Source organism: Cyrtonyx montezumae, unplaced genomic scaffold (genome assembly GCF_038088225.1).
Source record: "Cyrtonyx montezumae isolate F1298 unplaced genomic scaffold, pur_monq_1.0 scaffold_6, whole genome shotgun sequence".
NCBI classification, from domain to species: domain Eukaryota; kingdom Metazoa; phylum Chordata; class Aves; order Galliformes; family Odontophoridae; genus Cyrtonyx; species Cyrtonyx montezumae.
The window spans coordinates 4035170-4322373 of NW_027072067.1; the positions used below are offsets into that span (position 1 = coordinate 4035170).

At 43.8% G+C, this 287204-nt stretch overlaps 4 protein-coding genes and 1 long non-coding RNA gene across 5 annotated transcripts; 3 read left to right on the forward strand and 2 right to left on the reverse strand.

Moving 5' to 3' along the window:
• Positions 1-1177: 1177 nt before the first annotated feature.
• Positions 1178-10080, forward strand: SEC61A1 (SEC61 translocon subunit alpha 1). The gene is made up of 12 exons (XM_065749277.1): positions 1178-1184; positions 2541-2608; positions 2922-2987; positions 3091-3169; positions 3994-4125; positions 4648-4757; positions 4966-5119; positions 5803-5963; positions 6173-6370; positions 6755-6946; positions 8234-8310; positions 8917-10080. Exons 1-12 carry the CDS (start codon positions 1178-1180, stop codon positions 9101-9103), a joined length of 1431 nt encoding a protein of 476 aa, XP_065605349.1. The 3' UTR covers positions 9104-10080.
• A 10638-nt stretch (positions 10081-20718) lies between these two features.
• Positions 20719-37210, reverse strand: RUVBL1 (RuvB like AAA ATPase 1). Its single transcript, XM_065749340.1, has 11 exons — positions 37012-37210; positions 36300-36386; positions 35562-35694; positions 32014-32165; positions 30636-30725; positions 29635-29784; positions 28087-28150; positions 26262-26460; positions 24545-24647; positions 21590-21681; positions 20719-21297 (listed from the first exon to the last, which is right to left on the reverse strand). Exons 1-11 carry the CDS (start codon positions 37150-37152, stop codon positions 21138-21140), a joined length of 1371 nt encoding a protein of 456 aa, XP_065605412.1. The 5' UTR covers positions 37153-37210; the 3' UTR covers positions 20719-21137.
• Positions 37211-42381: 5171 nt separating this feature from the next.
• Positions 42382-152918, forward strand: EEFSEC (eukaryotic elongation factor, selenocysteine-tRNA specific). Its single transcript, XM_065749264.1, has 7 exons — positions 42382-42682; positions 71322-71529; positions 74337-74433; positions 77274-77438; positions 101903-102541; positions 114040-114196; positions 152542-152918. Exons 1-7 carry the CDS (start codon positions 42397-42399, stop codon positions 152724-152726), a joined length of 1737 nt encoding a protein of 578 aa, XP_065605336.1. The 5' UTR covers positions 42382-42396; the 3' UTR covers positions 152727-152918.
• A 78096-nt stretch (positions 152919-231014) lies between these two features.
• LOC136056985 (uncharacterized) lies at positions 231015-233044 on the forward strand. Its single transcript, XR_010622990.1, has 3 exons — positions 231015-231039; positions 232209-232412; positions 232850-233044. It is a non-coding gene; the product is annotated as an uncharacterized LOC136056985 (long non-coding RNA).
• Positions 233045-283293: 50249 nt separating this feature from the next.
• On the reverse strand, positions 283294-283903 carry DNAJB8 (DnaJ heat shock protein family (Hsp40) member B8). Its single transcript, XM_065749907.1, is given in 2 exon segments — positions 283294-283537; positions 283539-283903. Coding segments are annotated over 2 exon segments (609 nt in total).
• Positions 283904-287204: the final 3301 nt, after the last annotated feature.

Below are 287204 nucleotides of genomic sequence, written 5' to 3' on the forward strand. Positions count from 1 at the left end.
CCACAAAATTCTGGCACTCCATTGCTTGCTTCTATCTTTAATTCCTATTGTTGCTTCCTTGTTCAGACTTAAACAAAATGACTGCTAATTCTCCTTTCTCTTCCAACGATTGCCTTCAGTGAATGGTGTCAATCCCTATATTTAGTAAGCCAAAAGGAACTCATGAAGTAAGCTCTGCCTGACAGTGTGTAAGTTGAAAAACGGTTCCTCAGTAATTGGAGGTGAGTGGGTAAAAACCATCCTAAATAAACTGCAAGTTTATAAGCAAGGTCCACTGGACACAGGTTGAGTACAACATTCTCAGTGCCACGTTTTTGATAACTTGTAGTGGGCGTCTTTGATAACTCTTAGAAGAGATGCAGTTTCAGAAGCCACAAGGCAGGCCAATGTGATGTCCAAAACAACAAATAAAATGGAGAAGAAAAAAAAATACCAAGAAAACACACAACTAAGAGGAAATGGAAATTAGGTCTGCTCGTTTTAAAGTTAAATCTCAGTGAATAGGGGATAAGCTAATCAGACTGTACCTGAGTGCCTAGAACAGAACAAGGGCATTGGTGGAAGCCACGGTGGACTTCACAGCCTTTATGCTGAGGAATTGCTGCCTATCAGCACCTCGGTTTGCTTTCCTCCAACTTCTGTTTGCTGTCAGCTCCCTAAACTCCTGGACGTTATGTTACTCTTAGAAAACACCTCCAGCGAGACACCAGTGGGGCGACTCTTGTACTTGTTGGGGTACGGCATGCCACGTGTCAGCACTTCCAGGCACACGGCACGGCGCTGCACCTGTTGACCTGATTTCACGAGAGGCTCAGCTCTCTGCAGCCGTGTTAAACCGGGCCTCGGGATCACGGAAAGGATGGACGTGGCACGGCGCGTACGCCACAGCCTCTCTACGACGCCATGACAAGACGGCGGGCGGGGGAGGCGCGGACTGCCTCCCGATTGGCCGCCTTCAGCCGCACGCAGCCAATGAGCATCGGCGCTTCCCGTCGGGCGCCACGCTCTGGCAGCGGTGCATGCTGGGAGTTGTAGGCGATTTGCAGCGGACGGCGCCTGCACAGTGCGAGCCGCGGCGCGTGGCAGGAAGCGGAAGCAGAAGAGAGGGGGGCGGCGCGGCTCAGTCCTGACGTGTCCTTCCCGGGCCGCTGCCGCCGCGCTCCCGTCCCCGGCCGCCATGGGGAGTGAGTATTGGGGCGCCTGGGTCGGGGCTGAGCTCTGCGTGGGTATAGGGGCGGGTTGGGACTGCTGCTGATGGGGCGATGCAGTGCCCGAGGCCGCTGGGGCTCCGGGCTGCGCGCCGGGCCTCGCACGGCGGCCGTGCTCCTTCCTCAGCGCTGGAGGCTCCCTTTGTTTCTCTTGGGTGAAATACCCGTTTCCTGGGCACGGCGGTTTCCTCCTGGAAGGAAGGAAGAGCCTTTTGAAAAGAGTTTTAGGTCCTTTATGTGTTATCACAGCTGCGAGCTTCTCGTACGCTTTGGTTGAGGCTTGAAAGCACAGCTAAGAGTATGGAAGGAAGCGGGTTTTGGGGGCTAGCCTTAAAGCGTAACGGAGTTGCTGCCTTCCCTATGGAAGTGACGGCCACCAGGACTTTCAGTTCTGCTGTGCTGTCTCAGTTTTTCAGAATCACAGAACTGGAGGGGTTGGAAGGGACCTCCTGAGATCATTGAATCCAATCCCTGCCAAAGCAGCTCCCTAGCCCAGGTTGTCCAGGTCGGTCTTGAATATCTCCAGAGGAGACTCCACCACCTCCCTAGGCACAGTGCTCCATCACTGCACTCTGAAGGAGTTCTTTCACGTATTGTGGAACTTCCTGTGCTCCAGTTTATGGCTGTGTCCCTGTGTCCTGTCCCCACAGACCACTGGGAAGAGGTCGGCCACGTCCATCCCCAGATGCTTGTGCAGCCTTAGCCTGGTCTTGAGAAGTTCAGCATTAACTCTATTCAAAATAGCATCTGTGTGATTGTGGCAAACTTGTGACTTTGCACTTTGTGTGTTGTTGTTTTACTGTGTTGTTTTTATTCTATTTTTTTCCTAAAACTCAGGCAGCTTTGACTTTTCTGATCAGGGAACGTGTCCTTGTGGTTAGGAAGAGATCACTGCAGTTCTGTAAAGTGACTTGAGCCAGAACGTTGTCCGTGTTTGTGGATGCTGTGTAGGAACTCTTCATCCTGAATGTAACCCCTGATTTTAAACTACTTTGGGTAGTGTATTTCTTAACAGCTTCTCAAGTACCAATATTTATGGGATCAAATTTTAAAGATGTTCACAGACTTGTGCGAAATAGCAGCAGGTTTTCTGTGCTGCCAACCTACTTGTCAAAGGAGGAAACTCTATTTGTTTTTTTCCTTTTTTGTTCCTCCCTGTTTCCAGTCCATATTCTATTTCTTTTCTGCACGCCTCTGTACAAGAGTTTAAAAAAAAAACAAAAGAAAAAAACAGCTTTTTTCCTTAAATGTAGCATTCAGTTTTACCTGAGCTTTTCACAGTGTTCTTTCTTTCTGTGTGTTTACTTTCCTTTTTAACTAATTTCCTTACAGTAAAGTTTCTCGAAGTAATCAAGCCCTTCTGTGTTATCCTGCCTGAAATCCAGAAGCCAGAACGGAAGGTGAGTTGGTGAAATTTCATTCATAGGTTTACATTTGTGCAATATAAAACTTTTGCATCGTAGTTGGCACTGTGGGGAGAATGACAAAAGACACGTTTCTGTGCCTTAGAACTTGCACCAATTTGCTTCTTTGGAGTAAAGCTTCAATAAAGATTTGGCTGTATGCAGCTCAGAAGGGGTGAAAGAGTGAATTATTTTGTCCAGTATCCTACATTTTGTCCCTTCAGAAGACTTTAGTATATCAGTGTGGAGGTTTACTGATTGACTAGATCTTGACAGCTTTATCCTCTTTGATGTGTTGTTTTTCCTCTAGATTCAGTTTAAGGAAAAGGTACTATGGACTGCTATCACGCTCTTCATCTTCTTAGTATGTTGTCAGGTATGCTTCTTTCCTCTGTTTTTAAGGAAGAACTGAGATGTTGAATGGGTGTTACGAAGTCTCTAATTGAAAACTTATTCTCTTCTTTGGGTTGCATCTTCAGATTCCCTTATTTGGTATAATGTCATCAGACTCAGCAGATCCTTTCTACTGGATGAGAGTGATTTTGGCTTCTAATAGAGGTATGGTCATTCCTCCAAGAGAATGTTTGTAATGTGGAAGAAAACATTTTCAAATCCGTTCTTAATTTGTGCTCTGCTTTATTGAAAAGTGGAACAAAGAGGAAAAAGTAATTTTATATATTGTAAAAATATAAATCAGTTTAGGATTGGAAAGGTACACTTTAGTGGACAAAATGGCTTTGTGGCTGACTGCAGTCTGTTCCTTGCAAAAACTAGGGTGCATTTTGTGGGGAAGAAGAGGCTGGAGGGGTGAAATAGTTCCAGCATTGCTGCTGGTACAGGCTTCTGTGCACTTCCCAAGCTGTCTCAGTCATACTGAAGCTGTCTTTGCTTGTGTTATGTTTTTCTGGCTGGTGTCTTTGAATCTGCCACACCAAAGATTAAAGTTTGTGACTTAACTTTGGTTTATCATGAAAGTTTTTAATGTAGGTACAAATGGAGAATCACGAGATCGTTATATAAGCACTCAACTTGGAGCGCTCCTGAAAACAGTTCAGGCTTTTTGTTTGTAAATGAATCATCAATAACTTTGTTAAAGACAAAGCAAATTCCTGTGTGGTCTTGTATACAGGAAAGCTGTTCCCACCACCAGAAGTCTCTTTCAAAAAATGTAATTCGTATGGTACTGAGAAGTACTGTATTACTTATGAAACCAAGTTTAACAAGCTTCTGCTATTGTTGAAACCCCTTACATGTGTGGATATTTGGAGCTTTGTCATCTCTGTCATGATGCAAGGGGTGGGAAGTCACGCTTTGAGTGCAGGTACTGGTGTGCACCATACCCACACAGCCCTGAGGGTCGCTGTGCTTCCTGTGTCTGACAGGTACACTGATGGAGCTGGGCATTTCCCCCATTGTCACTTCTGGGCTCATCATGCAGCTCTTGGCAGGTGCCAAGATCATCGAAGTTGGCGACACCCCGAAGGACAGAGCTCTCTTCAACGGAGCTCAGAAATGTAAGTAGCAGCTGATGCTAAGTGCTAAGGACAGTGATGTAGAGTATCTAACATTAAGAGCAGAAAGTTGAAGCTTACATCAGACTCCAACATTCCATGCAGGGTCTGGGCTTCTTTTGTGCTTTGTGTTCCTGCTGTGCTGCAGATGTGTCACTTTCAGCAGTGTTACTGGCTGTCCTTTGGCTTGTTAGCTGTGTGGCACCAAAGCTCTTACTGATCTGTTTACTGGAAAAAGAAGAATCATAGCCAAAGCCATGTCTTAACCTCCTCAGTTTTCAATATTTAAAGACATCTTCAGTAGCCAGAAATACTTGCTCCTAAAACTTTGTTTCTGAAGTTGATGTATATTTGTATTTTCAGTGCTAGATTTCAGAGAATAAACTTAACTTGCTCTTGAATTTAAGCATTCTGTGACTGATGTATTTCTTCCCAACATCTACAAAGATTTAATGGTTTTTTTTCCTAATGGTCCAGGACATAAATCTTCACAACAAATACGTGATTCGTTTTTTGTATTTGCAGTGTTTGGAATGATCATTACCATTGGTCAGTCTATTGTCTATGTAATGACTGGAATGTATGGAGACCCATCTGAGATGGGTGCTGGGATCTGCTTGCTTATCACAATTCAGGTAATTTCTACTCCTCCCTTCTTTTCTGTCCTCTGAAAGAGTCCAGGAAATCAGTGTTATGGACTCTGCCCCGCTCCACGTGCAGAGATGAGATACCAGTGTACTTGCTTTCTCATATACAGACTTTCCTTATCTTCTAATGTAAGTTAATTTTGTAACAGAAAGTAAAATGGGATGTGAGTAATTCTCCTGTTTGTTTTCACTGTAGCTTTTTGTTGCTGGGTTGATAGTTCTGCTCTTGGATGAGCTCCTGCAGAAAGGATATGGTCTCGGTTCCGGCATCTCTCTCTTCATTGCTACCAATATATGTGAGACTATTGTGTGGAAGGCATTCAGCCCCACCACAGTGAACACAGGCCGAGGTAATATTTCCTTTACTTGCATCAGAATATCATTGTTTTATCATATGGAACATAAACAAAGCAGCTTTTCCTCATAGCCTTCTAAAATTCCAACTCCTTACGTTCTTGTATGGAGTAGTACAGTGGTCTCTTAATAAGTAACCAATTTTTAATCCTGGGCTCCAGTGCCTTACAGTGCCTCCATAGGACTTGGCAGGGACAACTGCTGCTGTGCTGCAGCTGCTGCCTAACTTACTGACAAGTACCAGCTGTTCCTTTCTGTTCCTTGTCTTATTCTTTGCTCCAAACCTGACAGGAGGCAATTGCATTGCCAGTGAATGGTAGAAAACTTAAATGAGGTAATTACATTTTTTTAATTCAGACAATAAGCAGTGGCTGACCACAAATGATACTAGAAAATTTGCATCCACTTCTGAAAGTAATAATAATAGAACAACAACAAAACACTCTTTTTACAGTACCTTTGTGAACACTAGTGTCTCTAGGGGTCAGTGAAGGCATCTCATGTGGTCTTTGGGTTGTGATTAGTTTCTAGTTTGATACAGGGGATTCCTTAATGTGAAAAAGATCATGGCAATCCTGTTGTGAGTCCTGTACTTCAGAAGGATACTTAACTGAACAAAGCACTGAAATTTAAGGATAAACCTTTCCTGCTTAACTTGATTTTTCTTTTTCTTCCCAAGGCATGGAATTTGAGGGTGCCATCATTGCTCTGTTCCATCTTCTGGCTACTCGTACAGACAAAGTCAGAGCTCTTCGTGAGGCCTTTTACCGTCAGAATCTCCCTAACCTCATGAATCTGATTGCCACCATCTTTGTGTTTGCTATTGTAATTTATTTCCAGGTCAGTCAGAGTAAAGAGGGCTGTTAAACTGTCTCTATGGAAATAGAGGGGTGATCTGCTTCCTTTTAAAGGAAGTGACACGCTTGCAAAAAGTGATTGCATATTGATTTTCTGCTGTCAAGGCCTGGTCCTTGCAATTCGTGAGCTGTGGTAAAGGTTTGTGCTCTCAAGGTGTAATGAGGGACTTTTCTCTTGTGGAAATTTTTCAGGGTTTCAGAGTGGATCTTCCTATTAAATCTGCTCGCTACCGTGGCCAGTACAACACCTACCCCATCAAGTTGTTTTATACTTCAAACATTCCCATTATTCTTCAGTCTGCCCTGGTGTCAAACTTGTATGTCATCTCCCAGATGCTTTCTGCACGCTTCAGTGGGAACCTGCTGGTTAGCCTGCTGGGCACTTGGTCTGTGAGTATTCCTTGCAGTCTTCCATGCAGTGCTGTAAGATTAACAGGTGTACTGTGAGAGACTCTAAAGATAAAAGCCCATTTCTGTGGGTGGTGGCATGGGGGCAGTGAAGCTTCTAGATTAGTAATTTGTTAAATTGATGCTGATGTTAGATTTGCTGTAGATGCTGAGTCCTTGTTTAACTTTGACAGTTCTTTACTGTCTTAGGGGTTCTTGTTCCTTATTGTATCTCATTTCCACATCAGAAACTGCTTATGGTAGTAAAGTTGAATCTTTGTACGCTGATAAAGTAGAGGGATGTAAAGGTGGGATACAGACCCAGGTTTAACTTTATGGCTGAGAAACAGCATGAAAATGGGTGACTAATTGCCTCCTTTTTTACAGGACACCTCAGCTGGAGGCCCTGCTCGTGCTTATCCTGTTGGTGGGCTTTGTTATTATCTCTCACCTCCAGAGTCCTTTTCTTCAGTGTTAGAAGACCCTGTCCATGCAGTTGTTTATATTGTATTTATGTTGGGCTCCTGTGCTTTCTTCTCTAAAACATGGATTGAAGTCTCTGGCTCCTCTGCCAAAGATGTAAGTTTAAAATGATAAACGATGGGAGTTTACATAGGGAAAACAGAGGCTCTGTTGCAAGATATGCATTCTGAATTTCTTCTTAAGTCACTGTTAAAACTTGCAGGTTAAACTTAAGCATCCATGTCTGGCATAAAGAGCTCCATGTTTGTTTTGAGGGAAGATGAACAAGAAGGTTTTATTTTTAACGTGAAAGACCAAGAATGTAGTTCAGTGCATTGATGTACTTGTGGCTTGCTTCTTGAGTTTCCATTTGCTACAAGATATTTGGTGTGCAGTAACTGTGTAAATCTGCAGTTGGAATTGGAAAACAAGATGGAAAATAGTTGTCATCGTGGTATATTTGTACTGTATGGTTTTGGGTAGGAAATCAAGTTTGACAGCCATATGGAATGGCTTAATCCATTCTTTAACAAATATGTCATAGTTGCATGGTGAGTGTTAACAGCACAAACGCTCATTTTGGGTTTGCATCTGGCAGCTTGCTGGCAGGCGTGCAGGGAGATGCTTGCAGCCATTTATTGCCAGATTTTCTTTCAGATTAAATGGATGTACAACTTGTAACACTTCAGTGTGCTTTCCTGATAACAAAGAAAGCTGATGTAACGAGATCAAAAATAAAAATTGATAAGCCATTACTTGAAAATTCACAGTATAGTGGAAAACTGGCACCTTGATCATCCCAGAGCCCATTTAATTGGGTGACAGGCAGCTTGAGGAGCTCTCCTAGAGTTTCAGTTCCTGTCAGTAGTTAGTAGATGTTAGCAGGGCTCAACTGTAATCCCGTCCAATTGCAGAAATACAGCTTAAGAATAAAGTTCCAAGAAGGGCTCCTTTCTCAGTCATTTGCCTTCTACTGTCCTAACAAATTGTCCTACAAATAGCTCCACTGAACGTGGGGAGCTGTTGGAATGTTCATTTTGTAAGATGGCTTTAGCCACGTAACTAAACCCTAAGCAGGACGGAGTAGAGATCTGGTACTGAAACAGGAATTGAATTATGTGTGGGACAGCCACTGGATTCCACGTTTTTGTTTCCTCAGTAGGATTAGAATGATCCAGAAAGCTTTGTGTAACTGACAGGATGCAGAAGTGCCTCTCACTGCAGTCTGGATTATCCCAGATGAGCAATATGAAAATAAAACACACAAAAACCCATAGTTCACTGAAATGTCTTGCTCTGCTTTCCCACAGTACTACTACCATGTCTGCTTTCCCACTGTACTCGATTCTGTGGACTTGGCAAACAGTGCTAACCTGACTTACTCCTTTTCTTGCTGCCATACAGGTTGCCAAACAGCTGAAAGAACAGCAAATGGTAATGCGAGGCCACAGAGAAACTTCAATGGTACACGAACTGAACAGGTGAGCTGCACACTTCACGAGTTGTTCATGCAAAGTATAATGGGAGAACTTTGCAAATGTTGCTTGGGCTAACGTTTTGTGGCCCATGGAGTGTGGCTGTTCTTTAAGCTTCAGTGTTCTGTGTGTGGGCACAGAGTGCTGTCTCTCACTAATAGCTGGACTTGCAGCTTAAACTGTTAAAAATTGTTTAAAACTATTATTATTGTTTAAAACTACTATTGAAGCTTGAGATTTCGGTCATCTGCAACTGTCTTGTAGATCTAATGCCCTTTAATTTATGCTTAACTACCTGGTAGACTGAAATACCTTCTCTTAGCACTAATTTCCTTTCTGGTCAGGCTGTTTCCTTTCTTTACCTGGTCTACCAGCACTGTTGCACAACACTTCTCTTGGATTGGTGGACCTGTACCAGAAGAGAGTATGCTGCCATGGTTTAGATCACTTGTGGAGTCATTCTTCCCAGTGGAAGTGGGGCTATCTAGGAAAAACTCTTCTCCCTGATTTGAATATGTTCCATATTTCCCATTCAGTGATCATCCTGTTGCATTTACCATAATTCTGAGCATATTCTAATAGCACCTTTTCTCTTCACACCTTGTTTTACAGGTACATCCCTACAGCTGCAGCATTTGGTGGCCTGTGTATTGGTGCCCTCTCTGTGCTGGCAGACTTCCTTGGGGCAATTGGGTCTGGAACTGGAATCTTGCTCGCTGTCACCATCATTTATCAGTACTTTGAAATATTTGTAAAGGAACAGAGTGAAGTTGGCAGTATGGGAGCTCTTCTTTTCTAAACCTAGCTTCTCATGGACCCAGGGGAGAAGGGAACAGCACTCTCTAAAGTATCCAGTCAAATGCAGAGAAGTAAAATAAACTTGATAATATCATTCTATAGGAGCACCTATTTTAATAACGTTTCCAAAGTGCATTCCCTTATGTTCAAACTTTTCTAGCATACTGTTTGCATTTTATAAATTGCTGAGGGAAAATGTGCAAAGTTTTTTAATGACAATTGTTTTTTAATTACATGTCAGGAGAACCAGCTTCCTGAATTGGATTTAGTTCAGTGATTCCCAAATTATTTTTTTATCCCCTCTTATCACATAAAACCTTCACAGGTTTTAATGAGTCACTGTGGGTAGAGTTGAGTGTTCAGAAGGGATTATTTTTTTCCCCCATTTAATTTTTTTGCAGCTCCATTGCAGTAGTAGTGAGGAAAAACCTCTCCCCCTAATGCTTGAGTTCTGTAACTACAATTGTAAGCACAAACAGTGTTTAATATGTTCAGTTTTGTGATGTATTTTTGTTCAAATAGGGCAGATCTGGGAGGCAGTTGCTTCTTGTCACTCTAAATAGCAACTCTAATTCCAAGTGTCTTGTAATTGCTGAGCTGGGCCTTGACAGATCTCAGATCTTGACTTGAGGCTTGTCACGTTTTGATAAGAGAATGTTCTTTCCCATCACTCTTTCCATAAGCAGCAAACTCAGGTTGGTTGAGGTTGTGCTGGAGTCTGTGCCTCAGGAATGGCACCTTTGAAACTTGGTAGTGCTTTGTAAAAACAGAAAAACTAATTAGTTCTCCTTGCCATTAGCTGTAGCACTTCTAGTTCTGATGCTCAATGAAAGAGTTGTTAGGGACACGAACCTGCTCACATCCTTTGCTAAAGCTAGGTTTCATCAAGTTTAAAGGTTCAGGCCCTGCTATTAGGATGTTAGCTTGACTGTATCTACATATCTAATGAATTTTGAGTCACACCCATACAGAGGAATGTGAAAAGAATATCCTTGGGTTTTTTTTTTCCCCTTTAATTCTCGTATCAAGCTGTCAATATGAGACCCTTATCAGGTAACTCATGCAGTCATGCAGGAGGCTTTTCCATGGTGTAACTGTGCTGATGTGGGTGGTGCACTGAGAAGTGCTTTTCCAGAAGGCATTGGGACCCCTTTTTTCTACCATCATGCCTTCAGAACGGAGACGTAGCAGTAGAAGGCTTTAACGGACCAGAATAATCCTTCCTTTTCCATTTTCATGTAAATTGTCAGTACTGGTGAGGTGCCTGGGACCAAATGCTAACGTCTGTGCACGAGTCCTGTGAATGCATCTTTCTGCAGTCAGTGCTGGGCAGCGTGGAGACCAGAGTTAGAAGCTGAGATGTTGGGCTGTTGAGGTACACGGCATCACCACGCCTCCTGTGCGTGTTGTGCCAGCTGTGTGTGATTCACTGCTGCTGCTCTGAGTGGTGGGACTGACATTCCCAAGAAGCACAGAGGACATCCAGAAGCCCTTGTTGATGCACTGAGCTCAGCCTGCAAATGCATGAGAACTCAGGATGAGATACACCTGTCTGTAAAAGCAAAGGCCTCGGGGAGAGCATCACAACGGGAGAATGACCAAAAGGATTGGGATACAGCTGCTCAATTGCTCCCTGCCAGCTGTTCTGTGATGCTCCTGGTTGGTGTTTCTATAAAGTACCAGCATGTGAGATCAGGGACAGTTAAAAGTGAGTGAGCAGAGAGGGGAGGGAGCGTGGTGCGTTTTGTTTTTTTCTTCAGCCTTTTTTTTTTTTGGGTTGGTTTTCCAAAAGTCCAATGTGATATTTTTTCCTTTTTTAAATATGTATTTTTTTATTTTTCATAAAAAGGACTCCACGTGTGGCTGTGCAGTTCTGGCTGGGCTGGAGCTGCCCGTGTATCTGTGAGCACATCCCCTCCTTTTCTCTGGTCGCTGTTTTAGACCGTCAGCTCCCGAGTGTCTGAGCAGCACTTGTTCTGTGCATCTGTATTTTTGTTGTCCAGTGCTGGAGTCTTTGTCACGGAGCAGCTGTGTCCCTGGAGCAGGACCTGCTGCTCCTGCACACAGAACAACGCCTAAACAGTCTGCTTTATAACGAAATAAAGTACATCTTTGGAGCTAATGCTTGGTTCTGGTGCCTTGAATACCGTGGTCCTAATGGTTGTAGAGTGCTGTCCTGGAGAAACAGCAGCTTCGTGTGCAAATCAAGAAGTTGTACTTGCTCCGAGGCCTTTCAGGAATGAGCTTGCTGAAGTAACAGTGCCTGTGCTGCTCTCTGGGCTTTCCTGTCCCAGAAGCGTTGCGTTTCAGGAGGAGCTGCACGAGTGAGTGGTGGGAAAGTGAGGTCGTGATGCATTGCTTCAATAACCGTGTCTGTAATAGTGCTTGTCATCTGCTGTCATCCTTAACAGCAGGGCACCGATTGCAGCGGTGGAAGCCCAGGCTCGCTGCTGTCCCCGTGTTTTCTTAACCCTCTTGAGTTCCTAAGTGCTAAAGGGGGAGCAGTGACAGCTCTGAAACCTCTGTTGGACGCTGCCTCGGTCCCTCCCGCTGCCAGCTTTCTGGCACGACTCCCCAGCCTTCCCCTGCTTCCTGCCTGGAAAGGTCACTGCTTGAGCTGCGGCCAGCAGCAGTGCTGGCACCCTCCCAGCTGCACGGGGAGATGTGCAGGTGTTCAAACAATGCCTGCTTGTTAGGGGGGCTCGGGGCTGTGCAGCCCCCCCACCACCCCCCAGGCCTCCCCGAAGGACGGGTGCTGGCACGGCACAGGAGAGCGTTTGCCCGCCTGGTGGCAATGTTACGCTGCGAGTCAAGGTTTGTGGTTTGGAAGGGAGCAGCAAAATGCGTATGAAATCAGTTCCGAATGCGCGTGGTTCTGATGGCTTTTTGCTTTTCTCCCTTTGCTGCTGTGCTGGTGGGAGTCCCGCAGTGTAAAAACTTGGGAACAGAGTTCACTGTCATTCCCAAGTCCCAGGAGCCGGGCTAGGATGGAAGGAGCTTAAAGCCAAAGTGCGGAAACCTTCTTCTCCTTTTACAGTGTTTATAAACGAATATGGTCCATCACTTTTCAAGCCTGCTCTGTGTCAGAGGTGGCTGTGAGAGCCACATAGCCTGCTGGATACTGCTGCACAATTTAGCCTGCACTGAGCCACTCAATGGGATTGGAAAGAAAGCGAGAAAAGTCACATTTAAAACCAAAATCAGCATTCTAAGCTGGGGATCTAATGAGTCAGCGGTCCTTACAGCATGCAACCACACGGATCTGCTAACGCTGAAGCTCTTCTGTGGGCCAGGCTCTCCAGCCCTCTGCCCATTGCTGATGTGATGCTAGCCAAGCTGGCAGTGCCTGGCAGATGGGAAGTGCCCCACAGCCAGCACCTCCTTTGGCAGCTGTGTCACAGGGGCTGCGGACGGGATGAGCACAGCCATGGTTTGCTTTGTTGACACAGAGTGGGCTGACAGGATCCGAGGTGGGATGGCTATACAGATAGTTCTTGTGGGGAACAAGGAGACTGGGCAGTCAACCTTGCAGCAACAATCCTTTGTGTTGGAAGGGGCCCTTCAAGTCCACCTGGTCCACCCCCCCTGCAATGCACAGGGACACCCACAGCTCCATCAGGAGCTCAGAGCCCGTCCAGCCTGACCTTGGCTGTCTGCAGGGCCGGGGCACCCACCACCTCTCTGGGCAGCCTGTGCCAGTGCCTCACCATGCTTATTGTAAAATACATCCGATTTTATACCCAATCTATCCCAGCTCCTGCAAAGCTGCAAAAAGGAGTTAGCACTGTGCCCCTACAGAAACAGGAAGGCACTGCTGGGAGGGGGCTGGCACAGGGAGCTGGGCAAGGACACGCTCTGTTCCTGCAGGGAGCACTTGGCTATCAGTTAACATCCCTCTGGCTGCCCATTAGAGTTCATTTTTTCTCGCAGTGGGATGTGGGGATTTGTTAATCATGTCCTGAGCCATTTGCATAGGGAAAAACAATCACAGAAGAGCAGCAAAGTATGCAATGAATCACTGCTGTGGCTTTTGCGCTTCCCTCCACCGAGCGTTCCTGTTATTAATAACACTGCTAGCTATCTGCTATCTCAAATGCTGGATAGTGCTCCGCTGGCCTGCAGCTCTCCTGTGCAATCTGCTCCACGAACACATAGTCAAGACTCAACCAGACCCAAAGCACCTGCACCTCACACCAGCCCAGCTCTGCTTCTCCCTCGTGACTCCCGAGGCTGTGGGGAATGGGATGGGGCCGTTCCCCTCCAGTAATATGGCACAGAGGGTGTCCAGTGTCCCTGAACACTGATGCTGCTGGAAGGGCCTTGGATTAGACAAAGTGAATCCACCCTCTGAAAAATCTATCCCAAGGGACAGGGCCCTTTAGGGATGTGGAGTTATCGGCCTGTCTAATCTTAGGTGCCCATCACCTGGACCCAAGTTGGTGCAATACGGATGTCCAGGCGGGCTGCAGCCGCTCAATAACGCTGCTGCTCCGGTTCCTCTCATTAATACTGAGCTGGAGCACATCGCTCGTGGGCAGTGGTCTGGAAAACTGCTGTTCCAGGGCTCACAGTGGAGGAGGGAAATGCTCCTGAATCTGTTGCTTGAGCTAAACTCTGTCTTGCTTTTGTAATGATGGAAAAAACCGCGTTAAGCACAGCGACACTGCGTAAGGAGTATTATAGTTCTGAAATCAGATTTCTTTTTCTGCATCACAATACACACTGGAAATGGAAATGCACTGCACGTAAAGAGATGAGGAGCTGGCTGCTGTTACCCTGTGAGATGCTGGACATGGGACTGCAGGTGTGAATCTAAGGGTTTGGGTCCCCAAACAATGCCACATGGATGGTTTCTCCACAGGCAGCTGCAGTACCATGGCCATGGCCCAGCGTGAGGGTTACGCAGTGCAGAGCTGCATCAGTGACTTCATATACCCGAAATGGTCAAACGTGGCATGCTGGCTTTCATCTCTCCCTTCCAAATGAACAGAATTGTTACTGGCGTGAGGTCATTGGATATTAAGACTACCCTTCCAGCTTTCTTCATACGTTGGGTGCCCCATCCCTGGAGGTGCTTGAGGCCATGGATGGGGCCTGAGCTGGTGGGGGGCAACCAGCTCACAGCATGGAGGTGCGGCTGGATGGGCTTTAAGGTCCCTTCCAACCCAAATACCTCTACAGTTGGTAGTAGTAGGGTAGCACCTGCTGACCAGCCCGCCCTGGCAGTTTAGGAGTGATGCTGAATTTGCGTGGTGAAAGCAGTGATGTGGCTGTGTTTTGTCCGCACATTCTCCTGCAACCCAGGGCAAGCTCGTTATCCCAAAAATGTTGGGATCTGTCCCCTTCACTCAGGTGGGATGCTCTGCAGATGTAGAGATGAAAGGGGGGAGATATATCTAGAGGGGAGCCAGGAGAAAGAAGGGGACAGACTCTTTAGCAGGCTGTCCTGTGACAGGACAAGGGGAAATGGATCATACCAAAGGAGGGAGATTTAGATTGGCTGTGAGGAAGATGTTGTTTTACAGTAAGGGTGGTGAGGCGCAGGTTGCGCAGAGATGTACTGGACTCCCCATCCCCGCAGACAGACAAGGTCAGGCTGGATGAGCTCTGAGCACCTGATGGAGCTGTGGGTGTCCCTGTGTATTGAGGGGGGGTTGGATCAGAGATCCTTTAAGGGTCCCTTCCAACTCCTATGGTTCTACAGTTCTGTGACTTCACTGAGTCTTCCTCCTTGTCAGAAGTGGGGAGTACCCCGTGCAGCAGGAGGAGTCCTGGTTGTGCACGAGGTGTTGTTGGGTGATCAATCCCAAGTGAGGGTGCTCAGTGCTCCACTCGTCCCTCTGTAGGAGTGAGCCCTGCAGAGCGCTGTCCTGAACCACTCAAGCCCAGCCCTGGCGGTTCAGGAAGATGTTTTCTCTTCGGGGCTGTACTTTTTCCAGTCTTCTCTGCACCGTGGGGCGTTGCTGCCCTCCTCAGAGCTGTACCTTGCCCCAGAGGTGGCTGTGTCCCAGTGATGGAGCGGAGCAGTGGAAGCACTACCAGACCGGGCCACTGTAAAATACTCTTTATCAAAAACGAGCATTGCAGAGTGCTGTAATTCTTCTGACCCTCTCCACCCCCCCCCCTCTTTTTTTTTCCCCCTCCCTAGTAGGAATATATCCACTGTTTAATTATTATTTTTTTTTTTGTAATATCTCTCTCTCTTCAGACTTTTTGTTCCAGCCCCACTGCAGGCACTGGGGGCTGAGTGACAGCCTAATAACCTGCTCCGAGGCCGGTGGCAGGTGTCCCAGAGCCCCTATTGAACGCCACCATCCAAAAAAAAAAAATAAAAGAGGGGGGGAAAAAAAAAAAGAAAAAAATTATCAACAATCTTCCTTCAACAATGATTTATTATTGCCATAATTTGCCTTGGTACAATGAGCCGCGGAGCATATTTCTGCACCCGGCTGACAGGGGTTTGATGGCTCCAGGTTCCTATTTTATTTAGTCTTGAGCCTAATATGATTTGGTTACCCTCCCCACCCAACCTTTTCTCATTTTGTTTTGTTTTCTACGAGCGTGTGTTTCGCATAACCCTGGGCCGGCTGACAGCGCTTGTAAAAACCAGAAGTCGATCTCGCGGTGGCTTTTCACCATTAATCAAGCTGCCTGGGAATTGGAAAGTAACACTGACAGGCTTTTATCTTGGCGAGAAGGAGGATGGCAGATGTATTTTATGGTGGATGAGCCTTCACGGCTTCTATTAGACGGGGACTTGAGCGGTACAAGGTGGTGCTTGGGGGGAGCGAGGGGGAGGAACAGCCGGGAGCAGCCTATAGATAAATAGATCCGTCCGTCAGGCGATGCGGAGGTCTCCAGGCGGCCAGCCATTGTAGGTGACAGAAAAGGCAATCAAAGACAAAACAAATCAAAAGGTACATCTTATCAGCAGCAGGCCAGCTGGACTTCCACCGCACTCGGAGGCCCCGCGGAGGGCAGGAGAAATTAATCGTGCTGTCGAGGCCGGAGAAATTGTCGCCGCGCGGGGTCCAAGTTCAGCGAGCGGAGGTGGCCAACGCGCGGGAAGCGGAGAGAGCGCGAGTGCCGCCGTCCCGCCGTGCTCCCCCCAGCTCCTGACATGTGCATTCATCGTGCGATGATAGCTCGGCACCTATGATTGGTACCTTTAATAATATAGCCCTCGCTCAGCTGTCAGGCTGAAAGAACAATTTTTCCTCCCGCTTTCCCCTGATGCAAAGATACATCGGTAATGAGAAGGGTGACGGAAAGTGGGAGCGCGGGGAGCCGGGGAAAGTTTGGAGGGACATTAATCACAAAGTGAAGCTGGAGGTGATGCCGGGAGGGGAGTGCTGTGGGCCTGGGGCTCCGCTGTGCTCCTCCTGGGGGCTGGGGCTCCCTCCCAGGCCTTAGGGAAGCCCTTCATCCCATACAGCACAGCCCCATGTGAAACACACGCAGCTCACGCGTGTGGTGGATTTGCATTGAGTGTGTGCAGCTCTTTTGTCAAGAAATGAGGTTACAAGTCCCAAGAGCTTCAGTGCAGCAGAGATCCTGTTCTGGGCGATGGGGCAATAGTGCAGCCAGCACGAGCAGGAGGTGATGGTCCCTCTGTGCTCAGCTCTGATGAGGCCGCACCTCTAGTGCTGTGTTTGGTGTTTGGGCCCTTCACTATAAGAAAGGTATTGAGGCCCCGGCATGTGTTCAACAGAGCTGTGAAAAGGGTCTGGAGCACAGATCTTATGGGGAGCAGCTGAGGGGACTGGGATGTTTCAGCCTGGAGAAGAGGAGGCTCAGGGGAGATCTCATCACGGCTTGAAAGGAGGCTGTAGTGAGCTGGGGGTTGGCCTCTTCTCCCAGGCAATGCTGATAGGGTGGGAGGTGATGGCCTTACATTGCACCAGAGGAGGTTCACGTTGGCTGTTAGGGAAAAAGCTGGGCATAGGCTGCCCAGGGGAGTGGTGGAGCCTCTATCCCTGCAGGTATTTGCACACTCCCAAATTGCCCCATTGTGGCCCCTCCACCCTTTCCTCCATCTCCCCTGATGGGACCACCTCGGGATCACTCCTCCAAGCCATTCCACCAGTGCTGGGTCAGGAGGGGAAACCTGGGCGGCGTTTCCCAGCGCTGGGGAGGGCGGCGTGTTTGTATGTGCTGCACTTACTTAAGGATCACGTCTGTTTTAATTCAAGGGATAACCAGTGACGTCCCCCAGCGTGGTTTTCTCCTGTGGTTTCCTGCAGCTTCCCCAGCCCTGTGCTGTGGTTGTTGGTTCCTCCCTCTGACAAAGTCCTTGGGCTCAAACTCTTCAGCATTACTGTTTGGCAGCCGCTCCCTTACTCTGTTTGCTCACTTGTACCTACAATTGATTCGCTAATCTGCATCTGTTTTTGTTTTTACCCTAATAAAAGTGGGGATTATGAGTAAGTCTGGATCAAAGTGGCTTGTCTGTACGAGCTGAGGGTGCTGGTCTCTGCAACCCATCATCCCAAACCCCACGGCATCAGCTTCGGGCACTGTGTTGGGAAGGAGGACTGAGTTCTGTGCTGCTTCCAAAAACTGAGAGTGGTGTGGCTTTCACGGAGAAGGCAAGGAGCTGACGGCTTCTGTTGGTTTCCAGGTTGGATGTTAGGAAGAATTTCTGCTCAGAAAGAGTACTTGTGCCCACGCCCCATCGTTGTCTGCAGGGGGAGGCCTCTCCTCTTGGACATCTCTTACTAGCACTACAAGGACGAACATGGGAAGGTTGTTTGAACTGTTATTTGTAATGAAAATAGAGCCATTCAGCTTGGCCTCATCGAGGCCACCAACCCATCCCCACCGTGCCCGTTAGCCGTGTTCCTCCACACTTCTTAAACACAGAACCATAAAACTGTAGGGCTTGGAAGGGACCTCCAGAGATCACCTCGTCCAACCCCCTGCCAAAGCAGCTCCCTTCAGCAGGCTGCACACCTCCAGGGGTGGTGGCTACACCGCTCCTTGGGCAGCCCATTCCAGCACATCACTGCCCTTTCAGAGATGTCTTTCTTCATATCCAACCCAAACGTTCCCTGGTACAACCTGGGCCCTGTATGGGAACTGCTGAATCACGGCCTGAACCACTGATGGATCACCTGAGGTGAGCACTGAGTCAGCTCAGGAGCACAGGTGAAGGCGATGCACTGTGTGAGCAGGAGGGGTGGAGTCTGGCTGCACCTCTCCCAGACCCCATTTAAGGGCTGAGCACTGCTGGGGAAGGATCTCTTGTCGGAGATCCCTCCTGTGTGGAGTTTTGCCCTGCGACCCTCGGACATGGGTGAGCATTTCTCTTTATGTGGGTTGTCTCTTTTCCATCTGGATAATCTTTCTAATTACGCCACGTATAAGATATATAGGCTAACAGTACTACTTGGTGTTAGTTATTTTGTTACCTTCACCTCTCACAGGCCCGTAGATGGGTCGCTATTTTTTATCGCCTTTAAGCCTGCCCTGCTCACTTAAGGAACGTCTTCCTGGTGAATGCTGTGGTAGCTTTGCTCCCAGGACACCAGTGGCTTGCACAGACAGTGGCAGTGTGCAAGCTCCAGAGGCATCAATCAGCAGAAGTAGGCTGGGGAGCAGAGAGCCCAGGCTGTTTGTACCCAGAACTGCTGCTGAGCGCTTGTGTCTTTTGTTTTTAAATGTATGTTAGGCAGGCAGAGCTCACGTTTGTTCCTGGGCTATGATTCTGGGCAAGAGATTCACCAAAACTGGTGCTCCCTGTTTTGACTGGGGGTCTGCCTGGACCGGAGTACGTGATTTAAGAGGTGCTTTCCAACCCTGATGGGTCTGTGGTTGTATGAGTGGTGATTGATGGTTGGATTAAGGTGATCTCAGTGGGCGACCCTAGTGGTCTTTTCCAACGTGGGCCTGTGGCAGGCAATAGCTTGGCTCTGCTGTTACTTTGTGCTGCCAGTCCCTAATGAACTGTGGCACTGGTGTGGGAGGCAAGCGTGCTGGATTTATATGTGCCTGCAGTCTTGGAGCAGGAGCTGAGGGTGGCACTGCTCTGCAGCTGGGAGGACATCACAGCCTGTAATATTCAACTGGTTCCTATAACCCCCACGCACCCCAGGTTTAATATTAGACCTATTTTTCACGTTGGAACTGAAATAGTAGGAAATATGGGCTAGCTGTAATTGTTGTTAGATTATGTGTCATCCTGATAAGATGTAACAAATATTTTCCTCCCCAGCATGGTCCCCTTCCCTGCATGTAATGGATGGAGGGACTTCTCACAGCGTGCAGGCAATCGCTCGTAAAAACTTTGCTTGAAAGATTAATGCAAGGAGTGCAACCTTTGTGGGAAATACAGGGGGGAAAAAAGGATTAAAATAATGTTTAGTCTTTCCACGTTTAATATTAATACCCCAACTTCTTTGGTGGGTTTGTTCCCTGCTGTACGCCCCTTCATGCTTGCAGGGGCAGCTCCATCAAATGAGCATTTCTATGCAGTAGTGGAAGCTGCTGAATGTGGGGTGGGGATTCTTCCAGCAGAACTGTTTTTATCAGTAATATGAAAGACTATTTTCATGGGCAAAGCTCTGACACCAATAAGTCAGCCAGACGTCACTTAATAGGCTAGATAAACATTGGCTCACCACTTAGGGCAGAAGGATTTTCCCTTTCTATCACAGCTTTATGTCTCTGGTAGACACTTAATGGCTGTTAGGGATGGCGTGCTGGGGGGAGTCCGTTTGGACTCAGTGAGAGAGGTCCTTTCAGATTTGCAAGCAGGAGTGCTCCTTGGCCAAAAATATTCAGATTACAAAAAAGAAATCCATTAAATATCTCTGTCACTGCTGTTTCTTTGCAGATGTAGAGAATGGAGTAGATAGATTTTTATAGCATGGCAGATAGTTAGGGCTGGCTGACAGCACTAAAATGCTGTAAAAAGCCCTGAGGAATGGGACAGGTTTTCACACAACAGAATGTGATCAAAACAGTATTAAATCCAAGTGAACGTGAAGTAGTTCAAATCACTGATCTGAGGTCAGCAACTTCACCAACCCGTGCTGCTTTTTTTCCCCTAGATTACCCACTTCCATTGTTACAAAGGTTTGCCCAAGATCTTAAACTTTAAACCATTTGTTCTCTGAGTGCCACAAGGCAGCAGAGCACCTGTATTTTACAAAAGGAAGAAGCATGCTCTGTGGAAAAGAAACTGAAGCTAAGCTGATGGAGATCTGTGCAGAGCAGGATTTCAAAGCTTAATTAATCAAAGGTTAATTTTTCTCACTATTGTTCTGCTAACTTTCTTGTTCATGTGGACAGCAGAACACTTCTGGCTTACACACTGCTTTGATGGAGGTTGATCAAGAAAGTGAGGACTGAACATAGTGGAAAAAATATCCCATCAGCAGGTGTTTGTTTAACCTGCTTTAAGAAAACCTGAAGAAAGGATAAGTTATTTCAGAAGGAATGCTTAAGAAGGGCCAAAACATCCAAAACAAAGTCCTTAAAAGGGTCCTGTTACTGTTTCTTTCCTTTGCTACAGGACCCATTTCATTCATGTTCTCCTGCACTGTGATTCCCATCTTACGTATTTCAACTGCTCCTTTAGGGAAGTTAGTGCTCAAGACAATTGTATACAAGCTATCAGTATTCCTGAAATACTTTATTATAAACCACTTCAGACAAACTTGGATTCAGAAAACAAAAAGTCATCATCTGTAAAAGGAAACTACTTTAAAATGATATCCGTAAAGAAAATAGACTGCTCATAAGCATCACCTTCAGTCAGAGCTCTTCCATAATGACATCTGAAAACCACTGTTGGTTCAAGAGCTATTTGTTCCACAGGACTCTTAAAATGGAGACTAAGATGTTACATGGGAATCGCAGAGCATCTTACCACTGATGATGAAATAGGAACATCTGCTAGTTAACTCTGGCCTGACAAAGCAGTCCAACGTTTAAATATTTTTCCAGTCCCAAAAGAGACAAACCATTAGCATTTCTCACTTAAACCAGCTCTGGGTAAGGGTTAACACTACTTCAAAGCATTTAATGTAAGCTCATTTCATGTACTTCTCCTGTTGATCAGCCAAGATTTTTGCTGAGGATTTGGCATCATAGAAAAGCTCATTTATTTCTTCAATGTGCTCCTTCTCGATGCTGTCTTTCCCATTGATCTTGGCAAGCACATTAGCTGGGGTCAGTAGCTGCACAGCATACCTGTGATCAAACAGAGATGGATCAAAAATTACAGTCCACTGCATTCCAGTGAACTGAATAAATGTATGGGTGGGACACATTTGGAAACACGTAGCTCCAGTGCCTAAAAATGAGATCTTACAGCATATGCATCCCTTAAACAAGGCAACAGGAGTAATGCAACTCTTTTCTTAACACAGTGTTACTGTATGGGAGACAGCTGTCTCGTTTCAAGACTGAATCATGCTGTAGTGTTTTAAGACCCAGTCACACTTACATTATAATAGAGAAAAATCAACTACATTCAACTTACCTCAAGGTTGTCTTGGTACCAATTTCCCCTAAATGATTTAGAGATTCTTCACTAATATTAATTCCCTCTGTCTGAGCACGAAGTTTTATGATCTGTTGGAATAAATAAGTCAGGTGATAGCTCAAACTATTAGTGTGCTACACTACTTAGTTTATTTTCTAGGAATGCTGTCAGCTTAGAGATGGGATGTGCCATAAAATGAGATGGTATGAACTTATCCTGTTGTAATTTAGCAGCGAACTACAACAGATTGGTGGAGTTCTATGTCATGTTGGGAAAGCTGATGATCATAAAAGCAGGCTGGAGTAATGTTCTGACTACTTTATGATGATTTTGCACGGTTAGCAAGGTGTATCTACTGATGAGAAGCAGAGTACAAGAACCTACACAGGGAAACTGAAAAAGTAAGCAGTAATAGTGACAGCTGGACTCCTGCAGGCAGCTGCACCAGTTACTACATTTTGCAGTGTGCTGTTGCTACACAGCAGTGTTCCAACAAGCTCTTCTCCCCTAGCAGCTCACGGCACACTTTTTATTCTGTTGACAATGAAATTGTAAAATAAATCAAAAAGTTACTTTCGAAGACTCACCTATTCATGCAAGAAGTAAAAAATCACTAAGAAGAATCTAATCTTTCAAGAACAGTCCCAGGCTTGTAGCAGTTTGCAGATCTTTACAAAGTTGGAGGGCAAGATATCACAATAAACCTGAGCATATAAAGCTGTAACAGAAGTGGTGCGAGTCTCTCGGCATTACCAGCCGAGTGATAAGGGGCAGACTGGATAATGATGTTGTGTTGTAGTGCTGAGATAACTCTGCAACTGCAAGCCTCATATAATACAGGTATTTTTCACTTTGGCAGCTTTGTAAACAAGATATCAAGAAGCACTCGTTTAAATTAAAGCCATAAAAATGCGCCAGGGGAGTCAGGGTAGGGAAGAGAGTAAAAGAGGGGTTTGAAATGACAGAAAGTTGTGCTGAGACATTAATAGTGAATATCAGAAACAGCCCTGCAAACTGCAGTTCCAAACTGAAGACCTGTCTTGCAGATCGTGTGAATAGCATTTCTCATTCATTCGAATACTGCTGCTCTAGTCTTCCTGTTAGAAACAAGACACCAGGACTGCCGCTTGCCTCAGAATAACTATTTCTTAGAACTTTGTATCTTACAACGTGGTACAACCCCACTGAAGGACCGGGGTCTAAGGCACTAACTCAGAAAACACATACTAGCAAGCTAATGTCAGATAGGAAGAGCGTTTCCCAGGTGAAACACCTAGCACAAGTTGTTCATGGTGTATAACCTCCCATGGAACAGCAGGCACACGGGGTAGAAAAAGTATCAGACTAGGAAATGAATGCAACAGTGGCTATCCCTAGAATCATTGTATCCCTGTTCTGGTTGCAGTAAGGCAACTGTGGGTCTCGCTTATGGCACAGCCACACAATGGTACTGTACTGCCTTTTTTTTCCACTATCCCTCCCAAACTGTATTTAGTTAGAAGCTCAAGTGTAATAAATGCCTCCTTCTCCTCCTCTCTCAAAAGCAGTGACTCAGAAGCCCTAGTTTATGGGAAGGTGAGATTCTTTCCCTGTAGTTTATAGGGGAAAATGTCCAATCTATTTTTAGATGTACAAAAAGCTACTGTAAACACTCCATTTCCATCACCCCTGGGAGGGGTTGGAAAGCACTGAACCCAACTCTTCTAAACAATCACCTGTTTAGAAACTAGGTCTTCAACTGTGTTATCTGCATGACAACACAGCACGCTGCATTGCTTTTAGTTAAAAATAGCTTAACTTGCAGTATGTTTTCCTATTGCTCCATCTGCACTAAAATTCACATACAGCACAGAGAAGTTCAGACAACAGTTTTTAACACCTCCAGCTCTGAGCACAAGTCATGCTTTAAAACCTACTTATTTTAAATATAGACAAAATACAACCACGTTATTAAATCTCTGGGCTGCTTCTACTGTTATCTATGTTGTAATGACTTTAAGAATCCTTTTATGTACAAAAAACATCATTGTGAGCACGGTTCACAACAGCCTTATGTGAACAGCTCCTCAAACTAAATGAAATGAAGCTTTGCCCCTATGTTTATATCCAATAAATGCCTCAGCTTCACCTTGGCACTTATCTAGCAGCAAGAGACTGTTATCTCCTGAAAAGCCCTCCTCCATTGACACTATCTCTTAAATAATACAAAGAATTGACATGATAAACTGTAACGCCTTCTGCATTGTGTCACTTCGCAGCATTGAGATGCTAATGAGGGGGATCTTTAGCACCACGCATCGTAATGCTTAGGTGCCATTATAATCGATACACAGTACGCAGCACAGCCATGGCTCCCAGGAATAGTTTCAGGCATTCAGAAGTGTCTCTGCAGTGTTGGTTGAGCTAACATTTCCAAACTTGACTAGGAGCACGAAAATCCCTTCACTTATCCTACCACTTTCAGGAAGCAGTCCAAGTAGGTTAAAGCATCCAGTACAGGGCATGGAGGCAGAAATGCAGTCAGTGATGTTGTGTGCCACAAGTCCTCATGCCTTACGTGGAGGAACAGCCTGAGGAGTGGGACCACAGGCTTTGTTATAAAATGCAATGCTTTATACCTACAGGGAAAAGCACCACCTGCTAGAATCTACAGACTCTACACACAGGTGATATCTCACCTGTGTGTAATCATCACTTTCAGCTCTAGACGTGTTTATCACTAATCTGTCAGTGAATGGAAATACAAAGTAAAAAAACTGTATGCACAGTTTTAACCAACTTACTCTAAATGGTTTCTAAAGCAGCGTGCATTTAGGAAGTGATAAACTTCCTGGCACTAATTCTGCTGATTCAAACAGTTCTGTAAAAACAGAATATACAGGAATATAGATGTTATCCCAAGGAAGTAGAATCCCATGTAGTTTTTCGAAGCTCTTAAGATGCTTCATGTACCTGCTTCATTTCTTGAGGTGTATACAACATGGTTCGGATAATCATCACTCTATCCAGCAGGTCCCGTGGTATTCCATGAGGAGATGCTACATCCTCTGTGCCTCTAAAGGAGAAAACAAATGGAAAGGGACCAGATATTATTCTGAATGCAGTGTGTTGATTTGACTAAAATCAGTAGTAATTGACTCTAATTTACAGCTCTTCTGTCTTCCCATAGAGACACACTCTCCAGACACTGACAGGAAATGTACTAGCCTGAAGTTCACACTAGACAGCCTGAAAGAAACAAATATTTTAGGAGCTCTTAAACATGTCACTCAAAAATAGTCTGAGGTGGTGCTTTTCTTCGTGCTTCTTTTCACTGTATCTTATAATGCAGTCTTATGTTTCAATGTGTATTCCAGTGAGGAACAAATTATTCTTAAGCAGTATCAATTATGTGCACAGAGAGAATGTTCTATACCTCCCTGAGCCCTGCAGCCATTGCAGTATTTGCATTACAGGCTTGCAATCCAGCAAAGTCAGAAGTAGAGATCTGTCCATGAAGGACAAAGCAGGATCTAGACTTTCAACCATTTAATATGTTTGGCAAACAACAACCAACAGCAAAGCCTGCTGATGCACCTACTCTTGCTTTTCCAAGAGAATGGTCTTCCCTCATGATGTTAAAGAATCAACTAACTACACTATAAAATTCTTTCCTGACCCTTTTAAGAGACATTAGTAGCATAGTAGAGCATCACCAACTCTCTAAGACAGCAGTGTGCACTTAAGACCTTGCTTCAAGGGATTTAATTATCAGTATTAGATATAACTATTATATGGAAAACCTCCTTTCTCACATCACAGGTTACTGTCAATCCATGCTGATAGATCTGTTTGTCCTATTTTTATGAGACAGCATTTTAATTCCTTTGCAGAAACAGTACTGCAATGTCTACCTCATCATTTTTGAAGGGCTTAATCATCAACTACTAAGCAATGCAAACAGAGAAAGATTAATGAGATGACACAGTAAGAGTGAAGAGCTGAATTAAGGCAATTTGAAGAGTAGCATAGGTAGATATCTTGTTTAGATGTACTTAGCTCTAGATCACTAATTAAGAGAAAAACTTGAAGAGTTTGAAAGGAGAACACTTTTACAGAAAATGCAAAGAATGCACTGTGCAGGTACAAAATATTGACGTGGAAATAGAGTGGAGATTAAAAACAGGAAGTAGGCAAGGCTGAGATACAAAAATCTAGATCACTACAGTAGGAAAGAAAGAAGAGCAGGGAGAGGATGAACTGTAATACTCTTCAGCAGTAAGAGCAGGAAGTTTAAGCCTGATACAACAAGGACAGCAAGCAGCAAATTGATTCTAGAAAGAGGAAACTAGAGTAGAAGTTAGCATTTCTGGTTCTACAAGAGCTGTGTTGAGATATCTATAGATATAACTGTAAGAGGAATCAGGGGAATAGAGCTCAAAGGAAAGGAGGGATGTGTCAGTAGAAATAAAAGGAGTTCTAATCTGCCTTAATTCAGTTAGTGTGGCACTAAATGAGTTTCTCTCAATGAAGCTGACAAACAATTCCTAAGCACTGATGCAGCTCACAGCCTATGTAGGGTTTTTTCCACAGGTGTCAGTATCAGAGACAAAAGCTTTCAAAGATAACACAGCTCACCCCATAGTTTTTAGGGGCTGATGCAAACTGGAAAATTCAGCTTTAGACATACCTGATTACACAGTTTCCTCGATTGGATGCAAAGATGACAATGGGGGAAATAGAAGATTCCAGAGCTCGGTGCAGGTAAGTGAAACATTCAATATCCAGCATGTGAACCTCATCTACAAACAGTACACCCGGGACCAGCTCTGCAATGCCTTGATCAATGTATTTATTTACCACTTTATTTATTTCTCCTCGAAGTTTGTCTGTGAGAAACCAAATACATAGTTAGCTATCATGTTAGTGAGCAATAGGATGCTATGAATTAAAGCAATCAACATATTGCCCTGGAAGTTTTTGTGCTTCGATCTCTTGATGCCATGGGATAAACACTAAGATAACAGGGTAACACTAGAACTCTGAGGAAATTTAAACTAAGAATTGAAATTTCAATCTTGTACTGTGGAGACATCTGTGCATCCAAATGTTTTTAAACTAAACTTCCAGCACTTAACTAGGGCAGTATGTTCTCACTGTTGGCTTGTAAAACAGTACACTGGGGGAAGAGGAAAAAAAAAAAAGCCATCCCCAAACTTCATTTTTAAAACGTTAAGTTGAACCAAGTTTCCAAGATGTGGAAAAACAACATTATTGAAAGAATATAATATTCCTGCTGTACTTCAGTAATGTTGGATTGGATAGATTCTGTCAACAAGTGGATATCAAAGCTATGCAAGATGTTAACGCAGATAAACTTCAGAATAAGCAAAATGAGTGTAAGAAATACTTTAGAGCATCATTCAATTAGGAATTGAATAAGGCTTTTATCTAAATTTAGATCATTACTACTGAAATAATTGATATTTCAAAGAAAAAAAAAGTAGATCTTTCTGTATTATTTTTTCCTTCAGAGATCTGCAAGTAGAAAGAGCAACAGTGCACTTACAGCATCAAGTTGGAGGCAGCTGCTATAGCAGTCAAAAACAAATGAATGTTTAGAAGCCTTTTTTCTGCTCCTCAGAAATAGTGCAAACCTGCTTGACATAAGGAACATACCCTCAATCTTTTTTTTCATTTTTAGAGGGTCAGTTTGGAACTTAGTGTGGCTCTAGGAAAAGATGAAGGCTGCTCTGAAAGTAACAGTTCCCATTTTATTACGCTGGCCCACGACACTGGAGGTAGATGCTGGTGGTATAGCAGTAGAGGTTGAACCTTTCCTTCAGTATTGTTACATGTTGTTGCCATGTGACAGATAGCAGCAGAGGGACAGTCCAACATGTGGCACCCAACATGGAAGTGTGCATGAAGCAGAAGTGCGGAACTGAACTCCTCCAAGTGCCAAAAATGGTACCCACTGACATTCATCAACGTTTGCATTTATGGAGGCCAAACAGTGGATGAGAGCACAGTGAGGCAGTGGGTGGTGCATTTCAGCAGTGGTGACAGTGGGTCACCTGTGCTGGAACAGATCTTTATGAGCGTGGCATGCAAGCTCTCAATATGGTGAAAATGTAGGGCTAACTGACTGTAACAGTGTTGAAAAAGTGTTTTGTAGCTGAGAATTTGCTCCACCAACTAGTGTTTTTGTGCCCTTTGTATCTGTTGCCATTTCCAGGGAAATAAGTAGGCATTATTTTTGGAGCAACCTACAGATCAACCACACTCTTTAGCAGAAATATTTTAAGAAGCTAGCTTTCTGATTTTTTCTTTCCAAAAATATGGATGCAGCATATAGCTTAGAACTGTGTGAACCAGTAATGTTCAGATTTAGCTGGAAACAGTGGAAATGTTTTAGAAAAAACATGATTTAAGCATTCATCATTACACATGCTGCCTTAATAACTCAATTTTTAATGCTTTTCGAACTGGTAAACATGATGCAGGGTTCATACCAGTAATTTCAGTTTTCTTAGGCTTCATCAGCTGTCCCATCATGGAAAGGATGTCCTGTCCGCCCTAGAAGGAAGTTACAGCAATATTAAGTCTTGCAGTGATCACGTACCATGAGAATTCTTAAAACTTGGGAAATTCAAGTAGTTTTTTCTTGCAGTTACACAGACACTTTATTCAGCAGTGGCTGATACCTGTCAAAGGTTAGGTTGCTTTACCACAGTGGTATTCTAAGCCTAACAGTTTAATAAGCTATTTTCTTCCTCTTTCTTTAACCTTTCCCATTTGCACAGCATAAAAGAAAAAAACAAGATATCTTCTTTTAAAAGAAGTTGTCATAGAGAAGCTCATAAGAACTGAAAACATCAGGGAACACAGTCTTAGAATTGTTTCTGTGTACTGTAATTGTTCAGCCTGTCAACACAGGAACAATTATGCTGAGTTTTAACACTTCAGAATTCCTTGATTTTTATCAGGTAAGTGATTTGGTTGGAAAAAGGATGTTTATTTTGAAATGCAGTGGGTTAAGGGCTTGTAATGTCATACCATAGGGGTGCCAACCTTTAAACACAAATACTGTATTGTCAGTGGCTTTTGTTTATGACAGAGATGGAGTTTCATCCTTCCTTGGTTTACATTACGATACAGAAAGGGGCAATTCTCCTATTTTCAACTTTTTTATGCAGTGACTTCAGGGTTCTACTGAAAATCACAAAGAATGTTAATGTGAGGTTACAAAACATTCCTGAAGCAGAGAAATTAAGAGAACGTACAGCAAGGACAAAAAAGCTTAGTGGTCACATGCATGGATCACTGCATGGAGCCAAGAGTTGGACTTGATGATCCTTATGGGTCCATTCCAACTCAGGATATTCTATGATTTATCACAGTACTTGCAATTTCTATTTCACAACCACAAAGTTATAACTATAAAGCAGAAGAAATTAATCTGTACTCAACTTTCAACAAATAAAATGATGCAGCTTTGGCTGCTGCTACCTCACATCTCTCCTTATGGAGAGAAAGGAGTAATCTGATCTGGCAGGGGAGACATGATCAAGCAGAAGGTTTTCCCAGGGCAAGGTGCTTAAATTTATTATATCCAACATTTAAAAATAATAGTAGTAATAAGGAAGAATTTATTCTCTGAAAGAGAAGTCAAGCATTACAACACAGGCTGCCTGGGGTAGAAGTGGAGTCACTGTCTCTAGAGGCATTCAAGAACTGTGTAGATGTGCACTTATGAACAGGATTCAGTGGGCATAGTGGTAATGGGTTGAAAGCTGGACTTGATGATTTTAAGTCTTTTCCAACCTTAATAATTTTATGACCTCTTTCTCTGGTTAAGATGAGCAGCCCGCACTGCAGCAGGACCTCCTTGCAGAGAACAGAGTTATGAGTAACCTTTGAGATCCTCCTGTTTTCCCTATGGCAGTATATTTGAGGGTGATTTAGAACATCTCAAAGCTTTCTGGATCTTCCTGATTGTTCTAGAAACCATCACAACTATGTACAGTATTTTTTCTGTACAAAGTTCATCTGTGTAATACCTGAGGTCGAGCATTGGCAGCATCCAAGTCATGCAGGGTAACATCCTGAATAATTTCCCTCTTCTTGTGCACGTCCCCCTTTGGCAAAGGAACATACTCTTCAGCTTCAAGGTCGAATTCTGTAGCATAAGTATCACACCTGCCTTGCCTCTGAAGAAAGGCAAAGAAGAGAAACTTAGGTGTAGAATTTGTTTTGGTGCCAAAACCTCAAGTGACAAACTTGATAAAGGGCTTGGTTTACAACTCCAGACCTGACAAGCTTCTGTCTTTCTGTCTGACAGTTCAGACATCCCACTCTCTACTTAGCAACATGCTTACTGTATCTACTGATCAAAGCTCAGAATACCCTGTTGAAAAGCACCTGATCTTTTAGTGGTAAGAATATTCCACTCCTCTCTCCCTTTATTTTAACTGTATGCAATTCTGGCTAAAGGACAAATCCAGCTGATTAGCCAGAGATTAGAGAACTGTTCAAGACTCCTTTGTAGGTGGGTGATTTATTATATGATAGAAAATATTATGGTCATCCATTAAACAGCAAGTATCGCAACTTTCCAAATCAGATATGAAAAGAATGCTAACTAATGCAGTATTCCCTTCCACATGTATATATCTTGTGGAGAAAATACCAGAGCGATAAAAGAAAGATTAAATACACTGCACATGTCAGCCTGAAAAGCAACTGTAGTCATTGTTGTTTTTTTTTTCTCCTCCTCTTTCCTTAAAGATGTCTTGATCTTACAGAACGGAAAACTCAACCAGGCAGCATCAGTGATAGCTTCCTTGCCAGATGACCTTAATCGTGAACCAGATGACCATGTTTTTTCAGTGCAAGAGATATTTTTCTTACCAGATAATGAAAACACTAGGCACTTTTTTAAAACTATCATGTACTGCTTCAAGTCAATTAAGCTTAACAAATGGGAGAGCTTTCTGACAAAGGCAGGGAAGACCTGCAAGAATACATCCACCTGCATAAAAATGCAGAACTTTTATTTTACCTTGACAGCTCCGCTGTTTGCTTCAATATAAATAACATCGCCCGTTTCCACTCGTTCCTTCTGCAAGCTTTCAAATATGCTTGGGTCCAGCTGCAGAAAAACAAACATCACAGTTGATGAAAACAATTTCATAGTTGCACAGTAATATGGTCATCAACAAAAAGAAGTTTAGACTAAAGCACGCTTCCATCAGGCAAAATTAAACTGCAACTTCCCACAGTAATACCTTTTAGGATTTTATGAAGCTGTGACACCTGGAGTAAAGGTAGAGTACAGCTTAGTCTTTATTGTAAAATCTGAAAGAAGATGCACAAGACTTATTTTCTTATACAAAAATATGTCTGAAGAAAGTGATGTTAAGTGCCAAAAACATAATGATACCAGTTACAAAGTATACCTTTGTGTAATGTGACAACGTGTTTACAATGAGGATGTGGTGCTTCACTTGCTTTCTAGAAAAACTTTTACCAAAAAAAATGACTATTGCACTGCATTATGCTACTTGATCTTGAGTCTGCATCCTCTGTCAAGCTGTGTGAGGGAGTGCGGATGTGGAATATGTGAGATGCTATTGTTTCTCATAGTATGTATTTATTCATTTTTTCCTCTGCATTTTCTTGTTTTCAGTGTGAACAAATGCAAGTTGATACTTAACAACAGAGACAGCTTTCAGCTCTCATATTCTAACTGACAGGGAAATTAAACAATAAGGACAGAGACAAGAAAACAAAGGGAAAGTGGGGCTGAGCTGGCAACGTACCAGCTCAATTTCTAGTTCTCTATCACATATTCACTAAAGCATATCTCCACACATAGAAAGAAGGACTGTGGCAGAAAGAATAATTTATATGGAAGCAGACAAAATTTGCCAAAACTATTCTCAAAAAATTCAGTTGAGAATCAGGAAAAACAAAAATGAATAAGCCTTGAACATTTGCCATTAGGAACATGAAGGTACAGCTGCAGTCATTGTAAGCATATCAGGTCAGAGCTCAGATTCCTCACTAAGCCTGGTTGTTGTTTGGTTGGTTTTTTTTTTTGGTGAGCTAGTGATGCAAGAATGCAAGACTACAAGCAAATCTTCTGCTGGTTAAGTCTTTCTTTCAACTTGAATACTCACAACTGTGTGCTGTCAAACAGGAAACTAACAGGAACTGTAAAATGAGTGCTGGAGCTTCATCTAGTTGGGGAACAGACCAATGGCCAAAAATCTGAACACCAAAAAGATACAGATATGTGCTCAGGAGTAAGATAATGTTGTCTAGCAAAACAGCTTCTTCGTAATGTTGTTCTCCCCAGATGAGGATCAAGACCTGCTAAAACCAAAAGATGTGGATATGACATTTTTAAGGAAATTTTGAAACCCTATCATACGTACCTTCAGCTGTTTGGTTCCCTTTGCAGTTTTGAGTCCTATAATGACGTGGCTGATTGTTTTGCCATAGCCCCCCATAGGATTTTCGGTCTCACACGGGGTTAGCTCTGTGACTTCTCCTTCATACACCTCCTTGGTCTCCTTAATCCTCAATCCTGGAGGAAATTATTTGGAACAGTTTAACTACACAAATCAGTGGCCATAAACACTCAGGAGTCTTCTATGTTAATGACAACTGATTTTAACTTATTATTAGGGTTCGTTACATTTAATTGGAGTTCTTTAAGATCAATTATAGTTCTCTTCTTCAATATTAAGTGTGAATATTCAACCCACATCATGAGAGGGAAAGCTCAGCCCATGTGCTGATCCAAAAAAAGCAGTTTATTAAGCTCTAAGAAATTATTTTCTTTCTGCTGCTTATTATTAGTTCTTTAAGTATCCTCTCTCTTTTACCTCCCCTCAAAGAGGATAGTTGCCAGATTTGTAACTTTACACTAAAGGTAAACAGTTCATCACAATTGTGAAACTAAAACTCAGTGACAACAGTACAAGTGGGAGCAGTACACAATTTTCATGCTTTCCTAAAAGTCCTATAAATTCAGGATACAGGAGGAACTTCAAGAAAAATTTCAAGTTTTTAAATAAGAACTCAATGTATAATAATTAATGTATAATTACAAGTTATAAATGAGAGGTGAGCTAGAGAAAATTTAACAATCTGTTATAAAGCAAACCTAAAACTGTTTCAAAATAGAAGACAGTGACCTTCTTACTTCACTGTTTTTTAGAGAGTTGAGAAAACATCACAGCATCCTAAGCCAAAGCTATTGTAATGGACTAGAAGTCATTTTAAATAGAGAGGTGAAGAGTTTTATGTTTAGACTGTCCCAAAGAAAAAACACTATCATCACCACCACAACTATGCAGACGTTCTAACTACATAAAATTTCAAAGAACCCACATCTGAGGAGACTCTATAAAGTATTTTATGAGACACACATGCCATACCAAAAATAATGAATGGGCTGTAACAAGATATAAGGAAGTCATCCTGCCCAGTCTGAGGCTATGAGGGCTTTATAAAACTTTCCTTGTTCCTTAACTTTTCATTTTGCTTTGAAATAGATCAGACACTTCACCAGTAATCGTCAGCTGCTGATAGGGAAATAGAAGGGACTGACAAATAAGGGTCTGTCTCCCTCTACTGGACCCAAATTAAGGATGGGATTTGAAACGTGAGAAATAGGTTTTTAGGATAATGTGGTAATTTTTTGGTAAGAAATATTTGCTTTCTCTTATTTAGCATAACCTGAAAGTTCTATACAAAATAAATTGCAGAAAAAATATCAAATGCTTTTCAAGAATGCCAAAACATCAGAGAAAAAACATGACAAAAACAAATCTTTGAATTATGAAATTGATGTAGACACAAGGCTGCATCACACTGACTACATCTGCAAGGAACATTCAGTAATATGGGATACTGTACAGTAAAACCATCTGTGGTAAGATGTGGTCATTTGCAGGGTTGCTTTTCCCTTCCCTTTTGTTTTTAAATTTTCAGCGTAAGTTCTTCTCTGTTCCCACAAATTGCAAGCCATTTGTGTCTGGTATATATTTTACATGCTCATAAATCACATCTTCAAGTTTCATTTTATCTGAATAGAATCAGACTCAAGTGCAAATTCTGTTCACAATACAAACCAAAGCTGAATCAGCTTAGAGCTTAACAAGACCTGAAAAAAAAGTATCCACGTTTTGAATTTTGTGTTGATTATCTTTTAAAATCAATCTGCACATATCAGCTTAATTCTTAGAAGACCTCCTTAACTTAAACAGAGAGATTTCCTAATTACAAATCAGAAGCATGAGTCTAGGAAAGAAACTGCAGAATATTGCACATTTTGACTCAAAGGAACCATGAACTTAAGTAATGCTTGTTTGATTTACTGGTGTTACAGCTCATAAATAGCATGTTGGTTCCCTGTATCTTTGGGGCTATTCCAGCACTTATTTTTTTTACTACAACTGAACTCTTAATGTTAGTTACTGTCATCATCCTAGCAGGCTGCTAATAAGCTCTATAGAGTACTTGTCTCTCCCAGCTGAAGATTCCACCTGCTCCAGTGGAAAAGTGCAGGTAAGGTTTTACACCAGCCAACTGAAAAAATAATTTAGGTGCTGCTTGTGTGAGATGCACTGTTTTTTCTTGCACTCAGACACAGCTGATGCTGCACTGTGCATATAGAATCTTTGTTGAGAACATGTATGCTTCTAATTTATTTATTTGCTAGGAAAGTGCTCTAAAAACTAACCAAGATTTAAACATGATTGGAAAAAGTTTCATTATGAAAAACAGTGCAGCAGATCCTTTAAAATATTTGTTTCTTTTTTTTTTACACTGATAAAAATATTCAATAATGGCTGTGTTATGAAAATGTGACACAGAGTTCAACAGAAAGGAATAAAAGAAGTTCCATCTTTCATGAACACCAATATTTGTTTAGAACTGCCTCTCTACTGACATCCAGGGAATGCAGGGAACTAACAATGTAGCTGGCTGTTAACCTGAGAGTTAAAATACCACTATCTCCAGAAATGACAACATGGATGGCAGAGGTTTCATCTGTTGGTTCAAGTTTCCAAATCTCTGACAGGGAACTTCATCACATCAAGGAAATACTGCAGACTATTCAGACTCTGGCTTCCCTCCCCCAGGTCCTGCCAGATACACAGTAACTAGACCAGAGACTACTGAAAGTTGCTTTCTTACAAAAATGAATGGGATACTTTTATTTGGTTGCAGAACTGAGAGACCTCTTCACCACCCCCAAATACTCAGATGAAGTCAGAGAGGAAACATGGCACAGAAATCAGGAAAATTAACTGTTAATATGTTCAGTTTTTCAGTTAGGTCATCTTTAGGCAATCCTAATTCAAACAAGGGCCACTTTAACTGAATTTATCAGCTGTCAGCAGAGATGGTAAAAGAGATTTCAGCTATTTAGTGAGGTTGCGTTGCAAATTTACCCAATTTACATTGAGTCTGTAAAAGCATTCTAGAATTGAGGAAGATATTAAGTTATTTATTTTGCTGGCAAGGATCTGTGCTTGTCAGACTGCTAACCCAGGCTAGCACTGCTACTTGGGAGCCCCTGAGGCTGCTTGCACAGAAGGGTGAAATCACTAAAATAAAAAAAAGCATTTTGCTGACTACAATAATTTTTGCTAATGTAATAAACTAAAAACAGGTTTTCTTTCAGATTTCTGGAGTCCCAGGCAACGCCAGGAGATGGAACCTGGAGGACGTGAAGAGATTCTGGGGGAGTAAAGTAAAAATAACTGTGACACAAACATTTCTATCTAGAAAACCTTACTGACTCCATTAAGTGCAGGAGAGAATCCCCAAATTAAGATCAGTGTTGAAGAAAAGTTTATACCACGATCTGGAAACTACCTTGACTACCAAGATTTTTCTCCTTTTCAGACTACTGGAAGAAGAACCAACGTAAGTATTGTGCAAATAATTTTCTGTTCTAGAAACTTACCAATTGCTCGTCTGAAATTTTCCATTAGAACTTCTGTTTTCTTGATTTCAGTAGAATACACCTCACTTCCAACCATAGGACAAAAGGGAACTTTACTGCCAAGTTCCTGAGCAATAGCTAAAGCCAAAGCGGTCTTAAAAAATGGAAAAAGAAATTAAATTATTAGGGTTCCTCTGCACAAAGATTACTTTTCCCATCATATCACCTTCAATCTATCAAGTAACATCTGAGAATTCTAACTGCTCTGTCTAACATCTCTCACATAACAAACCTCTCCCCCCACCAAAACAAATCAGGCATGCATAAGGTGACTTCTACCAAAGACTTATGAACACTGTAAAGGTTCATATCAGACATTCACATTTAACATCTTGTACAAACGACACGGCAAGGGGAAAAATAAACAAAAGGAAAAACTATTTAGGCCTTTAATGTAAAATTAACTTCTAACACTCTGCTTCAGAAACCACACTACGTAAGTGTTTGGCAAGGAGCTTTTGCACCAACGATGCCTGCACAAACCAGAGGATGCTGCACAGTTAATGACATGGCAAAAATTAAACATAAGGCAGGAAACCATGTCAATACCTTAATGGAAAAAAAAAGAAAAAACCCACAAAAATACAGCAGATGATGAGAATACGTAACCACTACTCTAAAACGGTTGTGAGAGCACACTGAATTAAAATGCATTTCAGAAGACTTCATTTCTTACAGAAAAATAAAATATCAGGATACCTTGCCAGTTCCAGGAGGTCCTGCTAACAGCACAGCTCTGCCTGCCATCTTCTTGCTTTTGATTAATTCTACTATAATCCCACAAGCCTGCAGGATAAACGTTTGCATCATTAACAAGAGTACTGTTAAAATATATTTAATTCCAGCAATATTAGCTGTGCTTAGAACTACCGATCTTCCAAGCCACTAAGAATAAAGTGGATTTCAGTTTTATGCATAGAAGAAGTGAGGTAAGAAAACAAACAAAATCACTTCCTACAGTCCTTATTATCTGACAAGTTAATAAATAAATCAGAGAATAGAACTGAAACCAGAGAGCACGGAATCCTTTCCCCTCCCGGAGCTGCACGCTGGTATTAAGGCTGATAAACAGAGCAAAGGGTTTCTGCCTTTCAGAAGGACAGAGGAGCTCCAGCACCGGACCTGGGCGTGGGAAGGAAATCCCAACCCCCCCGCAGCAGATCGCCGATGTAGGTGGGTATCACTGCCCACGCTACCTCCGTTCGTACCGATGGCCCGGGAGGCACCTCCGCAGCTAACGCGGCTAGATACGGCAGCAAGGACTGCCGCACCGCCTCAGGCGGCATCAGCCGAAGCAAAACCTTGCGTTCACTACCGAGAATTAGAAAGGTACCGGCGAGCTCACGGCCCGGGCCTGGCCCCGAGGCTCCCCGTCAGCCCGCGGCAGCTCCAGGCCGGGCCTCTCGCTCACCTCCCGCGCGTTCTCCTGTCCCACCAGCCCGGCCCCCGCCGGCTTGGCGGTGCCGCTCTCGTCCAACCCCAGCCCCTTGACATGGCTGTGGGCGGCGATGCGCTGGGTCTTCGAAGTGCTCTTCACCTCCTCGATCTTCATGGCGGACCACCCCTCTCCCTCACGTCCAACCTCCACACGCGGCGCGCGCGTTACCAAGGCTCCCGGCGCGCGGCCTCCTCGCCCCGCCTCCCCCTGTCATTGGCCAGCATGGAGGCGCTCCCGCTGCTGATTGGGCGCGGTGGGTGCCTGTCACCGCAGAGTGGGTGCACTTTTTTAGGGGCCGTCTTCGAGCTTCCGTGTGCGCCGCTCTCAGAGGGTCCGACTGCGCTCCGGTGCTCTGCGGAGATGGACCGGGACCGTACGGAGCCCTTACCCTGGGATCAGCCTCGCTGTCGTCTTGCCGTTATCTGTGTGGTTAAGCATTATATTTCACGAGCCCAAGGCAGCACCTAAGGCTTTAACTTCATCTTTTATACAGCATATCTACAACAGCTTCCTCCTGAGCTGCTGAATTTCATGTCAGCAGGCAGCTCCGGGCTCTCAGAGCTCCCTCATGTTCCAGCTCTCCTCCCAGCATCACCCTGCAGACAGCTGTGGACTCAGCTGCAGTGCTGCTGCACCTCTGACATGGTGCTTGGGGTGGAAATGTGAAATCTCAGAGGGTCTCAGAGCTGGCTGTTCTAGTGGCTTCTTGCTGGTAGATTTTGGAGTTATTCATACAATAGTTAAGGTTGGAAAAGGCCGCTAAGGTCATGTAATTCAACCACTGAGCCACCACCGTGCCCACTGACAACGGTCCTCAGTGCCACATCTCCACTGTTCTGGAATACCTCAAAGGATGCCAAAGCATCACAGCTCTGTCTGAGAAGACATTTCTCCTAACATCTAGCCTGAAAGAGGGTAGTCTTTTCCTGCTAATATATCATGTTTGATGATAAATCTTTGTCCGTGTCCTAATGCTCAGCATTAGTGGGCTATATGGTGTGGTGCTGCTGGTGCTGCTGCCAGGACTCTGCTGCAGGCTGCCAGGGAGAGCTGCAAAACAGTCATGCAGTGATCCAAAACAGGAGAGAGACTTTTGGGAAGAAAGGGTGGGTGTCATGGCCCAGTTCACATAAGTCTGCTGAAGACTGTTACGTGCCATTTGTTCCCTTTTCATCTCAGAGCTTCCTTTAGTTTTTGATTTAAATGTCATTCAGCAAAGAATGCTATTTGTTATTTTTCTGCTAACTTGTTCTGTCAGTTTATATTTACATAATCTAGTTTAAAACTAATTACAGTGTAATTGCAGACATATGTAGTTCAACACCTTTGTAAGAGTATCCTCTTATTTCAACTCCTGTAGCTAAGAATTTCTGAATCTAATAAATACAAGCTATCCTTTAAATAATTAAAAAGGTATGTATACTGTTGGACCCTATACATTCTTCCAGGGTCATATTAGTCACAGAATACAAATACCTAATATGTACTGAGCTGCAGACTTTTTTTTTTTTTTTTTTCTGTAAAAGAGCAAATATACAACTTTGATTTCTCTAGTGCATTGCGCTGCCGCAAGTGCTGTGGGTACGTCTGGTCAGAGTTCAAGTTTCTGCCAGTTCTGGAAGAATAATTAACAAAGCTTGAAGGAGCTCCGAGGGCAGTGGTTTACCTATAGCACTAAGTCTCATTTCTCTTTGGTGAAAGTCAGTGTAGAGGAATATGGATGGAAGAAATAGAAAATTGCTGCTCATGGTCATTATAATTTAGTGGTCACTATAATTGTGAAGAAATGTAAAGATCAGATATGCTGCATAAAAATTTATTTAGAAATTTTCTGATAAAAGCGGGTAGTATTTATTTGTCCAAGGGGAAACAAAACTGGAAGCTTTTCTAACTGTCTAATTGTGTCTCTTCAGCAATATGGTGTCTGAAAGATAGAACGGGAGCTTAAAACCTCAACCTGCTATGGACCATCTTTGCACATCCTCTGCTGCCGTGATGAAAGCACCATTTTAGTACTGATATGCAGAAATCATTATGAAAATGGGTTGGCTTTGTATTTCAGTGGAAGTGGGTATTTTTCTCTGTCTACATATATATATTTAAAAAGCAAACAGTTTACATGATGGATACAAAGTTGTCTTCTCCCTTTTACTTGCTCAAATTAGTATTGCTATTCATAAACTCTGACTGGTTTGGCACATCTCGTTGTATTGATTGTGTTACTCATTCCACATGTTCTTCGAGCGTTGTACTGAAACTGCAGTTGCAGTGAGGAAAGTACGTTTGGGTGAACGAAAATAAACAACAGTCCTTTAGACCACACAGGATCAATTATTTATTTGTCAGAAAGAGTGAAGTAGAACTACTGGAAAGTTTAGGGCTGAACTTAAAAAGCTTAAATGATCTGTGATAATTAATGTCTGATGTGTTACAATGCATCAGTATGAGGAAATACTGAACCTCAACATGATTTTTGTGATTTTGAATAGTTAACACGTCTGTTACAAGGGGAGGGTGAGGTTTTGCTGCAAATCACGAGTCATCTTTCTCCTTTGCCCATGCCACCGGGTGGAACATAAGTCGGTTTCTTGAGCATTCTGCCCATCTCATGTTATGAGTGCTTTGAGTAGAATTTAATACCTCACTAGCCAGTTAACAAGAAAAAATAATACCTGTCACTAAAGGTCTGAACTGCTATTCCCCAGGTTTAATCAACTCATTTTACCAACGTTTCTTTCCCCCCCCTGTTTGAGGTCTCCTGTTTGGCACAGACGTCATGTGATACCCGATGTGGGAGCTGGAGACTGGAGAGCTGTTTTCCTAGTCTAAATGTTTGAGGTTACAGGACGTGGCCTAGTTTCACATAAGCTTTCAAATTTCAGTGGGACATGCTGAATCCTGAAACTGTCAAATAGTGTATTATTTTTGGAGTGAGAGAGAGTACGTGTATGTAAGTGTGTGAATGACCTTTACATTTTTACCCTATCCCGAAAGTCTGACTTCCTGCCCTTTCTCCCATGAGTCCATAAACTTTAGCAATTAAAGTGAACACTTTTTAAAGAAGAAATTCAGTGCAGAAGGGAAGAACTGGAAAGGGGAATGGAAGATTGAGGAGAAAACAAGAAGAACAGAAAAATGCTATAACCTGATTTCTTCATGATGCTATTGAAAAGCATGAAGAAGTTGAGATTCTTTAATTTTGCCATTATCCCCTTTATGTCTTAGGAAGGTCAAGATCTGTGATTGTGTTTTCTTTTCTTTCCTGCAAGTGAAGCTGAAAGGTTTTTCCTACCTGTCATCAAAGCCAAAGGAATGATGACTCTTAACAAATGACATCTCTTAATTCCCAAATCCTTCATTATCTGCAGACTTTATAAACAACTAGAATGGATGGCTCTTACCACTGCAGTTGTTCATGTCTCTGTCATATCTCCTCCAAATACACCTTGCTATCGGTGTATTTGTTTCACAGGTACCATGTGCACCATGATCTTGCAAAAAGCTGTGCCTTCATGTGATATATAGCCAAATCTGAACTATGGACTATAAATTCCTGGAGACAGAGGCATTTTCTGAGTGATAACAAAACTGTGGACACTGGAGGAAACTTATCTTTTTTTCCACCACTAAATTGCAAGTTCTTTACACGTTATTTCCCTTCTATACAAGGACAAATGACTTCTCTGTCTAGTGAGTTACAAGTCTCCCCTGTATCTAAAGGAAGAAAAAGTAAGAATAAGCCAAAGTTCCCAGTTGATATCACTCTTACTTGCAGGTCCGATTTTTTTTATCTTTCCTCATTACATTTTTGCAAAACCATTTTTTTTTTTCCCATGAGTTTTGTCCCGTATCCTTTCAGTTACTGTCAAAGCAAAACCAAAAGCAAAAGCTCTTCATTTTATTGGTAAATTGGCAGTCCATGCAAAATGGTCATGCTTGAGCTCTTGCTGTAGCCTGTTAGATTGTGTTGGGCCATTGAAATGGGGATTTCCTTTACTTCATTCCCAGTTTTTACAGGGACTATAGAAACTTTCAAGATTTCTGTGCTTTATCAAAGCTTGTTGAAAAATAGCTTGTATTTTAGATGTACTGGGGGGACTGCTGGATAATGCCATTCTGGATAACGTCTCTTCTGGTTGGGAAGTGGACCTCTTTGCACCTTTTTCTTCTCAGCTTATCTAATAGTTAATGTTAAAAAAGAATTAAATTGTATGTAATATTATATAGGGATGTCTGTGTGGACTGTGATTGTGTAGGGCCTTTTCCTGTGGGAATAGAAGTATACTTTCCATTAACTTTGCAAGTCTGTATTGATATAACAGCTTGAGACTTTTAGGGCAGTGAAATGTACATAAGCTAAGAAGCCTTATGATTAACAGGAAACTATTCAAAGCCTGGGAACTTGGTCTGAAAAGTGACATTCTGCTTGATTCAGTTCCCATGACAGAGCTCCCATCAAGCTGAACTATTCTGCTAACGAAACGGATTAACCTGGTTAGCTCAGTATATTGGCAGCACTCCTTGTGAGTTCATGTCTTTCCTTCAGGGAGATAGTTGTCTTTCAAACAGCACCGTGCACCAGGAATGTCTGTTATTTTTTTTTCTTTCAGTCACTGAGTCATTGACCAGCATCTAGACTTCTGTGTGCATGGCAAGTAGGGGTAACTTGTACTCGAGTTTAAAGCTCTGCAAACCCTTCCATAATAAAAGTGCTGTTATATGGAGACATTTTCTTTGTAAGAAGGCCTGGAGTTTAAAGTTAAAGCTTCAACTAAGTCCATAACAACCTTAGGAAAGCCACAGAATCATAGCATCAAGGCTGGAAAAGACCCCCAAGATCAGCAAGTCCAACACCAACCCACGCCCACCATGTCCATAACCACGTCCCTCAGTGTCACATCTGCGGTTCTCAAACACCTCCAGGGACAGTGGCTCCACCACCTCCCTGGGCAGCCTGTTCTGGCTCAACTGTAATGCTTCCAGGGCTCAGATGCTTGTCAAACTCGTTGGTAGGCTGCGTTACAGGTGGCGGTGGTTCGCAGGAGAGCTGTTCAGTACCATTACTCATCTTGACCTCAATCCCTTCAGGGTGTGCTTTTCAGGGAGCGCCCCACACGATATGCTGCACTTGACTTCACGACGTCTCTGCCACATTTCAGCCCGAGCGGCACCTGTGAGTGCCCACCCTTGCAGGCAAGGGCTGGAGTCGGCTAAGGCTGAAGGCTATGGCCCGGCTTCAGGGCCCGGCATTAGGGCTCGGCTTCAGGGCCGGAGCCGGGGCAGCGCGGAACGGCGGCGGCGGGGCGCGCGTTGCCGCAGGAGCGCTGTGCGGACGGACCGCCCGCGTGCAGCGCCGCCATGGCCGCCGGCTCCGCGCCGCCCCGCGTCTTCAACGTGAACGTGGGAGTGCTGGGTCACATCGACAGCGGCAAGACGGCTCTGGCGCGGGCGCTGAGCACCACCGGCTCCACCGCCGCCTTCGACCGGGCGCCGCAGAGCCGGGCGCGGGGCATCACGCTGGACCTGGGCTTCTCCTGCCTGCGCACCGCGCTGCCGCCGCAGCTGGGCCCGGGGCCCGGCGAGCTGCAGTTCACGTTGGTCGACTGCCCGGGGCACGCCTCCCTCATCCGCACCATCATCGGCGGTAAGGGGCTCCCCACTGGTGCCGCTGCGGGTGGGACTCGGGGCTGTCCCCGCTGCCTGGCTCTGCCCGTTGCCCCTCAGATAAACCCTGCTCTCACCGACGAGCTCTGTAAGGGCGGCTTCATTCGGGCCGGCCCGCTCTGCTTACACGCCCTCCTGCCTGTGAAACGCGGCTTGCGGTTTGTAAGGGCAGCACAGCTGCTGCTTTTCCCGTGCCGAAGTGGCTGCTGTGTTGTACCCGGTGGTGGGAGCTGTGCTGCACCTGTTGGACATGCACGGGCCGAGCTCTCCTGCTGAGAGCTCTGACACAGCAGCACTAGAAGCATTAAGTGGACTTTGCTCGTTTTCAGACTTTGTAGGTGATGCATGGTGTTGATTCTGGCTTGATTTAGAACTCGTTTTAGGCAAGTTCTTTGAGAAATAGGACCTGCCTTTCCGTCTCTTGCCCAAAGCAGGGAGGTGGCTGTACATGGCTAAGGATGGGGCATTGTTGCAGTAGGTACAGGTTGAGCAGCTGAAGCACAGAGGCTTCTGAAAAGTCATTTCCCGTGCATCTTCTGTGCTAGTGTCTCCTTAGTTTTGAGTGTGAACCTCCCAGGTAAGTAGCAGTAGGACAAGTGGTAACGAGTGAGCGGCCTCTAGTTGCCCCATGGGAGGTTCTGGTTGGATATTAGGATGTTACTTCTCAGAAAGAGTGGTGATGCTTTGGCACATCCCGCCCAGGGAGGTGGTGGAGTCACTGTCCATGGAGGTGTTCAAAATCGTTGAGATGTGGCACTGAGAGACATGTGTGGCCAGTGGGCATGGTGAGGGTGGGCTGATGGTCGGACTTGGTGATTTTAGTGGTCTTTTCCAGCCTTAGTGATTCTGTGATCCTGTGCCTAAAGATACAACAGGAGCTGCAGCCACAGGCACTGTGAAGTAGCACTCTGTAGCTGCAAGGGAGGAGTGACTCAGTGCCCAATTCCAGAGATCTGTGGTGGTCTTTTGTGCTTTACAATCAGTTACCAATCTTATGTGCTTGTAAGCACCTGATGTTCTTTTGTAGAACAAAATGTATTTTGGCAAATGGTAGCTTTTCTTGGAAAGACTGACAGAGTGACTGGTAGACAGGCATTGCTTTCTGCAGGAAGCAGCTACTCTGTGGGGTAAACTCTCCTTGTGAAGAGGTCTCTGAAAGCTTGGGGAAAAATAGCTTTTGTTATCACTTGTTTGGTGTGGTCGTTTAATACACAGATTTATATATTTTTTTAATTACATCCTATTAATTGTTTTTATGAAGATGTTAGGGCATTTAGTCACAGCTGGTAGAGTAAGTTATTCAGTTTATGTAAGTACACACTGTAAGACTGTGCTGGGAAAGGATGTGGGCCAGACTAGTTGAATGGTGCCCTTTGGTGCAGGTAGCAATTCAGACCCAAAGTGTCAAACTTGCATAGTTCCAGTTATAGCAGATTACATACTCTAGTGAAAACTTTTGTTTGTTTGATTAGCATGACTTAATGCAATTCTGTATGTTAAGAAACAGAATGCCAGTGAAAATGCAGTGTTGTGTTAATGCTCAGAGCTAGAAATTTCAGCTGCCTGCTCGGTAGCACGCACATAAATCTTGATATTGGATGCTCCTTTATTTTTACTACCAGGTTTAAAAAACGAGACCTTGTTGTTAAAACCTGATCTGTGCTGGTGGGAACTATTCAGGACATTTGTGGTTTTAGTGTGTTTTGGTGAAATTCAAACCGAAGTATAGCGTGTCCTGCGTAACAGGATACATCCTTACATTCAGTGCATTCAATATTGCCACCTTGTCTGAAACGGAAAGCCAGGCTGCCCAAATCATGGTACTTTAAAATTCAGATTGAACACTCGTGATTAGGAAGTAGATGAAAACAGTTTGTTATTCCGTTTTCACCGTGACTGCAAAAGCTGTGGTGCTTTTTTTCTTTCTTTAATCTACTTTTTCCTTTCATCGTACATTTTCTGTATTGAAGGCTTTTAAATAAAGTATAAGAGCAAAGTACTTTATCTTCCTGTCTTTATTCTGCACTTCGGATTTTCCACAGCTCTTGAAAATAGTGCTGTGTCCTGAGATAGCTGTAGATGTGAGTTAGCCTGCAGGAAAATGGGAGGTGGGAGGGCTGTTAGGAAGGGAGCGGGACGTGAGGAGCTGCAAGGGTGATGGGAGGACTCTGTAGCAGCCTTCTCTTCTGTGTTACCCCTCATGTGCATGAGGCTTTTGCTGTTGAAGCTATAGGTGGGAAGATATGCAACTATGTGCTTGTTTGAAGCCTTCTTCTCTGTGAGGGCTTTATAAACCAGTTAGCTCCCCATTGACTGGCCTCATCCTACAGTATCATTGGGTTGCACTGTGTTTCTTCATTTGTCTGATCTGCTGCCAGACAAGCTCAGGAGGTTCCTTCTTGGGAGCTTCTTCCCAGCTTCTCAGGGGAAAGCAGTGGTCTCATCTTGGCCCTTCTCTTCCTGAGTGTGTTTTCCTCTGTTTTCCCAGGCTGTCTCCTGGTGGCATCTCCTTCTCTAACTGCCATCTCTTCTGTGCACTGAAAATACTCTAAGGGTTAATTCTTCTGCTGTACGAGGCTGATAAATCCACTCACAGACTCACTGAAACTATGTACTGTAGTTTAACGTATTTTTGTCTCTAGTTTATTCTTGAAGGGCATTTTTCATGGCCGAATCTAGTGCTGCATTTTGGTCATGCTACAATAGGTAGCACTTGACCTTGTGAATACTTCTCACAGTCATTCACAGAATGCTTATATGGAGACGGTACCTTAGGATTCAGTGAATGCAGGATGTTTGAGCAGTAACCAGGTGGAATGGGAAATGGAAGTCATATTTCATTCTCTGTGGCTGCATTTTTCCTACAAAGCCTGCCCTTGAAGAGAAAACATGTTGAATGTTAAATCCAAAGAAGTGGCTTTTTTGGTTGGTTTCTGCTAACCTGCATGCTGGGAATTGGAAGTGCTGCAGACAATTCCACCCGAAGTGCCTTCTTGTTATCTGGAAGATGATAGCCAACAGCTGGAATGGAATAAGTGACAGCACTTGACTCACTACATTGTGGCTTTCATTTGTATTTAAGCCATGCTGGTTTGTTCCTCAACTTTTGTGGGTTTGGTGCTGCAGGAAGGTGTAATGTGGATAGCTGTACGGTTTGAATGGTGCCATGTACTTCATTTATTTGCACTGAACAGCAGGAACTCAGCTTTCTTCTGGTACTTTGTAATACTTTCAAGATTGTAGCAGAGGGTCATCTTACACATAGTGAGCAATGCAGCGAGCAATGGCTGTTGGAAGGCAGTTTGCTTAACAGAAAACAAAGCTGAATAACTGAATGCTGATGGTCAATTCTTTGGCTTGTCACAAGTGACACGAAGCATCTGCATCAGCCTCATGCTTGCCTTCTGCCCTGAAGGAATGACTGCAAAATGCAACCCTGCTTTTTTTTTTTTTTTTTTAATCAGAGCTGTTGTTGTCTGTTGCTACAGAGATCTGTGATGTTTTCACAGGATTTCACACCAAAATGAGGTTGTTTTTATTGCAGTGCTACGGATTGTGTGTGTGATTTTAAAGCTTCCATTCTTGTGCTGAGCCTCAGCTCTCCAGTGTTCACCAAAGCTGATGTTGCCTTCACTATAGTCAAAGGAGACTTGCTTCTACATCTATTTGTCACAGACCCGTGCATCCAGAAGGGTCTCAAATGAGTTCAGCAGTAGGGGATGCCTGCAGAGAGGTTACGCGAGTTAATCTTCCCGGAGAAATTCAATCCCCATATTTCATTTTAAGACCACTTTGCGTAGCAAAGTAGTTTAACCAGTAGCAGATTTTTTACTTGTTGATGGTTAATTTCATGCCCTACAAAGGGTCAGCACACTAATACAGAAGAACATGATTACTTCACCCCAGCTTCCCCCACACACACGCAGCCAGGGGATCCTGCGGTGTTTGTTTTGGGGGAGCTGTTGTCAGATGCCCTTTTTGTTCAGTTTTGAGATGGGTTCTCAAAAGAACTTCTACAAAAGAAAGTTATCTTTCTTTACCCTCTGAAGTTCAAAGGACAGAGCAGCCTTAAAGCGGGCTTTAATTGGAAAGCTACTGCTTGACCCTGGTTGTCTAAACCTGTGGGGGAACTCTGGCAAACTTGTAGTTTTGTAATCCTTATGCCTGGCTGAACCTTTGACCTTTTTACTTTATAACTAGAGCTTCATTGTCACCATTTGTCCCCGCAGTTCTTTTCAAAGAAAACTGCCTCACAAGTGTCTGTTTCCACTTTGCTGCTGTGTTCTGTTAAGGAAGGGTATTAATTCATACCTGATACATCGGAGGGGCCAGGACTTTTGAACTTGCCCAAGAGCTTGGGGAGGGGGAAATGAGCATAGCGAAAGCATGTCTTGCCGATGCAAATGAGTACAATGAAAACAGTCTTGGGAGATCAAGGGAAACCCAGGCTTGCTACCAGCATTCAGATTCAATCAGATGCAGATTATTTGTAAGATTAACACAGCAGCAGAGGAAAGTACTTTTATAACAGATTTGTTGTTTTGATGGGTTGGTTGTAAGCTTGTAAGAGGATTTGCAAACTCAGCATTATTCTTGCATTGTCAAGAAAATACACTGCCATCAGTGTGAACTTTTGCTTGTTGACAACTCTGTGAAGATGTGTCAGTTCTTTGTTCACCCAAAATGGAAAAAAAAAACCAAAAAAACCAAGAATTTCATAGTTTTAAGGTGTTTATGTGTATGGATGACTATGAATTTCCGTGGAGATCTCTTGCAGTTGATTGAGAACTTGTTCTCTGAGGAGAGAGTGCTTTGTGTTGTTCAGTGGACGCTGTTGTGGTCAGAAGGGTCACTGCAGGTTTTGAGGATTTGCCTGCCAGCTTGAGCTGAGAACAGTGCAATGAACAACCTTGTTAAAATCATTAAGCTATTGGTCCCATGTGACATATTTTGTATGCCTGAGGTTTGATGCAGTGGAGATACTTGTGACTCAGGAGAGTTCAATGTTTGGAACAAGCATTAAGGAGAATGCTCTCTAAACCTTTTTACATTGGTTGGATTTGTGGTGCTTGTGAACGGTTGGCATTGTATTAAAAATGCATATCGACTTTATTTCTGCGAGTGAAAAGCCTTTCTCTTGAAATTGGAAGTGTCCTTTTTTAACTTGTTTTTGGGAATTGGTTTGGAGCCTGATACTCGTCTGAAAAATTACAGGAGTATTTTTACTGACATTTCTTAAATCAAAGCTCTCTTATTTCCCTATTGTGGAGCTATGTGTAAAGCAGAGGCAGCTAGTATAAAAACAGAACTGCCCTACGATGCCCTCTCCCCAACCCCCCAAAACACAGCTTGTTCTACAGGATATCGCAGTGCACAAGAGGGCAGCATTTGCTTACAATGTAGGATCCTGATGATAAGTAGGTAGAGTAACAGGTCAGCATGGATGAAGTGACCCTGCTTTGAAATGAACCAACATTCAGTATACGATTTGGAGCTCAACTGGAGCTTAATTTTCCCCTTCCTAAAGAAAATGACCTCTGTGTTTTAAGGAAGGTCAGTCTTACTTCATTTACAAGTTGAATAGCATTCTTTTATACCTTAAGCAATAAAAATACGTGGAGTGTTGTCTTACGTTACTTGACAAAAGCAGGTAGCACAGATGGGACAAAACAACTGTATTTCATGGAAGTTGAATGTGGGGGGGGGTAGCTCTTACCTAGTTGAACTTGTAAAGCAACTGAGGATGTAGGAGCCGAGAAATTTAGTGTACGTGACTACTTTTTCTTCTCCGTTTTCCCTTGTTATTTAGCACAGCAAAAACAAAATGGTTGTACTAAATCTACTCTGAATTGTTTCTGTGCTGTGTAGGGCTTGTCTCAGATCAGGAGTGGAATCAAACTTGTTTTAGCCTGTGTGACCCACAATACTGGCCTACATGTGGAATATTAATCATTATCACAACTTTAATTGTTCTACTTTTCCACTGATCATACATTATTTCTCATTTCTGTCCATAGTAATGTTTTTTGAGTGAGGTAACAGTGAGACTAGCCGACTTATCTGCTAGGATTTCTGTGTTCTGCTCTCTTCTGCTTTTTTGGCTTGGAGCTGCCTTCCCTATTATTTACAATAGGTTCAACGTGCTTCTAAACCGTGCACCAACTGTTAAGTAGTAGTGGAGAAAAAAAGCCGTCTTCCTTTTGTCTTCTGAGTTGAAAAGTTTAAAAGAAAACCATCACCCTCTGATCGTAAAAGCTATATTGAATAATTGTGCTTCCTTCTGGAATTCCATAAGAGATGTAGTATTAAAAAGGTTTTAAAAAGCTGCATATCTACTGAAGGTGGGATTTATAATTTCTTTCTCCATCTTGAACACAGTTTCTAAACGATTGGCTTTGCTGAAACTTGTTGGAATGTTGACATTCTTTTCCTAATGTAGGACAACTTTTCTACAAAGCTGTTGAGTGGTTGTGCACATAGTTGCTTATATACAACAAAATTGGGCTAATTCACACTTCAGGGTTTGACACAGAAATTTGACAGCTTCTCAGGAAAACATAATAAGCAAGTCCTGTAATGGTGCTGACTGGTTCTGTTTGATCATTCTCCCTATTGATTTAAAAACAGAATTTCTTTGTTCCATCGTGCTGTGTGCTAGCATTCATCAAATAACTACGTGCCCTTTCATTCCATTTTTCCCTCATTTCTTCTAGCTTGAGTCTCTGTGAGCTGCTTGGGAGAGTCGTCAAGCACTATTAATGCTTTTGTAGTTGTTTAAAAATATAAGCTATTGTCATGACGTCTCAGAATTACCTGCAATACAATTCAAGATATGAAGCATGTTTATAATTCAAGCTGCCGTTGTCAACATAAATTTAAAGCATAGTTTTCAAAGCAGTATTTTTAATGATGATGGATACATTTCCTTGCTAAATAGTCCAGTGTAGCAATTCAAAGTGATCTGTTTACTAAACCGTGTTGGTTGGGCTCTTCTGTTATTTGTTGTACGGCTTGATTTAGAAGGTGTCCTTAATTAGCAGATGCTGTGTACAAGTTGAGTGGTACATTGCTTATGTATAGAACCCACTCTCAACAGTTTAGCTTGACAAAACCGTGAAGTTAAATACCTTATTTTTTTTTCTAGTGATAATGATGTTCTTATATGACTGCTGTACTGTTTTTCGAAACTCTTACAAAACCAAAATACAGATGGAACAATCTAGAGTATGATGCCAAGGCAGACGTGCAGCAGATCTCCCAGCTAAGAAAGCAAACCGTAGCTGAGCACTAAAGTCACTGCTAAAATCTGTGAATGGAATAACAAGGTGTTCCTGTGGTGTGGCAGAGAGCTGGTTTCCCCCTGTAACCCCAAGGTCGGCCTAGCAAGCGGAGGTGCAAGGGCACTTCTTCAGTGCTGGTAACTTCCATCTGGTTCTTGAATGCACTGTGTTCTTTGGGTCACAGCTCGTAACAGAGCAAAAATGAGTGAGAGCTCCCACAAAGCAAGAGTTGAACAACTTGCGTTGTAACTGATTGTAAAGGGGAAAATGTCCTCAGTGCTATCTGTAAAATTCAGATTAAATAGCCATTCTGAAGTGCTTCCTTTAAACTGTTAACTTCCAGAAGTGTTGCAGACTAAGTAAATACCAATAATTCTTATTTCCCATCTCCTTATCAGTTATTCTTCCAAAACGTTCTTGCACAGCCTATCTAATCTCTTCAAGTATACGTGAAAATGGTTAGTGTTGGCTTCCGATTTGAATTACGATCTCTGTTTCAAACTTAAGCTGATTAATTTCACATTAGATTGTAATTATCAGCATTACCAGCACTGGGGGTGGCTTCAAGTAACCGGTATATGTGTGGAGTATGACAGCAGAGCAAAAAAAAAAAAAAAAAAGGAAATAAAGAAGAGTTTAAACAAGAATGAGCTGGTTTTCTGGTACTGCTGGTATTTAGCAGTACCTTAAGGGTAAGGGATGAATTTATTTTTCTTTTTAAACTCTCCCATACTGAGTTTGGATTTTGTGAATTTTAGAATTTACCCAGGTGAGAAAGCAGGGCCCTCGGCCCAACCTGGAGAGATAAGATTATTCATTTTGGATTAATGATTTGTCTGTTTAAAAGCCTGTTTTCTTTCAGTTCTTGTCGTGGTAGGATCACAATATGTTGTTTAGTTGATTGTAGATCTGCTTTTTTTACAACGCCGTAGAAGTGAATTTAATGCAGTCCCCGCAGTGCTTTGTCGTCTTCTGTGCCAAAGTTTTCTTTTGCTTTTACGTCTTATTTGGGATGCAGCATGTGGTTGCCATATAAATGGCACTTGGTACCTCCAGATCTTAGTTGATCTTTTTAATTGTGGAATTTTGCCTCAATTTGTAATGCCATTTCACTTCTATTTTCAGTGTGTGTATTGCAGAGCGGGTGACGGTGTCTGAGAAAGATTTCTGTATCTGTACAGTTCGAAGTAGTTTTTGGGAACCTGTTGGGCAAGGAAAGCTATGGGAACGCTTGATAACTATTGGTAGAGCTATCCACTTACATTAACCAGGGTCAGCGAGGGAAAATGTCTTTTGTTGCAGACGTTTATTCATGCTTAAAACTCCTTTTGTTATATTAAACACTTCCCTTCCAACATTACTGCTTTGGAGAAGAAAGTTTCCAAAGTATGCAAAAGCTGCATTTCAGAGAAAGAAACAAAATAATTGTATTTTTCTTTTTTGGGGGATCAAGGGGGAGAGGGAAAATGGTTTCCTTGTATTTAATCGTACTGCTGGATGGAAGACAAAGCTCGGTCTCTCTTGCTGACTAATGTCATCATCGAGGCATTTTTTTCTCCCACAGAGCAATTTTGTCTCCATTGAGACCCCCACAGCCATTGGCAAGGCTATGGCCCGAGATTAAATCTCATGCTTGGATGAAATTCTAATGACTGTAATTGTTTCCTCTTTTCAAGTCTGTGGTCCCTTCATCAAAGAGTGGTGCGGAAATTATGCATTTACGTTGTAAAAAGGGAGGTCACGATTACCTGAACCTGTGGTTGACTTTGGGGGATTCTGTGTTGTGTTCTGGCAGTGGTTATCCACGCTGACATTCTAGTATGTGAAATGATTTAAGGAGTGGCTTAGGGTATGCATGTAAGGGTACACGTAAGGTAGTAGCGGCGTGTCCCAGTCTTTTGGCTGTCACACACTGCTGGGTCACTACTTTGGTGTCTTGGTTGTAGAAAGCATTATATGTGGCACAGGGTAGGTGTCTGAGTGATGTGCCAGAGCCAGTTCCCAGCATGCTACAGCAGTGAGGTGGTGCTGGGTTTGGCTGCCCAGCTGAAGATGGCTCAGAGCACGCTGGCTCTGTCGCTGTTAGCCTGTGCTGGTGACAGCAGCTGGCACTGTGGATGTGGAGGCTCCAGTTTTGAACGTGGATGTGAGAATATTGCATGTGGATTGCTTGCCCCGTGCTGCAGGATTAGCCTATGCCTGTCTGTGTCACTGTACGATGGAAACATTCACATCAGTGTTTTGCACTGTTTGATGTTATCTGTGTTTTGGAAGCGTACTGTCCCTTAACTTCTTTGAAGATGTATGACAGAATCCTGCAATGTGCATTAAGCAGATTTTTTTGACTTTTAATCAAATGTTAATAGTTAGTGAGGCATCCTGTAAAGGCATCAGAAGAATTGATCAAGAGGCATTTCATTAGAGAATTAGAAAATCATTTGAATGGGATTTAAAATTGGCCAGACTGCTTTCAGACTTAAAAAAAATAAACTAAAATAAAAAAAACCCTCAACCATGAAGTCATTTAGAAAGCACTCAGCGTCAGAATCTTTTCCTGATCTCAGTGGTGTAGGGATTGAAAAGCACAGCAAAGAAATGCCTGGTGCCAGCAGTGCTGCTCACCTGAGCAACCAGCTCTGAGCACTTGGTCCTGCATCTGGCAAAGTTACAGCTTGAAATAATAAATCAAGAATGGCTTATCCCCTTTTCTCCTTCCTCGTATATATAAATGCCACAAAAGCACATTTTTGCACTCAAATTGTGTGTACCTACATATATATATGAATGCATAAAGGAAAAGTTTTATATTATTGTTGAATCATATTTATCCTTGAGTATGATGTACTCAGTATTGCTTAACATTCAGAATTGGGCATCCTTAAGGAAGTTTTTTTCTTTTAATTTATTGACTTTGAGATTTTTACCTTGGAACAGGGGACCGACATGTTCATTTTTTATCATTTTTCACCTCACCAGCAACTGAGATCTCCCTTTTTTTTCAGGCTTTCTGATGAAGCTGTGATGATGGGTGATAATTACCCATGTGTTTGTCACTGAGCTCACCCTTTACTCTGTGCTGTGTATGAGGATTTGTGGTAATAGTGTCTCATTCTGCCCAAAATTGGTATTTCAGTGGAATCTCTTTTGGGAAGGGGTTTGCTTGTGTCAGAGGTGCTATGTATTTCATCCAAGGGGAATATGAGAAATGCATTTTGGCAAAATTGAGCTGTATCAAACTTTTCGCTGAGAAAGTACTCTTACATTTAAGGGCTGGGAAAAGTTCTGACCTGACGCTGCCTCATCTGTTTATTTCTTCATTTGATCAGTGGCTGACAATCCCATTTTTACTGAAGTTTCATCCCTGGATGTTTTCATCACGGGACTGTATTCACCAATAAGTTTGGGGGGGGGGGGGGAAGGGAGCATTGTGTGGTTTTATTTCATTACATTTCTCTAAAAGTATGTGTTTGTATGTATGTATATATATTTAATATTTGTTCTTAAACATAAGGCCTGCTGTTTCTCTACCCACTCCTGTACCAAGAAACTGGCACATTTGTTTCTTTTAAAAGAATGCTTTCTTTGAATTGATGCAGTGGTTGAACGCTGTGGCTTGCTTCTTTTTCCTTCACATTTTCAAGATTTTTTCGTTTTGGCCTGTTAAGAAATCTATAGACCTTAGCTAGGAGAACTGTAGACCACATGTGAAGTGATGTCAGGTGTATGGAATCCTTTTCCTGTTTTCTTGCGTATAATTGAGTCAACCTGGGGTAAATACAGAATCAGCTAATGTGACGTTTCAATTAGTTGATCGTATCCCTTCCAAAGCTTCCACACGCTGTTTTAAGCACTTTTGCCATCTCATATTAAGCATTAAGGTGGTACTGTGTAGACACAGTGAAAGTAGCCCAGATCAGCTTGGCTGAAGTACTGAGCTGGGTAGAACTTGTCATTAGAAGCAAAGCATTGCGTAGCATCCGTCATTGCTGAAGTGAGGGATGCTTGGGCAGTAGTGTGGTGGCAAACAGCTTTGTACTCAGTCAGCAAAACAGCCCATCAGGAGAGACTGCCAAAATTACATGCTCTGGGAAGGATAGTTTGCTGCTGAGTAGTAGCAGCGATCGCTACAGAATATTCTAAGTGTCTGAGTTGTGCTGTCTCTACTTCTGTTCTTTCTGGGGGACCAAAGCATCGAGCTTTAATCATCAAGGCTGTATTCTTTCTCAGCGCTTTCAGCATTTAATTAAGCAGTGATTAGTACTCTTTCATTATGCATTACTTTATCTTAGTGATGCATTGTTGGCTTATTGAATTTGGCTGATGCCTGGCAATTGCAGCAGGTTTTATTTTCTTGCTGTGCCAGGACATTGAAGCTGGCAGTAGAGAGGTGTTTATAGCCTTGGCTTTGTTTTTAGCATTGGTCTTACCTGTTTTGCAGAGGAAAGTGGAAAATGTGAGACTTTTGTCCCCTGTGCACCTCTCAGATGGTGGGGAATGAAGCATGCAGCAGGTTGATATTGCAGTTTGGAGCTAGAATGTTCTATTTCTCAAGGCTCATAAGCAGGGCAGTTCCACATATGAACTATTCCACACAGTTCCACATATAAATATTTTTTTTCTTTAAAAGCAGTGAGGAGAGGGGGAATGAGGAGGGGGACAGTGAGTGCAAAGTAGCTGGAAAGCAGTTTCTTTACTAATCCGTACTTTCCTGTGTAAGAGGAAGAGGTGAAAAAAGGATGTCTGTACCTTGGTTCATTGGCCATGATGGGATAGGAGTTAAACTTAAGGGAGCCCTGGTGGTCTTTGATTGGCAGGGCTGCAGGGTTGCTGGTATCTTGCTACGCTTCTGTTGATTTGATGTTGCCTGTTTGGATGTTTTTAAGTTATTATATATTCTGTTTGCTTCCAGATTTAGCAGTATAGAAGCTTGAATTCTACTTGAGTGATGCTCCTGAAATGCAATAGGCTTCTCTGCCTGCCCAGTGCTGCTGCAGAGGGAATAGACTGTCGCCACTGTCTCTTGGTACTGCAAATGTCAAAGCTTTCATTTTGCTGGTAAATCCCATCCTACAACATGTACACTCTGGGATGTTGATTTCTTTCTTTCCTGGGGAAACCGAGCTTTAAATGTAGTTCTTTAAGAGAGACAGCAAATCTTCTCATTGGAAATGTAACCACTTTTCCTAAGCTAAAGAGTTTTTTAAAGCATGGTTGCTACCAGGTGAATAGCTGTTTTTAAGTTACTCCCTACACACACACTTGGGGACCTTTAGTTTTTTTTCTCCATGTAATGTCTACCTTACTTAACAAGACGTTGAGTTGAGAATATAAATGTGTGCCAGCATTATTTTATTAATGAAGGGAAAAAAAACCACTAGGTACCCATTTATGTTATAGTTTTCTATTTTATTTTTTTCTTACTCCCATGCAGACAAGTTATTAAAGACAATTTCATGTTCTTTACCAAAAATATTTGCGTTTTTCCCTCTTTATGTACTATTTCAACTACTATTCTTACAGTACAGGGAGGTGATTTCTTCCTCAAAAGCAGATCAGCTGTGGCCTTTTAAAGATAATTTATAAAATTAATTTATTGGGAATACCTTCATGGGTTCTTCCAAGAATATTTAATTTTGAAGTCTACAATAAGTTGCCAGCGAGGATATATTTAATGAATTTCCTTTGTATTTCTCATCCTCTATTATTACATGGTTCTACAACAACACTCGTCTCCATCATTTAATGTGAATACTGAAGTGGTTAGATAACAAATGAAGCGTGTAAACAATGTAGTTTAACACATGCTGAGTGCTCCATCCCTTATTCTGTCAGTCTAGTTTCTATTGTTCAATTTGGAAACTGTTGTTTTGAGTGTAGAAGACATGAATGCAAAACGAGACCTAACAATGTGTAGAAGGTAACAGGTGAGAGTGTACAGAAACTTTCCAAGGCAAAAACATCTGAGAAGGGCTTCCTGCAGAGGTGTTGGTGATCTGTGGATATTCTTGAAGAGCCTCTGATGCTGGTTTGTGCCAAACTGCGCTTAGGAGTTGCTTCTCTTGGTCACCTGGTGAGCTGTATCATAGAGACTAACTTACCAAGTGCAGAGGATTTAGCTGGATGTCTGGCATGTCACCTGTAGCATCTCAGCTGGCTGGATGTGGCTCAGCGCTGCTGCTTGCTGCTCGGTGAGTTTTGCAGTGACCAGTGGTGTCTTAAAGTGTGCTGGTTACCTCATTCCTTTTCGTAGCAATGAAAATGTAAATGTACAGGTACAGCAGAAAAATTACTGCTTTGCAGTCGATGTTACTTTCTTGTTTATCTAGCGTTCTTAGTCCGTTGCATATTTCCATTAAATACCTTGAGCAGTGCCAGCATTCCCGAGGGGCGGTCACATGAGCTTGGCAGAGCAGTGTGCATTCTGTGCAGACTTTGTTTGCTGGCAGCTTGCTTCCCACTTCCCTGGGGATGTTTTCAGCCTCCGTTCTGCTCTAGAATGTAGTTTTGGGAGAGCAGTCCTTAATTACCAAGTGAAACATAGGAGAGTGAATGCGTGTGGGATGAATTGCTGGGAGGGAGACCTGTTGTGCTTTTCCTTCTGCTGGCTCTTCTTGGTCGCAGAAGTGCAGCTCTGGCTTGGTGAAAGCTTTCATCTGGATCGATCTTTTACTTAACCAACAGATGCGGCCGCTTACAAACTTCATTTACACAAAGTGCCACTACTGCTTGTGTGGTGCCTGCCCCCCTAAGTCAGTAATTTTGTTTTATTTGGTTCTAGAGAAAACGCTGGAGGACTTGTTCTGAATTATTCTGATATATCTGTGATAATCTCAGCGTGTTCTGCTTTATATAGGATTTCAAATGGGCTATGAAATTACTTCGCAGGGCTGTGTTGAAGTGCAGAGCCTCTCAAGATTCTTCAAAATATCTAAAAGAGAACCTTATTAGTAATGAATTTGTGAGATTAAAGGACTTTTTTAGATAGGTTTTCATACATTCACCTTACGAGATGCGTGCTTTTCTATGTATTTAACTTGAAGCAATAACGAGACCTGGTCATGTCCAGGATTAAACTGTTTTTCTTGTTAGTAGGGCACATGTGGTAGTTCAGCCTGTGAGCTTTCTGAAGCAGGGCTCTTGTTTTGTGTTTATGTGGAGGTGCCATGCACGCTTACGGTTCTGTATAGAATCAGCAGTTCAGAGCCCACCTGCACCGTTCACACCCGCACAGCCCCGCAGGCAGAGGGAAGCCCTGGAGCACTGGGGTCCAGAGCAGTCTGGACTTGAACCAGGTCACTCGCACCAGTTAAGTCTTTTAAAATAATTAGGTAGATCATTCAAATAATTTGAAAAGATAAATTAGTACTCAAACCAGTGAAAATATGAATATCTTCTTGGGATGCTTGTTCTGCTGTCTGTTAAGACATCTTTATGTAACCACAATGACTTAGATTTCTCAGTTAATGAAAACAGTTTTACCTTTCTTTGTATTGGTGCTGTTGAAAAAATGTAAAGAACTGTTATTGTCTTTCTGTGGTTATATGTCATTAAACTTCAGGCTCTCTAATCCAGTATGAATTCTAATCTTGGCAGTTATTATCTAGTTTATTTAGCAATTAAACTCCTAACTGCTTTCCTCCTTTACATGACCTCCTTTATTGCCATGGGTTTTTATTAATTATATATAAAAAAAGTATTACTGTGAAGCAAACAGCACAGAACCAACAGCATCTGGATTGCTTTGTAGAGTTGTCAGTTTGGGTAGCGTATCTGGCATGAGGGTTTGTTTCATCCTGTAGTGGTGGGATGTCAGATTTATCTGACTGTTGACCCTTTGGGACTGTTCTGAAATGAGCTGTATATCTTGAGCAATCCGACTCGGCAAGATTTTAAATAAAAATAAATGCACTGTCAGAAGCCCTTGTGATGCCCTGACAGCACAAAATAATTCCGTGTATCTGATGACAGCTTCCCAAGGAGAAGATCCCCTGGTACAGTGTGGTGTGGCTAGGTGGAGTGCTGTGCCACGGAACTGTAGTGTTGCTGATGTGGTACTGAACGGTAGTGCATTGAAAGCAGAGTACTCAATAAATCTCCTTTAGAAGCTGAGTTTTGAGTCAAATCTGTATTCCAAAACCAATAAGTGTTGGAACCTTTGTGATCGCTGAAAACATTCTTACAGTGAAATGAGTCTTAAGGGTCACTTTTTGGATTTGTTTTCCTTCCTTGATCCAGCACTGGAAGAGCTGGCACTTAGAGGTGGTGAGCTCGATTCTTAATGAGATCTGACCTTCCTTGGCCAACGTGTTCCTCGCATGGGGTCTGCCGTGTGTGCCTAAGTGGTGACTTACAGGGCCCTGCAGCCTTGGTGCTGTCCCCTGCTGTGAGCACGTGGGCGACTCGACTTGCTCCTCCGGGCAGTACTGGGCTTCCCTGGAGAAGCACTCCTTGACCCTTTGTGCTTCACATACAGTATCTGCCTTGCGGGCGGGCTCCAGCCCGTGTTTGGAATGCGTATCTAACGCGTCCCACTTGGACCCGCCGCTCTATTCCATAATGTTAGCTTTAATTGGCTGTTTTTAAACTTTCATGTCCAATTTCGTCGTACACGGTCGATTACCACCCTCTTCGCCTTTTCCGAAGAGCAAGAAACTAGAATCCAGGCTGTGCTTCCCCTTGCTGCCTTTTACCCCTGAGGTCCTTCAGAGGCAGTGCTGATGGGTGGTGTTTCTGTTGGAGGACAGAGCTTTCCGCTGTATTTCTCCTCTAATACCACAGACTGTCTTTGAGTGTTGTGTTTTTTTAGATGGACTTTTGCACTTGGAAATGGAAACAGAATTATCACGTCTTGTCCAAATAAGCGTCTCCAATTTAGTGTCTGTTGCCTAACTGCCTATCATGGTTGGATATCCAATGTATCCTCCAAGTGATGCTTTTCTGGAAAATACTTAATTTGCTTGTTTGTTTCAGGACAGAATCAGTTATTACCAAAGTGTTGATATTTCTTGCAAGGGTAGAAATTGGTCTGTCCTGCTATATGAGGAATAGTTGAGTTCTGTGAGGGGTGAAAAGTTGGCAGTAGTGACTGCGTATAAAACAAACCTTGCAGTTGAAGCTCCAGTGATGAGCCTCTTGTTCATACTTGGTTTGAGTAGAGTAAAACAAAGCCTGCTTTATCCTCAATAACAGGCTTACGAGCTCATGTTTCGGCTTTTCCTTTCCCCTCTCCTTCTGCTATGGACTCTGTTTTTTTTTTTTTCCCCTTTACGAAACAGACAGTAACTCTCCACAATATTTTTAATCTCACCAAGACGTCCAGCGGCTGATGATGCACAAGTGTTGCACCAGCGAAGGCGGGATGATGGCTGCAGCATTCCACGTCGGACGTTTTTGGCTGCGGATCCATCTCCTGTGGCCACTGGTTCCTCCCAGCACAGCGTGTGAGCTGCGGGCAGGCGGCTGTGCTCCATTGACTCCTGTTGTGTGCCCCCCCTCGCCTTACTGCTGGCTTCCCCAAAAAGTCATGGCTGGAGTCTTAGGGTTTTAGATGAAAGAGCCTGTTGTCTTGTTGAATTATCTCTGTCCTGTCTATACTTAAGCAAAGCTGGCAGGTAAAAAATGAAACAATGGAACAAAAGCTCTGTTATAGTAACGTCCTAAGCTAGATTATAATAAAACTTTGTATTTTATTTCCTTTTAGACCTGTTGTCTGCTCCCCACCTTGCAGCAGAAGCTGTCTCAGAGGAGCTTCCTGCACAGAACAGTGAAGTAAATCATAAAACAGGTTTCCCCTAGATGACTTCAGGGATAGTATACAATGGAACTTTAAAATGGTTTAGATGTATGGTCCTGGATCTCGAGTAGCCATCAGGATCTTGCATCTTGAGAAACTAATTTTTAAATCCTGAAAAAAGAGCCTTCAACTCTTTTTAGTACTCTGGGTGCAGTTACTGGTTAGTTTGGGAAGTGCCTGAAGACAAGGCAGCTCACGACCCTGTTTGCTCACTGACAGTGTGGCTGCTGGGCACTTCTGTCAGACGGGCTCAAGAACTTTCCCCTTGACACCTGAACTTCTTGAATCCATATGAAAATTGGCTTAGGTTGTGACACTGAGCTGCACGGCGTTGCTTTTATTGAGCAAATAAGCTACCAGAAATTGATCTATAACCTAGCAGTGTTTCATGGCCGTGCCTGTTGGTTATGTATGGCTGTTGCAGCAGTCTGTGCTCCTTCCCAGCAGAATGCCTTCGGAGCCCCTCAGTCCTGCACACAGCCACTGCAGTCAGGTACTCCTTCCCTGAATGAAGTGCCCAATATAATAAAGGGAAGTTGGGGCAATGTCTTGATTTCTACCTGAATGCATCATTAAACATTACAAGAGGGGAAATTAGGGCATTGGGTTGGTGTCTTTTTTTTTTTTTCCCCCTTCTTTTGGTAAATCTTATTTTTGATGCAAAGGGCAGTTCTGTCGCCAGCCAGTCCAGAGCGCGTAGACGCTCCCCCCGCCATAAAACAATGAGCACATTCAGGCACAACTCGTGTTTTCAGTTATTAAAAAACGGAGCCGTCTGTCTCTGCCTGTGACTTTAATCTTTAAGCCTTTATTCCCCATACCCCACCCCCTCTTTCTTTCCCCAACCTTTTGTTTGTGAAGTACAGGGCTACAGGATACGTGGGCCCGCACTTTCTGAATGCATTGTACATTCCCTTGGCAATTACAGATGTTTATAACCCTGACTGATGTTATTTCAGTACAGTGAGAGTGAAGAGAAAATAAAAAAATGCTTAATTTTTTTTTTCTTTGCCTCTTGCAGCCTTTTTTTGGGGAGGGGAGGAGGAATGAACTGTATACTTTTTAATTGCTTTTATTTAAGAAATCTCGTTCAGTGACCTTGGGTGATAAATGCTTGAGAGCTGTGTTTGAGCGCTCCAGTAGCCAACCATAGCTCTTCTGTAGGGACAGTGTGTCTCATGCAGTGTTGTGAAATGCATCTCGTACTGGGTTGTAGCACAGAACGAGCTCCTTGCTGTGGGGTCCATGACCTCTGCAATACTTCATTTCTAAGGCAGAAACAAGGCAGCTTAAGACTTGAAGTAGTTTGAGTTGGAATCACGCTAAGTTATTTCTAGCTTTGCATGGAAACCAGATTGTTTTGTTCTGCTTTGTGTTTTTTTTTGTTAGTCAATGAATGATTTAGAATCTGCTGAATTAATGATTTACTCTTCAATTGGTGACTTGCAGAATTGTTTGAGGAGACTTTTATTACTCTCGGAGGACCTTGTATGGTTATGCTGTTGATCTGTTAGAGGTTTAAAATCTGTTTCTTACTGCTGTTTCTGGGACTTCCTAAAGCTGCAGGTGCATTGTAGGATACACGATACATGCTGAGAAACAGAGAGAATGAGTAGCAAATCTAAGGTGTTAGATTTGCACTTTCCTTGGGGATCTGTGCATTTCAAGATCTCGCAGGGAGTTAGCCTAAAGCCTTGAATTGAAATGGAGAACAGTTTAATGGGATTATGAATTAAGGGCTCTTCCTCAGTCTTGGAGACACAACTTTCATGCCTGTATCTGCTTTCCCAGTACACGCAAACTGCTATTTCTGCGTTGTGCATGCTTGGAGTTGCACATGTAACTGTGCATTCAGGTTGGTCTCTGTAGCTGCAGGTGGTGAGCGATAGCAGCTCTTGCTTTGTGATTGCAGCCCAGAGCTTCTTGTTAGGCTGCTCTTTCAAAGGTACAGCTTAAGGATGTGCAAGAATAGAGCATCCTTTGGCCAGGTGGGTTTTTAAGAAGTGAGGACTTTTGCTTTGTTTTGTTTGCTGTCTTTAATGTAATCTAATATAGAGAGTAAGTGTAATTAAGTGATTAAAATATGTTTAAAAATTTCAAGCCATTCCAAGGTGTTGCAGTTCAGCAATACTAGCAAGCACCCAGAGGGAGGCAATAGATGCTCTTCAGTAGTGATTCTCCAGTCCTTAGGGAGAAAAAAAACAACCAACTTTGGTCATTAACCATAGTACGCTGTCTTTATTCTGAGACAATCAAGTACTTCAGTTGTGTATTGCTTTTGTAAGGATTTCTGAAATGTGCTATTTCTTGCACTGAAACACAGGCACAGATGTGATTGAATCCTAGATATGCTAATGTGACCATATAATCTTACAAAAATTCTAAAGGAACTTGAAAAGATGAAGGCTGATTGAAATATTACTGATACAGAATACTACATGCAAAAACTGTTCAAATACTGCGCAAATATCTTGTTTTCAACTTGGAGTCCCTGTATATGATAACTTATTTATGTATATAGTAATGTATTTACATACCTCTGGAAATATGGGCATTTCCAGAGCTGGAGATGCTACAGAGGCTCTCGCATTGTCTTCTCCAGTGTTTATAGTACTAGTGAAGCATCTCATAAACCTCCTGTGCAAAGTTCCTGAAGCTGGGACTTGTCTGTTAACTTCTGCTTGATGAGAGCTGACTCTTCAGAGACAGAGCAGAAGACTTGAGGTTGTGCGAAGCCTGGCGGAGCTGGGGATGGAGCTGTGTCCTTGTTCAGGCTGTAACTCTGCAGGATGTTTGATGCCTTTTGTGCTTTTTAGCTGTTGCTTTTTGATTTAAGGTATGTTTTCAAATACTGCCAGTCTGTGCTCTTGGAAAGAGGGATTGTGTAGGATGATCGCACCTTGTGCTTGTGTTATGTTGTTTTTCTTTGCACTATATTTAGCATACAATATATGTTTAGCTTTAACACTCAAATATATTTACCATTTTTCATCTGCAGCATGATTGGGAATCTTGTAGAGAGCATATGTAAAGCTGGCATGAGTCAGTACAAAGGCTCCTTTTCATCTCGTCTCTTCTCACCTGTTTGCTTTTCAGCATTTACTTTGGAGACTTTGTGGACTACCAGGGGCCATTTATGATCAGCTGTGTAAGGCCCAAGTGTAATGTTACATGAATTCCCAGAGCAGTCCAGAAACACATATGGCCTTGATACCAAAGCAAAATACCTCTAAATAAGAAGGCTGAAACCTGAACTAATTGCTCGTCAGGTCCCAGGAAGGCTTACTAGGACCTTGGGCTTGCAGTGCTATCCGAGGAGGTTGCAGCAGGATTTTAGATGCAACTTGCTCTTGTCTTGATTCTTTTTTTTTCTCTCCAAATCATAACCATAGTGTTGATTGATTTACCGTACAGCTTATTAGCGCGTTGTGTCAGAAACGTTCTTTCATGAACTCAACTGTACACAGAAATAGGCACTTCACTGCAAATCTGGACATTTGAGCCTGTGATAATTTCAGTGGATTGTAGGTGCCATTTTCCTGTGTCATATGAGGACTCAGAAATCTGACACGACTTTTTCTTGTAGTTCACATGCCAAATTAAGGGACCAAACCTTTCCGTACTGCGTATAGTATAAACACACAGTGCCAAGAAAGGTTGCAATGCAAATGGTAATAACCCAATTGTTTTCTTCTCTTGCTCTTTGTTTTGCTTTCAAGTGTATGAAGTAGCCTTTTTTTTTTTGTAGCATGTGTCATAGATTGTGCTTCAAGAATGATGAGCGCTATAATGACATTCAGGCTGAAATGTTAGGTAACTTTTACTTTAGTTTTATGCAATATCCCGAATATTTAACTTCCCAGCTTTATTGGTACCTGCATTTGCATATGCATATGTATGAATGACACTTTAAAAAGTTAATGTTTGCTAACTAATTCACAATTTATGCACTTCCTTTTTCAAGCCAAGACAGAAATTAATGCGGCTGAAATACCAAGGTGTTGTGTAATTCAGCAAATGTTAACTTTTTTTGTAGCAGTCATCTGTGTCTGCTTGGGATGTCTGTTGAATTTTTAAGATAGGTAGGCTTTTTTAACCCCTTCCATAGTTAATGTTTCAGCCTTAAATTAAGTAAAGGTTCTTTCTGGGCTCTGTCCAGTTTCTGCCTTGTTTACCCAGATAGAAATTCAGATCTATGAATGTGGAATATCACAGAAAAGGACATTACAACATGTGGAAGAAGGATGCTGTCTTCTCCCACGTTACTATTTACCTCTGTTATATTGTGGGGCATTTCTCATTTCTTATAGACTGTGGAGAGAACATTCTCATTTATGATGATGTTCTGGTTTTCTTCAGTCGTTGAAGTTTTGAGTAGGAATTGAAACGTCAGACCCCAGCAGCTACTCATCTCATTGGAAGCAGTCAAGTGGAGGTTTCAGTGAGGTCAAAGCAAGAAAGTCAATGGCAGCATAAATGTCCCTTGCTTTAAGCTTTGTTGCAATGCTTTTTATAAAGGGTATTAATATAAATGTCTTCAACTGGAGCTAACTAAAATCTGAAGATGTGCAAATATCAAATCTGCCTTCCCGTTTGTCTGGAGCCAAGCAGTAACTAGCAACACTAAAGATGGACACTTCCCCATTACAGGACTCATTATGCTCTTTATAGAGGGATTTTGTTTTCCTTCTCTTGCTCAACTTCATATGCTTTTGTCATTGAACGCTGCTACGTGGGTTTTTCTCTACAAAAACTTGAAGCACTCACTGCATTTGTCTTGTTTCCTGTTTTTGAGGTCACTTATCTTTTGGATTTCTTATTCAGAATATTTTTCTTCATTTCATGCTGTCCTTTCCCTTTTCTAGCACAGGCTGAGGAACAGGACCTCAGTATTCAGAGGGGAGTGAGCAAAGAGCTCAGGTTCCATCTTGCAACCAGTGTTGCTGGCTGCTCAGGGCGAGCCCATAGTGTTTTCTGAGTAACTAAGTCCTTGAAAGTAGTACACAGATGTCAAGTCAGCAACTCAGTGCTACATTTCTGCCTGTGTCACAGGGTCATCCACTGTGTCAGTGTTCTCCATTCACTTTCTGAGCATCTTGATTCAGCACCCAGCCCTCCTGTGTTTGCTGTTGTGAGCTGAAGGTGTGTGGTTTGGGAAGTGTGATCTACAGCTACGTGGGCAGCCCAGCATCCTGCACTTCCCCCTTAGTTTCTCTGTGAAGTCCTGTGGTGACCTTCCTGCTTTCTGTACTGTAATACGTTTTGAGGGTGGCCTTTATTTTTGCAGCAAAGGTAATCTGTTTAAGCTTATTCATATGGACAGTACTGCAACAGCAGGATCTGCATGTAATCGTTAATTATTAGTTGACATCCCTCAATGTTTCTCATCGTAACCTTCATTTGAGACATTACCACTTTTGTGCTTCCTCCTCATGGACAATTGAGCTTATTGGTGGATTCTAATTATATTATTTGTCCCTTTGAAGAACACATAGCTGTCTCTGTCATGCTAGACAAATGGAAGTAGAGGCCCACAGGTCCTTAACATCTTCAGGATGGTGTTGCACTCTAGTTTATTTGGAATATAATATATAAAACATATTCTTGCATGATGGTTTTTTTTCTTCTTCTCTCCCAGAGAGTCTTTCTATTCTCATCAACAGTTATCTCTTTCCATCACTTACTATTTATATTTGAGTTGAACTCAAGATTACAAGTAAATAACCAAAAGGTTATTTGGCGTATCAGAAAAGTGGTTCCTAGGAGCGTGCTCTTGTGGTCATCCTGCTTTCTCTTTGTAGCTCTCAGTTTAGGAAGGAGCTCAGTGCCTGGTTTTCATTTAAGGGGAATTTGTGCAACCAGCGGTTTCTTTATTGTTAGGAAAAAAAAAAATCAAATATGCGTGTAATTCTAAGCTTTACTGTGTACTCAGAAAGAAGGCTTGTGGGTTGCTGGTCTGACCCTTGCTATCGGAGATGCGCCAAGCTGTCCACAGATAGAAGCTGTGCAGTCTGTTTGTGTTTCCAGCTGCTGAAGCCTGCAAGAATAGCATGCCTGGGAAAGGGTGGTGGCATGCTCGAGCTCCACGAGTTGCTGTCCTTCCCAAAGAGATTCCTAATGCAAGTCGGCGCGTCACTTTTGCTGCACGATTTGCATTGCTTTGCAGAGGATCGTTTCACGTGTAATTCATGCGCTCCGGTTGTGTGCACGTCTCCCCCTACCCCACACCTCCTTTTTTTCAGCTTAAAGTTTGGAAGACTTCATATCCTGCCAGCCATCTTCCTTAGTTATCACAGTGCCTCCCCCCAGGACACCGAGCAAAATGCTGCCCAACTTGTAGCATCTCCCAACATGTCGTTGCATATGAAAGCAGGGAATAATGTAGTCCTTTCTGAAATAGATTCCTACCGAGGAGGGGGGCTGGGAAAGGGGAAGTTTCACACTGGCTGCATGATATAGACAATATTTCCTGAGACAGGAGATACTAACCTCAAAGAATTTACAATAAAACATTGATCTTTTTTTACTTTTTTAAGGGGAATAGGAGAGGCAAAAATGGTAGAATAGTCGCTCTTTTTATCCTCCGTGCAGATGAAATTGATTAAACCTTAAAAACTCGCCTCAGTCCACCCGGTTTATTAATTGAAGAATTTCCTCTTCCCCAGAATGGGAAGTGCACATTAAAACAGAGCTTTGCCCCTGAGTAGCAGTGATACTTGAGAACAGCGCATTTTCTACAATCCGATTTTCTCTTCAGCGCTAGAGGAAATCCTAACATGGTAAAAGCATACTTAAAAAAAAAAAAAAAAGAAAGTTTGAGGAAGTCCTCTTTCATTTCCTTGTAAAGCGTGAAATCAAATTATAGCCCGTGGCCTGCCATTATTTTATTTTTACATTTCCAATTCCGCTTTCTGTTTCCTTTTGGTGACAGGAGTTGGGCTGCTTGTGCGATGTCAGCCACAAAGATGACGACAAATGGAGAAGGACTCGGTAGCTTAAAGGAGCCCTGAGTCAGCTATGCTCGGGTTTGGTGCTGATGTGCACGTGGGACCCTGTGCTGGCTCACACTGGGACCCCTTCTGTCCATCTCTGAGCTGCCTGGGTCTGACTGCAGCCCGTTTGCCTCTGTGGGGATAGATTACGGGGAATCTAATGTAGTACAGAGTTTCTGCTCGCTGAAGTAGTAGTGGTTTTAAGTACTTTCATATTCTTAAATTGTGTTTGTTGAAGAGAAAACCACCGAAATTGTCCATTAAAAATGTCTTCAGGTTTTTCTTTTTCAGCGATACTGAAACTGCCAGTTAGTTCAGTGCTTGCATTTTAGGCTGAATACGGGTACAGTTTGCACGTATAGAGGTGGTAAGGTTTTGGAGCTGATTACGTGGAAGGTGAAATCGACAGTGTTGTATTTACCTATTGTGTCCCCCCACCTTTAGGCTTAAAAATGCCTTTGTTAATTCGCTGGGAATGTGCTTTTGCTATAGAGCTCCATCTCCATGCAGCTCAATACAGGAGCTCAGGTATATAGGTAATGTACAGGTGTGCAGCAGGTTGCACAAACAGGAAGGTTTTTGAGTTCCTGAACTTGCAGAGCTACTACAGATTCTATGACGGAGGCTGGAAGAGATTTGCCACGTAAGAGGGCGACGTTCTGTGCCAAAATAAACCCAGCAATTACAGTGCTTTGCAGTTTATAGAAAGTACAGTCTACGGAGGATTGGGTACTCCTGTGATGTTTCCCTGTGAATATGGTATGACAGATCTGGTTTTAATACTTTTTGGCTTTGGCTTTCTGAAACAATGAGCCATTCACATTGTGAACGCCTGCTCAGGAGCCCACTGTGCCAGACGGGATCGGCCGACGTGGGGCCTGGCCTGCGGTCCCTCTGCTGGCGTGGATCCTACTTGATGCGCAGGCAGTGAGGAGTTGCTTCCTTGATGAGGATCACTGTCAGACATTCCCCAAAATACAGAAGTGAGAGCAGACTGGACTTGAGTATTCAAAGCAAGGGCAGATATTTTCTTTCTGTTCTGTGATTCTTGGCACTGCCGTGGTACAGATGAGTGCCGGTGCCCCTGAGTTCAGCTGATGCAGCTCTTGCAGGCTGTTCTCTGATGCAGTGCTGCCAGCCTTGTTGATTGTCCCCATATCTGGCTGTCACCCAGACTCCCTCTGTTCGTGCTATCTTTGTGTTTGTTTTCCTTCACTCAGCAGACCATCTACTTCTTTTCTTTGTTTTTCTACTGTGGTTTAGCTTCTCATTGTGCTATATAATTCCCATCTTTCCCACTCCCTTGTGTTTTTTGGTGACTGTGTTTCACTTCCTTCTTATGGGGCTGTAGCTGAGCTCTGTCACCACATGAAGGTGGATGATTTTCCAACTAAGTGAGAAAGCATACTTGATGAGAACTGTCTTCCTTAATGCTCTTGGACACCACTTTCATAGATGAAACAGTAAAGTTACGTGTCTGTTTTTTTTTCCTGTAGGGGAAGTCATTTGAATACCTTAATTCAGCTATATTGTAGATTCTATGTCACCTACTTCAATTAAATAATTTTTTTCTCATTGCTGTGCTTCCTTGTGTGCAGACCCATCCTTCGCATGCATCTCTCCTTCATTTGGGTTTGTTTTCAGTCTTGCTTGCCTGCTTTGAGGGCTCAGTATGGGAGCAATGACTGTTCCTCATCTTGGCTGCTTGGGATGATATTCTGTCCTGCTTTAAGAGAAAACGTGCTTCATTTCCTTGTAGTTCTGTTTGTCACAGGACCCTCGGCAGGCCTTCTGTGGTCAGATAGTGCAGGTACATGGGGTGATATCATCACCTTGTTTTATTCATCTTGATTGTGGAGCCTCTAATTGGTATGGCTGTAATATTTTTAACCTTCGATTAAAAGGTCATTCCAAGTCAGATGATAAGACACAGGAGCACATTTATATAATCCATTCTTACTGTAGCTTTTCTTAGTTAAATCTTGCTCTGCTGTAGAAATACCCTTCAGGAGCATTGCTCTTTTTGTTGACCAAAGTCCAACATGGTAGAAAGTTGATTTAGTAGTTTGAAAGAGAGCTTCATGTTCGCAATTTAAATGAAACATACTGTAGGCGTCTCCTATGATTATTTACATACTAAAGGAAAAACTGTTCTGAATGAGATGTTTGATGCTCTGGAGTACTTATGTGTGTGCTGAGACTGTAGTTTAGTCACTTTCCTGTACGTGAGTTGTTAACTTTTACCATTAGGGACTCTGTCCCTGTGAATCCTTGTTTTGATCTCCCTGGGTTACTTCACTTTTAAGTGTTTAATGAACCATTCTGTGTGGATGAAGGGCAACTAAGGAAATGGGTTATAGAATAAAACAAAATTCACAAGAGCTGTACTAAGCCGTATACTTGCTAGCTTGAGTATGTTGCTGTTTCCTTGTCTGTAATGTGTTCTCATGTGGAATGTCTTGATGCCTTTTCTGGTGGTTCTGGAGTTTTTCCATGGGCTGCACAGTTATTTTTCCTGTGTTCATCTTTTCTTTGCTGTGAAATGCCCCGAGGTAGACATTCTTGACCTTCTAGGAACCGGGCTGATGAGTTTTGTCGCTCTTTTCAAGTGTTACTAATAGATTCATAAATACAGCAATTACAAGTATTTGCTTTGTAACAAATGTGTTCAAAGCAGTTAATTTAGTGTTTCAAGATAAAGGGGCCCTTGTACTGAAACTGCATGTAACAGCTTCAGCGCAGATTTTGTCTTCTGTTGGAGGGAAGAGATATTGCACCATACATTATGCATCACATGAGCCGCCCTTTGCAAGGCTGGAATCAGATCTGGTTGCTTTGACTTCATTGCAGAGTGCAGAGTGCCATACCTCAGCAGCCATCAGGCTTAGCTAAAACTTAACCTGCAGTATCATTATTTCATTGAACGAGAGCCATCTTTTCATGGTAGTGATGTTGTTTAACTTTGTGGTTTGATTTTAGTTACTAATTCTCTGTCATTTTTTAAAGGTGTCATCTGTGCAGGAAGAATTACCATGCGGAGTAGCTTAACACAAAACACAGGCATTAAGTTTTATGTCCAAAAGACCCAACCCCTGCTGGATACGCTCAAAGCAGTGCGTGCATGATGATTGTTCAGTGTTTTGTTCCACTTGAACAGTTTTCATGCTGTTGGTTCCCCTTGTTTGCTGTTCTCCAGCTCTGTGCTTCAGCGTGGCGCGGGACGTCCCAGCTTTTCGTGCAGCCCTGTTATCATTTAAGCAAGTTCTAAATTAATTGCATTCTTGAAACAATAAAAATACTTTTCAAAGAGATAAACTTTATCTTCAGTTTGTCTTGGAGAGTTTTTTGAAATGATTGCTGAAAAGTTGTGCGGGAGCTTTGCAGATGTCATCGTAAGCCAGCCAGCCCTCTGAAGCATCCATTATTTACATTTAGCATTCATTATTCCAAGATGAAAGCTCTGGTAGGTTGAAAATAGTCATTTGTAACCATAACTTTTTTCTCGTTGTCGTTCCCACCCACTCGTTCACCCATGCACTTCAGCCTCAGAATGATTTCCTATCCCGAGAGTTCATGGGAACTAGGAACAAGGGTGGCTGTTGTGACTGCCATTATAAAGACTGGGAAAAAAAAATAGTGGGTTGGAGAGGGCAGAAGAACAAGGAACAGTCGCATCGATTTCACGTTCTTCTGATCAAAAGCTTGAGACAAATATTAAAAGCACTTATGTTCCAAATGCTGCAGTTTTACACCATTTCTTCCACTGCATCTCTTGACATGCTGGGTTGGTTTTTTTTTGTTCAACTTCCTGATATTTCAGCTTTACACTTCTTTTCCTATTTCATATTTAAACTTGGTTATATTGAAGTCATCGCACCTCGGTCTTGGTTGTTCAGAGTATTTCAGTTACCTGCAGTGAGATAGTTCCTGAATGCAATTAGTGGAAGGCCCAACATTCACCAAAATCAATTGAAAATGAAGATAAATTCATGAAATTTGAGTTGCTTCAGTCAGAGGATAATGAGCTCATGAAAAATATATGAATAAAATAACCCTGAGCACAATTGTTAACAGTAACCTGAGATTTAGGAGCTTTTTCATGAAGAACAGCTCTAAGCATTGTTACTGTTTATGGCTGCAGTATGAAATATGCTTTTCACTGATGAAGAAAAGAAGTGAGTGGTGATGTATTGAAGGGTGCTAGTCAGCTCCTCTTCATACTGAAAGCTTATATGAATTTCTTTAGATTTGTAGTAAACCTGACCCTTATTTTTTAATGCAGTGATAGTGTCTTTGTGCTGGTAATATGGGGAACGTGTAAACAATCAGAGGTTTGCATATTTTTGTATAATCTGATAGTAGTATATAAGGGCCTAAATTCCTTATGTCGTGATTTGAAACACAGCCACACATTTAATGCTTGCATTCATTGGTACTTTATTTATGATTGTGGGCATGTGTACATATGCAGACAGTTTTTTACGAAAGCTATTTGAGAAAATGATCCTTAGCCTGTTTGTGCTGCTGCAATAGTGACTGTGAATTCTTCTGCAGGTGCCCAGATTATTGATTTGATGATGCTTGTCATCGATGTGACAAAAGGGATGCAGACGCAGTCAGCGGAGTGCTTGGTGATCGGGCAGATTGCCTGCCAGAAGATGGTGGTAGTTCTGAACAAAATAGATCTCCTTCCAGAGGCAAAGAGACAAAGTGCCATTGAGAAGATGACTAAGAAAATGCAGAAGACCTTGGAAAATACAAAGTAAGTTAGCAGTAATGTTAACAGTTAACTTGCAATGTAAATACTTTGACTGCATTTCACTTTCAGCATTCTTCTAAATTCATCTGTCTGGCCCCTGCTACATGAGTCATGGATGTAGATGAGGAGAAGAGTGGAAACATTACCAGAAGTTCAAACTCAGCCCTGGATTTGCAAGTATCATGTACATAGTAATATCTTAGTGTAATTAAACTTTTCAGTTTAAAGCGTTGCTTTGAATTCAGATTGGATAAAACAAAGCCAGAAATGCTGGATGAAGGAGAGCTTTGTTTGCGAGCTCGTAAACTTTGCTGTGATTCAGAATTATTTTTCTTCACTAATGAAAAGAAAGCATTAGAGCTTTTCCTAATGTGATCACCTTAAGTAGGGAGATGAAGATCACCAGAAGCTGCCTTTATCTGGGACAGATCAATATGGACAAGAGTCTGATTGACAGTGTTCCTGAAGTTTCCTACAATGCAGTGTGACTGAGTTGGTGTTTCAGTCTTGTTTTGCCTAAATTAATTGATGAAAATAATGAACAAAGTGCAGGGAGATTTGCCATTAAGAATGTGGCTGTTATGAGATGGGAAGATAAAACAGAAACCCTTTTAGTGATTACACAACTTAGAAGCAGAGCTTATTTTGTCCAGGGTACATTAAGACTCCGAGGTTTATGGCTTGTAGGTCACATTTTGATTTTGAGAATTAGGGGAATGAAGTACAGATGAGTCCCACAGGTATGTCTTGAAAACGAGCAGGCTGTCAGAACTGAAAGGGAAGTGAGTTTTTGAAACATGGGACGTGTTAACTGCGAGGTCCTTTCTGCCAGCTCCCTTTTAAAACGAGGATGTGCATCAGCTGATAACAACAGCTGTGATTCCACATGGAGAGAAATGGTCTGTCATAATGTTTTAATTATTCGTTTGAACTCTGGATCCCAGAAGTGCTCTGTTATCGGATGTGCCTGTGTATTGTTCCCATAACTAAAATTCCTTTTTAGCAAGAGTAGTCTGTGCTTTATGATGCTTTAAAGCTTTGCTGCCTTGAGCTGACTGTGAAGTGTCTGTCCTGTCGTACGCTGGGTGCGTGTTGTTTCTTGACAGCCTCTTTTCCACTCAGCTTTAAACTTCCAAATATATATTATATATAATTTATATATATTTACCTGGTGTAGGGAACCTGCTTTGGCAGGGGGGTTGGACTCGATGATCTCTTGAGGTCCCTTCCAACCCCTATGATTTTATGATTCTATATGCTTGACTGTTTTCGTATTTCTAAAGCACTTTGAACAGCAGGGCACGTGCTGAGACAAGCTGACAGCCGCCTCAGGAAGCAGACACTTGTCAATGGGGTGTTCTCCAGGACTAGTTTACTTACTGATTATTATTATAGGCAGAGGAAAGTAACTTGTCATAGTTTGAAAATTTGACCTAATCTTGTGATACTGTAAGTAAAAGCAAACCGTTCCTATGAATGGAATTTCTCTTTCATTGTAACTTCTGGCATTTGCTACCTCGTGTCTTTGTCTAACAGGACCTAAACACTGCTGTCAAGAAATCTGTGTCGTGGAGTGACAGTTTTAGTAGGACCTAATCATATTTGGAAGCATCACCAACATCAGTAAATGATTACTTCCGTTTCTTCTTTCGTGGGGGAAACCTTTGTTCATTGCAATACGTTGTCCTAAAGAGTTTCTGTGCAAATAAGACTTCTGAAAGTTGTATTGGTTAATTGCAGAAATTTCAGTGTGTGTTTTTTTTGCCCTTTGTTCCAAATGCTTCAGAGAAGATATATTGGGTTCTCTTTTACTACTAAATGAGCTCACTGTACAGAACTTAGTGTTTTTTCCTTACTCCAGCTCTTCCTTTCTGGAGATGAAATCGATGATTTGGGGTGAAGAAGGATCACAAGGCTGACAGCACTCGCGACGTTTGGTCTGAACCTATTGAATAAGAATCATCTATCTTTCAGAGCCAACCCATGATTTACTGTTGTTTATTATTCCATTGCTGTAACATATGTATATTTAATGTAGTTATTCCTGACTTTTGGGGAAAAAAAAAAAAAAAGCAGTAGTAACCTGTCTTACACTCTGATTTCCATTTCCAAAATGTAGGCAAAGCAAGCTAGCAGATCAGTTGAACCATAGGTTGAGTTCTAGGGAGTAAATGTCACAAATTTAATCAGTAGACTTCAAAAAATAACAGAGGAGCTGCTGAATATTAAAGGGCTTGAAGAACAGAATTCATTGTAAGAGAAAAGCTAAAATGGGGCCATCTGTACTGCTCTTTTCAGAAGCCTTACATGTTTGAGATTGTTTTATAAATTTTGATTTCATTAGAATTAGGCCTTTCTGCTGGCTGCAAATTGTACAGGTTGCCTGCAGACTCAGGTAGATATCGTGCCATCTTGCATTTGGCTCCTGTTTGGAAGGTTTTGACTGTACAGCCAGGACTGTAATTGTTCTATTGGAAGCTGAAAACTGTGTTAGTCACCAGGTAAACTAGCTTGAATTCAGAGCCACTCTGACAAGACTGAGTAATGGGTCCTTGCTTCAGAAATGAGCTCTTGCTTTCAGTGTCAGTCAAAAGTTGAATCTTTGGCTAATGCTGAACAGTGTTAAAGGTTTTGTGTTGAAGTTCAGTGGTACAAATTCCAGTAATTAAAAAATAATAAAACTGTCCATTATTCACTAAGGGGGAAGAACAGATAAATCAGGTTCTGAAACAGTTTCCTTTGCCTTCACAGTCTGGTTTACACATGTGGGAGATCTGTGGTCTAATGGTGGGAGTCTTTCTCTCTTCCAGGTTCTGTGGGTGTCCCATTGTTGCTGTTGCAGCAAAGCCGGGTGGACCAGAAGCCCCAGAGTCTGAGAATCCACTAGGTGTTACTGAATTAATTGAGGTACTGCTGAAGAACGTAACAATGCTGTAAAATGTGCTTGAGCATCTTTAAATCTTTCGGAGTGACACTGTATTAATATCTTGGACTGAAAAACTACTGCCTTAATGTCAGTTCAATGGGACTTAATTCATCAGGGGATTCTTCCAGGGAGTATGGGAGTTGCAGATCTGTGCCCCAAAAGTGGATCCCCTTTTCCAACTTCAAATTCTTTGAATAGCTGTCTTAAGAAACCAATATCACACATGGTAAAGTGTTTTAAAGTTGTCGGGAATTACAATGCATGATAAATGAAAATTGCTTTAAAATTCTGCCAGATCACTGTTAAGTGTTATTTTATAATCACACTGTGGATGGGAATTACTAAGTCACAGCTTGAAGCAATGATTGAACACCTGGGGAAGGGCCACAACCAGCCCTGGGAGCACAGGTGAAAGCAATTCACCCCTCCCTAAGCCTCATTTAAGGGCTGGCTGCCACGAGGGAAGGCTCTCTACCTGAAGATTCCTCTTTTTAGAGTATTTGACAAGACCTGATCTTTGGGATGAGTAAGTGAATCTTTTGTTCTTTAACTGGATTATGATTATCACCCTTGTTTGGGTAATTTAGAACTGGTTATCTGCTATTGCCTTTCCCTATGCATCACTGTTGGGAAAACAGTGAAGCTGTGAATTTGTGTACTGAGAAATCATGCATAGGTGAATGTCTCCTTCCCTCACGTGGGCGTGATGATAGAGGGTTTAAGTGTATGATTCTTCATTCTAAACAACCTGTGCCTTGTTGTGGAGGATGGACAGAGCTACTGCTGAGGAGACAGTGTGTTGTTTTAATGCTCCTTGTTCTTTGTGTGGCCTCATAAGTCCGTTCAGATAGTGCTCTGCAGTCAGAATATTTCATTTCCTTCTGGACTTTTCTTTGGCACTCAGCTCTGATATCTTGAACGCTTGACAAATAGTTAACTTACTTCCAAAAGACCTTCGGAAGTGCAGATGTGACTGATCCTGCATTTAGATTGGGATGCTGAGGTACAAAGAAGTCCAATGAGTGTACAAACACTGTATGCTAAATTTAAAGCAGCTAGGAACTCTTCTGGGATGTGCTTGCCAATTTTGATTGCAAATGTGAGTGCTTAGCTCTCTCCTTACCCCAAGGTTTGAGGTGTCTATTTGGACAATTTGAGGTTTACAACCCCTGATTACCTGTGGTGAGTTTCATTTGTAAGAACATGATGCTACATGGGGGTTCTGGCATTAATGAGTGTAGAATCTGCTCTCTAGAGCAGCCCCACCTGCCCTTGAAATGATGCTGTCTTTCTCTGTGATGCTCTGACTTGCATGCCTTGTGCTTCTGCAGGAGGTAAAATGCGTGGCTTGGGTTTGTCTTGTGACCTGAATGAAGACAGAGCCTGGAAAAAGCTATATGATGGTGTAGCTAGCACTGTATTAAGTGCATGTGAACAAGAGAAGGTTGTAAAGCAAGTTAATGCTTCCAAGGTGTCCTTAGTTCTAGCAGTGCTGAATTTCCGGTTGTTTTTGTTTTGTTTTGTTTTTTTGTGAGAATAATTCTTGAGGCTTTCAGAAAACTGGATGATATGCTAAGTTACTGGGCATCAAGCTTATACAGTGAAGGGCAGGATGCTTAGGAGTGCTGTTTGAGGTAGACGAGGTGCTGGACTTACACCATGCTTGTTGTCTCTTCTCCCAGTGTTCAGATGTGTGTCTGGCCTGAGATGGGCATTGGGGTATGGCACGATTTGGCCCTAGAGCTGTCTTGGCAAAAGCCATGCTGCCTGCAGCAGTATCTGGAGAGCTGGAGAGAGATTAGTCTGTACTTTTGTTTACCATGGTTCCTCGAAGATTTACTGTGCTGCTCCACAGGGTTAAAAACTCTGAAAGAATTACTCATAGTCCAGATGTTTGTCGATTCTGAGACCCAGTATTAGCAGAGCTGGCAAATGCTGGGTGAGCCCTGCCATTGAGCTTCAAGGTATTGCCCTTTTTCTGCTTGATGAGGCTCCCTCTCCATTGTTCTACCATTCAGACTTTGACTTAACCTATGGTTTTTGACCTTAAAAGCAGACACTAAAAGCATTGCCAAGCTTATATGTGGATATTTAACAGAGGTAGAGATCAAGAGTGTTTGGAGACAGAGGTGAAACAGCTCCTCTGAACCACTGTTAGTATGTGACTGCATTTTTATCATTAAAGTCAATGATGATGTATATTAAGAACGTTGTCAGCAAAACAGAAATCCTAAACCTGGAGAATTTATCTAAAAATTGATGCTTAGCTATTTTCTTAGTGGCTTGATCCTTCATGAAGTGTTAACATAAATCTGAAAGCCAAGTTGACTTAGAGAACTTATCTGAGTGGAATAGTTTTTCTGGGAGGGATGTGTGGATGGAGCACTAATATCTTTATGCAAGTTAATTTGTGCTAAATCAAAAAAGCTGAAGTAGCAAAATACTCTATGCAGCTGTGCTTTGATACAGGTGGGAAGGAGGAAGACAAGGGTACAGGGTTGTTTTTTTCATTTACTTTGCTGCAGTGTCTATATTGAGTTTGGCAGCAACTTCATTGCCAGCGCAGTTTTGCTAACCAAGCTGAATGTACAGCACCAAATCTTTCTGAGGCAGAAAATCGAACTGTTCCTGCTGCTAAGTGTGCATCTCCTCTATGGCACGCACAGTTAATTTGACATTGGTGCGTTCTAAGCTCGTGGGGAGATGCTTGAAGTCAGTAAAGCTGCAAGTTGCTCAATCAATCATCCGCTTGCCTTCCTTTTGCTGTATGGCTGTCATGACTTTTCACCCAGGCGTGGTTCTGCTTTTATCTTTTATTCAGGTCCTGAAGTCTCAGGCTTACCTGCCATCAAGAGACCCCTCGGGACACTTCCTTATGGCCGTCGACCACTGCTTCTCTATCAAGGGTCAAGGCACGGTGATGACAGGGACTATTCTTTCTGGCTCTGTTAGCCTCGGTGACAATGTGGAGATTCCTGCCCTGAAGGTGAGTCTCTCACTCCCCTCAATTTTCTTGATAGAAAGAAGCACTCAACAAAGAGGAGAGTGTTCTCCAATCTGAAATTATTCCATTATTTTTCTGTTACTCTAATGTAATTAAGCTAATAACAGCAAAAGACTTAGAGATTTTTTTGGTTACGCAGCCACCAGTGAAGTCACCCGCTCTGTTTCAGTTGAATGAAGAAACAAGAAGGGTGGCTTAAATCAGTGTGTTAGATTTTCAACTATAGGAAAGTGAAGCGGGCATATTTCCAAGATAGGATGTGCCCAAGGACTAAACAGAGTTTGAGTGAGGTTACTTTTAGTTGAGTCATTGTGTGTCAGTAGTAGGCTTGCACCAGAGTCTGACTGGGTGGGCTTCCTGAGATGTCTGAAAGTGGAGGAAATGACAAGAACAGAGCACTGAAATGCCTGATGCACATTTTATTCGTTTGCTGGGGATTTAAGTGATGTCAGCATGTTCTGGAACTGCTGCTAGGTTGTAGGATGTGACTTGCTGCTGCTGGGATTTATAGAGAGCCTGTAGAAAACAGACCTTTCAATGGGGTTAGTAACAACACTTAAGTCATTTATTTCTAGAGAAGTGAAAGACTAAGATAGCAGATCAATGAGTCATTGACAAAGAGAGGCCAAGATCACTTGACTCTTGCAGCATTAGCAGTTTGCTTCAAAGTTTATTTTCAGTTGCTGTAAATGAACTGATCCTTCCGCTGCCTTGTGCAAAATAGCAGACGTGCCATAACTGTCAGTGATAATAGTGGTGAGCAGGATTTTGCTTTTTGCCATGAGCTGCTTGTGAATGTGACTGTTTGTGGTGTGCAGGTAACCAAGGCACAGATAAAGGAAGCAACTCTTCTAAGTTTGAGTTGTGTGTTGTGCTTACCCCTGCTAGCATCATGCGGAGTTGGGTTAGGATACCTATAAAAGGTCAAACCTTTCTCAGGCCTACAAGGTAATGGAGGAAGCACATTTCACAACACATTGTGGTTTATGACTCTCTCTGACCTTTTTTTGCCCTGACCCTATGGTAACTGAGATTGACAGCTGGTGCCCACTGGGCATTAGGGACATTACAAACCATCTGCTTTTTGAATTCGAGGAACCCTCTCACCAAATGAAGTGGCATCATCTTCCAGTTCTACTAATGGACTTCGACATCTTTGACCGCTTGAACCTGCACAAAGGAGGGACACAGCAATTAAAAATAAACAGTGACATTCTCAAACACCCATGCTTGCTCTGATTGAGGCTGAGAGCACCAGCAGTGCATGGATTCTTTTATGCCGTTGCCTATGTAAATTGCCATCTGGGGTTGATTATCCATACAGCAAAAAGAAAAATTGTGTGTGTGTTTGGCAAAAAGCTTTGACACAGCAAACAGTTCACTATCCGATTGAGTTAGTAGTATTTGCTCACTAGTGCTTGAAATCCACCTTGAAGAGCATGAACCCAGGATTTCTGCAGCAAAAACACAGTGTTGGCAGAATTCTGAATGTCCATGAAGATTGCTTCAGTGGTCTCTCAATCTCCCCAGTCTTCCTGTTTATAAACTGTAACAAGTTATGACATTTTTATTTCTCCTTTATAAAACTTCCTGGAGTTAAATAGTAAGGATGTTTTGCTTTTGCAATATAGATTCATTTTATGTTACTGATAGAATTGACCCTAGTGATTTGAACATATTGAGCTATGTATATTGTGTTTAGTGAACGTAGTTTGAGTTTGTCTTTTTTCTTTTTTTTTTTTTGTAGCATTCATTAACTGAAAAAGGAAAGTATTATTTTCAGCAGGGGAGAGGTGTCTTTCTCTTCCCTACAGTTGGGAAGAATGATAGTAGCTTTAGAACAGGAAACACTTAGAAATTCAACATGAAACAAATGGAGAACAGGCAGAAACTAAGACTTTTGTTCTTACCGATTGTCATAAGTATATATAACGTACATATGTGAGAAGTAATGTAAAGTGTGTGGGATGTAGCTTTCTTTCTGCCCAGTGTTAGTGGTTCTGGCTGTGGATTGTGCAGTCCCAGGCATGATAGAAGTGCTGGAAGACTGCATAAAAGAGATGGTGAAACATTAGCATTCCTTTAAAGAGAAGTTGTTTTCAGGCACTGAAATTGTTCCAGGTTAGTAAATAAGAATCGCTCTGAGTTGTGGAAAGATTGTAGAGAGGTCAAATTGGAGTGAGTGAGGAGTTAAAATGGATGTGTCAGTGAGGTAGACTGAAGTCAATTTGTAGAGATGCTTACTTAAAAGCAAGAGAGTTGCATCTTGATCAGTCAGGAACATCCTGAAAGTGTTAATCCAGCGTTGTCATATCTGTAACTGACTGCTACACGAGTATAGCAGTCACAAAGCATGTGTGTTTAGGGTAATTGGTGATTAATGTTATTGCAGGTTGATCCAGGCTGCGTGCCTGGTGAATGTTAACAGCTCCACTGGAACATACATAAAAATACAGCGTGCTGCCATTCTGTAATGCATTTTGTTAGAATTTTGTGAGTGATGTGACAGCTGAGGAGCTGAGCTACTGGTAAATGATGGGCCCCTATCTGCAGAGGATCATTTGGGGAATTTTGCTGTGCACTGGAGCTGAATAATGTAGCTGGTTTAATAGAATACAAGGTTATTTCTTGTGTAATAAAAAAAAATTGTGGGCCACTGATAATGGGCTGTCCTTGGGAGGTGTGTCTTTGATGTCAGAGTTCTGCTAGGTGTGACCGAGCTGTTACCATTAACAGGAAGAGGAATGCTCACGCTGAGCCCAGCCTTCACAGTCCCTGATGTTTGCACCGTTGCTGTACTGTGTTCTACTGAGTACTTCTCAAAAGTGGTGAGAGCGTTTCTGAACTGCTCCTCTGTATCTGGAGAGCAGTCATCTGTGTGTTTTAGTACTGTGATATACTTTGAAGAGGTCATCCGACACATCCAAGTATGAACAAAATGAGAACTTGTTTCTGTTTTCTAGTCGAATCTTGAGGTGAATGAGTATCAGCTTAAGCCGGTAGTAGATTTTGTCTTGACAAGAGCCTGTCTGCTGTTGGGCTGTATTGACTTTATGAACTTGTAAGGAGTATCATTTTCCAAGTGTGATACTTGGAATAGCTTCATGGCTTCTACGACATGAAAAGATCTTTTCAAGCTTCTTTGTTGGTCCATTTTCTGGCAGATGTTCCATCGCTTTATGGCTCAACCGACAAAGAAGTTCTCCTGTGTCTGATAAAATAACTCAAATAGCTAAACCACTGTAGTTATTCAAACTACAAGATAATTCAGCTTTTTCTTGCATGATTACTTCAGCCTAACTAAAATCTGTTTTTCTATACTAAAGCTCAATAAGCAGTTGTCAATATATATCTAAGAATAGATTTAAGGACTCCTTTTGCAAGATCTTAGAGTTGCACTATTGAAGTCGTGCCGGAGAACACATTTTGGTATGTAAACCTCAGAAAATGAAGTTGGTTCAGAATCCTGTGAACTGTATCATGGAGATGGATGTATGTGGAGTTTCATGGTGAAATTGTAGCCGTCTTTTTACTGCTTTCATACCAAGCATACTTATCCAAAGCTTGTGATATCTTGATTGTCTTTTGTTTAGTACTGCATGTAGGAGGCATTGCTGTGTTTTCTGTTAAATATACGTGACTTCAGTTTCTGCACCTGCTTCTTCTGAGGCTTCTTGGATTTCCTGTACTTACACAGTAAAGCCAGAAGCAGCCTTTACAACGCTAGGTAAGAAGCCTCGCTCACCTTGGACGTGGCTTGTTTGTGAGATCTCCTCTGTTCCCCTTCCTAGAAGTTTGTGATAGAAAGATACCTTGTCACTGAATACAGTTCACTATGTAGCAGTCCTATCAAATGATGTCACAAAGTTGGTGAGACCTACTTAAAACTAATTGTTTCTTTCACTGTTCTTCTTGGGAACCTGTTCCGGAGCGGAATTTCTCTGATGGCTTGAAATGTCTCAATTTCCACTCTGCTTTTTTTCCTTTGAAACTTGGCTGTAACTTATTTTCGTCCCGTTAAACTTCTCAGCCAACTTTCCTTCTCATTGAAATGCGATGGGGAGGGGCAACTCAGAAAAATCTGAGAGTATCTGGGGGAAAAGAATTAAATGTAACTAGTAAAATTGCTTCCTGGTGAGAAGGCAGTTCATAATACATATTAAAATATGTGGGTAGTAAAATATAAGAATCTCAAATCCTAAATCAATAAATTAAACATACGCATAATGTTATACATGCAATTTAATTCAGTACAAGTATTGAACTGTTTCTTTAATTGTCTGGCACTTCTAAAGCATGGATTGTGTTTGGAGATTTTCTCCTTTCCTAGAAAAGATCAGAGTGAATCCTACTGGTTTTGCATCTGCTGTGGCATTTACTTAAAAGCAAAACATGCGGGATTTGGCTTATATTGGAAAGTATTTTTGACGTTTAAGGATATTATCAGTTGTTTTGGAAGAATTAAACTCCTCAGCACAGTTCTTTGTGGTTAAGTAAAGGATTAAAGACCTGATCCGGTGCCTGTGGAATAAAATTTAGATCTGGCAATAAAAACTTCTCAAATCTTCTTGGCTTGATCTCTTGAGAGAATAGAAATAGCAGATGCTGAGCTCTTTTAAAGATCAGTTCCCTCGTTTTTAATGTATAGTTTTATATTGTTTTGCTTTTTATCATTACTTTAAAAAAAAAAAAAACAAGCAACAAAAGTACAACAAAACAACAACAAACAAAAGGGAAGGAACAACACCCTAAAGGAGAGGAATAGATTTTAATTGTGGGGAAAAAGTTCCTAATGAACTTTGGACTTTGAAAAGGACTTGTATGCCTCTGTTTGTTTGTATGGCTCAATTCTGAAGTACAGTAGCTCATATCTCTTGTGGTTTTTATTGAGTATAGTTTGTGTATAGTAAAAAGAGACTGTAAGATCAGGACTTTGTGTTAGGCATATTCTATTCACAACCAGGGATAAGATGTAACAGAGAGGGAGCTGGGTGCATATCGTGGGGTTTAATTTTTATTTTTTCAGTTTGTCAGAGCAGAAGGGAAGGCAGCCAGAGGGAGAGCAGCCAACCTGAGCAGTGCTAATCCAAGCCACGCACTGTATTTTTGGAGCTTGTGTGTCTAATGTGATCTCTGTAGGCAGAAAAGTGGCCTGGTCAGTGTTGGCCAATTAACTCTTCAAGTACTGAAATTCATTTTCAGCACAGCTTTTCTTGGTGGAGGGTCTAGATTGTACCCTGTGCTCCCTGCTAGGTAAATACTGTTTGGCTGTGGACTGCCTTCTAACGTTGGAGGAAAAATTATCTGGGGTTACTCGTGTTTCTTCCTGCAGTGGATCTGAAAAGGAGTGAACTTGTGTGTTGCATCTGTCCACTTAAAAACATCTGCAAATGATTGGGATTCACAAGAAAGTGCATCCTTGATGGAAACAGTGCTGTTCTCTGAGGTCTAAATTCTGCAGTATTTCTGTGATGCTAATTGCTGGTTAAGGAATATCTGCAATGTTGTCTGGTTGTGGTTGACTGATGACATGATTTAAAGTCGGTGCTTACGCTACTACCACACAGATAATTTTACCTTAGTAGTTGGAAAGTGTGGAGAGCTCCTATTGTCATAGAACTGGTATTCTCTTCAGTGGGATTCAAAATGAAGAAGAAATACAGGACTGTCTTGGCTGTGCCTGAGTAGATGAACCTTATAGTTTTTTCTTGGGTACTGTGATTCATTTTCTTAGATAAATCAAATTAAAGATTTCTTCTGTTCAGGTTTTAGTAGACCATTTGTCTTGTGAAAATGTTAAAAAGCTCAAAAAAAAAAAAGGCTGAAAAAAAAAGTTGTTATAGAAATACAAGGCAGGAAAAAAACTGAACTGAATAGGAGGGAACCCGTGGACTGCCAAGAAAACTATACAGGTAGAGCTTTTCTGAGGTTGATCTTGGCACTACAGTGCACTAGTTTCACTAGTGGGTGGTATGAGCCCAGCTGGCTACTGTGCCATCTCTGTTGGTCAGTATTCTGCACCTTTCTGGGGATTATCAATGTACTGAGCTGCTGGATCTGTGGCAAAAGCTTGATGTCCAAATACAGAAGTGCTGCAATTGTAGAAATAGAATAGGTTCTGTGTTAGTGAGTGAATCAGTTTCAGTGCAGCTAAATATGGAACAAGTGTGCAGGTTAATACATAGAACAAAGACAAAAAGAAAGATGAACGTCTCAGCCTTGAAGATGATACCTGACCTTTAGATTTATTGCTTTGACTTCCTTCATGTTCCTTCCTTCCTTCATCTTCCTTCATTCTCCTTTTTTTCCAACCTATTTCCATCTCACTCTATCTTCTTTTCCAGTCTCCAAGTTTGCTCTTTAAGATGACTGATCTTTTCCACTTTCACCAATTGCTTGAAAAAAACATTCTTTTTCCCATCCTTCTTCTCACTGCTCTGTTTGAAACCAGTACCGACTAAGGTTGATGGAAACGAGATCAGAAATGCCATCCCAAGGTTTCTCACCTGTCCTTAGTTGGTGGAATGTGACGAGACGTGAATAAATACTAAGTAGTGTTATTTTTTTAAAGAGTAGTTTCTGATGATGTATGGGTAGGCTCCAGTACTTCCTCTAAAGACCATACCAACTATTGATCCTAGGTCCCAAGTCTCGCATTTTCTATTAAAAGCCAAGCAGCTACAGGCATGTATTCTAAGCAGTGTCCTGTAAGTTGTGTACAGAAGAAGGACCTTAAGATGACTTAAGTATGAGATGCAACCTGCTTTTATTGTGGGATTTTGTAGGATGTTTTCTGTATAACAGTTGCTAGTCCAGTGATCAGCTGTTGTGTTCTGATGTTTGTGTACCCCGGAGTTCAAAGTTAGTTTGAAACTCAAGTTAATGGACATGACAGTAGTCATCACAAACTTCTATCCAAATGCCTTTTTGTTTAAAGTTTTTAGTAACTTTTTAAAGCGAAGAATGATCTGTGTTTGTGTATTTCTTTGCTTAAGCATTGCTTCTGCCAGGTCATTAACTTTATTTCTCTTAATTTATTGGGCAGATTTGTTCTCCATGCAGTTCAATTGAAAACAGACCCACGTGCACGTACACATTTCATTTTAGCAGGAGCCTTATTGGACTGCTTGAATAGCAATGGGAAAGGTAACCTCCTGTTTGGTGAACGTAACCTGGCATTCTTGCTGCAAATGCAACTTTAGTATGAGTAGGCTTAGTAATAACATTAAGTAACTACCGTGTTTTAAATTTTTAACTTCCAGTGCTGGAGGCTTTGGCAAAATTTCAGTAACCAGAATGAAGGAAGGAATGTCACTTTTTGTTCTTCCTTGGTCATTCCTCCTTTGATCAGGTTGTTAAGAAGTAGAGCTACTCAGCAATGCTGTGCTAAGTAGTCGTGCTCTGTGCATTAGAAAGTTCTGCTCAGATCTGAGTGGTGACACGAAAAAAGTGGATTTGAGTATTGAAAACCATATTGAACCGATGACCTTGAAGGTAAACTTACTGTAGATTTGACCAGAAGATATAACACTATGAGTTGGGGAGTTTGTACCCTGGAATCTAATGTGTCTATCATCAGAGTGTTTTCTTGATGAGGTGTGACTTAATCCATCTGGCAGCTCAGCACCACACAGCCTTGCTCATTCTCCCCCGGTGGGATGAGGGGAGGAGGAATTGGAAAGGTATAAGTGTGAGGACTCATGGGTTGGGATAGGAATGGTTTGCAAGGTAGAGTGAATGAGGTGCTTGCAAGCGAAGCAAAGGATTAATTCACTCCTTGCCATTGGCAGGGAGGTGTTCAACCACTCCAGGTGAGCAGGGCTCTGTCCCCCCCCAGCTCCTTGCTGCCTTGGCAGTGTGAGAAGCTGACAAGTCCTTGGCTCTGTGCATGCACTGTTCAGCACCAACTAAACTATCGGTGTTACCACCACTGTTTTCATCAGAAATCCACAATACGACGTTATATGAGTCTCTATGGAAAAAAAACAAAACCATTAACTCTATCCCAGACAGAAATGTAACATGAAATGTTATTACACTACAGGAAGTCCTACGGATTTCATGTCTTGTACTGCCTTCCTCAGATAGCAGTTTTCCCTTCTCCTTCAGAAGACTAAATCGTATTCTGCTATTGCTGTGAAAATTGCATGAGAATTGACTTTGCTCTTTAAACATTTGTTCAGCTCATCAGATGAATCTGTTGTCCTGTGCCTGTGACAATAACACGTATTGTTGAAAATAAATGTAAGACACATCTCTTTGGCATTCTCATAATGCTATATTATAATAGTCAGTGTATTTGATGAAAGAAAAAGTAATACTGGAGAAAGCCAATATTTACAGTATCTGCTGGAATAATATAATTATGTGTGCTGCCCAGATAGTACTGTGATGAACATGATACAAATACCTAGATACAGATTTTCATTTCCAGCTTGCTGGAATGAAAACTACAAACTCTCAGGATCTTCATGGTTATAAAGATTAGCTGGAAAGCACGTGCTGTAAAACACGGTTTCTCTTTCTTTCTCTTCTAATGAAAAAGTAATCAAATGTGAATGTTTCACACTTTAGGAATCATAACGAGAAGGTCAAATAACATTTTTAAGGAGTCACAGTAACTAGTACATCTTCAGATGCTTAAGCTATAGACATGAACTAGAGGGCCTTTGTGAAAGCTTACATCCCTAGCTCTAGCAGTTGGCCTGTTTTCTATGTAGAAAACCTGTTGTGTTGTTTTGGTATTTTAAATCCATTTGTGTGGTGAGTAACAGATCCTGTCAGAGAATGGCTGTGATGATGTTACTGCTTGTTGAGTTCAGTTAGTAGAAATCTGCAGTTGAAACAGATTAAGTCATTGGAATTAGGGCCCTGTTATGTGTGGAGACATCAATATCTTCAGTGAAATTGGGATAGAGGTACTGAAAATTATGCCGTGTTTAAGATCAGTGTAAGCCTTGAGGACCTTTTGAAATTTCTCTCATGTTTCATGAGTGTTTGTGTGGCCACTTAGTTCCATCTTCTTTTTTTCATTTAAATCAGTACGTTCTATTTGCTTTTTCTTAATATCACATTCCCTATGTAAGTAATTTCAGTAGACTTCTACTCTAATCATTCCTGGAGGAGTTTGGGTTTTTTTTTGTCTTACATGTGGTATCTAGTATGTGGAACTGCTGCAAGTTAAATGATACCTTAGGAAGAAAATGTGCTATTAAAAATGAATTCATTTTAGAGAGGTGGGTATTACTCACGTGCTATTTGCTTTGTCTAGAAGACATTGATCCTGCTTGTAAAGATTAGTTGACAATAATTTGAAGTCTTTAGTGAATGAGAAACATGCGGGTATACCACACTCAAAGTGGAAGCACAATAAAGAGGATTTGAAAAGGAATATTGAAAATGTATTTTTATTACAGGATTGAAATAAATGCCCAGTAAGGCTACAGTAAATGCACAGCTTGCCCTTGAATCAGCATAAAATGACACTAGTTAACTTAGTATAAAGGCAAAGTAGCACACAAGTCTTTGTAAAATACTAAAAGACCCCAGGCTGAACTGTTTTGCCCTATGCTTTAGAAGAGAACTGAAGATGTGTAGTGATTAACAAAGAACAGTGCTTTGCAGAAGGTACTGGTGTTGCTATTTCACATTTTCTATTGTTGACTCGGTGCCCTTGTTTGAGGAGAAACAGTTGTTTCCACAGTATGCATCCAATTAATGCTTCTTTCTGGTGTTATGAAATGCTCCTTGATTGCTGGGGCTCTAGAGGAGCCTATTAAATGCGTTATTTGCCTTAGGTAACTTGGGTCATCTTTAATCTTTTATGGGTGATGGAAGTTCTCTGATGTGGTGAGGTCCTGCCTTGCTTAGAGCCTTCCTCGGAGGCTTGATGTGACCTTGAGATGCTACCTAAGGGTTAAGTTTAATGTGTTTATTCTGATGTATTAATGTTCCTTGAATAGTGGAGAAATGATGGAAATATCTAAGATGGTAGGAGTTGAGATGTCTGTTCTTCCTTCTTGCAGCAAGTGCTGGGAATTAGTGAAGTGTTCTAAGGTAAATCTGTGGTCCTTTACTGTCAGTAGTACAGAAAGCTCCAATTGCTTTTGAGTTTTTCTTACCATTTGTATCCCTGCTCTGTTTTCCTCTTCATTTATACCACCTACCCAGACTTGTTGCTTGGGTTGTTAGGCTTCTGCATCCAAATATGCTTTGCTGAATGCAGATAAATGGTGGTCTTCTGTGAGATCACTTTGAAAAAATATCTTTGCTGCAAGCTTCAGATTTGCTTTTGGAATAGCAGAATGCATTTAGAGCTAACAGGATTAATAAGAGAATATTTAAGCAAGACAGTTGCCTTCAGTTGTCTCAACTTATGTATATCATCTTTAAGACATAAAAGCTGAATATTTCTCACATGGTGGATTCCCAGAAGCATTAGTGATATTTCCATTGGAGTGGTTTCCTATGCTTTTTTCTTTAAAGGAAGGATGTCATTGGAATGAAGCTAAAGAACTTTTTAACAACACTACTTATAACACAGAAATGAGAGTGTGAAGGTAAGGGTTCTGTCTGTTTTAGTTTGGGTTTTCTAGTTGTTTTGGGGTTGTTCCCTCCACCGTATAAAAACTTTGTTTTAATTCAATTAAAGAAAAAAAAAAAGCAAAAGCATGATCCCTTTTTTATTTTTTAAGAAGGGAAATTCCTGTTTTCATTTGTTTGCGTGTACTTTAGGTATGAGATGGGCAAAGCATCTTAATGTCAGACTGAAAAGAGGAGGAATGTAAGTGAACGTTTAAGCATAGCTTTGTGGTTATGGTGTAATTCACAGCAGAAAATTCAGCTGCAAGTTGGGAGTGTTGGTTTTTGTTATTAGTGTTAGTGTGAAAATGGGGAAAAAAACAGATTTCTGGAGCTGCTGGCTATCCCTGGTACCACCCAGTACCATTTGCAGCCACAGAGCTCAGTGTTCATGTCAATCAGGCTGCTTATGAAGTATTGAAACTCTGTATGTGCAGTGTTGAAGTGACTCTCTATTTGATACTTGTGAAAGTTTTTCTCCCACCTACCCAGTTAAAATTAGGTCTGATTTCTCCCTGCTATATTTAAGAGCATATTAAATCTATTTCTCATGTACTTCGTGTGTGTGTGTGTAAATTCTATGGAGTTCATAACACTCTGATAACAATCAGAGGTCTGCAATAATGAAAAATACACCAGTGCTGGAACAGGCAAGTATTGAGGCTTTTGAACCTTCAGAGGAGTTTATCGTATTTTTATTCGTAAATACAGCAAGCTTGAGATTCTGTGAAGCAGATGGCTTGATGAAAATGGGAGAAGCTGACATCAGCCAGGCAGGTGTTGAGCAAATGTCTCCAGTGAGCTCTCACTGTGGCTGTGCTAAGGATCTTTATTCTTTTTGGTCTTAATTGCTGAGTGATTCAGTCACATATCCCCAGGAATGTACCTGTTGCTTAGATCAGGTCCCACCAGTCTTTGGAACAAACTTTTGTTTACCTCTTGTGTATCCTGGGCTTGCTCAGGTACCTTTTCAGAGCCTGTTTCTCGTTGTTTCTAGATCTTTTTAACTGATAAAGTCTCCACACCAAACACTTCAGCTATTCCGTGTTACACCTTTAGAATTAAACTTAGAAAAATGTAGAAGACTTTGTGTTTTGGAAGTATGTACATCTTCAACCTCATCAATTATTTTTAATATTAAAAGTCAGCAGATGGAGCCAAAGGCTTGTAGAAAAATTACTTCTCCTGATGTATATTAAACCACAAAGTCTGCTAAATTTAATAATGCTTCTACTGAAATGTACAACAGTGCTGCTAAACCTCATAGCAGCATCCCCTTTTCAGAGCCATGTCTCTGTGCTGATGAGAGCTCACTCCTTTGTACACTGGGAGCCAAAAAAGCTAAAAAGATAAGTCTAAGTGGGAACCTGGTTTTCTTTGTGGAGTTATGTCTGTGTAGGGTTTTCTGCAGCATTGTTCACCGCTTAATCAGAAAAACAGTGTTATGTTTGGTCAATATTTCTACTTTTCCTCTGAGCGCAGTAATTGGAACCTGATATTGAGGGTTAGATTGGAATTCATTACAACATAATTTTCATCATTGCACAGTTGGTAAGGTACTGAGGTTTCATGTTTTTCCTCTGAAGCAACTGAAATAAGCCGTTGCCTTAGATAACATGTCAGAATTGATATTCTAATAGGCTAACTCAGTGCTTTTGGTAAATGCTAACATCCTTTTGGGGTTTTGAATAGCATATTTAGAAAAGTGAGGGGATTGAAATATCTCCCAAACAGTACATCGTTCATCCCACCTGACTAAAATAAAAACCCAAAGCAATAAATGGTGCCTATCTTCTTCAGGAAAACAGCACAACAAAAATCTGTCATAAAAATACATGCAAGAAACAATGGACTGGAACTATGCACTGTAGTTGTGCTCAGTTGTGTTGTGCTTCGTAGTAAAGATGGAAAAGGTTTTAGTGATTAGTGGTGGCAGTTTCATCAAACTACTACTACATTTCATTTTAAAAATTCTTTGAACGCTCAATCTGTACATCAGAGAGAACACAGAAGGTATTTATGCTGCACAGTAACTAGTATTAATTGTACAGTTAAATGTTGCACGTACTTTTTTCGTCATGTTTGCTTTGATGATCCTTGAAGTTAGGTCTCTTCAGTCTGGAGCAACCAGTCACTTTGGAAACTTGGCTTACTGACCAAGTTAAAAAGCTTTTCTTATTTTCTTATTTCTCTCTTGTCCTCATCTGTGCTTAAAATATCCTTATCCCTCTTATGTTGAGACATAGCAATAAAACTTCAGCCAGCTGTACCAGCTTGCTGACACAGTTTTCTGAGTACCACTGGCTATAGTAGGTGTTTCTAACTTAGACATTTTTCTTTTGAGTGTTGTGATGAGTTCTTAGTTATGGATTCACTCCTGACTTTCTCTGGGCCTTTCTAGTAACACATTAGATACCTTTACTTAGGGAAAATGATCACTTCCAATAAAATCATATCTTTTTCAGGCTGTATCAGTTGTGCAAAAGAAGTCATTCAACTCGGGGAAGCACCGTATAGTTCTGTGTTTTATCTTAGTCCACTGTCCTAAAATTGCAAGTCCCCAAATCTTGTCGTCTTACTGTGATGGGTATCTTTTATGTCCCTATATACTGTGGAAGAATTTCCATGTGTTTTTGAAATAAAGACCACATAAATTCATGACATAGGAAGACAGTGTGTATTTGCTGTGTTTAAGTGAGCCTTCTGGATATACAGTCCTACGTTAGTGTTGATTTGTGCTGAGATAAAGGCTGATATCCTCTGTGTCATGTTGCTGTCAAAGATAAGAGCAAATGCTGTTTTGATTTTGGAGAGAAGAATGCTTTGGCTAATGAAGAACAGTTGGTGGATGTAGGGGCTGGTGCAGTGGGGTTTGTTTAGCAGGGACACTGGAAGGCAGCAGGGTGCATTTTCAGTTGCAAGTTCTTGCCTTCGTCTTCCTTGAAAATATTTTTTTGATATTGGTTAGCTTGCCTAGATTTTTAGCAGAGAGCAGACCTAATGAGATACTGTAATGCTTAAACTTGTAAACTGTATGGTTTTGGTTTTTCTTTTTGAGGGGTATCTACCTCCATAGCGTGTGCGTGGGGAGTTGTTCTTATGCACTTCTCAATCGTTCATCACTTGCTGTAACACAATTTTATATTGAGAGAGAAAGTGGTTATGCTATTTTGCACTATTTAGGAAGCACTTAGTCCCAGAATGTTGGGGTGTTAACAGAGCTCATAACTTCTGTGGAAAAAAACTGCAGAGGAGATCTGATTACGGAGGAATACTATTTAAATCTGGAACTTTTAAAACTACTGTGTCAAAAAAAAAAAAAGAAATAATCTTAAAGGATATGTAAGGGGAAAAAAGAAAACAAGTGGTAAGTTTGATAAGCTTCCTCTGCACTGCATCCAGTCATCTCCGAGAACTTCTTGTGGCCTGTGCATCTTGGATTGCACGTAAATTCAGCTTAAATTAAAGAAGAAAAGGTTGCAGCTTTTGTGACTGAAGGAGTGATAGCTGCAGTGCTACAGCCCACAGCTCTGCAGACACATGGGAAGCCTTCCCCCAGTCTTGGGATGTTAACTCTGCAGCCTGGGTGCGATGTGTCAGAATGCCACGAGCTGTGTCACTGAAGCCTTTCTCAGCAGGACACGGAGCAAATGCAAAACCCAAAGAGAGAAGTGAAAAGGGGCTCAAGGAAAGAAATGCAGTGGAAGAGATGTGTTCACAGTGAAGAGAAAAAGCAAGAAAAGCTGGTTTTGGTGTGCCTAAGATTGAATAAAGCGCTAAAAGGTTTATTTCCTGTGTAAATATAAATACCTTGACATGCTGATGTTAAGTCCCCTCTCTCATAAGCTTTGGTTTTCCCCCCATTGATTTAACCAAGCTTTTCACTTTGGTAGTGATCCGCTGTCAGAGACCTTGTGTGCTGGCTCTGCATTGCTGTTTGCTTCCTTATCCTTGATATGTAAGCTCAATTCCTCGAGAATTAAAACGTATAAATACATATTGACACAGTGTATCTGTGAAACAATAAAATCAGCAACAGAAGGAAAATCATTGCTTATTTACCCTGGATAATGACACTGTCCTGGAGAATCCTGCTGTATGCTGACTGTGCCCTAGTGGCATTGCACATCTGCTTGTTACACCGTGTTGAGGTGTACTTCCTGCTCCCATGCTTTTGCTGCAGGTGCTGGCACACTTGATACTGGGGAACTTTTTTGAAGAAGAAACTATTACACACAGATAAAATATTGAAATATGTTGGGTGTTCTAATTTGCCTGGATCTCGGTGAAGGATGAAAATCATGTCATTAGGACTACTCCTGGAAAAAATAGTGGTGGGAGGGTGTAAAACGTAGAAATATTTATTCACCTGATGGCAAGTGAAAGGCCTAGGTGAGTGGGAAATGTGTTGAAAAGATAATAGTTGGGAGTTCTGTTATTTGAATGCATTTGACAGCCTCCTGGCTGTCATTGTCAGAATGTACTAAGTGTGCTTTGTAGCATTTACAAGAAATTACTTCTTTTATAGTCAAACCTAGACTTTCTCAAGTTGGACAGCAAGCTAACAAATCCGTGAGAGGCAAAGAAGTCGCAGCTCCGCGTCTGTTGTAAAAGCTTGGTGTATCAGAGGTGAGGGACCCTTTTCAAGAGTTAATCAAAAAGATCTATGCAAACAAGCAAGGGGATTTTTGTCCTCGGTACAGAGCCTGACATTGTTCAGTGAACCTTCGTGATCTTGTAGGCTACAGCGTGCTCTCGTGGGCTAGACCCCCTTAATGAAAACGTGGGGCACTGGATGCACAAATTCGTAGCAGCTGTCACAGCTGGGCTGTGGTGAAGTTTGGTCAAGACCCTTTGAACTTTTTATTTCACACTAATCCCATTTAGTGTGATCAATATAGGGACCTCCAGCTCCTAGGCCTGTTAATTAGGTGTCAAGTGTTGGGTTGGCCGGTGTCAGGCTGTAAAACACAAACACGGGAGAGACTATCAGTAGGGAAGTGAAGTGTTTATTGTCTGAATGTATAAGAGCCATCGGTTCTGCAAAGTTGCCTTCTTAGACTGAGGCTTCCTTAGGGATCCCTAGAGTCTCTTGCTTCTGTCAGGTAAATGGAGGATTAAATAAGCGTTTTGCCAAAGATACGGTGTGGTTGGGTGCTGTGAAAAGATCCCGTTCTAATAATTATTGTACAGTGTAATATACAATTCTAATAACTGGTTATTAGGGTAGTCCTTTGCCTCCCCTCTTCCTTTTTGCCTTTTTTTTTTTTCTCCTGTTAATAAAAAATGCTTAATTGATCTGGTAGCTTTTTACTTTGAATGTGGGAGTTTAAGATGGGAGTCCTTTCTTGTTTTGAGTAGGTATCTTTCAAGACTTTACCAATGTTTACTTGAACTGGTGCTTTGTAGCGTTCAGGGAATAGACAGGATAACTTAGATCTTCATTTCCCCACCTCAAAGAATCTTAGAGGTTTTTTCAACTCCCCCATCTTTTGCTCTCTATCATTCAAGGAAGGGTAAATATGTAGAATGATATTTCAGCTTTCATACATTTTTGGGTTTCCTTTATTTCAGTCTTCCTGTGACAGAAAGTACTGGGGAGTTGTGAGTAGTTTGTTTCATCTCCTTTGAAGAAAAACTTAAATTTATAATCCTAGATCAGACCTTTCCTATAACTCATGCAACTCATCCTGTTAACTGTTTTAATATATAGCGCCACTATTTCATTAAACAACATCTAGGAATAATTAGTTCAGCAACGATGCCTAGGAACAAAAGCCCTTGATTTCGTTTAACTTTATAAGTTGGTCTCTTTTGATCTGCAAGAACACATCTGGGGCCTTTAAGAAAGCAGAAAGAAAAATATTAAATGTTTAGTAAGGCTGTTGGTAGAGATTTCAAAGCACAGTAACCCTTTGGTACCAGGAGGTAGCTCAGAGGTGCAAAGAAGTGTGAAATTCTTATTTCTTAAGTGCGTGGCACTTCTGTATGTTTAAGTGCTGTTTTTGCTAGGAAATGGCCGCTGTGTTTTGGCTTTATTTCCACTGTCATAAGATAAGATGATCACTTCATCTTCTCCATGCCATTTTCCCCCTGTATTTCTTGTCCTTCTGTCATCTTTCTTCCCTCAGCTGCATATGAGTGGAGTCATCAGAATCACTGCTGTAAACCTGACTTTTGTTCTTACCATGTATCTGTGCGTTAGGATTTGATTTCGCTGTGCCAAACTTTGCTCTGCACTGCTTTCCTCCTTTAATAGCTTAGCACTGTTTGCCAAGGTGGTAGGGATAAATCATGTGTTCAAATCATGTGTTCTTTACTGGAAATTCAGACGCTCAGATTTAGAAAATACACAGTTCATTATATAAGTTTATTCATCTAATCTTAATCACTGTTACTGACTTGTATTAGCAATCTCCAGTTCAGCTCTTTAAAATTTACCACTTCAAGAAAAAAGCTTCCTCAAGAAAAAGCTGTAAAGATTTTGTATACCAATTGTTTTTAATTTCACAAACTAAAAAGGATTTTTGCAAAAACCACTCGCACAAATAGTAATTAATTCCTTTTGTTCCTCACATAGCAGAGGTAGCCTTTGTTTTGATTGTAATTAGTACAAGGAATTCACTAGGAGTGGTACTGTATCATTTGATTTGTTTGAATGTGCACACTCATGTTGCTCATTCGTTGGTGTGTTGCACTGGAGTGCTGTTATTTCCATTCCAAATATTTTGAAGAAAATGTACAAATCATTACAGTTAGTGCTAATATTTGCCACAATTAATGAAGCCTACCAGATCTCTTAGTAATTATTCATCACTTCTGCTTCATTTTGTATAAATCACATCTCCTATCAGCAAGCTTGTTTTGGAGGAGGGACGGGAGAATTTTGTTCACGAAAAATGACTTTGTTCTCTTTTTTTTTTTTCACTTGACCTGTCAAAATAGAAGTGAAAAGACCTGAAAATATTATTTTTCATTACGGGTTTTATTTTTAAATTCGGCTTTATGTTCACTCTGTGTTTGTTTTCTTTAGTGAGCCTTTAACTCCAAGGTTGTGCCCTAATAATGACCTCCTCTTTCCACTCGCAATTGCTTTTGACCTACTCCATTAAGTAAAAAGAAATAACCTAACAGAAGGGTAACCAGATCGCTGCTACCACACCAAGGAAACAGGCAGGCTTTGGGATGCTCTTCTTTAATCTCTCTATCCACAGAGCCTTCATTTTAATTTGCAAAATTGAACCCAGATCGAGAGCAGTAAAGCCTGAATACGGTAAATATTCATGCCTCAGTGATCTAGAGTGGCTCCATTACATTTCAGAGATTGGGAGAATTACCTTTTGGATTATGTATATTCATGGGCTGATTTTTATTTGAGATATAATATTACTCACATTGGGCTACATGTCACACATTCTACCAAAACCAGCCTTCTCACAAAGCTCCAAATGTTCCCTATGTGTAAAAGTTTTACTTCTTTACCCTATAGTTTCCTCCTTTTATGCTTTTCAAAGACTGGTAGTAAACAAATTTCTTCTAAAGAAGAAGGGGAAAAAATCCCAGTAGAAGTTCTTCTATAAAACCTTCAACCCTGTGTTTACTGTGATACATTCTTTTGCGTGTGACTTTGAAGTCTTCAGATAAAAGTATTATTATTGTTCTAAACCAAAATCTATTTGGAGGGGAAAAAAGAATTCATTCAGAAGTAAATTCCAGGCAGCCTTTCTTTAACCTATTGTTTTGCACTGTTCTTGAGTTCTTCTTGGATTTTTTACTTCGAAAAATATTTATTGAAATATATTTTGATAAGTTGCAGAAACTTTATTTGGTATGTAAATTTTAAGCTTATTCCGTGCCACAGATGGGTCTGATGTTCTTTGTGTGGATACTTAATGGCTAAATTCAATAGCATTATATGTGCTTTTAAAATGCATACTTTGCCATCTGAGTGATGGACTGCACAATGCAGTCCCACTTACAGTTAAAGTTACCTGACCTCTTAATATACCTTTTTTGTTGTTACAAAAATCTTTGAGAGATCTTATATCGTTTCACCTAAAGAAGACTGTTGGACATCTGCCCACTTCTTCCTTCCCTGCATCCATAGAGAATGGGGATCACTTCTCTACCTGAAGTTCTGTGCACACCGTATGGCTGTTGTGACACTCTTTTCACTGAAAATGCAATGAAATACTCTGAAAAATCAGCCTCCCACTTTCAAAAACTGGGCACTGAGGTTTTTCTTAAGAATTAAGACCATGACAAACTATGTGGTGAAATTTCCTATTTGCAGGCGAGATGTAATGTTGTGTTATATCACAAGGGTGACAAGTTGACCAAGCTTTACTAATTAAGCAAATATTCCAGAGGAGCTGGTTGGAGTATATACAGCACAGTATGGATATGATTGTTTACAGCAAGCAACGAATTCAGTCAAAAGAGAAGAATTGTGGGACAATTTCTTACTCAGTGAGCTTTGTTCAGCCTGGGCACTGGATATTTCAGGCTTTGAAAAAGTTTGAGATTATGTACTCAAAAGCTACAGGGGAATGCCTAGGCACAAAAGGTCACTCAGCATCCTGTGCCAAATCTTAGTCTTGGCACTTGCTAATTTTTGATTTGTGATTGTCTGTGTGAATATAACGTGCGTGTAATTTAATTTAAAAATATGGCATTAAAGCTGAGCAGCATGAGGGTATGATCACTGACATTCTTTATTTACTGAGTGCGTCGGCATATTTTAGATGCTGTGAAAGGAATCAAGCTAAGGAGATTTTCCTATCCCTTTTTATACCACTTTATTCCTATTCTGCAGTGCAGGTTATCAGGCTGTGGTGTTATCCTAACAGGAGGAGGACTATATTAAATAAAATCTGAGAGCCATGTGTGTGGCATTACATAAGTACCACAGCAATCATTTAGTGGTGCACTTAAAACTTCAGTTAAGAGTTAAGAGGACCATTCCATGTGAGAGATATAGTGTGTAGAAGAAAAGGGTGTTTCTCTCCTGGAGTCTTGGAATTGTTTCCTTCCAAGGCTGCTACCATTTGCAGTTGGTCCAAGATGTCATTGGGATGCTTGGAAACGATGGCTTTCCACAGACTGATCGTAGGGCAATGTTACTGCTGTTCAGTGATGTGCTATTGACAACTCTTGATACCTGTCTTTCTCTTGTCTGAAGATCTGTGGAGCTCTTGATGCTCATTGGGTTGTTACGTGAACCCCAAGGGCTCTAAGAAAATATTTTCTATCATAGCTTTTGAAATATTAATTTACATAGAGGGTGTGTGGAGTAGGGCAGGGTCCTTGACTCGTGATTTAGGAACACTTGTTGTTGCTGTCCTGTCTACTTACAGCCTAGGGATCCTTCTGGCAGGAGTGTCTGACCTTACCTAAAACACCACATACCCATCTGTAGGACTCTGCTTGTAGATGGTCATCCTTCATTTACATGGCAATGAGTTGGAGTTCTTTGCTCTTGAGGTGGGGTCCCTTTTTTCAATATGAACTCCTTTTATAAATTCTGCTTTTTAATCCTGTCTTTACTGGAATGTTAATGCTAATTATTGCAGCTTTGCACTTCCTCGTCAATGTTTCAGGGAAGTATGGTTGCTGTATCTTTCGTATCAGAAAGATGCACTTGCAGCATTGGGAGGCAGCAGGATGGCAAGGTTCTTATCTGAAGAAGCTATGAGCAATGGCATATGGCTGATAACTTAATGGAAGTTGGATAAGTAGAGGAAAAGAAGATCTGACATATCACAGAAAAGTCATTAGTTGACTTTTTCTGTGTCTTGTTTTCTATTAGTCTGCTAAACTCCTTTGAAAATCTTAGTGGGTTTTTGCTTTCGTCTTCAAATGACCGATTCTCATACACTGAATGTTTGTTTATCTCAGGGGTTGAACTTTAAGTAGCCTTGATTTCTGTTTTGCTTTTTTTTTTAACCTGCATTGGAACATATGAACTTCTTTTCTTTCATCCTTTTTACTGTGCTTTAATGTAGATTTAGAATTACAACAAAAATGAAAGGTAAGCTAAATTTGCACAATGTAAGACTTCAGCATGTGGCTTTTGCTTTTTGTGATGAGATGTCGTCGATTCTGTGGTTACCTATGTTGTTTGCATCCAAAATCTATCTTTCTGAAGTTATGCTTGGTATTGTTCATGATATGCTCAGAAAACAGAAAGATGGTGATGTAGTGCTACTTTGGCTCTTGTGATTTGATCCAGTGGGTGCAGATCAACTCGGAGATTCACTTTGCTGCTGCTTCTGTGTCTGACCTTTTGGAAGGGATGCAATCCCAAATCAGTTCTTGTGTGAGCTGACCTCTCCCCTGACTCACCTTGTTTTGCTCATTTTCTAATTTCCTCATGCATTATACTCTTGGGACTTGCACTGGTCCTTTTACAATTGATTCTAGCACTGGGGATGTGTAAGAAATAAAGGAATAAGAATGGTTCTTACCATTCGCTTTTCTTCCAGCCTCTAACGTGTGTAGGGACATTAGTCACTGAATGTAAAGAGAAAAACTGATTGCTTTTTAAAACAAATAATGATGGGCTGATTACCTAGCAGGCAAAGTACTAGGTGTAGGTCAACATGAAGCACTGATTTCCTCTAGGTTAAATAATGCAGTACCTGACCCTTGGTGGGTCAGAGGATGGTCAGACCTGCCTGGAAACTGGAGCCAGGTAGAAAGAATTGAGATGCTTAAGTTCTGGGAGAGCCCAGTAAGGGTTGGGAGCATGCTTACTGTATTGGGAGAGCACAGATCATCAGTTTGGGATTGGAGGCAAAGCTTAGCTTTACGTTCTTCTGAAAGTTCTCAGTGATTTTTATTTAGAGTATGATCCAAAACTTTTCTTGATCTTGCGTTGGAGTCTGTTTTAAGTGGACCATCAGCCAAATGTAATCAGGAGAAGCACGCTCCAGAAAATACTCTTGTTTTATTGCCCCTGTGTGTAGGAATCATAGCAGGTGTTGGTCATGGGAAATGGTATTCAACACAGGTATTCTTCTTTTAGTGTGGCTCAACACAGGCATGTGGAAGAAGGCAGCCAGTTCTGATGCAAGCCACCTTTCTATGCCATAGTTGAGAACCGTTCTGAAAAGGTTTAATCACACAAAGTGAATATTCTAAAATTACTTATTAATTCTGATTGTTGTTCTTAAGATGCACATCAAACATATCTATCCAAATAATTTGCATTAATGTAAGGAAGTGTTTAGGCATAACATGTTTTGAGGAATGTCCCATAGATGCCTACTGTTCTTTTAATTAAAAGCCAAAATGTATCCTGAGTATATCTGTGCACCTGCGGGTTGACTTTAAGCACAGGTATTATTTCATGTTATGGGAAATCTATGGAAGATATGGATATATAAAATATTGTTTCAGAGACCAGAATATATTGTCTACAACTTTTCACCTCTGGTGAGTAGCTAAGTTGAAGTGTTTCTAAAAAGTAGTATTATAAACAAGAAATGTTCACAATGAAGAAGAATCTTTCTGTCCACATTCAAGTGAGAAAACTCTGTAGATCTCTAGTGCACATTTCAGTTCCTTTGAGAGAGATAGAAGATTCTGTAGTTCTTGTTGATGTGCTGTTTGTTGGCTCTGCCCATGGTTGTTGAAGATGGAAGGTTTAATCACCAGCATTATCACATATAACATAGTCATTCCATATTGTTTGGTCGGGTGTTTCTCGTATGGCAGTTCCAGTACTGTAGGACTTGCTTGTTTCTTTGAAACATATATTCACAGTATCTTTTTTTTTCCCCCTAAATAAATCCTTAACAATTATCTGAGGTATTACCAATGTTGCCAGAAGCTGTATATCTCCTAGATTATTTTTTCCCTTTTAAAATGAACTTTCTATACATCGCTTCTGCCCACGTTTTTGTGGCTTCTTTGGGGAGCTTTTATATTCCAGCTACTGAAGGTTTTAGTTGATCCAATAAACTTTTCATCTTCTCTATTTTAAGTTTCTGCAATTAGTTTGCCTACTGCTCTTTTTCGCCCTTCTTTCCTACAGTCTTCTCTTCAAATTGCTTATTTTGGTGTTGTTGGGAAGCCAAATAGGATTGGCGGACTGTAGAAAAAGAAAAAGGTTTTATTTCTACGCATACGGTTCATCTGAGACACAGGAGAGAAGTGTAGATTTGCAGTATTATCCCGCTAGTAAGTAATTCTGTGATTAATAAGGTTAACTTTTCTAAACTGTTCTGAGCAGTCTGACCTAAATGAGATCCTTAAGTTGTGTGTCAAACTGAGAAGGAAGCCCTGATCTGCTGAGTTTGATCCTAAAATCCTTAATTTGGGACTCTTCATCACTGCTCGTGTATTTTGGACTCTGACTTTTCAGGAATAGAAAGTAAAGGAACGGGCAAGGATTAAAAGATGGATTGCTAAGGGGCATGCAGTGGTTGAGGATTGATTTGAGAATAGTTACAGCTGAGTAAGACGTAATAACAGCTTGAATGCTGAGAATTGCACAGCAGCATTTGGCGTGAAGCTTTTCTTAGTACCAATTCCACAGCTGTCAAAAGGGAAGAGAGCAGAAGAGAAAATGATGCTGAGAGTGGAGAGCTGCTACCAATTTTGCTCTGTACACGTTCACAGTAAAATCCATTGTATATTGACAGAAAATACTGAAGAAATTATCTCTGGAACAGAGCATTCCCATGGAGGGTTCAGTTCTTGGATCTGGATTTTGAGGTTTCAGCTTTTCAGGAATGATGTGTGTAACTTTTCTGTGCTGAAAACTGTTGTCCAAGTACTTGATATTTATTTAGGATAGAAGTATTTTCTTTAATTGCCAAAAATACCATTTCGGTATTGAAAACTTGGTATCTGATGTAGGAACTTCAGGCACAGTGGTTACCTATCCAACATCCATTAGTTGCATTGCAATCGGTGGCAACATAAGCAAATTATCAGAAGAAAAAACATTGGGTTTCACGCAAACCAGAAAAATTCTTAGAAGATGGTTTACAGAAATGAAAGAGGAGCCAAAATGAAGCCTTGTTAAACTAAGTTGCCTTGGTCTGATTGACTAGAGCCAAGACTGATCTTTAAAAGGTGATTTCATTCTTCTCTTATGCTGAAGAACTTCTTTAAGTAAGAAATAGAATAGCAAGCTTATTAGATTTTAGTATGGATAGATATCTTAATAACTTCAATCAGTGGACAATACCGTACTTTTCATATGAGAATCACAACAGGGGGAATCCCACATTTTAGTGGTAGTGATGCTAACCTGATTTGTAAACACACAAGTATTTATAGGAAAACTTTTTTTTTTCCTTTATAAGGTGTAGATTTGAATGGGCTATGCAGTCTTAGATTTTTGCATTACTAATTATTTTGATGTGATACCTTACAAGATGTAGTGGTGTTCAGCGTTGTATACAAACACTGAGGAGAATAATTTTCTTCTGTGCACTTTAGGGCTTTTAACCAAGTCACAAACTGACTAAAAAGCATTTTGTGGAAGGAGTGAGAACGTAGTGAGGCAGATATGTGGCTAGATACTGTACTACTCTGTTTTTGCTGGTATAGATGCTTAAAGGGGAGAAGTATGGCAGCAGAGATGGAGCAAGTGTCAAGATAATTGTGGCCATGGTAGTTCTAGTGTTTGATGGGCAGAAACACTCATTAAATAAGGAAAGAGGCTCAAATTCTTGGCTTTTTTAAATGGTACAAGTGTGTTCTCAGTCTGCTCACTTCCTAAGTTCTGAATTTTGGATTCTTCCAGAGGTCAATCTCCCTGGAAGTAAGAAGGGTGTGATATGTGACTTCATGCATGTGATGTGCTCGTGTGCAATTCTTTTTCATTTTCTTTCTTGCTCTCTCATCAACAGGTGACAAAGAAAGTCAAGTCTATGCAGATGTTCCATAATCCTGTGACGTATGCCATGCAGGGTGACAGAGTAGGTATCTGTGTGACCCAGTTTGATCCCAAACTACTGGAACGAGGCCTGATTTGTACCCCGGAATCACTTCACACCATCCATGCTGCAATAATTTCCCTGAAGAAAATCCAGTATTATCGAGGAGCTCTTCAGACAAAGGCTAAGTTTCATATCACAGTCGGTCATGAAACAGTCATGGGAAGAGTGATGTTTTTCAGTCCAGCTCCTGCTGACTTCAACGAAGAAATTCAAGAAAACGTTTTCGATTTTGATAAGGACTATCTTTATCAAGAGGAATATTTGTCCAAGGACTCAAACCCTTCAGAGGAGAATAAAGAAAACGGCCGATCAGAAGTCCAGCTGCCAAAACAACAGTGGGCTTTGCTGGAGTTTGAAAAACCCGTCACTTGCCCTAAGCTGTGCCTTGTAATTGGCTCCAAGCTGGATACAGATATTCATGCAAATACCTGCAGGCTGGCGTTCCATGGGGTGCTGCTCCAAGGCATGGAGGACAAGAACTACGCAGAGACTTTCCTTCCGAAGCTGAAAGTGTACAAACAGAAGCACAAAGAAGGACAAGTGGAGAGGGTAAGCTGCCTTTTCATTGCTGTGCATAGGAGGGGGGAATCTTTGTTCCGCGTGATAACGTATATAGATGTGCTGTGGAATTTTCACTGTTACAATTGAGATGGTATCGTTTCCTTACCTTTATATACCCTGTGTATTACGTATTTCCTGTTTGTGAGGAGTTGGAGATGATTCCTCAAGGCTGGCAATTATATTTAGGTCAGTACCAGCACCAAGCAATTTGATACTGTTTATTCATTGATCCTTTGATGGTCTAGCCATTGTGTTTTTCCTGCAAACTTGCCTTGTTTGTATACCTTCCTAAGTGGGTCAGCTGTTCTTTTCCCACTTGACAAAGCCTCCACTTTCCACTGATTTGTTTAGCACAGTTGGCAGTACATTAAAAATATGCCTGCTATGTGTAAATGCATCTATCTACATAAATAACTTAATTGCTTACCCCTAGATGAACAGAACCGATGAAAATGGTAGTGAATGTTTACTTGATGTGCTAGTATACCAAGTGTTTTATTAATGTCTGGGTAACAAACTATTAATTTTTATTTTCCTAATCCAAATCCAATTATTTGAACAAAACATTTAGCAATCTCACTGCTGCTTTTCAAAATTTCATCGAAGCTCTTTTGAGTATTGAATAAGGTCTCTCTTTACTTTGCTGCAGGAGACTAAACAATTGTCAACATAGCTTATCACGTTTGCAATTTATAGTGCAGACTTCTTGAATACTTTTATGTTTGTTTTACTAATATAACAGTAAAAATAAATCAAGTTCTTTCTCAGGGCGTGATTTTGCATAAGTGAGGTTCCATCTTCTAAATGCTTCACTATATTAATCAAATAGGCAGTGTATGTTTCCCTCCCTTTCTCTCAGAAGATTTTGTGTTTTTGCTTTTTCAAGCTAAGTTACTCCTTCGTGTTTCCACTGCTGATCTCAGAGGCCATCCTTCTCAAAAAACTTGGTAGAGGACTTCATTGTCAAAATTCCATAACTGTTTCTTTCTGGATGCTAATCTTGTCACTAGAAGGGTAGCTAACAAGAGGAGGGAATCTGTAACTTTCTAGAAATCTTTTCTGTATTTGGATGGGTTGTAAGAGATGCTAAAAATCAGCAGTCACTCTTCGTGTTAGGTGTCCTGTGCTTCCCCTGTTTGAAATGGCTAGCTACTTTCCTACTTGGCTGGTGATGCTGCAGGTAGTCTGTCCTCTAGGCTGCAGAGAAGACCAAATGTGAATGTCTGCATCTCAGTTCTGCTCATTCTCATCCTTTTTATTATTGTGATAGCTCTGATCTGAACCGTGAAACATTCCCCTTCATCTCTACTAAAAATTTACTTGCTTTTGTGCCCAGTCCGTGCTGCCAATATCCAATAACCTGGCTTACCAGGAGCTTTTGTTTCTCTGTGGCTGTTAGGAATATGAATGGGAACAAAAGTTTGTGTGACCCATGGAGACGCATGCTGTTCAGTTTTTGTTTAACTGAAATGAAACAGTCTCAGCTTCTTTCTTAATTTTTGGTCCCTTCCCCAATTGATTTTACTGTCTAAATAGTAGAATGACATGAATCAGATTATTCGTATATGAATTTCATGTTGATAAGAATAAATAGTGAGTGTAAGTTCAGTATTTTGCCAACACAATAAATTACTGAGTCTATATTGTTGAACGGTCAATCTTCCCTTGCTCTTTAAAATAGGAGCTATGAAGGTTACCTTATCCTTTCCCTAAGCGTTGCACAGCATTCCCTGCCTGTGGGCCCCAGTCTGTCTGTATGAATACTGAGTGGCCCTGTGTAAGGCTAAATGCCACCAAGTCATCTCTGTCTGTCTGCAGGTTGAGTTTGTTCTCAGGTTCTGGTTCCTGTGCTACTGTACAGCTTGGAAAGTGCTTCCCCTGTTGCATGACAGAAGGGCAGCGGAGCAAAACCGGTGCTGGAAATTCAGGGGCATGCAGGGACTTGGAGAGGGCTGTGCCAGTTACCAAGGCATGCTGGGGAAGTCCTTGGCGCACTTGTTGCAGTAGCTCCTCTAATGTCTGTGCTTTTGCAGAGCAGTGGGAACAATTGGGTGGTACAGTGACTTTTTTTCAGTACACAAAGTCACTAGCTAATAGAAAATCTGAATCAGCTGGGCCCACCCTGCTGCTGATGGACGGCTGGAGATTAGGATCGCTGAATTTAGGGTGTCCGTTCTTGGCACCGATGCAGGAAAATCTCATTCTCTGTGTTGAGCAAGGAAGCCTTCCTCCCCACACACCTTCCCTAGGGAAGCATTAAAACTTTTAAACTAAAAAGTACACGTAACCTTCACGAGATGCGAACTCCTCCTCCAGAGAATGCTGCTGGGGAAAACGGGCAGCGCGGTTGTGGCAAAAGAGAGGAGCAGGCAGTGCCCCTGCAGCTGCTCCCTGCGGTCTGCAGCCCCTGTTCACTGCTGGGATCGGAGGCAGCTCCCTGACCCAGGAGAAGTCAGGCAGCTGTGGTTGGGCTTTTTGTTCCTCCTCTGATTCATTTTGATGCACTGTTGTTTCTTAGCTGCTCAGATGGTGCGGCCGTGTTCGATGAGTGTTAAAGTACCTTTCCACTGCTTCTGTGCTGACCAGTCTGTGGGATTTGTTGGGTTTGCACTCGTGATGAAGTTACACTAGGAAGGTTACATGCTTCCAGTGATGGTCACGTTTGGTGTAATAGTGCTGTTGCAGGACCGTGGGAACGGCCCTGTTTTGCTTTAAGCCAGGTTTGTTTGGGGATTGCAGTGAGTCTTTAGGGCCATTGTGATCATTTCTAATTGCTTAAGTTATGGTTTTTAAATTATGTGAAATTGTAGTCCAGTTTGCTCATGCAGAGGGGGACTCCGGAGGGAATAAGTGTCTGTCCCATAGCGTGGTGGGCTAGGGGAGCTGCAGCAGGCCAGAAGCCCCCGGACAAGGAAATAATGAGGATGAGCAGTGGCTGCTGGCCTTGGTTGGGTGCTCAGTCCTGCAGGGGAAGGAGGCTTGTGTTCATACTAACCAGCTCTGAAATATCCCCCCCTCCAAACTTTGCCTCCGCGCAGCATCGCGGCTTGATTCCAGTGTGAGTCACAGTGCTGTCACTCAGCTCCCAGGGTAAACCCTTTGTGTTTATCATGTTATTTGCTCTCTGGCTTCCCTGGATATTGCAGGTTGAATGCAGTGAGCTTCGGCCGAAAGGTGAACTGTAGAAGTGCATCATGCCTTCCTGCGTGACTCAGATATTCTGCCTGTTTTGAGAAGTGTTTGCACGAGCAGCATTTATCTCAGGATGGCTCTGGCGGGGTCTTACTGCAGAGGGTGCTTGTAAATCTGTAGCTCTGTGTGAGAAACGAAAGGAGAAGGAAAGCTCTGCCTTGTTTGCAGAGCATGAACTGCACTTTCAAGCCTGGTGAGGGAAAATAAAAGCATTCCTCGGCTGTGATTGTTTCCCATTTTGAGCATAACCATGCTTTCCTTTGCGAATGGTCTTGTTCTTCCTAAAGATAATTTTCCTGTATGCATCTGACATTGAGAACAATGAATTCTGTGTATGTCAAAAACGTTGTGCTTCTCCTCATTATTTGCCTTGCGTTCAGGCTTTGCTTACTTGAAGGTAATAGAGTTGTTTCCTCAGCAGTTTCCTTTCATGTGTCATGGCCATGGGCCGTCCTGGGTTTTGTTCACAGCTGTGGTGTTCCCAAGTTTTGTGCTGGCTGGGTAGTGACTTTTCTTACTGAACTTGTTCTCGTGGGACGTACGGTTCACTTATTGCTCAACAAGATGTTGCTAATTGTCTGAATGCTGGTGTGATCTAAGTGTCTGTCCCCAGGGAGAAGAGTATAGTTGAGGGAGTGGGATGTGAAAGCAGGGTGAGTTATTGAGATTTTTATCAGGGCAACAGAGCATCTGAATGGAAGATAAAGCTTACCTTTCAGCATCTTTTTAAGGTGTTGGGTACTCCCCTCTTCTTACAGTAGAACAACAGGAGCTGTCAGGGAGCACTCGCGTAGTGAGCGGTCACCAGGAAGGTTTTGTCAGCACCACTTTGCAGATATGCTGGCCTTTCTGAAGAATGGATGAGACTGTGGAGATGAGTACTGGTGAGCAGCTGAGGGAAGCATTTACATCTGTTGACTACCAGCAATGACTCAAAGTTTATCAGGTTGGTGCTCTTCAGCAGACATTTTGAAATGCAGCAGTTGTGAAAATGTCAATTTTTAACTTCACTTCAACGGTTATCAGCACTATTTTCTTTAATTCCATATGTTTCTTTATGAGTGGAAATACTAACATATAATTTACAAAGTACATTTCAAGTTTATAGTAGCTTGGCCACACGCTTTAACAGCCGAAAGAGGAAAAATGAACACGACCATGAATGAAGGGGGAGCATCTGGTGTGGGTTGCTTAGGGTATGAGGCTGCACGCTGAGGAGCTTGTGTTTGCTTGGAGAGAGCAAAGCAGGGTATCCCTGTCCAGGAAGATTCCCAAGGAGAAGGTCATGTGAGAGCAATCGTAGTGCTTTCTTCATGGAGTACTTTCCAGGTATCAGTAATAGCATAATATTGCAAAGTGTTTGTCACAGAAATGCTGTTCCTTGCATTTTCTGTTGCGTGGTTTCAGTGCTGCTCAGAATGAAGGTAAGTACATTTTATCTGCTCAGGTGCTCTGATTCTTTACATCTAACTTATTCCTAGACAAAGGCCACTTGTTCAGTTTGCTAGGGCTATTACTCCAGCTGCTGTTTACTTACAGCTGTGCTTTTGTTCCAGCAGATAGCAAGTAAAAACCTCCAGCAGCCAGGCAATGGGACTTTGTAAAGACATCCTGAGTGACTGATCTGTCTGTGTCATATTCTCCTGCACAGCATAGCAAAGGCCAAACCAAACAGTGAAAACGAATTGGATGCTGCCTGCAGGCACGGGTAGTGAGCTGGGTTGGCTGCAGAACCTCTGTGACTCCAGCTGGGAGAAATGGTGGATGCCACTCCATCTACTGTAAACATGCAGACGCCACAATTAATATTTTTCCTGCTTTGAAGTCTGAACATGAGTTTGTTTGGTTCTGCTTGGCTGCTGATGGTATGCTAAATACAGTAATAATACAGAGATGAAGGCAATCAGGTGAATAAAAGTGCACAGCACATTCACTAGTTAAAATGCACTGTAAAATAGGTACATAAAAGATGCATTTATTTCTTGGCTCTTGTTCTGGTTTTGAGAAAGAGATTTTGTGAAGCCAAGTGGGGGAGGGGAGGGCTGTATGCTCTTGAAGCAGAACTATCATCCCTACCATTTCTATTAGATAGCACTGAATGTTGATATTAGATTGACGTAATGTATGGATTAATAGAGTTTAATAAAGCTGTAGTAAGAGTAGCAGCTAAGTCATAGAATGTGCTAGCTTACTCATACGGAATCTTGCTGTTCACTCACCAAAAAAAGTCACGATCTACATGACTGGCTAGTATAATTTTGCAAGGTTTGAGTAACACCTATTCTTGTTATTTGTATTATTAAATTTAAAATGCAGACATGTTTTTGGGTCTTGCAAGTGTATGGACAGCTGGTCTTGATTTTTCTGAGGTTGTGTAAGAGTCACCTGTGGGGGAATCGGTTTGTCAGCAAGGCAACCAATGCACCATTTTATTTATTGGATACGAAAATAAATTAAGAATGTTACTTAGATTGCAAAATCACTTGAAAGTACTTGAAAGTTAGGAAATACCAGATTTACAGTTGCCTATGCAACATTAGTTCTGTTCCCCTGTGCCCCTACACTGTGCACTTAATAAGGTGGGGGGGTTTTGGATGTGGTCATGTAAAGTCTGTATCGTGGGGCATATCAAAGAGGGGCGTGAGTAAGGCTGTATGGACATCTGGCATTTCTTAACTTCTTAAGTGCCCAATGCTGCAACTTAAATAACTTAAGTTTTATATAAATGTAATTTCCTAGGCATTTTTTAGAGTAAAAAGGTAAAGTGAAACTAAAACCACGTATTGCTGAACTGTAACAGTCCCTCTACTGTGTACCTTTGTTAGGACTGGAGTTAGCAGTGCAGCACAGAGTCGTATGGCTTACTGGTGTGGACTGTTAATCTGACATCAGGAGGAAGCTTCTCCAAGAATGGTGAATGCGGGGCTTGGCAGAGGGTCCACGTGCAGTTTGGAGAGCAGCAGGAGAGGGGACAGATCTGGGACACGTGTACATCAGTGTGATGTCTGTGCAGGGATATATCTGCCCTCACCCCTGCCTCTGGTTGCTCTGGGCAGGCCTTTGCTGTCCTGCCCAGCTTCATTTCCAGTGCAGTGTTTATAACTCTGTTCTCTGTTGTTCTCAACCTCCCCAAGGTATATCTAGGCAGTTTCCTTTGCAAACAAATCAAATTGCTGTCACCTTGCCTGTTGATCTGCAGTGCACCAGAGTCGTGCCCTGCTCAAAATGTTCTTTACTGCGTCTCTGATGCTTCTTTTTGGGTGTTTAAGACCACAGAACCTGAGATCGCCTTTATTAAACTACTAAATAGTTGAAGAAAGCATCTTAAGGAGGGTCTTGTGTGATACCACCGGAGTCCTTCTGGTTGATCAGAAGCATGGCTTGGGAGACTTCTCTTCGTTCTGCCTGCAAGCCTGGGGCTGGAAGTCCTGCGTGATGTAGGTTCTTCTTTCTCTGATGACGACGACTTTCCTTGCATAAAGGGAAACAACTCAGGTTGCTGTGAACATTGAAGTCATGCTGTCAACTGTTTTCTTCTCTTTCAGTGAAATGGATGTGTTCTTAACTAGACCGTGTTGGGAATTCAGCACCTGCGGCTTGCTGGGGTGCTACCTTTCAGAAATTTAAAAAGTGGTGAATGAACTTAGTGCTGTAAAGGTGTGCATAAGGATATTAGTGCCTTCTTTGTACCTGTGCACACCTGGAGACTTGAACTGGTGCATGCCGAGCTTTTAAAGTTCTGTCAGGCCTTATTTACATGGCTTGATAATGAAGAATCCTTTTTATTACTGTACTGGTTTTAACCAGGTTACAGTGATGGGAAAGTGCTCGGGGAAAGCAAGGGTGGGGTGGTTTTATTTTTTGGCTCTTAAAAATTCTCAAATTCAGTTACGCTTTTACAGAGAAGGAAAGAGGCAAAGAAAAGGAAGTTGCATCCAAGAAACATTGGCTTTGGAGAGAAGGAGCAAACATCTGAAAGCCAAAGCTAATTGGCCCTGTGGTGGGTTCCTGCTCTGTTAAAGCACAAGTAATGAGACGTGAAGCGCTGAAGGAGATGAACTTTTCTCCTCATCCATCTTGGATGCATGTTCAAAGGCAGAAGTTCAGTTCGTTTGCTTGGAAGGTAATGGGAAGAAGGTCTTCAGAGGGAATCCTGCACACAACTACAGGCCTGTAGTGCCAGAGGGAATTCCAGAAAGAAAAGCCTATAATACTTTCACTCTGATGTAAGCTCTTGAGGAAATGATGTGGCTGACCAAATCTTTCGTTGTGCCGCGTCCTTTACCTTGGCCTTGGTGACCAACTAAAAGCAAGAACAGTCTTTGGAGAATCCAAAAAGCTGCAAATGTAGTCATCACTAAAATCCTGTCCGTCCCTTTCAGCTTTGCCCTTTTGTGACCTCGTGTGTGGCCGTTTCCTTATCACACAAACCCATGTTTTAAAGGAGAGCAGGAATTTGCAGCCTCCAAAATATTCCCTTGTCGGATTCAGAGATGGAAAGTGTTCTGCAAGTGTTCTAAAAACTAATCATCTGTCACTGAGCACGATGAAGATGTCTCAAGTGTACTTCTTCTAAAGAACAAAATGTAACGCTACCTGGTATTTTTGGTTTTAATCTTGCATTCTTTTTGTTGTTTTTGCCTTCCCATTTTCTGCTGTGGTTTCAGTGGATAACGCTTTCAGTTTGCTAAGTTTCATCAGACTTGTTTTTATCACTTTTAAATATATATACATATGTGTGTGTGTATTTTGCTGTCTGGTTGAAAGCAACATAATCGTTTGCTTCAGCTTAAGGTTATTCTTGTTTCGTGTTTTTCTAGATATTTCTACACATTTATATTATTTACACAGTATTCTACTTTTTCTGTCTCAAATCTTTATTTCCTATCTCATTCTGGCACAGGTTGGTTCCCTTTGCAGGCATGTGCTTTGCTTCTGATCCCCTTATTTTTTCTCAATTGTGTTAAGACGTGGAGTTACTCACCCTCAGAATGTGATGGATCATTTGTGAGGGTGCTCAGATGACAGCAGTTAGTTTTGTTAGAAATGATGAGTTACCAGGGCAGGCAGTATAGCTTACTCTCCTTGCTCAAAGGGAAATCCCGTCGTTATTTGTCCTTGCTGTTATGCTGTGGTTTGCACTGGCTGCTGACAGCTTTAATGTTAAGTGCTGTTTTGCAAGCAATATACTGCAGCGCAAGTACTGCTTGGCTGGGGAGCAAAGTGCTTTATTTTTTCTGTGAACTTCTTGGTATTAGCAGAAGTGTTACGTGCCAGAGATGCACCATACTTCACCTATGGTTATGAAGTGCTATTCTTACTTTTTTTCTTGCAAATACAAAAGCTAAGTGGGAAGGGATATTTCATAAACTCAGTGCTATTGTGTCCTCTGGTCTAAGCCATAAAACAAGAGTAACAGAGACGTTCCCTTTGAACTTGAAATCCCTCTCTAAGCTGCTGATCTAACCTAAGGGAGAGGGGGAGACTACACCAGCCAGAAAATGTTCTCTTCTGGGTATTTCTCTTCCCCCCTACCCCTTTTCTTTTTCTAAAGTCCTTAAGTGAGTTTGATGCTGCACCTCTGCCCATAAATTTATAAAAATATTATCGTAATGTAGGTCAGTGAACTGAAACGCCACTGTACACCACGGGGGATTAAAGTCAGAGAGGCAGCCCTCTCCCACTCCCACTAGGTCATATGACAATATAAACAAGAAATGCAAGGAGCCTTCAGCTTTTTCTTGCCCTAATCCTTTGTTTATGCAGCACTTAAACTGACTTTTGGGGTCGTCTCTGTCTGGCATTAAAGCCCTAAAGCTTTTTGAAGTTTCCCTGAAGTTAATAAAATTAGTCTGCCCTCATTGCTAGGCCCCTTGCTGCTGCTTCGGAGCAGACTGCATATCCCTTACTGTCTTTGCGGCGCTCGGCTTTTTAAGTTAATAATATTTTATAACAAAAAAGTGTTTGAGAGAAAGGCAGGGATCTCCCAAAAGGCCGTTCAGCCGACAGGCAGAGCGACTGCCGTTGTAGATGCTCTGAGAACTCAGAGGGGATTAACTTCAAATCCAGCAATCGGAGGTAAATTGCTGGTTAAAGTAATTGGAAGTGTTGAGTTTCAGTCGGAGAGAACAACACACGTTTCTGTGGCTTTTTACAAACAAAGAGTAAAAAGTATTCTTTTTTTTCCTGTTATTTTTCTAAAATTGTCTTACAGTTGAGGAAAAAAATAAGGTTTCTTTTGTAGCAGTTACCTCTGGGCTCTACACCTTCCCTGATTTATTACAGGGACCAATGGGTTACCATAGCTCTCGTGTCGGTGATCTGTCACTTTGTTGTCTTCAGGGGTAAATTGGTCATAGGCAGATTTGGGGTTGGGGCATTACCGTACTTCATGTACGGGGCTGTCCTCAGCCTGGAAGAGTTTCATTCCAGCAGTTGCTAAGCCCTGCTAAGGAGATTGTTCTTCTCATGGCACGTGTAGATGTTCAGGAAATGGTGGGAATACAGCAGGTGATGAACGATTGGCAAAGGAGGGTACGTGCCATAAAAAGCACATCTCCTTACGGGGGAAGAAAGGTGCTTTATAAAAAAATAAAAATAAAAATGTCGATTGTGGTCATTGTTACTCCTTCACTTGGAAGTCCCTGATGCCTGCAGCATGTGTTTGTGGGGGTTGCTCAGTTCTTAGGACAGCTTTGCTGGGGAGGCTGAACCGAAACACGCAGGCAGAGCACAATCGTCCTCCCTGCTGTGCAGGTTTCAGTTAAGTTAAAGGTAACTTTGCAGCACATCCTGGAAAAGTAGATGTTTATGTTTTGTAAAGTCAGTCTCCCTGGCTGTGGCTGGGGAGATAACCGCTGGAATAGTGGGTGTATGGGAGAGCCCTGGTGGAGTGTGAGACTGAAGCACAAGGGAGGAAGCACGCAGCCTGCAAGGGTGGGGTTTTCGTTTCTCGAATCCTTGTTTTAGGAATAAAAGAAGTATAGGAAGAAATAGTATTTTTATCGGGCCAGCTTATACAATAGGAGAGAGGATGAATGTTTTGAGAATGTAAGTGCAGCTTGAACAGCTTCTGACAGTCTGCTGCTTCAGACTCAAAGAAAGGCCAGCATGCCTGCAAGCTTATCTCCCCCCTCCTCCACTGGTCGCTTTAGTAAAAGACATTGTTCTGTTTTAAATTTAAGCCAGAGGTTGCCAAGCGGTGATAGTACTGCTACGGGTTCACAAGGTGTTTTGGAGCAGTGCTTGTTTGGAGCAGAGAGATATGGAAAGAAGCAGGACCCAAACCTCCCAGTGCACGTCAGGCAGTGGGCAATGAGGCACTGGCTGCTGAAGCAGAGCTCCATGCTGCGCTTCTAGGGGTGAGAGAAGGGCTGCAGGCATCTCCTGGGCTGCCCTGCCCCGCGTGTGAAAATTACTCCTAAGACCTGAGGAAGAGCAGCAACTATTGCCACCAAAAAGAAATAATCATGAGAAGATTTAAGCAGTACATTCTTTTGATATGTAAATAAAGGTTCTTGCTGCTGCTCTGAGGTACTGGAACTCCAGACGTTAGGTATACAAGGATATTCACACCTACGGGATTAGGCTCACTTGGCTGCACCTTCTACTTAGTAATGCCTTAGGGAGGGCTGTTTATCTTGCCTCACCTGCCAACCTTGCTGCCTCTTGTTCCTGATAGCTTAATTAAGAATCCAGGCTTGGAATGGCTCTTCCCACTGGGTTACAAACCTTGAAATTAAAATTGGGTACAATGGTCATAAGGCTTTGACTTGAACAAATCAGTGAGTACGTAAAGGTGAATATTTAAAAGGCTGTATGTAGGAACTGTAAGTAATTGTCATTTTGTTTGGAGTGTGTCCGTCAGAGTGCAGTTCTGGAGCTAAGAGAGAGAAGCATTTCTGTAGGAGATAATGTACTTAGCTGTAGGATGAGTAATGGAATAAACTTTTTGTGATCGTAGGTACTTAAGTGACTTTTAGGGAAGGGTTTCAAAGCAGGGAAGGTTTTAATTGACTGATCTTTCCAGCATGTTCTGATGTGTGTTTTAGTCTTCCTGTATTAGAAGAAAGGAGATAAAAGCAGAAATATATAAATGCACATGGTCTTCTCAACTTTTGGATGCTAATTATCTTAAACTCAGCAGTTTAGTTGGCTCATCTAGAGGTTTTTTTATTCATTTACAGGGAAGTGGTTTTCCAAGGGCAGGGCAATAAAGTCACCAGTGTATCTCATACGTTAACGCTTCTTGTCACTTTAGATTGTGGGTTCATAATGCCCTATTTCTTTTGCAGGTGATGGATGATTACAGCGTGATCGGTCGTTCTTTGTTTAAAAAGGAAACGAACATCCAGATTTTTGTGGGTCTAAAAGTCAAGCTATCTACAGGAGAAGAAGGAATAATAGATGGAGGCTTTGGACAAAGTGGTAAATTTAAAATTCGAATTCCAGGTAGGTGCTCCTTAACTAATATGCTCTAATCTAGGTCAAGGACCTTTCCATATTGCAAGGCTGAATGTCTCCAGTAGTTCCTTGAAATTCTGTGGCATCGTCTCTGAACCAGCTGGACCACTGTTAATGTGGTAGATTTTACCCTCTCTAATTAAGTGTTGGTGACCATGACTTGTGTGATGAGACTCAGCGGCCGGAAGACACATCTCCTGCATATAAATCAACTCAGGTCTCAAAATGACTTCTTTAAGTGTCAGTAATGTAGAAATCACGCTCTGCTCAAAATGGTTGTGGCAGTCTCTCCTCTCTTAATATGCTGTGGGATTTTCTCTACAGCTCTTCTGAGCAAATAGAGGAAGACAAACCTGCAATCATTTTTACCCATAGCTACTTATTAAATAGAGCATATTGGATGCAGGTTCCTTAACTCGTCTTGGTTCTGCTTGTTATTATCTATCTTTCCCTTCAAGCAAAAACTACAAGCACTTTGATAAATGAGTTTTTAGAGGTCTTGATTTTTATTGCTTCTAGTTTCATGATATTGTGTAGTACTGTATTTTCATCCTTGGTGAGTAACAGCTAGGGTTTATGCCTCCTTAGCTTAGAGTATCAGAAATGATGGGTGCTGGAGTTTAAATGATGTTACTGTTTTTTTAGTAGAAAAAGTTGCTCCAAGCCTTTTCAGCAAGCAACAATAGGTGTCGTATTTAACACAAACTGTGGGATATGGTTTTAAATTTACCAGTAATACTTCGTTTCTCTCCAATTTTCAGCACTTTGTCACTCAGGAAAACTGAAGCTTCCTGATTTTTTTCCACAGATGGACTATTTTCAGTTTAACTTTAGATCGGTGCAAATGCACTAATTTTGACTCCCCACAAATTTCCTTTCTTTTGCTTTGGAAGTAAGAATTTCTGACTAGGTAAAGAGACTCCTGTCTTCTATCCTGTCTGTGATAGTCGTTTTGTCACCACGTGCTGGACTTTCCAAATAGTAATTGTAAGCCTAATTAGCAGGAACATTTCATATTTAAAGAAAGAGGCTACACGTAGAGTATGTACGTTTTGGATTTTCTATTATAGAAAAGCATTTAAGAGTTCTTTGAGCTGGCTACTTTCAGGTAGGTGATGAAGTGATGTGCAAATGACCTTAACTGAAAGAGGTTTCAAGCTAAAGTTTTGTTTAAAAAAGATGGTGTTATTGGTGGGTTTTCTCCCCTGAGGACATAAATGTGGTGAAAGAGAAGAACAATGGGAGGATGCCATTTACATTGGCACCCCCACGTTTTGGTGAAACTGTTCTTCATGAGAAAGGGAGAAGCCTGGAAAGGACTCGTGGATGTCATCTTTTGGGTGGTGAGCAGGTAGAGTTGCCAATCAGCAGCCACGTTAAGAAACTTGTACCAGTATTATAAAATTTTGCTCTACCTATTGAGCAGGAAGACTTTCACCAAGGTGTTCCTTATCTAAATGTGGTTGTACTTTTCTGGCATTTAACAGCAGCCCATCAAAACACTAGAATTAACACCTCAGTACGATGGGCTGAATAATACAACTTAGTTTGCTTTTCTGCAGTCTGGGACGAATACAGGTACTTTGCTATCTGGGAAGAAGAGGCAATAAGTTAAATATCAACTCAAGCTAAGTGTGTGTAACAGGAGAAAACATAATATTTGGAAGGGTTTAAATAACTGTTTCTTTAAGAGTTGCAGGGATGTGTGTAGGGGGAGGGCTATTGCTGTGATGCTGTTTAAGTCAACTGCAGTTCACATTCCATTGTTAGGTCAGTGTTGCTTTTTTAATGTGTCTGCATCCTGTTTGTGGGTTTTCCAGTCTTTTATTAAATTTAACTGGTCCAATTCTTTTCTCCCTTTGCCCTCATCCTTCAGCTGTGCCTCCCTTCTTAGTCTGTTACAGACTGCTTTTGTGAAGAGCTCCTTTTAGTTTTTCTGAAGTTGTTTCTCTGCGATCCCTTCACAAATGCGTCAGGGAGTGGGAGGAAAGGGAAGGAAACGTGCAAGCTGGAAACTGCCTTGAATTGCCTCAGTCTGGTCAGTCTTGTTGTCTTTAGAACTAGTCTTAACCTTTGGAATTGAATAGCTTGTTCAGGGAGTTAACCTCATGGCAGCTGGGGCTGCTTTTATCGGGTGGATGCATCAGAAACCTGTGCCCTGGCAGCTTGAGGTGGCAGTACAGCATGGCACCTTGGGGTGCTGCTTGGAGCCCCACTGGTGCCCACCCGTGAGGGTTGCATTGGCCCTCAGTGTTGTTCCTTGTCCCTTGGGAATGGCTCATGTTTGCTTGTGGATCACAGCTCGGGAACGCTGTGTTACCTCATCTGTGGGCTGAAACTTGGCGGACTCACAGCTGGGAATGGCAGAGTGCAGCCCTGTTTCTTATTCTGGCACTGCCTGCGTGCAGCAGTGATTAAGATACTTCTCTGCTTTTCTGTAAAATGGGGCTAATTGCTATTTGTGCTATTAAAATATTATGAAATCTGATTGAGGCTCATTCCGGAGTTGAGGCATTAATATTTCTTGAAAAGGCTTAATTATCTTTCTGCAGAGAGCACAAAAAAGCACATCCAGAGTACAGCATGCAACTGGAAGTTCCTGAGTCTCTGAAAGATGTCAGCACTTTGGAAGAAGTTCAGGGAGGAGCAGCAAGAATGCTGAAGGGACTGATTTATGGGGGAAAGAAGATGAAAAGAAATGCATGAAACTTGGCTAAATGATGTCTAAGTGGGAGATACGATTATCTGCAAGTTTTTGAAGAACACAGTGAAGAGAAATCCTTTAGGGTGGTCCAGGGAGGTAGAAGTAAAGCTAATAGCATGAAATAAAGCAAAGCACAGAGTAACTTGACTATTGAGAGATGTTACTTGACTGATATTTCTTGCACTGCCAAATCATCTCAGCAGAGGAAGATAATGTTTTACTTGGAGAGAGTACTTGTGCAGATAAGCCTGGATGTTTGCTAGTGCCTGTTTCATGGTAGAACACAAACAAGGCAGTGCAAAGTAGAAAGACAGTGTATTTTTTTTCATTTGCTTTCTGGTTTTTGAGACACGTTTCTGTTACCTCAATGGGAAGATATAACTTACATTGTTTTTTCCTATTTCCTGAATGAAAGGACTGTTTGCAGTGGTATCTGGTTGTTCCTTGTTGTGTTGTGGGTTATTTAGTGCTTGTTTGTTTGTTGTTGTCCCCCTCCCCCCCCCCCCCCCCCATATTTGCTGGCAGACCTGCAATTCTGTAGGGCTAGGTTGTAGAGCTGTCGGTGTTTTAACTGTGAGAAAACTTCTAAAGCATGTCAATCAGCAAGGCGACACTTGCTTTCCAGACTGGTTGTGTGATCAAGTACATAAAGAGGGAGACATAATTTCTAAACTAACAAGAGATTTTTGTCTAGTTTAACAAGCTGCTTCAAAAACAAACAGAATTTAAAAGCAAATTTAAAGTGCCATGCTTTGTAAGTAATGCTGGTACGTGTGTTTGTGTATGAGAGTGAGCTATTTATGAGGTTCTTGCTGAGGTGGGTGATACGTGGCAGCTGTTTTATTTGGAAATAGGGACCCTGCATTATACAGTCAAGATAAATGAGTGAAAAGTATTGTTCACCTTTGAGCAGGTTAGGGGAGGTAGGAACGGTGTGCTTAGGTATGCCAAGGAATACAAAAGCTAGCAAAGGGCATCCTTTGGAAAACACTTATTTCAACATACATTGCAGCTAGGCATGTCATGCCAGTAGGTAAATTCTGGGGAAAGCTCAGTGAATGGTTGGAATAACTTATTGCTAATGGCAGGTTTTGTCTAACTGACTCTCACCCAGGAACTGACCCTGTAAAACTCTGCCTGGTGTGTGAAATCACCATGTGGTTTGATAAGCCTCAAAACATCTAAGAGGTCGCCTCTAGGTATGCTCATTTTGTTAGTTCTGACGTGTTGTGTTCCTCCTGGGTTTAATAGCTGTAAAATGCAATGACTTGAGTCTAACTGGCACGTGGGATGTCGCAGGCATAGTTCACTTTCTCTCTGTCTGTCCTTACCATCTGGGTGCTGGTGAAGTATTCATCCTGATGCACTGCCATATGTTTGGCTGCAATTGGTGTCTCAGTGAAAACTGCCATACACAAAATGAGTTAAGCTACATTATGTCCTAATGTGAAAGAAGCAGCACATATCTGAGAAATTCATAACAGCTGAACACGTTTTTGGATTGAGCAAATTTAAATACAATAAAATGCACTCTTTTTGGTGAGAAGAGATATGAATGAGGAAATTAGAATACAAGTTCTTTTTTACTTTGCTGTTCAGCTTACCTGTACATGATAATGGTGGCTTTAAGTTTCTTGTAACAGGTGAAGATGAACCTGTTTGTGACTGGGTCTTTCGCTGTCAGTAACTTCTCTGTCCTTCATTTGTGTTATTGTATATACAAGTTTGTTGGACAAGTTTGTTTCTGCTGTTTGCCGTGATGAGAGAGCTGAATGTGCTGTCTGTGTCCTCTCTGCAGTAATGAGATGGATGTGCTTCTCAATTCAGGAGACACAGTGGCTCTGGGATCCTGCAGTGCTGGTGTAAGTGGTGAGAATTAACCAACTTACCTTGAGAATCCATCCTACTCTTAGCATGTGAAAGTGAGAGTAGAAATGCTAGATGCTTTCCCTGTGATGTATTGCAGAGAATAAGGTGTATTTGCAGCTGAGTGTCTCTCCATTTTGCTGAGTACTTTGGTCATTGCATAGGATCCCATGCTACCTTATGAAGTAGTTAATGTCAGTGGGAAAGCTTTGGTGTAAGAACTGTAGCTGAACAGTGCTGCTCTGTGTGGTTTTAGCTCTGGTTAAAAAACAGGGGTTTAAAAGTTAGACTGAAATCGGTTTTTTTTTAGTACTCCACTTAATGTAATCAGGTGGGGGCTAAAATCATGGAAGTGGGAATTGTGCAAAGATGGAAGAATGCAATAGGTAAACAATGCATGTGATGTGTTTTCCTGTATTTTCACTTCAAGAAAGGTCTAAATTGTGTTGTGCTTTTATTTATATATTTTTCATGGGATATTTTCTCACTTTCTTCGGCTAGCTCTCAGCACACCAATGCAGCTGACCCCTGTGGAGTATTACTGCAGTTTCTTTCTTTTCAATAGTTGTAGGAGAGAAGCCGTACATGGTCAGCTGTAAGTAAATGTCAGTTCACTCTTTGTGATGTGGAGGGCAGTCCTTACTGACATCAGCAGGAGTGCAGTAGGCTAAACCTTTTCTCTGCACTGAGAATAATTAAATATCCCGTCACTAAGCAGCATACTTTTTTTTCTTTTTTTTGTGGGAGATCTTGACATTTGGAATTCTCTGCTTGTGTTGCATTAAAATAGGATAATCTTCTTCTCTTAGGCCAAATGAAATTTAGGTATATTTAATGTCCGCGGTTGCCCAGCCTGGCTCCTCTTTTAATAAAAGAAAAAGAAAAAAATGTTGGCTGCAAGGGTCTGGTGGGTTGCCATCCTTGTCAGTATCAGGTGAGGCTGAGCAGGATTTCAGTCAAGAAGAAAAACCAAAAGCCCAAGGGCAAAGAAATCTGTGTAGCTGTGTTTTATTTAAAAGCTGGAGATTAGCTCTGCTTGTTCTTTCCCAGTCTCTCTTCCCCTACTCTCTAAAACAAACAAAACCTAAAATCCTTAAGGGGTACTTCAAGCATAAATCTCCGTCTTCCCTTTTTGTGGGAGTTGGCTAGTGCAGCATGGTCAGAAGCTGGGAGAGGATTGCTGCCAGGGAAGCATCACTTCCCTGCATGATCCTCTTCTGAGCGGATTAAACTGGAGCAATGTAAAAGTCCTGGTGACCACATAGGAGCTGGGAGTTTGCACTGCGTTGATGGAAGAGGTTGGGCTGATGGAATCAAACCTACCTTGTAAGCCGTGACAGCCTGTAAGCCCATATTGACCTTTGGAGCTGGATGTCCAGATTCATTGACCTTAAAGTGTTTTTTGCAGAATCCAAGTCAAGATTCGTGCACGTTCCTTCTGAATGAAAACAGAAGTCAAGGAAGTGTTAATTCATTAACTAGCTGCCTGCCTCTTTGAAGGCAATATCAGTCAATCTTGGACTTGTGTGTAGTGACTGAATTTTAAGACCAGGTCTTATCACAGAGCTTTGAAAGCTGATGTGTTGATTTGCAATATTGCTTTGAGATGTGGTTGATAATTGCAGGCTAGCTTAGTTAGGGGGCTCATTTTTTGAATATTAAGCTGCCATTGGAGCTTATATTTAGCAGGTTGATCTTTTGGGATCATGCAGATACTGGTGATGGAATTATCAGGTACAGATGAATTGGCAATATGAGCACTTCTAGGGAAGAAAAAGGTCCAGCTCCTGCATAAGCCCCTGCGTTGGGGTATGCTACAGGTTGCACAGTGGTACGGTGTTGCTGTGTTTGGTGATGCTTATTAACTGACCTTTTGTCATGTACTCTTTTTCCTCAGTGAGTGATCGATGCCACAACTTTTTGCACCTTACTGGAGTTCTGCTGTAAGTAGGAAACTTCTGTGATTGATGAGGGGGAGAAAATCCTAATAAGAGAAAAGAACTATGTTAGCTGGCATTTGTTTGGCCATAGAGTGGTGATCTTTACAGAAAACGTGCCACTTGGAATCACTTTTTAATCCCTGGAGATTACCTGCCTGCATTTGTTTTTTTCCCCTTTAATATTATCTTCTGATGTCCATCCACTTTCCATTTACTTTTTGATTTTTTTTGTAATATTCTCCCCTCTGTCTCCCATCCCTCTGTTTATTCCAGTTTACTTCTGCTGTCTACCTTGCCCATTTTTCTTGGTCTCTGAAGTCTTATGCCAGTGACACCATCTATTTCTAATAAATACTTCTGCATTTTCATGCTGTGGTGGTGGTGCACAGGGGAGACAGAATTTGTTCCTGAGCTGTAGATGCTCTAGTGCTGTTACTGGAAAAATCCCATTACAAAATAGAAGGATGCTCTGGTTGAATTTGTTTGTTTTAATTTGAGGATAAAATGTAGATCAGATAGTCGTCTCCCAGGCACTCCCCACACTGTGGGGTTTTACAAGTATTTTGAAACTGAGCTGTTATTTCAGTTGGCAGTGACACTGGCAGTCAGCTGTCCAAAGTACTCATAATGGTAAGTCTCCAGTGAGTGATTACCTAATTTCTTTCTTTTTCAAAGATTATTTCTTTTCTTAGATAAACTCAAGTCATACATATAAGATTCTCCTGAGCCACAAGAGCTTGATACTTCACTTAAACTGAGATTTGCACTCAGTTGCATGTGTTTAGGATCTGGGATTTCAAAAGAAGTGCACTTATCTTGAGATTTGTGGTAAAACTGAGAGCTGGTAGTGCTGCTGCTTATTATAACCTTCCTTCTCTGTAGGGTCTCTTGTGGTCACAAGTCTTCCCAGCTAATCCAGGCTTTGTTATTTTGGGGAACGTAGCTATTGTGGACAGTTGCATTCCCTGGGAGAAAAGCAACTTGAGTATTTAGGGCTGCTACTTTGCTGATCCTTGAACAATTATAAAAGCAACTGCACGCTGCTTGGGCCCTATTGCGTAGTCTAGATCATTGGCAGGATGCATCTGTAATTGATGTAGCTGAGCCAGCTGCTGTGTTCTGAGCTCCTGCTTGCCACCACAAACCACTAATCTATCCAGTGACCTTTTCCAAATTATCTACTATCTTTCTGCTTCGTACTGCTGATGTGTGCCAATATCTGACTGTCATGAGCCTTGCCTAGCGTATGCTGAGGAACACACTCTGTTACGTGGATTTCTTTTGCAGTAGGTTACATTTTTCAAGGAAAAAAGTAGGAGAAAATATTCATATTGGGGGCTGGGAAAATATTCAAACTCAGAAATGAGTAAGTTTATTTGCCCTCTAAAAGTAATCCTATCCTATTTAGCTTGTCCATTTGTGGAACTTATCAGCCATTAGACAACTGCTGAATGAATCTATATTTAAGCTGGAAAATTTTAGCAGCACTGTCATGTAAGGTTTTGTACTATTTAAATGGAGAAGCCTCGCTACAGTCACTGCAGATCAAATATGCTGTTTTGTATAGACCAGTTCTGCACTTAATTTTGACCTTGCTGGATTCGTGCTGCCTGAGCTGTGAACAGTACATGTTAGAACATGGTATGGAGCAACATGATGGCTCTTACTTTCATGAAATACTACAAAAGTTTCATTTGGTAGCGTGCTAGATGCACAAGGCCATGTAGTGTGCTATTTTGTTTGGGTTTTTTTTGTTGTTGTTGTCCTTTTTAGGTGTTTCATTTTGCAGATTCAGTGCCCTTTTACTGTAATTTCAAGTGTAAAAACTTTTTTTTCTGAAGAATAGCTGTTTTTTATGATGTGTCTGTACGGCTTGGCTAGGCAACCTTAGAGCACCAATAAATAATAATAAAAGGATCCTGTGATACCTTATATTTCCACTTGCTCTAGGAGATGATATCCATTTTTTGGTTGAATTCTCATCTAGTTCAGCATAAGAACCCTTATACTTTGCAGTACAGATTTGGGATGCTTCAGTGGATGCCTTAGAAAATATACTGAAGGGACCAGGCATATTTTCTTCAAAAGCATAACTGAACGTGTACTTCTGATGGAAGTAAAATTAGCATTTCTGTTAACTTTGATGGAAGCTCACTGCTGCACAGATAAGTGCAGCAGTGGGAGGAGGAAGCTTATTCGTATCAATTCTTGCTAAGAACTGTAGCATCCTTAAAATTGGAGAAAACCCTTAAGACAATCCAGTCCAACCACAGCCCCCCCCACCATGCCCACTGACCATGTCCCTCAGTGCCACATCTCCTCTGTTTTTGAGCACCTCTGGGGACAGTGACTCCACTGCCTTACAAGAGCACAGCTGACATCTGTGCAGCTAAATGTGAGCAGTACAGAGGACCCCTGAGCGTTCAGTTACAGGACTAGTGTCCATACAGAGGACTGTCAAAATCCCAAGGCTTTTAAAATGAGGTCCCTAAAACATGCTGGGGACTTGTACGTTTTGTAATCGCTGCTTCTGCTTTTTGAGGTGCCTGACGTGGAGTTTTGTTATGGAGGATTACATACAAATACAACTGAGATAACTGTGCAGCCCTCTGTGCCCAGGCAGCATGTGGGATTTCCTCACGAGCTGCTCATGAGGAACTCCTGCTGTCCTCCCTCAAGTGGCCAGGTTTCTCCAGGAGCCCTGTTGCTTGTGAAACCCATGAGTGCCAGCTTGTTTTCCCAGGACTGTAGTCTATATGCTATTAAAGAGGGAATTATTTCCCCCATCTTCTTCTGTTCACTCGTGCAAGTTAGGATGCTGGGTATTCATCTCTGGTATACGTCTCTGGGTGTTAGTCCTTGCTCGTAGCTTTGCTGCATTTAGGTGGGTGTTCCCAATGTTTACCTAACTTAACTTTGATCCTGCTAAATATCTCCACAAGGATACAGGTTCAGATTGCTCTCTTACAGTGAAATTTCTCTGCCGTTCTGTGAAGTGTTTTGTGCTTATTTACTCCATTTTGATCGTTCATCCCTTGGGCCTTTCACCTTCCCTTTCCACAAGTGTTTTTTCCAGTATCTTTTTGAAGCCTGAGTAAAGACACGCACCACGAGGGCTTCCTGGAGGCACAGAGCTTTGTGGGTTGCAGATTGTAGTCTGTTTGTTGTGGTGACTTGGAACAGTGGCCGGTGCTCAGTGGATATGGGGACTGGCATGTGGCCTTACGAGGCTGATCCGTGTTCTGGAGCTGGGGACTAGAAATAGCTTTTCTTGATAGTGTGCATTGATTTCAAGGAAGTCTGTGTAAAGCAGCCTTTGGTTTGTGTTTTCACAAAGGGATTTCAGTGTTTAATAAAGAATAGGAAATAACTGGAGCTTCGATAGACCTGCTTTCATAGGGGGTCTGCTGCAACATGGTTGTGTAATACTTTGCATAAGCGACAGAAACATTTCTCGTCTCCAAATCCAGCGTTATTCCACTAAAAAGCTACAGAAAGACCTTAAAGCTGGAATAAAAGGTGTACAGAAAGAAGAAAACCCATCATCCTGCCTAGAAAAGTCTTTTTGCCAGCATCTGAGCTTGTAACTTCAAGCACAGAAATTCCACGCTGCATGCGTTTCTACTGGGGTTTTTATCTTAGCAGCTTTTTAAACCTTCGAGCCCTCAAATCCCTCCACCTCTCATCCCCTCGTTTCCTCCAACCTTCCAGGTGAGGAAATGAAGGCAGTTTGGTAGATCAGAGAACCCGTTCCTTGCTGTTGCAGCTGATGACCTACGCAGTTCTGTTTTCTGATGCTACCCCCATCTCTCTGTGCTCAGTCCCTTTCCCACTCAGTTCCCTCTTTATTTGGCCACGTACCCCTTCTGAGTCTGACAGTTGTTCCCTGTACCAGCTGCCCTTGCCCACACCGCCCTGAGCAACCTCAGCTGGTTTTTGTTTTTATGAAATGAATATATTAACAAGTACAGAACCCTAAACCAAGGAAATGGAGCTGTGCCAGCCCCTCAATTACTTTCATTTGTTTCCTCCAAAATTGTCTTTGTATGTAAATGAAAAAACATGGTTTCTATGGTACAATCTTTTGCAGTGCACCTAAGGATTTTTAATTCAGTATGTGGCTTTGTTGGCAGCTACGTATTTACTTCTGAATGCATTTGCTTACCTTCTCAGCTTTCAGTCTGTGAAACAACAATAACATTCCCTTCTATTTTGACCAGTTAATGTATGGATGCGTTAGGCTAGGGACTGTTTGTGTCACTGTAAAGTATCAGCTCATCAGGAGTGGTGTTGAAACAGGAATGCAGCGTTAAGAATACGTATTTGTTTTTGGATTGCAGTGAATTATCTTTGTCAAGCTAGCATAATGGCAGTGTGGGCTGTGCCAAGCAGTGGGTGCCAGGTGCAGCAGTACTGGCACGAAGGGAAGAAGACATTTTCAAGGTCTGAAAAATGTACTAAAGAATGAGAGTTCCCACTGATAGAAACAGGCTGTATATCATGAGCTGGAGATTTTCTTTTCATGGCTCATTACAATCGACTGTTCTCACAAGTACCTCCTGAGAAGATGCATGAAGATTATAGTCCCTCTGGAGTTTCTGTGCAAATGGATGCCTGCTTCCCTGGTCCCTGACTTTTTTCCATAGGTTTTCGTCATGTTTTCTTGGTTAGGCTCTAAGTAAATGTTTTGAGGACATAATGTAATTGCTTTTAGTCCTGTGATACAGTGTTGTTTTGGTTTTGTTTTGTCTTGAGATTGTGTGCATTCAGAGCAGGATTGAAGTTCTGATGGGGGGAGAGAGAAGGTATTAACTGTTGTTCCAGAACTGCTTAGAAAGACAGGAGGTCGGAAAAACATATATTGTCACCTTAATTGAAGGATGAACTTCGAAGGAGTATTCATAAAGGGAGCCTGCCTTTTCCAACAAGGACCCATTTCGAAGAGACACAGCTCTTCTCAGCTGTGCTTTCTGTCCCTCAGCACACATGTCCCACGCTCCTGATCTTTGCTATGTGCATTTCAGAGGTTGAATGCTGAGTTAGGGCACCTGTGTGCAACAGGAGATGTGCAAACTCAGTACATCAGTGCAGTCTTGTTGTAAAAGAGAAGTTTAAGGAGAACTTGAGCCACACCTGTGGATTTTGCCTGTGCAAAGCTGTGCAGGTTGTGTAAGTGGAGACAGTGCCATGCTACGTGGCTTGGAAAAACTAAATTTATTCAGTAAATTGCTGCTGGTTTTATCTGTTCCTTTGAGTGAAACTTCAGCGTGGGCTTAATGACTCAGCCTCTGCCTTTCTGTTTCCCTTTTCTTTTTTAAAAAATTGAATATTTTCAAAACACTTTTCCGTTGACTCAGCCATGATGAAGGCCAACTAGAAAAAGATTTTTTGAGTGAATAGTAAGATATAAATGTCTTTTTGCTACTTGCCAAAATCAGATTAATTTCTTACACCTGTGAAAATAAAATAACTCGACTACTTCTGTTCAGTTGGTCATCATACATACTGCTGGTAGTTTTAAATGTATTACTAGGTTTCAGAGTAAACATGCCAGAACAAAAGCAGGAGTGATTCCCATTTAGATCGTGTGTCTCAAAAGCATGGGGGAGAAACCAATTTTATTTCACGTTTGGGGAAGAAAATGCAGAGAGCTTAACAACAGATCTTAAATGTCTTCAGTAAAGCTGTAAATCCTAATAGTGGTAATCATAAGGAGACTGTGCTACAGTTTTTTCTGTGTTGCAAATTAATTTGATTGAATAACTTTATCCCTTTTTTCATAAAGGGATTTGTAATATACATGAATGATGACTTTTAGGACTGGGGCAAAGAGAATTGTGGAGGAAGGATGTGTGTTCAGAGTCTGAAATGCCCAAGTTCTGCTTGCTGATGGCTGGGAATCTCCTGTTTGAAACCTGCTGACTCTCTTTACTTCGAGCTTTTATTTGCATGTTATTTGGAAGTGCCTTTGATTTCAGGACGTGTGCGTATGGATTACATAGGCAGTGTGTGGAAGCATGTTATGTATTCCCTGCTGCTTTCATTGAACTGAGTAGTTAGAATTGGTTGGAGGTGGAAGAGGAGAAGACCAGCTGTAAGCAAATTGATACAGGGTATTTCAGCCCAGCCCTGTCGATTATTTCTAATTGAAACTGTCTGAGCCAATCTTAATACAATTTAGTTATTGCCAGCCAGAAGGATTTTATTTATGGAACAAGGCCTGCTGGAACTTCCTCCGACCCCGGCGAAGCTGTGAACAGGAGAGAGCTGATCAAGCAGGCATGCCTGGCTAGCGTGTGCATTTCTTTAATAAGGCAGGGATTGATGTCTTTTGCAGTTCAGGGGTTAGGTAAACAGCAGTCCCTCGGTTCAAGGCTCTCCATGTTCGATCGTTTGTTTGTACGGATCTCAGAAGGTTAGGTTAGCCTTCTTGACATCTCAGGGGATCTTCCCTGACCATGGTATAACCTCATCTGCTCCAGAGTTGTTCAGGAGGTGTTGCGTCCCTTCTTCAGAAGGGTTTTGGCTGAGTGAGCATCTACAGATTGGTACCTGGTCTCTAGGAAATGAGGATGTAATTGCAGGGCTGGAACACTGTGAGTCTGACTTCAGAAACACATAAATACTTTGCACATGTAGTATATGTAACTAATTAATGTGCTGACATACTCAGACCTGACATTTGCACACAAAGATGAGCAGTACATGTAACGTAAGCTCTTACTGAATTGCAATTTTGAAAACCCGTAAAATACATAACTCATTTCACCAGAACTTTGAAGTTGTCTCATTTGTGCTCCTATTGACTTGGCAATGGTAGTTCTTCAAATTAAAGAAGATAAATCGTAAATAAGTAGCCACATTGACAGCTTTTCTTTAAAAATGAGCAATGGTTGCATGTTGAACAGTGTTGTGAGTTAGCCTGTATGTCTCACGGGCTCATTTTGGTGGCTATCACATCTCAGCTGCCTTCTGCAGAGCTTGGTGACTGTTGTGTGAGAAGTGAGAAAGGAGTTCAGCTGGGTGCTGCTGCGATATATGTAGGTTGCTCTGGAAGTAGTACCTCCTATTTACTTCCGTGGGAACTGCAACAAATCCAAAGAGCTTAATAACTGTATGCTTAATTAAAGAGCTTATTAAAATTAAATTTTTTTTATTTTAAAATTAAATTTTAAAATTAAATTAAAGAGCTTATTAAAGAGCTTAATAACAATGCTGTACAATGGAATGTTGGTGGGGATGTTCAGCCTCTGCTGCCATACCGCCATAATAAAACAGGAGACATTACTTTCAGAGCTGCCCTCATAGTTCTGATGAGTAGAGCTCTTTTGGAATTTGAGGATGGCTCTGCTCAGGGTTAGAAATATGCTGTATTATGAGTGTGATATGCCATGAAGTTGTCTTAAATCCCTGGCTCGGTTGAATTGCTTTTGGCTGATGTGGTGCCTGGCAATTTGTACTTCAAGAACCTCTTTGCGGTGAGGGTGACGGAGCACTGGCACAGGCTGCCCAGGGGGGTTGTGGGATCTCCTACTCAGGAGATATTCAAGACCTGCTTGGATGCCTACCTGTGCGACCTGGTGTAGGGAACTGTTTTGGCAGGGGGGTTGGACTCGATGATCTCTTGAGGTCCCTTCCAACCCCTATGATTCTATGGTTTTCCTGCTGTGCCTTTAGCATGTAGTCATGAGGACCTAAACAGACATTAAAATTAGTCTCAGTGCTTGTGAAATACCCTAACACACAACTTTGGGAAACTGAGGCTGTGGGGGCATTAAGATCTGTACTGACTGTTCCTGTCTTGTAACCCCCAGAGCTATGCTGCTTGACCCGCAGCGTCGCTTTTCTTGGGAGAGGTTTGTATTTGTCCTTGAGCTTTCCAGGAAACCTGAACTTTGTTCACTGATCTCAAATAGGAAGTCACTATTAAAGTATCCTGACTCGTAAAAATCCATATGGGTGGCATTCCCTCTCAAAGGTGAGGAGGTGTTTGGAGTGGGAGGCCATTTTCATGCTGGCTGAGGTTTTCAAAGTGCCAAAATATGAATGTCTCGTCGCTTTTAAGTGATGTGTGGGGTCTGACTTAAATGTCGGGTTTCGTATTTAATCAGTATTAATATGATAACAGGAATGTGACAACTGAAGCGAACACAAAGAGATTATCTTCTTAGCCAAATGCATCCATTAGCAAGGAAATATAGGTTTCTATTAAATGAAGCAGACAGATGGGTGATTGGAGGTGACTGAGAACAGGAGGGGGTGGGGGCTAAGAGGTGAAAGTTGAGGTTTAGAAAATCTCTATAAAAATAAAAACAAACCATCCGTCTTGACGGTTGGCGTTTTACCCTCCCGTTGCACTTTAGGGATGGTGCTCCGATTCCTATCGAGAACATTATGCTGAAATTTAATCTAACAGAGCACTTACTCCTGCCAAACTCTGGCTCAGCGACTCTGCTGCTCCCCCAGAAAGAAGTAAGCCAGCAAGGCTTCAAGTACAGGACAGTGCTGTGCCATTGGGGTTGTTGCTGCTTTGAGATCCCGGGGAGAAGCAGATTGGGTCTTTTTGGTGGAAAAGTTGAGCAAACAAAATCATATCACAGCGTTTCAGAGCGGTTGTAAAGTAAATTGTATGTCTGTGTGTATATGGATGTGTGTATGTATGTGTGCAGATCCCCATCTCATCACTTTTGCAGCCACGTTTATAAGCAGCGTTTGAAACTGAGTTGATAATACTATAAATAATTTTAGATAATGCAGATAAGAAGAAAATAATGTAATTAAAAGAATTTTACAAGACGAGCAATTTGCTAAGATAGCTGGATTAACACAATACATTAAAAAATATATCCGTAATGTAGTGCAAGCATGATGCTGATGACAGGAAACATCTGTCTTGCCAGCTACCCCTTGGACTGACCACAGCCATACATCTTCACTGTGGCCCAGGGAAGTCTGCGTGTGCTCCGTCGTGTATGTGGACATCACACCTTGGCCTCAGATTGCACCAGGGAAGTTCAGGTTGAATATTAGGAAAAGATTCTTTGTAAGAGTGGTTGGGGAAGTGGCACAGCTGCCCAGGGAGGTGGTGGATCACCATCACTGGAGGTGTTCAGGAGCCGTGGAGAGGTGTCACTGAGGGATGTGGTCAGTGGGCAGTGCAGTTGGACTAGGTGATCTTAGGTCTCTTCCAGTCCTAATGATTCTATGACTCAGGGTGGGGAGTTCATTTTACCGCGAGCCTGGGGTGGTTAGGGGTGGTTGGTTGTTTTCTGCTCAGCTTTAAGTGTGCTTACATTTTATGTAAGGAAATGAAAGGAGACATTTAGGATGGCTGTCTCCCTTGGATTTTGAGGAAGGTGCCAAGCTTGTTGCAGTCCAGCTTTGTGTGGGATTTTAGACTTGGTGGTAGAAAGGAGAAAATGTGTGGCAAGAGGGACAAACAGCATCCCTCTTCTGTCTGGAATTGCCAGGCCTCATGTATAGTTTAATGAATTAATTATGTGTTTTTAAACTAAGTCAGCATTTTTGCCTGTATGACATCAGCTTGATTTTTCCCTTTTCTGTGTACAGCGTTAACAAAACTGAGATGTGTGGAAGTTCACAGTGGGCTTCCCTTGTTCCTTCACCCTCATCCTGCTGTCCACCTCTCTCAGGAATGTTTCGTGTTTCTCTGTAACGGTCCTTATTTATGTGTGCTGACTTCCCCAACAGATGATGGCTATGGAGGGAGGAGAGTGTCTCCGAGAGGCCCAGGCGATGGCTCCCAGAGGATCCTGTTCCCTGCAGAGGTGGAGGCAGCAAGGCCTGAGTGCTGTGAGCCTCTGCAGGACAGCAGGAGGCTCGGGGCCGTTTGTCAGGCTGTCCTGTTATTCCTGCTTGGGAACCTGACACACGGGCCTGCTCTCTTGCGTGTGTTGTTTTTTGGGAGGGCGGGAGGTGAGTGAGTGGCTAGCCCCTTGACAGGGCAGCTTTAAAACATTCATAAAACTTTTATTGGGCTGCCACCCTTCCAGATAAATATTTTCTGAGTTTATGGGCTTATTTTAAGAATTGAAGCTTAATAGCAGCTTTGTAGCCCTGTCCGTCCCCAAAATAGCCTTTTGGCCAAGCCCATCTCAGGAGGCTGCCATGCGTTTCTTGCTCTTTGGAGTTTCTTCATCGCTAAATTCCTACCCTTTTGCCTCCTTCCAGCTCTATATGACTCAATGGGACCAACTGTTAAATGAGCCTTTCCCCTTCCCCCAGCCTTGCAGAGAGCTGAAAGCTGATCCAGTGCACCGTATTTGGTCATCGTGAAAGGCGAGAGGTTGCAGTAGTTATAATTCCATTTCCTTTATTAAGTTGGACTCGTTAGACCTGTTTTATTCCCATCATAATTACTAATCTCTCCTTAACGTGGCACGTGGTTTTAAGATGGTACAGGCTGGTGGCATTTCAGATGTGCTGGCACTTTTCAGGCAGTTTCTCAATGCGTTTCCACAAATATAAAAGCTTTACAGTGCGTCTCCGCATTCAGCGGTGAAACCAGTGGGCTTGCAGCCAAGGTTATACAAAGGAATGCTGTGTGTAGTGCTTGCAGGAAGACAGAGTTACAATTTGAACATCCATGCTTTCTGATTTCACTGCTTTGTGTCCAAAGAGGTTTCATGAATTTCAGCGTGGGCTTTTGCTGCTGGGACTGCGTGTACTTTTTTGGCTGCTATTGGGAGAGCTGTGTATGATCCACTTGATTTCCAGATCTTGGAAAGTAATAAATATATTACATATATAATTTTGGAGCATATGGCATGGTATCCCAAATTAGTGGCTCTTTTTGTCCCAATGCAGTTGCTCATGTCCTCTGTTTTTCTTACTGGGTGCATTTGTAATTGCCAAAACCTTTATTTTTTTTTCCTTTCCTCAGCTGTATATGATGATGTTGTTAGGGAAAATCAGTGTCCAAAAGTAACGAGTTTCTGTCAAATGGGATTGTATATGGCAACTTCTCTCTTATCTCAAGTTTTTCAGGGGATAGAGCTCTTTCTGTGCTGACATACACTCGTATTTGTGGAAGAGAACATGTGGTAGGAAGTAGCAGCGAGCTTCAGAGATCTGTGAGAAGACTGGACAGTATATGTGATGAAGATGAAATAGTGATTCAGGACAGTGGAAGAGCTAGAACAAACTTTTAACTCCTTTGATGGAGTCACTCGGTTTTAATGGACTTTAAGATTTTAAGAACGACAGACTCCTTTTTTTCTTTGTTTTTTTGTGAGGTTTGCAAGTCTTGTATAGTCTGGAAAGGGGAGTTTCCAGACCAGTCACAGCACTGCAATGCATATTCTGGTTTGTTTTTATTCCTAAAAATAGAAGTGTCTATTTTGGTAAGAAACAATGCCCCGAGACTTTTTGTTCCTGTATTTCCATAATTTCTGTCCTTTTTGTCAGCATGTTTTGGAAGTTATGCTAAAAATGGAACTGACATAATCATCACAGCTCTCTAGACATCTAGATGCTCAGCACTCCTAACCATCTCATGTGTTGCTTAGATGAGGAAACTACTTCTGTGAACATTTTTGAGATGAAACAGATGAGAAAGGGGAAAAAAAAAAAAGCCCACAGGTGTGGAAAAACTCAATACTCAATTTGCAGGCTCTGTGACTATCTCAGTGTGAGGCAAACAGGTTAAGGCATGGCTTTGTTTTTTTTTTCAGAAGCCTGTCAAGTGTTGGTATTGCACGTAGAGTTCTTGTTTGAATTTTTGCATATTTTTATGTGAATTTTATTACTATATTCATTATGAGCGTGTGGATATGTATGGATAGCAATTGTTTCAAGTCCTCTTCTCAGGTATTTTGTAGCTCTAGTCCTCCTGATTGTGCCTGAACTTCTCACAAGCAGATGGAGTTTTTTGACTGCATTTACTGAGTGAAGAAACTTACTGCCCATATTCCAAAGAGGTAGAGAAGAAATACAGAAAGATTAAGTTACCTGCAGCTCTGTGGCAGTGCAGTGATGGGGACTGAGGAGTTCTAGTTCCCTGCTGCTGTTAGTAACGTTTAGTCTTTGGCTTTATAAGGTAAGAGCATCTTGTAGAACTGTACTAAGATATGCTGAAGAACATGTCCTTTTGTTAGTGTCTGTGTATACATGCATAGCTTGTGCTTATTGGTCACATATCCTAATAGGAAATAAGTATGCTATTGTGCTCCAGAATGTTGCTTCTGCTGTCAGTGTCCTTGGGCTTGCTCCAGCTATAGGAGATACTGTGAAGTCTCAAGGATTTGTGACAGCAGAGTGTGAGGCTGACATAGGGCTGCCCGCTCTGACCTGGGCCTGCTTCACGACTTAATTCCTGCTATGCTTCAAGTGAAGGCTGTGTAAGGTAATGGTTGGCTTTGGTTTTGCCTGTTTTGGTTAAAAAGCCTAAAAGGTCCTTTCTAACCCTTAAAGCATTGAGTAACCCATTAAAGCAGCAGCTGTTGGCTCATGTCACATCCTGTTTTCTATTGATACTACTTCTAATGAAAGTTTAAAAAAAATGGTGATAGAATTGTCTTTCTTTTGAACAGTTTAAGAAAAAAATTGAAATAGCAAATGTACGTGGACCAGAGCTGCTTATAGAATCTTTCCAAAATCTGACAAAAAAGTTGATTTTTTCTCTCAACATGATATATAAATTATCAAAGAAATTGATACAAAGAAATGAATTATTTTCACAAGACGTTGTGGCTGGTTTTGGACCATTGTAAGGTGACCAGTACAGAAATTGCTAGTGGAAGTCACTTGTATTTTTCTTGAGGAGTTATGAAGTATTTAAAGAGTTGGTTTTTTAACCGGTAACCTTGGAAGACCTACAGCCTAGGAAAGTTAAGAGATGCTTCTGATTTTTAATTGATTTTTGAACTCTGTTTTCTTTCATTGTGGTTTAAATTTGGCATTGATGGTAAGTTAATGCTGCTTAAGCATCACATTTACCTTCAACATGACTGTTCTTCATGTTGGATGGATGGATCAAGCTCTGTGGTTTTGGTGGGAAAATATGAACTGCAGACACGTATTCATGCTCTGGGAGCCCAAAACTTTCTGAAACAATGAACAAATACAGCTCTAGGGGAAAAAAAAAAACACTTCTCACGTTTTGTTGAAAAATAATTAGCCTTCTGTAGTAGGCATGGAAGCCATAGAGGATAGACAGGAGTTGCTTAGTTGCTTGCGATTTGACTTAAAGTTTATGACCTTGAGTCATGTGGCTGTTCAACAGCACTTAACAAAAGCATATTTGATGGAACGCTGACCTCATGAATTACATTTCTAAGAAAAGTCCTTTTAGAAAGAAAATTGTAAAATCGGAAGTAAATCGCAGTCTTCAGACCTCAGCTGAGTTGTTTAAACATGAAGTTAGATGGAGCAGGCAGTTCCATCAACAGTGACGCTCTGTAAACTTAACAATACAGAACTTCAAATAAGAAAGGACTGTATATTTCAAGGTGTTGCACAGAGAACTGTTGCATTCTCAACGCCTTTTTGTCTGTGGGGAAACTGAGACAAAATGCAAATTTCCAAGATTTGTGAACTAAAAACTTACTCAGTCTAGGTTTCTTAATTTTCAACCCAAGTGTCTGTCTGTCCATTAGGCTATAATGCCCCTAGAGCATGTTATATTGCATTTTTGGGGGCATCTGTGAGGCAGTATTTGTTCCTCGCCTTTCTTTGAAATAACCAACTGTTACTGGTTCAATTATATTCTCGTTTCAGTCATTGAATGCCTAGAGTCACTCCAGATTTATGCATAAAAAAGCAAGCGGAACCCAGTTTACTTACGAGAGAATAAATGTGCTGTCCCTGCCACGTGCAGCAGCGAGCAGTGCTCTTCCCTGCACAGAGCTCTCAGCCCCCAGGCTTGCGTGGCATTGGAGAGCCTATTCTTCTCTCATAGTCCTTTCATTGCTCAACGAATTGCGTTTTATTTCTCTTCTTTAGTAAAACAATTGAATTATGTATTGTTTAAAAAGAAAAAGTAGTTGGGTACTTTGTGCTGAAGTTAAATTCATTTACAAGTGTTTCCCTGGTTGCACTACATGCAGCTACTGTAGGACAATGAAAGTGCAACTCTTGTTTTCTTGGGGAGTGTTTGCCGTTCTTTTTTTTTGCCTCTTTGAGGCATTGAATCTGAAGTGTGTAAAACATTTTTGTTGAAAACTGAAAATGCCCCATGAAAAGCTGTGCTGTTTTTTAGGCTGTAAGAAGGTTTGATGTGCATAATGGCTCTGATCAGTAATTTTTCACTTTTTGTCCCTGGAACTTTTGAAGAGAGACTTGCGTTTCTTGGCATTGGCCAAGTAGTCTGGTCTTCATAGACTGGCCATCTGTAGTGTCTTTGTGCAAAGATTTCCCCCTGGGCACCATCCTGTGTTTTAATTTGCAGTTTCAGTTGCAGATGTATGGGCTCCTCTGTAAGAAACTTTTATTTTCTCTGCCATTATGCCTACATTCTTTACTTGATTTGTGTTACACACTGTTTTCCCCGTGTTGTGTTTGGAGCTGGTTTGTAATGAAGTTACTGTTGTGCAATTCTGACTGAAAATTACAACAATTTTATCAACAAGGTATTTATTTGAAAAATTCTTTCCCATTTGTAAAATATTTATCCACTGTGAGCTGCTTTTATCTTGCAAATAGAACAAGCCACTATTTCATACACGCTGCGTGTATGAAATGAAGATTCAGTGGTATGTGGAGCACTTACTGCTCTCAACACGAGTGAAGAGCTTCTGTAAACAGTTGGTTCAAGATTTCAGAGTAACACGAGTGCAGTGAAAACTGCTGCTCTCAACTGTACTGTGACGTTTCCGTGGATTAATGAGTTGCTGCTTATCTCAGTCATAGTGGCTGTTGGAGTGTTCAGACCCCATCACAGATGTGCTAAAATTCACAACCTTCGCCAATGTGAAGAAGCTTACTGCTCTCAGGTTGCTCTTTCTGGTCTCCCAGGCTCTCTTACTTCAGCCCAGCCTCACTCCTATCTTTAGTTCAGTGTGATAGTGATGTAAAGCTCTAAATACAACTCTCTGGCCGTTGCATCTGTTACTGAGGTACGCCAGCAATGAGCTTGTAAATGATGTTAATCTGGTCAGTCTTGCAAGTTTGGTGATTGTATTTTCTATGAAGCGTGTTGAATCTAAGTAGGTAGTATTGCAATTAGCAAAATCTTGAATGTGCCCTTCTGAAAGTGTCTCAGAAAGCTTGCTGAATTTTAAAATGCAAACTGGCCACGTTTGGCTTGGGAAGGCTGAGTGCACATCGATCCAGTGTAAGCTGGATAGCATTATGGTGTTTTAAACAGCGCACTGTGTTCTGTGTGCAAAACTGCACACGTAAACACAGCGTGTATTGCGGCTGCACGTCTTCAGCTTGTGTGGTATGATGTGCACACTCATGTGCACACCCACACGCTAAACCTTTGCAGGTCAAAAAGTGAGGATAAACTTTTGAACCCAGCTGCTCCCAAATTAAGTGCATGTGCAAGGGACCACCGGAGCTGGGGTTACCGTATCCAAAAGAGCGCCGGACGCTGTCACCCACGTACGGTGCTGCAGGACACTTCTTGTTCTTTCTCAGAGCCTGAAGGACGATGCCTTGAAAACACTCTGTCTGCTTCGCCCTTCCTTGTCACTGGGAAGGACAGGCGGCAGTTTGGTGACTTCTCCCTTCGTTATGGAAAGGGGACTGATACAGTAATCAGGATGCTACATATGGAGCTTTTTAAATTACTGCTCTTCAGTCTTTTGTTAGCCTTCATTATTCCTGAAGATTTTTTTTTCAAGTCACAAAAATGACATTTTTAATATGCAGAGTTAAAAAAAAGGCAATATGAAGAATACGTTTTTGTCAATAAGCTTTCACCTTTTAAACCAGTTATCTAAGTTTCTGCTCTAGGTATTTTAATTGAAGATTAACTACTGTTAAAGAGTATACAAATTTAGGTAGTATATATTTGGAGTAGTAAAATAGGACTGAATAAAAGGTGGGGATAGAGTGGTCCGTCCATTATAATTTTAGATTGGAGTACAAACTAACTTCCATTAGAAGCCAGCACAGCCTTCTTCTAATGTTACAGCTATTTCTTCTTTTGTTCCGGTGAAATTAACTGAAAGTATACTTTGCACTTGGAAGTCAAGCAGCTCTCATCTGGATACTCGTAACTTCTGCTGTCTCTTTTAGCAAAGCAGTGTTGATAGATCAGAGATGCATGTATACATGAAACCAAATCCTAGAAGTAACAGTTGCTCTGTACTAGTTCCTCCTGTGTTTTTGCCCAATACAGGATAAATCACTGCACCTGCAGTGAGACAAGGTTACCACACTGTCCTAAATATGTTCACTTAAGATGTGAGGGCTCTATTTCTGCTTGAGCAGGAGTTAAGGTGCTGCCTTTGTTCCAACCACTTGTGAGTTTCAGGTGAGGTACCTGCTTTCCTTCCAAGAGTAGACTTCTGGCACAGGAAACCATGGGGAGGACTTTTCTTCAAAGGGAAAAAGGACAACGATCTTGAGAAAAGCTCACTAGGACGTGTTGTTCGAACCTGCTTGCGTCTGGTATGTTTTACAGAGACTCAGCTTTCCCTTTCCTCACATAGCTTTTACTAGAGCCTGACTTTTAGCAGCATAAACACTGATGTAAACTTACTGTAGATCAGCAGCCTCAATGAACTGCGTGTTAAACAAACACTTTGTGAACACTTGGAGTTATCCTCAGTGCAGACGATGTGGAAATGCTGACTGCTTCCATTTAGACCTGAGAAGGCTGAGCTGGCCTAGCTGAGAGCGAGATGGGCGTGCTGACCTATGCTGACATGGATTTCCTGAGGTGACTTCTTGCTGGGCATGACCCCAGGTAATTCTGCCTCGTGCTGCTGTCTGCATGGAGCATAGATCTCTGACTGGAGAATGTGTCTTGATGTTGTCATGCACTGCACAGTTCCTCCTCCTCCTGCATCTCTTGTTAAGGATGGAACCTGGCTAAGACAAGACCTCAGGCTTGAGTAGTTCCTGTGCTGCTAGAGTTTTTGTGAAGGCTATATCCATGACACTTTCCCAGTCTTTCCCTTTTCTTTTTTTTCTAATGTGTTTTTTAATTTTAACTTGTTGTTTTTCCCCTTCATATAAGGAGGGAGAGGGTTTGAACCACAGATTTGACATGATTCTGTTGCAGAATCAGTACCAGCTGTTGGAATCGTAAATGGCTTCTTGGTTGCAGTCGCAGAACCTGCAGTTGATCAGCTCTGCCCCAAACCATAAGTGGAGACATCAGGACCACTGAGGCTGTAGCTGGAGAGTCAGGGAGGATGGAGTTATAACCCTGAGGCAGGGGGCTGAATAGGGAATGCAGTCACAGATGGGTATTTGAAGGGACTCTGGTTCCCTTTATTGGTGCAGAGCTGTCTGAAGAGTATAAAGTGAGCAAGAGGAGCTTGTAGGAAAACGCAGAATAGGTTTCGTAGAAAACATAGTTTGAAAGTGAGTTTGTCTCATCTCCTTACTCTCTCAAAAAGTCCAATAAAAACTGGAAAACCTGTCAGGACAAGCGGGTGAAAGATATTCTGTTCTTTGTTAGGGTCATTTGCAGGTGATGCAGGTTAATAGGCTAAGCTGCATCCCTGTGTTGCCTTTGAGTGACTTAGTTTATCACGAACGTTGTGTCAGCATAAGGCAAATGTTTAACAGTTACTTGTCAAGAAAAATAAATCTTGAAGTGTGGGAACTTTTGCTCCTGAAATGGACTATACTGGCACCCAAACTTAGTGAAATCAGCAGTCTTCACACAAGATGCTGTCTTAGTGGTTTTGCTAATGGGGCTCATTTATTTTTAACTTGTCTGTGTGTTTTGGATGCTCATATTGCATCCTCTGTAATTTCATGTTCCTCTCCTTCAGTGCTGCGCTGTACTGTACTCCCTGGAAGCACTAAGTTTTTGGGGGGAAGTTTGCAAGGAGAGATGAGTTGGTGTTCTGCCATTGTGCAGTGGCTCTTGAGGAAGGTCAGCAGTGTGCAGAGCTGACTGAAACACCAGTGGTGAACCTTTCTCCTCACACTATGGATCCAGGCACTGAAGAACGTTTGCGCTGCTAGTGGTAATCTTCAGAGTTAAGTTGCTGTAACTTTTCTCCTCTGGTCAGTCACCTGACATTAGGACAGTTGGTAATTCCTGCTTTTTAGCTTTGTGAATTACCTACATCTTATTCCTAAGCAATATCAGTAGGTGGAAAATACAAAAAGAAGAGGAGAATCTTTTTGGGGAATGGCTCAGGAGCACTAATCTGCTTCAAGCTTTGAATGAGCTTCCCATGGACTTGAACAGGAGCTGTTACCTACATTTTCCGATGTTTTACTTGACTAGATTTTAGAACAATCTGTGCCCCAGGAAGAGTGTACTGAGGAAGGAAACCCAGCCCTTGGGTGCTTGCCTAGAAAAATGGAAGTATTGCTGTGGCATGGATGGATGTATTTGGTTGTTACTATGTGCTCCATCTGTCACTATCTCTGCAGCTTCTGCCATCTCAATTAAGGTTTGCTTCTCCATAAACATATCGCTGTATGGCTGTGTGAGGCTTTGTGTTGCTGTTTATTTGGAGCACAAGTATTGTAAAATAGCTTTTAAAAAACGTTAACTTGGGATTCAAAGGTTTATTTTTGGGCTTTGTGATGACTGAGGGGGAAAAAAAAAGCATTTAAAAGTTGAACTGAGGCTCTTGATACTGAGAAGGCAAATATGAATAACAGTTGTGCCTTTAAAAATAATGCTATTATTTGTTTTAAATGTCTTCCTTTGGAGGGCAGGGTGATGACTTCCTATGTTTTTGAGATCCACGATGCTGAAGCAGCTTACAAAAAGAGTTCCTGCTCTGCAAATCTTTTTTGCCTAATGCCAAATCCCAGAATCTTTGACCAATTCACTTCTGTAAGTACACTTTAAATTAGTAGTAGATACATAGCACAAAGATAGTCAGTTAAGGCTCAGTGGTGCTCGACTAGCATGTGCTGAATGGGGAGAAGCAGAGTGTCTTAATTAGAACAAATGCAGGAGACTTAGTTATTGTGAAGTATTTTTTCACTGGAGGATTAGTGGGTGACTAAGAAATGTATAGACTTGAGTTTCTTCTAAATAAGAAGCAGATTCGTGTCTTCATCCTTTGCTGGCTTGTTGACTCAATTTACTTGGATGGAATTTTTCAACATTTAAAACAAATTAAAATTCATGAATCATTTCTGCTTAAAGGCACAAACTTTCACAGATACAACTGTTAAGGCTTCTAAGTGGTTGCATACTGTTTTGCACATGCAAATTATGCACCCGCTTATGAAGCAAAGTTTTGAAATAGGTGGGACACATTTGACGTTGCCAGTGAAAAGATGAATATTGTGCTACGCTTTATTTCCCATTTCAGCATTGCTTTGTCTCAGCACCGTTTGCTGCAGAATGAGGGATTCGTTGTAGGGCGGATGTGAAGAGGACATGGCACTGTGGCAGAGGGTGGGGATGTACACCCTTATGGCAGAGAGCTGCTTTACAAAGCTCTTCTGCACTGCCTTTGACAGTCTGAAGTTTCTCAGTACTTGCTGGGAAAGCTTCTTCAGTTTTGCTGTAGTCATCTGTACGTGTTTGTAAACTTGGATTGTGATGCCTCTGTGCCCACGCGGTGTGACCTGGCTCAGCCCAGGGAGGTGTTGTTTTCACCCGCTCGGGTTAGATTAAGATCAGTATTGTTTTGCTCTGTAGTCGATGCAGCACGCTGTGTTGTTTTATGAATTGTTTTCATTGTCACGGCCTGTTGTTTACCGGTGCAGCTAAGCGAGCTTTTCCACAAGCGTTTTGTAAATGGGGCAGGCTTCACCACGAGATTTTTCATTTGGAGGTTTGCTTCAGAATGTAACTCAGGGGAAGGAGGTGAGCAGCCAGTGAATGTCAACAGTGTGCAAATCGGGGTGAAAATATGTTTTCTTTTAGAAACCTGTTATTTCAAGGGCGTTTTGGATGTCTGTTTGGAAGTTTGATCTGTCGCTCAGTGATACCCACACACACAATGGGTTCTGCTTACAGAATTCCCAGCTGTGGTCATCTTTCCTCCTCTGAGCTTCCTTGGTGGATGATCCACCTGTGAACAGCACTTCTGTGCCCCCTGAAGCTGCTGTGTCTGTGTTGCAGTGCCCCGTTGGCCATCACCAGTCCCACTGCTCGCTGATGGCACTGGCAGATTGTGAGGGACAGCTGGAGGGAAAAAATGCACCACAGTATGCGAACCTGAAGAGCCATTTTAAGGAGGGAAACTGGGATTAAGAAAATGAATTGGTCTTGGTAAAACAAAATTAAACACGTTTCCAGAGTCCTTCTTTGTAGGAAGTTGTGGAGAAGGAGTTTAAAGGCATTAAAGGACCAAAAACTTCGCAGTAACCCGTTGTATTTCTTCAGTAACCCAACATTCTCATCGTGTTTCTTCTATTCCACCTCAGAGAACATTTTGTTTCCCTTGTAATAATTAGTTTGAACTTTCATCTATTTCTGTGGATCGAGTAATTTTCGAACAACTTCAGGATTTTTTTTCTCTGCTTTAAAATCTTTCTTCTAAATAATGTTTTTTTATATAACCAAAAAAAAAAAAGCCATGAATACATTATAATTTCAATTTTCATGGTGTGTGAAAGATTTCTGCGCTAGGTCTTTATTGTTTTTGAAGAATTCATCACCCTAGTTAAGAAGCTTAATATAAATTAAAGAAGGTATTAAGGAACATTAAGACATCAAAATGTGGAGCGTTCTTTTCCTTTCGATTGCTCCAAATGCAAACAAGTTGAATAAAATGCAATCAAAGGGCCTGTTTGGAGAACATTGAGTGGCTTTACAGCTGTGCTGTAGAGAACCTCTGGTAAGAGCATAATTCAAATAAAAAGGCCTTTCTTTCCTCCTCCTAATTCTCTTTGTTGTGGTGACAACAGAGTACAAGCCCGATAAAAATTTAATCACCTTATCTTTTTAAAGCAAATTGCATATTTGTTTACACACAATATACATAACATAAAAAAGAAAAAAAGCTGCCATCCAATTCCCTCCCCCTTCTAATCGCATTAAAGGCCCTTGCCTAGAAGTTTAAAAAAAAAAAAAACACACACACAAAAATTAAATGTTTTATTCTTTATTCTGAAGTCCCATTGTTTAGGATTGCTTTATAAAGGCAGCCCAGGGGAAGATGAATATCGCCAACTTAAACTCGGGACCCGTGCGAGCAGCAGATGCCTGGGATAAGTCAGTGGAGTTGGTCCAGCTTAGCGGGCTTCTCGGATGCCTCGTGCACAGTGAGATGGGAGGATTACAGCCCGGCCTGCGGATCCAGCACTGCGGTTTGAAGCTGCTTTGTGACAAATTGCCTTTGATTCTGTCACATCTGCTAACCTGAACTTTTTGCACACCGTGTGCCTTCTTGAAAGGCTGCTCTAGGAGATTCTGCATTGGTGGTGTTATTGTGGTGGTTGTCTTTTTGCGAGGTGGATGGGATTTTTGTCCCTTGTGTTGAATTCAGAACATATTTTGTTGCAGAGCACGAGTGCTGTTCATCTTGGTTATTTCCAGTTTGATAGGTACCAGGGTACTGACAATAACTTAAGTGGGGCACTGCTTCCTGACTGACCCAAGTGCTCCCACACCTCGGTTAAGTTATCTTGATACTCGCTGTGCTTTAGAATTAGGAATATTATTTTACTACTTGTTCCTTGAACTACTTCTGGATAACGTGGCTATATCCTTCAGGACATCTTGGTGATTTTTCTCCCCATTGACTTGAGTATTTAATTAGCAAGGACCAAACTTGTAGAAGTATGTCTTGGACGACAGTGTCCTAAATGTTGCTTGTCTGTGTGTTTCTTTCCCTCTCTCACGTCCTGTCTGAATACTTCATAGAGGCATGGTGACATGGACGTGCCTGGTCCCTGGGCCTAGTAGCTGGAGGCATGTGATGAGTATGGACAGTGCTGGCAGGGCTGTATGTACAGCATGAATATCCACACTCCTGCAAGTCAAACCAGTGATGCGGTCCAATGAGACTTCTTGTCAAGCTGACTATGTAGAAGTGCTACGGGAGATCGTGGTTTATCCTGTGTATTCCTGCCAGGACTCATGCAAGGGAATGCAAAGCTGTGTGCAAGTACAAAAGTACACCGTGCTGAGTATTGAGCAAAGAAGGGCAAGTTTCAGCTCAGTGTAGATGTTTGGCTATCAGTATTTATTGTGCTTGTGTGATCCTGGGGGACTTAGATTTTTCTGAGAGGATGAGTTCCCTTTAATAAAAGGGGATCTACCGTGAAGTCAGCTTCACTTTAGCAGAGTCCTGATCCCCAAGCAACCTGCAGAGCACCAAATGCCTGTTGTTGCCAGAGATGATGGTAGATTCTAAAAACAGGCAACCTTCCTCCCCTCTTGATCCAAATAACTGTGATTTTAAGGCATTTTTCTCTTAGAGTGTTTCGAATGGTCATGGATGTTAATGCTGACCTACCTGTAATTTCTAAACTGTTGAATTGTGCCCAGAGCCTGTGTACATTCCCAGGCTTCCAACTACATTACGTATATTTGCATTAATAAATGGAATGGCCTCATTACTTCAGTTTTTTTCCACAGCTGCTCTTGCTGTGTGCTGGGCATTTCCCATGCACTCAAGGCAGCCTTTTTTTGTTTGTCTCAGGGATTCTGAGGAACATATAAGCTGAAAGTACGTTATCAGCAATGTAGCCAGCTCTGTTCTCTCTTTCTGGAAGGGCTTTTCCAGCTGGTGTGCTGAGGCAGGGAGTGGAGTAGCACTTGGGCACGATCTCAGTGGCTGAATGGACTTTGAGTGACCATCAAGTGAGAACAGTATATGAATAATAGCTGGTATAGTAATTAGCTGTCATAATTGCAGCCTTGTTACTGCACTGAAAGCACCTGTACAGCCACTGCAAATATTACTTTGGGAATCCTCTCCCTGGGGCTAATGGGACGGTGTGAAGATCAGAAGATTACCATGGTGGCTGTCCTGTAGCTCTGCGAGTTAATTCTTGTGGTGTGTGTACATGTAATTTGCACAGCCAAGGCCTTGTAATTGCAGTGCCCTGGAGTCTCTGTAACCTGTATTAATGTTTGGCAAACAGAAACAACAAATTGCAGGATGCACGTAAAACACGGCTGTGTCCCAGGAATGTGAAGTGTAAAGAGTTCTTTAGGAGAGGTGCCCTTGAAGGGTGCAGCCAACAAGTGTTTGTGACGTGCAACCTAACGGCAACTGAAGTACGTGTTGGCCTATTAAGGGAAGGTCAGGCTTGGTATTCTCAACCCAAGTGTATTGCAGTATGACCAGCTGGCCAAGAAATGAAGATCTCAAGTGTTGCTTCATTTCCGAGCTGCGTTTTGGGGCTGAAGAGGGTGTTGGCTTAGGATGTGTCTTGGTAAACCCACAGTGGGAACTGCAGGTAGCCTCCTGCAGAATGACTTGGTATGTAGACGTAATGAAGTGCTCGTGGAGCAGTGCTACGATAGACTGGATGTCTTTTGGGTGCAGAAAACTATCCTGCTACGTGGCTTCAGACAACAGCAACTATTTGTCACAAAATTTTTGACACACACACACACAAAAAAAAAGGTTAAAATGGAGTTAAATGATGTTGGTTTGGGAAATGGAGTCATATATCCCAAGCATCTTGCTGTAAAAGAAGCATAAGAGAAAATGAATGGCACACACTCAGCGCTGTGGTACGGTGAGTGTCCTCAATCTGGATAGCAAGTGTAGGGCGATGGAGAGGGAGAGATAGGCAAGGCATGTGTAGGGATGGATGGCATTGATAACTGTTCGGCTGCTGATAGAGTCTGTGTGACACTGGAGCCTGAGCTCTGTTTAGCAATACAAAGAATATCAGACTGAAAATCAATACACTGACTTCATGCAGAGGGTATGGCAGAGTCATTAAAGAAAAAAAGTCAGTACCAGTGGAGCCCATAAAACTCTTCCTGACCTTGAGAAAAGTCCCAGGGAGCTGTGGGAAACTCCAGTCCGTCCCCTCTGAACTTTTTTGTGTTGTTGCTTAAATATAGTAACTGCTTTTTTAATTAAAAAGAAAAATTAGATGGCATTTCAAATTGTGTCCGTGGTGCCTTGGGGACCTATTACAGTACAAATTGCCCTGTATTATTTAGCAAGGGCTTGTTTACTATTGTGTGAAGCAAGGGTTACCAGTGTAAGGATGTAGGACAAGAAGGGCCCTTCTTTGAAAGCTTGGCTCTGCACATGAAAGTGACGCCAGCAATTGGAAGCAATTTGTGGAATTGTTTGATTATATTAATTATGGCACCAGCAAACAGTGCTTGGGAAACAGTTTTGTTTTCTTGCATTCTTTCTTGATTGCTTGCAGCAAAAGCCAAGATACAAAATGTGCCTTTAAGGGCTGCCGGAGAGTGCAGCTCAAGCCATTGTGTGGAGCTGGCGCTGAGCTTGAAAGGGCTGTGTCCAGCTGACGTGAGAGTTTTCCAAATACAGCTTTGGCCCCAGCTTCACCTAGGTCAGCCTCTTGAATTAAAACAGCTTCTGTCTTCCTCATCAAGGAAGATTAGCTCTTTCCCTACTAAGTAGGAGCCCATAATGAAATCCGTGTTATTTCTAGATTATCGCCTCTTACAATAATGTTTCTCGGTCCAAAAGCCTGTATGAACTGAACAGATTGATACACAAGTCTCAGCTCAGTTCAGCACTGAGCTGCAGCTGTCTGGGATGCGGCACGGGGCAGCTGTTCCCTGACTTAGGGCAAGATGTTGTGGCAGTTAAGGATTATTTCCACCCAGAGCCCACCAGGCTGAACTGCAGGGGCAGCTCTGCAGGCTGGTGCAGCAGCGTTTGGGCAGTACCTGAGCACCGTGCTGCTTGAAGTGGCTGGAAGACTGTCTTTTTAATCTTTGACATCAACAGTGCTTGCAGATATTTTGTGTAGATCCCAAGGCATTAGTATAATTCTCGTTTGGAAGGAAGGAGTGCAATTTCTGCTCCCCTTGGAGGCTGCTTGCTCTCCCTTGGCCAGCTTCATGCTGTTGTTCTGTTAATATTCACGAGCCAGGCGAGGTGATGATAGCAGATTTCGTACCAGCCAAAAGAGAAAAATGGATCTATCCTGAAGTTTGAAACCGCAGCAGAATGTTTCTGAAGAGAGCTGATGAGATGTGGGAAAAGGTGGTGTGAGTTCAAAAGAGAATTACTGGAGAATTGTGAAGGGATTTACATAAGTAAAATTCATTGTCTGATCTGTGGAAGTAATTGAGGCTCAAATCCTGAACTCCTGAGAGTGGCAGCATGAATATCCCTTGTTTCTTGAGTGATGGTCAACTATTACATCAGAACTGTCTAGATTGATTGTATTACAGTTGTTATCATGGTGATTAATGCTTAGGAGTAGAGCAGACCAGCTCCAGTAGGAGCACTGTGCTCAAACCTTTTGGCTAGCTGGGCTGATGGGTGTTAACCCTGATGTCAGGTAGAGAATTCCTGCCTGATCCTGGACTCTGATCAGTTTAGGACAGTTTTCATCCCTGTTTTTTCTGAAGTGCCATATATTAATGACAAGCAGCTGGGATGCTTGTCCTTTCTGTTAGGGCCAGCAGCCTCTAGATTTCCAGTAATCCAGTCTACTAGTCGTGATGTGGCCTATCTGATGTCCCTACTGCAGGATTTATGGGCAGAGTACTATAGTAGTGTTGTTCTTGGAAGGCTTAGAAAGCTGTCTTTTTCCTGACCAACTCAGTTTTCCTTTGCTGGATATCGATGGAGAAAAATGACCACCTTGGTTGCAATAAAATGAAAAGTTAGAGTATTGGATATCTTTGCTGGATAGCTACTCTGATTTTCTGCTAATACAAAGAATTCAGGCAAAGAGAAGTGACGTTTTCTGTTATCTTTGCTGTCTCATTGAAAAGTTTAAGAGGAGGGATTTGGGTACATTGATCCTCTGATTTTTTGGGGGGTCCTTCTTAACTCGGAACACCAGATTATTGCTGTAGGGAGAGCTGCACAAGGTGTCTATGTTTCTAGGGCGCAGATCACTGATGTATTTTGTTGCAGTGCTGAAATGCTTTAGGATTGGGTGAAGAAACTCCCTGTTAGCAGGAGTGATGGTGCAGTCACACACTCCTTAACTGTGTAATGAGGGCTCAGGCTCTGAGGGTTCCAGTTAAGGAAATCCTGAAATTGTGAAAACCGGCTGTTACGAATAATCCATTGTGAGGGAGGATTATCCCCAAACCTTTGCCTCTTTCAAGTTTTGCTCTTTTCTTTACTTCCCTAAGGAAAGAAGAAAGAAAAATGTCTGCCTGTCGTAACAAAAGGTTATGTTTGCCGTGACTGAAAATTGTTTCTGACTTCAAATGTGCTATGCTAACTTGTTCTCTGATTTTCTGTCTGTTTTTAACATGTGAATGTTGCCAGGAGACAAGAAATTGCAGGTTCTTGAGTCTTCTCTTGCAGTGGTGGAAGGAAGGAAATAGGATATTTCCAGAAGAGAGAAACCAAGTTTGTTCCTGGATGGATGGGAGACTTGGAAATCATAGCAAGGATAGTCTAGGAATTTCTTAACAGTGAGCGCATACTGGAATATTATCTATTCCAGTGATGGCTTGTGATGTAGCCTGATTGTTCTCCCTAGCACTGTGGCAAGAATCGTGAGCCTTCTCTGGGCCAGCAACTTCCCAGCACACTGCTGCTTCTTGCTGAAAAGCACTTACAGGCTTTCCTATTTCCTGTTGCTGTCAGTGGGATGTGTTCTTAATTTTGACATGGAAGCCAAGTTTTCTTCGACCAGGAGGCTTGAAATCTTTTAATGTGTTTGTTTTTTGTGTTGTTGTTTTTTTTTAACCATTACAATTCTCAGTTCTGTAAGAAAACTGCAGCCATCCGTGGTGGGTGATGCCTTTGTGTTCCTCAGCGCTAGCCAGCACACTTAGCTTTTTTTTTTCTGCCTGTATGCATCTGAGACAGGAGCTGTTAAGTGAAATAAATTATTCTTCTTGGCTGTGTGGGAGAGTATGCCCAGAACCTGTATTATTGCACCTGTTTTCAATGATGTGTTTATCAGTTGCTTAAAAATTACTTCCTTCTCTGGCTGGGCTACAAGGAGATATTATTATCTGTCTTCTCATCCACAGTGGGCCTAGCATTCTGCCTTTAAAATCTTCCATTCAAATATTTCATCAATTTTGAAGGAGATGGGACTATTCCTAAACATCAAAGAGAGAAAATGATCTGCGTAAGTAGGAAATAGAAATTTGGAGATGGGAAATCTGATGATTAAAATTGGAAAAGGAAAGAGGTGCAACTGCTGTATAGCAAGTGGAATCAGGAGTCGGAGGGAAGGAGAAACAGCAGAGGTCACTTTTGGAGGTCCTTTCAAGGAGAAGAAGAAGCAAAGGGGAAAAAAAAAGATGGCCTTAATGAGGAAGGATGACACGCAGTGAAGGAAAAGTGTAGTGAGGAAGTAACACAAAAGGAAACTAGTATTAAGCTTATGGGTAATGAATGAAATAAAAGTACGTGTTGAGGAAAAAGCACAGCAATGCTACCTCACCCTGCAGCTGGATTAGAAAAAGGAATGAGAAGATAAGAAGTTGCACCAGCTTTCCACTTCCAACTGAAGTAGCAGAGGGAAGAGATAAAGCACAGGTAAACCTTGGTGCCTGTGACCATTTGTGTGCTGTATGTATTGCTGTGGTTTGTGTTCTGGCTGATGCTGCCAGCAGCCAGGTGTGGTGGTGGTCCCCTGGGCATGGAGTGGGGGCCCTGGGGGTCAGCATGGGGTGGTTATCACCTATATCCTCCATCACAGGGGCGTCTGGATAGCTGTCATGTAAGGAGAACATGAAGCATTATGGAAACTTGCGTAGATGTGACTGTTTTTAAAACAAAAACAGCTTTGTTTAAGACGTAAGAAAAGCAAAAAGTCAAAAATTGATTGCCAGAATTAATAAACAAGAATTCTGCAGCATGAAATTTACACTAAAATCGGTGTGTTTCCGTGCAAACCAGATCAGACTCCTTGTATGGATTATCGTAACACTTCAGGACACGATGAAGTATTTGAAAGTAAGGTACTGCTAATCATGAGGAAGTTTGTTTTTATTTGTGAAAACTGTTCAAGGTATTGTTCTTATCTTGTATTTTTTTTGCACGTGGAACTGTTGTTATTGGGGAACATTTTCCTGGTGTGGTATTGCTTTTCATTCCAGTTTCAAAATGCACGTTTTGTGAATATCTCTATTTAGAGTAATGCTCGGGACAGCACTGAGACAAAGAATCAGCATCTGTAGTCTTATTTAGTCATTATTATTATTAACAGTTAAATATTAGACTATTTTCCTGCCAGGTTTTTGTATCTAATGTGGGTTAGTTGATGCTACGAGTGCGTTTTACATAAGATCTGGGCGCTTCTTGTTACCGACATGCTTCTGATGGGTGGGAATGAATTTGCTAAGCTTTCAGATATCTTCTATGCCTCTGAGGACTGCCCATTAATAACATTAATATATAGGTATTTCCCACTGCTGTATGTGAGGCATTTCTTAGAACTTTGAAGCTGAAGTCTTTTTTAACGTGCGGACCTTTTCAATTTAATCCATTAGCAACTTGGCAAAATAAAGTAATTGTCCAACAGAGGAAGAAAAAAAAATCTATTAACATTTGCTACAAATCCGAGTAGTACAGGCAGCACTTAATTAATGGAACAGATTTCTCACTATGTATTCAAGCTAACGTAGCTATTGTTCAGCAGAGATTAGACCCTTAATGTAAGTAAGTTAAACTAGGCCTCCATCTAAAAATATCCGTCATTTCAGCTATTAAAGGTCTGATGTCTTCTTTGGTGACAGATATATTTCCCTTCATTTCCTTGGTTTTGTGAAACGCAGAGCGTTCATTGTGTGTAGCGCGGAGGGAGATGAGGATGCGGTTGCGCCGCCCGCCTGTCTCCCGCTGCCTGCTCCTTTGTGCCGCTCTGTGTCTCAGAGCCTCTCCAGCCCCGAGACCTCCTGGCACCGTGGCAGGAAAACAGAGCATGCCATTTGTTAGGGTACGGTGCCAGCCACCTCATCTGTTTGCAGAGTGAGGGCCGTGGGATCTGATTAGGTAATTGAGATACCTTGTGAGCTGAATAATACCCGAGCTGCCTCTGGCTGTCAGCCCGTGATTTTGCTTGTAGGAACCGCTGCGTTCTTGCATTTCTGTTGTAAACTTCTTGCCCAGAATACCGTGTTTAAATCCAACTAGGTGTTAGCAGCTGTGGGTGGGGTACTTTTTACTTGCCCACGTTTGGAAGTTGAGGCGATGACCTGCAGGAGGTGAGATCGCTTGGCTTTGTGTGTTTTCCCAATGCTGTAGTGTGGGATTCCTCATTTATCCATCTGAGCTGGCCACCCTGAGCATCGGGATGTAGATCCCCTGTGGGGGATCTCTCAGTATCAGTGGGTACCCAGCCCCTCGTACCCAAAGGAGAAACTCTGGGCTGCCATTAGTGTTGCACCTCCTCCCTTCCTCATCCCACCCATTAATGTTTTTGGAATTTAGAAGTGTTTTAGGATTTGTTTGCTTTAATTAATTTAAAGTGCCTCTCACTGAGGGGATTTAAACATCTTTCTTAAACAATAGTGTGCCAGTTAACAGCAACGCAGCAGTAATGGTAAGATCCAGAAGGGGAAACCAACCAGTGAGCAAAGTGCAGTGGTTTTGTCCAAGAAAGTTAGCTGTCTTCCTGGGAAAGTGAAGGGGATGCTGCGCTGCAGTGAGGTTGGCCACAGCAGTAGAAAACGTACAGTAAGAAATAAATGCTGCAAAAGTGGAGATCAGGCTGGTGTGAGTTTGCTCCTTTTTCAGTTTTTGTTCTGCTGTGCTTGGTTTTGAGTGCTGCTGCTTTTTTGTAGCAGCATCCTAGATGTTCTTGGAGCTTTCCAAATGGGAAGTATGTTGCTCGTGTAATTTTGCATAATGAAGATGGAGTGAGGGTAAGGCTAACGATATTAATGGGATTTGTATGAAAGCATCCAATTAAAAAAAGAACTGGAACAGCTGCATCAAACATGACTATACAATGTAATAAAACCATAGAATAAATGTGCTCAAGCCACATCATATTATCTAGTTTGATTAATTGAACCTTACACGTGCAAAGTGGTCATTATCAGACTTCTCAACCATCCAGGAAAAACCGACTCAATTATTTCCACAATGAAACAATCATTACTTTTTTGTGTACCATCTGAAAAGCAAAGTCTGCTGCTGACTTGACTGCAGAGTACAAGACCCCACAGGACGGCGTGGATCCTGCCTGATGCTGGCCTTCTGCAGCCTTGGTATAAGATGTACTTGTAGTCACGTGCGTTGCGTTGCTTTTCTTTTGTGTTTTTGGGTGGGTTTTTTTTTTTCCTGAGAGAGACCCCTCCACCTCTGCAAGTCCCCACGTGGCTGTGCTGCAGGGCTGCTCTCAGAAAGCTCTGGTTGTGAAATGGAAACGGGCTGCTCCCTGGTTGTGCTTCAACGCGTGCCTGCTTCCCACCTTCCCAAAGTGTGGATGAGGATCCTGTCGGGGCAGGGAGTGGCCGCAGCAGCCTGCTGGAAGTGCTCTGCATGTCTGGAGCAGAGCTGTGATCACCTGCACGCGTAGACCTCCTGTCTCCAGCAAATCATAAGCATCTCGAGCTTTTTGTCCGGCTGGGATATGAGAATCCGCATCTGAATTTCACTATGAGGGGAGAGAAGCCGATTAAGTGTTTGAGATAAGGTTATGTGACACCGCAGGTTAAAAATACCTGAACTGAAGTTGGCCAGATGCCTGAAAACCACATTTTAGTATGCTCAGGTGGTGCTGAATAAGCTCCCTAGGAGCATGCTGTCTTCTGCTTTAAAGAGGCAGCTCCTCAGGAGTGGGCTTTTAGGAGCTGCATCTCTTGTTTTACAGCCTTTCTTCGGATTCTTGCATCTTGCTTCTCTTTAAGGTGTCACGGATGTGTCGAGTCAAAATACGAGAATTTTAATAAACCTTATCCATTTAGGAGGGGAAGGACAAATGTTTGTTTGTGCATGAATATCTGGATAAAGGCTTATGTTTGGAGTTCAGATCCCCGGAATCCTATGCAGGTTAATTCCAGTTCCCTTAAGAAGTGAGCTGTAACCCTGAGCTGCACTTTAGGCCAAATAAAAAAAAAGGAGAGTATCATTTGTGAAAACCAACCAGTGTGCTTCTGGCAGGTCTGGGAAATAACCTAAAGATACTAAAGCACCTTAGTCTTAGGGCTGTATACTTCAGTATTTTAGCTGTTATTTTTCATTCGTGACCTATATTTCTATAAATACTCTCAGCGATGAGAAGAAACTCTGGGAAATGTGTGCAGATAATAGGGAAGGTCTGCTGAGTAAAAGCTTACCTCGACCAGGTAGGTTGTTCTGACCTGGTTATGTTTTTGTCTGTGTTTAGTACTTGAAAACCTTGGTCCAGTTTAGGGAAGCGTGTGTCAGTTTGTGGGTGTAGGAATGAGTGGGTCTGGGGATGATCACAGGAGGCTGTGCTGGATTTGGGGTACTGCTGTTGTGAACTGTGTCTGAACACTTGTTTTTCACATAACTTACCTCAGTCCAGAAGTGTGATGCAGAAATGTAACTTTCCTAATGCACCAGATGCATTTTCTTATTTTCCTTGGTTGATTTCAGAAGTAAAGTTGCCTATTCATTTTTTCCAGACATGCTACAATGTGCGGTTGAGTTGTTTGGTCATGCATGTTCTTGGTGGTTTTTTTTTTACAGGTGGGCTGAAGCCAGAAACCAAGATGCTTCTTAGTGCTGCCTCCAAGAAAAAATCTAAGGCAGGGAAGGGGGATGCGAACAAAGAGGATGAAAGCAGCAAGAATGACTCGACCCAACCTGTTACCATCTCTCTTCTTTTCAAAAGATACGTCTTTGACACACAGAAGAAAATGATTCAGTCCTGAGAAAGCAGCGAGGCCTCAGCCCACCAGAAAGACCGGACTGAAATGAATTCAGTTGGAATGTGCTCCTTGCGGAGCTTGGAAGCTCCTGCCGACTCTGTGTCTGAAATCTCAGTGATCTGGTTTTATTCTGTTAGGATCTGCTTATCTTGCCATCTTGGTGACGTGAAGCTTGATGGCCTTTTGAGGAATGCCACCTGATGTGTGTTCTTAGAGCAGTGCTTTTCTGTGGGATTGCTTCAAGGTTTCACGTGATCTGAAGGTTTGCCACCAGTACAGATCTAAATGCAGTCAAGATGTAGATTTCATGCGACTTACAAAGTGAAGCTGATTTGTCTAGGTTTTCTGCCCCAAGTAAAGTGAGGGAGAAAAAGCATGTGCTATAATAGGTGGAACCTAGAATGGATGTTTCACATTCCTTCAGCTGCAACTATGTAAGATGTTATCTGGGAGTTGGTATGGATCTTGGTTATAAATGATTTCTATCTAGAAATGTTTTTCATATTAAACATAATGATGCATATAACTGAGAGTCTTAATTGTTCTGTCTGCTGTTCCAAAGGCTCACAACCTATTTTTGGTGACTTTTTAAATAGCTTTTTTTTTTTTTTGCATTTCCTGCTGGTTCTGTGCTGAATCCTGCTCTGGAATTGTTTTCTTTTTATTTTTTTGCAACCAAAATGCCTTTTGTGTTTGAAAGAACAACTTGCCTCTGGAAATAGTCATGGGCTTTCTTTCATTAAAATAATGATAAAAGATTACAGCGTAAACCTTGTAAAATGAATATCTCCAAGATGCTTTAGAAACCATTAGTTGTTTAATAGGGATTTCATGGATGCTTTAGTTCTTCCTCTCAGGTTTGTGTCCTAAGCTCGACTGGCAGCATCCCATCTTTGTTATTTACAAGGCATAGAACACCGTAATGTAAAAACTATAACAATAATTCCACAGCTTATGGAAGTCTTGAGCAGAAATTGGACTCTGGGCCTGGCAGCATGGGAGGTATTGGTTCCCAGATTTTGAACAAAGTGGTCACTTGATGATGTTATCAGATAGCAGCCTGTGGCACCTTCAGTGGAGCCTGCCATGGGCCGTAATGTGTTAGATGTACGTGGAACAAAGTAATGGTAAATAGATCATTTTGCTTATTTGCGTTATTAATCAATGACCCATTGTTGGCTGTGGATCTGTTTTACTAACATAATCCCATTTTTCCTTTTTTTTTCCTTTCATTTCCTTTAATATCCAGGTAACCAAAGTGGACATGAATGGCCAAAATCTCAGCTATTGTGAGAAGATGTTTACAGCTGGATAGCATTGAGATGGGGCAAGTCAGGTGTTTAAACTAGGCTGATGGTGCCCCTTTAAATCAGAACAGAATTAGTGTTTTGTGGAATAATCCCAAACAGTTTCTGCTGAGTGAGTCCCAGCAAAGCTTTAGCACATCCCATAAGATTATGGGGTATGCTTTCAGTGTGATCCCAGAGGAATTAGGCAGACAACTTCAGCTATGGCTTAACGTGACTTGTGCTGCCAGCCTCGCTGGAAAATGTCCTTCTATAATGGAAAAAAAAAATGCATTTCACACCCCTGTCACCTCTCCTTCCCTATTTCTCTTCTCTTCCCAGACACCCTAAAGGCAGTCTTTGGAAAGAATATTTTTTGTTATCTTTCTATTTAAGCCTTTATCAAATCCTGTTTCGTACCCTGCGCTGTTGCTTCTGCTTAAGATACTGCAGTGATGGAAGCTAGAGAAACAGATGATGCCATTATTACCATACTATGTTAGCCTCAGAATTATAGGTATAAAAAAAAATAAAACCTCTCATTTAAAAAATAACAAAAGTTGAATCATTGAGGAAATTGTTTTTATCTGTATAGATTAACGTCCTTTGCCAGATTTTAAGTGGGTAAATAAATTCTTCTAACTCCATTTAGAGATTTGGAAAGGAAGGGATGTCCATCCTGAAAAGTACCCTGGTGTAGGATGTTGTTGGCTGCTCCACAGTTGCTGGGCTTGCCTTACCAATGAGAAAGACAATGACCTGCAAGTGTTTTTCTGAATAGCTCTGGAGAGGAGGCCTGATGTCAGTGCTACAGTGGCACACGTATTTTTAGAAGGCGTTATCTGATTGTTTTCCCTCTCTGTTGCTGACTGCCCGCAGCAGCCCCAGTGAGTCAATCCCTACAGAACTGGATGTGTTTGAAAACTCTTTAGTGCTGCATACTGACAGCTCTGCAGCTCTGCTTGGCTCATCAGCAGTCGTGTGCTGTGGAGTGTCCCATAGCTGTTTGCTTGGGGCGCTCAGAGGGAGAGAGCAACAGCTTTTTCAGAGTTGTACTTCCATCCCTTTCTCATCCAGTCTTCTGTAACTCCTGTTCTTAAATCCGTACCCCCACCTTTTCTATCATCTCCAGTCTAGAAGCAAACCTGGCATCATTATTCCTTCCCCTCGGTCCAAGATCTGCCTTCTTCCACAGTGCTCCTGTTTCCAAGCAGTTTGCTTCTCCTGCTTCTGCCCCTGGAGAAGAAGATAGAAAACAGCACACAGTGCCTTACAAAGCTCATGTGAGTACCCTCACCTGCTACCGTTTTCTGCCCTGGTGCTTTGTAATCCTCTGTGTAAGGCGCCTCGTTTTGTCCCCCCAGCAGAGATGTGTGCAGGATGGACCGCTGCAGAGGTCTCTGGTGGAAGCTGTTTTGATTTTATTCCCCAGTTTTAATTCTAAAAGGAGAACTTAACATGTGCCTAAGAACTTTGATTATAATGTGCTGTTACAGCAGATCTCTGGCTGCTGTCCTGAGGCTGTTGGATACACACTCGAAAAAGGGTGAAATGGTGGAACAAAATGATTATGGGAAAATCAAAGCTTTTAAAGACATTTGTAGGATGAACAGATGTTCAAACATTCTTTTATTTGGTTTCCAGACAGACGTAGAGACTTACCTTTCATCCTCGTAATCAGTACATTATGCTGTAATTTGTAAAAATGGCATTAAAAAAATATTAACAGGGTCATATTGTGATCTACTGACGCTGTGTCATTAAGCCGTGAAGTTAAGAACGGCAAATGGCAGCAGGGGTTAAATGCTGCAGAGTGTATCCTACTGCCATATATTGTCAGACTGCATTATAATGAGTCCAAAATGGAATAAAGATGTAAGGAGTGGGTATTTTTTTTCTCGTTCTACGAAGGTTGTCAGTGTTGCAAAATTAGGAATTATTATGGTTGTGCAGATGTTCGGTGAGTAATGCATCTCTGGGCTGGGGGGAGAGTAGCAGTGAGAAAAGCTTTGTTTTTCCAAGCCTGCTTTCTGCTTTTCCTTGGGCTTGCTTTAGGTCCTGCAGCTTGCCTTGTGATCCTACCAGAGGTGTTGAGCTGTGAGGGTCAGAGCGTGCGACCGTGGTGGCGGGGATTCAGTAGGTGGCATCCTTTGCTTGTGATCAAAACCGTATCTCCCCACCAAGAGACAGGGCACGTGCTGCCATTGATGATGAAGATTTCAGATTCAGACTTGCTACCCATCTCTCAAAGAACAGTTCCTGCTCCTGGGGTAAAGCCATTAAATGGTTCTGTACCTCTTTTTCCTCACGTGGCAATTCACTGCAAGTGCCTGACCGTGGGAACAGCGAGCCCCCTGCTCTGGCAGAATTCTTGGGGTGCATGCAGCAAGAGTTTGGGGTGCTCGTTGGGCTGACAGCCACGGGGTGGCGGAGCAGGAGGAGAAGCTGCAGTGATGCTGTGTCCTTGAGCAGCTGTTTCAGCCCAGGAGCTGTGTTTCACCACTGAGAGAGCAGGCTGCGCAGTTATATTTGTAAGGAGCTCTGAGATCTTGTGAAATGAAGGATGAAAGGCAGCAGAGGAACTATAGTTATCAGCAGCTTTAAAAACCTTTCACATTTTTTCTTTTACTTTAATATCCCCAGTGAGCTGAAAAGCTCTTTATTTACAAACACGTGAGTTTTTAACAAACTTATTAACCGAGTACATCAACAGAATAATTTTAAAATGAAGCCTGGCATAGGGAGCTCACCTGCTGAGTGGGGAGCAGGGGGAGAACTGTAGGATTACGTTCTGTGGTGAAGCCAGAATAGATGATGAATGTCCAGAAGGAATTCGAGGGCTTGGGAGGTTGGATTTAAGAAAGGTATTGAAGAAAGGTGGAACACTCTTCTGGGCATCCCCACAAATTCTCCTGCTGTTCTGCACAAAAATAGGTTACAGACACTATTTGAATAGGATTGTGGCTCCACTACAGGCACTGCATATGAGGAGAGAATATGAGTACAGCGGTTCCACTCATTTCTTGTTGCCAGTGCCAAAATAGGGCCTGTCCCACATCTGCTGTGCATGAAGTGCTGGTTTTATTTCCAGTTGTTAGTGGACTTAAAGTTTGGGATAGAGTGTGTTTTTCATTTCTCAGTGTTGCAGTTCCTTTGTTTCTGTGTGAATGACTGCTTTTCCAGGATCGAGAATCAAACCTTGGTTTCCCCCATTGAGGTGACAGTTGCTTGTCAAAGATGAATGCTTGGAGAGACCTCTTTGTATCAGTCTACTGCACCTTTCTACTATATCTGTTAGACTTTCTTGTAGTGGAAGACAGGAGAAGGGACCTCCATCTCATTCTTTCTGGAGCTTATGCTCAGGATCAGCTTTGAAAAGAGCTCATTAAACATACTCAGAAAAAAGCCAGCAACATCTTTGCCAAATCTCAGTCCTGTCCTGCTCTCCACTCTCAACAATCTCACCTTCTTTTGCCTATTGAGTTCTTGCTCAGTCCTTAACATTTCTTAACCAAAAGATAATCTGAGGTGCCCACTAGCAACATTATGTTGGTATTTTGGCTAAACTGGTGTGACTATCTATAATCCTTTAAGAAAAATTGTCAGTTCATTAGCTCTAGAAGGTTCTGATTAGATCAGTTTCTTCCCATTTTCTTTAACTGAAACTTCTGCAGTTGTTTTCTTGTTTTAGTTGCTCATTCTTAGATTTCTTGAGGGCCTCATTCACATCAGTCAGATTCCATCCTCTTTGGGCTGCAAAATTGCTTTTATTAGGCTCTATATAGCTTATTAACCAGTTCTTTTATACTACTTCTCCATGAAAACTGATATTTTAGTGCCCATAACTTCAGCCTGACCATTAGGAGTAATCGATGTCCTCGTGGTGAATTCATTCCTAAAGCAGCATTCCATAAGGACAAGCTGAAACTCGGACCCCGCGTGGTGGTTTTGCCTGAATTTCTTTGGTTTAAGTAAAACAAGCCATCTATCATTTAGTTTTTCTTCAGTTTGTTTACAGAGGAGCTTAAGCTGGACTCTTCACCTTCCACGTGAGAATACTCATTACCTGGGGAGACCAGTGTCTATCAGAAGCTCTTCTGAACAATGTCAGATTACTCAAAGATTATCTTCATTGGTGCCCACCTGCTTGTCTAGCTAACGTTGCTCATCTCAGGTTGCTGAAATGGGCACAAGGGTAGCTTTGTCTGGAGTTGTTTGCCTGAAATACCACTAATAAGATCTGTGAGAGAGCAACAGAGACCACCTTCAATTTGTGGATAAGGCTTGCTAATTTACAACCTTAGTTTTGGTGGTTAGTGTTGTGTGGGTTTTTTTTCCCCCCCTTAATTAGAAATTTTAATTACTGCATGCTGTGTATTAAGATGTTAAAGCTTTGACTGGCAGTTCGGAATTGCAGAAGGATCAGCTGTCTCTGTGGGGCTGTAGCACAGCAGGGATTAGCTTGCACCCTTCTGCCTGCAGGTGTGTTTTGTTTCTTGAGTCAAATAACCAGAAAATGTTCTTCGTGGTAGCGTTCGTTTTCCTGATCAGGTCTTGTCCGTTCCTAGGGACCTGAGTTTAAGGGAGATTAGGAGATCCACTGGTTGTATATAGGGTGAAAAGACCAAGTCTCAAAACTGAATGACAAATAGGTGAATGGTTGCACTCCTTCACCATGGTGCTGGATCAGCCTTGCCCATTTCTTTGCTTGCTGCCTATGCAGGGAGGATTCCCTGTCTGTGTCTTTGGAAATCAGTTACTGCGTCTGCAGATCTGCAGCTCTCATTTTCAGTCCTGCCCAGTAGCCTAGAAGAGCGATGCCTAAAGAGTTTTTGCCATCTTTGATCTGCTAATGTCAGCTGTCTAACACATCACGTGCAGCATGTTGCTGAGCATGAGGGAGCCTTGAGGGCAGATGTGCTTCGTGCTCTTCAAGCTCCCTTCATTTTTCCCTCTCCCCCTTTAAAGCAGATTCGTGGGAAGATAGGGATAGATTTTAAAGCATCGAATGTTTCTGGCATCGCGCTCTTAGGAAGTACAAAATCTTCTGCCATGGGTAATTATGGAATAACCTACTTGTAAAGGAGCTGTTTCCCCAGACTCTCACACTTGGTGACTATCTCATGTCCTTTAAGCCTGAAGATTCGTATGTTTGCTCTGTATAATGTAATTGTGGGTTTCTCTGTTGTGCAGACAAATATCCAATCGTTTAAAAAATTGCTGAAACACATTTGCCAGGCTGTCTTGTGACACTCTAATCCTCAAGCTAATTATGAACCTGCAATTTTAATTTGGTGCTTTCAGTTAATTTTATGTTCTGTTGGAACAGAAGTATGTGATTTTCATTCCTTCCTGCTGGCGTGTTTACCTTTTCCAAATCTCATCTTACTCATCTGTCTTCAGAAGTGCAAATCTTTGCAGCCTCTGTTGGTATAGAAAGTTATCCATGCTTCAAATGGATTTATCAAATCAATGTGCTCTTCAGAATGAAGATTGATCAGTGGCATTTTAATAATTTCAGTAATATCTGTCTCTTTTCTAAAGCATCTTAATTCCTGCATCCCCCGGAGTCCTGCTGTGAAGGACCATGTTCTATTAAGCTGTTCACAGCAGTGCCCAGATCTTTTATCTTGGGTGCTTGTGTTAATGTATCGGTGTTGTTCAATTTTTTCTTTCTTTGTGGTTACTTTTCACTTGTCGATACTCAATTTCAGCCCAGCTTTTGGTGGTACTTAAATTCTTCCTCCTCTTCCTCCCTGCTGGATTAGCAGTGGGCTATTTGCAAATATCACTAAGATGGTGTTCTTCCCTTTTTGTGGAAGGTCACTGAAGTTAAGCAACAGTGTGGTTAATGTGGAGGTTATTCCTTCGTTAAGTTTGAAGGCTGACTTCTGTTTCTATTCTTTTACAGATTTATGATATAGAACCATTAAGGTTGGAAAAGGCCTCTGAGTTCAATTGAGTCCAACCATCCAGCTACCACTGATAGTGCTCAGTACCACGACCCTCAGTGCCACATCTCCACGATTCTGAAACACCTCCAGGGTTGAGAACTCCACCGCTCCCTGGGCAGCTGTGTTTCACTCTTTCTGAGAAGAAATTTTTCCTAATATCCGACCCAAACCTCTTCTGGTGTGACTTAAAGCCGTTACCTATTGCTGTTCCCCGGGAGAAGAGTGTGGTCAACTTCTCACTCCGAGCTAGTGGATTTTCTTCTTAACGCCTTATAGAGATCTGGAGGTGCCCAATTTTTCTTTGCTTTTTTGCTACTGGATCTCAGTCAGCCTGGTTTTGATATTTTACCTGGTGCAGAACTAAGCTCATCAGTCTGCAGTCCCAGGAGGATTTTTAACCTGAGCTTTAAAGAAAGTAGTGATGTTTGGGAGCTGACTATAGTGCAGATAGGTTATTTCTGTTAGGGTGTCACTGTTTGAATAGTTTAGTCAGTAATGCAGCTAAGTGTTGTAACAGTTGTCTTATGATTGTCCAGTTCCTTAGTGACTTGACCATTTCTGTGCCAATTGGTGGAAGTGGGATGAGGTACCCATCCTGCTTTTAGAGCAAGCAGGAACCACTGAAGAGGAAAAAGTATCTTAAAGTTTAGTTCCAAATCATGCTCCTTGCTGCTTGCTAGATGAACTTGAATCAGCAGTTGGTAATTAGCGGATGTCATTGTGGATTTTCCCTTTGAACAGAGCAGTGCTAGCCCTCAGATAGCTGGCCCAGGTATCAGCACAGACTCTTGTGTTCTTCACCTGGTTGTGAAGGCAGCTTCTGTTTTGCACTTTGAAAACTGAAGGGTTCATTGTTTGCCTGGACTTGAAGCTAGCCCTGTCAGAAAGCACAGTGGAATGAGTTTTTGCTGGAAAGACTTCTGCAGGTCCCGTGCAGCTGGAGCCAGGCAGCTGAGCACACCCAGCACCTCCTCCTGCCCCAGGCTGCCCCACACCTCTGCCCCATGCAGCATTTCAGTGTGTTAAAATGGAGCACCGGGAGAGGTTTTTTCACCAAGTAGAAAATGAGCAGTGGTGTAGAAAATATGCTGTGATTGAAAAAAGACTGATTTAATTAAACGTTTATGGCTGGGACACTTGATGTAAACAGCCTGTGGCTCCTTGCTTGCAAATGAGGTGTGTCTTCAGAGCTAATCTTAGCTGTTTGTGCTTGCAGGATCAAAGTTTCTAATCACTCTGAACTCCAAGTACCAAATGCAGGTAAGCAACTGTGCACTATGAGGGAGGAGAATCTCCTCACTTAGCTGCAGGTGTGCAGCCTTTCCTGGATGAAAACTGGGATGCAGTTAGTGCAGCACTGCCTCAGCCATCCTGACCTTGTGGCTGTGTGTGTATTAAGAGGGAACTCCATTTTTTTGTCATTGGAATCTTGAGGCTTTGTCACATCGCCTTAGAGTGCAGCCATAAGAGAAGCAGTTGTCTTAGAATCCCCAAAACTGAGTTGTGGGGGATTGTGCCCAATTTAGGGTCAGTATAAAAAATGTAAGATAGCAGATCCTCTTGTTTTATCTGCTAGTAACATCTCTTCTGAATCTGTCTTGGATAGATATCTCTATGCCTTTATAGCACAGAGCTGTCACACGTTGGCTGTATGTAGGATGACAGGGCTTGAAGGGAATCCGAAAGCCATCCTGTTCTCATTCAGGGATGCTGACTGAAGAAAGCAGGATTTTAGGTTTGTCTCGGGCCATCTTCCAAATGCCACTTCCCTGTCTGCTGGTTTTGCAGGGCCCAGGGGTTTGTTGACTGAACCGTAAGGTGCCACTGTGGCGATGCTGCTTTACGGGTCTGTTGCACGAGTGTTTGTTTTTCCATTCTGCACTTACACATTTCTGTGTAATATATTACTGTGTCCTCTCTTAAATAGCCTCCACTTTTTTTCAAGCTGCTCACCCAATTTGTCTGGATGACTTAAATCCCAGTCCTTCCCTCCAGCATCCTCATTAACACCCAATCTAGCCAGTCATCAAGATCATTAATGAAAGTACTGAATGAGATTAGCTTCAAGACAGACCTCTGTGAACCATGCTTTTAATATATCCTCCCAAACCACGTTCTGGTGGCAGCTTCTCTCCCAGCAGTGTCACGTTCAGGCTGTCGAAAGTTCTGTACTGCCCTGCAAGGCTGTCTTCACTGCATTGACTCCCTCTGTGTTATAGGTGCAACTCTAAATCAGGGCTGTCCTCAGACACTCAGATGCCCAGCATCCAAGCCCCAACTGGATCCAGCTCCAACCCCGCTGCTTTTCTCTCTCCTCTTAATCACCTTGTGTATGTCTGTATGGCTGAGAAGCTGCAGATTTTGTAGGTGAATTGAACAATGGTTTGGTGATAGAGATGAATCCTAAAAAGGGTCTTTTTCGTGTAGAAAATAATAGGGAATTTCACTTCAGCTGCGAGTTCTGCCCCATAACTTGATATTACCAGGTGTGATTAAAATGTTTTTTTTTTCCTTACTATTTAATCATCAAAGAAGACCTTTGATAGGTTTTTCTCCTTTTTCCGGCCTTGTAATGTGCACGTAATAAGTTCATCAGCTAACATCATGAGGAGTTGTTGGATTTAAGGCCATCTGAGCATGGTTATGGTATTAGGTATTAGGGCATCTTCTGCACCTTTGCACGTAACAAATGAGTTATGCTGAAGAGCAGCCCAGCTTCGGCCATGTGTGAGGCACACAGTTCCTGGCACAACGTGCTTGCTCTGGTCTGAGCTCTGGGAAATGCTCTTTCACTCCACCAGCCTTGCTGCACTCGCTCTATTTTTTCCCCCCTACAAACTGAAAAAGAGGAGGGAAACGTATCTTTGCGACCACGCAAGCAAGAATTAGCCCAACTGTATTTTACAGGTAAACTAACAAATAAGAGGAGAATCTGAGCGGCCCCAGGGAGCTGAATTTGTTTGCTGCTGGGCTGCTCTATCTGCAGCTGGCATCGGCGGAAACCTGAGTGCTCCATTAAAAGTCGACAACCTCTGCTGGCTGGGGCATGGGGCAAACAGAGCCAGCCTGTTCTGCAGACAGACTGACGGCCTTCATCCCCCCCCCCACCCAGTTGGTGATGGGAAATGATGGGACTGAAACAAAAAGCTTGAAACTAGGGCTCTGTGCTCCTACCCCGTGGCCATTGTGCCAAGGAGGAGGAGTGACATAAGGTTCTGTTTTCAGGGCCAATGTGGGAAACGCTCTGAGTACAAGTGAGCACTGGTGCTCATCTTGTAGGCATTAAGGGGAATGGAGAATACGCAGTGCTGGTGTGTACTTCACGTAGTGATCCAGGAGGTGCACATCTGAAAGTCTTTGCTGTGAAACATCAAGGATTGCATGAGACCACTCAAAGACAACGGAGACAATTTGATAAAGCAACCACCTTTCACCTACATGCATTGGTTAATGCCTTAGGGAACCACGACTCTGCTCTCACCTGCCCCAGGAGGCCCGAGCCTACATCCCACAGCATTACCTTGCAGTAAGCAGGGCTGCTAAAACAATGCCTAGATGCTCTTACAGCTCACCAAGCAGAAAACGTGTGTGTGTGTTTCTATCTCTCCACAGTGGAACAGGATTAAATGGTACCTCAGACACTTGGCATTAGGGATGGTTGACGTGAAAATACATGATTTTTTTTTCTTGTCTTTTGAAGATACAACATTTCAGCTGAGTGTAGCAGTGCACAGGAAGTATGCTGAGCTCTGATGGTATCATAGCACGGAGGGAAATGGATGGTACTAACCCAAACACAAGGGAAGTGGTCTTTCCACTCTGAGTTTGTGATAAACGAATGGTAGGTGCATCAGTCCTGTGCAGGAGGAGCGTGTGCCTTCACCCTGCCCTTGCTGTGGTCTGTCCAGTTTTCATCATCTCCAGTTTTCATCAGTGACTTGTTGTTTCTCTCAGCCTTTAGGCTGTGTTTTGTTGTTAATAAGTGCTGCCTCGTTACATGCCATATTCCTCTGGAGTCTGAGTGTGTCAGCTGTTCAGAAGTGATGCTGGTGTTCTGGAGTCATTGAGGGTTTATGCTATCATTTTACATTTTATAGTGCTTGAGATGGAAACTGTGTGTGTGAAGAGAGCGTTCCCCTACCCAGCTGTCTTTTGTTCATCTTCACTTATTCTGTGACCTCTTGGTAACAACCAAGATTGCCCTAAAAGCTTGAATGTAGAAGTGAATGCTGTAATATCTTTTTCCTCATAGCTTTCCACCTGGTACCTAGATTGAAGCATTTCTCTAATTACATTTTGAAGATACGGGTGGTATCCCATGAGAGGGATTTTCAGAAGCATTATCCTTAGCCATGCTCTGGTGGAAGTCAATGAGTTCGTGGCTGACTTCAGTGTGACAGGCATGGCTGCACCATCACGCTGCACTGCGTAGCTGTGAGTGACACTGGTGATCTGAGAAAGAGTTCTACCACGTTGGTGTACCCAGAATTTGGATGTTTTTCTGCAGGGATTGGACCCCCTATTTCTCAGGCATTCTCTGATGCCAGGATAGTTATCCATAAACCTCTTGAACGCAGTGAACTCTGGCATCCCTGCAGAGGACTTAAAAAGGAAGGGAGAAGGGCTGGGAAGGTTCATAGGTTCATAGGCTCATAAGGTTGGAAAGGACCTACAAGATCATCTAGTCCAACCATCCTCCTACCACTATCCCTACCCAACTACTACTAAATCAAATCAAATCCCTTTTGGGAAGGGTAGCACACGAGCACAGACCACTGAATGCATTTGGATAACGTGTTTTGGTTATTATAATGTTTGGAACCTAAGGATAATCCTCTGCAAAAACAGGGCAAGGATGACTCCACAAGGAGAAATACTCTTGGCTTCCAGCTCGTGACCCTGCTTTATGTCAGTTTGTCCACGGTGTTGCACTGCACAGAATAACCCGAAGCAGCTGTGTGTTGAGTGGAGCAGTACAAGATCCTGCTAGAAGGGATTTGTGGTGGTGCTTTAGTGGAATTCATCGATTAATGCAGAAGTCCTGACGTTTTCCACTTCTTCCTTGGATTTTCTGGCTGCCCTGAGGTATTAGGCGATGCTTGAGGTCTTACCTTTGTCACAGAAGTTTCTAGAATCTGCGTGAAGAATATAAATGAAAGCTTGGGGCGGTGGAGTGGGTGGCAGGAGTTGGGGGGCAACAAAACCATGCGGGTGCTTTTGGCTGGTTTGTGATCAGCTTTTAAGACCTCTCCCTGCACCATGCATAGGTCCAGGTCTACTGCGTGGCCTCGTGGATTCTGAGATGTCAGAGGTGTTGGGGTCGGGATGAATCCCAGTGATCCCAATGTAGGCAATTACCCAGCAGTCCTCGCAGCAACTCTTTAGCATGCTGTCCATTGGGTAAGTGGATCTCATCTGCCATTTTCAGACCAGATAGAAATCAAGTTGCAGTGGGTGCCTCACAGGACCAAGAGAGACAGCTGGTGGAGTTGCTGTTGGACTTCTGTAGGTCCCTTCTAACTGAATTGCTCTGTGCTAACGCTGCCTGTCTTTGAGAGTTTAGGAAGATGTGTTTGGTTTGCCCTGTTCTCTGCCTCCTGTTTCGTGACCAGCTCTCTCTCTCCCTTCACTGTCTTCTCTGATGTTATTCTCTTCAAGAGGTTTTGTGCCTTAGAGTGCACGAAGAGCAGAGTTAGAGACGGAAGCAATGCAAAGCTCAGATATGTCCCCATCTCTCTTCAATCTGTTTATCTCCTGCAAAGGCCAGATAGTGAATGACATTCATATAAACAGTGGGTAGAAGACCTGATGTGCTCAGTTCAAACATCCTGTCATGATCTGGGCATGTGTATTTGGTTGAAAAATAAACACCTAACATGTATAAAGACCTGATGTGTACTCCTGGGTAAATCTCATGTCCTTGTGCTGTACTTTCGTCTTAAGGCTTGCTGTTTATTCCTCTATTTGTCCACCTTCCATAAAACATGACCTGTTTTTACTTCTACTTTGAGATAGTGATGTGGCTTGGTTTCTGCTGTAGACAGGTTTACCTGAATGCAAGTTTGTGTGATGTAACATAGAGTATTTTAGGGAAATACTTTGCTTTTCTCTTTTTAGCTGTGACCCAGTGAAACTTTTTACACAATTTAGCCTTGTACAGCCTCTCCCATTTAGTACAGTTGAGGGAAAGGACAGTGCTTTAATTTAGAGAGCCAGGTAGGAAGGGCCAGGCTATCATTTGAGTTTTACAATCTCCATTCTTGGAAATGTTTTGAAGGCCCACTGGACAAAGCCATAAGCGACCTGGTCTGAGCTAAGTGTTGTCCTTGGTTTCAGCAAAGCTGGAGCTAGACGTTCCCCCAGTGACTTCTCCAAACCCAAGTGCCTCCAGGAGTCGGTGTTAAGATTTGTGCAGCCCTGGTTAAGATCAGATGTTGTCATGCTGGCGTTGGTGTAGCCTGAGAGAAAAAGCAGCAGCTGAGTGTGGGGGCCTTCACAGCGCATCGTGTTGCTCCTTAGAGGGGTTTGGAAGCAGGCTTGGTGATGCAAATCTGTCTGCGTTGAGAAAAAATGGTACAGGCCTAAATCATAGATCTGCATGCATGGAAATAATGCATTGACTGATGGTATGGAAAGCCTAGATGGTGCTGCAGCATGAGGTATCCCTCCCCTTGCTGTCTTGTCTGAGACAGGCTACAGCAGTAGGAGTTCTGACCTAAAGGCCACACAGTCACTGACCACATGTGATGGTCTCGCATGCTCACCTCGTTTTGGTGGAGTGATATGATAGCATCCCAGAGCCACGTTTCCAGGAAGAACTCCATTTCAGGGCAAGGGGTAACGTGCTCAGCCAGGTTACTGAGGGCACAACTCACGTGGCAAAGTCCCTCAGACCTTTTGCTTTCTCCTTCCGCTGGTGGAGCAGATGGCAAGCCCTTTTTGGGAGGTGCTAACGTTAGAGGGCATCAGGCTTTGAGCCCAAAGATCTGTACTGACCACCGTTTTAGCTTGTAGAAAAGCCTGGTAAGATCTCTAGTAGAGGCTGACGTGCACAGTTGACAGTTATGTCCATGAGAAGTTTGTTTTCACAGCAAGGCACATCGTGCGTGCTGTTTAGCCCTCGCTGTCTCTTTGCCCCTCCTGCTATCCTCAGCTCCTTTCAGAAACCCATAGATTTATCACTCTTGGATCGTCTGCCTTGTTCTGGCTTTTCAATAAAAGCTTTTCAAAGGGCCTTTGGAACAGGCGATGTTATTTTTGGCTTAGGGTCTCAGTGACACTCAGTGCAGAATTAAAACTTCTAATTAGAAAGCCAAAAAAATGCAAAGGAAGGAGTACGTGTTGCTGCAAAATGAAGGTGGATAATTTAATTGCCCCAGTGATACAGCATTCAGGTCCATTGCAGGATTTGCTCTGCTGCAGAAGATCAATATAGAAAATGATCGCCGCTCTCCATCTGTAATCTAGAACCCTTCAATTTTAAAACCTCAAGCTAGCATCTCTGCCAAGATGCTCGGATACTGCCTCAGTTGATGCAAACATCCTAATAGGAAGCATTTAAGATTTACACAGATTATATGAAAAGGACAAGATACCAGGAGAAGGCAGTAGTTACAGATGGCAAGGGAAAGGTTACAGTAAATAGATGCAGTGGAAATAGGAATGAAGGTGACCTCTCTGACTTTGGATCAGATATTCTCCCTGGGTCTTGGATTTTTTGAGTGGTTTGTTTCCCCCATGACAACTTAACAAAAATAGCTTTGAGATTATCTACCAGGAAGTCGTGTGTCTGCAGAAGTTCTGATGGGTTCCTTCCTGGTTGGAGTGGGTGCTGCTTGACATTGCTCATTTTCCCTTTCCAGAATCATGGAATCGTTAAGGTTGGAGAAGACCTCTAAGATCACTGGGGGTTGGTGATGATCCTTGAGGTCTCTTCCAGCCCAAGCCATTCTATGATCTAGACCAACTGTGCACCTACAACCCAGTTTGCCCACTAACCACGTCCCTCAGTGCCACATCTCCACGGTTCCTCAGCACCTCCAGGGTCAGTGACTCCACCACTCCCTGGGCAGCTGTGCCACTGCATCACCGCTCTTTTGCATAAGAAGTTTTTCCTAATATTCAACCCTTACGTGGTTTCATGCTAGGCCGTGGGCTTTCCATGGTGTACCCATCACCAGAGTGAGAGGAGAGGGCACCCTGTGCTTGTTTGCATGCATTTGGTTCTCCTGAGCACCTACAAGGTCCCAGTTGTGCACTCTGCAAAGCTGCTTTGAGAAGGGTGAAAGAAACAGAGAGAAAAGATGATTGGCAGTAGCCTTTTAGATTTCTGTTGTTAATGCACCAGTAATAAGATAAGCCTTATCTTTAAATGTTCGTGGAATTGAGACTTTGATGGAAACAGGCATTTGGGTTAATATATTTTTGATAGATAAAGCAGAGTGAAATGGAAAGACCAGGGGAACCTACGGTATGTGGAGAAGGACATGTTTTTACTCAAAATCTTTTTCCTCACATGCTGTGAGTGCTTGGTGTATGTATACAAGTGGTGTATTGGTAAATGTGCACTCTGCATGTGTTTTGGAAGGATTCCTCCTGTGAAGGGGCATTCCTTGTGTCAGAAGCAAAGGCAGATCTTTCTCTCCTTCTACCTCACGTCAGTCTGGCTTTGCCAGGTGGGTAGCATGAGAGGTGGTGGCCTCAAGTTACACCAGGGGAGGTTTGGGTTGGAAATTAGGAACCACTTTTCCAAAGGAGTGGTCGGGCACTGACACAGGCTGCCCAGGGAGTAGTGGAGACACCATCCGGGAGATGTATTGTGCTGAGAGATGTGGCTTAGTGGGCAGTATTGGTGGTAGGTGGATGGTTGGACTAGAAGGTCTTAAAGGCTTTTCCAACCTTAATGATTCAGTGTTTCTAAATGGATGTAGGGATGAGGTTGCAGTGCAGGATGGATTTTGCCTGTCCTGGAAAGGAGCTGTGTGCCACCTCCTTGGAGGTGTTTGGGCAGCAAAGTTCTGTTGGCTTTGTCCAGAGGAGAGGTTGGGATGCCGTGGTCATACAATGAACTTGAACTGAAGTACATTAGAGAAAGGCACAGGGCAAAGCCAGGTGAGTCTAAATGATCACACCCCTCTCCAGATATGAGGTGGGGGTCTGCAAGTATCTGACAAAACATGGCCATATATTGCTCCTGGAGCACCACTCTAAACTACAGGTGAACGTGGCTTGGCAGGTTAGGGTCACACTGGGGAGGAGGGTTCCAAGGTCTTTGGAGGCAGAGAAAAGTGGTTAAAAAATCCCCAACTCAGGTCAACCTGGGGAGAGCAAGAGAGACACATTTTTGTTTGATTTCACTCAGTCTTCAGTGCCAAATTAGGGTTTAGACTTCTCTTATTGCAGTAAGATTTCTTGGGCTCAGTTTGAGGTTTTGCTTGTTTTTAAGAGGTTATAAATTAATCTCCAAAAATGAGACGTAATGCAGCCAGAGCTGGAATCAAAGCCAGGCAAATAATTTTTCAAGGAGTAATTTAGCTCTCTGTTCATGGACCAGACTACAAATGTAATAGGGTATAAATTCCTCATAGAAACATTATGGTTGGACAAGACCTCTAAGGTGATCTAGTCCAAGCATCCATCTACCACCAGTATTGCCCACTAAAACTCTCATGCATCCTCATGTATTTACCACGTATTTCAGCCTTTCCCTGTGTGTTTGTGTCTTGGTTCTGGCTTGGTGCTCACTTCTCCCTTGCTGTGAGCATACTGGCAGTGTTTCCACCCTCAGTTGGGTCCATCGGTGCTTGTGAACACCATCCACAACCACCAGTATTTGCACCATCCTGAATTTAGCTTCCTTTGAACGGTTTCCAGTGGTGAAGTTCTGCCATTAGGAACCAAATGCATTGTAGAAACCCACGTGTGTGATGGTTAGAATGTATTTGTGTAACTTGTGGACCTCTGTACTGAAACGTAAAACAGCCGTCTGGAATCTAGGAAGCTATCTAGTTGCAATTAGTTCTTGTTTGCTAATTAATTACCAATGAATGATTAAAGGCTTGTTTACTGAGGTTTAGCAGCTATCAAGGACGCACATCTAGTACTCAAGGGATTTGTTACTGCTTTCCTTTTGCTGTGCAGCAACTGGATTGTTGAATTAAATTCTTACTGGAGACCTTTCAACTGTGACTGAAGGAAGCTGCTCTGCACGTGGGGTTTCCTCCAACAGCTCGCCCGTGTCCTCCTGGATTTCAGGATTCAAGGTAAGGATCCTCAGGTGCTCAGTGCTGCTGTGCTGGTGGAGCAGCTCTGCTCCATGCACTCCCAGTGCTGTCATCAGACGTGTTTCATCTTGTCTCTTCTCTGCTGCTCTCATCACACGTTACTCCAAATAGACTGCCACGAATGGAGTCTTTTTTCCTATTGAGAATTGTTTGCAAACTGGCTCTTACTTCTACATATAGACTGCTTTTTTTTTTTCCTTTGTCCTTTTAACAATTCGAGTGGTTTTGTCAAATCGTTTTAAGTCTGTGGGTTTGTTTGCAGATTTAGTCCCCGTGTTTATGGTCTCCTTGGTCACCAAAACCCAAGTTTCTGCTTACCACTTGATGAATGAGAGCAAGATTTATGGTGGTAATTAGTGGTTTTTACGGGTAACCAGCTTAAAGAGGCTTGAGAAAGCGGTGCATTGGCTGCCTGCTCACAGCCAAGCTCTTCAGGTGCCTGGAGATGTGCAACCAGTGTCGCTTGCTGCCTTTGACAGCCTCACCCTGCACACTGGGGACAGACAGGAAAGTGAGACACCCATCTTTGTGCCAGCCCTCGGTTTACCAGCAGAAGCTGTTTCCTATAGACTGGTGTCAAACAAAAGCCATTCATGCAGATGTTGGTGAATAACAAGGGACAGAAATGTGGTTTATGAGAGCAGTTCAGAGGTTGAAGAGTCCTTTTGAAACACTGTCTTGCAGGATCTTTTGGCCTCTGCTTTCTCTCTGGCAGTGGGTCACAAAGGCAGGAAAGCAGGCCGGGTGCTGGGAAGTGCTGCACCAAGAGAAGGCTGGTAGGATTTCATGGAATGGTTTCACCCCCTTCTTTCATTTTCTCTTCTGCTTTCCTTATTCGAAGCCTGAGGTTTGGATTGCTTTCTTACCAACCTCTCTCACTAAGCAGAGCTGGCAGGAAAAAAAAAAAAGAGAGAGAGAGAGAATGAGCAACTGCAGCAGAAAAGTGATTAAAAAGAATAATTAGCATTTGCCCCTGATAAATGAGCAAAGCCATTAATTAGACTGATTTACTCCTGGTTCTTTTTTTCCTTCTCCCTTTCCTCTCCGTGTATTTTTTTTTTTCCTCTTTATCAAATGGCAGTGCCGTGACTGCCCCTTTGGTATGTTTTCATCAGCTTTTCAGCAGTTGTCAGAGCTAACACCCTCCTTTCCTGGAGCCCACACAGCCTCTTGTAGCTAATGGATATGGAATGCAGCCAGAGCTGATAGCTGCGAGATCTGCACTGGCTTACAGGTGTTTCCATCATTACTGCCGTATTATCTGCCACTGGGTCCCCTTCCTCCTCCTCCTCTTTTCTCTGTTTTCTTCCTTCTTCGCAGCATTCTAGAAGTAATTACAGTTTAAAAAAAATAATAATAATAATAAAAAAAATCCTGGCCGATTTTTACGAATTTTATTTAGTGCAACACGATGTCCTGGTGATCAAATCAATTTCTTTTTTTTTTGGCACGGTGACAAGCGGCGATGCTGCTGCTGTCGCCTGTTTGAATGTAATTACCAGGATGAAAGGGAGAATTTTAATTAAGACAATTTCCCCCACACACCTTCTTCCCTCCCCTTTATTCAAATCATGAGCTGGGGGCTGTGGGTTGTGGGTTTTTTTTTTTTGTTTTGCATGTGTGTTTTTCTAAATGTATGCTTTTTTTATTATTTTTATTAAGAAACATTAGCAACCATCAGGCTGTTGCATGTTATATCATGAGTGTGTCCTCCCCTCTGCTCCCACCCGGGTTCTGCTGAGTGCTGTGCAGAATGTGGGAATTACTTGCATGTGGCCACCGGTGGGGGCTTGGTGGTCTGCAAATACAAGCAGAAAGTCCTTGTTTTATATCGAAATGGTGTTTCTGGTCTATGCGGTGCTTGGAGCCTTCTGTGATGAACCACTATGTGCATTCCTGTAACGCCCAGACGTAAATTTTTCATGCAGTTGTGGGCATTCAAAGCAGAGACGGATCCAAATCGCTGCTGTCCTGGAGCCAAATGCTGCAGAAATGTTGCCCAATCTGTGCTTAACCTTCACTCCCTCAGGCCCGCCTTGGGTTAAAGGGATGCCTTTGAATTGTGGACTGGGAAACAGGTAATAGAAGGTGCTTCTGAGGTAAGAAGCTGCTGGGAGATGTGAAGTCAAATGAGAAAGCGCTGGGGTTAGGCAGAAGGAGCTGGTAGAAAGCTGAGAAGAAATAAATGGAAGTTTGGAGATGGAGGCTTTGTCTGGAGTGAGCCTGACCTTTTCAGGCTCAAGAAAATACAGATGGATATTCTTATGCACAGAAGGGCATTGCTGTGAGCTTTTGGAAGGAAAGATTGTGAATTAGACCTTTGGGGGGGACGATGTCGCTGGTCGTTGCAGAGGAGTTGGGCTAGATGACCTTCAAAGACCACTTCCAACTCAGATGATTCTGTGATTCTATGATGATTCAGTGATGTGAGGTGCTGAGCCAGAGATGCTGGGGGATAGCTGAATAATCCAGCTATTCTGGAGTGTGTTTTGATCTTTACCTCCAAGTGTTTCAGGCCGGGGATTATTTTGAGTGGCTGCTGTCTGGGAAGGACATGTTATGCTGCACTTCCATCCGCCTGATTCCCAGTACTGCCCTCAGGCCCCACACAAATCTCTTCCAGGAATGTACAGCTCAAGAGGAGCTTTTAGGGCAGGAGCACAGAGGGATTTTCATAGAACCATAGAATCACCAAGGTCGGAAAAGACTTCTAAGATCATCCAATCCAACCGTCCACGTATCACCAACATTTCCCACAAAACCGATGTTCCTCAGTACAACATCTGAATGTTTCTTGAACTTATTTCCTCATTCCTTATGGAAAAGGTGGGGGTTACCTTCCCAGTCCTGCCAAGATTTAATGATGTCTGCTTCCATCCCATTACTTGGAATTAAAATTAAGTCTTCAAAGGGGACCTTTAGCACCGGAGAGGGCACATCCATTTCCTGGCTGCATTTTTGAAGCATGTCTCGTGTCAGCAGAGGGCAATTTAGGCCAATTTGGGCACTCAACTTCCCAGAGGTGCTGTGAGCAAGCACCAAGGCTGTGCATCCCTGCATCAGCCAGGTGAAAGGGGAGTTGTAAAGCTGAGGTGGGTGGGTGGGCAAAGGAGGCCAGAGAGGCTGAAGTGAGGAACGACACCACGGACAAGATTCTAGGATGAGGAGATGGGGATACAGCACTGTTTCCAAAAGCCCTGGGGCTCTGCTGGGTCTGTCCTGAACCTGACAGCCTGTGGTAAGGTGAGGGGTCAGTCTCCCAGGTAACAGCAACAGGACAAGAGGGAATGTTAGGGGGAGTTTCAGGTGGGATGCTAGGGAAAAACTTCTTATCCAAAAGAGTGGCGATGCAGTGGCACAGCTGCCCAGGGAATGGGGGAGTCACCATCCCTGGAGCTGCTGAAGAACCGTGGAGATGTGGCACTGAGGGACGTGGTCAGTGGGTAATGTGGATGATAGTTGGGTGGTTGGGGTTGGTTATTTTTGAGGTCTTTTCCAATCTTCTTGGTTCTTCAGAGGTTGGCAGTGAGCACCACTGAGGCCAGTTGTGTTGGAAGAGGCTGTTTCTCTTGGATGTCAGCCCTTTGGGGTTTGGCAGAGCTCAGATGCACTGGGTTAGGGAGAAAGGGATTGGTATGTACATCCCAACCACACACAAACAGATGCAGTAATCTGAATTCTTCGTTTGCAACCCAGGTCCCTTGGCTTGCTCAATCCCAGAGTGGAAATTGTGCCTGAGGTTAATGCACTGCAAAGAATGTACGGGAAATGTTTTGCATTTTAAACAAATAAAAATCAGTGCGTATTTTTTTAACGCTTGCTGACCAGCTCTTCACATCCTGTTAAGCTAAATATTTGCACGGTAGTAGTGCAAAGAGGGCTGAGCAAGGAGCCCGTGTGTTTCATTTGGGTGGCTGTACATTGCGATCAGCTGCTCTTTCCTCTCCTGTCTGTTTTTCTTAGCAGGGTCAGGACGAGTTTCACAGTCCAAACGGTTCACTGCAATTCTCTACAGGATATCCTCATTTTACTTTAATGGGGAGGAAATTAATGAAACATACAGGCCCTGGGGCTTCGAATACTATACATTAATATTATCCCAACGCGTTGTGGTATGTGCGCGCTCTCAGACTAAACTTTACACTGGACGGAGGAAGTTGTGATCAGATTCAGGTGCCTGTGAAATTTAAGTGGTGGGGGGTAGAGGGGAAAAAAAATAAAGGGAAAGAGAAGCTTGAAGCTGTTTCCTTCCGTTTCAGCCCCTGATCAGTGTGAGAACAGGGATGTTCAAATGGGATCAGGTCAATACAAACCAAACAATCCCAGCTCCTAGAGCAGGACTGTTTAGCTGTATTTGTGCTGAGGGAGTTTGTTCTGGTTTGTCAGTTCTTTGGGGAGTGAGGTCTTCCTCTCTTCTGTGGGTAAAGCAGTAGTGATCCATGAGGTGGTGGCGATCTTTGCAGAAAATTTCCAATTCTCAGCTTCCTTTTCTCTAAATGTAAAGCACCCAAAATGCTTTTGAAGGTGGGCAATAAAACAGGGGATATGCAAGTAGTAACAGAAAGTTAAGTTCAGCTTCAAGGTTTTTTTGGTAGTAGCTGAGAACAATGAGAAAATGGGGCTGAGAGTGAATCCATTACTCCTTGTGCAGAGCACCTCACATGAGCAGCAGTTTCTGCACACCACTGCATGCTGGCTGTGTCCCAGTGCCAGACTTAGGAGCTGGAGATGCTCTGCCCAGCAGTGGCCCTGTAGGCTGTATGAATCCCCTCTAGAAGACCAAAAATCTTTTGCCATGGGTCGGAGCAGCTGAAGCCCAGGGCTCTTAGCCGTCATCCTTGTGTTGCTTAAATGCAGCCCATGCCATGGCAGCTGCTCCCATGGTTGGAAGGGGATTGTTACCGTTGGGTTGGGCCAGGCCCGCTACTCAAAAAGCTGCTGACAGTGGACTCTGTTTTTCCTTTTGGGACTTTTGTTTTCTTTCCCTTTGTGGTACAGTTTTCTCCTCTTACAGCAACTGGCGCTGTCTTTGCATCGAAAGGAACAGTCCTCTCCTTTTTTTTTTTTTTTGAGAGGGGGTGAAAGAATGTGGAGAAGGGGATCTTGTTTGGGGAAATTGGCTGAATCAAGGAAAAATAAGAAGTTAAAAGGTCATCATGGTTTTAGCCTCTCAGAGGGATACCGAGGCTTTTTTCTCCTTCTTTCTTCCTTAGAAATATGCTAAAATGACAGAAATTTTCTATGGGCTGAAGGAGGAAGGGATCCCCTCCCATTCCCAAGCTCCACATCGCCAACTCTGTCCATTTGATTTTAAATGTTGCTGAACCACTTGCCTGGTGGAGAAAACCACAACTTGAATATTACCACATTTTGCAAACTCTGAAGGCTCTGCCTTGGGATATGGGGACAATTTATTAGTGGAAATATCTTTAATTAATTTGTGCACAAGTTCGTGTTTTTCTTTAATTCTTCTCCCCAGGCACTTGACCCATGGTAATGAAATCCAAGAGCCCTTTTCAGAAAATGACTTTCTCAGCATTTTTGTTCCTTTTAAAGTTAAGTGTATCGCATAATGACCATGAAATGTTATCCTTTATTAGGAACACACTTTTCACTGAGAGTCTTCAAATAGACTTTATTACCAAGAACTCTGTGGTAAGCTGCCATCCGCTGCCTTCCAGTCATCAGGCCTGGCTTTGAACCCCACATGTGAGTGTCTTCGAGGACAAGTGCTGTGCTCCGTCGGTGTAAGTAGGTGAGTCCTGGTAGTGTTCCAGCCTCAAAAACCAGACTGGAAGTAGCTCTGGCCTCAAGTAACCGAAAGCACAGCAGTGGGTACCTGCAAAGCAGCCATACATAACTCCAAAATGGATGTCTAAAATGGATGTCCAAAATGGGTGGATGCTTGAGGGCCTCAGGTCTGACCTCATCTGTTGGGTAGCTTTGAGTGCCTCCAAATACTGCTGTTGGAAACGCAGACCTTTTTGCTCAGTCTGAGTGGAGACTTTGGCAGGGATGGCTCATGGTGGCCCAGTCCCTGCCAGTAAAATGTTGGGGTAATGTCACAAAGGCTTTCCCTTCTCTGGGCTTTGCCCTAGGGAAAGTTTTCCGGCTCAGAAAATGAGAGCATGCCTCAGGAATTGCTTTGGTGTCTTAGATACACTTTCCTCCTCTCTGCAAACAGTCCTTCAGGACTGAGCAGTTTCCTTTTACACAGAGATGGATCAACAGTCCCCTGTGGTTTGGCATGTGGGAGTGTTAACGCTGACACAAGGCACGCACGCTGGTGATTGAGGGTTTGTTTGGGGGTAGTGCTGCCAAAGCAGAATGGGATTTTTCAATTTTTATTTTTTTATTTTTTTGCAACTGAGAAAGATGGGGGGGGGTGCTTAACAATAACAGGCGATGAGCAGTTCTGATTTATAGCCCGTCTGAAAGGCGTTATCTCCTCAGCCCACCTCCTGCCCCTTAACTGCCACTCTTGAAGCCTGCCACTGTCTGATGCAACATTTAGGGTGCTGATTCTCTATGGATTCAGAGGACGCAGTGTCACTGCTGAACCAGCTTAGACTGACAGTTCTTAGCAAATCTTTCATTCAGACACTGATTGGGCTTTTACCAGCAATATGCCAGGGATGCCACCATGCTAGGACGTGACCGTGTTGTTCTGGAACGGGGCAGAGCTGCTTAGTCATGTACACATCTCCAGCTCCAGGTCTGTATCCTGTTTTTGGGAGCAGTAGCACAGGGCATTTGCTGCTCCCTCTTGTCTCTGATGCTCAGCCCAAGTGGATTCAAGCCCCAGGGCTTGGGGTAGGCTCCCTGGAGCCAATTCACATCATGCTTAAGCGATTCATCTTATCGCAAAGACATTGTGAGCATTTAGCTAACCCTAACCCCCCCCCCAGCAGCAGCAGAAAGGGCAGTTTCACAAAGGGTCTGTCCCTATTGTTTTGAGGTCATCCATCTCCCCTGTCCCGGTCCCATTTTCGCTCTAATTTGTTTAGACCACAGAATGGGTGTGTGAACAACTCGTTTTGTTTTTGATGGGTGACCACAAGAACATTGGCTGCATGTGCTTTCCCTTTGGTTGCAGTTTAACAGCTGTTCCCTTTGAAAGAACCCTGTTTCTGAGTTGCTCTTACCCACCTCTTCTGACCAGTAAGCCTCTCCCTCCTGCCCACCCACCTGGCCCCGTTCCCTGCCCTCCCCTCTGCCACCCTAGGAACCCTTTTGGTTATTTCAACCTCCGTGATTAAACTGGCCCCCAATTGTTATCAAGAAGATTCAGGAAAGAGGATGAAAAAAGGAAACATAATCTTATCTGAGAATAGAAAATATGATAAGGGCCCCCTATCTGGAGGCTGCAGTGTCCCTCGTGGTGGGGCTGCAGCAGTTCCTTTGAAAATAATCACCGACACCATCTCTGCTAAATCACCTTTCACACAGCTCAGGCCTTTGATACAAAGGCCTCTGGCAAAATTAGAGCAGGATTGTGTAGACCCCAGAGCAAACGCATTAAATGCTCAAGAGATCAGAATTAGGGGCACCCAGCTATAATTGCATAGGAGGAACCGTTCTGGGGGAGGATGCCGTGCCTGCTTGCGTATGTGTGTGCGTCTGAGCGCCCGCCTGGCTGCTGCTGGATGATGACTACAAGTTAGAAAGGCGTGACATGAGGTGCTAATTAATCGCTCTTTGTACCTTTTAATCATCTGCACGGGAGAGGAATTGGGGCTGGAGCAAATGCAGCGCGTGATTCCGAGTGCTCAGCTCGTACAGGCCTGGGATGAAGCACTGGCAGGGCAGTCCTGCGTGCACTGTGTGTAACAGCAAGAACCAAGCTGAGTCTCTTGCTTTTTAGCATTGTTTTTTGTCCCCTGTGATGTTTTTGCTTCCCTGCCCGCTTTGCTCTCAGGAGCCTCAGGGTTAAACTTCTCATGTTTAATTTCAGCTGAAGTGAATTTCATATTTAATGACCCTCACTCAAACAGAACTGGAAAAATCTCACAAGAACCTCCTCATCTTGCAGGTGTGAGCCATCACCCATTCCCAAGATCTGAGGGTACTGAAGGTATGCTTAGAGGGGGAAGGAAAAAAAAAAAGGCATCTAAAGCCTCCAGCAGCCAGCAGACTCCACTCTTCTGTGAACATCAGGTTCACAAGTTTTGCTTGGGGCAAGTGCTGAAATGGTCACGTCTCCTGAAACAATTTAAGTGAAGAATCCGAGCTGAATTTGGCAAAGCTCAGACTGTAACACAGCTCCTTTGCAACGTACTCATCTGGAATTAAATCGCTTTTTCCCTGTGGAGAAAAACAACTTATTTCTCCTGTTTTGGTGGTGGGACAGTGTAACACAGAGGGAAGGGCACTGGGGTGCTGTCACCTGGCGTCTGAAGGCAAGGTGCCAGCTCCAGCGCTGCATCGCTATTTTAAGGTTAAAAGTTTGATGTAATCAAATGCCAAGTGTTGGCTTGGAAGCAAATTGCAGCGGTGGGAAATTGGCACGGGACGTGAGAGATAAGCTCGGAAAGCCTTGTCTTTCTGCTGATCTGCTCTTCGGGGGCTGGCACTTGTGAATGCAGCCCATTGAGAACGAGGGCTGCAGCGCGTTGGTCTGTAACAGAGACGTGGTCCGGGTGGGACAGGGCTGTGGATGACTGGCAGAAACCTTCCAGTTTTTTCCATATACACAAAATATGCCCTTTAGGTCTTTTCCTCCTATTCTTTCCCCTCGACAGCGAGAATTATGGATGGAGGTGCCAGCCTCAGCTTTGAATTTCCTGTGCCGTGTTGATTGGTGGTATATTCGTGCAAGTGAGAAGCACGCTGATTTGTGGAGCGTTCACACGGGGTTCAGCAGTGACTTTGAACGTAAATCCCACGTTGCCTTTCACAGATGGGTGGAATCCTTTCCTTCACTTCCATGGCTGTCTATGAAACGCATCCAAACCAAACCCTAAAATATCCTCGGCGTCTGTGAGAAGCTTGGATCTGAGGCTTCCTATGAGGGGCTAAGCCACCAAAACGTCTGGTTTATAGGGGCTTTTGATTTGTTTGTTTTTACAATTGGACATAATTGCGGACTTGGAGACGTTGCTCAGATTCACTTGCAGAGGATGAAGAGAGGCACAGGCAGGCCGTGGTTTCATCTGCAAAACCACTCATTGGCATCACGGTTTGGAGGATTTCCCACCCCCCAACTCCTCCACTGCTGCTGAACTCATAGCATCAACAAGTGAGTGCACAGTCAGGGAGATTCAGCAGCAGCTGTCTGTGTCCGTACGGGGAGAGCTTTCCTATGCAGTGTCTGACCCCCACGTCCCCTTCCATGCCACTAAAACAGATCTTGTTCCAGTTTCAGGCCCTTCTTATGGTTGCACCTCCTGAAGAGGGGTTTCCAGGCGTTGCTCACTCTGTAACCTTCGTGCACTTCCTGCGGAGCGTGCTCTTATATTATTATTTTTTTTATCAAAAAGGTCCAGAAATTTGATAGGGGAGATGAGAAGATGGGCACGAGCGGGGAGGATAATAAAGAAGAACTGTCACTTCCCTGGTTGCAGCTTTGTTGGCCCTCCTGCTTTCTGAGATAAAGACACAGCGGCTGGTCTGGGTTCTATATCAAAAGGCTGATTTGGCTGCTTGATTATATATGAAATATAGATTTAAAGCTTAACTTATGTTCCCAAAAGCGAATCAATCGCAGGGTAAAGCCTGACACATTTGTTATGATCACTAAAGAGCTTTGCTGGGCTTGTTGATGCTCACAGTGGCTGGAGGGGCTTTAAAAAGCTGTTTGGATCCATTTTACTGAAATCTTACCTGTTCAGAATACATTATTTATTAATAACAGCTTGGGGTGGGAATGCTTTTCTCTCTGCTCCGAGTTTCAGGAACCACCTCCAGAGGAGGGCTTGAACATTAAACAGGCAGGCAGAGAAAGAAAGGCAGGAATGCTTCCAGAGCCACAGTGCAGGGTACGCTGTTTCTGGAGAAGCTGTTTTCTTGTGCAACCCCTGGGCCAACAGTTTGCTGGATCTGCTGCCCCACGCTCTGTTCCTGAGTGCATCAGCGTGAAGGTGACAGGCTCTTCAGCAGGGTCTGTTGCCATGGGACAAGGGGAAATAGTTTCAAACTTGAAGAGGGGGGATTTAGACTGGATGAAAGGAAGAAGTTTTTGCAAGAAGGGCGGTGAGGCTCTGGCACAGGCTGCTCAGTGAGGTGGTGGGTGCTCTGTCCCTGCAGACAGCCAAGGTCAGGCTGGACGGGCTGTGAGCACCTGATGGAGATGTAGGTGCCCCTGTTCATTGCAGGGGGGTTGGACTGATGGCCTTTAAGCACCCCTTCCAACTCAAACGATTTCATGACTCTGTAACCATGGAGAAAAGCTGCCCTGCTGTAACACAACAGCCTGGGGTGCCCCTGCAAGCTCCCCCAGAACACCCAGGGGTATCTCCATGGGTCCTGCAGGAAGAAAGACCCCTGGAGCTGAGGGGCTCTCCTCCCCCCGTGTCCCATGGCGTTCAGGGCCTGCAGCGTGGCTGGAGCTGGCCTGCCTTGGCCTCAATGCCCATCGTGTCACAGATGAAACACACACACGCAGGCACAAACAAAACCCTGGCAATCTCCTGCTGCAAGAGCCACGCTGCTTCCAGGGGGAAGGAGAGCGAAGTAATTTGATGCCTTCATTATCTTCATAACACGAACCAATTTGTCAGCAAACTACTGTGCGGCCCGACTCCTGATTGCAGGGGGAAGCAGGCTGTGGGAGAGGACTGTTATTTGCAACTAGTTTAAGCGCTGTTCTTTTCAGAGCAATATAAATACGGTGTAGAGCTGGCTTATTAGACACTTATCCGTTTGTATTTATGGTTTAATTAAATAACTGCACGGAAGGACCTTGGTTTCTAATCATAATAACAATAACAGTTTTGCCCTCTTCACGGCCATTTCCAGGGAAGGCTCTGTAGGCACGAGTGCATTGAATCTGCCAGCCCCCATCCTCGAGGGAAGGCAGGAGGTGAAATATCTCAGCCCCACTGTACAGATGGGCTCTGAAGGGTGCTAACAGGAGTGCTGGTTTTCTGCCTGAGACGTGGGTAGGGTGTCAGTGTGTAGCTGACTGCTCTTTGCTGCTGAAGAGATGGGTGCCCACCTTGCTTCATTATGGCCGCTTTCCCCTCCCTCCTTGTTTTGTCACAAATTCCAGGCTGAATCCAGTTTTTCAGCCCTCCTGAGTCTTGGTTTTGGATGAGTTCTGTCTGAGCTGAAGATACGGAGAAGGTTTGCTTGTCATGGCCACGCAGAGGGGCCTGAGCTGCTGCCCTGTCCTGGAGCAGAAGCCCCAAGGCCTGTTGCAGCTGAAGTCATGCAGGACAGCAGCAGGAGCTGCCTGCTGCTGGTGGTGATGCAGTGTGAGATGGCTGTAACATCTTCTGGAGGCTTGTAAGCCAAGCTAAGCAACCCTCTGCCTGTCCTTGAAACAGTGGTCTGCAGACTGGTATTACTTTCTGTTCCGGGATGCGTGCGCACTGCTGCCTTCAGACCTATTAAACCCTGTAGGCTTCTTGCCATCCCATAGTTCCTGTAAAAACAATTCCAGGGACAATTGGGTTTTTGATGTGAGAGAGTCTGTGTCAGCTCAGGGCAGAGGGGTGAACATCAAGTTACTTCTAGGTAAAGGTGGACTTTGTGTCCTCTGTCCTCACCTCTTCTTGCTACAACTTCCCTGCGTTGTGTGATCTTGAGGTGGCACAGAGGACAGAAAGGTGGTGAGATCTGGTCAGGCATGTGTCTTCAGGCAGTGCTTTGACTTTAAGGCTGAATTTTCTTTCTGAAGAGTCTGGGAAGATCCGCAGGAGCTGCCTGTTGCTTAGGGAATAGAGAGGAAGAATGCTTTGACATCATATTTTGTTGTTCCTAATCATTGCTATAGCTGATGCTTTTATTTTTTTTAACTATTCTGTGTTTAATGCGAGCCCTTAAATTGCTTAAGCTTCCTTTTCTTCTCTTCAGCTCACTTAAATCAGATTCCCCACTACCCTGAAATATAAAATACATGGAGGTTTTCTCTAAAGCATAGTTTATGCAAATAATTCCCTCTCTGCATTCCTGTGCTAGAGTCAAGCACTGCATATCTGATTGGGCTCTTAATGACTTTTGGGAATCATTTAAATATCTAGCTGACTAGCCCAGTTAATAATCAAAGCTGCAGCTCCTTGAAGCAGGAGTGACTCATGGAAGGAGAAGGAAGCTTCTGGTTATTTCTAAGCCCTGCTCCTGCCCCTTCCCCGACGTGCAAACTCTGAAGGGCACGGCGTTATCAGATGTTCCCAGGCAATGTGCATCCTTTCTGTCTTGCTCCCAATCACATATTCAGGTGATGCAAACTGCCAGCTCGCTTTCTGAACATCTGTTGCCTGTGCATCCCGTTGCAGGCAGATCACTGGAGCTTGCAGATCAAGCAGTTCGGGGCAAATTTAGTGTTTGAATTGCAGATTTTTCTAAAGGGGGAGGCCCATAGATGTTGGAGAGGAGATAATGCTTGGGATATGCCTGTCTTTACTCTCGCATGCTCAAGTGTGCCTGATGCTGCTAGAGCTATCTGTAAATGAATCAACAAGCAGAAGCACTGGGATTTGCCTTTGGAATTACTGGTCTAATTCAGGGTGTCCTTTTCCAAGTCAAACATTACAGTATCCCATTTGTCCCAGTTTTCAAAGTATTTTCACCTAACGCCTCCTGACTGAATTTCTAGAATTATCTCTGTTTGTATCTTCTGCTCTAGAGTGCCATTGTCCTTTGGTATTACTGCTGGTGACGTGGTACCCAGACAAAATTCTTCTTTGGTAATTAGTAATAATAATTACTGGGAGCTTCCCCCTTTTCCTGCCCCCCAGAATTTCTCTCCCAAGCTCAAGTGCAACGTGAGGACTACCTTTTCAGCATCTCTGCATCTTCTTCTGTGTCCTCAATGGCAATATTCACTGAGATGTGCTGCTTCTCTGATTTATGAATCGAGATATCTTCCACCAGAGAGAATGAGAGCCTGGGGGAGGAGAGCAGGGCTTTGATCTTGCTATGCTTTTGAAATATGACTGTAAAATCTGAATTAGATTGTAATCTCTTTGGGGCAGGGACATCTTTGTTTGCCCTGTGCAGTGCCTAGCGTGCTTTGGGTGCCACGTTATCAACAACAGCAGTTGAGTAATGAGCGATGCTCACAAACTGTATCTACTGACCCTGCAGAGAGCAAGGAGCTGTTCTTTCCTTGTCCTATAATTAATAGCGTGTTTTGATTTCTTTCCTTTGCTCCCCTTCTCCATTGCAGCCAGACTTCTACGGGCTCTCTAACTGAAAGTGTACTGGGATGCCCATTGCCTAGGGTTTGGTGCTCTGTTGTGTAGTTCTGGCCCCATGTGTCAGTGAGGAAGAAGAAAGCAGAGAGTGCCTGGTGCTGGGCACTGCCTCTTGTGTGCATCGTGTGGTGCAGTGCAATACATGCAGGGCTGGTAGATGTGTCTTTCTCTTGGGTGTTCACCTGGTGGCAGCCACTCTTTGAAGAGGGAGAGAAGGATGGGCTCTGAGATTCTTTGAACCGACCTGGCTGGGAAATACAGCCCTTGTGGAAGCTGTTACAAAGAGGGCTGTTTCCCGTTCTGGTGTGATAAGATGTAGGAGCACTTCTTAGATTTTCACTCGTTCCTTAATGAGTAGATTGTGATTCAGAGACAGAGAGAAAAAACGCCTTTCTAGAGACCCACCAAGCTGACAGAGTTAAAGCTGATATGCTTAGGTGATGCCTCCAGTTCAGCTGCCCATAAGTACTTTGTAGTGAAATGGCATGTGTTGTATCTCATTTCACATGGGCTGCCGAGCTCCGTCCTTAAACACTCACCTAACTGTCTTAGTTCTTCAGCTACAAAGATTCGTTAACAAAGGCTGAAATTCCTTGCATCCCCAGCCAGGAACAAAAAGGCAAAGGACTTGTGAAAGACGAGGGGAGAGCTCAAAAGGAGGCTTTGCTGGCAGATGACTGCAGCAAATCTTCCAACCCGTTTACCCATCGGTCTCTCCAGACCAGCTGATGGCACCTGTGAAATGCAGCGAGCCCTTGGGCTATTGTGTAACTGGGGGGACGCACGCGGCCGCTGTTCGTAATTAATCATTTAAGCAGCAGTAAAATCAAGTGACTCTACTGCCAGTACCCAAACTGCTGACCTCAATGCATTTTAAAAGTTCGTGGATACTGAACCTCGGATGACCCATGGATGGATCTCGAATAATAATTTTCATAATCCTCAAGTCATTATCTTAAGAGGGAACGTATTGTTCTCCTAATTAAGTTCGTCCACACGCTGTGCATCTTTCCATGCAAATGCACTGTGCATAAACTAATTAAAAGAAATATACAGTCACAAGGACTTAAAACTGTCTTTTATTCAATCTCTTGAAATTGTAAGGAGCCTCCCCTCCTCCCCCTCCATGCACAATCTAACGAGGGATTCGGCACCATATTCAGCAGGGGAAACCACTGTGAGCCATTTTGGATCAGGATGTGGAATTCCCCAAAATTTATTAGAAAGCTTTTGTTTCATGACATTTTTGTGAGGGCCCTGGACGTGTAGAAGACCTTAATTAAGAGAGAGTTATGATCGCTTAATGGGAGACAGTCTCTGCCCTGAAGAGCTTACAGTCTAAACAGGCAAGACAGCCAAAAGCTGGAGAGCCTCATTCTGCAGCTAACAGCTCAGCCATGGAAGAGTTGAATGACTTTTTCAAGGTCACACATACAGAGCTGGAAACTGGAGTCAGTTCTGCTCCAGCACAGCAAGTACATTGTTCTTTTACCTGTAGCAGTAGTCTGGAAGGGTGCACTGCATGGAAACCTATTGGATGCAACAGCAGCATGGAGCAGTTTCATGGTGAAATTTGCTTGTTGGGTTAGTTGAGAAGTGGGTTGCAAGTCTGCTTGTGTTTGGTTGTAGCAAGGACACGAGCGAGGCAGGTTGAAGGATACCGTCTGGGTCGGCCTTTTTGCTGCTCTGTCCCTGGGGACTGCTGCTGACCCTGCCTTTGGCTCCTCTGGACGTATCCTGTTTGCTATTTTCACTCCTCTCATTGGTGTGTCAGTATCTGGTGACTGCACATCAGTTGGAGCACTGTGGCACCACTACTTGCTCTCCTTCTGTAATAAATCAAGAGCTGCTGAGTACTTTGTCCAACATGCTCTCTCCATGAGAATGGGAGGGGTGTTTGTTCATACTAATTTTTTACAATACTAATTAATTCATACTGAATTGCAGGTAGGTAGAAACACCGGATGTGCCAGCAAAATAACGTGGGTTTGGTCTTGCTGAGTTTCTCCCACACTTTCCTTAGCTTCAGGAGTTAGGGGATATCATGGATCACATGTGGATTGGAGCAGCTATCTTGTAAACTGAGTCTGGATATAATGTTGGAGTATCAGTGTTTTTGCTGACGTGAACAGTTTGCTGATGGAGGCTTTGGTGTTTGCAAACATCGTGTGGACACTTGTGGACCACTTGCTCCACACAAAGGCAGCGACAGACAAGTCATGGCCAGCGGGGCAGTCAGCAAAGGAATGGCTTGGCAGCCAGGCTGGCAGAGTCCACACTTGGTGCTAGCTGGGGAGAGATGCATTCCCCCTTCCAGAGGGAGCGTGTCATTGCAGAAATGGGCACAGGCTGGATGGCATTATCTTCTGAGATGCGCAGCTTTGAGCACTGTCAGAGCTGGGCTATCACGTAGACCTTCAACTCATTTTGGATGGCAATTTGCACGTAGATTTTGAGAAACCAGAATTCCTAGCCCTCTCTTCTTTTTTTTTTTTCTTTTTTTTTTCTTTTTTAGAGCTGCAGAGTGGAAGATGAAGTTTCCTTCAGCAGCGGTCTTGGTTCTTCGCAAGTGGGAGGTTTTCTGTCAACATCCCTAGCTGTGCAGCAGCCACTGAAGCTGGGAAAGGAGGGTGAGGAAGAGCCTGGCTCTGCCAGCGGGAGGCCCTGCAGTGCAGCTTCGGAACTGGAGCGAGCAGTTCTTATCTGATGCAGCCCGCAGAGCAGACAGGACTACAGCAGTCAGTATGATGGGAATGTGGTGGGTGGACTCTACCAAGAGAAAAGAAACCCTCCCCTCTATGGATGAGCCTTCATCTCTCTGAGATGCTTCCCCCCTCTCCAGTCCTCAATCCGGCAAGAGGGAGGATCTTTTTCCCCATCCAGCGATGAGATGAAAGAGTGCCCCCCATTTGACACTTCATGAGTTGGCTGAACCCTACAAAATGATCTTCATAAAATCCTGATTCCAAAGCATCAAAGCCTTTTCCTGACTGGTAAAAACCCTAAAAATTCCTGGAAGAACTGCCAAAGGGCAATGGGGCTGATTCTGTCAACTGCCTCTGGTTAGAGCTGGGTTTGGTTATTTACGGGGGCCAAGGGAGGCAAGAACTTTCCAGATGGGCGGCTGAACCAAATATAACAATGATAACAATCAATGCTGTTATGTGAAGGGAAAAGAATGCCTGTGGTGAAGGCCTGTGTGAGGCACGCTTCTCTGTGCTGGACCATCCCCCAGCACCGTTCTTTCTGTGGCATCCCAGCCCAAGGCCTGCGTATTGCATGGGCATCTCCTGTGTCTGCTGACATGTGGCTTTTGCTGGAGGGAGACAAAGATGACTTAACTTTCATGATACCTGACAAGGCTGTGGACAGGGTTGAGGAGGAAATACAGCAGGGCCCATTTAAGAAGCCCACAACTGATGAGCATCATTTTGGCTTCCTCAGTAAGGTAACTGGTTTGGCGTACGGGTCACGCTGGGACTTCAAGGAAACTGCCTCTTGCTGAAACCCTGTGGCACTCCTTGTAGCAGATGTGTCTCCTATCAAACTGTATCTCAGGCAGAATTGGGGAATGAGGGATTGAGGGCTGGTACATGAGGCATCAAGCAGGTTGCATGGAAGCCTTTGGCTGAATGTAGAAGGTGGAAAGGCGAGCAGCTCATGTCTGGAGAAATTCACTGTTGTGGTACGTGATGGTTTATGGAAACTGAGCGAGCGGGGAGACAGCCTTCAAAGTCATTTGGGTTCTTAATTCTTCCTGAAGTATTAATTCTAATCACTTAAGAGCACTGCTGGTGTGTGAGGCAGTCAGGGCAGAACATTGTGTCTTCTCCAAATGCTTTGCAGTCTGCGAGCACAAGGAGAGAGAAAACTTAAGGAAAGGAAAAACATATGGAACTAGGACCGATCATTAGGTTTTTGTATGCATCCTAAAATAGAGGATGAAGATTTATTAATTCATTCAAGGAGGAGGCTTGCTTGCCATCTACTTGGAGAGGAAGCATGCTGAGTATCTGGTGTAAATGGGAAGATGGCTTGGAGTCAGGACAGAGTGGGCGAGATTAAATATCTGTTGAGATGGGAAGTTTGGAGGGAGTGGGAGCTGGTGGCTGCAGACTGCTTGGGCTGAGCGAGGCCTTGGGTTTCACGTGCAGGTTTGGATGCTGAATGGTGGTTCATGGCTGCACAATTAGCCAGGATCGTTGACTTCTTGGTGTTGGTCTCTATTTTTGGAGGCAGCCTTTGGTGGAAAGCTTTCACTACTCTCATAGGTAAGTATGCGAAGTCCAAATTCTCCCTTGGGTAACTGCATTTTTCCACTGAGTCCTGCTGTACTTCTTCTGGCTAGGTATTTGCCCTTCTTGGCCTCACCTGTTGAGCAATGTGTTGACACTGCTGAAGGGGTGGTGAGGCTCGGCGTGCGAAGGTTGCTGTAATTCCAGCTCTAGGTAGGTCTAATAAAATCAACGACTTACCCAACAGGCAGCCTTAGCCAGTTGTTTCTTGTTGCTCTTGTTTAGGTCAGGTTCCCCATCTGCATTGGTGCTCCTGCCCTTGGCTCTCACCAGCCTGCTGCCCTGTGCAGCCACAGCCATCAGTCAGAGAAGGTGCTCGCTCCGCTTCCTGCTCCTCACCGATGGGCAGCTCAGCAAAGAGGAGGCCAGGACGAGGTGAGTGGCTGTTCACCAGTTAGATGGCAGGACCCAGTTCCTCTTCAAGACATGGGAGATAGGAGATGCTGTTGACGTTCTTATCATAGACTTAGGATGAAATGGCACTCTCCATCCACGCTTTCTCTCCAGTTTATTGACAAAAATTGAGCACTTTCTCTTGCTGTCTCCAGGCTCTGGAAAGCCCCTAGACAAAAGAATTATTTCAAACAAATTGTTTCCTTTTGTGAATCAAAATTCTAACCCCTTAATGTTCAGCAAATAATTTGTTCCAAAGGGACCTTGTTGTATGTGATCGTAATTACATTTGGTTTTTAATAATCATAAACACTCTTGTTTTCTAAGAACCAGCAAAACTGATTTCCAAATCATTTAATTTGAACGGCGTGTTTTGTGTTTGTGGAGCATCTTCTCCCCCCATGTGCACTTCTAAAGAAAAACAAACAATGTATTGAAAAAGGAAAAAAAAAAAAAGAAAGGCAAGTGTGCTGGGGGGGAACCTTGGAGAACTTTAAAAGACTAAACCTGAAAAGGGAGGGTGGGATCAGCTAATTTGTCCCTCTTTTGTGTGGTTTATTAAGCCTTTTGTTCTGGAACGCGTGGGTTCAGTGGGAAAGCGGTTTTTGATATATAATGTATTTACTTCTGCTAATTAATTAAAGCAGTATTCATATGAAAATGCCGACTGATAATAGCTTTCACAGCAACAACTGTGTTTTTTAAAGTAGCAACTTTTAATTACAAATTGACTGGCAGAAATATATAAACCCAAATATTGTTCCACTGATTTCCTTTTAACTGTGTTACTCTTGCTTGATTTATCGGATTAGGGCTTTTCACACATAGTGCGTACAAGATATTGTTTTTAATGAGAAATTAAAAGATTACCAACAATACCCATAAACCATTAAAAACACAAACTCTAGATGAATGGTAATTAGACAGAATGATTTTAGGCTGATAAATTGAAAGCAATTAATGTATTTGTTTGGGATTCTGAAGATAGCTCTGTGTTCCAGAAAGCACTGAAGGGCTCCGATTTGGTGCTGGATTGTGTGCAGAGATACCTGCACTGCTTCAGGTGTCTGGGTCCCAGGAAAACACCAGTGGAGAAGATGCTGAGGGGGCTCCTTGGGCATTAAGAAAGGGGGAGAGGTGAGAGGGCTGAAGGGGCAGGTCACAGCAGGATGTCCATGGGTCGAGCCTTTCCTATGGCATGACATAAAGGAATACTCGAGGTTAGAGGGAGAAAAAGTGCTGATGGCAGGTAAGTATTTCTCATCTGCTCTGTGGTTTATCAGTACTGAGTCTTCTGCTTAACTTGAGCAGTCCTCGGTTGGTGAGTGAGCATGAGATGCTCCTTTCTGGGACATGAGGAGGATGTGGCTTGTTACCCAGCAAGATTGCTCGTGCTGTTGGCAAAACAACTGTCTCAGGATGCTCTTTCTGGAAAGGGAGTGCTGTTGGATCTTCCTCATGCTTGCATCTAGAACAAAGCTTCCTATGATGTCCTATCTAAAGAGGGCTTTTAGGACTTGAAAAATAGCAATAAGACAAGTCATCTCCTAAATCGGGATAAAGTAGCTCTTCTGAAAAATAACAGAACAGGAAAGCCCTATACCACAAATCTATAGCCCCATGTGATCAGCACAATTGAAGCACCTCGTTTAATTTTTATTGTTCTTAAATTGCAAATCTTTTGCAAGTGTCAGTTCTTCAAATATCAGAATGAGGACTCACGGCAAACATAAACCTGAAACCTTTTCCCCGTTTTCCCCCATGTCATCAGAACCCAACCTTTCATATGCACAACGTTTTGTTTGTGATAATTTGGCATTTCTGACAGTGGGGAGGGTCTCATAAAAGAAATTTTTGACATGGAATTGTGCAAGTGGAACTCCCTTCTTCTCCACCACCGGCTTATCTCTCTATTTCAATCCCTCCTTTAGATGTATTTCTTCCATGAGGCTTTTCACTGCTTATCCGCTGTAGAAGGAAATGCATTATTTAACAAGGCAAGAGCAAGAGAACAGTGCATGCCCTTCACGTTTAACCATCAGCTGCTGCTATCTTGTTCAGGGAATCAGGTTTTCAAAGGAGCACAAGCTCTTGAAAGCCCTCAGCAGAGCGGATGCTGGAAGAAGATCAGCTCTTTTGAAAACCTGGCCACCAAGTTCCTAGCAGGAGCTGCTGGACTGAACCAGACACTCTTGAAGTTTTGCCCTGAAAAATAAAAATGACGTCCTCTCTGGTTTTTCAAATTTAGACGCAGTTCTTTCAATTGCTGATTGCCTTCCAAGAATGTTGCAGGTGCTCTGAAGCTTAGCCTGCAGGAGCCCCTGCATTCAGCTCCACGTGGTGCTCACAGGGGATGTTCGTTATGGCTTTCCTCCATCCCACTGGAATCAAAGCAGGTATGTCAGCGAGGAGCATCCTGCTTCTGGGGGTGAAAGGGACAAGGAATGGCTCAACCCAGAGGGCCTACTCCCTTGGGAGCATTCGTTGGGTTGCTGCCACTGCTGTAAAGTAGCATCCTGGGCATTTCATTAAGTATTTTTCATTCTTTGTTGCGCAAATTCAGCCATCAAATTAACAAATAAGGTTCCAGGAGGAGCCACCTGGGGCCTATTGCGAAAGCTGGATGCCAGTAAAACCCAGTTGCATATTGCAAAAGGGAAAAGACCAATAAGGAAACAATAACAGAAAAGCTCTATTAAAAAGGCATATGGATACAACGTTGCTGGCCCAGTTAATGAACCTGTTATATTCAGTAGTGCAATAAAATCCAAAGTAATTGCAAATGAAACTTAATGCCTTGTAAAAGAGTCCAGCTCCTTTTTGAAATGAAGGCCTGATCCAGCAGGAGGTGTGTGTGGGCTGCACAGCTTAACCCATGTTTTAGGGAAGCATCTGATTAGCCGTGGATGATGTTGAGATTGTTTGAAATGTGCCTGATTTCTCAGCCCAGCCTTCTGCAGGAGGATGTGGAACAGGGCACCGTGTGGAGAATGTGACCTCGACCCTGTGCGTGTGGGACCCTGCATGCCCTGCTCTTCCCTGCAGGCTCAGGCATCACTTCAGACCGGTGCAACCAGGAGGCTGTTGAGGTGATGGTAAATTTCTTCCCCTTTTCTCAAATTCCTGTGTTTCACTGTCATTCTGACTAGTTTGGAGGCCTTGAAGCCCTGCAAACACAGGCAGAGAGGAGTCCTTCCAGCCCTCCCTGTACACGCATCCATCCTTCCTTATTTATTTATTTTTTTACTACCTGATTGCTTCAAACAAATTCCGTTTGTAGAGAGAAAATAGATTAAGAACCCCATGGGTTTTGCTGTCTATTGAAGACTTTGGATAGTAACAGTTTCTGTAAGTAGCAGGGATGAATCCTTGATCATCTTCACTCGATTCTCAAGTCAAGCTTACTTTGTGTGAGTAAGAAATAGAAGGGAGGAGATGTGCAGCTCCTCCATTTTTTGGTGAGGCTAGTGATAATTTCCTTGGTCTCTGGGATTTAAAGAGGTGTGTTGAGAGCTTTAGCTTCATTCCAAAAGCACGTTTCTAGTCCTCATGTTTGTGTAAACTCCATCCCCCCCAGTGTAATTCGACTTGGTTATGCCTAAAAGACTTGGGATCCAGAAGGTAGAGAAAAATAACCCAAAGCTGATTGTTACTAAAAACAAGCAGCACCACCCCCTCCCCAAACTGACAGTTTGAATACCTGTCTTTGCATTGCTGTTTTTGGGCCAAAGGAGCTGAAAGCAGGTAGAGAATGACCCTCATCCCTTCCCACTTCCACCCGTAAAACTTCATTCTTCAGGAGAGATGTCACAGTCCTGCAAAGGGTGCCACCCCACCCTCCCTCCTCCTTACTGATAAGGTTTTAATTTAATTTGCAGTGCTTCATTTCCCCACATGAGGTGACTATAGCTGGTAGATAAAGCTGTGAACGGCCCTTTTAAGTTCAAACGATGGTCCTAGCTGCACATTCCTCTGCTAAAAAATGTGCAGTGTCCTTCTTTCCTGGCATGCTGTGCTAGCAGAAGTCATGGGGGCAGCCTGAGAAATAGCCTGTGCTTTCTTTATTGTTGTTCTTTCCTTCCTCTGATGGCATGAGTCAGGGATACTGCTGGTCTCTGAAATGGCAGTGTCTCCCTTCCAGCAGTTCCTCTGCCCATTCCATTGTTTTACTGAGCTCTGGCAGGCTATAAAGTTTATCTTGAGCCTGTGTAGTTGACAATAAGGGGACAAATTTCTGAAATTCTAGTGGGAATTCTAGAGAAAGCCCCTTCTTGCTTTCCCTTTTTCAAAGGAAGCAATCTCCTCCAGCCCAGTCCTTTCCTTGCAGGGCTGGGACTGGATTCCTTTATTGGTTTCCTGCGTTAAGCTGGGTTTCACTTGACTTCTGCCAAGGTTCTTGCTGAAATTGGTCCAACGCTTTATCCTCATAGCCGCACACACTCGTGAATTCCTCAGTGTCATATGTTGGTTAAAATCCATGCAAGTCATGGCATCTCTCCGTCCTCACCCCTGTGAAGTTGTGCAGCATTGAAATGGAGGCAAGTGCAAATAGATTCAAGACGGGGAGCTTTCATTCTCTGGAAATAAGAGATGGAGGCAGTGAAGTCCTGTGGAAAGGTGTTAGGACTTCTCAGTAGTTAAAAACAAGACTGTCCCTTAAAGTTGGATGTGAAGTCTGCTGAACTCAACAGAGAGAGTTCTGATGTCAGTGAACCCTGGATCGGTCTCTTCCAAAGCAGCAAGGAATATGGTCCTAATCAGATGATGCAATTGTGGCTAATTTCTTATGTATTGGCAGCTAGATACTATAGGGGCTAAAAATAGGTCTTAGCATCTATGCATGACTCTAAATAAGACTTCAGGGCCCTTAGAAGTGCTTGTTAGGAGAGGAACAGATCCTGTACTCAGGAGGGTATTGCAGTGGTGGATATCATGTATTTTGGAAACTCAGCCCCTTTGTTTGGTTAAATGAGAACACCGGGTATTTTTGGATCTGGCTCCAGCTGTAGGTGTTGAAAGCTTGAAAGCCTGCTTCTGAACAAATTTTAAGGAATGCCTCCCTTTCCATTTCAGAACTGAATTTTGCAAGGTGTTATGTTCCTTCAGCTGCTTTTGATAGCATGGCATGAGATATTTTAGGGCTACGTGTAGAGATAGTCAAAGGCTTGAGGACCGCTGTTGGATTTGGTTATTTAGATGAAGGATACGAACATTTGAGATCACTTTAGGAACAGCAGGCCAGCCAGCAATTTCACATCTAGATCTTGATTTGAACTGCGAAACCCCAGCAACGTTGGGATATATGATCCCAGGGCTGGGGTTGTCTAAACATGGAAATCGCTCAGAATCCAAGTCAGAAAAAAACCCGGTGTAAAAACACCGAATAAAGTCAGTGGTCCTGGGTAGCTAATGTTCCCACCCAAGAGCTGTGGTGTGCTCAGGACACGGCCGTTATCAGCTGAAATACTACCTGTCCTGTTGCAGCCTGGATTAGGTCTCCCTGCCTGTGGGTTAGACGTGAGGAATATAAAACAAAATACGTGCACAAAACCCTTATGTTTCCTTTGCAAAATCAGGCTGTGCACATAGCTAATTCTTTTCATGTTAATCTACACTTACAACCCGATAACAAGTTAAAGCTTTCTTCTAACCAGGCTTGATTAAATTTTGGAAGATTTCTTCCCAACAGGAGAACCCTTTCTGCTTTCATGCAGTAAACATGATTTTGTGCTTTCTGTATTTCCCTTTTTTTTTTTTAAATTTTTATTTCAGGAATTCTTTTATTATTTTTATTATTATTATGAATAAGCTAGTTTTAAATCAATTTCAACAGCTGGAATTAATTTTCCTGTTACTGACTCTTCACTTGGGCCTGTCACAGAGCGGGAGGCTTTCTATTAGCATAAACATAACTGAAAGCTCTGGAATTTGCATTAATGTACTTTTAACAAGTTGACAGGCTTTTGGCACGCGCTCCTGAGATCTGAGAAGCAAGGGGAAAAAAAGACTGTATTATACCTTACACTGGCTGGATTGTAAGAAACTGTCAGGTAAAACCTCAGGTTTCTTTTCCTACCACAAAAAAAAATATATGGGACAAAGTATCCACTCATAAGCAGGTGCATATATCTGACAATTTTGCAAAGTCCTTGCTGCTGGTTCCTGGCCCCTGGCAGAGCATGCTTGTGACTCAAGCAAGCTGTTTTATTGTTATTTAGTGGGTGTGGAAATCACAGAAGGGCTGCGGAGGTGCAAAATGCTTCCACGGAGTTTTGAGAGGGTCTCAGGAAATGTTTAGCTCGGTGAAAAGGGCTGTGGATCCTTTGAAAAGGGATCCAAATGGTTTTATACATTTGTTTAAACCGGATAATTACAGTGAATGGTTCAATCATTAAGGTTGGGAAAGACCTCTCAGATCTAGTCCAACCATCAACACATCACTGCCATAGCCACTAAACCGTGTCCCTCAGTGCCGCGTATAATTTCTTGTCATCTTCTCCAAGTGAAGGTCTTTGCTGAGATTTTTTTCTTTCCATCTTTTCCAAGTGAGGGTCTTTCCATCTACTTCTGCCTCCAAAGTGGCAAGTGAGTGGTGGTTTGAACCTTTCCCTCATTAGCAGCAGGAAAAGAACCCAGTTTCTACACAAACAGAGGCTGACATATTTGTAATTAAGAAATACCTTTCAGCTATTGCTTAGGTTGAAGGTGTTATAGTGTCTGTGAAAAATGTCCAAGTCTGCATCAGATTTGTGTGTATGTGTTTCTAGTTACATTAGAGAAGTCGTCAGAAAAAAGTATTTGGACCGCAGATCAGAACTGTATCAGTTGCCATGGGAATAAAAGGAACACAGAGAATTGAGGGAATCCTTTAAACTACAGGGTATTTTAGATTAGAGTTCTTATTTGACTGTTTATTTAGGCCCTACATGAAGACAAAAATGTGTGTTTAGCCAGCTCCTCCTGCTGGATCCAGAGCAACTATTGGAGCTTATTTCCTTTAGAGATATGGCTGATGCTGGCCCCAGAACAGAGGAGAGGAGGCTGGGGAGTGACTGTGATGGTGCTTGGCTGGCTCCCCCCGGCCCTCCTGGTTTCATACTCACATGGCAAGGCTGCTGCCAGAGATTTGGAAGGGCTGTGGTATTTATCTGCTTCAGGCTCTGTTCTTTGGGCTTGCCTCTTGAATTTGGATTGCCCAAAATGGTACCCATTAGGTCTGGAAATGATGAGCTCATCTGGCTGACGCTGGAGGGATGTGATGCTGCTTCCAGGCAGTCATATGGTAATGGTCCTGCTGCTGGGAAGAGCCTGCTAACAGCAAAGTGTTTGTAAATAGCTGAAACCTGACTGAATTCCTCTGTCAGCTCGGGGTGAAATCCTTCTGCCACTCCTCTTCCTGCCTCTATGCTCTTGAACCACAGTTGCTGTGGTGAGGCTGGAGCTGTTACTTATTTGTTGCTTGTGGGGAAGAAAAATAAAAGGAAACTGTGGAAAAGCAGCATCCCACCGGTCCTCTTCACATCACAGAATCAGTAAGGTTGGAAAAGACCTCTAAGGTCATCAAGTCCAACCATCAACCCATCACCACCATGCCCTCCAAACTATGATCCTCAGTGCCACATCTACCTGTCTCCCTTCCCTTTCCTGGCAATACAAGTTCTTTCCTGGCCCCAAGGCCACTATCTGAGAGGAGCAGACCTGTGTCCATTAAGCCAGCAAATTTTCTAGGATGTTTATCTCCAACGAGCTTCTAGAGGAAACCTGTTGCATCAGTATAAGTAGTTCACAAAGCAGAGAATGGGCTGCAAATGTGTGAGAGCTCTGTCCAGCCACCTGTCCTCCTTTGACTGAAAAAGGAGATTTTTTCTCAAAAAATGAGATTTCTCCCTGCCCACCAGTCCAAGCCATTTGAATCACCCCAAGTGCAGGGGAAGGCATAACTGCCCTGTTAGTGACCCAGCCACGAGGGCCTGGTGCCTCACCAGAGTCAATGGGAGGTGTTGATAAGGCAGTGCCAGACCCTGAGTGGGCAGCGTGTGGGAGCAGTGGGCAGGGGAGAGCTGAGGGCTGGGAGAGCTTTGCAGTGATGGGAAGAGGAGTGTGAGAAGGGGAAAAGGAAGGGCGTTTTGGTTTAGAGATACTGTTAGCAGCGCTGATTCACCGGGCTAATCGGATCTTGGTGGCATTTCTCCTCCGGTATCTGCTTGGGACGTCTGTCACTGTTTTTGAGAATTTATCTTTCTCATCAGAGCTTGGGTTGCTTTTCTTTTCTTTTTTTTTTTTTTTGGACTTTTCTTTTTTCTTCATTCAGTCTGTAAGAGGAAGGCATCTGAAAACAAAATGTCCTTTTCTCAGAGCCCTTCTCAGTAGGCCTGAGCTATGATAGGTTCCCCTTGTGTTGAGGAATGGGGGGCGATGACTGGTGCTGAACCTTCAGCCTCTGAAGCGTGGGGAGAGGGTTTGGGGATTAGTTATGCCAGATGAAACCCCTGCTCCAGCACCTGTGAGAGGGAGGGGACTGGTGGAGGAGCATTGATAAGAGAGCATCGGCTGTGCAGGGATTCTTCAGTGAGACTTCTACATAAATAGTATATGTTGGTACGTTAGCCTTGCATGCTTACAGACATTTGTGTGTTTCTGGAATAGAGACTTTAAAATATGCAAATGAACGGAGGTATTTGAACAACCACTCAGTATCTATTTCATATTACTGTCGAATGTGCATATTATGGAAGTGCCTGGTGGTAGATGAAGGTTACAGCCATCACAACTGCATCCCAGACGTGGCTGACGTGGGATCCAGCCCCAGCCTGTTTTTGCAGACAGGTTCCAATGTAGAGATCTAAGTCGTTATTTCCAGATTCCTGCTGACTTGCATTTCTACATATCTGACATGTCCCACTGTCACAGAGTGGCTTGTGATACCGCTGTTCTTGCTGAGTTAACATTGTAACCCAAGAAGGCTCATACTGGTTTCCAGAGCCTATTCTTGGAGTAAAGCATGATTTGTTCTGAGTGTCTTGTCCTATCTAAGCTATTGATCTTATCCTCCCTACTCACTGGTAGCTTTGACCCGATTGTTCATGTTCCAGAATTGAGTATTTCTGTGCTTTACTTATCCTGTACTTCCGTGAAGTATTTTCAGTAGCATTCAGGACTGACCAGACTCTACTCCTACTGAAACCAGAAGGTGTTTTCCCACTGTTTTCAGGGGGAGCTGTTAGAGCTGGGCTTGGTGCTGCTGGAAATCCCATGCTGACTGACTGTGCAGGTGGAGAAGGCAGGGAAAGTCTCAAAGGGTTTGGTATGTTTTGCAGCAGAAGCAGTTTTGGCAGGCTGCTGAAGAATCATTCAGTATCTAAGGGGGGGAAAGTAAGAAAGAAGGGGACAAACTGGTGAGGTATGCTGTGGTAGGACAAACGGAAATGGTTTCAGACTAAAACAGGGGAGATTTAGAATGGCTATTAAGAAAAAGGTTGTTTACAGTAAGGTGGTGAGGCACTGGCACAGGCTGCCCAGAAAGGTGGTGAATATCTCATCCGTGGAGACAGCCGAGGTCAGGCTGATGGAGCTGTGGGTGTCCCTGTTCATTGCAGGGTGGTTAAACCAGATGATGACCTTTAAGGGTCACTTCCAACTCAAAAGGATTCTGTGAAATTTTTCTGTGACATGCTATGTTGTCCTGTCTTAGGAGCATCGTGGAGCATGTAGGAGAGGTAGGAATTATGGGTGGAGGAGTCAGCAGGGATAAATGAGAACATTTGCTGGAATAGCTGTCGCAATGCCCAAAACGTGTGCCATGTCTGTGCTTTCTGGAACCAGCAGATGGCCACCACCAGGAGCCCTCTCCCGCATCAGGTAGAGAATCTCAAACTGAGCCTGAAATGCAGGAAGGAGAATACAGAGAGGAAGACAAGGATAACGTGACTTCAAAGAAACCCATCTGCATCTTCCATTTGTTACCATCACCAAAGATTCGGATCCTCCCCGTGCTATCAGGACGGCCGCTTGTTGTGGTTATCACAACGGTAAAATTTCCGTGAGTAAAAAAACAAAAAACACCCATCCTGTTGTCCAGAAACATATGACAACAGCATTGACAAAGAGGGCCCATCCTCCGCAGCCCTTCCCCTCACGTCTCGTCCACACTCAGGAAGTGGCAGGGCTGTTCTGTGTGGCCAAAAACAAGGCAGCAAATTCTGGTGAAAAAGGGAGTCAGAGCTGATCGGTAAGCCATGGGCACTGAACATCTCTCAAGAGATAAGTCTCTGATGCTTGATTCTTTTCAGTCCTTTTGGAGACCGTGATAAGGAGGCGGCAGTTGCTTTGTCAGGGTTGCTCACGCTTTTTTGCACAGTGTGTTCAGTGGCTGAACTTGTTCAGATAAGACAAACATCTAAACTCCATTTCCGGAGACACATACCAGTCTTTACACTCAGGCGATGGTTGTACCAGGGGTGGGCTCCTGGGGACAAAACTGATGTCAAAAGCCTGTGAGAAGGATTCTCTGTAGCAGCTGATGCTTTTGCATCTCTTCTGCTCCGAAACTGGAGTCCAGACTCTCCAAAGGCGCTGGGGTGTTTGGGAAAGGGGGGCTGCCAGCATCCCTCCTCTGGGAGCAGGGGGAAGGTGAAGTAACCCTGTGCCTATAGTTGGCTGCAGTTTCTGGCTAAACTCTCACTTAACGTGCTTTGGGATCACTGCAGCTGAGGGAGTGCCTCACGGAGCTGGTGTCTCACATAGGTTTGGTTTATGCACCAGGACTCCAGTTGCTGCAAAGTGACAGGATGGTGTGGACTTGTCCTAAGCAAGGTGCCCAATTTTGCTGGTTTTCTGCACTGAAAATTGAAGTACTTCATGTGTTGTCTAGGATTCCTGCAAGGAGAGGGGCTGCTGAAACACTGGGAACTAGATTCAGTGCCTTCTTTCCTTGCCTCCAACGAATTTTGCCTAAAAGCCACCAAGAGAGCCCTCAAAATATTTGGTCCCCAGGATGTGCTGAAAGTGCTGTCACCTTTGTGTCCCTCAGAGATGTTCCTCCCCGTGACCCTGCACAGTGCTCAGCTGAACTCTGGTGAGCAGCGGTTGCATCGCTTGTGCATCTCATCATCTAATCCCATTTATAGCCCAAGATAGCAATAAATTTTAAAAACTTGCAATGGAAAGGCCTATTATTATGTCATCTAGGCTACGGTTCTGTCAGTGTAGGGTTATTCAATTAGCTGGGATACAAGTCATTAATACGGCCTTTTATTTATTTATTTATTTTTTAATTGCTGCTGCCAGAACAATGATTTAAGGCATTTCTGAATCCCATTGACGTTTCCTTTCTCTGCCAGTTGCCCAGGGTCAAATGTTGGGCCTCAGGCACGTGACAGTGTTCTCCTGCTGTCTTCAGCAATATCAGATCCTGTCCCAGGACCATCTCTGGGGGGAATGGATGCACAGACCCCTCCTTTCTCATCCTGTGCTGGATTCTCTAATACAGGTAGCTCAGGAGTGCTGTCTAATAGTGTTGCTTTCCCAGCTTTTCTGCTGTGGTTTTCTCCACTGCATGGGAGCTGTTTTGGAAAGCAGTGACCTAGTCCTGGTGCCAAGGCCTCGGTGAATTTGTGACCTCGTGCTTCGCCATTCTTTCCTGTGTTCTGCTGATGTGCTGTGGAAATTGGAATAACATGTTCTGCCTGCAGGCAAAACCTCCCAGCCTTGCTGTCTGACAGCAGCATTTCCCAGATGGAAATATTTCTCCTGCTTTATCTATATACACTTGCCAACGTGAAAGTGTTCACCCCCTGTGCCCATCCATCCTGGTGCCTCCTTATTCCCCTAGGCTTTCATCTTGCTCTTCTCATCCCACACTGCCTGCTTGCCCCTTGAAAAAGCCGTGTATCCCTAGAAAAAGCAGCTCCCAGAGCTGCTCAAGTTCTGAGCAGCAAAACTTTGCTTTTTCAAAGTCACGTTGACCTGAGTGCTGCAGCAAATGTGTATAGTGTCTGCTGCCGTTGTTTCGCATGAGGGAGCTGCAGTCAAATATTAAAAAGGCAGCAAGAGCATTAAATTATTCGACAACAGAACATTGTCATTCCTCCATAAAACTATTTTGACCTGTAGTTTTCTATGGAGTCCATTGCTCTTAAATGTGCAATGAGAAAGGAAATTAAAAATTAATCTTTATTTCCATCTCAGAGGAAAACCTTAATTCTCTGCATTGAAATTATACTCGTAATCCAGGGTAATAAATTATAGTTTTTAATTGCAGCCAGTCACAGCCAATCAAATGGGGATGTCTCTCTTTCTCTCGCTTGCTTTAACTTTGTTATGCAGAAGAACTCGTGGAGTGCTGGAAAAAATTCACGTGCGTTGACCAAGGCTCTTAATATCGTGTAGCATGAGCCTGCAACAACAGGGCTCTGCTCTTTTTTGGCACCTCTGAGCTGATGACCTGAGAGTACCTTTATGGCAACGATCGCACCATGCACCCAGCCACAGGCAGGTGGGGTCTATTCCACCATTTCAACGTGGAGAAGGTGGTGCAGCATCTTGTTCAAGGTTACGTGCTGTCAGTCAGTGAGCTAGAATTTGTTCAACTGCTTTTGACTACCAGAAGTCCAAGCAGGGACTGGGAGCCAGGAGGTGCTGCTCTGGCCCACTGGCTGACTTGGCTGGCTTTCAAGTACCCAAGCTCTGAAGTTGTGTCTCTTCTGGCAGGGAAAAAAAGGACAGTTGGGAAAAAGAGGTTTATGTTCAGTGTCTAATGCAGGTAACCTCTGTGTTCTTTTACGTTACAGTGTGTTGTAGACGAATGAAATGTCGGAGTTTGATGCTGCTGTATTATGTATGCTGAAAGCTACCTTGGAGTTGGACTAGCTGACCTTTATAGGTCCCTTCCAACTCAAACAGTTCTATGAAATGGGTTTGCTAAGATACGGCATGCTTTTAGCCCAGCAAGGGAGGCATTTCTGTTCCCAAATAACTAATGTTTGCATTTGTCAGCTCCTTCCAGTGCCATCTCACAACATCTATCTGAGTACTTCCATGCCTTCTGTTCTGCTAGATGATCCTGGCTGACTGTCACCTCACCACTTGTGGGGTAGTCATTGTCTCTAAGAGCAGCCCATAAAACTGAAATACCTGGGCAGTGCATCTGGGTTCTTTCTCAGCACCTTTGTCCAAGCTGCTCAGCTTGGAGGTTTTTGTTAATATTTTTTTTTTGCTATGTCATATCCAAACAATGAGCTAGACTTGTATAGAACAGGGAGGATTTTAAAGGTGTCTTAGCACTTCCAAGCTCAGCTAGGAGAAGGAATCCAATCCTTCCATTGTCTCTCCTTTGTTTGGAGGCAGAAATAGTGCAGGTAAGAGTCCATAGTTTTGATAATAGCTCCAAGGTCTTTTTCCTAGCTTTTTCTTAATGTACCAGTATGAAGAAGAGTGGACGTGAGAAAAGGGACAATAATGTGACTAAACATCACAGCAACTGCTGAGGGAATAAGAAGTGGTCCACCTAACATTAAAAAGCCTTCTTCAGTTGCCCAGTGTTATCAATATATTCACAGTGAAGGTTACTCATCAAGATTAACCAGGCACATCTACAGTCTTTGATTTAGAAAAGCCTGTAAAATCTCTGCAGTCTGTGGGCATTCCTCCTCGTAAGCTCAGCGTGACCAGTAGCAACGAGGAGAGTGGTGAAATCCGTACTTTGGGATGCATTAAAAAGTACAGACAGTAAATCTAACAACGTTTTTGACCAAGAGCGCTTATGTTCTTGATGAGTAGTCCCCAGATTCCAGATATGAGTTTTATGGAGTCTTATTCTCTGCTGGCTGTTTAACAGAGAGCTTCAGCTGGGCTAAAGGAAGCATTAACCTTGGCAAAATGTCCCTTGGCCATTGCTGATGTGGGGGCCCCTGAGAGTTCTGCTGCCCACCCCGTGTCACTGATAGCAGGGGAGCTCTGAATCCTGCATGGAAACAACAGCAGTGCATATCAGCAAGGGCTGCCTCTGTCTGCAGCCGTGGGGACGTGGCTGAGCATGGCTGAGCAGCTTGCCCTGGTGTATTTTTACCTTGTGCTGCTAACAGTGTGCCTACATTAAAGGTACCTTATGTACACTTACAAATGCTAATCACACCTGATTTGTTTTATCTGAGCTGCTTTTGCATGCGAATTCTAGCCCTTTTCTAGGCAGGTTTCACCACGCCATAACAAATTGAATTGCTTGGAGGCTTTTTCTGGTGGTCTAGTTGAATTTTGCAGTTAACTTCCTTTTCCTCTGTTTCTACCAATTGGATTTACTTCTTAATACTTCATCTTTTTTTTTTTTTTTTTTTCCCTTTATGAGCATTTAAACATGGGTCTGTATAGCTTCTCCTCTCTGCTATTTTCCCTCCTGAATCAGTCCTTGCCAGTTTTTGGTGTTTTGTTTTATTTTGCTTTTATTCCACGCTTTCTCTCTTAGGTATCTACCAATAATGCAGAGTAAAACAATTTTAGGTCCTGTCCTCCCAGCTGCTGAAACTGCAGAAGAGCATACTTGGTGTGCTGAGCTAAGTGAAAATATCCTCTTATGGGCCACTAAAGAGTTCCTCTAATTTTCAGTGAGGCAACTTTGTGTGCCAGGAACATGCTCAGCCCAAATGTCTGCTGCCCAACAGAGAGCAGCCAGAGCACCCAGCAGACAATAACTTGTGCCTCCACACAAACAAGGCTCCTTCTGGAAATTAAATGGTTTATCTCAAGTTATGAGACTGCTGACTGCTCTTTGAGAGGTACTTCAGGGCTGGGGAAATAACTGCAGTCCTGTTTGTCATGTCCAAAGGAAGAGTGATCCTGGAATTTATTGTCCTGTGTGCGTAATTTTTGTATCTAGCAAAATATTGAAACTAGGATTTATGAACTAAACAAACACGTTTCCGGAAGGTGCTGGCAGCCGTGTGCCTTGAGCAGTAGTGGCGGCATGGTGAATATATCTCCCCAGAAAATCTTCTTGTTTTATAGGACAATAAAATTAGTGAATGAAAGCAAAAAGGGAGATATAATGGATCTGGATTTTAACAAGCATATGAATCAATATCTCATGAGATCTTGCCTGGAAAAAAAAAAAAGTAATTGTACTTCAGTGTGCAAGGGCATGAAGAGAACAGGGGAAGGAAAATAGAGGAAAAGAATGGGAGGGGGTGGTCTTGACTGCTGCTGAAGGTCCAAGCAGGGCAGGGCCTCAGCCAGTGGGTGTAATTCTGTGCTCTGCCAAAGGCTTCCCAAGGGCACATCACTGCTTTTCTCTGCATCTCGGTTTGCAGTCGTTAAATGAAGACAGTACCATAAGAGCAATGGTTGCTTGGCTTACGAGCAAGATGGCATTTCAAGTTGAGTGATCTCTGAACCGTGGGATTGGAGACCATGCAACATTGTCAGATTTTTCACCCCACCATGTCAGCAGTTATAAGAAATTATCAATTTCTCACCATTTCATGCTTTGTGCACAAACAGGAAGGTTCTGGTGCTTATTAGAATGGTAACATTTCATACACATTTTCCACCGATAGGGCAAAAATTCTTTATGGTTATGAGCTAAGCCTGGTCCCCACAAGCAGCAGTTATTTATCTGTTACAGGCTACTGGATCTTTCCTTTGACCTCAGAAGAGGAAAAAGATTTATCTGACACTTAGAAACCTCCCGTAGCAGCAACAGGAGGGAAGAAATGTCTTTGCTCTTCCTCTGCCCTGGAGACAGGTCAGAGGAGGTCCTGGATGGGGCTGCAGGGTGGTCCTTCAGGATTGCAGCTGCATCGTTTGGAGCAGCCTTGGCTGCCTGGTGGTGGGGATTGCCTACAGGGAGGATGCTGCATTTGCTCAGTCTCCAAACACGTGTGCTATCCAGAGAGATTGTCTGCAACGAACGCTGAGCGGCTCTTCTGTATCAAACACTTCCCACCTTGAAAACTTCCTTGGTTAACCGCTCATTTCAAAATCATTATTAATGTATTTGCACAGGGATTTTAGAATTTAATTAGCCTCTTTTGAACTGCTCTTAGCGTGTTTGTCTAGAGAAACAGAAAATCCCTCCATGACTTGTTTGCTTTCTTCCTCCTCTGGTTTTCACTGGAAGGTGAAGATACCACTGGGCTTTGCAGGGTTGCAGCCTCCAGCATTGCAGGATCCATGCAGGCACTCGGGTTTCATTTGGAGCCTTCCTTGGAGTGTGTCCCTTTGCAAAAGCGAGGCTGGGCAGAGCGGAGCAGGGCTCTTGGTGCACACTCACTTTCTCCCTCACAGAGCACAGTGGTTGTGTCTAGTACTCTGGTACTGCTGTGCTGGTCCCAAATTGAGGAAGGATGACTAACTTAATCACTGGATAGTTTTGATTTCTAAAATTAAACAGCCCACCACATGTGCAGCACTGTTGCTGTATTTATGCCAGCAGTTAGCAGGCAGCACCAGGGAGCAAGAGGGGCTTCACAGCTGCAGCTTGTGCCTGTGCTGGTATGTGCAAGCAGATGTTCTTTCCTCCTTCTCCTAACCCTGTGCATTTTTCTCCTTGTAAAAAACAACGGTGCTTGTGCTCAGAGAGCTTTCTGGCCAAGCTCTCAGCCATCACTTTGTAAACGTGTCCTGATGAGCCACGGTGCAACTCAGCTGCAAAGGTGGATGGAAGGGCCTTGGGGCTGAGCAAAGCTGGAGTGCAGCAAGGCACAGCTGCAGCCCAGTGCTGATGCAGCTGTGGGCTGCAGAACAACTTCCCTGGGAAGCTGGGGCTCTGTCCTGAGCTCTTTGGTCAGTAGGGACAAGATGCCTTTCTCTCACCGTTTGCTTTGTGGCTAGCACCACGCAGGTTTATTTGGGTTATAGGAGAGAGGAAATAAGAGCAATAAGCTGTGTATAAAAGCCAAGGTGAAATGCACAGAGGTGGAAGGAGCAGGACTTCATTCTTTGGAGGAGGACGGGCTGAGGGATGAGATGTTAGTTACTATTTTGGTTCAAGCAGCATTCCTCTGGTCTTAGACGTGTTACTGAACTTTGTTTGCTCGCAGAAGGACGAAGAGATGGAACGCATTTTTAGCACTAAGCAATGAGGAGTGTTTGGGTGAAACTGAAATATTTTGACGTACTAGATTGGATTTTACTGACTTGGTGACTTAGACGTGCTTTTGTTTAGTGTTAAGCAGGTGTTACTGCAAAGCGTCAGTGCGGTGTGTTTTGGTAGGGGCTGCGTGTGCGTGTTGAAGAGGTGGTGGGAGAAGGTTTGCTTTTCATTTGCTAAAGCTTCTGATTGAAAACAAGTGGAATCCTTCAGGATTTCTTCCTGAGCTGTATGGATCTGGCAAGTGTATTTAATGGAAGCAGAGTGTGTTCAAGACAAGGTTGGATGGGGCCCTGGGCAACCTGGTCTAGTATGAGATGTGGAGGTTGGTGGTCCTGCCTGTGGGGCAGGGGGGTTGGAACTTGATGATCCTTGGGATTCCTTCTAACCCAAGCTATTCTATGATCAATCCCTTAGAACGAGGTCAAGTTAAGAAACACCTATCAATTATGGCTGAAAAAAATACAGAGAGAGAAAGGGTTTTCACCAGTACAGTGCTGCATGCCCTCCTCTCAGGTTGTGTGAATGCTGCTGGCACACGAGGACACCCTGAAGCACAAGGGATGACCCAACACTTCATAGCCTTGTGCTCTGACCTGTCAGCTTCCAGGCACCATCTTCAGCACCTTCAGTCCAGTCTGTCTTAGTTAGTTCTTGTTTGAGTGTCAAAGGTGTGAGTTTATGCTTAGGCAATTGCTGTGGGGATGCAAGCATGACTCGTAGCTATTCTTTTTTCCATGAGTTAACTAACTTTGAGTCCATATTTGGATTCATATTTTAATGGTAGAACTGCAGCACAAAGCAGCTGCTGTTAGTGCCAGCAGGGCACTTGGCTCTCTCCTTTCTGCTGCCTCCTATCCGAAAGGGAATGCAGCATATATCGATCCTAGCTTTTAGGACTCGTTCTATTTATGAACCCAAATTGCAGTATGAAGAGCACTTGAAAAGGGGAAGATCTATACAGGAATGACAAAGGGAATAAATTAAAGTAGGCTCCCCTCTCTAATGGACTGCCAGCTGCTGTTAGCAAGGGGGTGCCCCAGTGCCATCTACCTGAGCGATGCTTCAGCATCGGGGGATTTTCTTGAGCACAGTATTGATTTTTGTTACTACATTAAGCTTTTAAGTTTGTCAGTGGTATTCTTGGAAATCATTACTGCTGTGATGCGCAGCGCAAGGGGTGAAATATCTCCGCTGCTGTTGTGTGGGTGCAGCCTGTGATCGCTTCCCTCTTTCTTCCCTTTGTTGTGGAAACCCCATTCAGCTGATGTACCTCGAGGAGGGCGAGGAGAAAAGGAAGTAAAATTGCAAGCCAGGATGGCCATGGAACTGGGTGAGAGACTGATTTTTCAACAAATTGAAGACAACATTTTAAGCTTTCTTAGTGGCTGTGAATGTGGGGTAGGGCTGGTGGTTGGGATCCCCTGGGTGGGTATGTGGATGTGCACTGTAGGGGCTGAGAACTGCATTCAGCTTGCTTATTCCTGCTTGAGTGGTGCATCTTAAACAGACTCTGCTTCCGAGTGGGCTCAAACTCTTCCTACTTCAGACTGAAGATAGTTAAATTAGAGGGCAAAGGGGCAGGAGTGGAGAGCTGTCGTTACTGAGGTTCAGACCAGGTCCTAGCCTTGTTCCCTTGAGGCAGAGATGAACACAGACAGAACACAAAGCTGCACGTCCAAATGGCTGTGGTTGTTCCAAATCCAGCCTGCTTCCCGTCAGAAGGGAACTGCTTGCAGACAGCAGGAGCATGTTACTGCAGACTCAGCTGTGCTGTTAGGAGCTGTTAATTCCCCATCCCGTCTCCTCCTCCTCTTGCTCCCTTCCCAACAGCTGTTCTTGGATCAGGCTGGCTGCCTGCTCCTTGGGTCTGTGTGCATGAGCCCTGAGATGTTCCATTTCAGGACAAGGTAAGGCCATTCCTGCCCTTATCAGTCCTTTGCTGCTCTGATCTCCTGGGAAATGTGGAGGTCCCAGAGGAGGGATTACCTCCTTAAAGAGAGTATTGATGTCATAGAATCGTCAAAACTGGAAAAGACCACTAAGATCATCGAGTCCAACCATCGTGTGGTCACAGAAATGACAAATAGCAAAGCCTTAGCAGCTTCTGAGAGATCTGGCCCCACAGTTATTTTGATGTTAATTCTTCACAGGAAGGAGAGGTGTAAAGAACCAGGAGGAACTATCCCTTCCCTTCCACTGCCCCAGGATGGAGACAGCTCACTTGAAGGCTTGTTTTGGTGCTTGACAGCAGAGTGTGGGCTCTGCTTTTTACTTGGACCAGCTCCGTCTGCCCCACTTCCACCAGATCCCCCTGCACAACCCTTTGCAACAAGAGCAGGTGCTGCTTGGGTAGGAGCATTTTATTCTCTCTAGTGTCTCCGAGCTGATATCTCCGATGATATGTCCAGCTTGTTGCCAAGAAGTATTTTGCAGACTGACTGTGTGCCTGGGAAGGTGATGAGCCTCCACCTCAGCAAAATGCAGAGAGAATTTTGCTCTTCTGCAGTCTTTCCCCCTCCCCCAGCCCACTACTGTGTCAAAACCTTGTGTTTTGTGTAAAGTTGTTAAATAAGCTTCTGGGCAAAATAGAAGATCAAAAGGGGTCTAATTAGCTGCAGTCTGCTTAGGAATTGTGGATGTTCACCTAGTTTTATAAATTGACACTTTTAACATTAAAACTCAAAGCAAAAAACGATGTAATTATTCCCTTTTTTTTGAAGCTTAGGTTTAATGTCTTTATTGAAAATTGGGTACTTCTATGGCATCTCGAGATGCTTTATTCTATCAAATCTGGAGCAAGTCATTTTTCATTTTGGATTGTAATGTGGTATAAATGATAAGAGCCTGATTCAGAAAGCTTTTTTTTTTTTTTCCTCCCCACTGGCAGCTTGACGAGAAAGCTTCATAGTCACGTCACAATAACCCTGAAGATAATCTATTGTTTGAGTCTTTGTGAAACTGCTCGCTTTTATAAAGGGGAAAAGTGAGATTTTTGAGCCCATGGTTAGGGTGCCTGAACCTCTCTTGCTGTCGCAGGATTTTTGGTTCTTTTTACCTTTTATATCTTTTACCAGACATAGGATGCCAAGGGAAAAGTAGATGCCTGCTACAACAGTCTATGCTGTGATTGAGGCAGTGTGATTGAGGCAGTCTAATGGAGGCTCACAACGTAACAGGTGGTTGAATGGAGAGCATCTGGTGGTTTACATGAAGGAGGAATGAGAGACACATCAACAAGCTTTGTTATATTTTTGGGGGTTTGTTTTCCAGTCTCTGATCACTCGGGTGTACCACATATGCTTCATGTTCTCATCAAATCTCACTGAATTTAACCTCAGTGTCATAGTGTGGACAAATGAGAAGAGGATCATGATGAAGTCAAGTTAGAGATGGACTGCTTACAAGTATTATTTACACTGTGGCAAAACATAGCCTCCATTTAGAACCAGAGGAGTGCTGGTTCTTTCCTAGTGGACAGGGAGTCCTGGTGCCTGCCCTAAAGCCCTTACCACCCATCAAGAGAAATGGCAAATGCAGGATTTGTGTGAAGGAGACTGCAGAAAAGGGTCAGTCCTTCAGTGAACTTTAAACTTTTTTTGGATGTTTATCTAAAAGTTCATGCAAATGGAGGTGGATTTCTTTGATCTGGGGTTCTCATGAGAACTGTCTTTTGTAATTTCGACTGCTCCCTGGCTTGTGTCAGAAATGCTACGAGTGAGGTCTGCCCTGGGATTTGCCACAGCCCAGATTTTAATTGGGCTGGAAGGGAAGTGGGGCAAGATTCAGACATCAGAATAAGGCTTGCAGAAGATAAATTTTTATTGGCATCTTTTATATCGTTCTAATTCAAAAGTTTCAGTTCTTGATGATCATGCTGGGCAGAGGTTCAAGATTTCATTTGCAGTTGGCTCAGCTCAGATGCTGGAGGAAGCTTCTGCGATGGGAGGAAGATCCTTTTCCTGCAAGAACAGAAATCCTCGTTTGACAGTAGGAGTCGGATTAGAGCCTTCTTTAAGAATCCAGTGGGGATTTGCTTGACTTTTTCCAACTTTGCTTCCCTGGCCCAGTGTGGTGATTAGATGAGAGCTTTTTGGTTGTTACTGCAAGTGGTCTGACTGCTTGCTCTTGTGGATAATCAGAGCTCAGTGAATAGGATGTTTGCTACAGATGTGATTATTGATTCATAGAGATTTTTCAGAGAGAATGGAAGTCCATCCTTTATGACTTGTAAGTTGTTTTATTGGCTAGCTAGTGAGCAGACTTTACTTTCAAACACCAGGACAGCTGCTTTCTGGAAAAGGTTCCATTGTTGTTCTTTGCACACGCTCTGTATGGGATTTGCTGCCATACAGTGTATGTACAGTCCAAGCCTTTTCCCATTTTCTGCATAGCAAGATGTCCACTGGCTCCTTTGGGAAAGACACTGGCAAAAGGTATTGGCACAGGTTGACCAGGGAGGTGATGGAGTTGAGTCACCATCCCTGGAGGAACCACGGAGGTCTGGCACTACGGGACATGCGTAGCAGGCATGGTTGGGGTCGGCTGATGGACTAGGTGATCTTAGTGATGTTTTCCAGCCTTAGTGATCCTGTGAGATAGAGCCCAAGAGCAGTTCTGGGAGCAGCTGCAGTGATGTGATGAGTTGCTGCTTTGTTAAGAACCTAATGAGGAAGAGTTTTGATCCCTCTGTCCCACCCACAGCAAGAGGAGATGGGTGTCTCCTTGGCTGTATGTTGGGTTGAGGATCTGACATCCAGTGAGCAGCCTGGCATGGTGGAGCTACTCCATGTGTTTGCTGTGAGGCTCAGAGTGTGTGCATCACATGGAGCACTGCTCCTGGGAAGCTGAGCTTGGGAAGCGCAAAGCAGCTTCCATCTGGCTCTCAAGTAGCCATAATGGTCATTAAATAACACTTTAATGTTTTACAGTGTAATGTTTTTGTTTCAGTATTAAACAAAGATTTTCTTTAAGGGAGTTTAGCTTAATCATCTGGTTGCATGGCTGATCTGAGTAGGAGCACTGAAAGCCTGCAAAATTCCCCAAACGCAGCAGAGAATGAAAGCCCTTATGATTTAATAAACTACCCAAGATGAAGTAACTGGATTAATAGGTTTGTGATCTGTACCTGAGGGATGTGAACACGTGCACGTATTGGAGGAAGAAAAACACCACTTCCATCAGACACAGCTGCTACTTAAGGTTAAATGAATACATCATTTCTTATTTTACTTCATCTTTCCAGTGTTGCTTGTGCCAACTTGCCTATTGGAAGTACTTCACTTGCAGGTATGTCAATTTGCCATTTTTTTTCTCGCTCCTCAGGAGCATGCAAGTCATGTGAATCCCAATTATCATTTAACATTTTAGAAAGTTTCCTGAGTTGAGAGATGCACCGTAAAGCTGCCCATCAAATCCACTCCGTTGCTGCAAGCTAATGCCCAGTGTTGCAGTGCCAATCCAAAAGTTCCAAGTGTGTATATCACCATTTAGGTAATAAATTCTTACCTGAACGCAGGGTTATGACCAAATGTGGAAGAGATGGGTTGCTGGAGGTGGTTATAACCTGCAAGTTATAAGCTGTCATGGGTCCTGATATCTCGGACTCCCAGAGAAGTCCACGAGGTCTTGATCTTAAAGCTCATTTTCAATGTTTTTGGCACTTAAAGCATTTCCTATGGGTTTTCAAGCCTCTTGAGAGCCACACGTCAGCCTACAGAAAAACAGACACTTGTAAAATAATATGAAATTCTATAATTTCTTGTCATTTATAAACGTCATTCAAATCACTCTTGACCATTTTGATTTCAGAAGCATTCATCGGAGTGCTGAGTTTTCATTTCCCTTTAACAGAGAGATATTGGAAACAAACAATGTGCTTTTCTGCTTATTGCTGGACAAGGTTTATGGGTAGAGATAATATCTTAGACAAACTGGGATGGCTGGAAAGCTTAGGTAAACTTGGAAGCATTGAGTCCCTCTTCAAGCCTGAAACAGAAGCTGAATAAGCAGCTGCTCAGGGTTCAGTTAGATACTTGTCAGTTAGGGCTTTGGAGAAAAAAAAATAGTAGTAATTATTGGTATATGTGCTGGTTTATTTCGGGCGTAAAGAAAGCATCAGTTTCTGTGTCTTAGGTGTGGGACAGATTTCATTCTCTTGAATGGCCTCTAAGAGCATGTAAGCTCCTACTGTATGCTTAGGGGGCCGTGTGTCCCCAAGAAATGACTCAAACGTGCTTCATGTTTTATTCCCTTTTTTAATCTGTGCAGGCTCTTGTGGAAGCTGGGAATATGGCTTTTACATTTGCAGCCTTTTTCTGCTCTGACACAGAGCAGTCTTCCAGGTGGAAGCTGAGACCCCATCCCTGGGGCAGCGAGGAGGTGCAGAAGGTCACAAATAGCTGACAGTGCTGTGCTGGTGAGATCAGCTCTTCTGGTTTTGTCAATGATTATCCCAGCCTGACAAAGGTTCTACCATGAGCATTGTGGCAACTTCTTAAAGTTGATTGGGAGCTATTAAGGAGTGATAAAAATCAGGTATTTCTGACCATGGTGATCAAAGGAGGAATTCAGTGATACTACAATAGGTGCTTGGAGTTCTCCGGGCATTGCCATCAGTATTGTTTAATGACCCAAATGCTATGGCTGTGTTGGGCAAATAGCAGCTTTGGCAGCCATGTAGAAGTGCCCAGGAGACAGGGATTTCAGAGATACACTATAACTCGCTGCAAGCTGTCTGCTTCCCTTGAATGCTGGCAGTTGTCATATTGTGACTGTCAGCCCGGAGGTTGACCCCGCTTCCAGAATCCTGATTTATTCAGAAACCTGCATATTTCCTCTCTCGGATTTCAGGCATGTTGCTTGTGGTCTAAAGGCAACAGTTCCACCAGCTGAGCTGTTGAAGGTTTCTTTCTGGCTGAGGTTACAGGACATGTGTTAAAAGCCGGTGTCAAGTGAATGCTGCCTAATAGGATTATGAAGTTTTCCTCCCCCTGTAAGAATGAAGGTAACCTGATGCTCCTGGCCTACCTAAAGGAGTATGCTGTTTGGGGAACATGGGTCCTCCACTCTGCCATGCTGAAAGGTTGCTACGATGTCAGAAGCCTCAGAGCATGGGAAGCATTCACACTGAGAGTTCGGTGAGCACAGCCACCAAGTCCCCTGACAGCCCACGCTGACCTTTCCCCAGGTGTCTCCCACTCAAAACTTGTGGATATTCCCTCCTTGTTGGTGTCTGTAGCAGCAGCTGGGGGGAGGTTGGCTCATTGCAACTTAGGCCTTTCGTGCACGAGTCCCCAAGCTGCTGGAGCCCATCACTCTGTGAATCTCCTTCTTGTTCCTGCTGACCGACAGCCAGCAGTTTCCCAGGCACTGAGTGTGTGTGTGAGTGTAGTAATGAGTCATTTCTTTGGGGCTATTGTTTAAGTCTTCAAACCATGGAAGGAAACCAGGAGCCTGTTATAGGTCACTAAAGGTCACTGGCTATTTTTACAGATTACGTTAAAGAACACCAAAACTGCACAAAAAGAATATTCAGGTTACAAAGCTGGAACTTTGAAAAATGTTTTCACTGCCCAGCTGCCACAAATGGTACATGTGCAGGCAGGGTTTTTCAGGGGCTCACAGCTTGGCCAAAGGTGTGTTGCTCCCCGTGTACTATATTATTCTCTGGCACCATTGCAGCCTTCCATCCAAAATGAAATCAGGGTTGCAAACCATCATGCTGAGACTGTCTGACCAAATGAAGAAATAGCTGTTTATTTCTTTTTAACTTGGGTTGGAAGTTTTCCTCTACTGGATAAACTGCGTTAACTGAAACTTTCACCCAAACCCCAGCTGGGGCAGACAAGCAGCATGGAAAGCTTTAATTCGAAAGATTAAAGTGAAATTCTAAGCAACTGGAGCCTTATAATTCTGTACAACGTGGTCAGCCTATCAATGGGAAATCATTTTTTTCTGTCTGTTCTGCTTTTGATGTCATTCTATCAAACATTTAATTGGGAGACACAGCATTAGCTTCAAACTCATTTTGAAGCAATGAGCATTAGTCAGACATAAACAAATGGGCTAGGGGCAAACTACACAGCTGCCAAGTGGTGGGAGAGATTTTAACAAGAACCTCATGAGCTGCTGCCCTAAGAGAAGGAAATTAGGCTGGATAGGAGAAAAAGGGTTTTGCACTAAGGGTGATGTGGCACTGGCACAGGCTGCCCAGGGAGGTGGTGGGTGCCCCATCCCTACAGGCAGCCAAGGTCAGGCTGGATGGGCTCTGAGCACCTGATGGAGCTGTGGGTGCCCCTGTGCATTGCAGGAGAGTTGGACCAGGTGGCCTTTAAGGGTCCCTTTCAACTCAAACAATTCTATGAAATTGCCACGGAGCGTGTTACAGAGCTCTGAGGGGGGAAGCAGGGGTTGTGCAGCAAATAGGAGGTGCTGAAATTGCAGGATCCCGAACCAGGCATGTGAGTGCTCAGGATGGAGTGCTCCAGGCAGGGAGTGGGCTTCAGTGATGTGATGTGATCCGAGAGCCACCTGTGCTCCTGGGGACATGGGGTAATCTTCTGGTGGTGCAGGGGCAATTTGTGAGGTTAAACTGGAGGTTGTGAGGTTGAATTAGTCCCCGTGCAAATGTGGGTCAAAATGCTAATGCATACATATAAAAAAAAAAAAAAACTGTGCAGGAAGCAAGCTCCTTGAAAGATCATCCTTGCAGTGACCAGACCTCAAAGAGCACAAAACAGGGAGCAACCTTTGCTAATTCTCAGCCATGACTGCAGCAGAGCACTGTGGATGAGGGACGCATGCCAGAGAGGCAGATGTGACTTCTTTGAGGCCGTATCTCGAGTCAGAGCACGGTTCACTCCCGAGTTTGGGGTCTTGCTGCTGGAGCAGGCTGCCCAGAGTTGCTGGGAATGCGTTTGCTTTTAATCGCTGAGCCGTTCTACTTGCTGAAGTGCCTGGAATTTGTCTCAAAAATATTTTGGAGGGGAAATGCGATCATAAAGCTGGAGCTTTGGGCTATGCATGCTTCATTTCAGAGCCATTACATCTTTGATGGGGGTGAGTGTTGCTAACCTGCCTCCTTTGTTTTCTGACAAGGAGAGTAATTTTAAAAATAACATTTTAGTCCCTTACACTGCATCCATGTCAGTGTTAGCTTAACTCAGCCCACATTTCAGGAACTCTGGGAGGTGTTTCACTTTCCTTCAAGTAGATTTAGGTCTTTTATTGCTTTCATGATACTATTGCTAACTGGGACCAGAGCCTGGCACGTGCAGCAGGCAGCAGAAGTCCTACTCCCAGCGAAGTTCCTGTTCAGCTCCTTGCACAAAGCCCTGTGCTTCCTCTCCAGCATCTCTGGAGCCTCGTAAGACCCTTCCTCTTCCCAGCATAACTCAAGCTGACCCCGTCCCTGTTCCCAGAGCTGGTGGTGTTTTTCCTGAGCAAAAGGAAGAGGTTCCCAGTCTCCGCTGATGCCATCCAACCACCTGGGCCTGCTCGTTTCTGCCCGGCTGAGAGATGCCCGCAGGGGGAGTGCAGGCATCGTGTCTGCCTCCCGCAGCCAGTGGGAGAGGGCAGGGACAAAGGTAAGGCTGGCGGCATGAAAAGGCTGCTTATTGCAGCGTTTCATGGCCAGTGAGCGTGACCAGCCTTCAGGGCTAATTACCAGAGGAGAGAGAAGTATGTTCTTGTTAGCAGGCCTACGGGGTTACTAGTTAATGAAGCAGATATGCAGGTAGCTTGTTCGGTGGCATGAGCGAGCGACTGCCTTGTGTCCTCGGGGATGCGGGCAAACCCTGCTGTTGTGCTGGCAGGCTTACAACGTGGACGTGTCTCTGTGCTGCAGGAATACCTTTGTGTTGCTGGGTCATCGTGTGCCCTAAAGCTAGCTGTCTGCTGTCCCCGTGCCGTGCTGGTCTCCATGCAAAAGAAGGGACAGAATGCACGGGAGTGAACAAAAGGGGAAGTCTTTGCCCAACGTGGTGGGTATGGACAAACCTGCTGGCTATTTCTAGCTTCTGATTTCATGCTCTCTGTTCCTGAAACTCGCTCCATCTCATGTCAGCTCTTTGACTTGTCCTGGGATAGGTACTGCTAATGAGGAGCAGCATCTGTGGTATGACTCCTCCAAGTCTATTGTGATAACCACTACTCGCTGACATCCCTGCCGCCTGCCTTTTGACCCGTCCATGGGGTCAAAATAATCATAGTTGACAAGGGATCTCTCTAATACGAAAGCTGACTGTTATATTACACAACGTTATGTATCTCCTCTACCAGCATCCCTCGTGTGTGTACCAGAAATGGTCCTTTGATTGTCAAAACGTCACCTATTTGAGCTGATGGTCACCCTACAGAACTGGGAGAACATCCCGATGCAAGACTTGTGACCCAGTGCCACAGCAGAGATCCCACAGCAGAACAGCCTGGCTGCAGGTGGGGAGCACAGACTGCAGCCCTAAGGATGCTGTGGGTCAGAAGTAAGATTTGCTGGTGCAGAAACCCAGGAGGAGGTGCACCATGCCTGGCTGGAGCCTGCTATTTCTCACCTGTGGGATTTTCCTTGGGGTTCTTCTCGAGAGGTTCACCAGGGATTGCTACACGCTCCACCTGATACGAGGCTTTGGAGATGGTTTGGTGTACAGTTGTGTCCTTGGCCTCCGTTCAGGCCCCAGAAATGGCTGCCACCCCCCAGAGAGCACGGGGCCAGGATGTGAAAGCCACAGCTGTGCACAGCACAGACTTCTGCTGCTCTGGGTCTTGATACCACCCCCTTGTAATGGCTCTGAGCTTGTTTATAGCCACACTGTTTCTCTCTGCATTCTTACCGACAGGTTCCAGGCTCTGTGCATCCCCTGGGATGGATCTCGTTGCTGCCCTGGCCACTGGGGACCACCACGCAGGGGACACAGAAACACTGATGCCAGGGGGAGCGGAGAAAGATGTGACATCATCACAAGCCTTGGAAAAGATGACAGCAATGAGGGAGATGGAAAGCCTGAAGGTGACCGACCCTGATGGAGCAGTGGTGGAAGTATCAGAGAACCCAGAGGCAGAAAGAGTTGCTGCAATTATCCGAGCAGCGGAACGAATAGCGAAATCCGAAATCGACAAGGTGCTGCAGTCAGCAGTAGCTGAGGTAGAGGAAATAGTACTTCTCTTGAAAGGGTGGTCAGGCACTGGAATGGACTGCCCAGAGAGGTGGTGGTGTTCAAGAAACTGGGGGTGTTCAAGGAACGTTTGGGTGTTGTGTTGAGGGTCGTGGTTTAGTGGGAGCTATAGGTGATATGTGAATATTTGTGATGGATGATCTTTTAGGTCTTTTCCAGCCTTGGTGATTCTGTGATTCCAGAGGCCCCATAGCATTGGTGCCTGTTTGGTACCCATTGTGTTCACCTCATGCACACCCCATGCAGCCAGGGCAAAACCTGGCCTTGCAGCCCTGCCCTCTGAATGCCTCAGGTGGATGAGGCTTCACCTGGAGCTATGGGAGAGTGTGTTATTTTGGAAGAATTGGAAGCAATCAAAACAAACAAACAAATAATAATAAAGGGAAGAAATCCCTGAAATCCCCGCTGAGGGTTTGTGCTCTTTCCCCATCTGGTTTCCCTCTGTCTTTCAGATGAGCTTTTTTTTCTCGATAGCGGGCACTTTATCACGCCTGGTAGAGCTGAGGATACTGAACGCTCTCCATTACAGCCCCGCTGGCCACATGCTCATCCTATTTCTGAAGCATTCATATTTGGGGATCAAAAAGGGTCCACGCACGGTGTTTACTCAGCCGAGAATTTTTATTTGACGTTTGAGCAATTATGCCTTGTGTTGTTCGTGAGTTTGCCGAGGGTGATAAACGCACTTTTCCCATTTGAAAAACCTGCCTTTTAACGTTGATGATGTGGCGACAGATTTTCAGCAGGGCTGGGAGCAGGATTTGCCAGGGCTCAGTGCCCGCTCTCGGATCCAGATTGTCAGATGTTCGGCAAGAAGCAGCTCCCTGTTGGGTGTGAGGCCTTTGGACATGTTTGTTCCCACGTGTGGAGCTCATTTGTTGCCTGTGCACCACTGAGCATCCACCTTCAGCAACAAGGACTGTGTGCAGGAAAATCTGGATCTCATCTCCCTGGGCTCTGATTTCATGTTGAGTTCGCAGGGTCATTTTGCTGCCGTCACCATTTCCTGGGCCCCATCACTGCCCCTGAGTGCATCTCTTTGCTGGAGGATATCTTCCTTTAATTTACCCCTGGTGCTGGAAGTAACTTCACTTGGGATGGGCGCTTCAGCGTGTGTTTAAGTGTGCTTTCGTGTCTCATGGAGATAAGCTGGACTTAGGCACATGCTGAAATAATTCCTTAAATTAGAATGTGCAGAGGGACTAATTAGCAGCAGCACGTTTTCCCATGACTCTTCCAAAGTTTCATGCGTTTCCTCTTGACTTTTCAGCTCAAGGAGAAGAGGAGTGCATGGTTAAATACAAGCAACACCACCCAACAGGAGGAGGAGGACTGGAAGAAGGAAAGAGAGGTGATATGAGGTGAAGGTTGGTTCACACCTGAAGCGGGGCTCTCACCCTGAGAGCGTGCCCATTACATCGCCTTTGTAAGTGCCCACGCTATTAAAAATAAAGATATGCCACATTCCATGAGTGGTATCATTCGTGGGTTTGAAGGCCCTTGCCTCCTGGCTTTGTGGAATCACAGAATTGTAGGGGTTGGAAGGGGCCTCTAGATATCATTGAGTCCAACTCCCGTGGAATGACAGCTCCATGCCAGCTTTTCAACGATGAGGGAGGACAAGGAGTTGATCGTGATGGAAAATGTGTTGCTGACATGAAATGGTATAAAAAAGAAATAATTTTATACATCAGGTCAAGTTGCCGTGCCCTGTAGGCCAAGACATGTTCTGCAGGAGGACTACGAATGTGAATTAGTTTCGCATCCCAGCAGAGCAGGTGCGGCAGCGTGCTCCAGCTCTGAAGGGCTTATTGTCTGGGTAGGACTGGTGAGTAATGATTGCTTTTTAATTTCATTTTTTATAACTTTGATTGCTTGTCTGGTGAAAGTAATGGGAAAGACCTCTCCATCCAGACTGATAATGATGAGAAGACAGAAGAAGTCCACAAGAAAGCCAAGAAATTGGAAACAATACCTACCGTGGTGAGCGTGAATGACATCCTCCCCAGGCAGTGCAGATTATCATTAGAATGGGCTTTGCAGTTTTGAGAGGGAAATATGGGTAAGTGAAATATAGGTAAGTTTGGGTGATGGAGCAGTCACACAGGAGGTGAGCTGGTGACAAGGCAGTACGGAGTGTGGGATCAGAGCCAAAAAAGGCTTGGTGCACATCTCCCAGATTTTCCTATGGAAGATGAACTCAGTGCAAATGCCTCCAGTAAAGCGGGAAATGTGATTGTGCCCTTCTCCTGCAGTGATGTCAAAGGGGATCTGGTGCCCTTCGGAGTGCACCCAGCACTGGTGTTGCCTTTGCGCTGGGGCAGTGACAGGCGAGGAGGAGCAGGGAGGGGAGAACAGCAACCTCTGATTAGAGCTCAGCCCCCTGGCCCTAGATCTGAGGAGACAGAGCCCGCCCTCCCTTCCCTTACAATAATTTTATTTTATTACAAAAAGAGCCCATATTAAAAAAGCTCATGATTATGTTTTCTGTTCACCAAGACTTTTCCTGTATTCGACCTTTGGATAACCTCCAAGGCTTGCAAACATTTGAAAGGAGTAAAGGAGCTCGTTTTATTGCAGGGCCTCAGCATACATTCTTTCCAGCCTATCTTTAACATCAGTTGACAAGAATTATATAATTGCAGTCTGTGATCCCTTTAAGGCTAAAACGTATTCGTTTTCCCTCAAAGAACACTTCAGGTTTCAGAGTTAAATGTATACATTTTTTTTCCATCTGGGCTATTCTGTAAAAAGCTGCTTCAACCAGCAAGTCCCATTCTACGAAGTTGCATGGATTTATTTTTTACTGCGGTTTTGAGCTCACATGTTAACAAGGAGAAGAAAGAGCCTCCAAATCCCAACCTGTGTTTCCCATTCCATTGGAAAATCAGCGGGCTCCAAAGACCACACGGGGGGGGGGGGGGGATTGTGGTCCTCAGGTGGAACCAAATCAAACTTCAGCATGCTGATTTAATCAAATTAGTGTCTAATGCTAATTGATAGGCAGCCTGAAGACGGGCAGGTAGCTGGGCTGGATCTGATCTTGCATTTCAGAGGCATGACGTAACCCTCTGGGTCAGGAAGGAATTGCCGTTCTATCAGAATGGCATCTTGCCACCATGTTGTAGGAAGCCGTGGACATCGGATACTCGGGTGGGAGCTGGGGAACGAGCGCATTGAGCAACAAACTGAAAATCTGCAAAAAGAAAAGAAAAAAAAAAAACAAAAAACCCAAACCCTCCCGGCTCTTAGTATTTCCCAACAATGAGAAATGGAAGGAGCCGCAGCCTGGTCATGGGTACGTGCATGCAGGAAGGGAAGTTGCATTTATCTGGTAAATGAGCTATTAGGAGCGATTAAGCTGTTTGAAGCTGGGGCTCAATGGGCCGATTGTCTGCCCTGGTGCAGCTGAGGGGCTGGGGGGGCCAAGGGAGGGCTGAGGGGTTGAAATGAAGAAGTTTAAGTGGTGGCTCCCCGCTTTGCTTACCCCAAACCACCGTGTCCTTACCTGTTGGAGGGCAGTAGGCAGCGTGCTTTGGTGTGAGTACTTTAGGAAGTGCAAACTTTTATTCCGAGTGGTGTTTGCCCGTAAAAATGGCTCCCTACTTCAAATATTCAGTTACTGTAATAGTGATTGCCCCCGTGCCCCAAGGGGTGGGGGCAGGGACAGCATTCCTGGTTTTATGGAGGGGCAGGTTTGGAAGGGCTGTAAATGCAATAACCTGCGAGAGAGGAGCGTAACAGAATCTCTCTGATGAACTACAAGCCCACAGTTTATAAACTTGGACACAGATTAGGGTCCTGCCTACTGTACAAAAATAACCGTGTTTGGATTTCTTTGTGGCCAAAGGATCTCGTAACCTGTCAAGTTCTCACCACCCATTTTTCTAACGGAGATGGGGCCATGTAATACCCCGTGTCGCACTGAAAAGAAAATCTCAGCTCCGTTAAGCTGTTTCCTGCTTTTGGTAGCCTCTCTGTATCAGGATTCCCATTCTTGTTTCTGCTTCAAGCAGGAGACCAGTTTACAAGGCAAGTTCCTCCTTGGAGATCACAAGAGGCTTTCTTTCCCTTTTCTTTTTTGAAGAGGAAGGATTAGGTCACCAGTAATACCGTTTGCTTTTTATTTTTTTTTTCTGCTTTGGCTAATCTGCTCTCCAAGATGTCCATGTTACAAGAGAAATAAAAGGCTTTAAGCGGCCGCGGGATATTCCCCCCTCACCTCAGCTCTCCAGCCGAGAAGGGCGACTTACAGAAATCACCGCGTGCAAAAGCCTTAAAACACAATTTCAGATGCTTGGAAGACAAAGCAGAGAGATAGCAGAGCGCCAGGTGCTGGCGATTACCAGCACGTCCAGGTTTACTGGCACTATGGCTTTGTATGGAGAGCTCCTGCAGCCTCTCACCTGCCATCAGCAGGCTTATCACTATGCCGAGACCTTTCTGTTCTATTGTCGTGGTTCATTTTTACCTGGGAATGGTACTGCAGCAGCGTTGGGATGTGCTGGTGGAGCCTGGCAGCCTGCCTGGCCATGGCACGCTGCGTGCTGCGCGCTTGGCTTCACCCAGGAAAGGACAGGCTCTGTGTGCAGGGAGTTTCGGGGCTCTGAGCAAAATGGGTTCGGTCAGAGAATAGCGAGCACCAGCAGATGATTGCTTTTGTGAAGGCTGTGTGATTCCTTGCCTGAATACCAAGTGCTGGTTTGTGCTGGGGCCATCAACGTTTTGCTGCAATAAATAAGGGTCTGCGTTGGTAGTTTGTACCTAGCACGGTACACTGTGTCCATGCTGGTTACGCTGCATTTGGCAAACTCTGTTAAAGGGCCAGGTAGGACTGGATCTACATCAGCACAGCTCTGCTGAGCTCCGTGCCAGCCCCCAGCAGCCACAGCTCTGCCTCTCACATGTTTTTGGCTGGGTTTTTTTTTTCAGTCTTTTCTTTCCAAAGAGTCTTAAAAACACAATTAAATGGACAGGACCACTCGGCAGCTGAGCATAAAAAGCCATTTATCTGAGGATATCAAAGTGCTTGACAAAGGTGGGTAATTCTCTCCGTGCCCTTCTCGCAGGGCGGGATGCTGGCATGCAGAGACAGCGAGCAGTTATCTGAGTAAGAGTCAGTAGCAGAGGCAGTAATTAAAACTCTGGTCTCATGACACCCAACTCTGTACTGTAACCACTAGACAAACTGCCTCCCGGAACCGTATCTCATCTCTATCTCCCTCCATATGCACAATAAAGCTTTTGTAGTATACGCTGTACGCTTGCTATTGATAGTTGTATCAGCTGAAAGATAATGCTTGCTCTCCTAACTGGCTGCGAGTGCGCTCCGTACAGCCTCAATTATCTGAGCATAATGGGGGGAGTTGGTGGAGAATTTTGGGTAATCGGGGTCTTGAGTGATTGAGGGAGGTTTTGGTGCAGTGAATGGATATGGGGACATGGCATTGTTGGGAGAGCTGGGGCTGTGAGGTCAGCTTGTAACCAGTGAGCTGCAGCTTGGCTGGGATATGGTGTTCATAGCATCATAGAACTGTTTGAGTTGGAAGGGGTACTTAAAGACCCACTGGTCCAACTCCCCTCTGATGAACAGGGATGCCTACAGCTCCATCAGGTGCTCGGAGCCTGTTCAGCCTGACCTTGGCTGTCTGCAGGGATGGGGCATCACCCCCTCTCTCCATGCTGCAGGTACCCCTTTAAGATCAGTGCAGAGCAACAGCAGTTGTTAATGGAAAAACCTCTGCGTGGCAGGTCGGAGCACCGCTCAGTAGGAGCACGTGGGGCTACGTGGGTGGTGTCGACTGTCTGCAGAGAAGCAGGGCCAGAGAGCGTCCGAAAAATAATTTCCCCTGCACATGCTGTAAATTCTAAGGTTTGAGTACACCCCAGCCCTTAATGAGCTCCATACGGGCGGAGCAGCGCAGTGCCTGTAGAGATGTGTTTGTTTACGAAGTTCAACGCAGGAGCTGGGAGCTATGTACCCTGGCTGTTACCTGCAAGCTGGGACGCAGTGATATGTGTGAGCTGATGTCTGACGTTGCCCAGGCAGCCCACCCTTCATTGCTTTAAATTCCAAGCTGTGCTTCTCCTCTGGAAGTTGCATGGCTGCTGGTTGTATTCTCGGCAGCCGCTTCAAATGCCTGGAAAAATGAAACGTATCTTCTTGTGTGCTCCAGCGTGTTTGTGCAAGGAGAAGGTGTGCATTTGTTATCTTTAATGCAGCCTGGATGCACGCACGTATGCATGTAATTCCCTTCCTCTTTAGACGCCAATCTGTATGTGCGTATTTACGAGCGCTCCACGCAGACTTCAGTAGAAGCAGGACTGACCCCAACGTTTTGTACATCATTAAGAGGAACAACAGTTCACCCTTTGAAATGCCTATATTTGGAAATCTGATTCTAAACTCAGCGCTGGTTTAACTTTAATTTTGTGGCGTTTCTCCAGGTTTTCATCACCAGAGGAGATGAGGACAGGGCCGAGTTCGACGGAGGTGAGCACCCATTTCAGGAGCCGTAAGGGCATGGCACGAAACCCCACTACGAGGAAGCGGCCACACGGTGCTGTGATTTGGGGCCTTTCCTCCTGTCCCACTCCTTTCTTTCTTTTCCCCAACCTTTCTGACTGTTGCAAGTCCCAGCTCCTTTATTTTATTGGTTCCCAATATCCGATCAGCTGCTTCTATGGGCACCTCGCACTCCCTTTTATTTTCCTTGGGTCGTCCCAATCACTTTGGGGGATCGTTTTGTGGCACAGAAAGCAGCAGGGTAAGGCACAAAAGGCCTTGATGGAGCCGGAGTTTTGTTTAACGGTTCAGATAGTGAAAGTTTACAAGAGCAGTACTGGGAAAGCTATGCTGTGAATAGAGCTATTATTGCCATTATCACATTGTTTAGACTGGTGGGCCAAAACACAGGCATTTCGTATTTGTTTAACAGCTTCATCAAGCTGTATATTTGTATTGTCCTTTGGGCTGTGTTGTCAGAGGGTTGCAAGCGACATAAGAAGAAGTATCAGCCGTTCCTTGGGGGATTTGCCGGTCCAAGAAGTCATTAATTACAGAGCAGCCGAGACGAGGCAGAGGAAGGGTTTGGCTTTCCCAGGCTCGGAGGAGCGGTGGGGGCCGATAGAGGGCAGCAGTCTCCTGCGGCTGCGGGATGCTCCGTCCGCGGCCGTCCGGCGTCGGGGAGGGGGCCGGGGGGTCGTGGTTAACTTCCCATCGGTGTCAGAGGATTAATATATAAAAATAAAAAGCGGAAAAACGAAGGGAGAAAAGAGGGGGGGGGGGGGGAAAAAGAAGGAAAACCCTCGGAAAAGGAAAGAAGAAAAGAAGCAGAAACAACCAAATCTACAAAGCAATCCCTATGCTGCAAAACGTCCCCGCTAAGGAATGTCTTTATAAGCACGTGTGCCGTGTGTGCGGGTCCCTCTACAAGCAGCTTTCTGTCTGTGGTCCGTTGCTGCATCTCTCGTGTTGCGCTCCGGTCTCTGTTTCTCGGTGGAGCCGTGTGTCGGTCTCACGACTCATTCCTCCACTTGTTCCAGCACTTACCCTCCCATTTCAGCCCAGGCAGTTCAGCACTAAGAGCTAACGGTTATCGCTTTTATTTTCTTTCCTCTTTGCCGCAAAGCAAAAGCAAATCCCTTCCAGATCTGCCGTGGATTTGTGTCTCCGCTGTCGGTCCCGGTGCCAGGCTCTGGGTTTGTGGGCATGGAGAAGGGGAGCTCCCGCTTCGGGGTTTGTGCTCAGGGGGTGCAGCAGAGAGCACGCAGCCCACGCTTACAGACGGGCTCTGCTCCTCGGCTCGTGTGTAATGCACTTCATTGCACCTATTCTGCAGTTCAAGGACGCTGGCGTTCCTAATCCCTATCTGACAGCGAGGAGTGCCCTTCGGCACTCAGCACGCGCCCGTGGCTGCGTTTCTGCTGCTTGATTTGTTGGCTTTGATCATTTCTAATTATTATTTGTATCAGTTCACGCTGGAGTTGCTGGTGGGGCTCAGTTCTGACCGCGGGCTGAGGCCGAGCGCTGTAAGGTCTCGAGGTTTTCTATCGCTGCGTTTTTTTCCTGAAAGCAGCACTTCTCCCCAACTTTGGGCAGCAGCTCCTCGTGTTCAGGAGCCCTTCCTGCTATTTGCAAAGCCAGCACTTTGCGTTCAGGCTGAGCAGCGTGCGGGGTGCCGTTCAAAGCCCCTCCATACAGCGAATTAACAGTGTGTTAGAAACAGGATCGGTGATGCCTCGCAGCTCAGGACGGTCGGGGTCAGCCCTGTTTCTAAGTTCACATGAAGCAGTGGAGCCTTTGCTTGGGCACGCAGCAGTGCTGTTTGGCCACAGCCAATGCAAGAAGCGTGCTGGTGGCAGGGCTGGCGGACCTGGTGTCGAAGTGGGGAGTGCACGTAAGCATTTGGTGCTTGTTCTGGTTTTCATTTGCTTCCTTTGGGGCAAACTATCATCACTTTGAGCAAGTAACTTGCTATTATTACAAGTTTAAAAGGGATCTGGCCGTGCAAAACTTCATGCCGAACCCCGATCCAGTCAGCCTCACTGACCCCGTGCAGAAGGCCACAGGAGAAATCCCAAACAGGGGAACGTCTTTGCCGTATCAGCTTTGTCTGATCCAATCCCAGGACTGCTCAGGCTCACTCCTGAAGCACCGAACTCTGCCTCTCCCCCTGCAGTGGGGTTTTGTCTGAACAAACGTGGGGATGCGACCGCTGCTGTGTGTTGCTCTCTATTATCTGTGGTGTTGTTTTAGAAACTTTTTTTTTTTTTCCTGCCTGGAACGTTTTGCTTCTGCAAATGAAGAAGGAAAAAAAAAAAAACTAATGAAGAGACCTTCATTTGGTGGCATAGAAAATTTGCATAAAATATCGCTCTAAGCATTGAAGGATCTTATTACATAGGGTTTTGATGACAATCTTTGTTGAAATAATATTTAACACATGCTGCACTTTTAATTAAGTATCTGAATAATCTCAAATTAATACCAGAGGTTTAAAAATAAGTTTTCATTTTAGTGAACTGTAACATAATAGCAAGCTGTACCGCAGCCCCCTCCTTTACCCTTTGATTTAATTAAATGCCCTTCTGCGCTTCTTCTCACTTCAGATACGCGCAGAAAGAAGTCAGCCCTGGATATTTTACTTAGGATTTCACCACTTTCCCTTACCCTACGTCACCTCCGTGCTCTCGGAGCGTGGTTGTGGGGACAGTGTCCCCGTGGGACCGGCTGCGGTGCCGGGGAAGGGCTGTGTTGTGCACAGGGGACGGCCCCATGCCGGAGCGCTCCACTCCCGGAGTTGGGTTGTAAAGCAGTAGAGCTTTAGCAGTGTAATGGTTTCAGAGCGCAATCAACCCACTGCAAATAAATTCACGTTGATTCTATTTATTTTTTCAAATTAAAAAGGCCTAGATCCAGCCAATTTGTTTGCCTTCCAGTGAGGCGCGGGTGACAATCACCGCTTCATTATTCCATCTTAAGAAATTCCATTAACCAAAGGAGGAGACAATAAAAAAAAAAGGAGCGGTGCACGGGGGAGGATGCGTGCTGCCACTGAGAGCACACAGTTTGGAGGATGTGAGGTGGGCTGAAGGCTTTCTGTTAGATCTCCCCTTGATCCCTCACCATCTATCATTGTAAAGGAGACGTATATGCCCGCCGTGCTTTGTATATTAGGGAGCTGCCTGCTTTTTTCCCTTTGCGGAGATAATGACGCCGAGGGTTGTTGACTGCTGTTATCTCTGATGACAGCCTTATCTGCATGGCTCTGATTCCTGCTCCCGGAGTCGTGGATCTGCAGCCCTCCACGCAGTGACCACCGCTCTGCTTGTGGCACGGAGCTGCCGGCACTGAAGTGAATGCTCAGCAGCAGTGTGCATTCTCTTCCTACTCCTCAGTGCAAAGCACTGGAGGGAAACGCTGGGGGTAAGGTAGGATGAGAGCTTCTAAAAGAAGGTCAGCTCCCAAGGAAGTGCCCCTATAGGGAACAGAAGGGCAGTAAGTAGTGCTGCATGGTGCCCCAAGTTGGAGCACCCTTCACTGGTACACCCAGCAACGCTGTGTGCATAGCACAGGAGGGCCCGTTGCACCTTTCTGACTGCACCAAGTAGGAATCCGGGAGTTTATTTTAATTCCTCTAAACATAATAATCTGCAGTTAATTGGAGAACATTCACCGTGCCTCGAAGGTGCGGCGCGCCGCGGTTGTTTGGCAGGCTGGATTCCCTTCCCTTGGAGATCTCAGAGCAAATTTCAAATATTTATGAATTTAGCCTCTTAGCGCTCTTGAGAAGCAGCCGTGCTTTTCTGCTGCGGAGAGAGAGATGGGGAGATAGCACGTGTGCTTGGCCAGGCTCGCCTGGAGCCCGCGGTGCTGCGTCCGACCCAGCCACGTGCCCACGGTGCATCCCATGAGCCTTAAAAATAGCCGAGCAAGCCCCCTCTCCCCAGTGTGGATTTCTGCAAATCCTGCCTGTGGCCGCACAACTGCAGCTCGTGCTCAGCCCTCGCTCTGCGTGCTGCATTTTTCCTTAAGTGTTTGGCTGCTCTTTCTCAAATTCAGGCTTTTATTCTCCCTGTCCATCTCGTGATACGTGCTTCAGTCCGAACGCTCAGAACGGTTTCTCTGCGACGTGATCCCACCTGGCTCTCCGGAGTCGCACCTCTGATGTCAGCACTCAGCTCTCCGACCTGAGCTGCTCCAGATGGAACTGCACAGCCTTGCTGGAAATGTGCGTTGCCAAAGGATGGTGGTGCTTTTATTTCCCATTAGAAAAAAAAAAAAAAGAAGGAAACTGTAGCAGGGGAAAGACATTCAGTTTGCCCTAGAAGCTTAAAGAGATATTTGTTTTTCCAGTGCTCTGGTAGAAGGTACAGCCAGACCCTTTTCTGGTGATGAAGAAGCAATTATGGATTAAACCCATAATTTGTCTCAAATAATCACTTTACCTTTTCAATCAAAAATGAAACGTAGTGCTATATAACAGGAAGGTTTCCGTTTGAAAAGCGTTTGGGTTTGAAAAGCTGTTTTTATCACGTAAGAGGGTTGCCCACCGAACTGCTGCTCCGGTGCCGGGCTCTGGGGCTCCTCCTGTGCTGCGTAAACCAGCCCCGATCTCCCATCAGTGCTCGTTTCAGGTCACAGACAAACTGTTTAGGATGCTCTTTGGGAAATTCGGTTGCAGATCACAGCACACGGTGTTCTCACACACTGTAAGAGTAGTTTGAGTAGAGATAACTTGCTTTTTTTTCTCCCACTGCTTGCAGCTGGTCTAACAGGAGTTGTACGTGAGCACTCCTGTTTTCCAGACGTACACTGGGCTGAAAGGGGCTGAGGTGGGCAGCGTTGCCTCATTTTGCAGTGGCTGTGCCACTCCTATAGCATTCTCCATCCCAAATTCTCAAAGCTTGACGCACACATCAGTGCTGGTGGTGTCCCTTTGCGCATGGTTATTGTCCAGTGTAAGGCAGGGAAGTCTGGAGGGACAGATTTGGTAGCAAGCTGGGTTCAGAATTGGGCTTTCATACCATTGTGTCTGTCCACCAGGCACAGCTCTGCTGGGTTTTGCAGCTGGAACAGGAATTTCACCACTGGTGCACCATTATGTGCCCTGGTGCTGACACGAGTGGGTAAATTTGTGCCTTTGCAGGATCGAAACTTCCATTTAAACTTCGGGAGGACTCACACTCTGGCCTGGCAGTGTTTATCTGTGCCGAGCGTGAATGGGAATTGCAAAAGGGGGAAGAGAGAATGGCTGCTGTTTAAAAAGCTAATTTAAAAGCAGGCGCAGTCTTCTGTAAAGATGATTCTGATTGTCCAGAGCTCTTTTAAAGGGACAAGGTTAAATGCGTTTGTATTGAGAATGTGGGATTAGGAGCGCACGCAAAATGAACAACATCTTCTTTATTTATTTCATACCTAAATGGCCAGGAGTGTCTGCCAGTCAATTCCTGATGATTCAGGAATGCAAGGGGATTTTCTGTATTGTTTATTATTATTATTATTATTTTGTAAAGCTTTTTATCCCTGGCTTTGTATATTAGCTATTTCTACAGTGCCACCGAGCTTCTCTCCTGTCCGCTCTCCTTCCTGAAACCAAAGGGGTTGAAATAAGTGCCATCTGTACGTGGCACAGCTGGTTGGAAGTTACAGGTAAGGACTTGAGTCTATTCCCCAGTGCCCTGAGTGAACAGTGCACAGCTGCCTCGTGTAGGAAAAGGGGGATATTAGGAAAAAATCATTCTCAGAAAGAGCGGTGGTGCATTGGCACAGCTGCCCAGAGTGCTGGGGGGGTCACCATCCCTGCACGTGTTCCAGAACCGTGGAGATGTGGCACTGAGAGATGTGGTCAGTGGGTGCAGTGGGGGTGGGTTGGGGTTGGACTTGGTGATCTTGGAGGTCTTTTTAACCTTAACGATTCTGTGATGATATGATAACCACACTGCTGTTCTGCACCCAATCCAAAATGACCGAGGGTTTAAAACAAACCCCACAAAGCTTGGAACTGCAGTATTATTTACAAAGTGCTGATGCTTTGGCAAAACAAAAACCAACAAAACCCCCCAAAAAACCACAAACATAAGCAGACCCGGTTTAAACTGATTACAGTCTCTACTCAGTACTGTCTGGTGCGGGAGTGCCTTTCTTGTATATTTTTACTTTGTGATTTTAATCTTGGCTGTGTCTGTTCATTGCCATTGTAAAAGGGAGAAATCATAACAACTGAAAGAAAGAGGCTGAGGAAGTGGGAGTTTCTTTATTGTCAGCTTTATAGCTGGGGAAACTGAGGCACGGAGAGGTCCTAGGTGAAGTGAGCTGGCACAGAGCAGTGCAGGAGGAAGGACCACAGCAGGCAGCATTCCTTGTGCCAAGTGTCCTGGGAGAAAATGAAAGGACCTCCAGCCAACGGAGCTTGCCCACAAACATCACCTCAAGAGCCAAGGGCTGGAGGTGGAGCTTGTGGTGTCTCACAAGCTGAGGTTTGGTAGCAAGAGCTCTGGCGTGGCAGGGAGAGGAGAATGCTATCTGTTTTCAGGAAATCTGTTTGGAAGCAGCTCAGGCTGCAGCTCCCTTTGGGAAAGAGCAGGCAAAGGGCTCCAAGGGTCCTTTGTGTGGGTACCGTGGAAGGGAGCTCTGGTCTCGAGCTGAGCAGCAGTGTCCAGATACTTCCCATCAGTGGAGCCTCTTCCTTAAAAAAATAAATAAAAAAAAAAAGTATACATGTATATATATATTAATTCCAGCTTGTCATGCACTGTCTGTCTTCTCTCAGCCATCTGGCTTTACCCTCCCACCCGAGCTTTGGTGGGATCTCTCTAGATCCTATCTTACCTTTCTGGAGCCAGCACAGCCTCCTCCTTGCATAGATCGGGCCAGAAAGGCTGCGTGTCACTTCTCAAATGCACTTTGTTGGGTCATGGCAGCTGGGGATGTTGCCTGTTGGAACTATTGCTGAGAAAAGACCAAGGGTGAATACCCAGCACAAGGACGGGTCTGTCTGATGTGCCCTGTAGGCTTAATTAGCACTCGGATTTTGCTCACCACTATTTCTGCAAACCAAACCCACTAGCAAACAGATGACGTCAAGAAGAAGGGTAGGAATGCTGTGTTCGTGGCTTATTACTGTTTATATAGCACCAAAGTTGAGTAAGGCACTTGAAAAACAGGCAGCATGGCATGAAGCACAGGCCCTCATTAAGGCAGACGGAGTTTTGGTGTTGATCTTTTTTGATTGCAATGGAATCAGGATTGCTCTTTCTCAGGAAGTTCCTGTTTTTGAGAATAAATCTCAGGACAGGTTTGGGTCTCCTGGGTAGGACTGGAGAACCCCGAACAGTGAGGGTGAGCCCCCAAAGGCTGCAGAGCTGTGCTGCATGGGGAGCTCTCTATTCAGCAGAAGCATATCCCGATGGACCTCTGACTCTTCACACGTGCTGGTAAATCAGTTCTTATTCATACAGATGGAAATATCGTAATACTAATAGTTTCCTGCAACCAGGACCTAAATTTTCTGTACATTCCTATTCATTTCTTTGTTCCAGGTTTATTCTTGGCAGTGAATATCCCTGGATTCCTGTTCAGAGTAGAGTGGACTATGCTTTCTCCAAATCCTTGCGCTGAATCACACAAAAAAATGTGTTATTTCCTCACTGTGGTGTTGTCCAAGATTTAGAGGTCATAATCCAACACATCAGCCAAAAGGATGACCTTGGCTTGGAAATGAGGTCTGTTGAAAGCTTCATTGAATTGTTGGAGGTTTTCGCCTGCTTTCTGTTTCTGCAACCATTTGGACATTATATATTACATTTTCAGGCTTTTCCCAATGCTCTGAAGGTCAGATGCTCACTTTTCCAACTGAGGAATATGAGACTATTTGTGCTGCCCACCGTTTTTGGTCCCGAAGTGATGAAGCTCCTCTTCCAAACTCCTGTGCTTCCTCTGGAAGGAGCTCTTAGAGACTGACCTCTCAGAACTGGGCACCCAGTTCAGTGTATGTGAGCATTCTTCACTCCCATCTTCTCATCAAATAGCATTTGGGAGCTGAAACTGAAGCAGTAGGAAAAAAAAAAAAACTTTTAGGTATCATGATAACGGGAGCTGGCAACACAGTAAGCTCACACTGTCAAGCCAGCTGTTAAAACCTAGGTGTGGGAGAGAGGGCCCAGCTGAGCTGTTTCCTGGAATGAGGAAAATAGGGCAGCAAAATGTTCTAGAATTGGAAATTGGATTTTTTTTTAACTGTCCCCTTTGGCTGCATTCTTGCCTTTGTCTGGTTGCTGTGCCAGTAGGTTTCACTGGCATGTGCTGTTCATGCCAAGCAGATTTGATGTGGGTGCCTATTAATTCCATACCCCAAAACTGGGAGACAGTACTGCCCATTGGCCGAGGGGCTACTCCTTGTGCCTGTGTTGGCTCCAGTCTCAGGTAGGCAGCAATACCCACAGAGTGAGCGAGAATAGGAAGAAGCCTTAAATAAATCCGAAGAAGTCACAATTTGCTCATAGATGCTTCATAGCCATAAAAGGTGGTGAGAGCTGTAGAACCAGTTACTCCTCCCAGGCTGTTCAGTCTGCTCCTATACATTCCAGAACCAGAGAGGCTGCAGACCTCCCCATCAGCATCTGCACTCTGTGCTCATGTGCTATGTCAGACCAAATCAAAGCAGGATCCAGCCCCACAGCTCCAAGCAGCCCTATTACCCAGCATCACGACAGCAGTGCCAAAGGGACCAGCAGGCTGACAGGGCTATTTTTGGGGCTGGGGATACCCCAATGAAAATCCCCCTTCATTTTTTAGCAGTTCTCTAACATTTCTTTCTGCCTCTCCCTTCTAGAACTGAGCTGCCATCCCGCAGAGCACAGTGACCTCCCTGGAGGGCTGACCCTGGGCTGTAGCTTCATGCTCTCTTGTCTCATGGGGGACAGTGGTTTTCCTTCCTAGCCTATCTCGCACGGAGCACTTTGGAGCACTTATGTTTCTGTAGTGCAAGACTGAGCGGGGAAGCAGCTCAGAGCACGTGCAGGGAGGTGTCCTGTGCAAAGGCTGCCCTTAAGCACTGCTCTCCAGCCCCAGCTTGGCCATTCATGGAGCTTTGTGTTTGCCAAACATAAATTGAAATAGGTCTTGAACAATTGCATTGGCATGCACGTGTCTTTTTCTCCAGCCAAGCAGTGAAGGCACCGTGGCTCCTGTTGCAGAGCATGCCAGCACTTGGAACATGCTCCTGCCAATATCCCACATAAATCACGCCTTATCCAGTCCTCCTCAGTCCTTCTGGAGATTCCTACTTCACTGCAAGTGATATGTGATGGATCCGTGCTTCCTTGGAGGATCGCATAGCAGGCAGATCTCAACGTGAGTATTTATGGTGAGACTGAAGTCGTAGAACTGCTCTCCTTTCCACTGTCAAGTGTGTGCTTCAGCCCAGCGCGGGGTGCGTGAGAGGGGATTACGACTTGCTGAGCACCACAGAACACCTTAGCCCTCTAAGCATTTGGGTTTGAAGAGCTGATCTTCTCGCAAGGAGTAGCCCTGAGGGACTTAAAGCTGCAAAGTGGATTTGGTGAATGTCTATCTCCAGAACTTCCATACTTCAGTAGGAAAATTTGACTGAGTCTCCTTGCTTGTTTAACCGTAAGAGTTTACAGTTACACGTAAGTTAATTTGATTGAGGACCTTCCTTATGCCATCTAGATTTGGCAACCCTGCCTGTGGTGGGAGGGTGGAGCTTGATGATCATTAAGATCCCTTCCAACCTAAGACATTCTGTGGTCTTTGCTTAGTTGGATTTTCTCACTTCCACAGGGTGCTACTTACCACAAAGGACCATTTGGATGAGTTGGGAGTATCTGCATGGAGCCTAAAACATGTCTGGCAGAGCCGAAACACCAAAACCCAGTGGAAGGGGACAGCTTTCCATGTGGATGTTAGGAAAGAAGCTCACGCTCCTCATTGTCTGAAGGGATGGAAGCAGGGTGGTGGCAGGGGCCACATCCCATTGGGCATGTGAGTAACCAGCCCCACTGCCAGCCCTGTGCCACACGTCCCAGCTCACTTTGAAGCCCCGTGCTGCAGGAGGGATGCTCGCTGTGCCCCTTGCCTGCTGATGATCCCCAAATTAAGAAATGCAAATCTATTCAGGGCCAATTCCTTTTCCAAAGGCAACTTTCCTCGGTTGCTAATTCCCCGCGTGTCTCCTATAGAGACCCCTCACAAACACCTGCAGCTTTTTTTTTTTCTTCTTTCTTTCCTCTCCCCTTTTTGCAGAGAGGCGGGTGGCGATGGGGAGTTTATTGAAAATCTTTGTTTTCTCTGGTGCGATGAAACTTGCTTTGCTCTTTTGCCTCCTTTTCTTTCCCCTTTTCACAGAATAAATACAGCTGATCCATCCCCAGCCCCTCTGCACGTGCCAGAAGAATAAATCGCCCGCCTCGCCCCCAGCCCCCTCCGTTAATGCTTTCCCCTGCTGCTGTGTTTGCTTTTTCTCACTGCAGCTGTAGCGCTGGTCGCGAGCCTGAGCTGACCTATTGCTGGTTTGTTTGGCACCCCCAAAAAAGACTTTGAATGCAACGTTAGAGCCTTTAGTAGGCGTCTTCCCCCACCCCCCCACCAGCCCCATCTTATTATCGCAGCACTCTCCTTTTGTTGCGGCGCAATACAAACACACACGCGTGCAACACAGGGAGCAAAGCGCTGGGGACCAGAGCCCCAGAAATATTGCACTGTCCAAAGTCCGCGGGTTAAAACAAACATCAACACTGCGTCAAATAGTTTGCCCATAAGAGTCTTTTGTTATGAAGATAAGCTTGTTATCTCTTTCATTCAGATTTTAATCTGACAGGTCATTTGCATACTGCCAGCCGACTTCAGGGTGTGCATTAGATCCACTTTGCATTTAAATCCTCTGTCACTCAGGCAAATAAAAAAAGGGAGGGGATGTGGGGGACAGCAAAGGACCTCTTTCAGATCCTCCTAGTTACTGCTGTTACTTTTTGTTGGTCCCATAGATGGCCAGAAAGTTGACCCGGTTCTTGGTGCTCTGCTTGGTTTTGGGACATTGGGCACCCCCAGATTATGAGCTGCATGTATTGGGTCTACTGCAATGACCCCTGGCCCCTTCCTCACTCAAATCCTTCTTCAGACCCCATTTGTGCAGACCTCTTCCCCGAAGCGACCTCTGTGGCCAACTAAACCCCAGTGCTGCTCAGTGCTTGGTCCTTAGTCAGGCTGAGCCTCTGTGGGGTTGCATGAATACGTTCAAGGTGTGGTAACAGAACAAGGAACAATAAATGTCCTGGGCACAGTGCAGCTGGCAAGTCACCCATTTACCAACTTACACGTCAGTGTGCTTCTTTACTTGGTTCATAGAATCATAGGGGATGGAAGGGACCTCAAGAGATCACCGAGTCCAACCCCCCAATATTCCACTTGTTATTCCACTTGAAATCCCCCTGGTTATTCCACTTGTCTTATTTACAGACTCCTAGAACGGCTCTGATTGGGAAGGACCTCATAGATGTCTTCTCTGTACCTTATGTATCTATGTCTCTTCTTCTCTGTATGGCTCCTGACCCTGCACCTCGACACCTTGGGCTGCACTGCGTATGTGTAGCGATCCCGTGGCCAAGAGTGCTCGCTCAGGTACGGAGGTGGGTTGTAAAACAGCACCCGTGGGACACAAGTCAACCACGGCACGCATGGAGGTTGATGAAATAGTGTTCCTCTGTGGGCATCGATAGATGCAATTGTTTCTGATGTCCATGAGGTAATGTGGGCGTTACAGACAAGAACAACAAAAGCCCAACGACCTCCCTGGCCGTGCTTCCCGCAGCTCCCCGCCACGCTGGAACAATGAGCAGGGACAAGATTAAACCTGGCACCATTCTCCTCCTGGCGTGGAGGTGGAACTGTGGCTCTGCTGAAGACCGCAGGAATTACCCCGGGGTGAGTGAAAGGTGAAACTGCTGAGTCTCCTTGCTTGAATACAATGGGGAGCCCTCGAGATAAGACCACAGTCCCCCTGCGGAGAGCGGGACTGTGGCTGAAGGGATTGTGTCCCAAACCACCGCACACCAAGCCCCAGGAGAATGCTTTCTTCAGCCCCAATGGGGTTAAAGATTGGATCTGGGGCAATTAGCGTATCCAAAAGTAGAGCAGTGAATAGCGGCAGGGCATTTATTCAGCTCTAACGTGACAAGTTTAATTCCTCTGTTCAGAGCCAGTTATTTTCTTACATATGTCAATTATTTGAAATAATTCTCTGAATAACATCTAGAAATAATTTAGGCAATATATCTTGATAATGAACCCATTGCTACTGAATGGCTGAAATCTCAGCTGTGCTGGTGACTTTGGCTTGGGCGAATGTTCACACGGCATTGTTTCTTCTCTTAAACAGTAGTACGTGACTTTCAGAACCAGATTCTGGTCTGAATTGCCACGTTTATGAGGTCTCTATTATTTACCATTTCTATGAATGTTCCTGGTAGCAAATACCTTTGTCAGAATATTATTGGTAAAGCAAACATAAAAAGCGTATGAATGAAGCCAGAGCAAATTTAAGGTGTTTAATTGAACGGACAATTAGGAAGAAAAAAAGTTTCCATTATAGGTGGCCACCTCAAAGCCCTTCCTATCCAAATTCCACACCACTTGGCCAAGGCTGGAGTGGAAGGGAATGGCAGGGATGTCTGTATGCAAACAGGGAAGAGTTCCTTTTGCAATCTGGTTTCTCACTCATGCCCTTAAACTGACAGCACTTAAGACCCCCAGACTTAGGGCAATGAATGCAAAATGAGAGCTCTGCAAAATCCCCTGGTTCCGGGCCAGCTCTCTTGCTTTGCTTTGCTGCTCCTTGGCACCAGTCTTTCAGCCAAGTGAGCAAATCAATGGCTAGCTTCATTGCCAAAAAATCTTCCTTGCTGTTTCCCATATAACTAATGAGAATGCAAATGTGCTGTTTTTCCAGGCTGGCTTGCAACCTCCACTGCATCCTTTCTGTGCATGGTGACGAGGTGCTTTTCTTCTGCCATGAGACCTACATGTGTCCTGCTGGCTTGTGGGATTGTCCTTGTTGCAGGTGAGGACCAGAATGCTTGTGTGGCAGAGGTGGGAAGGATGCAGCAGAGAAGGAACTGGAGCCTCCCAAACAACTGCTCCACACTGTCCTTCCAAGTACAGAAGGACATGGAAGAGTAGTTTAGAATTAGAAAAGCAAGAAAGAAGTAGATCTGTGTTTGGGTTAGACACTGCATCAGGGCAGAAGTCATGCAGGGATTCTGTTTGTACCTTTTGCTGTACTTCTGCGTGGAAGAGCAGAGCCTCCCATGCCTGGGCTCTGCCTGAGGATGGTGATGCGTCAGTACATAATCAAGCAGCCCTGGGTGTGTTCCAGCTAGCAGTGCCTGGCCAGAGCCCAGACAGTGTCCCCAGCCCTGTCTCCCTGGGACACAGCCCTTGCCTGGCTCTCTTTCTGGGGATGTTGGATCCGAGATGAGAGCTCAGTAGCTTATGGGCATTGTCACATCATCTGTCCTGATGGGCACGCTGGGCTCTTCGGGGACCGTGGGACAATTCAATAAAGGGATGCAGTGCAGGAATTTTTCCCACCAAGACGCGTGCTCTCCATTCCCAGACAATGAACGAGTGATGCAGAGCGGGACGGAGCCTCCTGAGCAGTGCCCTTTTCTCCACTCACGTCTTCTGCATGTCTTGGGGTTTGCCTCGAGTCTTCCAGGGAGTCCAGGTTCCTTGGGCTGTGCCTTCCCACCAAAGGGACTGGAGAACGCATTCTTTTCAAAAGCAGTGTGACATCTTTCCTTTGTTCCTGGCTTTCCACTAGGATTTTCCATGATGCAATCCCGTATGGGGTTCCTGGCACGGAGCTGTTAAAAATCAGTAGCTGTGCCTGGAGCAAACCCATTGTTCTGCCAACGCAGAGCCCTTCCATGCTGCTGCTGACTCCTGCGTGGCCCTGCTCCTGCTCCCTGTACTGCTGAGGCTGCCAGTGCCAACCCAGCCACGGCTAGACACAGGCACAGCCACCGAGGTGTCACACCAAGGTGTTACCAGACCTGGACACAACGTCAAGCTGGGTTTCCCTTCATTTGTGGCCCTCTGCTCCAGCAAAGAAGAGTTATTTTGGAGTGGGAAAGCGAGAGGCTGTTGCCTTCCTCCTGTTGGAGGAGCAATTTGCAAGGAGAACAATGCAGGATTCTCTTGGAATAAGGAGCATTAGCTGCATCATCTTTTAAAAATAATTTAGTGAGGGGAATGTTGGCTGGGGATTAGCACCCTTGCAGGCGCTTGGGTTGTGGCAAGGGGAGATGTTGGTGAGATTTATTGATGCTGGGGATTGTTTCAAACACATAGGTGACATCTAGTGCCAGAGCAGCTCTGGGGCTCACAAATAAGTCAAAGGCTCTGCAAAGTTTTCAGCAGCACAGCCATTAACCCTGAGATTATGATATCTTTTGTGTTTTTCCAGTGCGTCTTGCCAAGTTTTTGCCTTAAGCAGAGGAAGGATGAAAAATACAGGGCTGGAGATCTTCTTACAGCTGAAAACTGCTGTCTCCTGTGCTGCTCCTCAGGACAGCACGGAGCAGGGAAAACGACTCTGCCACTCAGCAGTCATTTTCTTCATAGTGGAACAAGTGCAGAATGGTGGAGGGGAAACTCAGATGATGCTCCTGTCCAGGGGGATGCAATCTTATACCTCCCACCCTCCTCTGCATTGATGCCTGAATGAGAAAGGCTGGCAAAACTCACATTTCAAAAGGGCTTTTTCGATAGCTATATAAATGCATCTATTCCCAGATAAAATCTTGCAAGCAGATCTTATCTGGGAATTATTTCTGTGGTTGCAATGGGGGTGATCATCATAGAATAATTAAGGCTGGAAAAGACCTCTAAGATTATCCAGTCCAACTGTCCACCTATGACCAATACTGACCACTAAACCACCATCTCTACTCTAAGCAGCTAATCTCTTAGCTGAAGCTAGCACACCTGAAAAGAGACAGCTGCAGGTGAGCTGTAGTATTTCTCAAGGCAAAAACCTCTCAGCTAAAAACCTTTGTAGCAAATAAATAAATGCATTTACAGAGATGTTTAATCTCAGTGACTTCATCTGAATGTGGCTGAATTATTGCACTTTGTATTTTCTGTCCCTCTCCCACACAGCATGAAACATTTGTTCCCTAGAAATTTCCTTTGGATTTATTTAAGCCATTAAAAGTCAAACAAATAGTACCTCCCTCAAGAAACAGCTGAGTTGAGCTAAACTTCTTGCTCTGCTCCAAATTTTGGGGGAAATACTGATTACATCAAAATGAAAACCAATGTGTTTTGGGTGTTTGGAGGAGAATTCTTGTTTCCTTTTATTACCTGTAGTTCCGCAATGAAGAGCTACTTCCAGCTCAACCACCTGCACAACAGTTTGCAGATTACAAACAAATATACAGAATCTCAGGTCTAAAGAAGTTCCAGTATCAAGGCAGATGTCTGGGCATTGCTCTAAATTTCACTTGGAGAGCTGAAAGAACCAAAGGCACTGACTCAGGTATGAGCTCGTGAATTACTTCCAACCTTCAAGGAAGAAAATCAAATAGCAGCGATAGCGAGATGATATCCACTGTTACTGCCAGAAGCCATACTTCAGTCTCACCTACATACTGAACAAACAGCTTTGGCCTCTTTTGCAATGATCTGAGTACTACATATCCTCTATTTGCTCACGAAAAAAAGACTCTTCTGATCATTTCTAGGCTTTATCCTTGGAGAGGTGAGGAGGAATGGAGGTGGTACCCAAGAAAGGAGCAGCTCATCTGTTCTCCCAGCCTGACGGAAGAGGGAAAACCTTCAAAAGGACCACAACTCTCATCGTGGTCCTCATAACTCTGCCTGTGCACAGCTCCAGCTTTGGGTTTTGTGAGATGACTGCTCCCGAAGCGCACACGCTCTGAGGCCAAGGATGAGTCAGAGGGATGCTGTTGGTGGTGTGCTGGGTGGTACAAGTAAGTCCTTGTTTGTGGGAGTCCATGAGCAATTAAAAAAGAAAAATTGTAATTAGTGCCAATCAGTGTGAGTTCGTGGAAAATAGAATGTGATGTATCTCTTCGGTTCTCTTGATAGAAGTGATAGTACTGTACAAGGGTTCTGTGAGACGTTTGACTGGGTACCGCATGACATTTTGATTAAGGATCTAGAGCAGTATAAAATCAAGAGGGTGTGCATTAAATGGATTAAAACCTGGCTCCCTGACAGGTCTCCAAATGTAACTGTAAATCATCCGCCAACTGTGTTTGTAGTAAGGTCCCTCCAGTATTCTTGCAGTTAATATCTTTATCAATGACATGGAAGAAAATGTAAAATCACCACTGATGTGGTCTACTGATGGTGTAATGAGCCAGGAAGCAGTAAATAATGAAGAGGAGAGGTCACTGATAGGGAGGAATACGGATTGCCTGGGGAGTCAGGCTCCAGCAAACAACCAATAAGGTGATGCAGGTAAATGCAAGAACAAAGGTTAAAGCTGCTTTTGTAGGATGAGTGCTCTAGGATGCTGAAGAAGCATCTGGGGTGTGAGCAAAGTCACCTGAGTGCTTTGACCAGGCTTGGTAATGTATGGTCTGCCTCCTTATGGAGCATCTCAACAGGACTGATTCAGTACAGATTGGAGACTGGTGTCTACATGTAGGGAAAAGCTGAAGTCCTGCTCACAATGGGGTCAGTATCAAAAATCCCAGTGGTTTGGAGGAGGTGGAACTTTCACCAGTGTTCTTAGGAACATTTTACCCTCGTCTACACAAAATGGTGAAGTAAGCCAGAAGTTATTTTTAAACCAGTGTAATACGTGTTCCTGGATGAACACTTCAAAATTAATTTAAAACTACTGTAGGGTGTGTCGCTAGCAACTCCAGGGCTCTAGAAAGAGGCTCACTCTGCAGCAGCTGTACTAACTGACACATTAGTTTACCCATAGGCTTCCCAGCCTTGTGGTTCTTATCCATCTTGACTTGGAAAGGCTTATATCCACCAGAGGAGTGGCAATGTGTATCTCGTGGTCACAGCATCATCTAGAAGAGAAGCATGTCCACAGTTACCTGTATTCCCAGCATGAATCAGCACTTAGGACTGAGTTAAACACGTTTGTGCTGGCATTTCTGTGTGTTTGTGTGTTGTTTGATAAACAATATTTGAAAGCTGTTCAAGATTTGGTGAGATGAACGGGTTTTTGCCAGGGATGCTTTGTAGCTTGAATGTAGCTGAGGCTAATGTCTGATCCTGCAAAAGGAAATCCATTGACAAGTGGTAGTCCTGTTACTGCCAACTGTTTGTGACTTCTGAGTAGAGGAAGACAGATTCATTTGGATGTTTTTGTGTCAATATAATGAAGTCCAAGGGAGTCTACAAGGGGCATAATTTCCATATCAAAGAATCATTAAGATTGGAAAAGACCACTGAGATCATCTAATCCATTTGTCCTCCTACCACCAATATTGCCCACTGACCACATCCCTCAGTGCCACATCTCCACAGTTCTTGAACACCTCTAGGGTTGGTAACTCCACCACTCCCTGGGCAGCCTGTGCCAGTGCCAATCACCCTCTTTCTGAGGAGAAATTTTTCCTAATAACCAATCTGACCCTCCCTGGGGGCAACTAGAGGCCATTCCCTCTCATCCTGTCATATGTCAAATCCCCCTACACACAGAAAAACAGGTTAACGGCGTGCTTGTATTGCCCTAATGAGCTAAACTACTCAGGAAAGCAGTAGGATTGTCTGGTGGCCAGGTTACACGTGAGCAAAGTTAGGCTAAGCAAAGAAGGCAAGCCTAAGCTGAAATAACACCTCACAGTGCTGCACAGGACGGAAAGTCACTGCTACAGGCATGGCTGCAGTTCAGCTAACAGTCTGGCCCATGGTGACACTGGAAGAGCCATCATTTCCCTCTTCAATAATCTGTCACCCATCGCTGCTGCCTGCAGAAGGGGAAGTTTAATTTCCTGCGAATCATTTGCAAGCTTTAATTTTACATTTTTCCAAGCCTCTGTTGACAAAACAGTGGAGAACAAGCCTGGTGTGGTGGCTGCTGTTGGAAGTTGTCCTCTAGCCATCACTATCTCCATCATCTTTTGGGTCACCTGTTGGCCGGGCTCCTGCAGCATCCCAGGCTGGTGGATTGGAGATGCTTGGGAGAAAAACTGTTAGAGTTAGACACAAGTGTCTGATGTCAGGGGATTCCTGCCAGTCATTGTTCTGCAGCCTGCGTGTAAACAGGCTGAACTCTGCGGTTTTGCTATGTAACATTCTTATGTAGCTGGCTGAGTCGACAACATGATAAATGCAATTATATTTTCCAATTGTTATTTTTGCCCAAAGCATGCAATTGACACTGAAATCTGCTGCACAAGGAAGGAATGCAGTGTCCGCTCACAGCCCCGCAGCGGCGTGATGATGATGAAGGACTGAGTTGCAATGGTGGGAAGCAAGTGCTGCCCTGTGGCGATGGCTAGGGACAGGCACCAGCCCGTGTCCCATTGGTCCCACCCACTGGTTCTGGTGCTTGGGAACAACCTGCTTTCTTGTTGTGAGGAAGGATGAAGCACTCTGAGGCCTCCACAACCCTCATTTTTTTCCCTAGAAGATGTCTGGGGATAACTTGGGCTATTGGCATCAAGTGCTGCATGTCATAACATGGCACTGAGTGACGTGGTCTAGAATGGTCAAAGACATGGGTTGATGGTTGAACTAGATGGTCTAAATGATTCTAGAAGTGGGCATGGTGAGGATGGGTTGATGGTTTAGGCTAGAAGACCTTTGTGGTCTTTCCAGCTTTAATCATTCTATGATACCCAGCCAAGCGAAAGGACAGGCTGGCAGAGCTCTCATCGTGGTGGTTAAAGTTTGTTTTAGATGCCTTATCTAATCTGCCTCCTAACTTTTGCTGGGGGAAAGCATTTATTGCATATATGGTGTTACTCCACGAGCGCTTGCTGACTGGGGCTCTTTGCGTGTGTGTATGTAGATGTGAAGGCCGATAACTTCAGGCCCCACAGTTTTATGGGTCAGTCAATCCCAACTGCTTCCACCGACAGATGTGGGGATGTGCTGCCTTCGTTACCTGTGGGCCGTGCACTATCAGGGTGTAAATCAGCAAAACAGGGCTCTGTTTGTACACGTAAATTGCCCCACTCTGACAGCTTAATACCCTTTTGACTTTTTACCCTCTGCGGGGGAGAGCCTGCAATGTCTTATGGCCACGCTCACCCCAGTGGTGACGCAGCCCAGCTATAAAGGCATGGAGCACGCTCTGCTCCCGTGCCTTCAGGCTTGGCCACACAGCCACCGGCACCCCGGAGGGGACCAGCCCTTCAGCAGACCAGTCCAGCAGGAAATTATCTGCTCTCTCTCCACTAAATGACCTGCTGGGCAGCCAGTCACAGGAGCCTGAAAATGCCAGCTCCAGCTATTCCCCTGTGGACATGATTCCTAGGCACGCAAAACCTTACACCGGTAACGCGGTCACTGGAGGGCAGAGCCACCCACCCGTGTCCCCCGCAGCGCCTTGCGCAAGGCTGCAGCTCTGCTCTGCACGGCCCTGCCCAGCCCAAGGTCAGCAAGGGGAATTTTCCCCGAGCAATGGCATGGGAGAACCTGCCGGGCTGCCTTCAAGGAGTTGGGTTGCTCCAGAAGAACTCTGGGTTTTGTTTCCTGTTTTGGTAGGGTGAGAGATGAGATAGCGAGGGGTTGGTGAGAAGGGATGGTGAGATGCCAGGACATCACGGAGAAATGGATGGTTGAGACATTTCCTAGAGATTCCCAAATTTAAATGACGTGAGAGTGGGAGTAAGACTTTGAAATGAAGATCTTGCTTTTGAAATATGCTTTTTAATTCTCACTCCTCTGCCTGTTTCATCAGCTTGGACAACAAGTGCTCACTGCCCATCCAAACCCTTGGTAGCTCCCTTGGATTTTTTTCCCCTCATTGATTGCATCCAGCTTTAAACTCAACCTGAAAGCAAGTACTTTTGACTGAATTTTTGCTTGCACTGGAACTGGCTGGCCGTGGAGGGCTGTTAACTCAGCCGTTGTGCTCTCTCCTCAGCGAGCAGCATCCCCATGCTGTTACACAGGAAAGAGGTGCTGGCAGCTGGCCATTCCTGACCTGGTTTTAAAGTATAGGTCAGGGCTGAAAATTGATGGTTCTGGTACCAGTGCTAGCCTACGTCTGCCCCCTTTTACCCAGCTGGGACAGCATTCTCTTCCTGACCCCACTCTATTTATTGGCATTTCTCAGGAAGAGGGGATATCAGACACTGATGTTCCTATAGGGCACTGAGCTCAGCTTCCTGCAGAGAAGTGTATGAGACAGCTCAAGGTTGGATGCTCTGGTGTTTAGTGTCAAGTGAGTGCATGCTGCAGCCTTTCTCCCAGCATGAGTTCGCCTTTCTCTCATCTGCCTGGCCCCAGGAAGGCTCATAAGCAGTTGGACTCTGCCCTTCTGGGAAACTTGGTTGAAATTGGCCAGTGAGTTCACAAGGTTTATTAGGGACAGAAAGGCAGACACACCCACTGCCTGGTCACAAGAGAGTTGTTTCTTTAGGAAACCAGGCTGAAAAAAAAAAAAAAGAGATTGTTTAAGTAAGCCAGTACACTTCTTGGAGACAGTAGGGCAGGGAGGTGGTAGGGGAAGCACTTTGTTTATGCACCTATTGGCCTAATCTCTTCTTAAGCAGTAGAGTTTCTTGTTGAAATCCCTTTGTCTTTTTCTATGCCCGTTTTGTTGCAACCCTCAGGACTTGCTCTGCACTGTGCCTCCCAACCTCTTGTTTTGCTGCAGGACTGCATGGAACATGCTCCTGAAATCAGCCTTGCACGTACGAACAGTGAACCCATGTAGAGGCAGGAGTGACCCCGTGACGGTGAGCAGCGGTATGAGCAACACACTGGTAGTTAAAGCTGTCCTCTAAAGCTCCCATTTTGGGATTTGTAAACTCCCTTCCTCTGTCAGCTCCGAAGCATCAGTGCTGCTAATTCCAGAGTGGTAAAAGCCCTTTTGGTCTGAGCTGTCAGCCCCTATCCAAGAGCCTGCAGGTCACTCTGAGTTTGCCAGAAACGAGTGCAGCACTCAGGTGTTCCTTTGATGCGCTCCTGTTTATTTATAAAGAGCCCAAAAGGTCCCATTCCCCCCAGAGGTGGCAGGAAACAGGCGAGGACAGAGCCCAGTGCCCTGTCCTTCCTGCCAGGCCTGACCCCATCCCCCCGTGTCCCACCCCTGGGTGCACATGCGGGTCCCCGTGTCTCCATTCCACTTTCCTCCTGGCAAACTCAACGCAGGAAATCAGGCTGATTAAAAACTCTTCTTTTTTTTTTTTTTTTAATTTAAATAAAAAAAGGAGAAGGGGGAAGGAAAAATGTATTTCTTTAATTCCTCCCCCCACCACTTTTTAAAGATCATTTTAATTAGGTTTGAAAAACCTACTGCTGGGCTGACAGGCTGGCTGACAGGGCTCCCTTTCACCGGATCGCCCGGCTCAGGACTTTTCATCTCACGTGCAGAATATTTTGACATTCGTGCTTTCTTGGCTCAATGCGTGGAGCCCAGTGGAACCTGCAGCCTAATTAAATGTAACAATTCCTGAAAATGAGGGTTGTTATTTTTTTTTTCCTCGGGATAAGAATAGAGGTTTTATTTTAAAAAGAGCTAATCTATTTACTCTGGGCTGCCTGCTTCCTGACCTGGCCTCTGCACCTGAGGGGACAGGAACAGAATGAATTAGGCAGGGACTTAGTCACTGGAAAAGATGATGGTGTTGGTGCATGCGTGTGTCCCATGTGTTTCAAAGAGTTGAGAGGCAGAAGGTTAGGAGGCCCTGATTTTCCCTGGCAGCTGACTTTTTTCATTACTTAGAATCATAGAATTAGAGACTCAAGAATTATTTGAGTTGGAAGGGACCCTTAGAGGTCATTACGTCCAAATCCTCTGCAGTAAACAGGGACACCTGCAACTCCATCAGGTGCTCAGAGCCCATCCAGCCTGACTTTAGGTGTCTACAGGGGTGGAGCATCCACCACCTCTCTGGGCAGTTCAGTGCTGGTTTTTCACCACTGCTGGATCCAGATGGCTCCATGGACCCAATGGTCCCTCCTCATTCGCCTGCCTGCTGGGATGGGGAGCTGATGATTTGCCTATGCAAGCCAGTAGGCACTGACAGAGCCTGTCAAGAGCATCGTGAAGCAAGACAGCAAAGGGTAGTCAAGGTTTGGATCTGCCCAACTGTGTGACAGCAATCTGGAGCTTTGGCTGCCTAGAGCCTTCCTTCCAAGCACTTACCACACTATTTCATTCTGATCGTGGTACTTCTAGTCCCTGTAGCAAAGCCCTTCATCCCCATCACTGACACAAAAATGGCTGAACTCCAGGAGAAAGCTGCACTGGCTCCCAACTTCCTTTCCATTCCCTACCCAAAGGTACAGGTGTAGGGCGCGAGCAATACAAAACACTCGCAGGCTGTCCCTCTCCCCATGTTCTGTTCCTCAACTCAACCCCACTGTCTTCCAGCACCAGAAATCAAAGCCTGCAGGTTGTGTGCCCCATCCAGCCCTAGCAGGTTCACGGACGGTGCCCGGTGCCTTTCCCAGACTGCAGCCTGATGGCAGCAACGAACCAACAGCCGGTGGACTTGTCAAAGGCATTCCTCCACTTTAATCCTATTGACGGGGACTACTGCCTGGAACAGGAACTGCGGGGTGAGCCATGTCAACAGCAGATTCTTATTACAGATAATATTGATGGGGCCTTTACTTGAATAATGAAGGGAAGAGCCCTCTGCTTTGACGTTTGTCTCCAAAACCTAGAATTACTAAGAGTTTAACCATCGGAGGGGAGCTTAAGATAGTTGCATCTTAAAGGATCTGCTTTCTTGTCGCATTCAAGGCTGGGGAAAGGAGTTTAGCCCATACGCTGAGAGCTCCACACTGACCTTTTCATTGCTCTTAATAAATGTTACAGTTAAATAAAGTCGGATGGATTTTTCTATCTACTGTAGTGTGTTATCCACTTTCAGGAAAAAAAAAAAGAAAAAAGAAAAAAAAATCCCCACATCCCTGTTTAATATCACTGTTACTCATTATCTTTGGAAGCTTCAGGGCAAAAGGCAAGTAGGAAGGGCAGGGGCAGGACAACTCAGGCTGAATTATCAGGGTAATTCCTACCATTGCACATGATTATATGTCTCTGTCTCTAAAAATGGTTGAATCAGAGCTCTGTAAATTGGTTGTGATCTTATGGTTAAAGCTCAAACAAGAGTCGAGAGCTCTGGACATGTTTGGGAAAAGTTTTTGGTTTTTTCTCCCTTTTTTTTTTTCTCTAGCTGTTATTATTATTTTATTCTATTTTCCGCTTTTTAAAAAGTTAAAAAGCTTCTGCTGGGTCTGTATTTCTTGGTTCCCTACAGGAATGGAGACACCAGAGCTGCAGGGGAGAGGCTGCCTGGGAAGTCAAATGAGGGCAGAAGGCATCAGCCTTTCCAGGAAAGAACCTGTCCTTGCACGTTTCCTCACGTCTGGGCTTCAGTGCCGTGACTGCGAGCGCATGGTGAGAAAGGGGAAGGAAGACGGGGCTAAGCGGTGGGATTCCCACTCCTGGATTTTTAAATGCAACCAGGAGCTCCAAAGTATCCCTCTGAAGCCCTGTTCTAGAGCCCTCTCTAAGTAGGGGTTGAACCTCTGGCTCCTATTTGGACAGATGAGGAAGACAGCAGGCAAAGTTGGCTTTTGGCCACGCTTATACCTCCCAGATCCTAGCGCTGGCCCAGGACTGAACCGGCAGGTGGTTTAAGTTAGAGCAGCCCCGTGGCTGCTCTAACTTAAGCCAGCTGGAATCTCTTCTGGGGCCAGTTCTACCAGCCAAGGTTTGCTGGATTACAGCAGGGCCCCGTAAGGCTCCAGCCCACCCCTACATGGCCTACACAAGAGGTCCAGGGAGCAGATGACATGAAAATGTCAGGGCAAGTCCCAGCTGATGCTTTAGGATGGCTTTAATTCCCTCACGCTGGTGCAGAAAATTGGTATCTGGTTTGAGGGAAGTTCTATTCTCATGGTGTTTTTAGTTTGCTTTTGAGGACCCTAGGAGTTTTGGATAGCTCTTAAATCTGAATTTTATATTTTCTGACTTGAGCTGTCAAATATTTTCCATATATAAACAGCAGCCTCAACATTTCAGGTTGGATGAGTTGTGTTTTAGAAATTAAAAAAAAAAAAAAGAAGAAAAGTAAAAACACCAACTGGTCCAAAGTTACTATCCTCAGCCAAGCATACCTTGCTCTACAAGGTTTTCCACACTGGAGGAGGCTTGCAGTGAGAGAATGGGAATGTCCCCTCAAGGCACTGATTTAGCAGCTAGATCTGTGCCAATGCCCTCATGCTTTCTTTTTCAACCAGGTGTCCATGAGATCCCACAGCAGGCATCCTTCAGAGCCAGGAGGAGCCCTGGTCAGGCTGTGGGAGGTGGTGGTGGTTGTGAGCTCAGGACACCGAGGGATCAGAAGCATGACGTTGCCCTTGAACCTCTGGGAGCCGTAGGCATGGATAGGCTATAGAATAACAGAATTATTGAGGTTGGAAAGACCTTCTCTAGCCCAACTACGAACTCACTCCAACCATGCCTGCTGAACGCATCCCTCAGTACCACATCTCTGCAAAAAAAACCTCTAGAAACAGTGATTCCACCGCTCCCCCGGGCAGCCAGTGCCAGTGCATTACCGCTCTTTCTGAAAAGGAATTTTTCCTAATATCCAACCTGAAGCCATCACCTCTCATTCTATTGCTGTCACCTGGGAGCAAAGGCCAACCCCCACCCCGTCACAACCTCCTTTCAGGACATTGTGCAGAGCGATGAGGTGTCCCCCGAGCCTTCTCTTCTCCAGACTGGACCGTCCCATTTCCCTCAGCTGCTCCCCATCAGAGACGTGTTCGAGACCCTTCACAGGTATTTGTGGTCCTGCACTGTTGTGTATGAGCAGAGCATTGTGTAGTTCTGGAAGTACTGGGGGACAGCCATCCTCATATTCACGTTGTTACACTAGGAGCTGAAACCTGGCCAACATGGGTCGCAGGTGATACCCATGGAATTATCTGAGACTTTATGTAATTCAATTGGGTCCTTCAGGACAAGAGAATAGACTAAAACCATGAAAGGTTTTCTTCCTTAGAGAAAAGGAAGAAGAAAATAAGAAATCTTTTAAATGAAAAAAAAAAATTGCTTTCACGGCGCTTGATTTCTGAGTTTAGGAGGTGCCTTAATTTCCTAATTTTTAAGTTTAGGAGGTACACTGGGTTTGTGTTTCTCAGCTTTTCTCTAGAACCTGGAAGCCTGTGAACTGGCTGTTCTTTATTCTTTTCTTTTTAAAATGAAATGTGAGATTTTTTGCATAATCCACCAGAGCAAGGAGCTGGGGAGGGGGTGAAGAAAAACATTAAGTATTGTGCGACTGAAATTGCAAGAGCTGGCAATCCTGATTTTTTTTGTTTTGTTTTGTTTCTTTCCTCTTTTCCAGAGAAAAAGAAAACACCCCCCATTTTGTTGAGCCCCAGCAGGGTGAACAGAGGGAAAAGGTGCTCCAGGGCAGGAAGAAACTGTGAAGAAATAGGTTTGCAAACTCCATTTATATTGGATTGTTTAAAAATTGTCCTGAGAGCTGCCTTCTGGGGACAGCTGTCCTACTCTGAAGGAGGGAGAGCAGAGATGTGTGTGGGGAGAAGCTGTGTGTGGGACTCTTGGGGGGGGGGACAGGACTCAGGTTGCAATTGCCTCTGGCTGCTCTCAGGCCTGGGGAAGGCAGGGAGAGGCTGGGCACGTGGAAGGAAGGGTCCATGAAACCCTTTGCCCTGTAAGAGCGACATCTCCCCCTGCAACAGGAGAGGTCTCAGTTGGCTATAAGCAGCCCTGGCAGGCAGGGAGGTGAAAAAGGCAGCTGAATCAGAGTTTGAGCTGGAAGGGACCCCTTAAAGGCCATCTGGCCCAACTTCTTTGCAATGATCAGGGACACCTACAGCTCCATGAGGTGCTCAGAGTCAGTCCTGACGTTAAGTATCTCCAGGGACCTATCATCTCCAGATCCCCCCCCCCGCCAACCGTATGATGTCATGGCAACGCTGCAATGCCTCCATGCTCAGGCAGAACATGCAGAAAAAGCTGAGCTGCCCTGGAGATGCACATAGGCTGGTGGGTACCCAACCTGCAGCCACAGCAATGGATAAAAGGAGGATCAGCGTTGTGTTAATGCGCTGCATCCCAAGAAATCCTTCCTCAGGGCGGAGGAATGCTGGTGTAAGGGTCTCTACTAACACACCCATAGCCAGTATCTGGTCTGGACTGCTTGACAGCAGAAATGAACACATCCATCCTGCCTTGGCTGCACGTGGCATGCACAGGGGGACTGTTCCTTATTAGCACTCACAGCCATTGGCAAGAGCTGCTGGAACAGAGGTTGAGCTCCAACTGCTATTCCTGCCTGTCCTCCTTCACTTGTGCCTGTATCTTTCTCAGAATCATTCCTTTTGGGTTGAAATTTTCCATGCTTCATCCGAGCCCAGTGACAAGTTTTTGCTGAAGGTGTGAACCGTGTTGAAGTCCTCTTTATCGAGCTCCTCACTCATGGTGGAAGGAGACATCAAGCAGAAGAAAAACTATATGTGATGGATTCTGATTTATTTACTTGTTTATTTGTTTTGAAAATGACTTAAAAATTTACATTTCCATCTACTGGAACATTAAAGTAAATCGTTCTTTTAGATCTCCCCAAGTGGAAGACTGCAAAGGTCTGCCCAAATTGAAGTTTTTCCATGGAACATTCAGATTTTGTGAAAAACATGCTTTCTGATGAAAAAAAAAAAACAAAACCTGATCATTAGTCTTCAATCTGCTCTACCGTTAAAGGGTAATTCAAAAATACAAGGCAAAAATCTCCACTTCCAGTGTCTAATATACCAACACTTTTTTTTTGTGCGACTTCAATTCCATCCCCTCAGCGAAGAGGCTAAAAAAATTACTCAGCTTGAGGAGAAGCATTTTATCAGTTAGAAAGTTGTGGAAATTTAAAATCTTAGCGCGTGTATTGGATTTGCAGCTTGCTTTTCTTCCTACCTGGGTTGAGGATGCTGGTCTTAAAAGCCCAGTGTTAACCCGGTTATGAGTATCCCTAGTAGGAAGAGTTTGGTTTGCATTTTCTTTTTTAGCTTCATTTCTCAAAAAAAAAAGGGGGAAAAAAAAAAGGAAAAGAAAAAAAGGACAACTCAAACACAGAAAAATCTGTTTAGAACTGAAGCAGCAAAAATTACATCTTGGCACTGAGAAACCTCCATTCATTATGTTTCTGTAGCAGTGATTCTAGGGTTGAATTTATTATTGACAGGAATTTTGTGGTTTAATGCACATTTTTCTTTGGATTTTCAAATTTAAAGACTGTTTTCCTTTGACAGCCTTCTTTTTCTTAGAAAGTCAGGATAACCAAATAGTAAGCCTAACTAATTAAATCTTCAAAAGCCAGTGAGTTCCAGTCCAAGGATTTGCAGCATTGCAAAGTTAACACAAGGTCATGGCACAAATGTTGAATTTGCTCCACTCCTTTCCCTACCCCATCATGTCAGGACAACTTCCTGAATGTCTGGAAATTGTCTCCACGAGTGTATGAATGTAAATATTAATTTGGTACTGCCAGACACACATGCATACATATGAATTTGGGGTAGTCTGTACTGAGCACGCATGAAGTAGTTCCTTGAATGCACAGTGCATTTGCAAAATGCTCAGAATGTATCATGGTGGGTGACTTGATTTGAAACATTAAGATAGGTGATAAGAAATTATCGCTATAAAACCATTTATGTATGTTTCAAACAACTCACTTAAAGGGGAACACATTTTATAATTAACATGACAGATAAGAGTAACTGTGACACTTTAAATAAGTGCAATGTATTTGATTTTGAAGTAGGGTTTAAGATTCTGGAGATGTGTTCAAGAGGGAAGGAAGATGCGCTCAGAGTTGGAAATGGAATATCATCTTAAGAAATAAAGTGACCGCAGTGGCCAGTTCAATGGGTAGTTTTGTTCAGTCTGAGGATGTGTGATCTTAGGCCCCACGTTGGCTACAGCCGATCTGCAGATAAATGGGCAGTAGCTAGAGGTGGATAGTTGCATGGCAGAAAGGGGAATGGGTGTTTCCTGTCAGCTCGTTCATCTGCAGAGCCCGCCACCAGGATGAATTAAGAAAATAGCCTGATTTCCGTGGCGCTTTCTTCTCTTTTCTTAACTGCTGCTTAAAGCTGTTATTAATTCAGGAGGAGTCTGCCTGAGCAAGAAGTCTCCAGAGTCCCAAATATTTTGCAGAGAGTAAATATAAGAATTTTTCACCTACCACAGAACAGCATCAGCCTCTGGGTTGAATGCAGGAGCTGTTTAACTGTGCGCAGAAGCATTTCCCCACAGGTTTGGACAGGAGTTGAAGGATTGTATGCCTGATTGAGCCCACAACTGAAAACAATGGGCTGGATGGACCCTCTTGGTATAGGATTGGCTTGGAGAGTGAGTGCTACCTACCTGAGTACCACACTGCTTCCTCCAGGACACGGGGAGATTTGCTGGAGCTCACCCATCTGACCCAATCCTCCACATGAGATCTGGCAAGATAATCACTGCAAGCGTCTGGGTAAGCACTGCAAAATGCTTCAAATAAATGAATAGAAATCATCTGCTTAGAAGATGCCAAGGGTTTTCAACATGTCGTTTCTTGGTAAACAAAGAATTTCAGCATGACAATATCTTAGGATGTTATTGGCCATATTTGTTCCCTCGTGCATATTGAAGTAAATGTGAACGAAGTTGCGCAGCTTTCATTTACGTTCTCCTCTGGCTTGGGGATTTTCTTCCTGCTGCAGTGGAGATGAGGGGGCTGCTCTGCCTACACCTAAACAGATCCATCTGCTCCTATCCTCCAAAACGCTGATTTCTGTGGTGGCGAAGGGCAGGTGGAAGTTCTGCTCATGCATGATGTTGCATGAAGTGCCATTTCCTCGGAGTGGAAAACAAAATGAAATGCATCTTTTTTTGGTGGACATTAGAATGCAATAAAAATATGTGTGCTTCCCCCCAGCCCCCAGCTAAATTGATTACATCTGGTGGCATGAAAAAAATAGCCAAAATGTCAGACTGAGTCACACAGCCCCCTTGGGTGGTTATATTTATTTCAGGGTTGGAGCACTCATCAAAACAATTTATCCTTGGCTCTCCTTCTCTGCCTTCCCATCTCTGTGCTTGCAAGCTCTTCTCTGTTCCCTAACACTTACATTTAGCCCCAAGCCCGCTCCTTCCCTGGACTTTCCTTTCTCCCTCTCTAGCCTGGCTCCATCCTCCCTTTCCTTTCCAAAAGGAAAGGCTAAATTTGGCTAAATGTTGGGCTAAATCAACCCCAACAAACGCTGTATCTCTCCAGTGGGGGTGGCAGAGGAAGCTGGGGCACAGACTGTTTCTAAGACTGTCACCTATTTAGCATCTTGTTTCACATTGCTTGGGGTGAAGGGACTTGATAAAAATGAATGAGTGAGCTCCCTGCTGTTGTTTCCATCATCTCTGCCACCAGTGGGGCAGCCAGCATGGGACTGTCTTGTTGGGACTGCCGTGGCTCCATCTCCAGCCTCACTTGCTCTCCCTTGGCTGCAATAGTAGAGATGCATCTGCCAAGTCTCTGTTGGTGGATTCTTTGTTGAGCTCAGCTCACTTGCATCCCATCTTTTCTCTCTGGCAGGGAGCATCACTAGAATCAATTTCAGGGTAAAGAAAAGGTGTGATGCAGTAGCTCAGGAAGATTTCATCACCAAGAACATAAAATCTCATTTTCATGCCTCTTCCTAAACCTTGTCCTTCTATCCAAATCACAAATAGCTACATCCTACCTGAGGATACCCCATAACAGCAAATGGATTTAAGTTGAGTCTGATTTAGGATGAGAAGGAATGGCCTCAAGTTGTGCCATGGGAGGGTTGGGTTGGACATTAGGAAACGTGCTCCAGAGGAGTGGTCAGGCACTTGCACAGGCTGCCCAGGGAGTGGTGGAGTCACCATCCCTGGAGGTGTTCAAGAAATGTGGAGATGTGGTACTGAGGGTAACTGACTGTTACTAGGCAGTACTGGAGGACAGTAAGACTGGATGGTCTTAGTGGACTTTTCCAACCTTAACAATTCTATGATTTTATGCACTCATATATTGTGCCAACCAGAGTTGCTCTAGGATCCTTGTCTAGGATTGGAATGACTGCAGAAATCATTGAAATATAGAATCATTTAGGTTGGAAGGGACCCTTTGAGGTCATTTGGTCCAACTCCCCTGCTATGAACAGGGACACCCACAGCAACATCAGATGCTCAGAGCCCATCAGCCTGACCTTGGGTGTCCCCAGGGACAAGGCATGCTCCACATCTCTGGACAACCTGTGCCAGTGCCTCACTGCTCTTACTGTAAAAAAACTTCTTCCTTATATGCAATCTATATCTTCTTTAGTTTCAAACCATTTCCCCTTCTCCTGTCACAATAGACCCTGCTAAAAAGTCTGTTCCCTTTTTTCCTATAGCTTTAGGTACTGAACATCTACTCATGAGTCTCCCAGGAGCCTTCTCTTGGGACTGAAACTCTTGATTACTCTTGCTTTGGGGCTGAAGGATTGCCCAGCACACTGCTTTTCCTCCAACAGAAAGACCCCCTTGCTTTTTCCGCTGCTCCTGCAAAAACCAATGGCAGATGATGGAGACAGAGTGGCTCACTGCTCTCATGGCTGGAGAAGAGGTGGAAAGCTCTCGACACCATCATCTCTGAGTTAATGTACTCGGCTCTGCCCATTGTGCCTCCTTGCTCCCAGCATGGGCATGGGCTCCTGTTATGCAGCATGCCACATTTTTTTCCTGCGGTAAGTCAGAGCCCCCTGGGATCTGGTATTGTGCTTTTTTTTTTCCCCCAGGTATTTTTGTCTGTGAACCACAGAAAGCTGAATAGCAGGAAATGAAGTGCAGATTGAGAACATGGTTGAGTGCACTTGCTAAAATAAAACATTGGGGGGAGGAGGGAGAGATTCTTTTATAAATAGAAAATGAAGTGTGTTTATTTTTTATTGATGAAGTATTTAATTGCACTGAGGATTTGAGAGATGTTTGTAGCTGTGCATTGACTAGAAATGCTGCTTGGTCTTCAGTGCAATCACCCTGCTCAATCAAATCACCTGCTTCATGGCTGGGAAGGGTATGAGGATGTCAGGATTTCTTGATGTTCTCTGATTTGCCACAATCGTGTCAGCAGTTTTGGAGAAATTGCTGATTTCTTCTCACTACATCCCAGAAAGACCCCAAGACTGGTTGAGATGATGTGTTCAGCAGCAGAAGAGAAAGTCTCTGGCCAGCACACTTGAGCTTTGGCCAGGCAGGCTTACCCAAGCACTGATTTTGGTCAACACATGTGAGTGGATGATGTAGAGATAAGGCTGTGACCTTTTAGATTATTTTGTTGCTCTACTACAAAAGCTAGATTGGTTTAGTTCTTTTGTGAGGTTAAATTAATCTCCTTAACTCAAACATCTAAAATTAGCAACCTTCAGTCATCAGTGACCTGGACTGCTTTCTTTTCAAGTAGTGGTGGGTTAAATCTCTTCAGGCTATTTCTTGTCTCTGGAGCTGTCCTGCTCTCCTTCTATCTCTGAATCACTGCCTTACAGACTGCACTTCTACATTTGCTTTGCTCCAGTGAAGCATTATGGAGGCTTGGAGTCTTCATGATAGGTCTGGGCACCTTTGTAGGAATCATGGGTGTAACCAAGAGGTGTATTAAAAGGGGCTGCTTTTGTTTGAGGTTTTGTATGGTCTTAAGTTAGTAAAGTGTCCAGGGAAGCCTCAAGACGCATGCTGAAGTCTATGAGTTAACCATCTTTATCAAAGCTTACTTGAATCAGATCCTAAATGTACAGAAATTGGACGGACTGGTTGCATTTAAGAGGGGCCAGTCATTTATCAGACACTTCTGTGGAGCAAAACCGTTGTGAAGGAACTTAGGGTTGCTGTTTCAGCTAGCCTTCGCCCCTTTCCAGCTCTTCCCACACGGGGAAAGACATAATTCCCTTTGGTCATCAGAGGCTATAGAAGAGAACCAGGCCCTTTTGTCTCATTCATCTTACCCATCAGAGGTTGTAGAAGTGATCCAAGCCCTTTCGCCTCATCTATCTTACCCACTTACACTAAGTCACTATTTCTGAAAGTCTTGTCGTGACCTTGCCACAGCAGAACTCCGGTCCTGACTTGGCCTTAACAGATGAAAATGTCCAGTTATGTAGACTCCATCTTAAACAGACACCAGCACAATGGAGAAGACCTCATCTGTGAGTGAACTGCAAGTTAATTTGCCTTTCTTGGAGAAGGTCTGAATCTCTCAGCGTGGGAGTGGGTAGTCCCTGTGCTGGCTGATGTTCCAGTGCAAAGTAGAAGGGGGACTCAGGCAGAGGAGAAATTCTAGAGGGGAGAATAGATGCAAGAAATTCCTAGGAATGTCACAGAAACCAACATCCCCCCCTTCACTCCTTCCAAACCAACCCACCTAAAAAATGCCATTTTGTGGGCTATTTTGGAAAGGAGTCCATGCCTGGGGAATTTTTGGCTGATGCTTATGGCTTTTAGAAGTTTCTGGGAGATCAGACGAATAGAAACAGGAACCAGATGGGACTCCTAGCTGCTGGAAAGAAAGGGAGAAAAAAAGGGAAAAAAATAATCCATCCCTTGTTTAAAATCTGAAGAGCACTTGTTCACTTTTGGGGAGTTTCCCCTTCACCCTGGTTTTCTTATTTTAAAGTAATTTAGCCCAGTTCCATTATATTCTCATAGGACATTTCTCTCTTTTGTTGTTGCTGCTAGGAATTTTTCTTTCTTTTGCAATAAAAACCAGTTTATTCTTAGGAGAATTTAAGCCTTTGCCTCACTAGATAAAAAGAAAGCCAGCTGTTGGTTTTGTTCTCACAGCAACCTCAACATCCCTTGGCCGTTTATTCACTGAGTTTATCTCTGTGTGGCTGCAAAACCCAAAATAAGATGGTGGTAGTGAAGAGTAGAGCAGAGTCAGATGGCTCTGAGCTAGCAAAACTGAGCGTGTGAATTCTGTTTTATGTAAATGACCATAAAAGGGAAAGTTGCTCTATGTGAGGTGCACTCAAACATGAACTGCAGATGCCCAGTTCCCTCAATGACCCAACTTGTTGAGCACAGTGTTGGATCTGGGGAGTCCTGACTGCTAGGTTTTTGGGGTTATGGATACAAAAAAACAACCAGCCTGGGCCAGTCCCAGGCTCCGTTTTATCAGACCTTGGCTTTGGAGCTGGTTCATTTCTGGAATATATCCCAGAGGCTGAATAAGGGCCAAGGAGCATTTTCCAGCTCCCGTGTCCAAGCTGGACTCCTTGCTGGGAGTCGCAGTCCAGCTGAGATCTGACACCATGCTGGAACTGGGCTCAGTTGTGCATCATCCCCGTAGCCTTTTCTTTCCATACTGATGGGCCAGAGGGAACCGGTGCCATGCATCATATTGTGCCCCTACTCTACTAAGGAGAGCCATGAGATCTTACTCCCTGGCTGGTGGAAGGAATGGAAAACAGATAGCAGTTCATAGGTGAAGATGATAACTGGCTGTTACCATACTTAGAAGCTTTGCCAATGGTATTCTTTTAAGCGTTCTGCTTTTAAGGAGTTCTTTTAGTGGTTAATATATCTTCCAATTTTCCAGATATTTACTGCTTCCTGGAAAAAAATGCACTCTTCCCAGGATCCTATCTTGTTTTACAGTCTTCCTCTCTTAACATCATTTTATATTATTTCTCGTGCTCTCTAATCTGCAGCCATTCCCAAGACAGGGTCATCAACACAATGCAATGGCCCTTGATAAACTTTCACCCACGGTTTGTGTGGCAGTATGAGAGGAAATCTGTCCTTGGGACTTACTAAATGTGTACTTTTAGGGATTGGATGCTTCACAAACAGCATTAAGACTATACTGTGTGTTATGATGCTTACTAATGGTGATGCACAAAGTGAACAGTAGACATTTTAAGAACTGATAGTTGATGCAAATGTGTGTGCAATTGAACACACATCTTTGGTTCCAAGGTTTCTCACGGACAGACCTAACTAAGCCAGCCACTCAAGCCCTCCGTTATGGTGACCAATTGATTAGATTAGTTTAAAAGAAAAAAAATGCCCCCAAATATAAGGCTTTGGTTTTGTACATCCAATTTGAGTTCCGACTTTGTGGCTTGCTTTTTTCTTTTGGCTCTAGCTGGTCAGGCAGGATGTCCCGTATTAGAATGCTGCTCAGTTGTTGTTCTTTGTGGTTCCAGTGAGCTGTTTTTTCAGAAATGTCTGGAAGGAAAGAGACAGAGGGGACTTGGTTCACAGGTTTTGTACAAAAGCTTTTATTTTCCCTTTTTTTCCCCCTCCTTTTTACTTCTCGTGGATCTGATGTGTGAGTGCTCTCAGGAGTGAGATGCTCAGATTTTAAAGCAAAGCGCTTATCACCTGACTCAGGTGGCTGCTGTTGCAGTTGAAGCAGTATCATCCTAGGAATTTTGTTTGAATATTGCTGCCAGCTCAAACAAAAGTCATCTGAGAGGCAAGCTTTTACTGGTTTCACTTTGGCTTCCCACGTTGGTTCAATTTGGCCCGTGTTTGCTCAAAATGTCTCCAGCTGTCTAGAAACTTGTTCCTAGCGTTCTGGAATACTCACAGTCCTTTTGGCCAGTGTGGCCTTAGTTGTAAAGGCTGGATGTTGTTTGTTTCAGATCATTTTTACTAGCTCTATTATGTACAAGGCAGCTCACATAATTGTAAGTGACAAATGTGTTGGTTGCTGTCCTTCTCTTCACTGGTTATAACTTACTGCTGTCCACAAAGCTCAGGCATGAGATCTGCCAGAGAACACTACCTTGTTTTGTTCCATGGGAATTTTTACTAATATTTTCTTTTATATTATCACTCTCATTGTTTCTATGTTGGAAACTTTCCATGCACTTCACGTTGAGGACCAAAGTGTCAGAAGATTAAAGGAATGTCTTTTTGCCCAACATGAATTGGATGCTGAACTAGGCACAACTATGTACTACTCAGAAAATGAAATGCCTTCTAAAGAAATAAGTGGCTGGAAGGAGGCAGTGAAAATCCATCAGATTTGCATGACTAATTAGCTTATCCACTAGTTATTATCCTTGTGTTTACTTGTAATGAGAATCTTCAAAGATTATTCTATATTGGACATGCAGCTAATTTTTTTGCTTACATAATTCTTTCTGTACCCAGATACTGTCATGGTAGTTGTTCTACTTCAGCACGTGTATGTCACTCTTTAGATCAGGTGCAAGTCAGGGAGGCTATGAGAAAGAAGGGGAAAGGCTCTTCAGCAGGGTATATTGTGATATGACAAGGGGAAATGGTTTGAAACTGAAAGAAGGGAGATTTAGGCTGGATTTGAGTAAGCAGTTTTTTTACAACAAGGGCAGTGAGGCACTGGCACAGGTTGTCCAGAGATCTGGAGGATGCCCCATCCCTGGGTACACCCGAGGTCAGGCTGGACAGGCTCTGAGCATCTGATGGAGCTGTGGGTGTCCCTGTAATAGCAGAAGAGTTGGACCAGGTGGCCTTTAGGAGTCCCTTCCAACTCAAACAATCCTATGATCTTCCATGCTCAGAAATGTTGACAGGATACTTGTCTTCTTTAAAAAAATAATAATTAAATGTCACCTTTAAATGGCTTCTCATGTTTCTGCATATCTCACAACTAATAAAACTTACTATTGGGGAAAAGATTAATTTTCATATGCTCAAAGCAGGGTGCAGGAAGCATGTTACCTTGGAGTTTTGAAATATGGTTGAAAAGTAAAACTTTGGGGTGTTGTTTTGGTTTTGTTTTGAAGTGTCTGCTCAATGGTTCTCTTAGAAAGGTTGGTAGAACTGAAAAAGAAGATCGATGTAGTAAATGTGCCTTTTGCCAAATCATTCTGAAGAGCTGAATTTGGCCCTGTTCTCTTTCTGTGTAACACAGCCAAGCAGATCGTTATTGTTTCCTGTTTTCTGACATTCACAGACTTCCACTGGATACGTAAAACTTTACATTTACCACAAAAACTCATCCCATTTTAACAAAAACAACAGTAAGTATGTAAAATATTTTCAACCTTTATACAAAGAAAGAAACAAAATCTGTGTTTGTTGCCTAGCCTATCGGTTTCCTCTTAGGCAATTTTATATGGCAGCATCATAGAACCATTGGAAGAGAAAGGGACTTGTAAAGGCCATCTAGTCCAACTCCTAGAGTTGAGCCTTATGTAATCAGGGAGGCTTAATTTTCCAGCTCAGTTGTATTTTTGTTTGTTTGTTTAAGAGTTTTCAAAAGCAGACACAGATCCCACAGTGGCATGCCAGGTGTGTTTTGCCCAAAATCTAAGTCCCTAATGTGTTTGGGCTGTTACCTTCACCTACTCCTCCTTCAATAAGACTGAGAGATAAGGGGCAATTGATATTCTCTCCAAGCATTCACCCCAAATTTCTGGAAGGTTCTTATAGGCCTTCTTGGAAATGTTAACTGTGTGTTGGCTGAAGCATGAAGTGGTCGATGCCCCATCCCCAGAGACAGCCAAGGTCAGGCTGGATGGGGTTTTGAGCATCTGATGGATCTGTAGGCGTCCCTGTTCATTGCAGGGGGGTTGGACCAGATGGCCTTTAAGGGTCCGTTCCAACTCAAACGATTCTTTGACTCCATGTTCAAAACAATTGGCCCCTGCTGCCTGGACAGTTGAAAGAAGGGCGTTACACCCTTTGAACTGCCTAAATTTCTGCAGTGCTCCCCATGCTTTGGGTCTCTCAGGTTCTGTAGGCTGGCACTTCACAACGCGGGCATCCCCAGAGCACCTCCGTGGGGCGCACCCCGCAAAGATAATAGAGAAATGACGATGAAAACGGGTCCGGCTTTGCCCTGGGTGAGTCTGACTGACTCTGATTCAGAAAAGCCCACCCGTGTTTCCCTCTGAGCACACAAAGAGCTGGGACGAGACATGTCCCCACGGCGAGCACTTAAGTGCTTTGCTGAACGGGGGCCAAGGTCCGGCGTGGAGCCGCCCTGCTCCGCCGACTCTGTCTTTGGCGCCGCACCGTGGAGTTGGCCCTCCGCTTGGACTGGAGGACGTTACGAAATCCTGGCCCTGACAGAGAGCAGATGCATTATTGGGAAGCCCTCGGGTCATGAGAGGGCTAATAGTCACATTCCTGGCTGGGATGGCGAAAGATTTACGCTGGGCGCTTGCTCGCCTCGCCCTGCACCAGGCCGGCTCCCTGCTTCAGCAGCCCCCTCGGCTTTAATTGTTGTGTTAATGGCCCTTTTATTTGAAGCAGATCCCCTGGCTTACAGAGGAGAATGTCATTATGTCGTATTTTAGATGTATTTACATTCTCCTTGCCACAGGGATAACGTTCTAATTATTTTCTATAGCTGACAGCACCAGCGTCTCTGGTATTAGGGACCCCTTAGACCTGATTACATGGTCTGTTTTTCTTCAAATCGCCCACAAATGACAGTGTGGAGCAGGTTTATTATCAATTGACGTACCTTTGCTTAACGCAACTTGCTCCCGAAACAAATGTCCTGAAAAGATAATACATGTTAAGAGCATGTCTTTCTGCTTGCGTGAAGGCAGATGGGCTTAGGAGGTCAAGCAACAGTTGACCTCTCCTAACTCCTCGGGCTCTGCCGCACACCCCGGCATGGTGCTGGGCCATGTTCCCTATGCAAATCCTATCCAAAGGCCGTCAGAAAGGACTGCTGTAAATTATACAGCTACGGTGTCAAACGAGAGCATGGGAAGGGAGAAGAGGTGGATGCTAGGTTGGGTTTGCAGTGAGGTGTGGAGAGGCACCAGGTTCTGCTCTAGATGGTGGGGCTGCGCTTGTGTGAGAAGTTTCTTGTCAAGGAGAGAAGAGGATTGGAGAGCTGAAAGGAGCCAAGACTCCTTGCTGGGTAGAGCTGTGCAACACACGCTGGCCTTGATGGAAAGCGTGGTGAGAGGAGACGCCTGGCAGCAGGGTGTGTGGGGCTGTGGAGGGAGGTTGGGAGCTGCATAGAGAAGAGCTGCAATAGAAGATGAGCCAGGAGAACCCTGACAGCTTTGTGAGAGAAGCTGTGTCAGGGACCACCAGGGCCAAACACTGGAGACAAGAATGGAGAGAGCAGCTGCAAAGAAAGATTGAAGCCCTGGAGTTGGCCATGGAGGTATGGTAGCATGCAGAATTAGGGACAGCAATCAAGATAAGGAGAGTGAAAGATGCAGTTGTCAGAACAGAATGATTTGATTTATCCCGAGTCATTTATTCACCAAATTTTCCCCCTGAGATCTTAAACAGATTGAAGTTGTTTCAAACGTCATTATTTAGGACAATTCAACAAAATGTTTGTTACTTTGAAAAGAAGGGAGGGGCGGGGGGGGGGGTTGAGAAATGAAAGAAAGAAAGGAAAAATAAAAGTCTGAATAGTCTGGTTTGCCACATTTGAATTTTATTGCCAAATTGGGATGGGTCAAGAAAATCACTCTTCTCTGAGCAGGGGAGTTTCATTTACAAAGACCCTTCTGATGTGAATGCTTACCCAAGTCCAGATGCAGTCTCCATGTGTGCTCAAACAGCAAAAGGCAAGTCTCTGTTCTAGTGAATCCCTGTCGAGGAAAAATGTGTGCACCGGGACATCTCAACATGAAGATAATTTCATTACAAAACTCAGGCGCGTCTTAGTGGAGACTTTTCTCCTTGCAGCACCAGAGATTATTTTTTCCTTGGAGCTGCTGGTCATGCAGGGCATTTTAGAAGTAAATACAAAAGCAAAGATGTTGCCCTAAGGGGAGTTACCATTCAAGTCAGACTAAAGCAGAATGAAAATGCTGGCTGCCTGGTATTAAAAGCCAGAAGATGGCACTTTCACTTGGAAAGCCAAGATTTCCATTAAGCTATTAAATATTCTTGTCTGTATGTATGGCTTCTGTAGCCATTTTTAGCTTCTCCTCAAAAGAAATAGGTCTCACTGCTTCTCACAGGAGATTCAGAGCCTATCTGCAAGGTTCAGTGAAAGGTGGCAGTGGGGTGGATGTCTTACGTTTGTTGAAAATAAAAAGCAAGGTAGAGGAGTGACAAACCATTTATTTCAACTGAAGTAAAGCTTCTCCTTGTGTAGAAGCAATATTACTAATCTTCAAAAAATCTGAGAGAGAGAGAGAGGGATAGATGGTTTTTTTTCAGTCATTGCAGCTGCTGCCAACTGGAGAAAATTTCCATCACAGCATGTACACGAGAGCTGTACCCTTTAAGATGCACGATAATTCAACCATGGGAACACAAAGTCCATGAAAACAGGATCCATACTTCCACCTCTCTTAAAGTTACTTCTTTGTTTTTAATTTACTCACATGGATTTGGTGGACGGCAGTTTGGGGATGCTTCTTTTGGCTCAAAGAATGTGAATGTGCGCAGCACCTCCTGCCTCTGCAGGAGAGCATTTTGGGGGTGGAGGTGCCAATGGGTCATCGTCCAGTTGGCCACAATGTGAACAGGAGAAGGAGAGAGGATGAGTTATAATTTTCCTACCACTTTTCTTATGTTGGACTGAGTAATAGAACTGAAACTCCCTTGCCCCGTCTTGATTTGATTAATCCGTAGGTTTTAGTATAGGACGAGGATTGACAATGTGCCACTGGGTTTGTTTCAATGTCCATTTGTGGAGTTTCCCTTGAAATACAGGAGTATGTGTGTCTCGTGAATATTTGACTTGTAATTAATACTCGTGGAAAGCAAAGGTTTAATTAGTTCTGCTGTTTCCATACTTTCTTAAAGTGCATTTCAAATCATATATTTATATGTGAAATCAGTCATCGCTGCTTTATTTAATAGTTACAGAAGTCGGGTGCTTTTTTTCTTAGCTTTTCTTCTGCAGGAGACCCTGATCACTTGGCTTAATTTTCAGAATGCAGTGCAAAAGAATAAACTGCAAGTTTTCATTGCAAGTACTCTGTGAATTATTAAAGGAAAATATTATGGATAACTTAGAAGAGGAAATGCGTGAAGGAATTTTATGTCCTGCTGGCTAATTGTCCAGTAACAAATGGGAAAAGAAAGGCTAACTCCATTCGTTCAGATTATTTTTTAAAAGTTGTTTGCTGATAACTTTTGGGTAGTTGTGCTTGGCAAACCGAATGTTGCTGTGAAGGTCATTCCAGAGATCTGGGGCTTTAATTTATTTTTTAAACAAAAATGATTGGATCATTCCACCAACTGATAGAAAAGCTTTCCTATGCTTCTGTAGGGCTTTTCTCTAAGTGCGACTCACAGGCTATACTGATACAGTGCTCTTCCAAAGTGGTCAATATGGAGACAGATAAGAGGGGCTGCTGCTTTGCCGGAAGCACTGAAAGACTCTGGACATGCACACTGAACATGCTGGAGCAAAACTCTAGAAAAGTTTAGGGTCTATAAATCACTTCTGGTGGAGCCCAAGAGTGACAGCACTAGCAGGAGCTGTGGCATGGTCAGACTTAGGAACGCTACTCCTCTGCTGCAAAACAAATCCTCTTCTATGCTGTAGGCACCACCATCGTTATCTCAGCTCCAGTTGGGTCTTGCTGGTGAAGATTGACAAGTCACACTTCTGCATGAAGCTCACTTTATCTTCATCAAGAGGTTGTAGGGCTGAGTCAGCCCTGCTGGGATTTGCACCGGTGGTTCCAGGATGTCTGGGTATTTCAAACCTAAGGCTTAGACCTCTAATCATCCTCTTATCTAAACTGCCTAACATCTGAGTCTGCAAAATTGGGTTGGAAATCTCACACAAACATGCTTTCCCCAGCAGCACTTCTGTGTTTATTTGCCAGGGGAGCTTGGGACTACTGATGGGCACAGAAGATTCAGCTTGGAAGCCAAAGGTTTAATCAAAGTATTGCATGGAATGTCCAGGCCTTGACTGATGGATGGCTTACTTACTGACAGCTGGAATGGTTCACTCTTTGGGGCAGGAACCCAGCAGCAGCACTCAGTGAGGCAAGTGCTGACTATAAGACTAGAAGAATCCAGTTATTTTAAATTTACTTTAGAATCCATTGGGGATGGAAGGAAGAGTTGGTTGCTTCCTTGTACCTTACAAAGGAATAGCCTCATCCCCCCAGTCCCTATTACTTGCAGCAAGCAGAAATTGTTCAAATTAACCAATGTTGCTGGGGTTTTTTTGTTTTGGTTTGGTTTTTTTTGTTTTGTTTTGTTTTGTTTTGTTTTGTTTGTTTTTTCAACCAAAAAGTCCAAAGACAAGTAGTATGAGGTCCTACAGCAACAAAGCATCTCAATGAATCCTTTCCTGAGCAGCTTTTTCAACAGCACTTGGTGACAAAGTCTAGGGAGCTCAGAGATAGGAAATTCTTGCAGGTTTTATGAGTAGAGGGTTGAATGGAGATGACAGACTGAATTAGCACCTCTATTGAAGAAAGTAGTGTTGTAGTGTTAATTAATTCCCCAGCAAACAGCGGAGGATCCTCAGCAGAGGCTGGGTCAAGGGAAGCCAAAGGGCTTTCTGATCTCAGCTGTGGAGAAGCTCCAGTTAAAACTCTCACTTTATCAGCCATCTCATCGTGCAGTGGCACCTTGGAAAACAAACAAACTGGTTTTATTTGTTCCCTGTCTCTCAGAACTTCTTGCTTATGTGGCATCTTCATTGATAAATTATGTGCATATGGATGCTCTTCTGTATCTCCACTTAAGTCTCATTTCTGAAGGAAGGGAATATCCCCTGGCTTAGAGCCATGTTGGATGGGGTGATACAACAGAAAGGAAACTTTCTTGTTTCATCCTCTAGTCAAGAAAGAGGGCTGGTGTAAATAATTCCTCACAAATTAGTGCTTTGATATGTTTGGCTTCTTTCAGGCTATCTGGGAGTAGATGCATGATAAATTTCTCATTTTAACTGATGTAGCAGATCTCTGGAGAAACCAACTGCTGTTTGCTGCACATCTATAGTAGTTAGCCAGATTCCTCTGTTGTGATTTGTCAGATAGAGTGACTGATTATGTTTGTAAATGTAAATTTTAAGTTTCCTCAAATTCTAGTGTGTAAAGCTTCAAAACAGTCATTTTCTATAAACACTGTTGCTTGAAAAAGTCCTGCCACTTGAATATCTGGTGAAGATGAATGCTCATTGCATGCAGAGTTGGCAACGAAGCACCCATCTATAAACATAGAGTTACTATTCATGGAGATTTCTTTTATCCTCTTTCCAGTTGTACAAACACACCACTGCCACCACCCCCGGCAATATTGCATTGTAAATTACCCTCCTTTTAAAAGCCCTCTCCCCTTAGTGCTTTTCATTCAGGAGATGGGAGACAGCCCTGGGCTTGTTGCCTTCAGATCAAATACAAGCAGCAGACTGAGTATTCACCTGAATTATATGAACTTCTGCCGCAGCTATTTACTTGTGATACATTTCCTTTTCTTGATTAACTAAGCTCTGAGAGGACACATCTGCTTCAGCATTGCCCCTTCAAGGCAGTCCATCAGCTCTCGTACACATCTTTTTCTCCCACCTATTCCTTGCCTCACCCTCTATGGTCTGCTGCATGGTTGGTTTTTTGTTGTTGTTGTTGTTTTGGGTTTTTTTTGTATGTTCACGATCATTTTTACACAGGGATTGTGTTGTGATGGTTGCCCATGAAAGGCTCCTATTGCACAATGGACATGAGAAATATTTAGGGAGATGAAGAGCTGCAATTTATTCTAAGTAGTTATGTAGTGCCTCTCCATAGCATCCTGTGATCCAAGGTCCGAGTGAGCAGTCTGGTCTCTTGACTTCACCAGCATTCAGCATCCTGGACACCAGGTCCAGGCTGGTCTGATCCCTGGGTACTAGTGTGCCAGGGTCCTTTAACATCTTAAATATATGTGTGTATATGTTGGACACTGCAACAGGCTGCCCAGAGAAGTGGTGGAGTCACCTTCCCTGGAGGTGTTAAGAATGGTGGAGATGTGGTACTTAGGGACGCAGTTTAGAGGGCAGTTTTGGTGATAGGTGAATGGTTGGACTAGATGATCTTCGAGGTCTTTTCCAACCTTTAAAATTCTATGACTCTGTGTAGAGTGCTGCTTTATTAGAAATTGAACAGGACTGTGATTTGCGGTTAAAATAAATACAAAACAATTTGTTAGAACATACTATCAGAGTCATGGCCTCTACAAGACTTCTTCCTCGATTACACTAACCAAGTACTGGAGGTGTTTACTGTATGCTTTACTGTGTGCCATCCAAAACCCCTCCATAAACAGCTGTTGATTTGCACCTAGGAACCATGCGAGGGGGGAAAGGAGAGCAGGAGCCTTAGGCTGAGGCTTTGATCGGGGCCCTGGGAGAGCAGCGTGCCCCCACCGGACCTCACGCCGTTGCCACATCCCATGCCCTGCAGTCCTCACCCAGCAGTGCTGCTATCTGCCACTGTGTTCTACTCCCCGGCCCCTCTCGCCCTTTGAAGATTCCCCATTGTTTGGGCTATTAACATACTTTCGGGGTGGATGTTTATCTTTTTTGAAACTTTTACAGCGGGCGCATTGTTAAAGGGAAACCTTGGAAGCTCCTCGCAGGCGAGCACCCAGCAACGCCCTTCGGTGAGCGCGGTGCAGCTCTTGCCTTTATTTGATCAGCTTCTAATACCTAACAGTTCTGTAAGTAAACATTTATAGATCAAATCAGAAGCTCGCAAAAGGAAGCACTCTCGACAGATTAGAAGCTAAACTGATCTAAATTAGAAGAGATGCAGAGATAACCTTGCCTGGCTAAAAAGCATATACTATCGGTTGCACGCAGATAATTAAATGAATGAGCCCTTTTCTATTGAACAACTGATGTGCAATTGATAAACTTAATTAATAATTAACTTTTTAATTAAATATCAATTTAAAACAAGTGTGGTAATGTGCCGCTTGCATTTAATTTTGCTGCCTTTTCTTCATTAAAGAAGCGTCATTAGGGTTACAGGTACCTGTTTAAGATGCCTCTGCGTGCAGCACGGGGAATAAATGTGTCCGCTGGGCACTTGCCAGTGAGGAGATGGCAGTAAACAATAGCACCCAGAGACAAAGACTATTGAGAGGCAGCAGGAACTGCAGATAAAAGGCATGTACATCTCAGTCCGTAGCTTTCTCAGCAGCAGTAGGCCTACCTGTTGTATGGCCTCATTTGCAAAAGAGAGGCTGCAGTGGGTATAGAGGAGCTGAGCCCCTGTAGCAGTCCTTTGGGGAGAAGGCCCCTTATCAGCTTTACGAATGGAGAGGCTTGGTGAAGGCAAGGCTGAATACCCAGAGCCACCAGCTATTGCCTTGTTTCAGAAAGCAATCCCTAATAAGTGAGGGAAAGCTGTGATCTTTTTGCGTGCGTCTTCTCACATGATGCCTTAGTGCAATTCCTATTAGTGCTAATGGGGTAATTGGCTCCCCTCAATGTGAACTCCCTATAATGCATCCTCATAACTTGATTTGAGAGTGTAAATCCCATTAGCCTGAATGGCGATCTTCCCTGCCTCTAATTTACCCATTTGATCCTGCAAGCACTAACAGCCGATCTCGTCTCCCTTTGAAAGCGATAAATAGTCGTCCGACTCCCGCTGAACAGCTCTCAGCCACCTTCCAGATCGTTCCTGCCACTGTCCTGCATACAGAAAGGAGCAAAGCAATGTGCAGAAGGCAGGAAAATGGGTTTGCAAAGTGGGGAAAAAAAGGTGAAAGGCTGCAAGAAATATTTCCACCAACCCTGCGCCTGCTAGCAACAGGAGAAATATTTGAGCACCTCACTGAGGATGTAAGAAAATCTTTCCACTGCAGTGAAGGAGGATCTGGGTGAAGATTAAGGGTTGCTGGTTTTGGTTTTTTTTTCTGTTAATGACTTGATTTGTTTCCAACAGAAATAAGTTGGATAGGGGATAAGCCAATGGGCTCTACGCTGTCTGTCTGCAATGTGGGGCTTGGAGCCAATTGGAAATGACTCTTCAGAAGGTACCATCTTGGACACAGCACCAGACACCTATCCGGTCGGAATACACCGCCAATGAAAGGATGATTTCTTTTCCTGCTCTGCCTCATAAGAGGATATTCTTGCTTCTCCACATGTGAAGGGAAGATGGGTCCCTCCCATGGGGAATGTTACTGTTGGCCACCACTTCCTTTCTGAAAGCCCCATTTGAAAAGGAGGAAATAGTTGGTGGAGGAAGTTCCTGAAAAGGAATCTTTCAAATCCTTATTTTTGTCAGTTTTTTTTCTTTCAGGGGACACCCAATATGTTGGAAATAATTGGCGTGGCTGCCTCAAGTGATGGAAAAATTACAGAAAACTGCAAGGGGTGTGACAGCAAGAAAACCCGCTTCTTCTCCATTTATTGTACAATATTTATCATCAGCCCGTTTTGTATATTTTGCTTTCTTTTGTGTAATCTTATCATCACTGGGGTTGAAAACGATGTGATTTTTCTCCTTTGAGTAGTTGCCAAAAAAGCACTTACGTCGGAGTATTAGTGTATCATTTGGCTAGCACATCACATAATGGTTTTTTTACAGCAAGTATTTAACCATGTTTTCATCCTGTGGGAAAGAATGATGGGTCTGTTTTGTAAAAATAAGACCTTGTGGCAATGTGGACATGCAAGAGATAGAAACATAATGCAACAAATTAGTTTCAACACACAGAAATGAGGTAGTCCAGGCTCCATATACATTCAACAGTGCTGTTTTTTCTCTCTTTTCTTTGTCTCTACTTTTGTCTCATATTTTGAAATACATTGCCTGATTTTATGGGAAAGCTTTGCAAGCAGAACCTACTAGAATTCAACCAGCCATCTACTTGTTTGGGGTACGCAAACGTATGTTCTTTGCATACATGTAGGTAAAACAGTGTCAGTGAGGACATGGGAGAGAGGCAATAGTTATGGGCGCCATGCAGATATGATCAAACTCATCCATTTTGTGTGATTTGATGCAAGCTCATGGTGTTATATCAAGAACCAAATTAGCTTTATTATAGACTGAGAGGATGCTTTGGTTTTTGGTTTGTTTTTTAGCAATGGTATTGTGAAGTAGGAGAAATTTGATCATTCTAATGTCATCACAGAAGATGAAGACCCGGAGCAAAAAATAATTTGTCTTTAGGTACTTCAGAAATAATCAAACAGTTCATCATTACAGTTTCAAGTGATCCCATCAACTCTTTTCCAAATAGCAGCTAAGTGAATCTTGATTATAACCTGAAACCTGCCATTAACTTGAAAACCATTCATGCTGCAATCCACATCTTTCCAATCTGTGTGTTTTATGACCTGCCCAGAATAACAGTCGTGCTCACCTCCACTGAGAGGGAAAAATAATAATAATAATAATAATAAATGTTTAGAAATGGGAGAACTTTATTCTTTTTGATAAAATATCGCAATGAGTTGAGACTTTCTTTTCCTTTGTATGTAAAAATTCGTCAGGCTCTTTCTCTGTTTTCACAAAGTAACTGTATAATGTGTTTGATGTCCACCTTCCTTCTCCCTACCAGCTGCTTATCCTTTTCTGCAGTTACATGCACATTCGTATTTTGTCATGTCTGAATTCAGACCCACGGTCTGGAAGTGCCATGTACGTGCCTAAATATACTTACGTGGGAAGTGGAGTTAAGCATATGGCTACATGATTTCTATGTTAAAAAAAATGCCATTTGGTAAATTTATTAGGGTTTTATAATGAGTTATCATCAGTAGTTCCACTAAAATACAACTCAGAAAAAAAGAAAAGTCCATTGCAAAGGCTTTGTGACGGAGCGGGCTTTTTTGTGTGTCTTTTATTTGCTTGCTAATTTACAACATTCCATAATTCTGCCCCTTCTAAAACATCGACGAATTGTTCTCTGAAAGTCTTTCATCCTGGAAGGTGCTGGACAGCCACAGAGCCTGATGTCAGACAGGGTGCTTGGAACCTGCCCTCCGGGTGTGTGAGTCGCTCCTTGGAACCACGGGGGTTTTATGGTGGCAGGAGTGCGCCTCGGTAGGGTCTCTGTAGGCTGCTTTAGTACTCTGGGACAGGGACTGTCTAGTTTTGAAAGACAGGAAAGCCCCTGTTGCATAATGCCGCGCTGTTGTACTACCATAACAAGTAATTTAAACAAAAAAGAGGTGAGAGAGGGAGATGAAGGCTGTCCCATTGTGTCTGCAGTCCTGCTAAGGAGGATGCGCCCAGTGGCACAGTAGTGTTTTCCCAGCCAGTTTGCTATCCTAACCAATTTTGCTCTCATTGCAAGCAGAGCTTCACCTTTCTTGTGCTGTAAGAAGAGTGATTAAAAGTAACTGAGAGAAGGTGAGTCAACAGTGACTAAAGACCATGCATAAATTCCTAACGAGTGGTTAGCAGGGGAGAAAAACAGCAGAAACATGAGGCAGCCTGACTGTACTTTGAGTAACTCTTTATCTTCACCGTGTTGTATCATTTCCTCTCCAGATATGGCAGTGGAAGTGCAAGACCTTCCCATAATGGGGCACAAGGTGATTGGGATGTTCTTCATGGCTACCCTGGGAGTGCCATCAGCCATAACAGAGCAAGTACTTGGGACAAGGAGAAGCGCTGGTAAATGACCTTTGCAATAGTGCGATCGAGTCAAGCCCACCAAAAAATGATAGGTGAGGCAAGAGTTTGCTCAGGAGCTGTGTCCTTCCCCCAGGGTGTAACTGGGCAGCCAGCAAGATAGGAGCAAACTTGCAACACTGGATTTTTTTGGAGGGCTTGTGTTATCCTCGATAAAAATCTCTTTGGTATTTGGGGCAGAATGGCTCTGCTGGATGCTCCATCCAGCTCTTTCCATTACTTTTTCAAGTATTTTCATTGCTGCTCTGCCAAAATCATGGTGTTTAGTTATCCTTGCTTCAAATAAAATGCTCTGCTCTGGATGCATCTCCTTGAACTTGTCAGTGTCCTTCTCTTCTGCAGGGTCCGATCCTGCACAAATCCCAAGTGCACATGGCACAAATTCAGCAGTGAGTGTCGCCGCAGGGCTGCACACATCTAGCATTCCTTGTAAAGGACTCCAATGTAGATGTCTTGTGCAGTAAAACGTTTAAACAAAACTTAAGCTTTTAGAAGGTCTATTTATTTTATTTTTCTTGGAGAAAGAAAATCTCCCCTCCCGTGATGAATTCTAATTAATTTTTTGGAAATATGCATATTTTGCAATATGACAGGAGCCAAAGGAATATGCAGAGCCTTGTTTTAAATCACAACTAAAAAAATTGAATTCCCTTGAGATGGAAAGATTTGTTTAATGTGACTTCTTTTGAGCTTAAAGATTTTAACGCTCCATTCTCATATGTTTTTTGTTTTGATTTTTTTTTCCCCTAAAAAGCTTATCTTACTATCTGAAATATTTTGTGATCTTTGCCTTTTTATACTACTGTAGAAGGTATCTTTCAGGTAAGTTCCTATTTCTTGCGTTTTCTATTATGCAGTTATAGGGATGTAAGAGAAGGAACATGCATTTTCATGAAATAGTCATCTGACTTGAACTTATGGTAAATGTATTTGCTCTGCCTGTTTCCTGTTTGTGTTGACTTTCCATGAATTTCCTGGCACGCATACAGATGAGTATATATAGGAATATGGCTGGCAACAGAGACGTTTCACTAATAGTGGAAAATGATCAGGGGCAGGGGTCAGTTTCAAACTCTCTTTAGTGTCTTTCTCTAAAATTTTGGTCAACTAACAAGGTATGCACAGTCATCTCTCAGGTACAGTCACTTAAAGCCAGATGAGAAACGTAAGATCTGTTTTTCAGATGACAAATGCTGCAATGAGTGATGCCAGTAACAAAAATTAGTTGCAGAAAATTAAAAAAATATATATCCGAAGTCATTGTAGATTCCTTACTGGCTGTTTGCAGGGTGAAAACTAAATTCATTAGATAAATAATTTGATCCAAGTGATTTGTCCGGTTGTTGGTGGGACTAACAAGGATGTCTTGGCTTGTCCAGCATTTTGGTTAGAGCTACAGTGTTGAGGAACACGATGCAGAAATATGTTATTTTAGAAAGCTGCTCTCTTCTTGGCTAGAAAGGAAGCACCAGTGCTGTATCATGAGACCTTTCCCAGTCCAGACTCTGAATGCAACATTCAGTTAGAAGAAGATGGTACTAATAAGGAGTTGGGCCAGTGTGTCTTGGTGTTGATCCCATCACTAGAATACTGAAGCACAAAATTGGAACGCTGCTTGTAGGAATGGTTGAGGAGCGTTTCCATGTAGCTTGGATAAAGTGTGATCATCTTTGGCCCCACTCTGTACCATGGAAATCAGAGTGGTTTTGGAATATGCATTTGGAGAACCAGGTGCAGCATGGATCCAGTTTTTGTTTTATCCAAATGACTGGATCTTGAAGAGAGTGGATTTAAAAGAAAAGGGTTTGACCAACAAGAGCAGGCCAGTAAATTCCACCAGTACCGACAAACTTCCCCAGCCTTACATATAGTTCAGAACCATCCCCAAACTCAGGGACCCCCTTGGCTATGGGTTTTATGTGTCACAAAGGCTGGCTCTGACAAACATTTTTAGAATCACCATCTGTCAGCTTTTCCTTCAGGGATCCCCATTTACAATAGCTTGTATCCAGGCCATGTGCAAATCCCACTGGGCTGAAACTTGGCCCTGTACTAGGTTGGCCTGGATGCAATTAACAAGCACAAAATTTATTCAATTTAGTTTGGCCAAAAATATAAGATTCTTTTGTTTGCAGATGCTGAAGTTGAGATGCCTTTCCAAACTTATCAAGGACAAGGGAACCGTTTTGGAGAAAATAACAGCCAACCCCAAAGTCATCCTAGAATTCAAGTTGAAATACAAACCTAAGCATCAAGTCATTTGTGAAGCTCAGGAATTTAGTCCAGTTTTTCATTTCCTTAATTTTCATTGCTGTCTCTGAAATTCATTGTTCTAGTTGAGCTCTAGACAGAAACATTGGAAGAAGACACCCAGCACACACAGCATCCAGCGGGAGCAGCAGGAAGCATCAGAGAGTGCTGGGGAATTCTTCAGTTCCAGAAGTTATGGAGACATGTCTGATCCAAATTCCAGAGTGGAGGTTAGAACTCATGGGAGCACCTCGAAATATCTTTGGTCTGGAGCTCTTGTAAGATCAGATTCTGTGCCTTCTTGATTGGTTCACCCAAGCCCTCCATTTTTCAGGTCTTTTCTGTCAGAATCAAGCATGATAGATTAATCAGGCACCATGAGGTTTGTCTCAGAAAGATGAAGGGCTGAGTCAATCCTTCCGCATTCATATCTTTGTTTCCCAGCTCCTACAAAAGCACTAGATCACCTAATTTATTCCCATCATCTGTGCAGGTACTCTGTGATTATAAAACAAAATTCATGTCAAGGATGTGGACTTCCTTTGAGTGCTCTTAACCCTTCATTGCCCACCTATCACAGTGAGCTCTGGAGTCATAGAATCATCAAAGTTGGAAAAGACCTCTAAGATCATCCAGTCCAACTGTCCACCTGTCACCAATATTGCCCAGTACACCACATCCCAAACCATGAGCACATCCAGGGATGTGCCATGCCTCTTAACTGAGTTGAGCAATGGGATGAGAAGCTAAAGGTGAGGTCCTCTGCACATACCTCGCAGCAGGGAGGCCTGAGGCCAACAGGTAATGCAGTGCAGGAAGGAGTTCGCGTGGGCACTGATCAGCATGGTGTGAAATACTTGCGGATGTTGCCTCCTCCAGATTACTCTTGAGAAGTAATGCTGAAGCATTTTCTAAAGATATTTTTTTACCAATTAAGGGGAAGCTACCCCAAACAACACGAAGACCCAGAGGTGCTGGTGACGTTGGTCACCCCTTCTCCACATCTCCCAACCATCCCCACTGCTGGTGGATACGAACAGATAGGGTGCAATGAAGCCTCCGGCACCCTCCCCTGCTGCAGGTTAGTTAGTATGCCAGAGCTGTACAGTTCCTCTGCCATCTTCATTCACCTTAGAAATGTGGAGTTTGAATGGTTTATCTCTATTAATCACCAGCTCAAAAAGCTTTGTGCACCAAGGGCCGCAGATAATTAACTTCACTATACTGCTTGTCTTATCAGTATCAACCTCTTGTCCTCCTGTGAAATAGTTAAAACCATCAGCCCCTTTTTACTTTTCCATTTAACTCTAATGCTTTAACACTGATGTTCTAAATGGCCCTGCGATTCATACTTATTAGACAAACCTTTCTTTCTGCATCTCTTATATTTTTTGATAATTGGCCATGTACGTTTCTAAGGGGCTCAACAGCTTTTCATGCCACTATACTAATAATTAAAGGTTTCTCACAGCCTTTCAGATTTCTCTTTACCTTCTTTTCTTTGATAAGTATAATTTGCTGTTTAATTTAGGGGCGGGGTGGGGGTGAGGAAAAGTAGTAGTGAGAGGCTGACTGAATAAGAAAATATTTTGTTTAACAAAATTCACTAATTTTAAACAAATCTCCATTGCTTCCTCATTTTTGTCACTCTTCTTGGTGGAAACACCCTCGCTCCCGCACTGCAAAGAGAGAAGTGGGGAGGCAGGAGATGAGAGCTCTGTTCTTGCAGTGCTGCTTGGTTTAGCCTTTTTCTGTGCTTATGTCCTTATCCCCATTGCTTGTGTCACTGCAAGGAGCTGATCTGGGACCAAGGCCTCGTGTGGTGGAGCTGGGTTCCAGCTTTTCATCTCCCAGGTTGCTTTCAAAGGGACGTTCTTCCCAGTGGCCTTCATAGCTCCATCAATCTGCCACTCAGTTCCCATGTCCTATTTAGCGGGGGCTAAGTCAAGGTGTTTGTGCAACTGATGCTTATGCTGTTCAGAAATGTTGCTCAGTTTCATGGGGTTTTATTTCCTGGCTTTCTCCCCCTGTTCTCAATCGAGGGCTTTCTTCCTTCCCAAATTTGCATTACTTGAGTTTTTTCCCTTTTATTTCACTTGGTTTTGTGTATGTTTGTTTTAATCCAGATTATCCACTTCTCAAAATATAATCTTCTCTCTTCTGTCTTTAGGTTCTTTTAATTGCTTCTATTGTTCCCTGCTCGAGGAACCTAATGGGGAGAGTGACATACCTGAGGCTATCCTTGTCCCAAGCACTAGAGCCATCCCGCGTGGAGAACAACCCCGGGAGCATGATCCTGCACCCACGGAGAATGCAAGGACAAATTGGTTTTTGGCAAACCTGCTGTCTCTCTTAGCACCGTGCATGGGTGAGTACCACTGTACCAATTGAGAGAAGGCAGTGAGTCTGGGGCAACCTTGGTACTATTTGTCATCTCTGCTTTCTCAGCTGTTGCCTGCTTTGAGAGAGGTGTTTCAGGGCTCCTGGAAGCAGGGGCATGGGGGAGGACTGGGTCTGAGGCAGTGATGATGCTGCTGGTCTCTGTTGACAGAGGTGAAGCCACTTGAGCTCAGAAGACTTCAGTCTTCAGGAAAAATACGCTGAAAAATAGTACTCAATAGCTCCCACTCTAATTTTTAAATGATTTCACTCCATCTCCCTACCTCTTCTCATGCACACAGGCTCAGCAAGCATTAATGCTCACGTAGGACGTGCACTTTGAGTGGCGTGGCTTGGTGGGGACGGGTTGATGGTTGGACTGGATGATCTTAGTGATCCTTTCCAACCTTAGAGATTCTGTGGTTCTCTAGTGTACACTGTTAAACCCCAGTTCCTGGAGTCATGCAGTTGGAGGCTCTTTAGCTTTCCTTCAGAAGAAAACATTTACACAGTTTTGCAGAGAAGGATGCACGTGTGACCCCAGTGCTCTGACGTGCTTACACAAACATCCAGTGCAGTTTTCTAAGGCTTGTGATTTTTGCACTACCTCTTGAAGTGAGGAGGAGGTGGCAGCAGAGGGAAGAGCCGATCATAAATTTTTCCTGCTGGAGATGGGCAGCGTGGTGTTCTGCTCCTCCAGTTAACACACAGCGACCGTTTCTTATCAGCTCCGGAGCTGAATTGCAAAACAAGTTCATGCAGAAGTCATTCCATTTGCTTTTTTTTTTCTTTTTCTTTTTGAGCAAAGAATTCACACAACCTGTGATCTGTTCTGAGTTTATTCTCCAATAGGGGAGAAGAAAAAGACCGGTGATGCCTCTGTAGTGAATAATTCATCCCATCTTCCTTGCTGGGTGCTAAGTGACCCCTTTGCTGAGCTCCCACTCGGGCTGGGGAGGAGAGCAGGACGTCTCCCATATCTCCGCTAGCTGCTGGGGGTTAATAGGGGCACTCAACACACACATGCAGGCTCTAAACAGGGTCAAGGGGCAGCCAGCACATTGCGACCTGAAATCTGATGGCTTTTACTCATTCCAGGTTAGGTGACCCCATTTCTCTCTGGGTAACGGCCTTGCACCGTGCCCAGAGTGGGCATCTTATGCAGTGGAGTGTCTCAAGGTGTCTCTCCTCCTTCCACATTTCCCGTTGTCCATCTCCCTCCACCACTTTGTCACCTTCTCCCTAGTTGGTCCATTTTCTCTCAGTAGTCCATCCTCCTTTTTCTCCGACTTCTTTGGTCTCTTGTTTCTCCCTCCTTTCTCTCTTTCGTTTTTCCCCCCTAGTGTCGGAACTTCTTTCTTTGATTCCCCCCCTCCACCTCCCACCCTTTATAGTGCTGTTATCTGTGATTTTGGCAAAGAGCACATTTATTGGGGAGGAATATCCCCATGGCAACGCAGCAGATGGTGACTTTTGATTAGCTTGGCTTTTTTTTTTTCCCCCGACTGCCAAATCACAATCCGTCTTTGAAATTAAATCAGGCTGTGATAGCATCAGTTGTTCTGGAGAGGGGACGAGAGAGAAACAAGACTGAAGTATTACAGCAGGAGCCAGGATGTAATGCAAATTCGTGTTTTTTAACCCCAGCAATAAAGCCCCCTGTTCATTCCGGGAGCAGGAGGAACCACAAGAGAGGGAATAATAAAACTAATATGTATTTTTTTATTTTATTTTATTTTATTTTTTAATGTTATCACCCCACGTGGGCTCCTCACTCCGACCACAGTGGTGTGTTTATCTCCGTAACACTGGTGTCACTAGAGCTGCTGGGCCTAATCCTGCGTCTGTTTAAACAATGTTGAGAGTTTTCCTCTTGTCATGGGCGGTGGGGACAGGCCAGATCCTCAGCTGAGCCACTGGAACAACTATTTATTAATGGGGTGCGGCATCCCAAGTGGGAAGGAAAGCATTAGCAAGCAGCTCCTGGAGGGCAGTGGAGGAGGGAGGCGAGGGGAATTCAGGATAACACAGGGAAGTGCAGCAGCTGGAGAGGGCGGATGGCATCAGTGAGCCAAGATGTTGAGTGATCAAGGGCATGGGAAAGCGAGGAGCTGTCTGAAATGGCACCGGGGAGGTCTGAGCCTGGGGAAGGAAGGGTGCAAAACTGTTGCCAGCCACGAAGAGAAAGTTACAGGGCATAGCTCCATGGAAGATGGGAAAAGCAGATACCAAAGTCAAACAGTAAGGAACTTTCTTGAACGCTTCAGAAGTGGGTGGTATTCAAGAGCCATGAGGTCTTTTGCCTGGTGCCTTCTGGAGGGTGACCAAAGGTGAACGCAATTGAGTGCTAATCATAGCCAAAGATAAAGGAGGGCTTGAAAATGAAAGCTGCAGAGAGGAGATGACTAATGGCCCAGCCATTTCGTGGGAACTGACGTGCTGTCTCAGGCTGCGAGTCGCCGGGCTGCTATCTCCAATTACCCACGCAGGAGTTTAGAAAGCGGTTGTCTGCTCTCGGTGCTGGCTCTTGTGGAGGAAGAGAGTTTAGTAGTAATGACTGAAGGTAAATGAAGGGCCGTGTCCGGTCTTGATGGAGTCTCATAAGAAACAAAGTGCTTTTTCTATCTGGGGTTATCGAATGTACATTTTCTGGTATTGTGGAGAGCACTCACACGTGAGCAAAAGATGCATCTCCTGGAAGAGTTCTGATTGTAATGGGGGATTCAAATCTGTACCCTTCTGATCTGCAGAGTCCCCACATATATGGGATTGTACCAGTAAGAGAAATAATTGAGGTCTTCCCAATTCTTCCCAGTAGGTACTCCAAGCTCTCCTGCTTGCTAGGAGCTCTGGGCCACCACCACATCCCTCCCACTGCTTTTTCAGTCCAACCAGCGCCTTTTCCTGCTGTGCTGCAGGGGACTCTGCAGGCTGTCTTAAGTTCTTCCAGGATAAGCCTTCTGGCCAGCAGATAAAATTCTGCTGCAGATGTTGCTTCTGCTGGAGAGCTCAGTTTAGGAACATTTTGTGTATGCCTTGCGTTACATCTGATGTTCTTTGAGGAACAGATAAGATTTGGGTGCAGGAGATAAGTCAGGTAGAGATGCTGCTGCACCTTAATTGCCAGGAGATATCTCAGGGCTGGATCCTTCCCTCTGCGATGCAGTCGCTGGGGAGAGCTCCAGCCTGAAGGGGCTCACGTGTTGCTGGAGAGCATGGGAGAAGTGTTTCACAAGCAGAGTGAGATCTAAATCTCTTACTGAATCTCAGGGGATGTTCATCCCACATTCCGTTTTGTTTAGAAGTTAATCCTAGATTAGAAAAGAGTCTGTGGGTGCTGGGCATCCCTCCTTGCATTGATCAGACGGACACCACCCAAAAGGCTGGACTTTTTGCCCCAGGCACCTTGCCAGCGAATATCTGCCCTCAAATCTCTTTCCCTTGTCCATCCCCCATTGCCCTGCACGAGTACTTTGCAACCACGCTCTTCTCCTCTCCCTGGCTGGCACCTGTAGGAACCACCCTGCTCCACGGCACTGCCGTGCCTGAGCCGCTGATCCCCGGTAGTGTGCAGGAGGGCTGAGAGTCAGTGCTGCCCTATATCCTGCCCCCAGAGCCCATCCCATCAGCGTGGCGTGCGTGTCCCCAGCGGTCCCAGCACGAGCCTGGCATCTGCAGGGCTGTGATCCAGGCTGGTGGAGCTGCACAAAACAAACCGGCTGTGACACCGCCGCAGCGCGCTCGAGCCTCTCCGGCTTGACACCGCATCGTTATATATTGATGCCATGACACCAGCGCTCAAAATAGCATCAGGACAATTTGATTTCCTGCAGATCTCAGGATGGGGTCATAAAAACGGAGACTGTTCTGGAGAAATAGGATAGGGTGGAAATGTTTGTAGTGACATCACAGCCACTTCCATGCCAATGGCCTCCTACTGCTGCAAACATGTGATTGTGATTTTGTTGCACGCTCCATCAGAAGAGAGCCAGGCTGGCCAGGGAGGGAGGAGAAGGGACGGAAATATTCAGTTCTTGTATCTTGATTCAAATATCTGACAATAGCTTCACAGCCCTGGGGTGCTGAGTGCTCAGGAGTGGGGGCCACGGAGCTGCTGCCAGATCAAGGGGCTGCAGAATATAACTGAAGGCTGAATTCAGACCTTTGGCTTTGTGGTGGAGGAGTGCACCCCTCTGCACTGGGGTGCTTTGTTGGAGAGTTGGGTGGTCTTATGCTCACTCTTCCCTACTGGTCCCCGTTATGTCTAACACCACTCTTCTTGGCCAAAACCACCTTCAGGCCAGAAACATGGCTGCAAAAGCCACTGCATGCATAGCTCTTGTCTTGAGGGGTTCCTGTTACACCCACCCAGCAAGAAGATGCAGCGAGGGATTTAAGTAGCCGGGGATAAGAGGAGAGAAGAAGGGAGAAAAGAGACGAGGTGGGCAGAGAAGCAGGAGACAAAAACTTGCAGGAGAAAAACTCATTTGGTCACCCCACGAAAGGCTCCGACAACTGCAGAGCCCAGCTCTGAGCTGGGGGCACGGGAGAGCAAAGGGATCCAGCTAATGCACCCGTCCATCAGATTAGGCTGTCAGAAAACCCAGCCACTTCCATCACTGTCTGAGGAGAGAGACTCGCTCCCTGCTTAATGTGATCGCAGTCCTGTTGTTGCCACTCCAGGGAGAGGGGCCACCACCACCGCAGTGTGCAGCAGGCTGTGAGTTTAAAATCCTATTAGGCAGAGACTAACAGTTGCAAAAAGAAAGCAGGTATCCCCTAGTGGGGATTTAAAGATGTTTAGACATAATTGGATTTTCCAAGCAGATGTCATTATTGTTAAACAGTTGCCCACTTGATATGTTCAAGTTGTTGGCTGTAATTGCTAAAATTAGCAGGTCTGCATAGAGCAAAGGTCAGTTGGTTAATATTGTGATTTAGTATTTTATGAAGTAATTCCAAATGCTTTTATGTATGTTTTTGTTTTTGCAGTCTAAGCCCACATTAAAGTAGTTGTGGGGCCTGCTAATAAAATAATGACTCAGCCTCTCCGAGCCGGCTGCTGGTCGGGCTCGAGTCGCCTCTGCTATGTTCTCTTCCCATTGCTCCAGCCCTTCAGCAGGAGCCTTCAAATTGGCCCCATGCACTGGGTTCAGGCAGAGCTCGTTCTCAACCAGCCCACTACCAGCTGAGCAAAGGCTCTGCTGTCACAGCTTGTGGTCCTCGATGTGGACCAGCTGCGTGTGCAAGCTCACCAGGGACAGTCCCAAACACAGCTTTTTACAGTGCATTCCTGGGAGACCCTATCCCTTGCACAAGCAAATCATTTCTTCCAAGGCCATATTGGTAACACTGGCTGAGATTTATTTTTGTAACACAGGCACAACCCATTTCCATGGATGGTTCCACACCTGGCAGATTTCTTGCTGTTGCAGCAATGTGGGCCATTGCTCTCTTAACACCAGCCTGTTATGGCCATCTCTTTTTTTTTTTTTCCTTTCTATTCTCATTTTTTTTAATCTCCACTCTTTGACATGCAGGAAGTGAGAGCCACCGTGTGCCCTTCAGTGCATAAGGAGCTGTGGAAGAAGATCTGCGTTCCTCCTGGACCCAGCGCTTACTGGGTGAGCAAGCTGGGTCTTTTCCCAACCCATGTTCCCATAATCTCAAGAGCAAGTTTTGATGCGTGCGGCTGCTAGAGCTGCCACAGGATTTCTCTGCTGCTGCAAGAGGTGATGGAAATGCTCTGAGCAAGGGATGAGAAAAAGAAGCACTCGCTCTTAAGTGCTGCAGTCTTAAGCGGTGATGCAACAACCCAGGCAGGCTGAGTCTAGGATATGTGTAGATCACAGATCATGACATCTCAATGGACATGCACAAAAATATCAGGTTAGGGACAGGACTGAAGCAAAGTTTTAGCCCAGCAAGCTGAAAAAGTCGAGGAGCTGGGAATCCAACTCTGGTCCAGATTTCATAACATGCTATTTTGATCAAAGACCATCTCAGTTTCCGATCCAAAATGTGCTTCTTTTTTTTTTTATAAACCCTTGAACTTCCTCCAAAGTAACATAAGGTAAATTCAAATGGCCATCTCACGTAGTGAGCACAGAGAATACTGATGGAAGTACGTATTTGTGTTTGCTCTGCCCAAAATAATAATTTTTGTGCACCAAACCCACAAATTCTTTGCAATCCCCAGGGCTCCAGTGCCTGCAGGGCTCCTTCTGGTTCCCAAACCATGGAGGAGCAGCAGACAGGGATCATCCTGCTGGCTGTCCCTACTCCCATCACTGCTGGCAACCTTCTGCAAACCCAGCAAGCCCTTACGCTTCCACTTGCCACCCTGTGCTGTGTCCTTTTCTTATGGGACAGGGACTCACAGGGACTTAACAGCCCTTAACATAGCTGGGCATGGCATCAATTTGCAAAGGATGGCAATTTGTGCTATGTTTTTCCTGTCAGAACTAAAAGGTTTCTATTAAGTGGATGCAGTATTCTGGCTAATTTAACTTAGTGCTGGAGACCTTTATGTATGTCACTGCTTTGCAGTCTCCTTCGAAGCACAGGAGTCTGTTATTCCCATTTTACTGCAGAGGAAACAGATGCAAAGACCTGCCCAAGTGCAGGCAGCAATTGCAATCTGGATTAGAGTGAAAATGTCCCTGAAAACCAGTTCCACTCTCCGGGGAGACATCAGTGGGCAGGGCAAGCTGGGAAGCTCTAGGGGATGTAGTGTGGGACTGAAAATAAAGCATGTGAGATTTTAAATGCCTAAGGTGATGTGGCCAAGCAAAAAACAAGACTCTGTGGTTCATGTCAGCACAAGGGGAGGGTAGAAATGTGGGGAGCATGTTCTTCAGCTCAGTGGAGGACGAAAGCAGCATGCTGCCAGGCTGTGCAAGAAATGCATTGTGAGCTGGCTCTAGCAGCTGTGAGCAAGACAATAAAGATGGTAAAGCACCATCGATCTCCCCACATTCAGCTTTGCACAAAGAGGGAGCTAAATTCAGCCCCCTGGATTCTGTTTGCTCATGGCTTGAATTTAGCTGGCTTTGTCTGAACAACTCCAAGCAGAAAGGGACCCTAGGTTGTCCCAGTTCAAGACCCAAATTCACCTTCTGCCTGATGATTTTCAGCCCCCAAACTAGGCAGGGATCTCCAGACATACTTTTCAGGGCATTTTCAAGAAATACCCTATTTTCTTTTATGGAACAGCTTTTTCTTCCATTTTTTCCTCGCTGAAGTCTCCCTTTGCTTTTTCCCATGGCAGTCCCTCTCCTCCAGACTCTTCATCATTCCTGAACCTCCCCCACTTTCTTGTGAGTGTACAAAAAAATGTTTCAATGAATATATCTTGTATTCCAGAGCCCAAAGGCAGGACATCCTTTAGTCAGCCTCAGGATTGTTCAGGACGGTCAGACAAGAGTCTTTTTTTGTCTGGCTAGCAGACTTGGATATTTAAAAAGTGTTTAAATTTTTTTTTTAATTTAAAAAGTGTTCAAAAAAATGTCAAGGGGTAGGAAGAGGGCCTCCAGTTTGTCATAGAGCTCTCGTACCTGTTCATCAACCATCCTTCTTGCTGTGTTAACTAACTTGGTCTCTGACCAACTAGCAAGGTTGCTTTCATGTATATTTATGTGTATTTACTGTATATTTTCAGAACAAACACTATATACCACCTTACGTAGGATCAGTACAGTTCCTCTCCTTAGTTTAGTGTAACTCTTTATTTGTACCTGTCAATAATTTGTTCTAGACTGTTGAGAAGCTGGCATCAGTTATACCACAAACTTAGCTTTTATTAACACTGCTCATAGTACATTGCAATTGTTGATCAGTGAGAGCCTGACCCACAGCTAGCAGCTGATGGGACGTTACAGTCTCAGGTGGCCTTTTCCTTTTATTGACTCAGTCCTCAACTGTCAGTCTTCTTTAATTTCTACCTTCTCCTGTCCGTTCTCAATGATTTCTGGGGTGGTGATCCTCTTGCCATTGATCACTTGAGTACATGTTAAGAAGCTGCTTGGCCCAGTTAGTTCTGCAACAAAGATGATCTGCCCATGCCAGCTGAATGAAGTAAATGCCATAAACAGCTGCATCAGGCCAGAAAACTAACTGGCTACTTCCTCTTCCACTGTTTTGGATGTTCATGAAGAGATCCACCCCCCGAAAGACTTCCATAAAATTACCTCTGGGGACTTGGAATGCATAAGTAGTATCAGAGAAGTTGTTGTGGTCCCCCGTGTCACTTCTTTCCATATGGGATTGTCTCTCCTTGACAGATCTGTCATAGAGCGATCGCTTTTGAGGGTCAGACAATATTTTGTACGCCTCACTGATAGCTTTGAATTTATTTTCAGCTTCCTCCTTTTTGGTGAGATTCTTATCAGGATGCCATTTTAATGCCAGCCTGTGGTAGGATTTCCTAATGTCATCCTGGGAGGCATTTTTTTGCAGTTCAAGAACTTTGTAATAATCCTTCATCTCAGGAGTGAGCTGAGACTTACTTGGAAGGTGCCAGGCACCTCTCTCTCACCACAGATATGAAGTCAAGAGGTGTCCAGCACCCAGAGGCTCCTGGACACCCACTGCTATTGCTCATCCCTTGCTCTGCTTTGTCCTTCAGCATTACAGTGCCACGTGGGAAGTTGGGTCGCGTGCTACAAGACTGCTTCTTTTAAAGCCTGCTGTTCCCAAATCCTGAGATTGTGACCTCAAGTGTAGGTTCAGCCAATTGTTGTTCAGATGATCAAACCACATTCTGAGGCTGTTGGTTCTCATTGGCCTTACGTTGCCATGGCACTATGTTCTCAAACGTTGGTTGTGTACACGATGCAGTTGCCCAACATAGCTGTAAAATCATAGCTCTGATGTATAGCTTTGACAGATCAGTTTTTGTATGTGCCTGCCCGAAAGTGGGATTCTCAGATGCTGAGTACAGATCCATGTGCGGTCCAGACAACTGTAATGTCATCAGGTCATGTTACTTCTATAGGACATATCCTACAGCAGCAGCTAGAGGAAAGCTGTTTGCAGTTCAGCCACCCTCAGTTTGGAGAGAGTGCTGACAAGTTGGAGAAGGCTCAGGAAAGAGCCCCAAGATGTGATTAAGGAGAACGTGCCTGAAGTGAGACACTCAGGGAAAGTTTCTTGATATTAAGAGGAAATTCAACAGCAGCTTCATCGTATCCTGTAAGAACCTGCATAGAAAAAGAGATTCAATTGTACAGTGGTCTTCAGACAATCAGGAAAAGCAGTTGGAGGGTGGCAGTAACAAGTTAAAACTCCAAATGCGTTGCGTGTCCTATGCAGTGAAGGTAGTAATTACTAGAACCTCCTCTTGTGTCCATTTTTAAACCCAAAGTGGACCTTTTACCTAAAATAATGATTAGTTGACCATAGTGTCAATTTATTCCCAAACCTAACGTCTCTACAAGAACTTAGTTCCCATGATAGTATTAAAATTAATGCCCAGAATGAAACCCATGAACAACCTTAGCTTCTTTTCCACATGCTCTTTTGGATAGTTGGCCCAAGTGTAATAGGGATGCTGCATAAGCTCAGTACTTTCAAGTTCAGTCTGAGGAACTGAACTTTGCTGATCCAGAGTGAGGTTATCCTGCATCTGTTTCTATTCCCTGGTTTCTATTCTGTTATTCTATTCTATTCTGTGTCTATATCTGTTTCTATTCTGTTGTTCCTGTGGGAAATGCAGTATCTTCACAGGGAATCACCGTATGAAGGAGGTCTCCAAGGAAGTGCCAACCATGAGAACTCAGCTGTCTGTAACCCTGTCATAAACACCTACTAATGGTAGTGTGGGTTGCAGATCACTGCCCTCATTTCCATTTTCCCATACTTTGGGAAGGAGTCAACAGCTGATCATACCAAAGAGTGTACGCACAGCATACGAGCCCGCTGCTGTCCTAAGACACATTGTAAGTGTGGGGCAATGAAGCCAAGAGGAAGCCATGTCAGCCTGTAGAGAGCAATATGATGGAGGAGGAAAGAAGAGTGTTGGAGATGATGGCTACTGGGGAAGGGCTTTGTTAGGCTGGTTTTCTCTTCAGTCAGTGATGGGGCAGCACTATGGAGGTTCTCACTGTATTCTGGACCTGTGATAGAAGCTGCCATTAGGCAGTGCAGTGCTGATCTGGATTGGACTGTCCACTGGACTTGAGGATGACCCACAAGCCACCAAAAGGCGCAACATCCTCCTATCCTCTGCCACTGTGATCTCTTTGCAGATGCTTGGCAGAAATTTCAGGAGGACTTGCTGTTCCTGCTCTCTGCTACCTAGAAGTGAAAATGGGATGTCAGAAACAGGTGAAAGAGCCCCATTGGAAGGTCCCAGCCTCATTAACTGCTGCAGAGTGTAGGGCTGCTCACAGAAGGAAGGAGGTGGCCTGTCTCTTTGCAAAGCATCTCTTCTCAGACTTGCTTTCACTGATGAGTGTCCACCACAGACTTGCTGGTGCAGTGGATTATCTGTCTTGGATTTAGTGCGTCCTACCCATCTGAAACACAGGGAGTGTTTTTCTCCTGTCATCCTGTGGTGGGGGACGCTCACTGCCTGTTTGTCTGCTGCCTGCAGCAGGAATCAGAGATTAGCAGCCATTCAGCAGAGGCCACTGTTGTGAGCCAGAAGGATTTTCAAGGAAGAAAGGAAAGGTCGGAGAGAGATGGAGAGAAAGGAAAATGGGAGAGGCATGCACACTTCGAGTAACTAGACCCAAACTACCCTGGCAGCCCCATCCCTAGAAACCAAGGCTTTGAAATGAGAAATGTTTTTCGTATCTCAAATCTCAAGTACAAACAATAAAAACCAGCCCAGACTGTGTTCTTTGAAGAGAAAGTACGAGTGACCTGAACAGTGGTTATCAGCAGCGTCATTAAGATAAACCCTTAACATGATTTAAAGCATCCGAAACCGAAGGCAGCACTTTCAGATACTAACAAAATGGTCTGACATTGGGGATGGAAATCAATAGTAATCTGATGTCACTAAAAATACTCAAAAGTGTCCCATGGCTGATGGAGGTGAGATTAGTGTAAATATTTGTATTCTAATCAGTGGCACGCGAGGGCTGGAGGCGGCCTTTCTGTCTATTTAATTAATGGAGTGGCTTTTTAAAAGGATCCTAATCATATGTGATTGTATCTGCTTATCAACATTTTTGCTAATTAGATGATATGGAGGCAGTCACTCTGCTAATTCCCTCATCCAAACAGCATATCCTGCACAGATAAAGTACAGTCTCTTTTTAATAAGAAACAATCATGAGACAGACTAACCTTAATGGTGCTTATTATCCGAGGATCTTTGGGATTTTCTCTTCTACCCACCCCCTCCTTCCTCTTCCTTCAGTCCCTGCTTCAGTATGCCAGATGGATGTGGATGTGGCAGTCCCTGTCCCCTTGGCACCACCATGTCCCACTCTTCCCTCCGAGCCAAGCAGCAGTGGTGGATCAGGTAGGAAACGAGGAGCAAAAGACAGGGCACTCAGGACTATAACACCCCAAGATTTTGGTGCATGGATCGCAGGTGACCCCAGATTTGTGGACCCTATCACTGATCTTGATCCTGGCATCCCAAAAATATCCTGGTCCAAAAAGAAGTGAGCATCTCTGAGACGTGAAAGCTTTCTTCTGTTGTTGTTATTACCTTTATTACAGTTGATTCTATTTTAAAAGGGTCTGGAGGCCAAGGGATTCTCAGTAAGCACTTCCTCACCATTGCTACTGAAACCTTGACAAGGCTGGGTTCCTTTTATCTAAAACATGA

Coding starts and splice junctions, on each gene's coding strand:
- SEC61A1 (XM_065749277.1), top strand. Junction 2,988..3,090: donor TCTTCTTAGTATGTTGTCAG/GTATGCTTCTTT, acceptor TTGCATCTTCAG/ATTCCCTTATTTGGTATAAT. Junction 4,758..4,965: donor GCTTGCTTATCACAATTCAG/GTAATTTCTACT, acceptor TTTTCACTGTAG/CTTTTTGTTGCTGGGTTGAT.
- RUVBL1 (XM_065749340.1), bottom strand. CDS start 37,152: ATGAAGATCGAGGAGGTGAAGAGCACTTCGAAGACCCAGCGCATCGCC. Junction 24,648..26,261: donor CGAGGAAACTGTGTAATCAG/GTATGTCTAAAG, acceptor TTTCTCCTTTAG/AGGCACAGAGGATGTAGCAT. Junction 21,298..21,589: donor GGTACCAAGACAACCTTGAG/GTAAGTTGAATG, acceptor GTTTGATCACAG/GTATGCTGTGCAGCTACTGA.
- EEFSEC (XM_065749264.1), top strand. CDS start 42,397: ATGGCCGCCGGCTCCGCGCCGCCCCGCGTCTTCAACGTGAACGTGGGA. Junction 71,530..74,336: donor AAGACCTTGGAAAATACAAA/GTAAGTTAGCAG, acceptor TCTCTCTTCCAG/GTTCTGTGGGTGTCCCATTG. Junction 102,542..114,039: donor AAGAAGGACAAGTGGAGAGG/GTAAGCTGCCTT, acceptor TTTCTTTTGCAG/GTGATGGATGATTACAGCGT.